Source organism: Strigops habroptila, chromosome 2 (assembly GCF_004027225.2).
Source record: "Strigops habroptila isolate Jane chromosome 2, bStrHab1.2.pri, whole genome shotgun sequence".
Lineage (NCBI taxonomy): Eukaryota > Metazoa > Chordata > Aves > Psittaciformes > Psittacidae > Strigops > Strigops habroptila.
Window position 1 is genome coordinate 49597222 of NC_044278.2, and position 288358 is coordinate 49885579.

General features: G+C 39.7%; 1 protein-coding gene across 10 annotated transcripts; it reads right to left on the reverse strand.

Moving 5' to 3' along the window:
* Window positions 1-5519: 5519 nt before the first annotated feature.
* TBL1X (transducin beta like 1 X-linked) lies at window positions 5520-209603 on the reverse strand. 10 transcript variants are annotated; one of them, XM_030477273.1, is made up of 18 exons: window positions 209554-209603; window positions 208756-208894; window positions 153110-153181; window positions 99391-99498; window positions 62262-62369; window positions 44850-44995; window positions 41908-42157; window positions 35581-35713; window positions 26799-26940; window positions 23878-23941; window positions 23680-23777; window positions 22083-22143; window positions 17726-17847; window positions 16201-16275; window positions 13450-13577; window positions 12147-12312; window positions 11262-11363; window positions 5520-9956 (listed from the first exon to the last, which is right to left on the reverse strand). In XM_030477273.1, exons 5-18 carry the CDS (start codon window positions 62317-62319, stop codon window positions 9930-9932), a joined length of 1572 nt encoding a protein of 523 aa, XP_030333133.1. In that variant the 5' UTR covers window positions 62320-62369; window positions 99391-99498; window positions 153110-153181; window positions 208756-208894; window positions 209554-209603; the 3' UTR covers window positions 5520-9929. The 10 variants fall into 10 exon arrangements, with proteins under 10 accessions (XP_030333133.1, XP_030333135.1, XP_030333136.1 ...); XM_030477275.1 differs by lacking the exon at window positions 209554-209603 and adding an exon at window positions 163270-163407 and having other exon boundaries at window positions 208756-209139; XM_030477276.1 differs by lacking the exon at window positions 209554-209603 and adding an exon at window positions 182035-182157 and having other exon boundaries at window positions 208756-209139.
* Between the last annotated feature and the right edge of the window lie 78755 nt (window positions 209604-288358).

The following is a 288358-nucleotide window of genomic DNA, read 5'->3' on the forward strand; positions in this document are numbered from 1 at the left end:
AGCGTCTGTCAGCAGAGCTGCCTGAACACTGGCCTGTTGGCTACAGGGCTGTAGCCAACATGTTGGCTACGTGTTGGGTTTTTCTTCATGGCATCTGCTTCAGGTATTTCAGTTTTATTGGTATATTACTAGGAGACAGAAATTGTGTGTATTGTTTTAGTTTATCTCATGAAGATAGCACATTTCTGCCAGGTGAGATTCCGATCTTTCTTACCTATGAAACTGTGGGGTTGCCACTTGTCCTGCTCCTGTAGACACTTGTGAAAGAAACTGATAAATAAATATTCAGGCACAGTCATATAAACAACCCATATGTTAGTGCACACATACTATAGGAACACACACACATATAAGCATGCCTTAGATTTTCACATTATAATGTCATAGTTTCTGATGATGGGTAAACTATACATTTATTTGCTTTGGTGGCTGTCCCCCAAATGTCAATGCCTTTTATTAAAAACCACCACCACGCAGCTCCCCAAAACATACTACGAAAATGATAAACAAATATTCTGTCTACCAAAACTTATATTTTCATTGAAATTCAAACTTAAATTGGACATTTAGGTTGGATATAAGGAAGAAATTCTTCACTGTGAGGGTGATGAGGCACTGGCACAGGGTGCCCAGAGAAGCTGTGGCTGCCCCATCCCTGGAAGTGTTCATGGCCAAGCTGGATAAGGCTTTGAGCAACCTGGTCTAGTGAGATGTGTCCCTGCCCATGGCAGGGGGTCTGGAACGAGGTAATCTTCAGGTCCTTTCCAAACCAACCTGTTTTCCAATGACAATTGAGGTGTCTTGTTGGGCTTGTTTTATTTCAACCAACTCGAGCAATAATGTATTACATGGGCCTCCAAGAGGCTACTGTAGGATATTCACTTGGGAGAAGTAAATCCAAAAAGGAAGTCCATCTTAGAAAAGAATCCAGATACACAGGTCTCGCTGGGCTATAATATCTTCCCATCCAAAAACATCCAGGGCATAGCCAGGAGAAAGACAGTATTAATGAATTAGGTCAAAATAGTAGAGCAGAAAATAAGATGCTCCTAATTTTCTTAAATTAATCTCATTTTTGGAGCTGATCAGCTCATCTTTCCGCTAAAGGAGGAATGAGCACTAACCCTTTTGGCGTTCAGAACATGGAATGCAGTGACCAAGTGGCAATATGTAGTAAAATTATTGTTGCTTTCTTTTCTGCTAGAGATGCTGCTGTGAATTCAGTTCCTTCTCTCAGGTAACAAGCGATAGACAAGAAGTAACGGCCTCAAGCTATGCCAGGGGAGGTTTAGATTGAATGTTAGGAAAAACATCTTCACTGAAAGGGTGATCAGGCATTGGAACAGGCTGCCCAGGGAAGTGTTGGAAGTGCTGTTCCTGGTAGTGTTCAAAAACCATGTAGGTGAGGCCCCTAGTGACATGGTTTAGTGGTGGTCTTGGCAGTCCTGGGGGAACGGTTGGACTTGATGATCTTAAAGGTCTTTTCCAATGTAGTTGATTCTGCAATTGTATGATACTGGAACAGACTTGGATTAAGAAATGGATCAGGGTGTTCATGGTTTTTGAAAGTAAATTTTAGGCAAAGTTTGGCAGGGAAAGCTGTGGGACATATTCTCAGTGTAGAGCTGTGCACAGAGGAGTCCCTCTCACCCCACCAGAGCGCTGATAATTTCTGCTTGTTTCTCTGACACTGCAGAAACAAAGAACAGGCAGAGACATGCTAGTTTGTATTGGTAGGAATGGGAGGTTTTGTTGGGAAGGGGTCTTCAATGATGTATGCAGTTAACCTGTTGGCTTCCCCAGTCTCAGGAGGGCTGGTGGACCTTCTGCAATGATGAGAAATGCTGGGTTTTCCCATACCAGCATCTTCAATTTCCAATTTTGCATCTGGAAATGCAAATTTGGAAACTGAAGGTCCAAACCTTCTGCAGAAATACACCGGAATTTACCAATCTGTTGCAGACTCTGGCACAGAGTCCACAGCATTTTTATTTCAATTTTTTTTCTTTTATTGGCATCTTTTGAACCACCCTATCCACATCTAGGATATTCTGTTAAAAAAACCTGGCATTTCTTGTCTGTGAAAAGATTTCTATAGATGTTACTCCAGTCTTCAGCAACGTCTCTGTATTGAGCAGGCCCGGGCAGGATCCCATTCTAAAAGTTGGCTATTAGAAAGGTTTGGTATTTTTTTGATTGCTTTGATCTGTAGTCTTTGATCAAGTCATGAGACCTGGACCTTTAATGTGGGAATGAAAAAACCACAAAGGGTGTCTGTGTGGGCTGACTGCACCACAGGCTCTGTGCCTGTGTCACTCTCCATGGAGGAAGGTGATCGGGTGAATGATCAGACATGGTCATTTGATTGCGCAGGAATTTCTCACTAGCCCGTGGGAATGAAGCTGACAAGCAGCTGTTGTGCAGGACTTAAAAGATGGCAGCACCATGCTGTGGACATTCCCCATCAGATTTCTGTTACTCTCAGGAGTCTGTGATTCTATGCACCCTAAGTGAGGGTGTTCCCTACAGGTACTCGACAGCTCTTTCAGTCCAGTGGGCAGGACACTGTGGCTGGGAGGATTGCAGAAAGTGTAAAAAACCCTTCTAAAGTTTTGGCCTTTCTGTCTTTCCCTTGAAGAAAACATTCAGTTTTTCAGGAACTGTAACACAGCGTGTAGGGACGCGATGCTCCCTCGACAGTATGGATTTTCGGAAACCTAGAGAAATAATTCTCCCTTCTGGAAGTGCAGGATGGCAGTGCTTCACACCTAAACCCATTCTCGTTTGTAGTGCATTTCTTACAGTGCTGAATTACTCCAGTGAAGGACAAGGATGACAACTTTGTCCCATACTTAATGGAAAGGACTTGGAAAGAGATGAGCAGAATCTTTTCTTGATCTTTTGTATTGAGATGTATATTGAATGGTGAAGCCGAGGCTGCTGCTGTATAGGTAGAAGATGTCAGACCTTGCAGCAATAAAAGAGGATATAGCTGCTTTCCTGTGGTTAGGTTTTGTATTCTTTTGGTTTTGTGAGTATATTTGAAAGGAAATGGAAAAAAACCTATCTCTAAGGAAGCAAAGATCTTCCTTCCTGTTGGGAAGCGAGTCAGCAAGGATTCCTTGCCAAGTGAGTCATTTCTTCACTTAAGAGACTTCAAAGCTTCAAAAATTACTTTTTGTACCATGGAGGTTAGATATGAAATTGCACGGGCTCTTAATGGATCAAGCTGATCAGTCCGTTGATGGGTATTGATACACAGGAAGATGGCAGGGAACTAAGTGATTTTGAGTGAGATGCTGCAATATTACATCTTCCCAGAATAGAGCTAACAAATACCAGCTTATTGTATCGCAGGCTGACAGAAGTGAGAAGCAAGTGTTTAGGACTGCTCAATGCAGTTGTTAGTTTATGGGCTAAGTAAATATTTATAGGATAAATAAAGGAAAACTAAACTACAATTTTAGTTTGACAGTCACACATTTTCTTGAAACATGCCTGGAAACGACATGACTGAAAATAGCGTTTAAGAGGCAGGTAAAGTGGGAGCTGTTATACAGCACTACCTATTAAAGCCGTAGTCCCCTGTGGCTGCCTCCTTTGCAATCATGTTCTTTATTTTGTTATGAAGACTACTGGTGGTTCCTGGTCTTTTGGAGCTTTGTCCTACTGTTTTCAACTTGTACAGTTACAGGGAATTAATTGTACATTATATAGAATTAATTCTGCTTTAATGCTGTGCAAATTTCAGAGCATGAACTGAGAAGAGCAGCATGAAAGGGCATTATTTTCTCTTTTTGAGTACTTGATGACATGGTAAGGTGCTCATCATCAACATACCAGTTTCTCTAGCACCTGAGTCTTCCCAAATGTTGTAAATCAATCCTGAATGGTCATGAATGGTCAGCAAGTTACATTGTCACAAAGCAAAAATCCCACGTTTCATGTTGAATCCCCCAGTGAGTACCACGGGTACCAGTTAGTAGAATAAAACCCAGCTAAAAACCACCCAACAGAAAGCTAAGCCCCACCCCCCCCACCACCCCCTCCGTATTCTTTGAGGTGCCAGTGCCACGAGCCCCAAGCAGAAAGGACAGCTCTGAGATAGTTCCCATGGGAGCTCCTGCCAGAGGGGATGGCTGTGACACTGCTGCACCAGCTGGAATACTCCGAAGTGCTTCAAAAACCTCCATCTGCTCAAGCAAGGTTGCATTTAAACCTTCCTAGCTTAAAGAAAAATTAACAATTAATTTTGATCAGAACTACAGCCCAATACATTTTATGTGGAGAAACTTCCTTTTGAGGAAACTTTTTAAAAGGAACCTTTTTAAAAGTACTTCGACCTAATTCAACTCGATTGGTTCCTTACCAAGCTGTATAAATTTCCAATGAATGCATCACTGGTGGTGGTGGAGAGGGGAGAATAAAACTGAACAATAAGCATGTGATGTGAGCAGCCATAAAGGTGACCTGGTTAAAAGGGAAAAAGTACTGAACAGAAGATATCTGCTGAAATACGGAGAGGGAAATTGCCTGCCAGCCTGGGTGCTGTGAGCCTGGGATCCAGAAGCATCCTTGAGAAGTACACCTAGCATCTTTGAAGTGCAGCTGGTGCCTAGAAACCGGAGACATCCTGAGACGCCCTCGATGAGCACAAAACCAAGAAGCCTGGTAAAAGGGGAAAACATCCTGAGAAAGCAAGAGTTGGTAACTGCCATTGGCTCTTCTAACTGCAAGAACAGGAAAAGTCCTGAAAAATAAACACTGGTCTGAGAGAACAGAAATCATCATCTGCAGGCTCTTCCAGGTCAAACCCAGAAATTAAAAGCATCTGCTGGCTGCTTGAAATGGTGGTGTCCTACACCCTCTTATGTCTCTATGACTCCACCTGTTGTTCCCCTGTTCCCTCATGGAAGCCACATCTGGGGCCTATCTGCTTTGTCCTCCCAACTTCGAGATCATTGGCTCCCTTCCCACATCTGTGGAATGTGCTTGGTGCACCTAGATACATAAGGTAACCTGCTGTATCTGCTGCTACATTATTGGTTTGTTTCACTAATAATAACTTTGTTGTAACCTGTAATATACATATATATGTACATACACACACACTTCATTGCTGCTATTATTGAGTTATATTACTGCTGCTATAATCCATTGTTGCTATAATTAACTGCTCCTATATTATAGATTGCTGCTTTACTATCACTTGCAGATTCTACTTTATAATAGCTTGATATACATATATACGTATTTGCTTTCTTCATCTTAGGTATACTTGCTAATGGTGGTATTTGTGTGGTATGTGTGGTCATCTGTAGTAACGAAAATTTAGAGGATAAAGCCTCACTGCCCTTGTGTATTACAAAACCCTATGAACCCATGGCCACAATCTTGCCTGTGGGCCAGGCAATCCTTTAAATCATGATACCATGTTATAACTTAAAGTCACCCAATCCCAGCTCTTAAGCACAGGATGCAAAATAGCCAGAAAAGAATAAGGAACAACACGCACAGAATTCTCTAATATCAAAATATAGCAATTTATTCAAGACACTGAATATGATCTGTTGATTCTCTCCTTAAAACAAATGAGCTACAATACACAAGGTGAATTTGAAGAAAGTGTGGGTGGGGAGAAACAAAGTAAGGGTGGATGTTGTTTCAACAGAACCTGGGAAATGCTGAAATGAGAACCAAGTCTGGCTGCAAGTCTGACACAGACAATAAAAACTGCAGAAGCCAGAATTCAGAATTTCAGTGAGTGGCTGAAAGAACATTTCTGCAATTGACAAAGAACCACATCTTTTAAAAAGGCAAAAAGAGGAAAAAAAGGAGGAAAAATTAAAAAGGGGGAAAGAAAAAGAAACCCAAAAACAAAGCAGACCCTTACATTTGACAAAGTGCACTTCACTTGGCTCTAAAATTAGCTATTTTTTTCTTTTTCTTTTTTTTAAACAAATTAAAAGGAAATTTCTAAGATGTAGCATGGGGTTAATGTGTGTATAACCCTGTAAGTCAGGCCCTTTAGTGCCCCATAAGGGACCCAGTGTTTTCTACATAAAAGATTCAGTATCCTTCTAACCCACAGAGTTGTGTGATTTTTCAGTAACGTTTTTTCACTTTCAGGCCAGTTCCAGACAGCCAGCAACGACAAACACCCAGGAAGTCCTTGGATGGCTTCAGAATCCTGTTTGGTCACTTCGGTTTCTCAATTTCTCTTCTGTTACGAAGAACTAGAAAGAAAATCACCAAAATATTGCATGAAAAAGGCGACGTCCACCAGCCCGTTGCTTCCTGCTGTTCAGTCATGGGGGAGCCAGGGGATGCCGCAGTGGAGGAAAGTGAGAGCTCCCACGAGGGCAGTTCTGCGGGTGTAGGCTTTCACATTGAAGTACAGCCTGGAAAAGCCTCTTTCCCACTGCCCACCTCCTAAAGAAACCAGCTCCTTAGGCTAGAATTAACTTCCGCAGCTACATCTTCAGCCTTCCTTAACAGATGCCCTCACTTCAGCTGAAAACTCTCTACTGCAGCATCTCTGAGGATTATCCAGTCTTTACGGTCTTGGAGAGGGAAAGAAAAGTGAATTTCCCTACCTTCTCACATATGCTGCTTTCAAATCTGATGGTCTGTAGAGAAAACTCTCTAGACCAGCAGCTTCTCTCATATGTGGGCTTTGCAAACCAACTGATTTCAAATTCTTTTTTCTCTTGGCTTCTTACCTCCATGTAGGCAGGCAGAGGAAAGGAAACATGGAAAAAGAAACAGGCATCATGGACACTGCTGAGTTATCTGCAGCAGCTATCCCGGGAACGACCACGGAGCACGGTCTCTGTAGCCAGCCAGCCATACGGTGTCGTTGAACTCGGACTGAGCAACCTCATCTCTTCAAATCCTGAGGTCTGGCCTATTCAGTCGCTGCTCAACGGACAGAGGCAAGGCCAGGGCCCATCCACGCTGCCCTCCGCTGCCTGCAGACCGGGAGCTTCTGTGTGTTACTCTCAGAAATGCCACCAAAAGCAGCTTAGGAAGTTAACCGTGTACACACAATGACTGTAATCGAATAATTGACCCAACCATGCTTTATAAAACCACGTTAAACCTTTGTATTCAAATTCAAGTCTCTGAACAATGAGTCTTTTTTATAAGTAGTGACTTTAAATCAGTAGGTACACATGGTTATTATAAACCAGTACAAAACTGCCACATGATCATCTACAGCCCATGTTCTTGGAGCAGAAAATTAAAACCAACACATAAATGCATTTAACTCCAAAAATAATCCTTGATGCCTTCTAGGGTCCAGTTCTTTGACATAAATTACAAACAAGCCTAACTGTCATTAATAACCAAAATCCCACGTTTTCACCTTAGGACTAAGTAACCTTTCTAACAGTTATTTCTTTTCATTCTTGTCTCCTTTCCAAATGCATCTCTAAGAAATGCAGCTGAAGCTGGCAGTGGCTAGTTCTACTGGAAGGACTAAGATACTGTACAGATGCAAGCATAAAAAGAGGAAAACACAGGAGAAGAAATGCCGTACGGATTCCATGATGCCATGGTGATGCCGTGGTTCTTGGCAGGTCTTATACCACCAGTTCGGTCCTAGGGCTCTGGTTTTATGTTTGTTGTTCAGATCACATCACCACTTCAACAGCTGTGGTCAGATCAAAGGGAAGATCCCGTGTTACGGAAATAGTGACTTTGGGCAGGAAGGTACTACATGATGTTAAGGGCGTTCTCTGCTCACTTGTTTTTCTCTCTCCTACAAATCCTAGCCTAGTCTGGGGGCTAGAGAAGACTCCTGCTTCACTTGGCCAGTTTTGAGGATTTGTCTAAGCAACAGCAGCCACCCTCCTAAAATTGCTTTATAGCTTACAGCATTTTCTGTACACTCTGCCTGTGCATCCTTCTTGGCATCCAGTGTTTGCTCTTAGAGTAATGCAGTCTTCAGCAGGCATCGCTGCCATGTCTAGCTTGCAGTAAGGAAATCTTGTCCAAAGTGAATAGGTGGTGCTTTGGAAATCTTTCTCGCCATTCCGATCATTTCACCCACTATAACTTTAAGTGGTACATATGTTGAGATAAAATTTAGATATCTTTTATCGTGTCCCCACCTAATGGAGAGTCCTATGTTGTCTTCTGAGCACCACACTGAGGACACCCTCAAGGCTGAACCTGTCTGGGCAGACAGTGAACAGAAAGGTGAGAAAAGAGCAGATCCAGAGCTTTCCTTGTAGCACAGAGCACATGCACAACTGAGGGTGAGGGCAGCACCACATACTGCCAGATGCAATGCAAAAGCCTGCTTCTAGGTGTGTGCTGACCATGGATGGACAGGAGCTTGGCAAGAGTCCATTTTTCAGCTGTGACAGAGGCAGTCAATATATCTTGGTTCAACTGGTCTCTTTAAGTCAGTGGTAAAATCCCACTGACTTTCTGGAATAGAAAAAGCCGAGTAGAATGAATAGTGGAGGACAGCATTGCTCAGCAAGGCCATGGGCAGCCAATCCCATGTTCTGTATGAAATTTGAACTATCTCTACAGGAAAGAAGATACACAAACATTTTCCCCTGGTTACTGAGGATAAATGAAAGCATGGACTCAAGAAAATGAATGCTCTATTTATAGTCTCAAACTTATGGATCCCTTTTAATAAGTGTACATCATCAAACTGTCACAAAAATGAAATGAGACTGTATATAAATGGCTGGCTGCTGGAAGAGGACTCTTAGTAAATGACTGGCATTTATTGTATCAAATGGCATTTTTTCTTAGAGCACTTTCTGAGAGAGAAGAGAAAAAGGATACTGCACCTTTCATGTTCCTCGGACTGTGTCATTCTTCTTGCTTGAATTACACAACTGGTCTACATTTGGTGGCCATTTTAGGCTTTTAAAACTGTTTAACATAAAAAATATTTTTTTTCCAAAAATACACTGGGTTCTTTCTGTTAAAAGTCATCTTTCTCCTGTAAAAATCTTCCCCAGCACTGCATTCTTATATAAAGCACTTATTACACAATTTGCTGAAAGTGCCCTTGAGACGCTAAGATCTGAAGCATGGAGGATTTGTTTTTCTTTTAAATGGAGAGAAAGAAAAGGAAAGGAAGAGAGAAGAGAGGAGAAGCAGTCTGTCAAAAATTTTCATTGTCATGTCCACCTGGCTGCATCTACTATGGGCATACAGGGAAAAAAGAACAAAAAAACCAATGAAAGGGTAAGAAGAAAGAGGAGAAAAAAAGGAAGGAGAAATTGGGAGTGGAAGGGAGAAATAAAAGGAAAACAAAAGTTTCATCCTAAGCCTGGGATCCTCCAGGCTGCAATATTCCAGCTGATAGAAAAAACCACTGAACAAAAAAAGTAGTCTAGAAAATAGAAAGTGTTGTGATTACAAAGTTGAGCATTTCATCAGTACAAACTGGTCTTTGAACGTCCTTTGGGAGAGCAACTGTAGTGTCCAAATTGGAAGGAAAAAATACAACACCGCATGGAGGAGGATTTTTTTTTCCCTTTTGGTTTATCACAGCATTTTTCTCTTTTTTTTTTTTTTTTTCTTTTTTTTTATTAATTTTTTTTTTGGCACAGCTTTTTTTTTTTTTTTTTTTTTTTTTACCCAGCCATCAGAGCAAGTTCTCAGACGCAAACCAAACAGTGCAATGCCCAGCTGGTGGCTTCGTGCTTCCAAGGCTCAATGTTCCAGGTGGAAACCATTCCCTCCCCCTCTGAAGTGACTGCGTTTTTACTCCTTGATGAAGGTTACGGACAAAATACTAGACACCTGTGGCCAGGGAGAGTTGGTTTCACGGTACACTCTAACTTTGTTCAAGTTCGTACAGTTCTGGAGCTGTTAAGAATAGTTTTGAAGAGTGCTTCTCCCCACACATTCACTGCTGGTCCATTTGAAATTTCTTCTAAAACATTTCACTTTTACTTCCGCAGATCTAGAACACAAACCTGGAGAGAAAAGACTCAGCATTAAGAACCATTTCTGAAGGTGATGTGGAAGTCCTATTCATATACAGCCCTGTACAGAGCTGATCAGTATGTTACACTCACCAGCCTCAAATCAGCCTGTATCGGGTACCTGTTTGCATGCACACAAGTAAGGGAACAAACTAACATGGAAGAAAACCCAAGTGAAAACCACACATTTGACATTTAGCTGGGCTTTCACTGAACTACAAGCAAACATTTTGGTGGCACATCCCAGATAAGACTGTGGGCTCTTTTTGGTTGCCAAAATACGGCATCCACTTCCATTTCTGAAATATATCTAAAGTAGATGCAGGCCTGGCAGGCATGACACAGGACTGAGAGTGGACACGCGACCATTTGGAGCAGCTGTTGGAAGGCAGGCATGGCACCATCTCAGATGATATAACTAAGCTCAAGAAACTGAACCATGTCATAGGTGTATCCTTTGTCAAAACTAGACGAAAAGTACTGCTCTAAAGTAGTTATGCCAGCCGGACATCTAGAAGAGTTATTTTAAAAGGCTGTAGAGTGTGTTATAACATCTGTGCATTGCCCAGAGAAGCTGTGGCTGCCCCATCCCTGGCAGTGTTCACGGCCAGGTTGGACGGGACTTGGAGCAACCTGGTCTAGTGGAAGGTGTCCCTGCCTGTGGCAGGGGGGGTGGAAATAGGTGAGCTTTAAGGTCCCTTCCAACCCAAACCATTTTACGAGTCTATCATTCATAAGCTGATCATGCTACAATTGAAATTTTTTAAAAGTAACATTAACAAGAAAAATAGTAATGAATAATCAGTATCTATCTCTATTGCAATACTTTTCCTTTACCGTGCAATGAAATCTTTGGGCATCATGCTGAAAAAGTCTTCCTTTAGATACTACTCAAGGGTACACTTCTGTGGGACAAAACCCTAAAAACCCCAGGATAACTGTTTATTAGAGAGTGGACTGCTGTGATCTCAGCTTCATTAAAAATTGACAGATGAGATAAATAATGATATGAACAACACTACTGTTGTTCTTATCAAATATGTATTTAAAAGTCATTCCCATCTTCAGCAACATTCACCTATTCCACAAACATTCTTCATTTCCAATAGGAACACCACCTGCTTCTTTCAAAACAGGAGCATTTTTAATGTACTTCACAGAGCTACTTATTTATGTCTTCAGCTGCCTACACCTTCAGCTCTGTCCACAGGAGTTAATACGGCATGTACGTTTTTTGTTGATGCTCTCCAGAAGAGTGATCTCCACCCACCATTTACAATGTGTAAAGCTCCTTACCGATCCGTCTGATGCACTTGCTCCCACTTTGTCTCCTCTAGCATTCCAGCAGACTTCAAAGATGCCCCCGGTGCCTCGGTAGCTATGTACTAGAGTTCCACTCTACAAAGCAAAACAGTATGCAAACATTTGATATGGAAGTTCAGCTCTTTTTCTCTGTCACTTGGCACTACATTAAAAAGAAGAGAGTGGTGGTGAAAGGAAGCTATCACATCACCCAGTTATGGTCATCTCCCTAAGGTGCCTAAGTTAGGAAACTGGTTGCTGATAATGAAAAGAAACAGGCTCCTGCAGAAAGCAATTTACACTAGGATTCTCAGATGTCTGTTTTTGTCAACTCTGTAACAGTAAAGGCCTGGGAAGTTAGGCTGAGGTGATCTTCTCTAAAGTTTATTGTTAATTCAGACTGTGAAGCATCAGTATAGATAATTAAATCTGTGAAATTATGTCCCACATTTCCCCAAAATATCCCCAGTTCCCAGCCTGTACACCCTTTGTACCTATCATTCCCTCATCACAAAGTATAAGCCAGGTGCATCAGACTCACAACTGAACTCAGCTTGTTACTGAATAAAAGTATCCCTTATGTCTAAGAATCTATCCATGTCTTTGCTTCATGGAGCTAATGGCACATCATAATGTACCTATTTTCCAGTATGCTAGGTGTTTTAGCACACAAAGAAGCCTAAGCAGAATGTTCTGGGCAGCCACCTCACTCCACCTGAGTGACTCAACTGTTATGCTGGGATTTGTATGAGCCAATATGATAAGGTTCACCTTGGCTGGCAGGCCATATGCTACAGAGATACACATACTTTCCATTTAAGCTTTTGCTATTAATGTGTCATTTGAACCAGATGTGCTTCACATGAAGCAAAACAGTACCTGAGTATTCCATATATGGACACATTTGTCAAAGGACCCACTGGCTAGATATTTTCCATCAGGACTAAAAGCTACACTGTAGACCGGCTCTTGATGTTTTGTTAACGTATGAATGCAGACTCCTCGGTCAACGTCCCACAGCCGAACGGTGGAATCAAACGAAGCACTGCAAGAAGCATTCAAACACAAACATGTCTTAATTTGGGTGTTTATCAATTCGTAGTTTGATACTGTAAACTTCATAGAATAACACTTGTTTGTTTTTCTTCCCTTGGCTAAGCAATAAACAACATTTCAAACAGAAAAGCCAATAGGCACTATAGCCTTTACGGTTTTTATGACAAGAACTGTATCTACAGAACTGAATTCTTGTATGAGGACCCTTTGAGTCTATGTAGGATCACATCACTAGCCCTTAGAGGGCCAAGCTCCCTCCTTTTGAGATTCTACCTGCCATTATTCAGAAAGATCAAATATATATTGTCATTAACAGGATAAATGGTTCCAGAAAGATCTTATTCCTAATGGATTTGCATTATTTAATGAATTAGCATTCTATAATTCGCTAGAACTGTGGTTCTTTTCACTTTGTTTCAGTGCTGGTTTTTGCTACACTCAATCTAAATCCCAAGTTGTGGGCTTAGAGAAAGGCAAAGGAAATAATTGGTATTAAAAATGACAATAAAAGAACTACTCTAAGAAAGTGAAGTTCTTCCCTGCCTACTCCCAGTCTAAGGAGTAAAACTCCTCCCCAGACTGCATACACCATGAACTAATTTGATAATCCCATGCTACTGCCATCATTTGGCATTCTACGAGTGAATGTACTTCCTAAACTCGAAGAATTTTGAACAGATTTTTCAAGTGGAATTTTAAAGATTATCCCAGCTTTTCTCTGTTAGTTAACAAGGCTATAAGAGTTGTCGGTCTCTGCCCAGGTGAGCCGCATGACCCTAGTTAGAACACATTCCGACTGGCTGACTAGGCTGCCATCTGCCTCATTAAGTACTTTCATTCATAACAACCGGATGCTGGATGATGTGAAGGTGCAATGCCAAATTTGGAATCTTTTTATCAAGGCAGCTGAAAAGTTAAGTATCATACGACTCAATGTTCTTTCTTTTTCTTCTTCCTTTTTCAGGTATGATTCCTTTCCCTTTTTATCCACCCATCTGATTTATGAACACAGGTACTTTTTACTGGAATTGTCTGGAGGAAGGTTGATGGCAATGTGACAGTAGGTTTATATGTCAGAAAGATGATCCTTCTTCCTGGCAGCAACAGAAGGAGGTGTATTTTTTACCTTGCTAACATGATGTTGGAGTTTGGGTTGCTGGTGCCTGGTCCTGTAGGACTCCATTTGATAGTATAAATCTCTTTGCTGTGAGCCTGAAGATCATGTACACAAGTATCTTGCTTCATACTCCAAATCTAAGTCAGAATAATTATAAAAGGGAAAAATGGCAGCATTACTAACATGATCTCAGCTGAATTATTTCAGTTCTATGTTATTCTTACCATTTGTTCAAGACCTTGACCCACATGCATAATTTATTAATGCAACAGTTTGGCACACACATTAGACTAACCCCATTAGGGGAAAGAGCTAAACATTTAATAGTATTTATTCAATAGATAAGAAGAACTAAATAGTTGCTGTACTGCCCATAGCCTGTAACTCTAGTTTCATGCAGAAGCTTAAATTACTCTATTTAGAGAAGTTTAACTTCATCACGTTGCAACAACAGTCATTTTAAAGAAGGAAAAGAAAGTTTCAATAACTGCTTAGAACCTCGTAATTTTCTCTTTGCCAGTAAAATTTTCCTTTTCCTCCTAAACTCCATTTGTTTTTAATGGCATAGATGATGTAAGATGATCAGCTATTTATGCAGTGTAACATGGCCAAATACGTCAGCGTGAGATAAAAAATATGCTCAAAAAAGATGACAGGTAATTTATAGAACCATTGAACAATGGTTTGGGTTGGAAGGGACCTTAGAGATCATCCAGTTCCAACCCCCTGCCATGGGCAGGGACACCTTCCACTAGACCAGGTTGCTCAAAGCCCCGTCCAACCCGGCCTTGAACACTGACAGGGATGAGGCAGCCACAGCTTCTCTGGGCAACCTGTGCCAGTGTCTCACCACCCTCATAGTGAAGATTTTTTTCCTAATATCTAATCTGAATCTTCCCTCTTTCACTGTAAAGCCATTCTCCCTTGTCCCATCACTACATGCCCTTGTGAAAACTTTAGTACATCTTTTCTTCAGCTAGGAAAATAAAATGAAACTAATTCACAGCAGGAAAAATAACTCAAATTTAGTCAGTCAGTTTCACAGAGATATCAAAAATGTAATGATTTAAATCACTGTTTTCATCATCATACCTCAGTCTGCTTTTGGAAATGTTACTCAAAGCTTAGCCATGTTGTATGGCCAGCAGGCAACATGTTCTGAGGAGTTGTAAGAAAATATCAAGAACTCCAGTAAAAGATAAGAAAAAGAAGCCAGAGAAGACTGATTTCCAAAGAAAAAGGAAGAAGAATAATTGCCTGAAGAGGATTTGCAGTCTCCATCACAGAAGGTTTTTAAAAACAGGCAAGGCCAGGGATAGCAAACCATTAGCTCTTGTGCCAAATTCGGTGGTCAGAAATCTGAACTGGTACCAACACCACTGAGCGACAGTGGTTTTTAAAACAAAGCATGCAAGTGCGCATGAATAAAATGTGCTACCACCGGGTGAGCATGTTTAAAGCAGGACAATAATGGTTACTGCAGTACTGCTTTGTGGCAGCATAATAGACAAGGGGCTCTCTTTCAGTCTCTTCTAGCCCTATTTTCTGTGAATTTCCAGTTCTGTCAGTAGTCCGTGAAAAAACAGCTAGAATATGGAGTGATGAAAACTCCAGTGGATTATGTGGCAAAGACAGAGTAGAACTGAGCAGAAGTCAGGCTACCTATGAAGCAGAAATATTCATAACACTGATGTTCACTTAGCTCTCCAAGTTCTGCTGCTCTCTCAGTTCCATTTCTTATACACAGGCTGTGTGCATGCTAGAAACTTCTCTTGCTTCAGCTGTGTCAATCAGCAGTGGAAAGAGGTATGAGCCTTAATTAATGTAACAATACTATGAGGAAACTACTACTGGTACAATTCTATCCATAAAACCAAATCTTTCCTGGGATGTTTGCTTTGCTCAAGGAACCAGAATAAATCGACAGTCCAGCAGGAGGTCTTTGCTGTTAAAACATAGAGCTATTCCTACAGAGGCATGGCCTTCATTCAGTGTGGCTGGGAATGGAGAATAAGAGTGAGAGGAGTTTGGGCTGGAAAAGCTCTATTGTGAAAAGTATTTCTGCAAGCCCAGACTTCCCCTGTATTAGCAATACTGCCCTGGTGCAGCACAATGGCCCAGGTGTGCTGGTAAAGCAGCTTATGCTGCCTGTGAGCCAGAATCCAGATTCATTCCACCTAACTTCAGGCACCTAGCAGAGGTATGTACATCAGCAGTGGAGGTGCCTAATGCTTCCCATACAGAATGGATAACGACAGGCATCTTCGGAGAGCAATTCAAATTTTTGGTGGACTCTGAATATATATGTGGTGTTCCATTGCTTAGTCCGAGACTATTTAAAAGAAATAAAATCAAATGGCTCCAATGCAATTACTTTCAGAAAAAAGACTCTAAAAGGAAAGAAAATTCTTTTATTTTTATATTATTTTCAAAGTATAAACAATATACTGCTTCTTAGAATAGGTATTATGCTTCTGTTAACAGGCAAGCAGCTGTATATCCCTGTATATATAAACTATGACTACTCTGTGACAGTGACATCAGCCATGTAACACTTATGTGGATAGGATGTCTCAGCTTTTCCACTACCTGCTTCTCCGCGTTCCATTTTTTAGATTGGCTTTAAGAACTATGGGACAAAATGAACTATTGTTCATGCAGACCTTTAAGTGACACAGTACCATCATCCTGGAGAAGATTAAAAAATAGATATAATTTTTCTCTTTACTTTTTGAACAGCAGGAATGGAAATGATATTACCTTTAATGTCATGTCATCGGAGCAAGATGCTAATAGCATGCCAGATGGGTCCCATTTGATTGCATTAACCTCGTTCTGAAATAAAGAGTGTTTTCATTAATAAGCAAATATTCCGGGTACCTGCAATGTACTGGGCACCCAGCAGAGGGCACTCAAGGCTTGTGCATGCAACAAGTTCCACCACAAATTACAGCCCTGGTTGCTTTATGGGTGAAGAAAAGCAGCGCTGCTTCCATAACATGTTATTTAAGTGTCATTTAGAAATGGTAACCATTTTGTGTTTGTGAACAACACACACAATCAGTCTTTTGATACGTGTTCTGGCACAAAGTCTCTCATACCCATTTCTCATATGGTAAGATTTTAATAAACCTTCAAACCACGCAGATTGAAGATACAACATTAAATTACTTTTTCTTTGGTTAATATTCCGTAGAGCTCAGAGATACAAATTTTAGATAGAAAATACTGGTGGAATGTAAAGTTTTGTGGAGCTTATAATTCCTAGTATTGCAGCTCTACAACAGTGCTGGTCTCTCTAAAGAGAGGTGTATGTGTAAATGAAATCCGGGACGTAATATTGAATAGTTTATCATGCTTTCTCTATCAATCTTTCTAGCACTTTGTAATTAACTAAGCCTAGTTGACTACCTAGTTGGTAGCCAGTACGTTTTCTGTGCTTTTTTTGAGGGTCATATATATGGAGAAAAGAAGCATTTCATAAAGGGAAAGACTGCTTTTTTTTTAAAACATAAATTGGCTCAGGGTCTCAGTGAAAATAATTCTGGAAAGTATGTAGATTTTTGCTTCATCCATTTGACATGTTTCAGTCATAATTAAAAGCAACTATACAGTCATTTGAAGTAAAAATTTGGATCATTGGCAAAATGGTGCATTTCATATAAAAAGTATCAGTCTGTTGCTAGGAATGTACAACCTGTCATGAAATATCAGTTTAACCATAGACTAGATAAAGGTCTCCAAATGGACAACTTTTCCTCACTGGGGAGATAGCAGGTTCTGGAAGTTAATTTCTAAATTACAGGTCAGAATATGATAGCAGTTTTCTCATGAATCAGAGCTAGAAAAACTAGCCTTTGACAGTCATTAAATACCACCAGGAAAGGAGCGGGGAAATGCATCTTAAATAGAACTTATTCGATTAAATTGATTCTAAATCTGAACAATGGCTGGAGATAAATTGTTCTCTCCTTATTCATAGTTCTCATTTACTAAAGGAAATTAACCAGCGGAAAACAAAATCATATTTATTAATGTGCCCTTAGTCTGCAGCTCATGCTACATATAAATAGTCTCACTGTTTAAGCTGCAGGTTTTGCCTCCTATGGTGATTTAGAACAGTTTATCCCTTCTCACAGGCAGTGAATCATTCCCAAGGAACATGGTTTCAAGGAAGCAATGGGATGTAATACCTTTGGTGCTAGAGCACACCCTGCTAACACATCATCTGCCACAACATGCTGCTGCAACTTTATTACTAACATTTTTGACTTCTTAAACTTACTGTGTGTCCTTGAAAGGTTTTAACAGGGCGATCACAGCCAAGTCTGCATACATGAATGCACATGTCAGTGCTGCAGGAGGCAAAAGTAGTGTTGTTCTGCCAGTCTACATCCAGAGCAGGAGCTGTGAAATACAAACAATGGAAGGAACATCAGGGAACACAGCAAAGAAACAGCTATCCCAAATAATTTTCTTCCTGTCACCTATCTGGATCAGACTAAAATCTAGTTCTTGGCCTGTCACCTAGTACCAATTACAGGGATGATAGGGACTGTCTGAAGGGCACAAATTATTTTTATTCTTGCAGTGGATAATTTGTATGCTTTGCATGGCATGCGTTTATGAGAATCTTTTGGGTTAAGTTACATACAAGGGGGCAAAACAATCTACCTCTACCTTCCCAGCTCCCAGCTACATACAGTTTTTGGGCCACCTCTACCATTCATTCCTCTATAAGCCAGTTCAGTGAAGAACCTGGAAGAAAACTAACCAATCCCCCCCCCACCCCCGGATTAGAAAAAATGTTCCTGTAAATGCCAGACACATGGGAAAGAGAAGGAGCAGGTGGCTCCTTAGTGCAAAGGTAATTCCTTTGCACTAGCTTTATGTAACCACCGATAAAAACCTATTGTTCTGTGCAGACACTTGGATTAATAATACCTGCACCCAGTTTAATTTGGTTGGGAATTGATTTAAGATAGGTACATTGATCAAGCTGATCTGAAATGAGAGGAAGAGTTTCTCTAGAAGGTTTGGCATCAAGTAGGACTGAACTGATGAAACTTTGTACATAGTTAGCCCATGAACATTTAACTAGCGCCTGCGTGTAACACACACACTTTGCAAAAAGAGTGAGGAAGAACCCCAACAAATTTTTACAGCATGTCACTGTAGACTAAAAGCATGTTCTGGAGTAGGAGGAAACTCCTGACATACAGCTTGATTCTGTTTCTACGACTGCTGCTTGTTTTTTTGCTCAGAGTTGAGTTTAGCTGCCCTCCAGAGGATGACATAAGATTTGCTAAAATACAGAAATTTTCATTCTTAGCATGCTCCTGCAAGAAGCGAGTGTGCCAGAATGAGACCAGCATATATGAAGCAAAGTTGAATCTCTTTCTGGCAAGTTTAACATTAAAATGAAACTAAGAAATGCCTTATTCAAATACGTTCAGAAAAATACTTTTGTAATACAGGGGTGAAAAGATACCTGTTCTGCTGAGCCTATTATATTTAAGTATGTTTTTTCCGGTTATAATTTTTATGAACCGCAAAATGAGATTGATCACGCCACCTTCCGAATCATCAGGTAGCTGTCTAAATGAGAATGGAGGACTAAAATTCTTTCATATACAAATATTTTTCAGAATAGTACTGAAAATGCTCAGTAATTTTTTTTGTGACAGGTAAGGAATTTCTACATTGCAGAAATACAAAGGAAAGTTCTGTGAGGAAGGCAGGTTACTTCTGAATTTTCCAATGAACATGAATGGGGATCAAGAAATAGTAAAGGATTTTGTTCCTGTAACTGCCTGTTTGTCTTTCTTTTTATGCTGCAAGCTTTGTTACTGTTTCAGAGCAAACAGAAATCCATCTTTATTAACAGCAATATGCCTTCAGGGCTAATATCTAGTATGATATGTAGGAGTTGAAAAGAAATTTTCTGAGAGCTATTGGCACCTAAAGCAATGGATTTGCATTGTAGCATAATTTGAATCACAGAGTGTTGATAATTAATACTGATTCATTTACTGGTATATTTAATCATAAGATTACTGGATAAGTAACTACATAAAATGGCAACCAAAAGTGTTGTTTGATGCAAGTAATCAAATTGCCAAAGTGTCTCCAAACCGACGGTATACTAGCCAATCGCATAAAACCAATTAGAATGTCATCTAATAAAAGCAGCAACAAATCCTCAAAAAATGCAGCTAAAATAAATACCAACAATAAGAGTGTTACAATAATTATCAGTTAATTTAAGCTTTTTCTGGACAAATTTAGAATTGGAGGCTTAGAAGGGGGTAGAGTTAAGTGACTGCAGAGAGTGATTCAGAGCACTTAGATGTCTAAAACTGGATCGTACAAATACCTTTTATGGTATCACTTCACCAATTTGTTCTTGCATGCATAGACATCAGTCCACATCTATCGGTGTATGTGAAAATCAGATTATTTCACTCCATTTTAAAGAAATAAGCTTTGTGAATACGTATTTTGATCAAATGCCCTATAATGACTAGTAGTTTTGCAAAGTATAATGAAACCCTAGAAGGTACTTTTCCACATACTTAAGTATTTTGACCATACACCCTTAAAGTTACACGGGAACATCAACGATACAAAGGCATTCAAGAACTAGATAAAGGAGACTTCCTCATGTATTTTAAGATGACAATTTTGTCCATATGGGTATAAACTAAATAAGTTGTTGTAAAGCAGCTGAGAGTAAAAAAATTATGTTATTCCCAGGCCAACCATCTCCAGACTTCAAAGAAGTATGCAAAGTATGCCACACAAGTATGTGTTAAAGGAAATGCACTCTCTCTAGACTAGACTTTTAATTGTTAAAATGACATCTTTAATCCTTGTGTAGAAAAGGTTTTCGGATTCCAGATATGGAAAGGAATTTGCTGTTTGTTTGTTCTGGTGAATAACCAATGCAAAGACGACAAGGTGAGGTCTTTGTGGCTTTAGACTTACCTAAGGACAAAGACTCCAGCTGATTTTAAGGGGCTTTTTGTAGGACATATGCATATCAACGATTTCCTTAATAACTAACTGCTTTACTTCCCTAAGAAAACAGTTCTGAAATAATGCATAAAACCAAACCAAACCAAACCAAAATTATCTCCTCCACACCTCCTCTTCGGAGGTGTCTTATGGTCCAATGACAAACAGCATAATAAGAATTTTTATCAAAGTTTATTAATGCAAACGGACATTGGCATATTGCATTGAAAGATGTTGTTAACTATTCAACTTGCTAAAAGAGGAATGATGTGTCCTTGATGCATCTCACTGCTAAGACAGCTACATGTCAGTGAACACGATTTTGAAGGGGTAACCAAGTCCTGAATCTGCAACTACTTACATCAATAGTTAGGGATCAGAAGGCTTAAGAGTCTCATTAACTACATCACTACAGAGTGCAAAGTTTGCTTTTGTGGAACAGTTATGATTGATAGATAAATAAATGCCATAGCAAGAAAATCTGAATAAATGCCACAGTGACAAAATCTGTCAGCAGACAATGACTCCTCCAAACTGACAGTTGCATTAATAAGAGAGAATATGAGTGACAAAAATGCAGAGTACGGATCTGCTATGAGCATGGACATACTTTGTCTTCTGTTGAATAACCATTTCAATTGCTACTGAATATTAATAACATCTGTGAAAATGTGAGAATGAGAACAGCTAGAAATTGAGCTGAACAGCATGCTCAAATTAATGTTTCAAAATTAGTAGTAAAATATGCCTTTTTAAGCCATTAAGCACCTTGTGAAAGCCTGCTATATTTGAAAGTGGATTAGTTACACTGAACACACAGGAAGATGAACATTTCTAGCATCAGAATCTGAAATGTTTTGGTGGTTTCAAACTCCATTTGACTATGCCCCTTAAAAATTCTTCACTATGACAACTTAATCCAGTTTGGATCATGCTTTCAGCCATCATCTTACAAGTCTGGTCTCAGGTGAATTCAAGATTATGTCAGTGATTGCCTGTTACTCAAGATTACTTAATATCTGAGACATTTCCTGTCTTCCTGAAGCAGACCAGATCTACAAACGACCACCCAAGTAAGGTTTTAGTGCAGCAAGGTTTAGAAACTCAAGGTTGGCATGTGACTTCTGATGATTGGAGAAAGCAAATACTGAAGAACTTCAAGTCAAAATTAAAGCTAAGAAATTCCTGAGGACCTTCTTGCTTGCAGTGATGAATGCAAGCTGCATGAGAGATCCGCCTGCTTCTGTCTTAAGTCAGCTTCACTGGAACAGGAGCAGAAAGAGTGGAAGAGATCCTAGACACTTCCTTCGAAGTATCTCTTCATAAATCACCACTTGGTACTATTCAAGCACATAGATAATGACAGAATCATTCAGCTAGACAGACATGAGTGGTGTATAAATTCTCTCCTAGCACCAGTTTGACTTTCAAAGCTGATTGTCACAGAACCCCATTTTTCTAAAAAAAGAATAAACCCACAAGCCACAATACTCAGGATAGTTAAAGCACAAAAAACTCAGTTTGAACTTCTCTCTGGCAGACAGGTTTTTTGCAAAAGTATATATTATATTAACAATATTGAAAAATGCATTTCCTTTTACTAACAAAAGCTATGCAGAAATTACCTGAATGGAAAGGAAACTGCTGTTTAGCTTCTCCTGTATGAGCATCCCAAATTATTGTCGTCTGCATCCGAAGGAAGGGAGAAAAAAAGAGTGATTGTTCAGCTCAGAGAAAACAGAGAGCACCCTGTGGAGCAACTCTAAAAAATGGACTGATAAAATTATTGACTGCAGAGAGCTTTGTGTGCTGAGCAGCTGAAAAAACACAACTCACTTCCAAATACTACAGAATAATAATCTAAGTGTTGATAAAGAAGCGCCATGCCTAGAGAGGAAGTAACATAACTACTAAGAACGGCATATTCTCTCTGAATTATGCTAGAAGACAGCACTACACATTTTTAATAAGCACTTTGTTACAGCAGCTTCAGTTACCTTCTTCAAAGAAAACTTTTTCCCCTTTTCAAAGATGCAAGCTGAATTCTATTCCAAACAACATGATACTACATCTCTAACAATTAAAACAATTAAAAAGTGAAATGTTTATCTAGTAGCAGAGTACATATTGCTTCTTACCACTGTGGTGGGACAGACTAAAGTGTAATTTCCTTACCACAGGTTTGATCCATACTCACAGCACACATAAGCAACTTCTGTGTAGAGCTCAGTACCACCTTCTGAGTGAATTGACAATTTATTAGGAATGTATGCTTCCAGAAAATAAATTAAGGATGCCTCATCTTGCCGATAATGAATCACCTAAAGAATTACTGCTGGGAATCTGAGTTCGCCAGAATAATGGAACTACCATTGGGAGACAACTGAATATAAGCCAGTATTAAAAGGAATAAAGCTAAGTTTCCATTTTCAAAAGTATGTGAAAATATATATATGGATTAATCTAATTTACAAATCAGATGTACAAGCCTCAGCTAGTTTCCCTAGATCTCCTCTGTCAGCTGCTGGAGAGAAGCACTGTTAGTGCACTGTAACATAGGCCATGTAACCATGCCATTTTTCTCTCCAAATTTTATACAGGAGGCCAAGGATGACATACGTGTTTAATTTTTAGACACTGAAAGTTAGCCAAGATGAATGCTGTGTACTTTCCAGTTTCAGTTTTAATGGATTTGTGCTCATCATCATCAGTCATCTATTAATTTTAATCTCTTAATATGCACTTAGCTGTAACTATGTTTTGCTTGCTTTTGAGTTCCTATTTGCATAGGAAGCCTTTTTATTTTTGCATATTTGCATAGGAAGCCATATATAATTTATTCAAATAAAAGCATTTCAATAATTAAATGAGCTAAAAGGTGCAGTATCTTTAAGATCACTTCCTTCCTGGAAATAGTTAGTTGATAGAACTACAAACGTAAGTACTGGAAAGTCATTTTTTCCTTAACTGAGGCTCATTTAAGATGCAATTTTAGGCAGAGAGAAAATTGAGGGTTTTTTTTTTATTATTTTTTCTATTAAAATCTTTTACATAAAAATAGTACACATTTATCCAGTCTTAAAAATGTAATCAACACCACTAAAACATATTAAACTCTCTAGGATGCCTGGAGGAGAAGAAAATAATCTTGTGGAATTCAGCAGCACAAGCTCACTGAGTCAGCACATTCATATGTTAGAATAATGTATTTTTAAAACTCACTTTATCAACACCAGCACTTAAAATATAATTCCCCTTTTTGTTCCATTTCAGGGCAAATATTGGACCTTTATGTTGACCTAAGGTGCTTGCAAGGTTACCTGGAATAAAGAAGAAGTTATTACAATTTGTTTACAAATAAGCCAAATTAAAGTTCACTGCTGTTTGATGCTTACGAACAATAAATGTCGTTTGACTTACCATCTTCTGTCCATATTCTTGCAAAACCATCATACGAGCCTGTAGCCAATAGTGTTCCATCACTCTGTTGGGATAAATATAAACGGCAAAGATCAATACTAGATGAAATCTGTTTCAACCAACCTTTTTCATTTGCTCTCTTTTTTAAGGTTTGTGCATTGTGATTTAAGGCAAACCTGAGTCCACACACTGAGACAGATTACACCATGATCTAAACTATAGCTTGTTACTGCAGACATCAAAGAGGAAATAAACCCCTCTAACATATTGTGAAATACTGGGCTACACCATCAGATAAGAGTCATTTAATCAAAAGGATTAGGAAAAGAAAACAAGATATAACAAATTCTATGGGATTCATCCAGATAACAGATACTCCTTCTTAGACATAAAGAGCCTGCAAAACATCAACAGACCATCTAAATCCTGACTAAATCCCAGTTCACTACAATTCAAGCACCTATACTACCTGAAAGAAGGACCTAAACACCTAAGCCACCGAAACTCATGGTTAACACCTTGAATGCTATCTTCCACCAAGAAGTTGCTTCCTCCTTGTGTGAACATGGACTCCCACACATGCTCAGAGGTCCAATACCATGACAAATAGCCTGAGAAAAGTTGGATTCATGGGTCCCAATCAGGAGGAAAAAAAAGCCCAGGAATTGTAATCAGTAGATTACATGTATTCTGCTGGAGGGAGCCCTTCACTGAAGGCTATCTCTTGTGCAGCCAACAATGCTAGAGTTATTGGGCCAGAATGAGAATAATTAAAAAGAAACTTGACTCTGCAATCTGGTGAGACAGGTACTACTGGAGCTGGGATTTTCTTTAAACATTCCAGCACCTGGTTTAGAAGTGAGATTCACTCCATTTATCTCCAGATATCCAGAAATTAGGAGTTAGTTTAAGAGAGTAACCTAGTCTCCCTCTATAATTAACAGTATCACCCACCGCTGGCATGTAATTCACAATCCTATTTGCATTAGATTCTGCCAGGATGAAGGCATGTGGTTCTATTTTTGATGACTTAGAAGGAGTCTAGATGACTGTTTTAGATGGGTTTCTAAGGGAGATGATTCCTACCCACTGTTCCAAGAGACAATCTGAATACAGCCTCTAGAAATAACCTTTCTCATTGTAACATAAATCACAGAAATTGGAGAAGAACCGATTTTATATCACTAGTGTTAAAATTTCACAGTGAAATATGATGATATTGTGGTTCTAAATAAATAATAAAGGCAGATGGCATTTCTAGTATCATGAACAGAAAACGAGGAAAAAGCATAAAATAATCCTTTAAAGCATATGTCCATCCAACCCTCCAAAAACAGTGAGTCAGAGTAGTTGTAGATTTAACTCAAATATATAATGATGTAGTGGGAAAATACCAAAACCTAAGCCAACTTCACTGTGATATACCCTTACTGGGACCACTGATGAGAACAAAGGTGATAAGAGCAAAAAGAGAAAATGGAAGGAAAGCTCAGGGACTAGATGTACAGTTTATCCAGATTTGGTGGTGGCAATTCGCATTCCTTGGAAAACTCAAAGTGAGTTGGAAGCACTTCAAGTGTTTAAAGTAGGAACGTTTCCTTACATTAAGTACTAGAACAATGCAAGTGAAGTATATGATCAATGACGCATGGAAAGGTAAGGAACTACTACAGGAAATACTAAAGGATGCCCTATATGTTTTGGATGTTTCTCATAACTGTTCTGTACCTTTGCATGTTTTCCTCTTTCAATTAGTCTTTTCCTACTCCTCAGTTCAGTTTTTCCCAACTATTTTTCTTCACCGTGATATCTACAGGAAACTAGTAATGAACATTCTTGCATTTTATCTTTATTTGCTTTGTTAATCTACCTCTGCTTTCTGTACTATTCACCAACTTTTTTCATCGTGTCAAATAAATACAAAATACACAGGGGAAGCTGATTTGTTCGGTGGCCTTATCTTTTACTTTTGTGAAGCACCTAGCTCACCTGAAGGAAATATTGCGGTAAAGATTAACTGAACCTTGGTCTCTGGCCAGCAACTGAGACTGTATGTAACTGCTGAGAATTCTTTCTAGTACTTAATTTTTAATTTGTTTTCCTACAAAACCAAGACAAATGTGAACACTCTATCTGTACTAATACCAGCAAAAAAGACAGAAAGCAAGTGATCTCAAAATTAATTAAGATTCCTGCAAGGTCTTGCAAGTTCTTATTATAATTCTTGGTGGCAGAAAGGAGACGTGAAGCAGCCTTAAAGCTGCCCAAAGACACCGCCCCAACACTGGGGATTCTTAACAGTAACTGTCCTCCATGCTCACTTCAGTCTTCTCTGGGCAGGACCATACTAAGACAGAAGGTTTTGCGGGATGAAAGTTAAAAAGGGATCAGGAAAGACAGTTCCACCCAGAGGTCGTAGGTAAAAAGAGAATGACTACACATGCTCCTACCAAGATAAAAAAGACTATAATGTGAACATGTTTTGCCATGCACAGCGTAATTCAAATGAGAGAGGGTCTTGATCGTCCAACTTCAGAAAAAACTTTGCTTGTGCTTGTATCTCTTTACATGCCAAAATAAAGTAACTATGAGATGCAAATACATTATTAATCAGGCTTCATTACTTGTAGATTGCTTGTTTAAACTTCATTCTTAAAGTTAGCTAAGTTTATTTTTGCCCATGCTCCTAAAATAGAGATATAAATACATCATTATTAAGCTTGAAGATGGCAACAGTACTGGAAAATTATAGCATATGGGGAAAGTTCAGCCTATTATGAGTATTTGAAACAAGAGGTCAGTAGGTTAGGACAGAAGTTCTGGTCACCTCAGATATAACAGATATGGAGCAGCAGCTGTAATTGCCTCTGAATTAAATTTAGACAGTGAAAAACCGCGCACAGTCTTAGAAGTTAGCTTACATTCCAGTCCAGTGAAGTCACATCCTTATTGCTGGGGACATCGTGTCCTCCTTCTCTTATGCAGTGCCTCAAAACTAGTTGAGTGGAACCGCTGTTGCTGTTTTCATTGAGATTCCATATTCTGGCTGTTGAGTCTCCGGATCTATAAAAGCAATTGTGCAGAGATGAAAACTTCTCTTGCTGTCGACCCAGCAAACAACGTAAAGACCTCTATTTCTGTTTTCATTAGAGAACATCACAGCCTTTAAAAAATTTTTCTGTCCAACCCTTCCTGCACTCCAACTACCTTCTAAAAAATGCTAACATATTTAAATTATACATATCATCTTAATCCACATTGTCATTTGCTTGATTCAGAAAAGTTTTACCTTAAAATGCATTTGCTTGCCCTCTACATTTTGCACTTCATACCTAAAGCTGATATCACCATAACTGAGATAGTCTGGGGGGACTCAACATTACAAACGTAACACTGTGGAGATTCCAATAAAGACAGAAACATCAAGGCTGTGCCCACGTGACTCCCATAAGAGGCGTGCAGCCCCATTAGCTCCCGGGGGCTCACCAAGTCTCTGGTGCTCCCCAGGAGCTGCAGTAGGCTCTGAGCACAGTGTGGCAGGACCTGCAGGGCCACCGCCTGTGCAGAGTGTCACCCTGGCAGCAGTGTGACAAACGTGCTGTGGTGCCACCTCTCTGCTTCTGCAGGAGCAGGAGGTGAACTTGAGACTCCTTTTGCTTTGGCCATGGCCCTTTCATAAGGTACTTCTGTTCAGGACAGACCTCTCAGCATTAAATTAAGCTATAGAATCTAAAGATAAGTAGAAAGGTAATTTAAATAACTTTTTAAAATTCATCTTTATTTCATTTTCTAAAATCATGTCTACAGGGTCCTTTGCTGTCTGTAGCTTGGCTGCTTAGCTCATGTTATTTGAAAAAGTGGCAAAATAACTACTGACACGACAAAGCAAGACAGAGACAACATGAGGTTTTTAATCTATTTTACAGGCTGAGTATTTTCTAGGGAAGTGTTTTTCTTCCCTAGAATTCAGAAAGATATTTAATCTCCTTAGCCCACAGAAGCATTTCTATCTGCATGACAAAGCAGCTCATTCCAACATGCAGGCTGAAACCTTGATTTTGCCTAGAAAAAGTTGTGAGGTGAAACTGAAGAGTTTATCATAATCTGCTCATAAATAACAGTTTTATTTTCACTTTGCATAAATCCTTCTTCCAATGGAAAACGCGCCTGAGGTCAGAAATCAATTTGCAATGGGGTGGAAGACATTACACTTTCTAGTTTATTGGGACTTGTCTCCCGCTCCTCCTCCCCATTTTTAAAAAAACAATCAATAACAACAGCAACTAAACCGATCAAAGTAACCTTGACTGTTTGATTTGTCCAGAGGGTAATTTCCATTTACATGCGGTAATCTTGGAATCTTGGAGCTGAATTAGAATCCCTCTTCTATTTCCAGAAATTCATATAGTCTAGATGAAATTTCATTGCTGATGTGATAGCTCTTCCTTTTTTTTTTCTGAAGTAATGACTATAACTTCCTTTCTTATACACTAACAAAGAGAAAAAGTCTGTTTTTGAAGACTAAAAACCTGAGATCCATTTTTGCTTTGATACACTGTGTTATACTGAAAAGGAAATTCCTCACATGAGAATATAAGATTTTCTTCTGGACTACTAAAAACCATTTTAATTATTTATACCAAAAGTACCAACCAAATTTTAAACACCTGACACGCCTTCAAGTGCAAGTATTGACCAATCAAGTACTGAACTTGATTGATCTTTGTGTTATTATTTTACCAATAATTTAGCCAAATTTTGCACAAACAACAGTTCAACTGTGAAAGCAAAAAGCTTTTACAGCTTTTTGCCTGTATCAGTGGCTCTGAGCTCTGCTGGGTCACGGCACGCCTGGGGAATGTGCTCCCATCTCCTCTGAGCCTTTTGTGTCAAGCTGAGATGTGATGGTTGGCCAGGGCTTTGCCAGCCTAAACCAAAAGATACTGCTGTACAGACATCCTGTAACTTTTGGCACATATCTTTCACATTAGTGATTAAGAAATAATTTGCGTCAGGATAATTTTTACCACCATACAGAGTGATGATGATAATTTAACTCCTTATTTCTTCAGAGGTCTGGAAAACTGAAAAAACAATTTTGTACATGTTGGCTAGAAAATTAACAAAGTTAATCACGAGGCTCAGAAGGGAAGGAACCTTTTTGGTTGTGATAATTCACAATAATGGAAACATAAGTCTTTCATAGGCTTGGGTTATTGGTTAACATCCTAAATAGGAAATTCCTTCAGTGCTGGCTTCTCTGCTATGTAAGGCTCCAGGCCAATCCTGCCCTCATTGTAATAATCCAGTTTGTTATTGGACCCTGTGAATAAAGTACTCCGTCACTTGGCTATCAAACACAATATCCTATTTGCTAGTTCTAAAAGGGTTATGTTTTGTTTTTCAACAGTTTTATTTAGTCAGTTTTCTGGCAATGCTTGGGCAATATTATTTTCCAGTATTTTAATTTTGTTTTTCCATTTTCTTCTTCCTAAGGCTACATAAGCCATTATGTGCCCCTGCAGAGAGGCTTTAAAAGCCTAACAGTGTGTGGTAGGGGTATTTGTGTGTCTTCCCTTTTGTTGCTGGGGAAAATAGAGTATTCTCTGCTCTGGAAAGTATTCTGATTTCTGTTGAATGACTCAGTGAACCCTGACTTATTAGCGGACCATAGTTCAAGCACAATTCAGAAAGATATTTAATCTCCTTAGCCCACAGAAGCATTTCTATCTGCATGATAAAGCAGCTCATTCCAACATGCAAGTCATGAACACTTGAGTAATAGGTATACTGTTCTGCACTATGGTAGAGTATTACCAAATTTTAGAAAGGCTAGTTCTGAAAGAATTTTATTTCATGCTCTCCAGCCCTGGTATAATCATGAATCAAGGCGGACAAATGTTTGCAGGATTTTATTTGTGCCATATGAATTCTCCATTCTGCCACTGTCAGCACAGAGGTTAAAACAGCTGCAGTTGGGTAAAGAAATTTGCAAGATGCATGTTGAGCCTTAGTACTTCTAATCTTCAGCTGCAAGTCTCATAATCACCGTTCTTCTGATACGCGATATTGCTAATGTGTATTTAACACTTCTGGCTCTAACGGGTTAGACTTTTTACTATTTTATTTTAAAAGAGATTACTAAAAACTCTAAGGGAAGGAAACTTTTCATAATTTACATACCTAACTCTTCCTTAATAAAGCAGGTCTCTTAAAGTAAGTGCTTATGCTTCCTAGGTGGTCAGTAGAGGGAAGTGCCTCGGAAGTATCCAGAAGGAGATTTCTGTCCCACTGGTTCTACAGCACTGCTCCCTGCAATGGGTTATTCAAGTAGACCTCACCTAATAGCTGACTGCTTTGCATTAATAGATTTGACGTAATGAGGAAACTGCCAGTAAAGTCACCTGCTAATGAATAAGCATTTACAGTTAGCAGAATTAACAGCTGGTGCTGACTAGGGTGGTGGTGGGTGAAATCAACCCCTCAACCTGATAATCCAAAAGGATTATTCAGAAAGGTAATTCATAGTGGATCCTAAACTACCGATATGAGGAAGTACTATATAAAACCCAGAGATGATGACAGGAGATGGCCGCAAACATCCTTTCGTGCTTCTGAGAAACAGTCATAACTGAAAGACCTTGGACAACAGCTTTTACAGCTAATTATTTTGCTGACTAGGAGAGCGAAGGTGCACAGAGCACTCTAAAAGAGACAAAGTACCCCTGTGTGAAAGAGGCTTGTATAGATCAGCAAAGAAACCTACTGTTGGGTTTTGAGAATGAGGCCAGGTCCCTCTGCTTCATGGCTATGACAATTACTTGAAGGGCATGGTTGGATATAACAGAACTGGAAGCAGCAGTTGAACATGCTGACAGAAACATCCTAAATTCAACTAGAAAAACTTTTAGAGTTAAAGGCTCTAGCAGCCTTGACATTCACAACCCATCCACTTCCATACTGGGAAATTCAAGCATGTTCAGGAACACTCTGGGTCACCAGACCACAAGGACCTATGCTGGCAAACTGATAGACTATTCCCTGGCCTGTTTTAATTAGCACTCCTGCCTGGGGCCCTGACATTCTCTCTAAATAACTCCTGGGCATGACTTGGTGGTTACAATGTCCAGAGATGATTCCCAATGTGCAGTTTGTTTGGCAGCCAGGACAGTTTGCTAGCACAGACACCGGCCGTTCTGTGCCAGTTGGCCTCAGTGCCTAGGAAAATTCCCAGGCATGGTTAGATTACTAATGTGGATGTAGCTGTAAGGGGTTTCTGCACTACCAAGCGAACATAACCATCTGTAACAATTTATATGAGTAATAAAATTGAAACTTAGATATTGAAAGGTATCTCATGGAAGAAATAATTGTTTGAAGAGGACAATTGTCTTTTAAAAGCAAAATTGGAATTATGGGTGGGAATGGCCAAATCTTGAGACTTAGCCAAGCCCCTACCTTTTCCCCGCCCCCCCCCCCCTTTTTTTTTTGACCTATCTGAAACACTAAATGCAATTATTTGTTTTGGAATGTTGATTTCCTTCATAAAGGGTAACTAATCCTCTTACATGGCTGTACGTATGCACTTTACTGTACTATTATAATGCTTCCATTCGTAACATCTAACCATTCTTCTCATAAGCATCTGGTGACAGTCATGCCTTTGGCAGCCTTTACTGGTATCTCCAGTCTCCTCTATCCTCCACTGTAGAGGACTTTAGGGGTTATGGGTGTGGTGGAGGAGGAAGACCAGCTGCAGAATATATTTTTTTCTGGCTACTTGATGAGAGAAATTCCTGTCTCCACTGTTGATTTTTTTTTTTTTTTTTTAGCCCTTGCGAAGTCCAGAGACCATATATTCCTCTACTAGCCTTTACACCCTAAAAAATCAAAGCAATTGAGTAGATGGGACATCACATACCAAAATCCCTTTCTATCAGTGGGATACTCACTAAATCTGGAGACCAGTGCTCTAGTTCTTGGTAATTCATTCTACAAAGAAATCCCTGACGCAGCTTGCTTCAGATTAGGTTGTGAACCTGCATTATTCTTTTAGTGCTTTGAAGATTACATTAGGTTGCTGTCTAAACTGCTGCTAATTGTTAGAAATATCTATTGCTTGTATAACAAGGCTTGAAGAAAATACTTTGCCATAAATTGAAATTTGATTGTGCTAGGCATTGTATAAACAGAAGAAATGTGTTATTTCCTTTATTTAATAGTTAGGTTTTTATATGTATTTTTTAAGAAGACAACAGATGGGTACAACCAAGCAGATGGAAAACCAGAAGAAAACTGCAGACTGGGCAGCACAATATGGCTATTAGAGAATCTAACAATTCAGTGTTCACGCATCAGACCAACTGCGGTTTTCTTTTTCAAAGCATTACTTTGTAAAGGATAAAAAGAGCTGCAGCGTACTGCACATCTCAGGGAGCTTCTCTCCCTCATTTAATTGGAGCCATAACACATAGCTTACCTGTAAATGCTAGCTTGCACTATTATTCTACCAGACATCCCAAATGCTTCTCTGTGCAGTGGCATCATCAGTTAGACAGTTCTCCTCCTTTGGTTTCATTTTCTTCTGTGCGTTCTATGCCATATCAGTCATGTAAGCTTCATCAGGCACTCACTGCTGCATTACCTGAAGGCTAACTGCATCACATGCTTTGTTTCTTATAAGCAGGCTAAAATCTGATTAAGATCCATATGGATCTAAATTATTTGTATTTTCATTACATTGCCATTAGTCTGTATGAGACACAGCACCTGAAGGTACTTTCTAACCATGCATGTATTTATGTGCTTCCAAAACCAGTAGCAAAGCATATTGAGACCTATTACACTGAGGGGTAAAGCTCAGTTGAAGGGATAGTGAGAGGGTACTCCTCTATCTCAGACATCTGACTAACAGTTCCGATTATCATCGTCCAGATTTACCTGAAGCAGTGTAAGAGCTGTCACTATCCCAGGGATCCATCTACTTGTGCTTAGCACCCTGCAGCAAAGTTAAACACCCACTTATTCCTCAGTCACTGCAGTAATTTATTGGTTTATTAAATGGTCCACTTTTTAGACTATGCACACCAGGACTGTGAATCACAGACTCTAGGGAAGCAGCCCAGTATGGCAAGCACTGACAGAGAGGTGAGTCAGATACTGGGAAGTAGTTACCAATGCTAAAGCCAACAGGTAAGATCTGAGCACCTATACTTAGGAGTCTCAACTTCCTATGTAATGAGTTGAGAGATGTAGGTACCTGCAGAAGGACAGAGCACTTTAGTGGATGTCTAATTTCAACTGTTCAGATATTCTCTAGAATAAAGCAGCATCTTCACTTCATCTCAGGTGCCACCAGGTATCCCTAAAGAATAATTCTATAGGGTATCCTTTCTCCCCACTGATTTTCCTTTACATAATAATGTGGGTGTGCTAACTCATCACTTGTAAACTGTTCTCCAGAGAATTCAAGTAAATACCATAATGGATAAGTTTCCTAATAAAAAGTATATTGTTTCGGATGACAGGGCTAAAGGAGATTGGACTAAATGATCTTAAAGGTCTTTGCCAACCTAAATGATTCTATGATTCTGTAACTGTATGAGATCTATTGCACCAACAAATACAGTCCCTTCATTTGAATGATCCTGAATATGAGAGCTATTAATCTCAAGACAGCCCATGAAATTCTAATTAAGTTTGTCCCCACTATGGGAAAGATCTTTCAGATTGTATGAAACCTTCTCTAGATTTTCAACTTTAGTAAGAAACAAGCATGAAAACAATTTAATGAGGTTAACTAAACTCTTCTTAATTTTTTAGGTTTTCTTCACCATTAGGCCATGATTTAACACCTATGAGTAGTCAAAGGATTCAGGCATACGTTGAAAAGTTAGAGGACCAGTACAGGAGCATGTTCATTCAGGATCATTTGGTGTTGATTTACAAATCATTATGTAGGCAGTAGCATTTCCTGTACATCACAGATTCTTTGCCTTCCCTTGATTCACTTATTTTAATTTTAAAACATCCTCTCAGATTTGGGCTGGGATGATTAAGGAATATCATATGCTACAGTTCTTTCACATTTGTCAATCCTAATTTTTATTTATTTATACATCAAATAATTCTCTTTTTATGGTTCATGCAACTGTACACTGGGAAGAGAACAATCTCTGTGAAATAACTGTTTTATACTTGCCTATTTTAACTGCAGACTGACCTTAATGATCAGAACTTTCCTTCTTAATAATTATCTTTTGCTAGGGATAAATAATACTGGCAAGCATTATTGCCTGAGACACTAGAAAACCAAGTGGGTAGACAAATCTGGTTAGTAGAAAATTCAGCAAATGCATGGCATAGGAGTGTGGCTGCTACTACTGCTCTTTCCTGTATCATTGCATCACCCAGGGACCCTATCACAAACCAGAAGACCCACTGAGCCTATGGAAAACAAGAGCTGAAAACCAAAGTTTTTCATCCAAAACCCCTACACAGAGTTTTTGCAAATTCTACTGCTATATCCATTTAAAATTACTAAGTGAAGACACTTAGTGCTACAGATGCTGAAAGTACTATCAGACCTGGACATTCCAGAAATGAAGCATATTCAGCAGGATTCCATCTTCTTGTTTGAACTTTTTCTTTGGAAACTTCTGTTTCCACTCTCTAAGAGATCTTGTGCTGTTTATCCAACCTGGTATTTATTTTTCCTGTTTATTCTTTCCCATTTTCTTTCATGTATTAAGCCAACAAAGACATGATGACCATTCTGATGATCTTGCAAGAATATGGAAATAAAATAAGGATTCTCCTTTTTCCTCTAAGAAATGTGTTCTGATGCTGCTCAGCAACTTTAAGTGATGAAGACCCATTTACCTCCTCTAACTTATAACAGCTTTCCTCCACATTCCCAGCTAGACTTCTGAAATTTAACCTTCATTTTAAGTTTTAACTTTAAGCATGAACAAACACATATTTCAACAGTGTCTGTATATACAGCTCTCAGGCTATGTTTACATTAGTATTTTTGTTCAAATCAAAAGTGCTTTTTGTAAGTCAATCTCCTGATTGTCCCACTTACCATTGGGGTAACCATTGGTTGTCGTTGCTGAACAGTCCTTTCAACACATGCCCTCAAATGACTCCCTAATGTTCATCTCATTGGACAAAACTAGGTCCAGCCTTAAGTCTCCCTATCCCATACAAACAGAGGTGACATAAGGTCCTGACAACAGTTTTGCTCTACAGGTCTACTCCCGTTTGTGCACCATGCTAATGCATACACAGCAGAAGAAAACTCTGCTTTAGAGTCTCCATACTTTTAAAAAGAAAACATTGATGCTAAAGACTTTCTAATGTGAACCATTAACTCAGAGAAGTAGGAGTAGACTACATGAACTTCAAATACATGAACTTCAAATACTCTGGGAATTATCCATAGTTATTTTAAAAAGCCTTTTAAAAAAATTACGTGTATGTAGGGCCCCAGAGTGCACACCTTAAATGGGTAAATGCTTCATATTCTGCGTCACCTTGTACTTACTTAACTGCTACATAGGTACAGCACTGCTGAAAAACACAGTTGCAGGCTGAAAAAGCAGTGAAGAGAATACTCATTCATCTCCCATACACATTTGCAAGTTCTTGCATCCCCAAATACACTCTAATTGCAGCAGCTGGTTTCAGTCATGGTCTTACCCAGATGCTAGCAGGTCACTGACAGGGTTCCAGGCACAGATGAACACCTCTGATTCATGGCCCCGAAGGACTGTTGCTTTGTTAGGAGGAATTTCAACATCCCCATCAATTTCCATTGGCTTTGAATGATTATCTGTAAGGAGATACATCAGAATAAGTAGTTTGCAAGGTGCTGTTAGGTCTGCTTTAAAAATAAGCTCGCTACCCATGGCCTAAAGCTTACAGCAACATATAAACTATAAATAATATTCTGTGGTGTGTCGCTGAGCATATTAATCTATATTCTTCTCTATGATGATTCAGATTTATGATATTTCCTCAAAATGTAGAGCTTTCCAAAATATTTTGTATAAATGCATGTAGCTTTTCTTCCAAAAAGTAGTTAGCTTTTACTCAATACAGGGTTTTTTTTGAAGCTGGTTTCATTAAAAATGAGTTAAAAATTATTAAAATAGCAGACTGCCAGATTTGAGAAAAGCTTTATGCTCTTCTTTTAAAAAAGTAACATAGAGCACATGCATTTTCTGTCAGTGTCCTGAAAGTAGTATGTGTGCTACTAACAGATGAAGAATATAACAAGTAACGGCCTCATTGCCTGAGCATGGCAGGGAAACAGTGAGTGATCAGCTTACCAAGGGTACCATAATATATGCAAAGGTACCAACTGAGGCATACTGCACGCTGTAATTCTGTGGTTCTTTAGACTGCAGTGTAAAGTAACTTTTTTTTATAAAGCTCTTTTATTTCCTTAAGGGAAAAAAGCGAATTTAGAATGATGAATTTCTCTTAGAGGCAGCAATTCATTCCCATTTGCATCATGAACAACGTTTTCACTCCATATTTTCATTGCTTCAGTATAAATCTTCCTCATTCAGCTCGAGCTACACTTCCTGGCAGCAATGTAAGATTATTACCCTCTGCGAACAAGACACAACCAAGGACAGGTATGACACTGAAACAGCAGACAGCAGATGTTACAGACAGAAGTGTGGCCCATTTTGCAGAAAGCACATCCAAGAGTGGATAGCTTCCAGGCTGGGGGAAAGGCAGCCTCCTGTTACCTAATCAATGCCTTGGCCAGCTGATCTCCTCTGATTGATCAAAATGCAAGTTCTCTCTCTGGGTTAAGTCTTCTGGTTAGTCATTCTTCAATCATATATGGAGATCCATAGGTTTGCAAGTGGAATAATTATGCTCCTTTACTGCCACATGTTTATAGCTTTTAAAATCAGCCATCTGTCCCGATACTCAAACTCTGCCGAGCTACTGCCTATCAACTGGCAGAACAGACTGCGACGTTGCACAACTGCCATCGGAAGGAACATCTCCAGGTTTCTACCCTTACCCAGGCTTTCAAATACAGTGTTTGGCTCTGCCTAATTTATGCTGAGTCACACAAGAAGCACTTCTCATTGCCTATTTGGTTAGGTACCCTATTAACTATGTCTGTGCCACATCTACGCCATAGATGGAATGGAATTCATACATAATTCAATGAGTGGCATAGCACTGAGTATCAAAATTAGAAAACAACTAACAGTAGTTTCACAGCTCACATTTCTAATTCAAAATATCTATATTTTTGACTATACTTATTACCTACGGACTTGTTGCATAGAACTAAAGATATTACAAATGCCTCCCTGTGTTAAGCATTGTCCTAGATAATTCTTTGTGTATATATAACTACTAAAATTAATACTGTCAAGATATACTAGTACTCAAGATTTAGCCTGACACTAGCAGCTGGGAACTTTGATATGATATTCTGAGCAATCAGGGCAATGAAGAGCAAAGCACTATTAAAACCCACCAGAAGACAGGAGTCTAGAACTTGGAATCCTCAATTTCTCAGCATAGCACAGAATTGCCAGGTTTAAAGCGTATTTTCATGAGAAAAACAGCAGCAGAGTAATGGCTATGCATTCATCTCTGTCCTGTTCACTGTGTGAGTAAATCAAGAAGATCTCTCAAATGTTGTAATTGAAAAATTTAAATGAGATACTACTCTTACCACATATGATCCTACTGTTACCTGCCTGGCTCTGAAGGCAGAGCTGCTTTTCACACTTGAATAAAACCAAATGACAGTTTGGAAGCAGCATTACTCCAAGGTCCCAAAGTCATGAGGTCCTATCAGAGCAAGGCCATCTGATATTCAGAAATATTTTTTGTTTGTACATGGCCAGATGGAGGAACCTAGATACACACTTCAAATGTTGTTAACTGCTGTGAAAAAACCCCCCACAAATTGTCATGCTGCGAAGAAGAAACCTTGATTGGCTGCTACCTGCTTTACTACATGCAAGACTGCCTGGCCTTTGGGAGCAATCAAATACCTGCAGGATTATTTTCTATTGTCTTCGAGTAATGACTTTGACACTACAGCTTTGGTTGTTCAGGAGAAAAGGGAGGGGAAAATGAGTAGTCTTTCAAAAATTGCTCACAAATGTTCACATTACATATGTTCTCTTCCTATTTTCATCAGTAGTCAGGAACATTCATATTTAGAGTATTACCGTTAAGCACAAAACTTAAAATGCCCCATTGAACAAACAGGACAGTGCATGCTTCTGTGATAATGCTTCAGGCTCTTCTCAGACTCAGATAGACACTAGCAATATAAAATGGATATGATTATGGTAACAACAACAAACTGCAGAAACCCCTGACCACAAAACGGCACCCTCCAAAGAGCGCTGAGTTCCTTACACAGCACGAGCTCCTGTGAGCCCTGGTCTCATTTGAAAACTCGGCTTCCCTATGGGTGCAGCTGGAATGTATGCATGGGGAATGAGAATAAACAGATAAGTAAGATGCATATCAAGAATAGGCTTCATTTAAAAAAAAAAAAGTCTCTTTAGAGTCACTTGGTTATACCTCATCTGCACAAAGAATGCCTCTGAGGCGGCCTCTGAAAGAGAAGGCAGTTCCGCCACATGCAACAGTCCCTCATAGGCGAAAACCTAACTCTGCAGGACACATCGTGGAGGACTCTGCCCAAATATTAACACAAACCACTTTCTAAATGCCACAGGATCTTTGGTTAAACCTACACTATATTCTTCTTTTTTCTTCAAACGTATTAAAAATCCCAAATCACTGGAAATTAGAAGTCATATTCCCCAAAACTATTAAAGTTTTCTTAAAAAATGTAATTCCAGCACACCAATGAGTAATATTAACTCTCTATTTCCTTCAAATTAAAGAAGATATGTTTTTAAGATCTTACCAATGCTAACCCTGTCTTTTCTCAGGAAATGTGGGGTTTTTTTTACTTAAATCTTTGTCAGGCCTTTCTTTCACTGAAGTTGTTTTTTACGCCTGTAGTTACAACAAAGGAACTGGGCTCAGTCTTTTTCCAGAGGTTTATTTTACTTAAACCCAAGCCAATTCTTGCAAATATAATGAAACAAATGACACTAAAAATATTTGAGTTGGAAAACAATTCAAAGCTTGGCTCCATTTCTACATGCCACTTTTTATTTTTTCTACTAATTTTTAAAGTGACTCAAAGCTGAAAACATTACTCAGGAAGCAGCAAGAGAAGGCAGTGATTTTATTTATTTAGTATTTGAATCTGCACCTCAAACTGTTCTTAGATTTTTTTTCAGACTCTTCCCTTCCTTGAACCAAATCACCCTATCATATTATATTGATAAAACCACATTCAGAAATATATCATACTGTATTAAATATGTTAATACTTTTTTGGGAAGATATATAGTGTCAGAATAAATGCCAACCGGGTAACTTCCCAAAGACATCTCTTTCACCTGCTCCCCCCCTCCCACCTTTTTATGACATGCTGATATATGGATGACTTCAGGTTATGACTAAGGACCAGCACACTGTCCAAACCCATCCCAGTATACGCCAGTAGTGTGGAATCCAACAATAGTGAAAATGAAGGTCTTGGAAGTTTCTCATCTTGCATACCAGCAGTCTTTTCTACCCAGTAGGTCTCACAGCTTTCACCTTACACATATTACATCATATCTTAAACTTTTGTCCTACCCATCCTAAAACTTATGTCCTTATCTGAGCCATTGTATATCCTTCCCTAAACCTTTTGTTCTAAGCTAAGCTCTTGACACATCTTTTGTCTTAGTCTTTCCTAGACTAAACAGACTCTCTGAACATGGTGATAAGGGAAAAGGTATGGCAGGATATAGTTTGCCCTGCATAAGCAATGAAAAGGAAGGATATGACCCCTTTGTTATTTCATTAACATAACTATATTTTTCTAACTTTACCATAAGAGAAGGAAATACAATTATAAGAGTATTATCAGACCCATGCAGTGAATTGCCAGCTAGATTTGTTAGTCTTTATTTCTAGTGGTTTCTGATAATTATGGAGGCAGATCTCTTGGAATTTATTTACACAGGCCTGTCCAACGGTGTTGAATGCCAATTTTGCAGTTCTGTGTGTATCTCCCATGTACAACCCTCCTCTGCAGTTGTGCTACACCACCTTGCTGATACCCTCTGAATGCCTTAGACAGAAAGGCTATAGTCGTCCCAAGGTGAGGGAGGCGCACATCACAGAGTTGGCTGTCAATGGGTTTCTCAGCAGCTTTTTTCCAAAGCCTCTATATCCTTAAATTGCTGAGCTCACCTCTTCACCCAGGATGACCAACTGGCACAAACAGCAGCTGCCAACAACACATGCCAGCTGGCCAGCTCTTCCTCAAGGACTTTCTGTCTTCCCATTTCCATTGCTCTGTTAGCTTGTCTACATGGTAGGATGCTTAGCAGCCGCAGTAGTGCTTTGAAATTTTCTGTCTGGTAGCATATCTCATTGGTGGACATGAACATGTATCTTACCTCCCTGAAATTTTACTGGACAACACAGTACCATGTTCTTGCATCCTGCTCCAGACAGAGCGCTCTTCCTCAACACTCTAAGAAAGCTCTGCAACTGTTTGTGAAAATTCTTCTATAAATTGCTGTGAGAATTATTATTTTATAATGCTAAAATGGCAGATTTGAGAAATCAAGGATTACAGTCTGATTGTACATCTGAACTGCTTTCCAGGCTTTCCGTTTATTAATACAATTGTATGTGTTTCTCTTCTGATCAGAAAGAAATAAGTCTGAGCGGTTCTGTATTAGTGATGAACCAAAAATCAGTTTTCTACCTTAAGAATCTGGAGTTTTTTGGTCCAGACACAGGAAGATGTTCCCCCAAAATTTTCACAAATCAGCTGAAGGAAAGTGTCAATGAACAAAATGTCAGCATTTGATACTTGTAAAAGTGTTTTCCTTTCTTTCTGCACCCCTTTGTACATAAGTTCAATTTCAAAACAAAGGGCCAGCTGGAAGTAAAACATAAGGAATCCATAGTCTAAAACCAAATCAGTATTTCAATTTTTTCAGAACTTTTTTACAATTACGTTCTCAAATGAAAAATGTAATTTCAATCATTGCAGTTTTATTGGGAGAAAATAGCCTGTCTAACTGGAAATCTCTTAAAAAAACCCCCTTGTTTGAAAGCATTTTTCTCACTGACCCACAGGTGAATCTATTCAGATCGAAGAGAAGATGGAGCCTGATAAAGGTATCTACACTGCAGAACAAATAAAATCTTTTACATTACTATGGTCCTGACCTGTTACCTGTCTAAGCAAAAGAGTTGTTGGGGCCTCCTGCAAAACCTGCCATGCACGTTCCTCTAGAGTTTTCTCAGAAGGCAATCAGGAATTAAGGCCTCATTTCAGAAGTTAGCCAGTGCCCTAATATAGCTTGTACACAGAAATCAGAACCATTAATCATATCTGCCCCACAGGGTTAGCATAGTTGGCAAGACCTAGATACACAAGCAGGTATGTCCACTCCTTGCTTTATATGCCTGACTTTAGATGTCTAAGGTATGAGCACAGTCTCCTGCCAACACCAATAAACAAAGGTGAATTCAGAGCTCTTGAGAACTGACTGTTCCCACAGACTAAGGAAATCTCCCGAAGGTAAGACCTTCAGTTAAATACCTGCAGTGGACGGTGTGACTAAGCATGTGCTATTAAATAAAAAGGTGGGGAACTCTTTCCTCTGTGCCTTCAAGACAAGTTGTCTGCTTCCAAGCTGTCTGCTGGGAATGGTCCTTGGCACATACAACTCCCTGTCCTGTGCTTGGCAATGCTGTTCAAAACAGCATTGTGATCTGAAACATGATTTTTACTCAGCAGCCTTTCTAGAAATACCCCACCTGCCTGAAATGATTCTCCTTAGTTCTACAGCCTTGCAGACACCAACCAAGTACAAGACAAGAACATAATTGAAACTCAAAGTGCCCAGTAATGGCAAGCAGCTGCATGGGTTTGCTTACTTATTGCATGTGCCCCATTCTCCTCTCCATTCACAGTGGCTTCTCCGTTCTTTGGTGTGTTCTGCTGGGAAACAGCAGTCGTCGTTGCTCCCGCTGTTGCTGCCGTTGCTGCTGCTGCTGCCGCTGCACTGGCTTGTTGCTGAGCTAGTTTCTCTCTGAATGCTTGCTGCCGGGTCTGAACAACATCAGGCATCACTGCGTCTATCAGAGACAGGGATTCTATTGGCCTGCCATCAAATACTGTACCATCCTGCAGGGAAAAAGAGCAGAAGTGAAACGGCAAGTTTAGGATCTTCACCATTGAGGTTGGCAAAGAGGCAATGATATAAAGAAACAAAACCAGGTTGTGTGAAGATACTACACTTTGACCTAACTAGTAGTGCCACATTACTACGGACTGTCTCTTTCTTATTGATCTGTGATGGTGGTACTCATGTTCCACTTAGAAATCTCTTTGGTGAATAAGTGATTTATTGGAATTTTGTAAAAACTTCATGCTGTGGAAAAAAAAAAAGAAGTCTGACGACAGAAAGTTTCTCTTTGTTTTGTATTTGGAAAAAAAAGAGTCATGGCTAAAGCAGTGACAAAGGCAAACAGACTTTGGCTGAACTGTTTGTCTTCCTGCACTTGCAAGGACACAGGAATGGAAGCAGCTGATGAAGAATGAACCTCAGCCAAAACAAGGTGTATGCACAAATTCAGTGGTTTCTTACACGGTGTTCATCAGCCCAGCACTACCACTTGTAGCTGACTGCACAGGACTGCTTTACCATAGTTTTTCTTTTATTCCACTAGTTTTATTCACAATAGTGAATTATAGCTTTCATTTTGATTTCTGTAAATTAGGCTTCAGGTTTAACAACCAATTGAGTTAACCTTTAAGGGCTGTTTTATAAGACTTAATAGAGACAGGTCAACAACTGCTACATCTACTTAGCTTTGCTTCACTTTCCTATTATCTTAGATAGAGGAAAAATGTTTTAGTAGCCTTGTAAAGTACCATTTTTCTTATCTTCTGCAAACTCCTTTTAATTCTTTGAAATAGTAAAGACCCAGCAGTGAAAGATTTGTGCTTGAGGAATAGTAGGTAAGATTAGGATATAGACAGATGAAGTAGCTGGGAAACAATATAATTTTCAATAGATAACAATAAGTAATGAAGAAAAATAACCGTTTGGCTGCTAGTATGCTTCTGTTGGATGAGTCATTGAATTACCCCTTCCAATTACAATATTAAGATAACACATATTTGTTTCCTCATGGGGAAGAAAAGGGAGGAAAGAGTCATTAGAGAAGAAAACCATAAGCTCTCTTTCTCCTCAATGTTTTTTATGTAAATGTCTCTACTGACATTTATTTGAATCCTGGCTCAAATCCTTGCTACACAATGGAAAAAATGTTTGCCAATGGATTTTGGTGTCTTACATTTTTAACTGTAAAACTGCTCACTGGGCTATTTCCATGACTGCCCTTCGAAAGATCACAAACAATACTTAGATTTTATACACGTTAGTTTACAGTCTCATTTAATACTCGCTGCTTTTATGTAATACACATAGAGAAGAATATACGTAGCCCTTGTTGGCATTCGGATGCAGCAAGAATGGCATTGCTTTGCTCTAATGTAATTAACAGCACGTATTTGATCAGAGTCAAACCATGATGAGAGCAACATAAATCTTAATGGTGACAAAATACGTGTTTTTAGGTTGTTCTCTCAACTGAGGCTAATTCTGAAGCTGGATGCACTGAAGCAGAACCCTACAGCTGTCATACGACCTGAAGTGATAGGTGCTGTTCGTGGCTGAAAGTTTCTAACTGTGTAGCTCCAGTTTCAGGCACAGGACAAAATGTCAAGTAGCAGCAAATTGGGACAGATTCCTTATGCTGGTTTGTTATTACAACTGCATCAAAGTGCAGCTTGGCATGAATGTCAAATGTATTGCTCCAATTAAAAAATAACACATACACAACTCTAAAACACGGTATCAAGTCATAAAAGGAAAACAACACAGAATGTTAGTGATAAAAACAAATGAGTTTCCAAACACATTGCAAACAGCACAACCTTTTCTCTATTTTATATTCCTTTGTTCTCACCCATGCTGTTAACATGCTACATTCAGCTATAGAGGAAAAAGTAATAGCTTTTTTATGTATTAATATTTATTACAGATCTCTGTCAATTACGAATATCTATGGTAAATATTTTGTAATGTAGCACTTGCTTATCTGTCATGCTCCACTCCCTCTTGAAGCATCATGCTTTTTAGAAAGGCAGGGCAAAAATGCTGGCTTTTCCCACGTCACCTCTTTGTCTCCCCTGGCATTTCAAAGAGAGCAGAGACACTCTGTGGCTCCTCATACAATCCCCACAGACAACCAGTGCCCAGGTAGGGTCAGAATTTACACACAACCATTTTGCCATGTACATGAGAGGACGATGCCTGTTCTTATATGATCTGAGCCAAAGTCACTGAAATCAGACAGAATCTCTCCAGTGACCTCTGTGGATTTTTGATCAGGCTTCTCGTGGCTTGCAAGCAGTGCTGCCTGCTAGCAGATGTCAGGGAGTGAAGTTTTAACCTACACTGCAGGCTTTTCCTGCCAAATTCTGCTGTGACCTTGAAAACGCAAGACTGTAAACACAGATGCATTTTCTTGTTTGCGGCAAGTATCCGTGCACTCTGGATTTTTGACGGGGGTAGCGGAAACACCATTAATATCTACTCAAGCAAAGAAGGTCTCAATGCCACGTCTAAGAAGTGAAATACGGATCTATCTCAGAGCTTTTCAGCTGTCTGTTAGGGCAAACTATGAGGAACAAAATTGAACCAGATGAAGAGAAATCACGGAGCAGTGGCTTGTGTCTCTGGGCTGTTGGGCCACATCGCTTTGCAAGCCCCAGGGTGCCGGTCAGTGGTGGTGGTGCGGGTACTTACTTCGTTGATGCTGATCTCAGCCTCCACATACTGGAGCCCCTTCTGGAGGATGGAGATGAGTGCGGCAGGTGGCACTAGTGTTCCGTTGATGTTGGACTGGCTGATGTGGCTCTCAATACCGAAGGTGAAGGCCGAGTGGGAGAAACCTGAGAGCAGGAAAAGGAAGCCATGACACGAAATCTAAATGCACCAGCCAGATACACCTCCACAGTCTAAAAATAATCCTGCTTTGAGATCTGAGAGACGCTACCGCGTAAGCAGAAGGACGCGGGCTGGCTGCACGGAGCCAGGGAGGTTAACAAGAGCCATCCTGACCACCCTGCCACCACCCATCCCCCTCCCCTGCATGCTGCACGTGTAGGGGAAGCCGTATAGAAGTGGAAATGCAGGCAGAGAAAAATAACCAGAGAACTGCGCTACCTGAAAACAAACACAGAAAAAAATAGGAATCACCACAAGGGCAAGTCCAGCGAAAAAACAGTGCTTCAAATCCTCATTTCCCTTGCTGTATTTCAGTGTTGGTGTTTGACGAAGCTGAATACTTAAACCCTTACCAGCACGCAAGTTGTATAAAATCAAGGCATAGATGCAGCTGACACAGGGGAGCCATTCCCTTACAGCAGGGAAGAGATTTCAAACCCTCTGCTCATTTACTGCTGAGTACAACATGCCGTGCAGAGCATTGCCATTAAAATGTGAGACAACAGAAAGGCCACTTCTGCAAACCTATTTTCTGAAAGTGAACACTAATAGCAAAAGTAATTAATTGAGATCTGCCAAGCAGCAGATGACAAGCCAGTGTGGCAGCCCAGCCTTTAACCAGAAGTCTTTCTCTTCCCCGTTTCATTTTTGTCATTGTCTGAGACATAAGGGGCAATGAAGGTGACAGCACTGAAAAATAAAGAATGTTGGTGACAATTTTGAAGAGAGGTGCCTTAAATGCTGTCAGAAGCTGCTCAAAACTGTTGCTGGGTATGAAGGCGAGTGCTGCAGAGTGACTGTATGTAGGGGCAGATGCGGGAGGGGGGAGGGGGAACAGGATGTAGATATAACTGTAGGAGCCCATTTATCACCACACTGTCTCCAGAGCATTAATCTAACATTAAAAGCCTTGGGGAAACCACCCATGCACTGTCTCAAACAGGAAGAGCCCTTGCAGTCTCCACCGACTAGACAAGAAAGAAAAAAAGAGAAAAAGAAAGCAGCTCTAAAATGAAAATACTTCCGTTAAATATAGCTGCGCCTCTTCCCCTTGTCAACAGGAGTTTCATTTATAGTTTTGTCCGTTAAGGGATTTCCCCCATATCACTGCAATGTCCAATTGTGTGTGGGCTGGAGGCTGGGATTTTGGGCTCGCTCCACAGTAATGCTTTCTCTCTCTCTCACTCAGATGGTTTTCAAGATCCTTTTTGCAGCTAGATCAATTATCATCATACATAGATAGCAAAAACAAGCTGAGAAACAGAATGCCTCCCACGTTTGAAACCAAGGTATGTATTTCTCTCTGATTGTCTCCCCCTACACATTTTATTTTGCCACTGTTTTTCTCCTCTTCCTGGTAACAGCCTCTATTCTCTCCCTTCCTGACTCTAACTTCCCTTCCTCACACTCCTCCAGTTTTGGGGGACACTTTTAGGAAGTGGCAGGCAGGTCCACCTGCGAGCAGAAGTACATAGGTTTACAAGGCATAAAAGTGAAGCACAGGAAAAAACTCCTGAAAAACTGCAGTATCATTCATCTAATCCCTCGTCCAATTCTTATCCTGTATTGCTCTTTATGTCCTGGTCTAGTTTTTGAGCTGCTGGACCTCCTGCTGCATCCAAAATAGACTGTGAGATCTGCAAGGCGGTATTTTTCCCTTGTTATTAGTTTTGTAGGACATCTAAGCACGTTAGTGGGCACCACAATGAGGAAGAAATCAAGCACTGAGCATACACAGCCTGTGTCTGAGGGATCTAGGGCTTGATCACTGAATACTGAAATCTCTATGTATATATAAATACATGGCATGCAATTAGCTAGAATGAGAAAATCAGATCCCACTTAATTTATATCTATGTGTCATATAAACACATTAATTATTAATTAAAACATTAATTTATGGTTATAAATTAATGAACAACAACAGTAACAATGCCTTCTTGAAAAGGAATGGACTTTAAAATTCATGACGGATAAATTAGCAAATCTTCTTAAGAATAGAGAAGAAAGGGAAAATTAAGCTGTTGTCCAAAAGCTGAAGCTGACAGCTAAAAAAGCCAGCAGCAGCTAGTTTGTGACTCGGCAGCTCAGGAAATTGAAACATGCCTCCGATTTAATGGAGAGATGGATGGCATAAAAATGGCAACCAACAAACATCAATAGAAAAGTGGAAAATTATTACTGTGGATCTACAATAGACTTAATTTTGATTATGACTTTGTACCTGCCATTACTGCATTTAGTATCTTGCAGACCTTTTAGTTGGCTGCTGGCACATATCAAGCCCCATCTTTGCCAGCAGACAGATGACTGTGGCATCTGTCTGTTGGCTACCCTCTTTGCCCAGTAGTTGCCACATGCCCAAAGATCAACACATCTCACCTCACTGCACGTGACAGAAGGAACTTCTCAGCAAAAAACCTGGTTGTGTTATTGCAATGAATCTTGTTATTTCACTGTTTCTCTTGATGCTCAGAAACTATTACCAAAGCACCTGTTAGATGAGGAAACACAAATCTCCTGGCTACAGCGTCACTGAAGAACAATATCTCACCCACACGTCTCCAGCAGTTACGGCAAACTTTTCTAAAATCTTATCTGGTAAGAGCCAAACACTGAAAATCAATGGAGCAAAACTACTTAAGTGGGTGCTGCTGGACACTGTGTTCCTCACCCCTCTGGGAAAAATCCTCCCATACAACCGTAATTAAAAGAAAAACAAACACAACAGAAACCAGCCCACCAGCCCACCAACTGACAGCTAATTACCTCCTGATTTCTTGTGCTGCCATAGCATTTACATAAGGCTCATGAAAGTATGCTGGTTGTAAAAGTAACACACACAGTTAACAAAATCCTGAATGAAGCTGTACCCTCATCAGGTTTCTGATAACACTGAAGAATCACTTGAGCTTTGCTTTTATAGTTACCAGATGTCATTAGTTCTCTTCAGGGCCCTGCATGTGAGTATACTGAATTATATAGCAATGTTGCAGATCTGTAGTTGAGTCTTACAGAAAGGTGATTTCTATTAAACAAAGGCAAGGTTTTTTAAATGTTAGCTTGTTAAAAATGTTAACGTGGCCCTCCTAAGTTCATGAAACCACATGGGGGAACATGAAGCCAAGACATGAGCATTCTCCTTCCCCCAGTGACTCTCTCCAGGCTGTCAAGGCAGTTGGGGAGCGAGAACAGAGGCAGAAGGTGCTCTGCATGTGGGGATCTGAAGAAAGGATAGGGTAGGAATGACGTGAAATTACAATAGATCTGAACTCAAAATGCTGTAGGAGAAGTGAAATGAATGGAAGTTTCAAATCTGTGTCCATATGCATTATTTCTCATAAATTCTGCCATTTTGGTGACTATAATAATCACTATAAAACAGTAATTTCTATTCAAATAGCACCAATAAATGAAATCTTAATGTAGTAAACCCTTGGGAGATACATGCAATGAGACTAGGAGCTTTTAAGGTTAAAGACATGAACACAAAGGGACTAAGGGGAGAGGGCATGGCCACACTGAACCGGTTTTGTACCAGTAAACCAGGCAGCCACTTGTGCCATGACATGCCATGACATGCCCTAAATAACATCTCTCAGCAGATTTGAGAGAATGGCTTCCAGGTTTTTCCCACTTCAAAAAAGATGGGGAAACATAAACCATTAAACTATGTATAATCTGTAAATACATTATCATACATGAAAAATAAAACCCAAATGAACAATGCAGATCTTGGTCTGATCACTTTAAATGGAGGTGACTTATCGACTGTGGAATAGTTGTTCTTGAACGATTTTACAGAGCATAAATGCATATAGGAAATAATGAACATAGAAAAAAAAATTACTTAAATGACACTGCCCCAAACCCCAAAATTGTTATACAAGTGTTTTTGACTTGAAAACTGAGTGAAATTCTGCACTGAGAGGTACTTTTCTGTATATAATATACCACTGACAGTGGTAACAGGTCCTGGTTTTGTGCTGTATCTTCTCCCACACTGAGGTGTCTGTATATACTCTCAGTGGTACATACACAGCCACTTGGGAATTCTTGCCCTAGGCTGTGCCAAAAAATGCATGCATAGGGCTGTGTTTTGCAAAATTTCACTGATAGACTTTGCTGTAACTGCAAAATGCAGATGATTGAGATTTTTTTCCCTTTGGCTGCTCCTTTTTCAGTTAAAAATGGCCTCTCCTTAAAACAAGATTTGTCATTGATCATAAAACGACTAGGTTTTATTTAATGAACATAATGCTGCTCTTTGTGTGCTTGTTTGATCTGCAGGCTATGTGGTTTTAATTGTTTGTAATATGCTTGGCTCTGAGCAGAAATGCCTGTCGAATATAGGCAGAGGAAAAGGCACTTGGCAGCCAGGCAGCTTGGGGAATACCTTGTATCTTCTCCAGAGATGTGTCTCACCTCTTCTGGGAGTGAAGGATTCTTCCTTTTAGGCACATAACTGGGGTGCTGCTGAGTATTCCCTGCGCTAGTTCACCTGGCAATCACAGATCCAGCTAACTGACATTCACTAAGTGCTCCTTTCATTTTCTGATCCCTTTAGCACTGTAAAAAGCAGTCTTGTTTAAATTGCAATCTTAAATTGTAACAGCTACGGCACCTACTGCTGCGTTTGTACAGGTGAGGGGAATGACACAGAGAGGTCTGTGAAAGCAACGACTTCTGAGGTGTTTCAGCCCTTGCCGGTTACTCGGAGTTACCTCGGGGATGCCCTGATCAGCAACAGTTAAGTGATCTGTTGAATACTGTGAACGTTTTCTGTTTGTGAACTAGTTGGACTTAGCTTTGTCTGGTAAATCTAACTAGCATGCTGTTCAAATAATTGTTTTAAAAAAACAGATGTGTCTAAGTTATTTGCAAATTACTCAGTTTAATTATGCATACTACAAGAGTCTTAACTGAAACATTTGCTACCATAGAATGAAATAGAGAATAAAGAATTATGAACCTCATATTGCTTTTCACACACATTTCTGGCACATCTTTATGATGAACAGCCTCTATCCCAACACTGAGTGCAAGTAACGACCCATACCTACAAATCTTTGCATAACTAATGCCCAGTGTGGCTCTCTGTCCTGGAAAACAGTGAGATTTCATGTGGAGGTCTGTGTCACTTCTTTGGATAAATTTTTCTATTTCTTTAACTCAAGCAGTCCAGAATGAGGTTTTGAAATCCAGGGATCTTAGGTTCAATTTCTGGAAATCATTACATTAGAAGAAGGAGGAGGCATAAACTATCTGACAACCCATCCCTTTTCTGTAAAAAGTTAACCATCTCCTGGTGGAAATAATCAACACTTGTTATTTCATTGATATCTCTCACACTGTGTTGTGTTTCTTTTTGGAAATTCCCACTACCAGGTCTTCCAATCCTTATCTCTGAAGTAACACGCTGTTCTCTTTGAAAGTATTTGGCAGGTACAAGATACAAACATGAGCAAGGTTTTAGAAATGATTAAAAAAGTTCTGGCTCCGTAGAACCAACCTGGATCTGCTATAATGGGATCTAGTGGCAACCTCAAGTTTTCTGAGGGCCTGTTTTCTTAAGGTAGTCTTGTAGCTGGCACTAGTGCTGAGACTTTGACCGGTGTAAAACTCATGCATGAGTAGAAGGCACGTAAGAGCTCACTACAGCTGTACGGGCTGCAGGGAAAAGAAGATGGTTGTGAGGGGGTAAAGGGGAGTCATCTTTATGACCATAAATGGGTATATGGACAAAAATACTGGGAGACACATCAAGTAGAAGCATTCCACAGCACCAGAGTCAAAAGAAAATCACATGCAGAAGGAAAAGATGTCCCCACACGGTCCCATCAGCTGCTTTACCACGTTACCAAGCCCGAGTAACTCCAAAGCTGCCAGCACAACTGTCTACCAAAGAAACCAGATGCAAACAGTGGAAAAACATGTTCCCAAGTTTGATGCCTGGGTCTTGGGAGTACCATCTAAGCAGGACGGCAAGAATGGAAGAGTTGTGTAATATGGTGGCCTGAAATGAATTAAGCAGTTTAAAAAATTTCCACTAAAAAAGAGTGAAATATGACCATTAGCAAAATCATTTCCTCCAAATACTAATGAGGTACAAACAGCATAGTTAACACTAAATTAAGGCTTTTGTAAGTTTAGATTTACCAATGTAGAGAAGCGAGGGACACATATCACTAAGGCCATATTTGAATGCAATTTCTGGCTGCAAAACCAGAAGCTAACAGTTTAACTTACAGCAACTGTATTTTCTTAATCCTGGGCCTAACGCATGCTAATCTAATTCCTGAGGTAAATGACATAATTTCTTGCCATTGCCCAAGAGAATATAATGATGTTCTTCACTGTACTTGACTGCAGCTGCCATTTTAGAGTCTAGCATTTCCCCTTCTATATGATGCACTGAATGAGAACTGAGAATGTAACATGGATCCCTATCCTGCTTCTCCTTGGATTTCTCTCTAGATGTGATTATGCATCCACAAAAACATGGTCATAAAACCCTAGTGTACAAATGCAGAGGCTACACAAAAAGGACAGCAGTTTCTCTGAAATACATTTGGTTGCAGTCAATAAGTGTCCGGTGCCTCAAACCACTCATAAGATTCTACAAACAGTTAAAAAAAAAATGGTGGGCAAAAATCCTGCACCACATCTTGCTTATTATTCACAGCAGACCGAGATTCTTCTGCTAGCTGAGCTTTTTCTTTCTCGGTAATACATCCTAGAGTGCCTCTCTGGTTTTGGCAGTGTCTGCTTATTTTTGAAGACTTACCTTCGCAATTACATAAAGGGCTTAACAAGGACACGCATTAGCAATTTAAAATAGATAACTGCAGTTGAAATATATTTTTAGAAAAATCAGCGGAACAATAGGGCTTGTACATTTTTTTCAAGATTAGGATTGCTGAACGATTAAAATTATTTCCAGAACCCTGAGAAATGTGTCCTGTATTACAAGTTCTTTCACAGTCCCTGCGTTAGGTTGTGTCAGTTGCAAAAAAACCCAGTGTGCCTGGTTACCCCAAGTTTTGTAGAAGCGATTATTCACTAATATTAAATGTTAGACCCTTTTTTCTTGGATATCTGACCTGTTTACCTTCTGCCAAGAATTCAGAGTACATGTCTGCTACCCAAAATTATTTTATTATGAGCCAAAGAATGTTTCTGGCAGGTTTTTGTTTGTTTTGTTGTTTTTTTTTTCTTTAATTCAGGAAAATATGTTGGAAAAGATTAATACAAGTTGGAAATGATCTTTTGATGAGCAGTACTTGTCACTCACTGTTTAAGCCTTTCTGAGGGCTGCAAATTAACAAAAAGAAATACGATACAGAGAGAAAACAGAACATGAGCAATGGAAAGAGGAACTTAAATCTTTTGAAAACAAGGTCTGAAAGAATCCCCCTTTTCACTCACTCTGTGTAAATTAGACTGACAATTGTGAATAAATGTCAACACAGACCTAGCAATTTAATGCAACTACGGGCAAGGTTTAAAATAACTTACAAAGGCCACGGCAAGAAAAAAAAATAATCTTTTCCTTCTAAATTAATGGGATGCTGTTATCTTTTAGCCCTGTCTGGGCAAGCAAACATCCAGAGAGACGTGCACTGCTTTAACAATCGCATTTATAGCAGAGACTTCTGCAGTCATACAATCTTCACAATTTATTTCCATAAGCTATGTTCATCTATCAGCTGTAATCTACACCTATAAGCAGTGGCAAGTAGGACACCACAGCTGACACTCAGCGGGCATTTGGGAACTCCAGCACCAGGATGGTTTCTGCTGGTGGCAGCTACAAACGGAGTCCTAATGCTACTATGCTTGTTAGGTGTGAGGAGGGGTGATTTGTAACTGCCTTAGCTGTACAGGCAGGAAGTCCCCAGTGTGCAGGTTATTAGCAAAACTTGTGAAGCTGCAAAATACAGCTTCTTTTGCTGGGCCTGGAGAATCATGAGGAAAACCAGTAAATTGCCAAATGTCTACCATTTCGCTGGTTTTACTGGCAAGGCCATCTTCACATATAGGTATCTGCCTCCAACCCAACATCCTATTTTCTTAACACCTCTATAATACTGCATTTCTGCAAGCTTTAAAAACCAGGACATGAAGTGGTCAGAACCAAAATCTGTGCTATGGAATAAATTTGCGAAGGTGTAATTGTTTATGTTTGCGTAACTTAAAATTATCACTGTGTTTGCTCAGTGTCTGAGATCCAACACTGTAGGGTAACTTTCAGGCCAAAGAAAAATTAAAATAGCCAAGTTTAGAAAACTGTGGAAAGAGACCTAGAACGAAATACGAAGTAAGCAGGGTTTTGCAAATGGCAAAAGAACAAGGTATGCAGTGTATTTTTTTCCTTCACAGGAACTTATAAAATGCTGCACCAAGCACTGCTTTTCTTACACAGCATTTATATTGCTGCTGTTATGCAACAGGGGTAAAAGACACAGAGAAAGAAGTTTTCAAAAGGAAATACTGAGCTACACAACGACATATCTGAAACAATCATTTATACATATGTATACAAAGTAGGTATCTAGTCACAAAACTCTATGTCTGTCCATATAAACACACATAAAAATGGCACTCATACAGCTTTTGAAAACATAGCCAGAACAAAATATGACAAATCCAAATAACTTCTTTAGCTGCAAAAATATGTTTTCCTCTCCTCTGTGGAATTTGTATTTGGAGAAGCCAACCATCGAATACTGGTAGCACATATTCACTGCTCTACGAAAAAAGTGCACAATGTGGTTTCGACTCACACAGGTGCTGTCAGCTTAGAAACCAATTTGCTTATCTTTAAAGGAAGCTGTGGAAAGTATTTACCTTTAACTGATCAGCTTCCTCCTTCCCAAGATCTGTAGCTTTGATAAATTCCCTTCCCCCACCCCCCCATTTTTGGAACTGCAGCCTAATAAAGCTTGTTGTCATCTAATGCTGACCCTCATTTTCTTAAAATATACGTAGTAATTGTCAGGAGAATAAATGATTAGTAGCAGAGACAGAAACTATGCATAATAATACATTCTTTGAGAAACAGATTTGTCTTTTCAGCAGTCATTCATCCTCCAACTATGAAGTATAATTTCAAATTCAGAGTCAGTCTCACTGTTTCTGGAATCATACAGTCACTTCATCCCTCATTTCCAAGAAATACAGAAAATTGGGAGAGATTAAAAAAAAAAAAGGCAGTTTATTAAAATCCCTATATACCCTTTTGATAGTACGCTATTTTTACTACATACGTATTATGCTGGGGGTTATATATATTAGGTTACACTATATGCAATATATATAGCTACAGATGGTTTCTTGTTAGGTAGGAATGTTCATTCTGTGGTGACTTTTAGGAGACACTTTGATTTAAAACAAAATGTTTTGTCAAATTTCTCAAGCGTTTTTATCCAAGAATCACTTTAACACATTTCGCTCCTAGAACAACATCATGGCTTTATCTATATCAAATAATGAAAGGTCACAAATGTTGGTTATATATAGAACTTCCAGTATATCGGAGAACTGGATCATAAGCTTAAGTCATTTTATTTTAATTGAGTAGGCTGGCCCTAAAGAAGATAACACAAATAGGGCTGCATGCTCACAAATCAGGTCTGTGCTAAACCATGAGTATTAAAAATGGAGTCTGTATTGATCCAAAGCCTCACCATCATACAGCTGGAAAGGTGCAAGAATCCCTGCCTTCTCTCTTAACACCAGTTAACAACAGTTCCTGAATAATCAAGTTAGCAACCTCATTTGTAGTGCATTTAGAGATTTATATTCACCTATAAATTCATAAACAGTACTTTGAAATAAGAAAAAAAGAATGTTAAATATTGTGCCAGCACACCTGTAATAGTCTTTCCTCAGAGGATTTCAATACATATTAGCACTATAACCTTTTAATATCTGCTGTTGAGGTAGGTACTGTACATAGTATTAATTTTGCTTTCAAACAGGAAAATTAAGGCACTTTAAAGACAGGTTTAAACACTCAGTTTCTACATATTTCCTTAAAAAAGGTATTATTTTATTTACTAAGGAATACCTGTTCAACACGCAGTTACACTAGCACCAAAGTACCTGTGCAAAACGAAGCTAAGCAAATACACAAGTGTCTTTACATCAGTGCAGCTGAGTCTGGTCTGTGAACTACAGTTACTCTATACTGCAGGTAGAATACAGGAGGCCCATGAGCCGATGATAAGACTTATGTAGACACAAATAAGGCAGCCATAGATTGTTACTGAAACAACACTAAAATGTGTGTTTTATGTTTGGCTGGCAGGATGTCATTTCAAGGACATATTTTTTCCTTTCAGCAAACAAAAGGTCTCCATTCTTACCATTTGAGCATAGCTATGTATAGAGCTTCAACAGCATTCCAGTGACTATCTTGCTTAACAGCACCTTTAGGTATAGGTTCTTCAAAAGATCTTCGAGGCTCTCCAGCGCTGAGCAGGAGATTAGTTGAATGTGAGCCAGCAATGTGCCTTTGCAGCAAAGAAAGCCAACAACATCTTGAGCTGTACTACAAAGTGTTGCAGCAGGTCAATGAAGGGAATCCTTGCCCTCTACTCAACCTTGGTGAGTAGTGCTCCAATACAGTGCTCCAATACAGTGCTCCAAAAGCCTGGAGCACTGTATCCAGTTCTGGGCTCCTCAGTGTGGGAGAGACAGTGACGTACTGGAGGGAGCCCAGCGAAAAGATCACTAAGATGGCCAATAGATTGGAGCATCTGACATACAAGAAGAGCCTGGGTTGGGACTGCTCAGCCTGGAGAAGCAAAGGCTCACAGTGGACCTCATCCATGTGCATAAATACCTGAGGGGAGTGCAAAAAGTAGAGCTAGGCTCTTCTTAGTGGTGCCCAGTGACAGGACAAGAGGCAACAGGCACAAATTGAAACACATATGAAATTCCAATGAAATACTTTTTTACTGTGAGGGTGATCGAGTACTGGAACAGGCTGCCCAGGGAAGTTGTGGACTCTCCATCCTAGGGAGATATTCAGAATCTGATTGGAAACAGCCCTGAGCAACCTCTTGCAGCTGGCCCTGCTGTAAGCCCCAGGGCTGCACTACGTGATCTCCAAAAGCCCCTGCCAACCTGAACTATTCTCTGATTCTGTCCTCTCCTGAGATACTACCCAGCTTGAACTCTGCTATGATCCTAATGAGCCAAATTGGAAGAAAACCTATAGAAAGCAAAAGAAAAATTGTTATCCACTGACTCTACCATCAGTGCACACTATTGTTTTTACAGTCACGCTGGACAAGTGCCTTTATTGATGATTCATTCTTCTAATGAATCATTCGTCAAGGTACAGATTTTAATAATTTAAGCAAAACCCATGCAGCGTACATTCCCTTTCCACCCAGCAGCAGCCTTCCTACACAAAGGAAGTAGTTAGCCTTGAAGCAAATTTAGCTGACCTATATATGCCAATATTTTATGCTATGCTTAATCTAAATTATTTTCAACATGCACTTCTGTCATCTGTGACTCAGGAACTCTGTGCCATATACATTTGTTCAAAATACTCTAAACATACCTCACATGTAGAAAAAGTATAGACTTCATAGAAAAATTACATAGGCTTATATAAGTAAAGACTGTTGCATAAGGCACGAATTCAAAGGAACAGAATACTGATCTTCGATCATTCCCTACTGCCTGAGAACTTGGCGATATTTACATTTTGTATAAAATTCCTTTGTTAAAAAAGAAAATGAGTCATAAAGAAGATATTTTCCTTTAAATTTTATTACTTCCTTTTCAAAAAAATTGTAAATGGCACTGGAAAAATTGTAAATTAGTACTGTTCCTACTACTAGTATCTAGTTGGACAACATCACAATGATGAAATACAGAAGCTTCAGAATATCCGTGTTTTGGATCTTCTTGTAATTTCCAAAGGCAGAATGAGAATAAGATGCCCTGGATGTGGTTAACAGGAAAGGCCTATGTTTGCACATGCCTAACTCTACAGAGGATTTAGTGCTGGGTTCACAGAAACGCTTCATGCTGTAGGTGCCCTTGAGCCTATGGCTTAAAAACTGAGAGAAAATCCCGTCTTTTAGGAAAATAAGGAAAATCTGTCAACCATGAACCAACAGACTAACACGCTGCCATCATCCTGAATCTACAGGAGGAAAATGATGTTATCAGCTGCCTTAATTTTTATGGTTGGGAAGAAAACAATATACAATTCTAAAGTATAATGGTAAATTGTCCCAAGTCAGCAGCTAAAAATGTCATTATTGACATCTTTTTAGCAAAAGCATCTAGCTAGTGTTTTTATTGTCTTGGACATGGTACAGATTGTACACTGAGGAACAGTTTATCAAGTGTATGTCATAAAACATGGAAAAATTCAAACTGAACAGTAAAAGTAAGAGCAGAAAATGGAAACTGTTACACAACCTTAACTCTAACAAGCCACTGCCAGACATCCACTACAATAAAAGCCCTACTACAGAGCGGCATAAGCCACAGACAGCTGGGAGCTGATTTTCAGATAAGGATTCTATCCTGCAACATGCATGGCTAGAAAAGGAACACAATTAAATCGATCGATGCATCAAAAATACCAGATTTGAAAAAGCATTAATAACCTAATTGACATGTTGGCCTGAGCATGGAAGGTAATTTTTTGCGCTGTTTGGACTTATGACAGGATTTGTCACAACAGATGGCAGTACATTTTAGATTAAAATGTATGTGAGACACTTGATTTCCCTTGGTTTTGCCACACCCCCCTCACCTCTTTTCGATTTTCCTTGGAATCCTTATTACTCCCATTGCATTGTACTGCTCTGACCTTCATTCCAAAAGACAAATAATTATCTGTTTCTCTTTTCAGCAGACAAAGCAGAATGGGAAAACTCTATATGCTGAGTTCTGTATGGTTTTTTTAGAAACACAGCTCTTCGCTCTGAAGAAAACTAACTGAAGGACTATGTCAGCAGTGAAGATGGTGTTAGCAAAAGAGTGCTTCTCAGGAGTTCAAAGAGGTGCAAAGCTGAATCAACATAATTTGGATGCCAGAACTGTGGCTTCTTTGGTATGGCTTGTTTTACTTTTGTCACTGCACCTGCTTTGTTGGTAAAACTATGTCCACGACAGGAATATTTTGTGTGCTCTTATCTCCACTGAGGCCAACATTTTCACTTAAAAGCAGTCTTTGAATCAAGACACCTCCAAATAAACATAACTTGACACTTAGGAGTTGACTCCTGAGATGAATGATGGCTGGAAGCACCCGGCACTTTTAGTGATTGGGCCACTTTAAATTGTGTGCCAAAAAGCTCATATTCAGAAAGGCAGAAACCGAACATTGCAGGAGTTGACTTTTGGATAGGAAGTAACAATCTTAAACAGAAATTAAAGACTTGATTTCTTTATACCCCAAGAAGGGGGGGCATTCATGGTCCTACAGTGGAAGTGACAACACCTAGCCACCTTAGTGGTGGAATTCCTATGCCATCAATCCATGAAGCCTAAATGGAAATTATGCCTGACTGCTTTGTTTTTCTGGGAAAAGATAAGCCCTGAGACAGTCACCTATGTGAAGAGGTAACTATTTAGCTACTTATTTTAACACAGTTAAGCAGTTAGAGCCTTAACTTGCCCAAGTCCTGTCTTGTACTGGAGGGATTTGACTGCATTGCCCCCGGACCAGGCATCTTATCCAGCCTGCTTTTCCAGCAGCAGGCAACTCAAAGCAGTCTCCCTGCCTGTACTTTTTTCTGTTAAACCACATGATCAGCCAGCATAACTCAAGTGCCACAACTTACCATTTCATTCCATCTGCAAATGTACTCGAGAATCATTTTATATTTCCTTCCAGGTAACAATCTTAAACAGTATTGATAAAGCTGTTGAACAGTATTATGTCAAGAACAGATTCCTCTGAGCTCCCACTAGAAACAACCTTTGAGATGAATATTCTCCAACTCTAATCGCTTTTCAAGATGCTTGTTAGCGCTTTTTAAATCCATTTGGTAACCCTGGATTACACTGATTTTACATAGTGTCATTTAATTTTGTTTTTAACCACAGTGTCAACAAGACTAAGTAAATGTCATAAAGTAGTTTAAGTGTATTATTGTCAGCACAGCTATCTCTTCAACTTCATTTGTGATCTTGGAAAAAGCAGTATCAAGTTTGTTTGACATGATCTATTATCCATAAAAACTGGCTGGCTGGCATTAGGCATGATGTCATCTCTTCATTTTTTTGTTGGAGGTATCTAGTTTCAACCTTCCGGTGATTTTCCTTGACCTACAGTTACCTGGATCGTCTTGTTTAACCTTCAAAAATTCTGCCACAACATTTGCTTTTTCCAGTTCACTGGAACTCCCCTTAGTATGCCAAGATTTGTTAAAAAGCAACAATAATGGTTTAGACAGTTCAACTCTATTAATACTCTCCTGTGAAGGCTTTCTAGACTGACAGAGAATCAAGGAGGAAACATAATTATTGAATTTCACGTCTAACTTCAATTTTAGAAAAGCTGAACTCCTACTAGAATGACCTACCAGCATTTTCATAATGAAGTGTAAAGCACCCATCAGTATCTTTCCTATAATGTTTCAAATAATCTCAAGTGCTTTTATGCTTTGCAGCCACAAAATACCTGAAATATTATAGGGACAGTTTGCTTTTTATATAGTTTTTTTCATCATATGTATTTCCTTTTGTTGTTTCTCTCTTCCTCCCACTACTTGCCTACATCTTATGGGAAAGCCTTGAAGCTTTATAGGATAAGATTAAAGGACAGATACCTGAAAAAAAAAAAGAACCTTTGTATGGTCCTCTCAGCAACCTTTATGGCTGTACTTGATACAATTCTTAGAAGCTTTGGGTTCAGCTAATGTTAGTAAATAATCAATGTATTAACCTTGGTTTTGGCAAACTCCTTAAAACTGTAGGGGTTTGAATTTAAACTGTCTTTAAACACTAGCCCTCTAAAATTGGCATGCATTATTTCTGAAGCTATTAATTAAACGTCTTTTATCTGCTGTCGCATCTTATGGCATTTATACTAGCAGGTGGAAAAGCAAGATGCTGTATAACAATTTCTGTCTATTACCCTATTTTATCTGAAAATACAGATATAAAAATTTATTTGGAAAAAACAATGACAGTATGAAAGAAGAGTCAAACTAAATTTAAGAAGCTTTTAAAACAGATTAGTGGATTCATCATTGGTTATAGCTCTTACTTGCTGAATGGAATTACTAGCAAACTGTCAGGTATATCTACTAAATCAATACCTAGCATCTAGATTTCAGTATGCTCTGTTTGAAGCGTATTTGAATATTTCTTCAAATATTTAACCTCAACTTCTGCTCTCTTACATGGGTAAAATACAAAAGAACAGTGGAAATATAATACTTTTGTAAATGCTTTTAGTATGTGTGGATTACATAAGAAAAACATTTGTCCCTCTACAGAAGAAGATAAGAGCAGTACAACTTACATTTAATATGAAAATTTGTATGTGAATTTCTCCCTAAAATCGTAAAAGTGATTGCTTGCTTTTGAGAGACAGGTTACCTAGAAGAATTTTTCCTGATATTTGGCCAATACCACCATTCTTGACTGACTTTTTAAAGCCTCCTTCTGAATCACTATACAACTCTAACCCATCTACTGATGTATCAAGAGAAATAAAAGAGGCTGACTTTCTTTTTTCACATCAGGAAAAGTGACTGTATTAATTATCTGTTGTGTAGAATCTCCTACACTACAAATATAACAAAACAATTTTAGGATTCTTTAGCCTTCTATTATGTTCATCAGTGCACCGCTTTAATGTTCAAAAGCCCCTTTCAGTGTGGTACCCAGTAGCTTATTTTTAAAAATAAACTTCGGATGAAATTATAGTTTCTTTAGTTCCTGCCTTTCTTTCATCTAATCGCATGCCACAACTAGAATATTTTCTCATAAGCTCCATTATTAGAGAGAAGAATACAATGTGAGAAAACAGCTACTTCCACAGGCCATAACTGCACCCTCAAAGAACTGTTTCAATCCTGAAAAAGTATTATAAATCTTCTCAATTTCATTGGAGAGTCCTTAAATAGGGATTTGGGTTCCTCGGATTGAAACAGTCTTGGAAGTAGAAGAAACAAATCCAAATAATGTATCTAATGAATGCTAATTATAATGACCAACAGAAGCAGGTTAACCCAGTATCTTCTACCTGCTGGGATTTTGGTGTCCTGTCCACGACATCTCCTAAGTCTGGAGGGCTTATACTAAAACTGGTTTCAAGTCTTCCGGCAGGAAGACATGTATTTTTCACAGATTTTGTTTGTTTGTTTGTTTCACCATATGAAACACCAAATATTTTTAGTCAATTCTACTTTTACCAACCCAGAATATAGAGCCAATACCAAGTAAACTGGAATCTTGGCTACAAATCCTTTGTCAATGTATCCCACTTCCCCTATCATCTCTGCACTAACAGAACATTTTCCATTAGTGAAGAGAACTTCTGCTTCTTGCAGTCAAAGAATGGAATCAAGACTATGAAAACGAAAGAGACCCTAAATTTACATTTCAATTTCCCTTTTTCTTTTTTGAAGGAAAGATGAAGCTTTTCTTCTAAAAGGAAAAGCCCTGTAAAAACATTATTTTCTGATATGAAAACAGCTAGACCTGGAAGTGATACTAAGACAGAGCCACACTGATACTGCAGCTCAGTTTACATACATAATTACCGTAATGAAATTCTAAAACATCAGATGCTTGCACCCAAATTCCATTTACAGCCAATATAAAACAAATTTAGACAATTCCTCTTTACTTAATAAGTATCTGAGAGAACTGTTTCAAGCAGCTTAGGAAAAAAGACACAAAATCCATGTGCTTTGTGCCTGTGCTGCCAAAAATTACTTTGGCTGAGATCATGCAATTCTACAAAAACATTTGTTAACATAATGTTATTTATCTTCTTGTTTTGCCTAACTGCAATGTTTACTTTGTACCTGTGTATGACTGCACCTTTATTATGTTCAAGACCATGATTTCAAAGAAACACAAGTTTGTGCAAGAAATATTTAGTCTATCAGTCTGAAACACTCAACGGAACATTCCTAAGGCAACACCATGCAAAAAGCCAATCTTCCCATTTCATCTGTGACCTGAAGTTGTGAGGAGAGACAAGAAATTTACCCGATTCCTGGAGATAGCGATACACCAAGAAATTCACTTCGTCACTGGTTATGCTCATCTTAGCCCAACCTCAATATGATGAGGTTTATGAGAAGTGTGATCCACGCTCTGTTCAAAGGGAAAGAAAAGAACAGGGTTTGTTTTATCTTGATTTACTACGAAATTTGTTATTTATAAGTTATTTAAAGATCTCATAGTTATTAGAGCTGGTATATCCCAATGTGAGGCACCATTAAATATTGTGAATCAAGTACTCAAGCTGTACCGTTTATAATAATTAAGGAGCAGTATTTAACATATATGCAAGAGTCAGAGGGAGCATTTTCAATCTTGGAAGCCTTTGCAAATGTTAACTCTTTCACCTCTGCGGCTTTACTACATGTTCTTAGGACACTCCTTTTTACTGTGTGAGCATTTTCTTTTCAGAACTGCTGGCAATTACAATCACATATAACACACCGAATCATAACTTTTTTGCAGCCCCAAATCTGTAATCTAATTTTCTGTCCGGAGTTCATCCACTGAACAGATGGATTATTTCCTTACAAAATCCTACTATGCAGTGAACTTAAAAGTTCCCCTAAAATAGAAATAAATCTAAATTTAAGATGAGATTATTTTATGAGGTGGGAGGGGGAAGAGAAAAAAAGAGAAAGAATACCTTATACCTTGTGCCAACCAGGAATACAAATATCCTGGCATTATATAAAGTTACAGTGTCTCTGCTGATTAATGGTGAGCAAGAATTAAACTTCAATTATTCACTTCAGTATTCGTAACCTTTAGGATGACAGTTTTACATTACTATTTTGGGACTATACTCTGATAATAAAAACATTGGTTTTAGATGATAAATTTGTTTTGAACATTTTCCATTAAATCTTGATGATTCATTTCTGTTTGGGAATCTGACTTAAGTAGTTTGGTTTTAAAAGCCGTAAGTACTTCTCAGACATAAACTTTGCAACTTTGTCAGCCGCACCATAGCTGTAACTAATCATGTAAAGATCTGGACGCAGAAGCACACACTGTGCTCCCCTTGCATATGACAAATGAAAGACCGTAGGCGTGTGCCGTTTGTTTCAATTTCTCGTACGTCTCCTCTTGGCAAGCGGAAAGGTCTTTGTTCATCGAAAACCTCTTCAGTAATTCCTGTTGCCTAAAGTAGCACCTGCTACTGCAGGCAATGCTGATCGACTACAAGTTTCCCCTGCTGATGATTTAAACCAGCAGGTCACTCATGACTGTAACAGATGTCTCTGCATATTTATGTAAATGGAGGTCTTTCGAACCCCGGTAAGCCTTTTATTCTCCTGGGCTGCTATATTTCATCAATGGCACGGATGCTGGTTTTCCATAAGAAACCATCGCTTGCTAATTTGGGAGACATCTTCCTCAAGTATTCTAGTCTTTATTGTTACAGTTTGTACTTCACAGAGAACAGGGAGAAACAAAACACTGAAAATCGTGCAGTCTCGGTGAGCAAAATTTCATCTACTTTGGAAACGATGATCATTTTCTGCCAAGATTCTGGCCGAGGACAACATCAGCTGTATCCAGCACCCACTCCTGTCACACATGCCACATATTGCCCTGGGAAGCCATTCGGTCTCTTTTCCCCTCAACCCCTTGTCTGTAAAATGGGCTCAAATTTGTCTGCCCTGGATCAAGAGACTGGAAGCACTGGTAGCTGTGTAGGCTTTAGTTACCAAGGTTAGCGACTGCAGGCAGTGAAAGCACTACTTTAAGTAGAACTTTATACATTCTTCGTCCGGATAAACAGGCTTGCTTCTGAATAATTAATAAATCCCTGTGCTCCTTTTTGCATAATCATCACCATACAATAAATAACAAGACAGACATTCACAGCAACAGTTAAGGCCATTTTCATTCCTGTCTGAGTACTTAAAATACATCTGTATTGCTGCTGTGGCCATGATAACAATAAATCAAGAAACTTTGATAGCTGTGGGTTTAAAAAACGCCCGACATAACACTTCTAAAAACATTTTTAAAATAGCAGTTTCAGAACTTGGCGGTAGGAAAGTTGGTAAAGATGAAACCTCTTACAAAAATTCAGTTTCAGCAATGACGTACTTTGTGGTAAACTGAACTTTATTAAAAGAAAAAAATTAAGAAACTAACAAATGCTGTTTCTGGATGCATCCTGCTAATTTAAGACATTAACATGGTATTTCCCACATACAGACGGTTGCTTTGGGAAAGGGAAGGGAAAGGAAGAGTGTTGGTTTTTGTTTGTTTTTCTAATGATGACTTTTCTTACATGAATTAAAACCAGACAAAATCAGCCTGACTGCAAAATAAATAGTCTGACGGCCTCAGAAAAACCTCCAGAGCAGCCACCTTTGCATCAGAATCCTAAGCACATCGAGTAGTTGGATCTACAATGCATTTTCCCTGAAGTCAGTCAACAGAAATTACTTTGACGTATGTTTCTGATCATATCTTTATACACATCGTTACCAAGCCACAAATAACCACTCATACATTTAAGGTTTCTTCTCTCCACAGATGCCAGGGCAGCATTAAGATACACAACTGAAAAGCTTCTACGCGTCCAAAGCAATACACAGATCTTGGCATTGACCCAGAGAAATCTATTCATTAGAAATTTGGCCGAGCTATGAAAGACCATACTCAATTTCATTAACACTCTTTTTGATTTCCTTCTTCTCCACGGATAAACACTCCAAATGAAAGAGGCTACAGAAGACACGGTGGGGAGGAGAGGAACGTACTAATCTTTTGTGTTTCTCCAAGTCTGACTCATAAGACACAACCAACAAGCCTCCCCGTCAATACAGTTATTTGTAATGTAGAAATGCAAACTTATGTAGAAAACTGCAGAAACCTTTAGTTATCACTGTGATAGATTTATTTCTGTTAATTGATGGTGTCCTTTTGTTACTGGAGACCAATATTACCCAGATTAATAGTTTTTTAAAATAAATATATTACAGCTTATAAAAAATATTGATATTTTTTATATCAGTATTTTTTGTATATCAGTATTATCTCACTTTGGAGACATTTCATATTTAAATCAGCAATATCATCTTAATTCTTCACAATGTCAAGAAGATTTACAAAAAGCATTCAAACATCTGTCTGAACTTTCTTTACTTAAAACACTTTTCCTGCACCCAATTACACATAACGGAAAGTTCTCTTTACTTCAACCTCACCTTAAGAATTTGGGTTGTAATCCTGCAGATATTTGAGAGTGTCCAAACATGTAAGCTGAGCCCATTAAGACATCCCAAAGTATAACGGATCCCAAAAATCCAAACCCTATTCATGGATGGGCTGTCAAATTCATGCAAAATGAAATTTAACGCTTATTCCAAATAAACACTCAACTGTCAGTTCTGCATAGGATAGGTTTGCAGAAACGCTTGCCATACAGAGGTAGAAGGCTGGGTTATTAGCTCAGATACGCTACCATTGTGCACCTAGGGCTGCTGGGCTTTAGCTGAACTAAAGTGGTTCAGCTGGAGTTGAGCTGGCTCCAGTGAAGCCAACTCTGCAGCACACTCCCCTGAGCTCTGGGCAACCAGGGCAGCTTATTTCCTGGAGTACACCACTGGACCTGATTTGGCTCTGTGCGCTGGCATACCACTGTTCTCAAATTAAACCTTCCTGGAGCACTAGGAATCTTGCTAATGGGGCATGCAAGTGGCTCTGGAGAGGGCAGCCTCGTATATAGCCAGGTCAACTAATAGCTTATTTACATCTCATCACCTTACTCAAGGATTGCTTTCCTTTGTCCGGTATATTGTAGCATTGTTGCCATAAGTGAGATTTGGCTGAAGAATCAAGCGAAAATAACTTTTCAACTTTGAAATAGCAACTAAAGACACAAATCTTCTGCCTCTTTTCTAAATGACGTTCACAGGGTCCCCCAGTGCCGTGTCCTGCCCTCCAAGCTAAGCCTGGGGCAGGGGACAGCCAAGGCTATTTCGGGAAAGGCATCTACATTTGCTACTTGAAGCAGCATTGCCATCCACAGGGACTGGGAGTTACCAGTCAATCTTCCTCTCAGGAAGAAACAGGTCAGACATTTAGGGAAAAACACCTAAACTAAAATCTAAACCTGAAACTTAGACAGGAAGCTGGGCACTTCCCATTTCTGCATCCAGCCTGGTCGACGGAAGTTCATCAGGCAGGTAGTTTGGCCCTCCTCTTGGCCCCTAAAGAAATCTGTAAGCTCCAGTCTGCTTTAACTGAGTGCTGAGCAGTTGTCAGCTTCTTAAAGGATTTTTTTGAGGGTCATTATTGTTAAATAAACCTCCTCCTCTGAAAGAAAACCCAAGAAAAGTCCCAAGCAAAAACCCTCAAATTTTTATTTATCTCCTGGAGGGGTTGCACTATTTACCTACTTCTTTGACAAGACTGGGCTGAAATGTCTTTTTCCAAGCAAAGTTTTAATGAAAGCAACATTGTCATTAAAATTATGGGGGGTGAAGAGAAATTGTGTATTTGCTTTGGGGGACAAAAAAAGGGGGGGGGCAAAAATGAGAGGTTTCATAAAAATAAAAACATTCCAATAAGTTCAAATATTTAATGTCAAATTGATGCCCTGATGCCTGGGAACTGGAGTTTATGTACTTGTAATCCCATTTTCTTGTGCAAGATGGCTCCATGCATCAAGGTGTGTCTCTCAGGACCCTCTACAGACTTCCCATCTCAGAGAAGAGAATGTGAACATGAGAACTAAAATAGACTCCAGGAATGCTCCAATGACAGCACAGCCAAATCAATGTGTTACTGTTTTGCATATGCTCTGTAGTTTAATGAAAAACAACATTTCCCAAAGCCAAAAGCCACTTCTCACAAAAGAAGTCACTTAGACAATCTCAGTTTTTTCTGTTCAAAATACTTTCATCAGAAACTTCCAATGAGCCCTTTGCATCTGTATTTCTAGGATGTGCCTTACCATAGAGCCAGAGCAGAGTCAGCAGCCAGCAGCTCTTCCCAAAGGCTAACGACCTCTGCTTGGCCCACACCACTGCATTCTTGAGACTTGGCTTTTATCTCAGCTGCCTCTTTTTGAGGAAGAACTCCAGTATGATGCTTTCTCGAAATGCCAAACCTGAACTTCTGAAAAGAGCACACTCAGCTCCCTCTCCTCTCACAGCCTCTCCTGCCATTTCATGAAGCTACAGAGCAAAACATGTTTCTTTAAAAGCATCCCGACAAGGGAATGAGACCATTGCATTCCTGCTGATTACAAGGTATGGAGCATGCAGGATGATTCTTTCCAAACTCCACTTATGCCAAAGAACCACCAAAACAACAGTGAGCCCTGTTCAAAATGCAGCTTCTGCATACATGACTTCCAGACTACTCCTTGCAAGCTTGAACTTGACACCTTGCTTTAAAAAAACTAAACTTATATTATAAACAGTTGCTCCTTTTAGAGATCATGAACTTAAAGCCAAGCAAGACGTGCTCACAGTAAGACCTGCACCATATCTCCCTGGCCTTTCTTAATGAGGAGGAAAATAGTTAACTATCCTCATTCTGTAAATGATCACCATAGGTTATTCAAACTATTTAATGACAAAAAAGAGGGAATTCAAACCTCTCAGAAGTATTATCCTAGGGTCTTTACAGATGCTCATGGATCTCTTTGCATCCCTTACACTGTTAATATTTTGAGGTTTTCTTCACAAGCACAGTAGCAAATTTGTTGTTTTGGGAAAGACAAAAGCTGCAATTCTGCAGAACAGGGTAATCTCCTTCGAGAATGATTATTGCACTGTACAGTATGTGCTGTCTCACTTAAGAGATCTGTCACCGACGTTTATAGCAGCTCAGTAAGGACAGGGACCTCCAAAAAAAAAAGGCAATAGGCTTGTCAGAAAACCTGTACTGCCAAATGTTAAAGCTGGCGCTTCTTTTGGTTTTGTTTTTAAGTCTATTTATTTACACTGAGCTTCTGCTGATTTTTAAATAGGCCACACTCAACCAAAACAAACCCAGGGAGCTCCAGCTAATCCCCTTCTCACTGCTGCCTGTAAGACCACACTCTGATGGAAACAAGTAACAACTATATTTGAGAGTTTCAGTAAAAACGGCATGGATAGAAAAAGTCTAGCTTGGATCCTGACATGTTAGGGTATCTCATACAATTAATCTGTGAACTCAACCATATCAGCGCTCAAAATCTGGTGCCAATCAAAGAAAGAGGAGATAGAAGGAATGACAACTATAGACATGTGGCAGTGATCAATGAACCTGCAATTCTGTCTTGAAGAGGTCACTCTTGATGAATCAAGCGCTGTGTGGGCAAAACTGACAAAAAAGGGCTTTTAGTTTAAATAAAATAAAAATGCTGTTCAGGGAGAAGGTTGATTTACTGTGCAATACCTATAAAGACGCGCTTTTGCTCAGATGTCTCTCTTTTTTAAAAAAGCATAACTGTATTTATCCTTTTAAAAATCTGCAATAAATTATCAAAATGGTTGTCCTGTCCTGTAAAAAATGTTAACAAAATAATACATCATCCAGTAAAATATCAAAACATTCAAAAAAAACAAAACCCAACCAAACCAAACACAAAAATATTACTAAAAATGACCTGGCCAGTTAAACACTTTGGCAGACGGAAAATTTTATTTCCACAAGAATACTATTTTTCTTTAAATTATAAATTACATTTCAAACTGAAGTGCCATTTGGAACCAAAGCCACATCTATTTATTAAAAAAAAAAGGGGGCAACAAGAGATATTCCAGCAATTTCTAAGTGCTATTCAAACATTTTTCAATTAATCAACAATTTCCAGCACAGAATAACTAACTGTCAGCAAAAGACATGCCTTTCATCACCGAATTCCCAGCAAACTCTACTTCCTCTATCAAAAGATGCAGAAGCTTGCATCAACTCTTTCATACTCACAATCTCTTAGTTTGATCAAGTTATTTTTCAGTTCTTAGCTGGTTTACTTAATTACATCAGCCTCCAGCATTTCACTTATAAGAGTTCAAGTGGATCTTTTCCAACTCCCTTTGCTTCAGAGTTAAATGGGTTTTCCTGTATTGATCTTTCCTTTTTGGCACTTTGCTAAGGGGAAAAAAAAAAAAGCAAACAAAACCAACTGCTCTTCTTAATTAGTGCAATTGTGTTATACCTCTTTTATAGCTTAGTTCTAAGAAGAGGCAACTTCCAATTTTTTATATTTTTTATTTTTTTTACTAAACAAAAATATTGTTTACACAAGTATATTGCATGGAAAGCTCTGGGAAGCCAACAATAAGACTTACAGGAGAGTAAAGGTTAAGAGTAGTCCTAGAGCTTGCAAATGAAATGAATGTTTTAAAAATAAAAAAAGAAACGAATTACAGAGGCTTGAGAAATCAAAACACATTATTGGGTGTAGTTTGAGAATCAAGATACCTCATCACTCTTGGAACAAATGAAGTCAATTGGGAATGCTGCCACTGAACAGAACCAGGATTTTCTTCCTTACATGAGCACAAAATGGCAATTAGGACAAACTGGGGGGCAATGGTATGTGTCCACTCATTTCAAACCAATTAGGCCAAAATGTCTGATTGTGCAGTTACTTGTCTGTGTGCACATGCATTTTCACGCACGTAATGCAATAAGAAATGTGTTTTAAATCTTACAAACCGTGCTACATGCTCAAAAAAGTTAAGGAAGATTGCAACTTTAAAAAGATGGCACAATTGTCCTATTGCTATTTGCTTTTTTGAATTTTGGCAGAAGGAACAATGTATTAATACTACCTCAAATTTAACTTTTCACTTGATATACCTGGATATTTAGTAAAACCTCAACAAAACCAAAAGGAGCAAACCTTAGCACTTATGTTCTTCATCTGTGCTTCACATTCACAGACACAGGTGAAACACATTCACAGGTGAAAGGAACATGATGGCGTAAGTTCCTACCAGAACTGGTTGTACCTGTTTCATTTTCTTTCTGTGCCGCAGATGCGAGTAAAACAACACACCTGAACTTTTAGAATGAACACCCACCCCCCAGATATTTAGCATAAAGCACAGTTTCTTTTTCAGCTGACACCTCACAGTGAAGATCCACTAAAACTTCAATGTGAGGAATCTGAGTCCCGAGCTGGCCTGTAAGAATGGACACAAACAGACACCCAACTGTGATGAGACAGGCCCTGGTCCAGTAGAGAAAACATTTGCCTTTGAGGTGACACCATGCAGCTGGGATAGAAAGGAAGCTTCCAGACACCTCCACAAGGCCCCAAGCAACCCACTGCACGGGCAGCAGGGGCTAGCGGCCATGATGTCCATTTTAAAAGAAGCAATGCCATAGCAAAGAACACAAGAGTGGTGGGCCTGGAAGGATAAATGACAGCCTGAAGGCCTTGCCCAAAAGACAATACCTGAATAAGGCTTTTTTGATTATTTCTGACTTTTATCTTGAAACTTTCTTGTTTAAAATGGTGCAACTCCAGTAGCAGGGACCAAAATTCCTATTTTAACAAACACATCTGTGCGCTTAACTAGGCTGCAGAATCAGGCTGTGTCTTGCACTTTATTTCTGAAGAGCAAGGTAAGGATAAAACATCCATCTGTGGCTTTTACCATGTTCCTTACATAAAGTGCTTACTATACCACCCTGAGGGTAAATCCTCATTCGCCTTACAGGTGAATGAGTATTAGTGCTTGCTACAGTGGTAGCTATTGCCAACTACTCAGCAGGTTATGGAAAGGCGTGTTGCCTAAGCACTGCGAGACCAGAGAGGTGACGTGCAGTGACGTAAGTGTTAAGGGTTTAGAGATCTTTTCACACCTGTAAACTTGGTCCCCTATTTTGCTCTTTTGTCCGAGAGCTGTGGGGCACAGGAAATACTGTCCAGGCATGGGTCAGCAACATGACACCATGCAGAAGGGCCTGTCTGTCCACATACCTGTAGGTTTGCCTGTTACTTCTGTCCCTAAGTCCCAGATATCCAGTAAAACCTCTGTTTCAATTCTATGTACATATGAATTTAATGCTATTTTAGTTAAGAAAGACTAAACGTGAAAGCCATTCTGGTACTACTGTCTCATGACAACGCCTGTAACTTGTGTGGCAAAACCTACTCTTGGACTTAGCAAAGCTCTATGTAGAAGATGATATAAACCAACAGGAGTCTATGCTGGGCTAACAAACCTGTATTTTTCTAGCCATGCAGGCTGGCTCCATGGGGGTGCAGGGCCCTACAAGTGGTGGCCAGGAGGAGCACCAGTGTTGTTGAACACACGTGGGAAAAGGACAGGCACATCCCTGATCCCTCACAAGTTGGGGCCACTTGGATTCCCAGTGAGCCAGAGGCATGCTAAGGATCTGCGAAGGTCTAGAGAGCAGCTGGGAGCTGCAGCAACCAGGCTATTCACTTGTGGATGGCCTCAGGCAAAGGGAATGTGCAGCAACGTCATTAAAGGGGCGGGTTTTTATTAGTTGCTGCTAATAAGTTTAGCAGATGTTACTGGGAACAATTTGATGTTATTTTTCCATCATTTGAAACTTCTTTTTTTATTTTATTTTTCCCCTCAGAGCAAGAAAAGGCAGTAGATCTTACCACATAATTCAACCTCAACTTGTTTTCCCTGTAGTCTTGTTAAAAGTGTAGTGAGGATTTTCTTTATCTTTATTATTATTATTGTACAAAGGGAAAAAGTATTTTCCCCATTGAGTATATTCCCCCATGGGCATTAATGAGGAAAAATATAATTTTCCAACTCATAACACAGAAAATTTCACCCTCCAAACAAGTATTTTGTAAATTTTAGAATATGTGAAAATAATTACAATGGAAAATATTTCAAACTTTAATTCTGGCAAATCCTAATATAAAGTATTTATAAAGATATTAACTATGGCTATAAATACTTTACGTTTTCTCTTGAATAATCCTAAGAGAACGTCAATGCTAAATGCTGTAAGGACAAAGATTATACAGGACAGCGTAACAGAAAAACAGAACAAGAAATACACAAATTCAGGATATATATTTCTATTTCTACCTTCAACATTTAACTCCTGGTGGAAATCTGCTGGCTTTTTTTTATTTTCTCCCCCAACCACAAGCTTCACTGGGTTTACTCCTGGTTTATATTGGTTTGTGCTCTGGAGAAGGGTCACTAAATGCCTGCATTTTTATGGAAGGTGTGATATTACTTTCCTTGCTGGAAGGTGAAGGAGGAAGGAAGAAGAATGGAGAGACATAATTTGCTTTCCAAGGATGCCTGCAGAAACCTCAAAGCAACCACTGAAGTAAAAGCTCATTCCTAAGTCACTTTTCTGCATTCACATTGCTAAACATTTCATAGAGAAACTTCCCATAAAAAATCAGTACAAAGAATTAAGACTGAAAAATCTCTATCTTATGAAAACCACCTCAAGCACCACATTCAGATACCGTTTTTAATTTATTCAACTTTTCCTCTGTATGCTCTATATCCAGATTGCAAATAGCAAAGAAAAAATCACAGCATAGCCAGTACAATCCAAGTTGCACAACACTATCACACATATTATCTGTCTTTTCATCCATCCTCCTTCTTTTGCATGCTGTAATTGGCCATAGTGGTGAAGCAGTATCTCTGTCATTTTAAGTTTTCCTGGCTTTCTCTCTCCCTGGTAAAAGCAATGGAATAGTTTGTGCTTCTCATTAGCTGGACAGTGTTTGACCATTTTCTCACAAACACACGATCAGCCATGTGTGGGGGTATCAAATGTAAAAAAGATTTTCCCACTCCCAATCTTCTATCACCTTTTGGTACATTTCAAGACAGTATTTTGCTGCTTCCTCTAGCCTAGGGATAGCACTTTGAAAGGTTTGTGTATTCACATAGTATTTTAAGAGTGACTTGCCACTCCTCACTAGGTTGTGGGTTTTTTTCCCATTTGTAGATGGGTGAAGAATGTACAAGACAGAAAGATCAAGAATCATATTTCTGGCAGCAGCATCATGAAGTCCTACACAGCCCTAAAAAAATAGCAAAGTCTATAGACTAAAAGGCAACACTAAGAGGAAAGCTTTTTAACCTACTTTTTAAAAAAGCTAAACAGCCTAGAAACCAAGATGAACTCAAAAATCCTTGGGGAGTCAGAAACAGACATGACATAATCTAAGTTTTTCATTAAAAAAAAAATCAGCTGAATACTTCTCAGGAAGGATTTTAATATATTATGACACAGTTATTAGTTAGCTCAGACTAAATTAAAAAAGCACTTCCCTGTTTTAAAAAAATCAAGATACAGAGAACTGAAACCTTAAATCCATACATACAGGGTTTGGGAAGCTTTTGAAGGTTTTAATCCCTAGACAAGAGTTTTTGTTAGAGAATAAAAAGATTCTAAATGTTGACCTTCTCCCCAAGAAGGACTCCAGGGAAGCTAGAGGTGATCAGAAGAGTTGAAATAGATGTCAACCATATGTTTGCTATTACAAAAATCTTATAAAAGGCACTGAACATTGGGATTTTGGGTGCCTAAAGGCCTGAGAGTCACAGGCAGGATGGGACCTCGGAAGGTCTCTAGTCCACCCTCCTACCCAAAGCAGGGCCAGCTCTGGGGTCAGACCAGGCTGCTCAGGGCTTGGGCCAGTCAGGGCTTGAAACCCTCCAGGGGCAAAGATGGCACAGCCTCCCAGGCTGACCTGCTTCACTGCCTCACTCTCCATGGGAACACATAGGAAAAAGTTTCTCCTTTTACCCAGCCTGAACCCGTTACAACTTGTAGCTCTTGTCTCGCTCCATCCTGCCCTGCACCACTGCGAGGAGCCCAACTCTGTCTCCTCAGCAATCCCTTGAAGGTGCCGGTGGGCTGTTAGGTACAACTGAAGCCATCCCTTTTCCAGGCTGCAATTTTTCTGAATTGGAACAGTCTCACTCGTTGTCCTCTTCACTAACTTTATTTGGAAAAAGAATTTTTATTTGGAAAAGCCATGCAAGAAGGTAGATGGGGTAACTCTCCACGCTGTCATGCCTACTGGATCTTCTAAGGATACTATAACTAAGTGAGGATTTAGTCATCCAGCTCCTGGAACATAATTCTCAAAGGCTAGTTAGTGATGAAAATCCCTCTACAACGAATGGGGAAAGTTATGTGGCAGTTTCAAAGATTTATGTGTTTTTCTGTAGCCATGGATTAGACAGTTGTCTGAGACTGGGATTCATTGCTTCAAATTTCCCGTCCAAATCTAGGCTTCAATTTGTATTTCTGGCTGTAGAGAACTGACTCAGTATTTTAATTTGGAGAAGGAACAAAAAAAAAAAAAAACCAACAACCCACAACAAAACAACCCAAACCCCAACATTAAAAACCCAACCCAAAAAATAGGAGAAAGGTGGCAGTGGAAGTGGTATAAGAGACTTAAGAGACTGAAGATTAAAGTATTCACTTAAGAATTAGCAGGTTCAAACTTGCGTTTCCTAGCTCTCAGAAGAACACACTTCACACCTGGTTGCAGGTTGCTGAAGTGAAAACTGTAGAGCAAAGAATGTGAGACTCACAAGCCAGAAGGATGGGGAAAGAACAAGAGATCTGTAACTCCTCTTAATGATCCTTTGCTTACTGCAGGCATCTTGCAGCTGAATCACAAACCATAAACTTCTCAATTTTTTCAGCATCAATGAAAAATATGCACAGTAAATATGAGCATTCGTGTATTTTTTACTCAAAGATGATTTTTCATTATTTTTTTCATTCTTCACCACTATTTCTTACGTAAGTTTTCAATTTCCTTATCAAGAGAAAATAATTTGGTCTTTTCTTATTTCTACATAAAAAGAGTCTTTGTAGCGTTATGCAAGGAGCAGACATCAACACCTATATTTAGGTAAGACACATTATAAGCTTGCATTGTCACTTATAATTTGACTCCATTTTAACTATTTGGACTGTCAAGCTCCACAGCGAATGTTTGCCTCAGGCAAATTTTTTCTGGAAGGCCTAAGCAAAAATAGTTCAGTCATTTCAGAGTGAAGGCGGGGAAAACCCAGCTTTGCCGATATTTATACAGCTGTTTCAGCAAGAATCTCTAGTGCTTCCACACTTCGGAGCAGGGACTTGACATTTGGCAGAGAGGTTGCTCTCATGGCAAAGTGCCTTTTCCGTCATAGTGAAAATCCACACAAATTTGACTAAAATAAAACCTCCTGAAAATATTGCTTGTATCCGCCCTGCACAGGTTTGTTAGAGACCTGTAACTGAATTCTCAAAACATTTTCCTTGCATTAACTTCGCTTCCTTCTCAGGTGACAGGAACACAGAATCTTTTTACACAAGGGAATGTTGACATATGCTGATGGACAAGGGTGACAGGGACTGGAAAAAGAGAAGGGCATTGCGGCTATAGGCTGATGGACCACTGATTTGGAAGTCTCAGGTGTCTCATCTCTTTCCAGATAGCAGACAATACCTTTTCTTCCCAACAAGTATTTGAGATGAAAAATTATTATAGCCAAAATATAACACTGATTTGGAAATTTCTCTGCTGTCCTTCATGCTCATTTTTATCAGTAGTTTATTCCAGCACATTTAGACTGTGAAATCTTTAATGCCTTGTAGCTGTATTTATTAACATCTTACTTTTACTATTTTTATGAGTTAAGAATTCCACCACCACCACCCCCCCCCCCAGCATGCAATTATGAAACATAGCTAGTTTAGGAAATTATTAAAAAAAAAAAGGTTGGGGTTTTTTTTTTCCCTCAACAGGAAGTATTTTTTTTTTCCTCTCCCATTTGTGTTTTTTTTTTTTTTTTCCTCAGGTAAGAACAGGCTTAAATAGCTATTCGCTTATAAGGACCTGTATTTTACTGTGGTCAAATTTAATCTGAAAATTGCAATAATTTCTAGCTGTTAAACTGCAAATATTTAGTCAACTCCTTCAAACATCAGAAATGCACACAAACACACACTGTTCAGTGCATGCTCATTCTCAGGGATTGGATCCAAAGACAGAAAAGCAATACAACCTTTTCTTGCCAACGCCACTTCTAAAATGCTGGGGTTTGAGGAGGAACATTTTTCAGGCTTTTCAGCTGCCACCCAGCAAAATTTTGGTACTATAAACTAGACAAAAGGCAATCAAATCAAATGCATCAGTGAAGAGCCAACACTTATATTTTTATTCACTACCAATTTGTACAGAGCTGATCTGGAGCTTGAAAAAAGGGATTTTCTAATTCCTAATGTCTGCAAAGGAAGCAAAGATATATTCATAAGACTTTCACGATGATGCAAAACAAACAACCAACAAACCTGTCTCTGCTCTATTAATAATTTAACCTGAGTTTAAGAATGCTCACAACCTGCCAGGTCCAAAAGACATTTTATCCCCACCAAATACAATGACGAAGATAATCCTCCTTCCAATCAAATATGTTGCGAGAGACATGTTAGAGAGAAGGTTCCACAAATTCTACATTTCGTTCTAACACATCACTGTTACCGGATCTCGTAATAGCTTTTTGTTCTCTTTAAGGAAAAGAAAATATTACCAAGGATATTTTGTAAAGAAACTTTACTTTTTAGCTGCTGATGCTTTAAATCCAGACCTATGTGCAAGTCTTCTAGAATTATTAAAAATTGAATATACTATGTAAGACATGTAGTCACTAAAATGCAATGGAGATCTATTTATATTAAATGAACTCCTTAACATTGTTTTACTTCATGTGAGATAACCAGTAAAAGGGTAACAGCATGCCTCTTCTTTTTTTAACTTAAACTCTCAGCTTCCTTACTTTAAGACCTGACATGGGCACACCTATACTGTACCTATCATACACCCAGATCAAGCAACGTAAGATTTTTTTTTGGGGGGGTAATAAGTTAGGCCCATCTCACAGACAAAGACGATCAGTTATTATTAGTAATAACATCTGCATTCCTTTTGGAAGGATTACAATATAAAAAGCAGAAAAATAAATAAAAACACAATATGGGGTGTTTTTATACAATCAATAGTGATAACAATAGTCTAAGAAAACCATAGTTTATGCACACACAAATGCCAATTCTCACATAAAGAGATGGATATCCTACCTCAGGAGTTAACAGTGTCGCCATTAATGATTTTTTATTGGTCTGTGTTTTCAAAGTGCTCTTAACACATTAACTAATACATCTTAGATGTTTCTATGTACGTTTTGGTGTTACACAGAGCTTCTAAAGCTTTCAAGAGATGTCAGCAATGGTTTAACCATTATGGTCCTAAGTCACCACATCCATTCTCTTCCAAAGTGAGGGACCACAGTGCATCTGTGACTAACATAAATGTAAAGCACACGTTCCACAAATTCACCTCTCTAACCTCTTTGATCATTTCAACTGCTCGTAACAAGAACAAAATAATTTCTACTGTTTCTCCAAAAGCAACACTAATCACAGCCTTTTTAGTTCCACCTCAAGTTTTATCATAACCTGCCAATAATGTTGCTATGTAAGAATGGCTCTTAAGAGACTTTGAGTAATCCTTCTGCACAATGTATTAAACAAAGATCAGAAACATTCATGCGTGTGGCAGCTGTTCACTTGCCCCCCCAGTCCTGCTTTAACCTCACTTTCTGCCTTTACTGAGTCTGTCTGCCATTACAGCAGCAGCAACCAGGATACGTGCATCCATCCTCACCAGTGAACTTCCACAAAGCACCTCTTAATTAGTGCAGGAGGTGGCTGACATGCTCTGGGTGAAGGTTCAAGTGCTAGATCATCTCCAGGTGACTGATCTCTCAACAGAATTGCATATTTTGACTATAAAAATCAAGGAGAGGTGAAGGAAAGAGAAGCCTGGGGACAAGAAGTCAAATAAATTTCAAACAGTGTGGTAGAAGTAAATAATGAATAAATCACCGACTTAAAAATAATTCTAATGAACTTAAAAATAATTCTAATGAATCAAAACAGCCCTGTGAATGCACACACAGTGTTGTAACTTCATCATTAAATATGGTCCAGTTCTTTATATTATTACATTTGTAAAATATTCTGTAAGACATATAGAGCCACTAAGATGTAACGGATATCTATTAATATTAAATGAAACCCTTAAAATTGTTTTACTTCATGTAAGCTAAGCAACAAGAGAATAATAGCATGTCTCAGTACATCAACTCTTATAATCATTTTTCCAAATAAATACTTGGTTGCAGCAGCTTTGTTTTTAAATTGGGGCCATTGGTTTATCTAAAGTGAAATGTACAACTTCTATTTAAATTTTTTATAAGGTTTCTTTTTGCTTATAAGGACACTTTTATTTAAATTTTGTGCTCACATGAAGTAATTTAAAACCAAGTTGCTAGAATGCCTATGAGGTGAAGCTGAAGGGGTAAACCATTTACACTTGTCTACAGTCACTAATCCATAGGACATGGAACCATATAACACACCTTTTCTTCTGCAAAGGCAAACCCATTCCCCAAGGTTCTCTCTGGAACCAGCCAGCTGTGCCACAGAAGAGGCATCATGAACTTTCACATGCGGCAAGGTCTGAGCAGAGTTTAAACTGTGGGGCTTAAATTCAGGGGACTGATGGCAAATTGAACAGTGAGAATGCCAACAGGGCTGGAGCGCATACATGTATCTGGGGACATACAAGAAAAACTTCAAAGAAAGGCCAATGATGCACACACACTGAAGAAAGAGGAAGCTGCCAAGTTGCAGGAAGCAGCCTAGCGAGAGCTGTGGCAGGCAAGAGTGCCAGCTTCATTCTTAGAGCAAAGAAATGGTTTCCTATTTATTTCCTGCTGTTTAATTTCACCCTATAATGGCATTTAGGAAACACCATTTACTTTGATTACAGGTGAGGCTATAAAACAGTAAAGTTGCACAACTGCTTCTCCCTCAAGTCTGTATTCCAAAGATTTCACAACTCTTGAAACACCCACAACATATTCCCTTGCTGAAATAACTCAGTGGGGTTCAAAAAACCTGGAAAAACCCCCAACCTTAATTTCCCCCTTCCACCAAGATCACACCTGAAAAAAGACTTGTATTCAGCAAGTCTTAAATACATGGGTTCCATACTGCTGGAATTGGTGCCTGTAACTATACCTCTAACGTAAAATGCCATTTTTGTCATGGCAAGAAATCATCCATATTCTTTACGTATAAGCAGGATACTCATTCACGCCACTTTTAGAAGTAAGGGATTACACACAGAAGAATGAAAAACCATATTGCTCTCACGAGACCTCACTTGGAGTATTGTGTACAGTTCTGGTGTCCTCAACACAAAAAGGACATGGAGCTGTTGGAGCAAGCCCAGAGGAGGGCCATGAGGATGATAAGGGGGCTGGAGCACCTCCCGTATGAAGACAGGCTGAGGAAGTTGGGGCTGTTCAGCCTGGAGAAGAGAAGGCTGCGTGGAGACCTCATAGCAGCCTTCCAGTATCTGAAGGGGGCCTACAAGGATGCTGGGGAGGGACTCTTCATTAGGGACTGTAGCGGTAGGACAAGGGCTAATGGCTTCAAACTTAAACAGGGGAAGTTTAGGTTAGATATAAGGAAGAAGTTCTTTACAGTGAGGATGGTGAAGCACTGGAATGGGTTGCCCAAGGAAGTTGTGGATGCTCCATCCCTGGCAGTGTTCAAGGCCAGGTTGGATGGAGTCTTGGATGACATGGTTTAGTGCGAGGTGTCCCTGCCCATGGCAGAGGGGTTGGAACTAGATGATCTTAAGGTCCTTTCCAACCCAAGCCATTCTATGATTCTATGATTCTATAAGTAAGTATTCCCAAGACAAGATCCGAAATATTACTAATATTAGATGTGAATACACTATTCTGAAGGCTTTGTCCTCATTCAGATATAAGATCAAACTATTTGCACAAAGAAAGAACACAGTCTTGCACACTAAATACTCTTGCATCTCTGGAAAAAATAGGAAAAAAGGTCCTCATGGTACTGAGTAAATATCCCGTGTTCTTCTTCCACGTTTGAAAGAAGTGCATCATTCTTCTCTATACTATTAAAATATCAAAAAACACACAGGAGACCAAAGTGCTGCAAATACACCTCTAATCTTGTGTTAATTCAGAAATCAAACTCCTTCTAAAGTACAAATTCCCCAGCTGTTCCTATTTCCCATATATCAGGTTAAGTTTTTGGCTGAATCTGGGGTAAGCTAACTGGCTGACCAACTCAGGTGGCTGTGCTATTTTGTCTGGGATAGAGTTAATTTTCTTTGCAGTATCTAGTATCATGCTGTTTTGGATTTGTACTGGAAACTGTGCTGATAACACAGGGATGTTTTCGTTATTGCTGAGCAGTGCTTACATAGAGCCAAGGCCTTTTCTGCTCCTCACACAACCCCACCCATGAGCAGGCTGGGGGTGCAGAAGAAGTTGGGAAGGGACACAGCCAGGACAGCTGACCCCAGCTGACCAAAGGGATATTCCATACCATATGACGTCATCCTCAGCATATAAAGCTGGGGGATGAAGGAAAGGGGGATGTGATGTCATTTGTCTTCCCAACTAACCATTATGTATAATGAAGCCCTGCTTTCCTGGGGATGGCTGAACACCTGCGTGCCCATGGGAAGTAGAATGAATTCCTTGTTTTCTTTTGCTTGTATGCATGGCTTTTGCTTTGCCTATTAAGCTGCCTTCATCTCAATTCATAAGTTCTCACTTTCACCCTTCCGATTCTCACCCCCATCCCACCGAGGTGGGGTGAGCGAGCAGCTGGCTGGTGCTTAGTTGCCAGCTGGGGTTAAACCACAACAATGGCAATGGCAGGGAACAGTTTACAGACAAAATTTGCTATTGCAGGCACTGGGGACACCACAGTGTAGGCTTGTTGAATCTCCAATCTCAATCCAAGCTCAGCCATAAGTGTGAAAGATAACAGGGACGTAGTTAGTTTTTACTCAATTAACATGGCACATCAGACTTTCTTACCTGTACACACCACTCTTTAGTAAGTAATATAAGTAGGAGACAGAATGAGCCATTAGAGGACTCACAAACTATTTAATAAAATAGTACCCAGGTCCTCCACATTAATATTTTCTCTCTTGAATATAAAATGGCAGTTTTGAAGTCAGAAATGTATGGTGTTAATTAGATGTTGTGTTAAACCGGATCAGGGAGGTGGATTACAACTATCTTGTAATGGTATCTCTTAGGCTTCCTGAAAGCATCTAAAGTAGTGCCTGAACTGCCTGATGTGGCTGGAGAACCTCAATAGCTTTATCTAGCGTATCCATTAACAATAGCTTTATCTAGCGTATCTGGGAGACAGACTTGTCACAGGTTACAGTGTTCACGTTAAGGACTTCAACAGAAGTCATTTAGGTATGACACCTCATTAAAATTGTGCTCAAAGCTGCTATAGTGCCACAGAAATGCTTGTCAGAAAACCAGTCATTATTATTTCTATTTTCTTCTCCTGCACGGAAAGGCCGCAATTGAGTTTCACTGCTTAGGGCTGTTTCTGTTGGTTTAGAATCATTCTCCCTAGACTGGGCTTTAAAAAGAATCCAAGAATGTGGCCAATATTTCCTAGATTAAGCTGTATGCTCTGCACTCCTGTGGGTCAATTAAAAAAAATCAGTTTTGCTTTATTAACTATCTTCACATGGACCATAGCAGAAACCATTTGAAAGATTGCTGAATAAAGCTGCCTGGCATGTGGCAGAATATAGTAACTTCTATGACAGATTTGATATAACTTTATTTAAAAACTAGAAAAAAAAAAACCCCCACCAAATCCAAAAACCCCAACCAAAAAAAAAATCCCCAACTTTCAAAAGTTTAAACTAAAAAAAAAAAGGTAAATAAAATAAATTATTTAGATGTGAGTTAAGTTCTACTGTCACTCTCAATCTGTTTGAAACAATGCCAAACCTGAAATCTTAAAATATTAAGAAGAATCCTAACATTTCCACTGCCTGCACTGAACCACATCAGTTCACACGGGCATTCAGAAACCGTGTGGTCCAAAGTCTCCTTGTGGATTTTGTTCCATGAGACACCAGGCCATTCCCAAGGATGAAACAGAGGCTGGTTATTTCCCAACAAGCTTGACATTGTTTTGCCATTTCCTGAATAAGCATATCAGTCCTTGGCCACCACACAAATCATCTAGTCAGGACAGACTATTTTTATATTTCCCAGATGGTCTTTATGTACTTTCATGCATGACATGAGCTTTGTGGGATACAACCACTCTGGTGACCTTGGTACATGTGAAACTGTTCTCTCCAAGCAAAGAAAGGTAGGAGCTATGTGGTGCACATGGTACATCTATTCATAGTTATGTCATGCATTTTAGCTAGCACTGCATCATTTTATTTTCACAATGTACCTTGGCATTTGTCACTGGCAAGAGTTCAATGTGTGTCATAAAAAATATACTGTCTCCAGTTTTGGTTCATTCTAGTTATCTGCTGCTTCCAAAGGGAAATGTGACAAGCCATTTGCATTCAGGAGTCAACTGGTACTTTTGACCCCAGCTCCATATTCTGACAGCAAACACAGAGCAATATTACCTATTTCTGAAATGATACTGGGGATACTATTGAGATTCAGCATTGCTGAATAAACTCTTCTAAAAGATTCCCTTGAGGCTGTCTTCACATAGTCTTGGAACTAGTAAGAAAAAAAGTCCAGATTCAAATATTTTGACCTTGCCATTATTAAAACTACATGATTGAAACATAACAACCAACTACCTCTGAGAAACCCAACAGAAACTATGCCACAAATTACATTCCTTTCTGATGATAAGCAGTTATTCATATAGACTGCGGCTTAACAAAGTGGGTAATTTACCACCTGTACAGCAATTCACTTGAATGGACATAAATGGTGTTACTCCATGCAATAAACCAATGATTTAGCTGCAGTCAGAATACTCACAGTCTCTGAAGGCTACTTTCACACTGCTGAGACCCTAAAGTAAGCGTGACTGTAGTTTGGGAGACCACAGAGAAGGTGGAGCCCACTATACAAAAGTAAAGAGGACTGTTTATCTGCCCAAGAATATTAGTTTCAGGGGAAGAATCTGAAAAGTGTCCCTGGTGCTTCAACTGCCCTTTTTGGTTCATTACTGTGTAGCTCCAGGCCACAACTGAAACCCAACTACAAATCAACAAAGGGCATTGACACGTGACAGAAAAGGCTTGCGGACTTGGGACTTGTAACTAGAACAGCTAACAACTTGTGTATGACAGCTATTCCTGGCACTTGCTAGACTGGTTTTCATATTCTGTTCCAGTTCTGGGCACTACATCAACTTACAACAACTTAACAAAAAGTTGTTGATTATGATGATGAACAACACGTTAGTTTAAATAGGTTTATATATAGAAGATGAGAAACATTTTGTGGAGCTGCAAATATAATGAAAAAGTGGCAGTACGCGTAAAGCCACAGGACACACAACAGGAAAGATAAAATGTGCCTTTCTTTTCTCATTTGGAATTACTTCATAATTTTATAGTGTTATAGCAAAATTCACCAAGGAACTTTGTTTTCTCTGTCCATTAGGGACTCTAGGGAAAACTCTGCTCTGTGTGTCTGAAATTCAAATTACACTTTCCAGTATTAAACTCCTTGGCCTATACTTTGACAGAGAATCGACATTTTCCTTCCTTGTGTTCAAAACTCTCTGCAGTTTTAAAAGCAAGTCTGGTACTCGATACAGTCACACATTAATCTCTCTAACCTCAAAACTAAGGAAAATAAATGGCCCTGAACAAGCTAAAAGAAGAAATGCCACTCTTGGTCAGCTGAATGGTGCCTGTAAAAATGGCAATAGACTGTTATCTGAACTGTAGACACATTTTTATTTGGTTGGCTTAGCTACAGAAACCAGGGCTACAGGCAGAATAAAGTTCCCAGTTATGTGCTTTAGATGGAAGAAGACATGGGTCTCCCTCCAGAGCTGTGGGAGCAGGTTGTGCCAGAGCTGCAGCTGCCCTGCACTCAGGATAAGGTACTGTGACAAGCCTCCAGTCCATACCGGCAGGGGATCAGCACCCCAGGGTCCCCGGTGTCACCCCTCAGTTGGTAAGTCTGAGCGCTACATTAGATGCTACCTTAATATGAACAGCAGCAACTGATTAAAAAAAAGGATAAAAATCAGGGTGTCTGGCTCTGCAGTCTGGCTCCATCGCAGATTTGTTTTGTGACCTTGACTTAACACCTGAAGGGGTGTGTTTTATCAGCTGCAGTCAGCAAGAGGCAAGGTGGCTTCAGCAGGTGAATGATGAAATGTATGTATCATCTGGCAGCAGAAGAGACTCCTGCCATGACACTTTAGACTACTGCACTTTTCCTGCCACTAAAAATGTCTCTGCTCAAGTGTGAATATGGTGCAGAGGCAGCAATGCAGGTGTAACTCGTACCCTACAATTAAAGCAGAAAATTGTGTGATATATTAAGAGACCTGTGTACATACTGAATTATTTTTCTTTGCTTTACTAAAGAGAAAAATCCCTTTCTAGAAAGAATTTCACTACTGTTTTACAACCTCTTTTTAGCTATCAGCTTAAATAATGTAGTTTGACCACCCTTACAAGTGAGCTGGATGGTAAGTGGAGCTCATGGTAAATCCAGCAATTAATTACAAATTGTTAAAGTCTGTTTACATTATCTTAAAAACGTGTTAAAAAGACACATATTTGTTTTCACATCCTACACAATCCCCCTTGCTTTAAAAGCTCGGAACTATCCCAAAATTTAGTAACAGCCACCTGCACCCATAGAGAAAAACAGTATCATCCAGAGATAAAATCCTTTGCTATGAAGTCCTATATTTTGTCTTGTATAATCCCTAAGCCATTTTAGTGCCAGAGAAAGAAAAATGCCTGTAGCACTGAAAATTACCACATTTATTTGGAACCACAAGATGCTTGTGAATAAAACTATCATTTGAACATTGAAATTAAGAGAAAATATTTTAAGCTTGCTCCATATTGTCCTAGTGCAGTAGGTTTTATAATTCAAAATAACTAGAGAAAATAAGCAGTTCAGGCTAAAGGCTGATTCCCAAAGATTACATTTGATTCTCAGTTCCAACTCTGCAACCTTGGGAAATTCAACTTGATCTTTTTACTTACAGCCCACTGTAAAGTGCTTTATAATACTTCACTCAGGATTCATCCACCTCACCAAGTGTTGTTGGTAATCAGCTGGACAAAAGTTAGAGGAAAAAATGGAACAAAACCCAAGATGACAATGCAAACCTTATCAAAGGCTATAAACCACCACATACCTTCACTTTCAAAATTCCCTTCAAGGTACATCGTCATCACAATAATAAGGAAAAACCCCACAACCCTGACTTTGAATTCAAGGTTGATCGAATTTCATCACACTCCCAACCTTCCAGCTTCCTGTTAATTCAAATTATTAATTGGCAGATATCCAGAAAGAGCAGGAGAGGGGAAATATAATTTGTGCCTGTACTTAGACAACTAAAAACTCCCTTTACAATTACTCATCTCCATATTTCTTCTGCTCCTCTTCTAGAAAAGCAAAAAAAATAAAAGCAAAAGTGCTTTCTTAATGGAAGAGAATAAACATATAACCAATTTTTCGGCAACTGCAGAAACACACATCCTTGCCTTTTTTACTCCCCTTGTTTTTATCACTGGTATTAGCAGTTATTTTTTAACCACTGCACATATATGGCAAGTCCCTCTGACAGGACATGCAAAGGCAAAGCCTCTTTCCAAAAGAACTTGCAGTTAAAGCTCTCGACTAACCCCCCCTGGAGTTATTAAAGTAAAGGATAAGACTTTATGGCTCTCAAGTGAAGCAGGGTCATGACAGTGATCCTGCAGTACTTACAGAACCTCATTGCTTGCCGGTCTAAGGGAGGCACAGTTTACAAGAAAGAGGAGGAGGGATGAAAGGGTCTACATGTAAGTGCACAAAAGATGGATTTCTCCACTTTCTCAGCTCACTCTTTCTTACATCATCTCTCACAATTATATCTGTCTTTTATCATTTCTTTGTTATGCTTTCAGAATTTCCCTATTTCCCCTGAGGGCTTGGGGTATTCAGAATGAAGGTTATCTTTACGCTGGGGTGGCTGAAACTTTGCAGTTTTCTATTTCCAAGACACAGCTGACTAAACTTGGCAACATTTACAGTATCTGCTGAAATCAACACCTGACTTCCTCTGTACCAAGTAGCATTAATTAGATAACTGACATAAAAAAGATGATCACTGTCATCTGCCTTGTTTTGATATCAGTCACATTTTACTGCTACCATTAAAAGAGTGAATGGTTAAATCTGGAAATATTTGTAGCATATAAATATACATATAAATATGTATAAATATGTATAAAATATATACATATAAAATATACAAAAAAATCAAACTTGTTTGTGCCAGGTTATGTAGGCAGTAGAAGGGCTGGAGTTAAAAGTAGTACATAGAATCATTTAGGTTGGAAAAGACCTTTTAGATCATCAAGTCAAATGATACAATAAACGTATTCATATGCCCTGCAATTTGTTCGTTACTGAAACCCCTATGAACACCTGATGGCTGAAGGCCCCGGGAGGCTGCAAGCCACTTAGGAGTGGGAGAACTCCACCAGGGGGAGCTCAGCCATGGTCGGGCAGATGTAATACAGCACCATGGCTCTCCGGCGAGGTTTTGAACTTCTTACGGTATGGCCTGCAAAGCATTTGAACAAATGGCATTATGGACTTTGGATTTTATGTTGCTTTTCATTATATTACTCCTATAGTCAATGGGAATAAAATAGACCTTGGGAAAATGAAAGCCAACCTTGCAGATCTTTTTTTTTTTCCTCACACATTACTGCTAATAAAATGTCTCAAACTGAAATTAGCTCAGATCTTTAGGGACCCCTTTTTGCAGTGTTGTTGCCATAGATAGATATATACAGCTGTATCTGAACAAAACTTATTCAACCATTTGACTGTCGCACAGGGAGGGCAAGCTACACCTGACTGTCATTCATCAATATGGACTCTGGCTAATAGTAAAAAATGCAGTAAACACTCATTTGGTATCGTGTGCAACAGCACAAGTTCTCAGTATTTGGCAAAGATATCTGAAAGATATCTGAGCTACATGCTGTTACTTTCCAGAATCTGCATGGAAATTAGAAGGCATAGTTTAGCTTTTAACATAATCAAATACCCTTTAAGGAGGTAACAGTTTATTTCAGTGGGTTCAACACTTATTTCGAACATTTTGAAAGATGGTGCACCATTAAGCACAGAACACAGAAACTCATTCTGTTGCTTCCCCCTCCCAAATCTTTAAGTATCCGGAAATACTTCAACTCTTTTGCCAGTGCCAAGAAAAAAATTTCGGTTGTTGTTTCAAACGACTTGGAAAGAAGATGCATCCTGTCATACCTTCCCCAAGACCTAGGGTTCTGCAAAAGCCAGTCACACCTGAACAGCATGCAGTAAGTAACCACATCTTGGTTTTAGTCTTGACCACATCCTTTTACCTCCATTTCAGCTTAGGTGGGCCTAATTTCAGCAGTGGTTTACTAATTACATGGTAAAGCACTAAAAATGCCTGTAAAAACAATCAGGAATCAAGTCCCAGTGGCTATTTTGCCTTCAGTGGGATAACTTCCTTAGCTGCCAGATCAAAGGTATTGAAGATGGCACAGACACAAACAACAGAATTCAAACTTGAGGATTACTGAGAATCAAATGCTGCTGATGAGCAAACCCAAACTAGTAATTAAAGCTTTTACAAAACGCACAGGAAGTAAGAGGTTTGTAAGAATTCTACTGATAGCCCAATTCTTTTTTACTCCCAGTTTAGTTTACTTAACATTTACTTTATTGAGCAGGTGTAATACAAATGGGGATGGGGAAAGCATAAGATCGACTGGATTTATTCCAATACTGGACTGAAAAGCCTGTTAATTATGTGAGATCTCACGCCATCCAGAAGGAAATCACTGTTGTTTTCAACTGTTACATTGAAATTACTAGGGGAAGAAAATCTATGCTTTTAAAGCAATGACCAAACAACTTTTTATATAATGTCTATAATCCAGAAGGAATAGTAATTTTTTTGTGATATATCTGTTAAAAACTCTACAGGCTAATGAAAAGCTATTCTGCATTGTTCAAAACAAGAGTGGCTAAATTAATAGAACTATTCAGATGAGAAGACATAGTATACAATAAATTGTCATTAGTTTTATGGTTTTTTTATGCCGAGTCTTTAGGCTCAGATAATACAAAACACAACAGTAGGAAAGTGTGATCACAGATACATTAATTCATCTGTTTTATCAGTTCAGTTCTAGTTTAAAGCAGTTTAAATGAGCTTTGATAATAAAAGGCAATAGGACCAGACCAAATGGTGCAAGTGATTTGATTAGCTCCATGCTAAACATCATGGGTAGATTTAATTTAGAACAGAGCAATCACGTCTGACTGTGGTAAACAGCTCAGCATCTGCCTTCCCAGGTAACACCTTCGTAGGAGAGAGACTGAGATCTGTTGTCTTTGCTAAGCTTTTAACTACACTCCCCATTTCAAGCTTCTGGTAGCTTCTCAAGACAGCCACCTACAATAAGGAGAACAACGCAAGTTTCTAGAACAGTAAAAAACCACTTGATGAAGAAAATCTGCCATGCAAATGCTCTCTAAATCTACTGAAAGCATAATTAAAATTATATAAACAAGCTCTGGGGCTGAGGTTAGTGGTCAAGTAGAGCAACTGGGACAAAGCCACAGCAAAACCCATATATCTAAAAGATTTCATCAACAAACAAATTCCAGCAGTAGCAAACATGCTGCCATACCAGAAATTTTATTTTTTCAATCCCTGAAAAAACAAGGCTGCTCCTGTTTCAAAGGGACATATGGTTCTTCCACTGCATAGCAACAATGGTGTAAATCAATACAATCTCATTTGTCTCCAATATATTTGTGTCAAAATTTTAGGAATGCAAAACATAATATAATGATGCAGACCACTACCTAGCAATGCATTCTTAATATTCTCTGTCCTGTGAAATCTTAAACCAAAACCAACTTAAAAGAGTCAAGAGAAGAACATATGCAAATAGGCTGGACTACAAAAATCTCCAGCAAAGTTAAGATAGGCTTTACTGACAGTGCTGTATGCAAGGTGAGAGCAGACACCAATTACAGGATGGGCAATCACAATAAGAAGAGCTCTCTCTTCAAGACATGGCACCACAAAAGCTTGGGAGAATGACTGAAATATGCACCACAAGAGAAATGGAGATTCTACGTAAGGAGACTTTGAAAATTCTCAAAACATTGACATTGATGGAAAAGTTAACATAATGAAAAGAAAGATGGTTAGTTTACAAGGAAAAAAAATCCCAACCAAACAAACAGTTGGCAAATTTGTATTTAGACCTACCACAAAGTTGGTAATAGGAAATAACAACAGGCTTAATCTACCACAAGTAGATACCGAGTTTTCTCTCCTTTTTTTATTTTGGCCGCACTAGCTGATCACGTACATAAGGAGTAGAGAATCTCAGAGGACCCCTAGGCTCCACCCTCCCAGCTGGGGTTGCCAGACCATTCTTTCCTCCCTTCCAATCGATCTCCCTGCCCCAACTGCTTATACTGATCCCCTTCCTCATCCCTCGGAGCACAGCCTTGAAATCGATGTCACCATGGATAGCTTTGCTTCCTTGACTTTTGCTGCTCTGGCCTTGTTTATGTTTTTTGTTTGTTTGGTTGTTTTTTTTAACTTAAAACGGATAGCATATTTGTTACATTTTTATTTTTTAATGATTTTTGCATAATTTTAGACATCTACTTATGTGGAGAATTTTCACTCTTTCAGCTTGTAAAGACTATATATATTAACAGATTCCCAAAACATTATCTAATTAAGATGAATTCAAAACATTTGATCTTACCCTTAAGCAGATAATTTGCAAAGATCTATCAGTATCTTAGAGAAAAATTGAATATACATAAAAAGGGAAAAGAGCTTCTCCAGTTTGCCACTAAACAGAGATTTATCAGCTGAAATTGTTTCAAACAAAATCATCCCACTATGATTTGACGTAAAGCTAGAATTGTTTCAAAGAAGGAAATGAACAAAAATATTGGAATGGTATTATACGATCTGGAAAAGTTTGAAGCAGTGCTTTGGGAAAACATGGCTGGAAAGACCTCCAGGCTGGAAAGACCTGGCAGATGAGACACCAAGACTAGCCTTAGCCATATTTTATCACAGCTGAACTTTTGGCTCAAAAAATACAGAATTTGCAAAAAAGTCATTACACTGGCAGTGTAAAATTAGGTTATTGTTCTAAAACCTCAAGTAATATACTTTTAAAACATGGGATTAATTTACATTTGAGGTCAAATTTTGAAGCAAGTTATTAAGCCTTAAATGACCGAAGATATCTGATACCTATATTCATGGTATGGAATCACGTACTGGCTGGATGGCTGCACACAAAGAGTTGTGATCAACAGCTCGATGTCCAGTTGGAGATCGGTAACGAGTGGTGTCCCTCAGGGATCGGTGTTGGGACCGATCTTCTTCAACATCTTTGTCTGTGACACGGACAGTGGGATGGAGTGCGCCCTCAGCAAGTTTGCCGACGACACCAAGCTGTGTGGTTCAGTTGATATGCTGGAGGGAAGGGATGCCATCCAGAGGGACCTTGACACGCTTGTGAGGTGGGCTGATGCCAACCTTATGAAGTTTAACCAAGCCAAGTGCCAAGGTCCTACACCTGGGTCGGGGCAATCCCAGGCACTACTACAGGTTGGGTGGAGAAGAGATTCAGAGTAGCCCTGTGGAGAAGGACTTGGGGGTGTTGGTTGATGAGAAGCTTAACATGAGCCAGCAGTGTGCGCTTGCAGCCCAGAAACCAACCATACCCTGGGCTGCATCAAAAGAAGTGTGACCAGCAGGTCAAAGGAGGTGATCCTGCCCCTCTACTCTGCTCTCGTGAGACCCTACTTGGAGTACTGTGTACAGTTCTGGTGTCCTCAACATAAAAAGGACATGGAGCTGTTGGAGCAAGTCCAGAGGAGGGCTGCGAGGATGATAAGGGGGCTGGAGCACCTCCCATATGAAGACAGGCTGGGGAAGTTGGGGCTGTTCAGCCTGGAGAAGAGAAGGCTCCGTGGAGACCTCATAGCAGCCTTCCAGTATCTGAAGGGGGCCTACAAGGATGCTGGAGAGACACTCTTCATCAGGGACTGTACTGATAGGACAGGGGGTAACAGGTTCAAACTTAAACAGAGGAAGTTCAGGTTAGATATAAGGAAGAAATTCTTTACTGTGAAGGTGGTGAGCCACTGGAACAGGCTGCCCAAAGAAGTCGTAAATGCTCCATCCCTGGTGGTGTTCAAGGCCAGGTTGCACAGAGCTTTGGGCTTGTCCCTGCCCATGGCAGGGGGGTTGGAACTAGATGATCTTAAGGTCCTTTCCAACCCTAACTATTCTATGATTCTATGATTAATATGCTTAAAGTCTAGTTTGAGTTATATGGGCTATATGATTCAATTGCTGTATAAAAGCCAGCAGCAACACTTGAATGGCATTGATATTTCTCCAAAGTAATTTTGTTTTGATATCATTGCTCAGCAGACGCAGCAGAAACAGCAGCAGCATCCTTAAGCTAAAATACCAGAAGCAGCATTTTAGTGCTCGGGATGTATTTACATACCATTCTGAAGCAACTCCTTGCTATACCCTGATCTGGAAGAGTACTTCTGAACTAGAAGTCCAGAAACTGCCATTAACTAGTATGGTAGGAATACTTCTTAAGACAGATGGCTGTTTTTCTAATCTTGTCAACTATATTTTATGAGACATATTCTGAACACCTGCTAGGATGCAAGTTTGCCTTAATGCCTTTTGCAATCACAAAAGGAAGATGGGCTGGTAAAGGCAAAAGTACACTAAATGGCTGTAAAATACTACTGTAACCAAATTGCCAGCTGATCTTTCAGATATTATACATTTTTCATAATTACCTATCTAGACAAAAGTTATTAAAGGGGTTAATAGTTGTTATAATTACTTATTATCTAGACAGTTATTATTGCATTATCTAGACAAAAGTTATTAACTATATATAGTTATATACATAAAACTAAAACATCATAGACAATTAATATAGAGTGTAAATATATAGTTCAGCATACTACTATTTCGTTTGCAGGTCAGTTCCAACTCTGTGTGGGAATAAAGCATGTGACGTAGCTAATCTGTTAAGGAGCCTTTCAAGCAGTAACCTAAAGGGAAGCTTTAATTGTTGGGGTTTTTTGTTTTGGTTTGGTTTTTTTGGGGGGTGGAGGGAGGCATTGTTTTGTTGGTTTTTTTTCTTTTCACCTGGTATCTTCCATGAAGCTAACCTCAGGTTCTGCTTGGCACTTCACATGTCAGTGAAGAGAGAAAATGCCTAGCCAGAGTCTTGGACTCACTAGAATCAGTAAGAAAGGCGCCAGTGGCCTCAAACCAGCTATATTACTCATAAGGATGAGTATAGATTACTACAGCACAAACTCTTCAAAACATGGCATCATTGTCTTTTTGTTTATGAAGAACTCTCCAAGTCAGGCTGCCATCTTTCCTATGTTGTGGAGAATCAAAAATATCATATGCTTTTAAAATCAGTTTTACAATGCTGAATGTAATCATCTTGTAAATATACAAACTAAAACCAAATTTTTTATTTCTCTATTTTCTATCAAGGAACATATAAATTACTAAGATGAATGATTATATCCAGAGACCTTGATTATGGGGGAGCGGAACTAAGTAGGGACTAGAGAGAAATTATTTTACATTTCCTTTATCAGATACATACAATTGTGCTACAGAAGAAGGCTCCTATGATTGATTATTCTGTTTATTAGAACTGGAAGCAGGCTAGATAAAAGAGAAATTAATTTGTGCATGCATCGGTTGAACTAAGCTTATTTAAGCTGATTTAAGTAGACAATAAAAACAATTCATATTACAGATATTTGGGATGCTTGCTAATTTATGTTGTACCTCACAGAGTAACCAAATAAAAAAAAAAAAGTTATCCATCTCACATATAACAAAAACTACAAACCCACCTTGTTTTATTACTTGCATTATTTGGAAGGGTGTCCTTCCTGTTCCTCATGAATTTTCTGAGTAGGTAACAGCCATATTAACCCAATCTCCTGAACCACTTATTAGAAGATAGAGCGCTATACAACCCTGGGAAGTCATCTCACGTGTGAAGGTCTGAAGGCAATATGGATTATCCGAAGGGAATGGGCTTTGCTCAAGTCAATATAAAGGCTATTTTGAGACATATTGCACAAATGGTTGAACCCATGTAAAACTGGGTGCGCTGCAGCTGTTTGCCTTTGCTCTTTAACTGAGTTTACTGTCCCTCACAGCTGAACCAGAGTTTACTGTCCCTCTGCTGAACAGAGCAAAAGTCTGTCTGATCTCTCCTTGCATTCTTTAAAGCTAGAACATCCCCATATGTTTCAAGAGACTTCAGCAAGAGCTGGCTGGAAATGGACTTTGAGCAAACAATCAGGGACACTAAAGTGTGCTGCTTTTTTGTTCAGGAGCAGGCTCTGTAATAGCTTAAATCACCACAGCTTTTTCTGTGGTGATCGTTCACTCTCCAACTATACCATTACGACTTTACTAAGTCAGTGTAATCACATTTATGAAACAAAAGCTTGGGCCAACATGCTCCATTACAAAGCCAAGTGTGAACCTGTGACCTTATTATATAAGTAAAAATGTAGTATAAGCGATGACCTGCTTGTAATTTCATTTTGATTAATTATACCTGAAATCTCACCAGTTCACACCAAAGAACTACATTGTAACTCTCACTAGTATACATAAGTAAACTTTTGAGAAAATATAATAATTGAATTTCTTTCACTTACAGCATTCAGAGTGAATATTAGACAGTAACATATCATGTGAAAATGCTCACAGGCTGCCTGAAGATGGGGAGTGTTCTAAAATTAACTGATAATAAACTGTATATTGGGCACAAATCTTTAGCATGTACTGTCTATATAATAGCATGATTAGCCTTAAATTATATTCATGTTCCATTAAATCAAAGCAGTTCATATAGGAACAGCTCATACAACTACATAAACAACAATACAGATCCTATACATCTCAGACGCTTAGTATATACAGAAACAACTTATTGAAAGAACAGCTATATTATCTGTTCTGTTTCTGTGTGGGACGAATGCATGAGACGTTCCAATATTTAGGAGTATGTTTAACTAGACTGCCTCTAGTAATTCCATTTCTACAGCATAATGTGATAAAAGAATGCAGTTTAAAACAAAAGCGTCAAGTGAACCAACCTTTGATAAGGAGAAAATCTTATTCTTCTTCAGAGGAAAACTGTCCTAATTCTGTTTGGGAAGCAACATTCATTGCACATTCACAGACCCTTGTTACAGGTAGTTTGCAGAAGACACTATGTTTCCGGAATGTGCTACACACACAGTGTTTGTACAGTACCTGTACAAGGGCATACCTGAGTTTCCAATGCATTTTACCATTGTAGTTTTGGAATGCTAGCATCCTCAAGCCTCTCTTCACTATCACTGAAAACCTACCTTGGAACCTTAAGTGTGTTACAGAGAAAAGATTTAAAAAAAAAAAAAGAAAAAAAACCCCAAACCAACAACCCAGCAACAATCTTATTCCACTAGCAGTAGTTTAAACCGCTACTGTGTAAAAGGAAGGCCCAAAGTGAGTATCTCCAAGTTGGCCATGACTGGAACAGTAGTTTCTCGTCCCTCCAGAACAACATAAAAGCATAAAAATTGCTACCTAACAGACAGGTTCATGTTCTAGCTAGATGTACTTTCTTCTGATTTTGCTCCAAGATCACAAAATGCTGATTAAGTGCTATTTCATGAATAAGAGAGTTCAAATAACTATGATTCACCAAGTAGCAAGAGAAGCATCAGGGAATATATAAATAAAACTCTACTTTAGCCTTGAAATAGCTACAAATTTAAAGAATGTTTGTTTTTATGTTATTTTAAAATACACCTATTTTAAAAAATATTATGACAACAGTTCACTATTTTTAGTGAACAGCCACAATGCCATGTGACTGTTAAGAATAACTGCACACTATGAATAACAAATGCTGAGTAGTCAAAGGGAATAGTTCATGTGTAGGCCCATAAGTGCCCTATCATTTGATGACAATACTTGAGAAACAATTTTAGAAATCAAAATCAATAGAGTTTATTAACTAAAACCAAGAATTATATTGTAAAGGATATTGTTCAAAAGTAGTTTGATTTTCTAGTTCATAAATCTAACTGACCGACAAAGTGATTTGGTGGGATCCAGTGCCAACAGCATATGTCATTACCATACAGAAAGCTTCTCTCTCTGCCTGTGCAATACCACTGATAAAGTTCTAAATAAATGAAATTAAACTGCTAAAAAACACTAATTGTAAAAAAATTATAAAAGTTGTTAAGGACCAAGTATGCATGGATGTATTATAATACTTTCTGAACTCATGCACTTGCAAGCCAACTTTTTGACGATAGGGTTTTTTTTAACTTTCCCTGTATAAAATGCAACTTTCTTCTTATGTAAAATGAAGACAGATATTTCATCAAAATCAACCATCTTAATGCTGACCTGGAAACGTTCTTTCCAATCATACCAAATGAATGCTTCTGAAAAAAATACTGTTCTGGAAATATTTTTTAAAAAGAATATTGAACATTTTCTTATGTTAATCTGTGCCTGTGCACTTCTACCAAACTAGTCACAACTTGCATTATCACATTTCCTTTGTGGCATTCCCAAACTGCACCTATTCCAAACTCCTTGAACAACAGAAACCTGTTCAGCAGATGAGCTGATATGTTTGAAACCTTTTACACCCTATCCATTTCATTCTTATATTCAAAGTAACTAATTCACACAATAAACATCAATCTAGTAAAGAGTGATCAGTTTCTTCCTAGGTATCACATACATACTCCTACTGCTTCTAATTGAACTCTGCTCAACTCTTCATGTTTCCATATCTAATTTTGCCTCATCTCTCTTTCATCTTGCTTTTTACACTGTAAGGTTTTCTAGTCAAGGTACTATAACTCCCTATGCCTTCATACAACATATCACACATGATGCTAATAGAGTCAGCCTCTTGTCACCCCTATCATATCAATAATAAGCAATGATAACAGTGAGAATGCATGGGACAAAAACCTACATGACCATGTTTTGTTAAAACGTATTTTTACTAGTCTCAAAAGTGACTTTGGCCATGATTTTCAAAAGCCGCTACTATCTTGGGGAAATAATTTTGGTGCCTACTTAGTAGAAATTACTAAAGTGGTCTGATACTCATAACGTAAAAACCGTTGCCCAAGCTTGGGCAACTAAGCTAGTAAAACACAGGACTGAAGAAATTTCTGGGGTCCATTCCCAGACACAAGGGGAGATCTGCTAAAAATGATTAATACTTTGCAAAATCCTAATGTTTTTCTCTGCTTTTGGGTTTCCTCTGACTGGTTCATATAAGCAATTGCTAGAGAACCGCCTGAGCAGATTTGCACTGCTGCTTCTAACAACTCTCCAAAATCCAATAAGGAGCTTCTATACCATTTAACGCCAGGAAGTTACATGAAATTTTCCTAGGGCTTTTCTTTGAAACCCGTACATTTTCTACAGGCACAGATTAACATTTTCTACCTGACCTCTCCCTTTGCCCTAGACCGGTTAGAGACATTCGCTCTCCTGGGGAGGAAAGTCCCAGTGTTACTGTGAGATGGAAAAGTGCTAAAGCATATACCATCACTCCCTGTTACAAAATCTCTGGCAATCTTAAGATCAGCTGCGTGTTTCAGAAGGAAAATATAAAAGAGATCCTGGAGATCTGCCTGATCTTCAGACTGACAGAAAATAAAAAGACTGATAATCAATTATTGGCTATGTATCTGGTGAAAAAGTTGAGAGGTTCTGGCCTTTGGAACAGCAACTCACATCCATGGCAAGAAGGATAATAATTTTATTCCTAGAATACTTTTTCAAACACCAAAAGGATAATTGTACTTTGGGCCTGTGCATTCAATATGTAAAGTTTAGCTAGCATGGAAGTTCATTGGCCCAGTAAACCAGACGAAAATTCTTCATTTGGGAGAAAGTACGGAGATGAACATGTGGAAGGACTCTGCTCACCCCACTGCCACCATTAAATAGTCCAAAAAAGGCAACCAGGGGCAAAAACCAAACCAAACCAAACAAAACACACTCTGATTCTGGGTTAAGGGCAAAGACTGGAACATACATTTCATGTTAAAAAAAGACCAAAACCTAACCAAAACAAACCTCTGCTAGAAATTAATTCAAGTAGGAAACTTTGGGCTAAATGAAACAGACAAGAAAGCAGAGGCCCTACAACTTCTGATTCACATTTTAAAGGAATACAAACACGCTAAGCAAAAAAAAAAAAAAAACAACCAACCAACATATATTTTCGTCTCTGTAAGTAGAAAAAAAGCATTTTTACGGATAAGGAGGCCATTAGTAACCAAAATGAATGTTAAAAGACAACTTTAAATTAGCACACCCAGATAATTTGTGCCTTACTATCCTAAAAGTGTTTGCAAGAGTATCATTTCAATGATGCTAATTTTCAATACATTTTTAAACACCAGAGAAATTTAGTAAGACTGCTAGCATTTTCTGCCAATATTTGAAGATGGTAAGCGGCATGATCTCAGTAATTATAGAGCTCTAAGCCGTTATTAATCTCAGGGAAAATCACCAGCAAACTGATAAATTCACTGGGAAATGACATGAATAAAACTGATGCCAGTCAACAATCAACAAGATTTTACAGAAATTTGGTCAGTAAAACTGAAAGTTTGATTTAATCATCTGATAAAGTTGATTTCAAACTGTGGTCAATAGAAGTTACTCCATAAATGAAACACGCATACAGCCCCACAACATTCCCAGTGAGAAATTATTATCAGTATCATCAAATGTGATTAAGATATAGATAAGAACAGCAGCTATTAACTGGAAATAATAATTGAAGAAGTGCTCTACATTACTCCAATAAAATCATCCCATACTAGCTCAACATTATCTAAGAGTACAAACAATGATACAAAAGTAAATATTGTTGATAGCAGTTATGGCACAAGAAGTGTCAGATTAGTTAATAAAGGTAGCAGAGTGGTTTTTCAGAATAATATGGATTGTTTTGTAAGGCAGAGACCCTGCATTACAGCCAAGCAGACTTATGAAGAAAGAAGAGAGAAGGAGAAAAAAAGGAAGGAGAAAAAAACAAAAAAAAATGGTGCATGGAAACCAAGGACTTACAAAATAAATGCATGGTACAGAAATTATTCAATACAAATGCCAGTGAAACCTTTATAAGAAAAAGGAGTAATAAAACCCACACATGCAAGTGTGTAAGACCAGAGATACTACTTTTGTTCACAGCATTAGTGAACATTGTATAGCCCCCACATTGCTTTCCCAAGATTGCAAAGATCTTGTTTTTTCTTGTTTTCTCCATAATTCTCAAAAAAAGGGGAAGAATTCTGTACCTCCTTAAGATGTTAAACAGAATGCCCCACATGCTGTTATTAGCACAGCGAGGGATTTAGAAAGTTGTGTAAAAAGAACACAGCTATTTGAAAAGGCTGCAGAGTACCAATGAATGTTACATGAACACGGAAACAGTCTCTTGTCCATTCCAGTAAGATAAGAGAGCTCAGGCCTAATGGTAGGACTGGGTGGTAGTGACTGTGGTGTAGGTACAGTGGTAAGACAGATCTTACCACTGATGTGTTCTGGGGTTATTTCCTACCATAGCAATTCTAAGCCACTTGAAGAATCATACAGTACTTCTTTGCTTTGCTACTTTGTGGTTCTTCAATCTGTAGCTTAAAAGCCAACTCTGAATAAATGCAGACTTTTTGTTAAACATCTCTATTTGAGAGAGCTGGACTGTTGTTGCCTTAAATGACAGCATAGTTAGAAGTACATCATCGCATGTGTGCAAAGGAGGTAACTGCTCACCAGAGAAAAACCTGACAGGCAGTTGGGACAGGAAACTGCGTACCTGAGGTAAGCTCTTGTTTGGCAATTACTTTTGGCTTACCTGGTCGTGAGACCCTTGAGCTGCTGAATGCTGCTCCTCGCAGGCTGCTGTCAAGAGTCTGGGGGTTTGAGTTACCATGGAGATCACCGCATCTGACAGCTGAGGGGGCTGCAACGACAGACAGAGTTACCCATCAAGCCTGTTTTCATCACCTCATCAAAACATGAACATCTTTTTGCTTTTGGCGTTCACCAAGGTACAAGCTCCCAAGTTAGGAGCTTTGGCAGAACTGTAACGGAAAAAAAAACCAAACCCATCACAGAAGGAATTAGAGGCGAGGGCAAGCCCCAGTGACTCACAGCATTTGAGTGCTTTGCAAAGCCTTGCACTTTTTCAGGAACCTGGAAGAATCCTAATACACCCTGAGCTTGGTTCAACAATTTTCAGCCTCTTTGGTCAAGCATAACATCAGCAAGCAATTCATCCAGAACCACTGCTGAGCACGGAACTGAAATGCCAGCGTGTTGCCTCAGAACAGCAGGGGGACACACAAAGTGCTCCCTGAGAAAGCTTCCAGTGGGAAGTGATTGAGCATCACTTCTGTGCAAAAGGAAGTAAGTAGGCCAAAGAAATTACCTTCCTATATGTTTGGGGGGGAAAGTCTAAAGGAAAGCATTTATGAAAATCAGACATGAAAGACAGCCTAGCATTCTTCTGCAGTAATAAACCTATTTGCAGACTTCTCCATGCCTGCCATCGAGCATGATGAATAAAGTCTTATTTTGTATTTCCTCTACCATTTGACTGCCATGTATCTTGAGTAGTTTCATGCTCCTGCATTTCAAACCTTAAGTCTTATGCTCAGTTTTTATTTATATAATCTAAGAATTAAATGCTGTTAGTGAAATGAGGTATTCATTGAAGAGTTTTTAAATTAATTACATTCTTCCACACAGACGTTTAACAGCTTTAAAACCTATACATTAAGGAACATTTTGCAATATAATCTATTTAATAAATAACATATTTAAACACATCATCAGGAGAACTTTTAATAAAAACCAGTTCTAATTCTGTCTGCAGTACTACAACATGTTCTCATTTACATCACTGTGAGACAAGTACACCATTTAACCAAACATAACTGCTCACCTGAGAAAGAGTTATACTGATTCTAATTGGAGATGACAAGAAATGACTATTTAAGCAAAACAATGTATTAACAATTCATCGGCTAGAAGTCTGTAATTTTTCTGAGTTTCTATGCTAAATGCTATGAACCTCCACCTACCTGCCTATATAATTGCCTATCATCTCATTCTCAGATGGCATTCTGAGATGGCCATTGTCATCTTTCCATCTTATTTTTGAATTGTCTCCCATTTCATCATTCTGTGGAGCATGTTATGTTTATGCAAAATACAACATCCCCAAGAAGTGTAACTGCGTAAAATGTAAAATCTGAAAATCCAAACAATAATTAGAGGATTTTTCTTTTACAACTTCTCCACGTCTTATGGGAAAACTGTTGAGAGTATTATTATGTTAAAATTATCTCTATTGAACACACTGACATTATGCTATGCAACAGTAGCTAACATATACTGGTGCTGCTCTGATGACAAATAGGAGGAAAATAACTGGCTCATCTGTGCTGAAGGCTTTGGTAAGACTCATGGGTTTTAAAGGACACTGTAGAATACCAGATACTCATATTGTAGCACTGTAGATGGAAGCACTGTTATTGAAGAAATAGTATTAATTCTTTCTGTCATAATTATACTCTTAAACTGGTCGAGCCATGTTTTCATTTGTTCTGTTTACAAATCTTATATACTGGCTCACTGGCAGCTTTTATTGGTGACGGGATGACTTAAAGGTCATTCATCGTTCTATGTGCTACAGAGCAGGGAGAAGGTATCAGTACAGGCAGCACTGGGAACACAGGCTGGTAGAGCTCATCGAATCCTGTAATAGGATTGGCTTTGGTTACCTTGCCAGACAACTTTTTGGTAAAAACATTCATACTGTCTCTCCAGACAAGTGTTTCTACCGGAAAACTGTTTCTGTGTGAAGACTAGAGCCAAGTGAATAAATTATTTTCAAGAATGAAGCAAGGGGAAAGAGACAAATTAGAGATTAAAAGATATGATTATTATTTTATTACCCATAAGTGTCAGTGACACTTAAAAGTTGCATAGATTTCCCTTACGATTGGGTGAGACTATACGTGTGGATGGTTGTAATAATTTATTGTGCTAGCAGATCATAGAATCATAGAACCATCACAACCAAAGAATAGGGTTGGAAAGGACCTTAAGATCATCTAGTTCTAACCTCCCCGTCATGGGCAGGGACACCTCCCACTAAACCATGTCACCCAAGACTCCATCCAACCTGGCCTTGAACACCGCCAGGGATGGAGCAGTCACAACTTCCTTGGGCAACCCATTCCAGTGCTTCACCACCCTCACTGTAAAGAACTTCTTCCTTATATCTAACCTAAACTTCCCCTGTTTAAGTTTGAAGCCATTAGCCCTTGTCCTACCACTACAGTCCCTAATGAAGACTCCCTCCCCAGCATCCTTGTAGGCCCCCCCTATATGCTCCTATCCATAAGGCTTTATTCAACAATAAGTTTCTTAAAATCTAAATTTCATGCACAAATCAGTGTTAATATAAGCTTTGAAATAAACAGTATACAAAGACAGAAAATGCTTTTTAAACTTTCATTTTTAAACTTTCATTGGTAATATTTGGGACCTGATAAAATCCATCCACGGGTCCTGAAGGAGCTGGCGAATGAAGTTGCTAAACCACTGTCCCTCATATTTGAAAAGTCATGGCAGTCAGCTGAAGTTCACGACGACTGGAAAAAGGGAAATATAACCCCAATTTTCAAGAAGGGGAAAATGGAAGACCCGGGGAACTGCAGACCAGTCAGTCTCACCTCTGTGCCTGGCAAAATCTTGGAGCAGATTCTCCTGGAAAGCATGCTAAGGCACATGAAAAACAACGAGGTGGTTGGTGACAGCCAACATGGCTTCACTAAGGGGAAATCCTGCCTGACCAATTTGGTGGCCTTCTATGATGGGGCTACAGACCTGATGGACAGGGGCAGAGTAGTTGATATCTACCCGGACTTGTGCAAAGCGTTCGACACTGTCCCGCACGACATCCTTGTCTCTAAATTGGAGAGACATCAATTTGATAGATGGACCACTCAGTGGATAAAGAACTGGCTCGATGGCCGCACACAAAGAGTTGTGCTAAATGGCTCGATGTCCAGTTGGAGATCGGTAACGAGTGGTGTCCCTCAGGGGTCGGTGTTGGGACCGGTCCTGTTCAACATCTTTGTTGGTGACATGGACAGTGGGATTGAGTGTGCCCTCAGCAAGTTTGCCGACGACACCAAGCTGTGTGGTTCGGTTGATACGCTGGAGGGAAGGGATGCCATCCAGAGGGACCTTGACACGCTTGTGAGGTGGGCTGATGCCAACCTTATGAAGTTTAACCAAGCCAAGGGTAAAGTCCTACACCTGGGTCAGGGCAATCCCAGGCACTGCTACAGGTTGGGTGGAGAAGAGATTCAGAGTAGCCCTGTGGAGAAGGACTTGGGGGTGTTGGTTGATGAGAAGCTCAACATGAGCTGGCTTCAGTGTGCGCTTGCAGCCCAGAAAGCCAACCGTATCCTGGGCTGCATCAAAAGAAGCATGACCAGCAGGTCAAAGGAGGTGATCCTGCCCCTCTACTCTGCTCTCGTGAGACCCCACTTGGAGTACTGTGTGCAGTTCTGGTGTCCTCAACATAAAAAGGACATGATGCTGTTGGAGCGAGTCCAGAGGAGGGCCACGAGGTTGATAAGGGGGTTGGAGCACCTCCTGTATGAAGACAGGATGAGAGAGTTGGGGCTGTTCAGCCTGGAGAAGAGAAGGCTGCGTGGAGACCTCATAGCAGCCTTCCAGTATCTGAAGGGGGCCTACAAGGATGCTGGGGAGGGACTCTTCCTTAGGGACTGTAGCGGTAGGACAAGGGGTAATGGGTTCAAACTTAAACAGGGGAAATTTAGATTAGATATAAGGAAGAAGTTCTTTACAGTGAGGGTGGTGAAGCACTGGAATGGGTTGCCCAAGGAAGTTGTGAATGCTCCATCCCTGGCGGTGTTCAAGGCCAGGTTGGATGGAGTCTTGGGTGACATGGTTTAGTGTGAGGTGTCCCTGCTCATGGCAGGGGGGTTGGAACTAGATGATCTTAAGGTCCTTTCCAACCCTAACTATTCTATGATTCTATGATATTATCATTATAAACTATGTCTACCTACAATAGGATGAAGGTTTCCACAATTTAGAAGGAGACTGGAAAAAAACCCAAAACCATACAGAGATCACAGAATACAGCTGCAAAAGTGTTTAGAGTACTGTAGAAAATACTTTAATATGAAGTATTTTCTTCAGTATGAGAAAATGAGATGAGAAATGAGAAAATTCTCAATATGAATGAGAATTCAACATGTGTAGTTTATTAAAAAAAACTCCAGATGACCCAATTATAGCACCTATGTATTTTCATTGGGAGAAAAGTCTAAGTACCAACTAGCATGTTAATCTAGGAAAGAAGGGTATACACAAAATAAATGAACATCTGGAAGCCAACATCAAATTCAGATGAGAAATAAAGCACATGCTTTTCATCACTTGTGATATTAGTGTAGCTATCAAAAGGAGAATGCACAGATTCTCCATTTGTTGGTATCAAGGTTTAGTGGGACTTTCTAGGAGAGGAATTTTTGTGAAAATACAAGATATCCAGTAGTCATATACAGATAGACAAAGTTTGCAATATGGAGAAAGAGAGATCAGGTGATGCAGTCATCCCTTCCTAGTCGTATATTATGATCCAAAACAATTCTCTAGCTTTGTTACTAAAGCACTGGATGGTGCTGAGCACTGCGCATGCTGAGCTGGTGGTGCTAGCACATAGTGACATATATACGCACATATACAGTGAGAGAGTGAGTGTGTGTTGAGGCCGTATATGGAGCGAGAGAATTACAACCATCCTTACAGAGACAGGTGGACTAAATTCTGCTGCAAATAATATTCTGGTTTCTAATTTAGGAAGCCTATTCTTTCCTCCATGATCTGAAAGGACTCAGTCACAGGAGAGTGGTAGCTGGAGCTCTCTTCGCAAGGGTCATTCGGGGCACCAGTGAGATGACTGAAGGCAGGCAATATGAATGCTGTTTTCTGAATCTGTGTTTCCACTCCACAGGCGCAGAGCAATGAATAACAGTACTTTGTGTTATTAACCACTTGCCAGTCTTGTCCCTGTGGGCTGTAAGCTTTCTGGGCAGAAAAAGCTTTCTTCCGGGGTTATTTCAGTGGGTCAGATAAGGAGTTCCCTGCCTCCGCTAAAATCCAGGTGCTGCTGCGGCCCCGCAGCACCGTGTTTCCAGTTCTCTCTGTGCAACAGCAGCCTTACTCCGGGTACACAAGTAACACAGGCTTCTCACAAAAGGGGGGTTGGGAGAAGAAAAGAGAATAAGAACAAGAAATGGCCTAAATGTTACACTGAAGTGCTCTCATAATTAGCAACCTTAAAAATTCTGACCCTTAAGCAAAGATAAGGAAAGAGACTCAAAGTATCAATTTAGCTCGCATTCGTGCTGTTGCTATGCCTTGGGCTGCTAAGCTGCCAGGATATTTAACCATGTTTAAATAACAACCAAAAATAATAGTTTAGAAATTTCATTCACTTTCACTAATTGTAAATATGGTACACGCAGTTTGACTCTGGATGTCGCACTACTTTTGAAACAGAAAAGTCAGCCAGACAATGCAAATACGTCCATTGATCTTCTCTCAGCTGCTCCATCGGGCACAACCTCCGTGAAGCAAAACCGTGGAAAAACCTGACTCCAACTCATAGTCAGTACAAAACCTCCTGCTTATATCAGAAGTGCAAATTTAACTGAAGAGCACTAACGTTGCCCTTCATCCCCAACCCTGCAGTGCCGGTTGGAGAGCAACTGTCTGCCGGGACACGGCAGAGTACAAGCTCAGTGTCAGTGCCAAAGCTGCACAGCACCATTTGAGAAGTCAATAAAATGACATTTGCTTAAGAAAGGCCCGAATTTGGTGCTGCCTTTAGTAGGCCACAGATTAAATACTGTGGCATCTATCCACTCCTTCATATATAGAGTTCCTTTTGAGGGCACCTGCATGACTTTAGGAAACTGAAATTGGGGGCAAGGTTTATAGGAGGCACTTGAAATCATCAGCTCTGCAGGTGGCTAGGGGAAAGAGCACTTAAATAGTATAGTAGATTTCCTCTTGATTTAAACTCAGAATAATTAGTCACATCATTTAGGAAGATGTTTTTGTAACTCCTACTAAATTCTTCTACATAGATTTAGATAAATATTTCTCCAATCTCGTTTGCGTTTAAATACTATTTGTGCAGTTTCAACTAAATCATTTCATTTCTTTTTACTAAACAACATAGACAACGAGAAACCAAACTAGTGACATTACTGTTCTGTTTCATCACATTTCTCTTAATGCTGTTCCATAAAAAAAAAAATAAATATATTAATTGGGTAATAAAGTATTATCCCCTTCCTTTCTAGCTTTTAAAGGCACGGGAGAGTTTAGATGAGAAATAGTCCATCTTCAACAGACACTGAACTAAAAAAGCATTTTTAAGAAATTTCACTGTATTTCTGGGAAAGAAATGCAGGATACCTACTGCACAACATGAATATTTTGTTTTGTTTGAAACTGATAAACAGCTTTAATACTTTCAAACAACCCCTGGGGGGATTATACTCATAATAAATCAGAACTATATGGAAGATTCCAATAGGACACCAATAATTATGCCACCCTTCTGAAAAAAAACAAAAAAACAAAAAAACCTACAATGTATTTTCTAAAGTGATTCTTAAAAAGTGCGTGGATCAGTGAAAAGATCATTCCAACTTTTGCAAAACTTTTGCTGATGTGCTGGGGTTTTAGTTTCTTATGGATTAACATTATATATAAATACAATCACAGCAGTATACTCACAGCTGTGGCTACCTCTGGGGCAAGACCAGCAATTAGTCTGTACAAGGATCATGGATAACACTGCAGTCACGTGGAGCCAAAACCAGGAGCACACAACACAGTGTGCTGGGTTTCCACAGAATACCTATGCACCGGAACTGCAATCTCTGTCCAGAAAAACCCACACAATGCCTGCCTATTAATGTATTTGCCTAAAGGTCTTATAGAGTAAATGAATACTATTTTACAGATTACTATGACAAAAAAATTATTCTCTAGACACTTATGTATCTCTCTTTCCACCACAGCTGCCTTTTCTAAAGGAAGTTAAGAGAGGTGTCATCTACCGCTGACAAATGCTCAGATTTGATGAAGGAAACAAACTCATGAGTCAGCCAGCGATCAGAGAGTCAACTTTGAAATAAATATTCAGTATAGTACTAGTGCAAGAATTTCTCCCATGGGAAAATCCGAGCCAAAGCAACAAAAACTCCTCAGAAATAATCCATCTTCCCAGAAAAAAAACTTAAAATACTTGAGCGCCTCTCCCCAGAACATGTCAGTCTTTCAGGTGCAGCTCACAGAGCCTGGGCTGCTGCTTTGAAGCAAGTGTCTCGAGGGATCACAAAACTGCAAGTGGAAGCTTTTTTCATGTTTCATCTTCACTAACTCTCCCAAAGCTAGTGGACATTGTGAAATAAAGGATTTCAGAAGCACCACCTTGTTAACTTGGCTATATTCTGACATCCTTTTTATGCAGGCTCCTCTACAGATAAATTAACTCTTAGCATTCTGAACAGTAACTCAATACAACCAGTCTTAGAGCCAACAGGAAGGCACAGTTACAACATTGACTCTCAAAATCATTTACCACAGCCAATGCTTTGCCTGCACAGATGCTTCAACAGCTTTAGTTTTTTTCTGCTTCAGCTGCGCATTTCAATGTAGTAGATATTCTTTCTATCACGCGCAATAGTTTTGGAGACAGGAGATACATGAGCTATCTGCCATTATTTGATGGGCCAGTACTTTCAGCAATGATAATGAATTAATGGAAAGCTTAGCTGTCGGTAACCAAGGCAGGTACCAATACTGAAAATGCTTAGTATTGTAAGAGGATCTTTTACAGTACATGGATTCATAGTGCTGTGGCCTACAGCACAGCAATTCTGATAATTTTTTATAAGAAAGACAAAACATGTATCAAATAGCACAACATTTATCTTACCAACCCTCAGGCAAACCAAATGCTATTTTTCTAATTAACAAGTCCAGATTAAAAAAAAAAATTATATTTCTCTCATGAAATAGGAACTCATGAGATTTCTGCTGAACTTTTTAATACATGAAAAAAACCCACATCATGTCTAGGACTGTTGTGATGAATACATAAAGAAAAGCGCTTAATTACTAAATCTGTGATACTGCAGGTAGGTGGGAAAGAATTATCCCTTTCAGAGGCATTGAACTGTAATCCTCTCATTTGTCTATTTAGCTCTACCGCTGGCAAAAGCATAGAAGAACAAACAAAAAAGAAGAAATGTAGTCTCCTTTGCATTGCCCTAACAGTCACCATTAACTGATTTAAAAGTAAGTGCAAGCTTAAAAAGAAAACCACATAATTTAGCTTAATTCATGTAACTTTTGCCCTGTGTAGAGCTGTCATTCCAATCTAAGAAATGAACTTTCAAGTCTTTGCGCTCCCCCCACCCCCCCCACATTGTGCAAATACCGCATCACTTTCAGCACGCACATTTTGGAAGCACCCAACTGCAGAGCAGTATGTGAAAGGAGTTGTTGTTTCCCACATTTGGACAATGCAAAGTGTGTACAGTTTTCTCGAGGTGCATCAGTAATGTGAATTGCAGCCTGTGACACAGATAGAGCTAGTACAATTTTCTTAAACAAGATTTAATATGTGTAGCCAGCATTATCAGCTTCATTTTGGATTAGCTGTAGTTTCCAAGAAATTTTGAAGGTGGGATACAATGGGCACTGTGGTAATATAATCTTGATATTGTGGAGGCAGAAACAGCCGTTGCAAGGTCAGGTTTTAGGAGAAACAACTACAATCAACCTAATAGGAACAGAGATGGCAGGTACTTTGGACATGCCACAGAGGATTTGGGGAGCGGCTTTGTCCCCAAAGGATATTTTGTAACTTCATCTTGGGTGGAGCTTCAGCTACACATCACAGTAACCAGATGTGTATATATAGTAATTAATATATTTAAGTCGCATTTTCCTCTTACATTACAGTAATTGTATGAAACACTCTAGGCTAGAAGCTGCTGAATCAGGAAATGGATCAGAAGCTAACTAAAATGCCTTTTTAGTTATTGATTCCTGCTCTGTTTCATGTCAGCTTCCTAGAATCCATCCAACACAAGTACGAAAGGGTAATGAGTTTCTGAACACACACTCTAATAGTGCACACTGCATCAAAGCTTTCAGTAATTGCCTGGATGCTGCTTCCCAGCAGTACTAAACAACTTAAATATAATTAGCTGGAAGCCCTATGGGCTGCATTTCCCCACTGGAACACCTCTTACACTAATCCATTTATCAGGCTGACAGATGACTGAATCACTGGTACTATGCACACATCCTACTAATAATACTTCTCAAGCCAACATTTTGATTTGTTCTTTATCTGGTACATTTTTGCAAAGAAAAAAGGTGCATTACTTCGAGTAGGGAGAGAGACCAGAATACAGCACATTCATCTCTTCCCAGTGCTGAGCAATGTTACTTGTTTGACTAGCCCAGTGAATATAAAATGCTAGAGCTATCAAGCAGAAAATGGAAATGAAATGTATGCATTCTGGAACTGTACAAAGCCAAAAATAATAAGGAAACACACAAACACTGAATGGACCTTTGGAAGCTTTCCAGCCGTTCAAAAGTTTTTGGAAGTTCGGATAAGAGGATAGTTTTCAGAGTATCTTTCCTGAAGATGGCCTGACTATAGCTGTCAAGCAAAAACTTCTCCATCCTACTTACTTCTTGTATATCTTTCTGAACAATAGGTGACAAAAGAAATTTTAAAGCTGCTTGAATTAAACACAAAACAGACATGAAATGAACATCACACTGCCACAGAACTATGCACTTCGCAAGCTGCTAGAGAACTCTCATAAAAGTACAAAAAAAAGAAATAAATTTCTTGGGCACAGTTTTCTGATGTTGTAATAAAAACTATTTTATTGTTGTATCCCTGTGGCTTTTATTTCCAGACACGTCCTGATAAGTGGACCTCTGCAGAGGCTGAAGTTTTGGGCACTGCAGGCATGGTCCTCCCAAATGTGCCACACTGCTGAAATGAAGGCATTGCAAAAATCCTAAATTCTCATCAAATTCTTTTAAATAATTAAAAAAAAAAATAAAATCTAGGATGTAGTGGTAGGACAAGGGGTAATGGCTTCAAACTTAAACAGGGGAAGTTTAGATTAGATATAAGGAAGAAGTTCTTTACAGTGAGGGTGGTGAGGCACTGGAACGGGTTGCCCAAGGAAGTTGTGACTGCTCCATCCCTGGCGGTGTTCAAGGCCAGACTGGACATAGCCTTGGGTGACACGGTTTAGTGCGAGGTGTCCCTGCCCTTGGCAGTGGGGTTGGAACTAGATGATCTTAAGGTCCTTTCCAACCCTAACTATTCTATGATTCTATGATGTTATACTCTTATGCTTTCTTTCTAACAAGTTACGGGACAGGAAATAAAAAAAGCTGGTAATGGACAGTAAGAAGATGTAGAAAAAGAGGGGGCTTAAAAGGTGCCCTTCTTTTGGATCCATTGTACTGCAGTTAATAATCCATATTCTGGCTTGGAATCCCCAAGCCCCAGCTAGAGTGGTAGTGTTGCTCCATCTGATTATTTCCCCTGGATGTTCTTATCACAAACACAGAAAATCTTAATGTCACAAAGCCACAGATCACGAAGAAATGACTCCTTGTACTTCTTCTTGAGCCTCACTCATATGCTTGCTGTAAAGTCAACACTCAAATTCTCTTAAAAATGGTACTGCAAGTTAAAGTTAACCCATTGCCTCATCCTTTTACTTGGAAAGATGGCTATCAGTATGAATTCAATTCCAAAGAGTGACTACAAAAGCTATACTTAAATATTTAACAATGAAAGAGGTAAGTAAAATACATTCAGCGATTAGAAACTGATACAGCTCGTGAATCAAGCAACCGCAAGACAAAGTACAGCCAGCACTTCTCAGGATCAAGACCAACCATACCTCTCAGAACAGAGTCAAGGAACAGCAGCTACTTGGACATTACCAGACTAGATTTTTGAAAATGCAATCGCAGGTGTTTATACTGCCCAGTGAAGTTTTTCCTAGCAGGTTATTAAGTGCTGAGCTGTTTGAGATTTCTTCACGTGAATCCAGGAGCAGAAATCTCAGTTTCACATGCACTCTCCACCTACTCCTTCCCTCTGGCCTGAAACTGGAAAACTCATCCCAGAGACATCGACACTTGCACATCAGCCAGCCAACTTCCCTGTCATTCAAAGCCAGCCTCTTCCTTCCCGGCTTCATTTCCCCTGTTTAGTGTATTTTCTACTTTTACAAAAGAGCAGACAGTATCCTGAGCAAGGGCTGCCCTGAACCATATGAACCTCAACACTTGTCAGTCATATTTTCACATGAAATGCAGAATTTCACACTCCTGTTTTCACAGACTCCTTTCAAAGGCAGGGGTATTGAGTGGAACAAACATCAGATCTAATCAAAAGAACATTCTGAAGTAAAAAAAAGTTGAAAAATCTCCTGCTTTTAGCCCTTTTTAATAAAACAGATCATGGTGATGAATTTTTCTAAGAAAGAAACCGTCTTTGCCAGGCAGGGAATGTAACCTCACCTTCATTTATATGCTTTACAAAAAAGCTGAATTTCCTGAGTATTATTTCTCATTTGAGACAATTCTTTCATTCTTCAGGTAAATAATATCTCTTCAAAGCACTTCCAAAATTATTACATAAACAGATTCTTTCCTTTTTTTTAAGCCGGGGCAAATATACAGTAGCTTACAGTTAAATAGTTGCACTAAATACTTTGGGTTTTTTAATAGAAGCAGAAAAAGAAGTTTGAGAAGAATCACCGAAGAATAACACTAACAGCTGGATTCATACTCCCCTAACTACCATACTTCGTACAGTAGGTAGTGTACACTTGGAGGGACTTGGCATGCTAAGCAGTTAGATACTGCAAAAATGCAGACGATTTTATGAGTGCAAATAAATGTCTATTCTAAGAAATCACGGCAGAAGTGACCTAACTTACTGATCTGCAAACAGAACACTTGTTTGCAATATTCAGTTGAAAATTAGATTTTTATCTTCAGTAACTACTATCTTCAGCATTATAAAGGTACTGAATTTTCTTGCAAGACACCTTCTGCGCAGTCTCTATCTTTAGACTCCTGACTGGACCAAACCCAGAACAGCTGGGTCTAACCCCAGAGCTGGCTGTGCTTTCAACCAGGTGTTGGGACTAGAGACCTCCTGAAGTCCCTTCCAACCTGAATTAATTTTATGATCCTACAATAATCATCTCTCCATATTAAATTACATATGCTTGTTGTGCTATTTACATAGAAAATATGGAAATAAGAAACATAAGGGCATAAACTTGCATACTGAATCAAGACAGTTTCAATGTTTTAAAGGTATCAAACACGAGATATTCCTTCTGATCATAGGAAATTTATGCTGGTTAAGCAACTATTGCGAAGTTAAAGACTGATGACTAAAGACCAAGAATATTTTTGTTACACTGCAGATTACCTTCCAACATTACCTTTTCCTTTTACCTAAATCATTTGCAGAACTATAGGAGTAAAAACTATTTATATTAAATTAAATTACAGTTTAACCATTTGAATTGTAATCTTCCCCCAATTAAAATGCATGACATGTAGTAATAGGTTATACTGTCTGGATTATGAAAAATGCAGCTGAGAATACTGGCTAGACAAATACACTAAGTGAAAAAAAGAGCAGGAACGGGAATTTATCTGCAGTAAACAGGGCTGTGAAAAACCTAAGCATTTCAAAACATGCAGACTAAAAAAATCCTCCTACAAATATCACACAGACTCTGTGGTAAAGAGCACTGGTCTGGCAACTTCTTGGTCTGAGGAACCCAATCTTTGAGCTGGCCAGTAGCCTCAGTATTTCACCATATTTGAAGTTTTTAATACAATATTGTAAAAGTCAGCAGCAGAAGAGAAATTCTAGAAAAATAAAACTTCAAAAATATCATCTGCATGTTACTGGAAATAATTTCTCTAAATTTTGGTCCAGTTGATTACTTCATCTGATTAGCCTGATGGTTGGCAATAGCTGTCTCATCATCATATGCCTTATAGGAGTAAACAGGTATCTATACCTCTACACTGAGACAAAATTCACCTCTTTTGACCAGCATAAATGAGAATTTTGACTAGTACATATGAGAAAAGTATAACAAAATTGGGATACATTCCTTTAATGAATATCAATAAAGTATTATCTCTCAATACATAGGATGTTTTATGCTTTAATGCAATTCTGATACCATAAATAGTATGATCTAACCATTGTTGGTTTGCTTTATTTCATCTTTCCATCTACTTTAAGAGGTATTTTAGCTAATAAAGCCCACAAATTTTTAATGACTCTCTAGTCTGTACTTATCGAAGGGACACCGAGAAAGAATAATCAAGATCTTAGTAAATGGTTATGCAAATTATTCAGCCAATACATGGTTTATATCCTCTATCTCATGGTATGTTCAGACACAGTAAAACTCATGAAGTATGTTCCAAAGCCGTTACCAAAAATCTTAATAAAGTGTTGAAACTGAACTTTAAAAAAGACCAACAAACCAAATGCAAAACCACACCAAAGCTTGAAGATTCAACTAATTAGTTAAACTTGTTGAGGAGGGAGAAGGAGTTTTGAAATGTGGAAAACTGAGAAGATTAGTTGCTTTCCTTTTTCCTGAAGCTTCTTCAGCCTTGCTACTCCAGAATGAAAACCCAAAGGTCCTGATGCTGTTGCTTCAAACATCATTTCTTGAAAGCTTGCATGGAAGAAAGAGAGAAAGAATGGAAAAGGGAAAATGCTTCTATTACTTCCGGCACTGTGAAGTGTCTTGCAGTGCTTAATAGTTACCAATGCATCAATTTTATTTAATCAATTCTTCTAGCTCTGTTCAATAAATAGCAGGTTTGTTTTTTCAAATGCTAAAGTAAGAAATTAAGAACATCTGAAAGGGACACAGATCAGGACAATTATCCGAAATACAGCGCAGACTGCTTAAATTCATTTCTCTCTCTCTCTATATATATGTGTGTATATATATATATGTATCTCTACACACACAGAGGTGTATGTCCTAACATAACACTACACCTTTGTAGCACTGCACATTTTATAGCACTGAATTTTATGCAGCCAGTATGTGATGTTAGTTTCAGTCAGCATTAAAAGGTGATTTTTTCCCAGGGTCTCAGAAGTGCAATTACCACTGACTTCAAAACAAAAGGGAAGCAGCTTGCAGTTCTTGAAACTATGTCAGTCTTTTCATCTTGGACACTAAACTCTCCTTTTGCAAATTGAGAAAACTATGAAAAATGAGAGCAAGTGTTTGCACAGAAAGGTATCTGCTTTTATTGTGCTGTATTAAATGAAACAGAACATTTTTATTTCATGACAGAACATGTCAGGGGTGTTCATGCCACTTGACTTTAATTCCAATTTATGTATATGGATGCTGATGCCTAAAGCTGGGTTGTATGAATATTCAGCCTTCATTATGAGTGGCTTTCTTGTATTACATTAGCAAGAAAAGAAGGACATAAGAGCAAAAGATTCACTGAAGTCAAAGAAGAATTATTACGATAGCAGCTGATCCAAAAAAAAAAAAAAAAAGGATCATTAAGAGCCTTTTTGCATCTCTATTTACAGATTTTATTTACTTTACATCTAAGTGCTTCAGCGAGATGCAAGTTGTTACTGTCATTTTTTGCCCTAGCCTTTGAAATTATTTAGGAAAATTCTGAGGCATGGGCTCAGAGGCTTAGAAGGTCTGCTTAGAAATTTTGAAGGGCAGGTATTAAAAAATTCAATTTCATCAGGGTAACAGCAAGTCTAGCCATGTTCTTCATTCTATCCACCGTAGTGTGCACTTTCAGGCTGCAGTCATGCTTCTTGTTCTGAGTGAAGTTTCCCTGGCGTAGCCTCACTTCCTTGCTTCTTGTAATCATTCTTCCCTTCCTCCCGAACATTGCTGCCCCTCACTATCTGTGGAATAACTGCTTATGTCAAAACGATTCTGATTAAAAGAGTTCATAGAGTTGGTGTTAAAAAGCGTTTAAACTAACCTAGATTATAGTGAACAAATCAGGTTAGGGAGTGACTCCATGATCAAGTAAATCTCGTGGGAGCAATGCTGAACAGTTGTTAACAGTGGGGGACAGGAGCCTATTCAGCCAATTCAGCTGCTGCTAGAATAAAATGTGGGAGACAGAGAACTGCCTTCATTCTTAGGTTTTGTTCCTTTATTTTCTTTTACCAATATCTAAAATCCTAAAATTCTTATTCCTGATCTAGGCTGCTAGGTTTCTTCAAAATAATTACCTCTCCAGTAGTACTTGTGTTCATACTTCTAGGGCACATTGATATGGCAGCTAAAAGACCTCATCCCAGCTAAACGCCCTCTCCTCTCTCAACACCCCCTCAGTAAACCAGCAATGAGTTTAAACACAGCCATCTTGGCGTCCTCAATTCACCTTGTTATTGCACCTCCAGTTGCTGCAGCACAGATGGGATGCAACATCTCCCACTGTTTGGGGACTGCCCCTAAAGGTGAGCCATATGTTTTGCAATACCTAGAAACAGCAGGATAAGATAAGGAAATCTCTGCAGCCTTAAGGCAGAATTGCTTTGATTTCACTGCTTTGTGTCCTGCCCTTTCTTTTTTCTCCCCCCTCCCCTTTTTTTTAAGCTCTGTAAAGAGCTTTTGCCATTTGATTTATCTGGGTTAAACCTACAGGAAAAAAAAAACCAACAAACAAACAAATACTGTGCTTGCATGCATGTGTAATGCGTAGGAAATCTCCTGTGTTATCTGTCTGTGTAACATTTTACCTTCCACTAGACAAATATATTTTTAAACAGTCTGGAATCAAAACAACATTCTCAGCATTCAAGACATTCTGTCATCACTGCCCATTTGTTGCCCTCTAGGTTTCTCTCAGCTGGCAAATTTCCCATTTAAGGAATTATCAGATTCATCTGCTTAGACAAGGCTGCAAAATAAAATGAAAAGCTGGATTATTCTAGAGAACTCATATTTTTCTTTCAGGGCAGAAAATCCAGCACATGAGGGCTGAACATTAACAGCAAATGGAATCAATCTTTCAGACTTCACAATTCTCACTCACTATACTCTGCAAAATCTAATTTTGACTAAGGCGCCACAACATTTATTTTACATTTATCTTTTACGTCTTTAAATATGTTTATTGCCACTTATTATGTTAACCTATTTCGGAGCCCTAATATTACGCTCGTAGGCAATGGGTTTTTTACTGCAGTTCTAGTAAGCATGCTGCTTGTGCATACTGCTGCTTCTACTCCACTTTTTCCTAGAGAATTACCAATTGCTTTGCCACCATTTTCCCTACCTCATATTTTTTGCAGAGAGAAAGTGTAAGAAAAAGAGGAAGAAAACATGTAAAAATGAATAAATTACCAGTTTTTCCACAGCAAGATGGCTCAGGATTTGAGTGAGAGAGTAGCTTTCATGTCTGAAGCTGCACTGCAAAACTATGCTTGTGGTTCTGGGCCCACTAACTGCAGCAACCAACATTTCTGGAGGCACATGCCATGGTTCTCAGTACTGTAATACATTAAAACTCTACACAAGTCTACCTTTCGTACCAAAGTGTGGGAATACTACTTTCTCTCCCTACATAGAAAGAAAACTGTGGGAAAGACTGGAGAAATGTCTCAACAACAATTTTCCTTATTAAACAGCTAAAGCAGGTTTCATTTTCTTGCCACAGATCACTGACCTAAGAAAAACTCTGTCAAATTCAGCACAGGGCTTCATGCACTGACTGCACACGCATATGCACATGCACCAAGTTAAGCAGAAAATGCACGTAAGAGGAATCCAAAGTGATCCTAAAGTGATTAATGTAACAGCAAACCTGTTACTGAGCCAGATGGAGACTACTGCCTTCCAGTATTGATACTAAACCTCCATCTTACACTGTTCACCCAAGTAAAAGTCTGCTTCAAGGTGTTACCTTGTTATGACACAGTGATTAAGCAATTTCTTTTAGAGTCTCCTCTGAGAGCTTAAAAATTAATGATTCACTTTATTAGTATTCTGTAAAGCTTTCTGTACTTTTTGAGTGGTATGATTAAATTTATCTGTGGTTGCTGATGGTCACGATATGGAAAATGCTTCATATGAAAGCTACTGTTCCACATATGAAAGCTACTGTTCCACATACACAAAATGGATCTCCTTAAAACACACCGTGAATCTTCAAGAAAGAGAACTGCAAGTGACAAATCTCTTCATGTATTCTCAAACAGGCTAACCTGAGTATGCTGTTTGTGCAAAAGGCAGACAGGAGAGACTTGTGAAAAAATACTGCAAATGGAACAAATAACGTAGTGCATTATATTTGCCACATTTTAAATATGGAAATTAGTCCAAAATCTCATTTGGATTCAGGCCCTACTGACTTGCATTTTACAAGCTAAAAACTCATCCAAGATTTGATGCTATGAAATGACTACCAAAAAGCATGCTGCATTCAGAAACTTGATGTGTTGCAGTTCATCACTAAAGATTTTCTATGAGCTTTCAAGGGTCTTCATGCTGCCTTACTTATTTAGACTGCACTTTCTAGGCAGCAAAAGACACTAAGTACTACCCTTCGTCATTCTAGGCATAAGTATTAAAAAATTATTAAAGAGATCAAACCAACTGTTTAATAAGATTGAATCCATCATCCATATAAATTGCCAGAAATACATACAAGTACATTTTGATTTTACTGAACATAGCAAGTTATAATAGCATATAATGTCATTAAAGAGCCAACCGATAAATGATTTTGTGCCATCGGAAATGATGGTGCATCCTAAAAGAAGCCATGCACTGAACAACAGTAAGATAAACTGTAACATAATAAAAAACAAGGTAAGAAGAGCAATGTATCAAGGTACCTATTATTAAGTAATACTACTATGAGGTTCTAGAAACATAAATCATGGTTGATATCTAAGTGGTATCTCTGTTGTGTGCATTGCAAAGTATACTCTGTAAGAACAAAGTTCATTATGCAAAAGTTAAATGATCATATGGTTTCTCCTTTATTTTTTCATGAGCTCCTGAGCTATTCAAAATTATGTAACTGAAAGGTGTTTTCAGAGGGAAAAAGTACATTTGTTCCAAGAGAGGCACTTGGTGTGACTTTTCGGAACTACCACGTTAAAAATAAACCAGCATAAAAATTGCTTTGTATTGACTCTGTGTCTCTAAAAATGCACTCTAGACTGTCATTGCCATCAGAAATGATGAATATGTTCTAATTCACCAGCAATTTTTCGGGTACAGGCAGGGATCTTTCCACCAATGCATTTCTTCCTTCCCATGAAAAGGGGGCTCAAATATTATCACCCGATGGCAATGCAGACCCACCACAGGGCTAGTGAAGGGGCACTTCATTAGGAGCCTGCTGACAGATGCAAACATTCTGCAAAATTCTTTAAAGCAGAATCATGCCATTAATTTTGATATTTATTACTTTCCATGAAAGATAAGTGACTTCACATTGGGAAGGGCTTTACGAGGCTAATATTTCGTCCCTGTCTAATGCTTTTTTGCTTCGTGATGTGCCTCCCTATTATGAGACTAAAATATATGCCAAAGAATAAATTAAGCAATAATATATGACAAGCAGCACATTTGTAGGCAATTTACTTACCACCTGAGGCATGCTACAACAGCTCAAGGCCAAAGGCTGAGTAACTTTAACCATTCAATAAACACGATAATAATCGAACAGAAATGCACAGCATTGGGAGACTTATTTCTACCATGATAAGGAATTTATACAGAGAACCAAATGCTTCTTTGCATTTAGTGACTCTTACTAACTAAATGGTATTGTTGAGAAACCTTTTCTAACCACTGTTCTGAAAATGCTATCCAACACAAATTAAAAGTAGAGGCTTGTATACATTGGCCTATGACCAGACATCGCTTGTGAAATGACAGAAATTATTACCCGCTGGACTGTAGGTCCAGTATCAGCTTAAAAAAAATCCATGCAGACATGTATTAATATTAAAGGATTGGGCAGTGTAGGACAGGACAGATACCAGCCACTCTAGAGATTTAGCAACTGGCCTGCACTATTCTGATCACATACCAATTAATTAAGGTCTAGTTGTGGCAGCAACAAAGAATTAATTTACAGTAATTTATTTTTTCTAACAGCTCTAGCTCATCTCACCCTGACAAGACCGTGCACAGACATGCGGCTGTGCTACTGGAACATTGTTTACTTCGTTGCTCCAGCTTTAATGAGGAAAACAATGACATTATTTAGGTTCGTGATCTACTCGCCCGTCACAGTAAAGTTCACCTCTTAAATAAATAGTGTGACAAGCTGGCTTTAATTTGTACTCGGCATACCAATAATTGATTTTCCCAATAAACTCGCTCTCTTTCTGCTCTGCTTTGTAACTACACAGTCTGATCTGGTTTAACCCTGGTGCAAAGGGCTGCCTTCCAGCCATTTTCATAAAAGCTCCAAAAAATTAACACAACTGAGAATAAATTATGTGAAGATCTACTCGTGAGGTGGAAAGACTGGGCAGTAAACTGTTTTACAAGAAAGCACAGCACCTGTTTATTCTGATGAGTCTTGATCTATAAGGAGGGCTATTTTAAAGTATTCAGGTAATAATAACAAATCCCTGAGAACTAGTTATTGTATTCTCTTTTCCCGTCTCTTCAATCCTAGTCTCCCCAAACAAGTGAAAAAACAAAACAAAACATCTGTAGTTGAGAATTGAATATGAACACACGTAAATAAAACCAAACCCCTTTACACATCAGCACATTGGCATTTTCTGTGTTCATTAGCAAATGAATGGTATCACCACATCCAAGCTTTTAGTTGTTAAAACCAGAAACATACAGCTCTGGGTCAAGCTGCCACTGCTCCTCGTGCTGAACTAAAACATGCTAACAAATATCCAAAGACGACGACTATTTTCTGATTTAAGAAATCATATTCTACAAAGATGTTTCTTATAGTTCAAGTGCATTTCTGTTTCAATTTACATAACCCACTCTTCTCAAGCATTTTAACCTTCTAGATGTATTTCCTGCAAAACACAATTTTGCATAATATACACAATATTTCAGATTAAGCACAAATTTAAAGACCATAAAAACAGACTTACTACATCAAGTCAAACATCCACTTTAGCCAGTATCTCTTCTTTAACCATGGCAAAAGTAGGTATCTAATGAAGAATGCCTGAACAAAGCAAGGAGATAGCGGTACTCTCCCAGCCCCCAACAGCCTACAGCTCTGGACCTCCTGGTGGTTCCAGTATCAAGACACCCCAGGAAGTGTTTTAGTGGAACATTAATGCATACTCTTTGCCATTTATGACCACAGAAAAAAATCCTGCTGTAGATTTGTGGCAGGTATCATTGTGATGTTATGGGGCAAAATACCTAACTGTGATTTTAACTATCTGAATGCTATTAGTTGAACAACTCTGTACTTATGTTTTGTATTTCTTGTTCCAAGTATGAAAAAGATTCGAGCATTCAATTCCTTCTTTTGAACTCATCCCTAATACAAAACTAGACAAACATGCAAATATTTCTACAGTAAATTTGCACATCGAAGCTATGCATGATAACTGGGGATTTTCACAAACATTTATTCGACAAATGTGAGATCTTCACGTACCTGTACAAAAGTACACTTTGTAGAGGTGACAGATTTATCAAAAGGTTAACGAGAGAAACACTCTTGCACATTTCTTCCCTTTTGAAACTCTGACACCAGGAATACGGTGCCTCTGGTAAAATGGTGTTCTTTTCATGGGAGTGTAATCACTTGGCGCTGCGCCTAAGCACATACCCAAAGCATGCAGTGATCGTGAGGACAAGCCCATCGCTCACTTACATTCTCCAAATATTCAGTCTTCAGACTCCTATGAATTTCCTTTAAACTAGGGGGACAGAATTGCTGGGTTATTACTGAAAATTGGTGTATTTTGGAGATGAAGTGCCAATGTCTTATGTTACAGCTGCTGCTGCTGCACTGTCCTCTACTTTATTCTAGCTGAATAATTAAATACCCTTTAGTCCTTCTGACAGTCCTAGACTTAGCATGGCTGTTAATCAATATCACATAAAAGGGAATTAAGCTTAGGCAACTGTTGCACAAGGCAGAATGGATAAGGCAAGAGGGAAAGAGATCTCCTCTTTTGAACAGAAGACTAATTTTCTGTATTTTACAACATGTCCTACCAAATGTGCACACAGAGTCAGCAACGCATGATACATACACAGATGGGCAGGGGAATTGAAATTAACCTCAGAGATTTTTTTACATCCTAACAGCAACCAAGAGTCACTTCTTCCATTCTTTCCTAAATTCCCCATTTTCCCATGTTTCGGGGATCAAAGAAAACACTCAGCACCAACATACTTAAAGTATTCAGTTTACAAGGAAAATGAGACTGCATTAAACCATTTCTGAAACTTTAACTGTGTGTTTGCAAAAGGGAAAGACAAGCAGAAGACATTTAATAAATACTATCTGAATTCTACTCAGTGCAAAACATTTAGGAAAACTGATGTTTCCAATAATTTGAGGAATTTTTCTAGAATTTCTAAACCGTCCACAAGTTATGCATTTTTACATTCTTTTCCTGTCCTGCAATGAATCAATGGGATATTAAGAGCAATCCTGGGCTAAGAGTCCCAAGAAATGAAAGAGTCACATGACGGGGTGTAAGTTTTCTCCACGCTGCCCTGCCACCATGCTTATGCCCAGATCTACCCAGAGAGAATGCGACGCAGTTCCCAAGTCTCTTCAAGAACTCTTCCTCTCTGATGAAATACTCCAATATTAAATCTAGAAACAGTCCAAACTTAGTACCAGGCCAAGAAACGAACTTGCAAGTTAAATAGCAGCAATTTCAGGTGGTTAAATAAATAAACTAACAGTGATGATGACACCACCAAGCCACTGACATAAAGCTGGAAGACTCCACGTACTCTTTACACTCCTCTGTTCTGGGTGGTCTCCTGTCTTTCATGTTTAAAGACCTGGTATTTCTAAAACACAGTAACTCGACTTCAACCCAAGCACGTTGTAACAACTCTGAGTAATGAGGAATAGACAGCATTTCAAAAGGAAAACACTAAGTAACTGATTATTCTTAATATTATACTGTCTGAAGCATTTAGCTGAAATTCAATTTTGGAAGAAGCTAGAACAGTATTTTCCCTCCAGTCCTATTGATAACACAAACAGAACCTGTATGTTCATTATCTAATTTATAATTTATTTCAACTTTTTTGTCTCACCAAGATTTGCTTCAAGCTCTAGGAATTGTGCTTCAGCTAGCACTTCCCTCAAAATGATCCAGGAAAAACATATTCCATTCAGCACAAAGTCTACATTCATGAATCACGGAAAACAACTTCAAACAAACCTCGGCCCTTTTTTAGCTTCTTCAGTCCCTTCCCTGGAACTGCTCAGCCTCAAGGAAGGCTGGCCAGTTTCTGGTTCCCAAGCTGGCGAAGCAATGGTGGTGCACCAGATTTACACTGCTGAATCAGCTGGGGAAGGCACTAGCAGGAGGGATGGTGTGAAAGGTGGCAAGGCAGGAGGGCAGCCAGGGCCAGAGCGTTTCGCTGTTGACCCAAGCTTTAGCTGTATGCCCAGTCCCACCTCCTTTGGAAGGGCTGCAAATGGTGCCTTGCTGCTGTTATCTCCCCCTCCCAGAGCTCGCCCACTTCACTTCAGCCAACACCCTATGTGTTTTGTGGATCTTGGCCAGAAAGATTCTGGTGCTGCACAACCATTTATAACACTGATATTTTAGTTACTTGTTTTTTCAGAATTTCTTAGTACACACAGATTAATATATAATGAAATACAGTCTTTACACCAAGTCAATACTGCAACATGAAGCACATACACGCCTATGGAATAACTTGTGCTAACATACATTTACTAGTTTTACACACCAGTTAGCTAGAAAGTAATAAATGACCACTTCTTATACACAGGGTCATACTAAAAAAAAAAAAAAAAAGAAAAAAAAGAAAAAAAAGGAAATTAAACTTCAATTAAAATGTAAAAAAAACACCCCCATCTTTCAAATACAGTAAGATCTTTTTAAACGATGTTTAGAATACATACAAGAGGAACTATCTATACCTAGCAAAATTATCTGAGTATTTCTGGTCCCTATGTCCTCCAAGATTTTAAACCCAACAGATCTCAGCCTGTCCTTCTTCGTTTTCTAATGAAATTACTAATTGGGAGAAAGTAGGGGCTTTCCTGCCAAGTAATCTCCCAAGCAGTTTCTCATCTTTAGGCTATTCACTAAATTGATAAGCAGAAATGAAAAAAAAGCCCTTCACTTGCTGGAAAGGCAACAGTTGCCAGATGTGGTTTTACTACTTTGGCCAGGTCCAGTAGCATAGTTAAGAGCCTTCTCACAAAGGAGCTGATGACTTTCTCGAGCAGCAAACACTGCCTGAATGTAATTTTCATTAGATCAACTAAAATAATAAATTCAGGATTTAACAGGTCCAAGTTTTACCAAGGACTGGATAGGACTCACAGGTCATGATTTTGCATTTCACACTAAATTGAAAACAAAATCTGTTCCATTTCTAGTCAAATTTAAAATATTTCATTTTGAAGAAATTCAAATTTACTTCTGATTCAGCACAATCTCATGATGCAGCAACTGTCTGGACTGGATACAACCCGTCAGGCAATACTGCTAGATCTGCAGAATGCTGATTAAAAAGCACGTTTTTAAAAATGGAAGTGGTCAGTACAACTATAATGAAAACATCCAGAGAAATCCAAGCAAGAGACTGAAGACAAAAATACAGAAATAAACGCACAGCTCAGTTCCTGAAATAGTTTACACTACCAAACTAATCTCTCCTTCTGTAGGGTCACAGCCAAGCATCACTGTATCTGTAATCTAAACTGAAGCCAATAATAAATATATACAGAAACAATATTTAAAGAGTACAAATATTCTACCTTCAAAACTTGATTTTCTGTGAATACTTTAAGACATGTCTAAATGTAAAGTAATTTTAAAAACCAATGTTTCACAGAAATAATACATCTTGCTTAAAATTGGATCCACCTCAAAAGCCTTTATTAACCCACTGACCATTTTGTCTAAACAATTGAGCTCAGTGTACAAAGGCCTTATTTCTCCCTTTGATCAAAACAGACTGTCACACAGACCACTCTGTTAAATATGCATCTTTGCCCCTTCTCCAGAGTTTTCTTCTGACACTTTTCTCTCTTTTTGTAATACAGAGGTTCTGGGTGGATGGGAATCTGCATGAGCCAAACCAGCCTTTAATTAGTGTAGATTGCTATGCCATGAATCAACAAATACACACCACCAGTGCTATCACTATAGTTGTCTTTGTCTCAAAGGCCTATTTGTTTGCCTCCAGTTTCCACTAGAACTCAGCTGCCTTAATCCCCCATATGCCACTCACCTTCTTACTTCACTGTGTGCCAATTCTTCACTCTAAAAGGCAGTCTGTACATGTATGGAATTTTTTTTTTAATTATGTCTTAAACCTACCAGCTGTCAAACTCCACTTGACATTTACAATAGTGTCTGCAGAGTAATCTGCATCTACTCCAGTTTTCTCCACTGTGAACTACTCTTCTCTTACTTTCTGAATTCACTTCTATTGTATACTCCTCATATACAGCTTATCCTTTTCTGTATAGATCTATTTTATGGTTGAATATGAAATCTGAAATAGAGAAACACACATTCTTTATGATGAGGATGAATTGCATAATATGTATTGAACAACTCTTCAGTTTGTCAGGCAGAATGCATGTTCTTCACTCTGTTTAGGCATTCAACTACCATTGTGGACTTTGGGGAAAAAAATCTAAATTAAGTTTTCAGTGAAGCTTTGCTATAGACTTCTGCTATAACATAAAAGCTATACCAAGCAACCAGCTTAAATCCCAAATGTTTCCATGTTTTGCATTTCAGGTTGGATGATAGCTTTGCTCTTTTCTTTTACTGCAGCTCTCAACGACAATAAGCAGTCTAAAGAGATGAAAATAGTTTCTGAGTCTGAAAATCATATGGAAAAAATCAACTGCCCTTTAAAAAAGTTATAAATGTCTGGACAAACTTTTCCCAGATTTTCCTTCTTTAGTTATTTAATGAACATATGGTTATTTATAATGTGAGCTACACTTGTATTATTTCAAAAATTAGTTTTAAACATGCCTAGAGCGACTCAGCTCCTCCCTGCTGACCTCGCTCAATACCCTTCCAGTAATGTTTCCTTTGGGATCTTTTTTACAGTGAACCCGTACTCTTACTTTCGTGTCCTCTCTCTGCCTTAAAAATTACATTAGTTTTCTTCTCTCAGCAAGTACCTTATAGAAGGTTTCTTTAATTTCAGAAAGATCATAACATCAGATATCAATTATGACAAATAAAAACCTTGGCTAGGAGGCATAGCTGATTAAAAAATACATATAAAATGAATGCAAGCTCCACTATATTTTAAACTAAATATTTAAGGGACAATAAGAAGTCAAACATTTGGGTCAGTGAGAAGTAGCAGAAGCTAATAGCAGGGTTGACATCTTCTTGACAGGTACAATACAGACAAGCATCTCCTTTCAAAGTCAGGTTACAGGCACTTCTGGAGCGCAATGCACCTGATAGGTGAGACTCTGCCCCAGGAGGAGAGAGGCTGTGTGCTGGGAGCACCTAAGCCTCAGTCAGGGATGGCTCCAAGGGAGACATCTGTTCTGCTACCTGACATCTGAGTAAGCCAAGAAGTTAGGTGAGATGATCCCACCCAAAAGACCCTATGTCAATAAGTAACAGGGTCACAACTAAGAGAGTAGAAATAGCCTTCTACTTCTCTTCCTCATGTGTGTGTGTATTTTTTTCCCAGGCAAAAAGAGAATGGCAGCATCATCCTGAAAATAAAAATTACTGCTTCTATGTTTATACAGTTTATTTTACTCACTGTTAGTATTTACGGGGTTTAATGAAACTTTTCATGTAAATATACCGGTTTGCTCAAAATTCTTTCCTGTTTAATGGAGATTTAATTCAATTCAGTCTATCATTTAACTCAATAAATGGTAAATCGACAGTTTTCTTCCTTTGCAATCAACATAAACTGCAGATATAAAACATGTATCAGAAGATGGCAGGATTTTTACTCCAACTTTTAGCATTTCTCCACATACTCCAGCATACTATTTTTTCTACTTTTGAAATATGATCCTACTGTACAAAAAACTCCCAAACAAAACATTAATTGAAATGCGCATGTTGCACATAACCATGGCTTCAACTGAAAAAAAGAAACTGCTTATTTCTTACATTTTTTCTTTTCTTTAAGTATACAGAACTACTTTTTGTTTTAAATGTTCCTATTCATAGTTAATTGTATTTTATACTTCATTTGGGGATTCCACAGAGCTCTGTCCTTGACTCCCTTATTCTCCATTCGCAAGGGAATCTCATTCAAAGTTATTTTAATTATCACTTATGAATAGATACTGTGCTCCAGACTCTCCTTTTCTCCACTGAAGACCAAAGTCCTTACCCATTTCTGATATGATCAGGACTTTTGGCTGCCAACTCCAGAATGATTTTGAATACTCAATACTCTTTCTCCCTTTGCTCCACAGCCCTTCTTGCTACATCACTACTTTTGTTATGTACTGTCAACATCTTTTTTTTTTTAAGGACTTTCATAGTCCTTCTCTAAACTCCTTTATCTTATGTGTGTGTTAGTGCCCTTGTCTACTTACTACATTTTCAAATGGTAATCTTCATGTTTCTTTTCATAATGTCTCTTCTATTGGGATGTTGAAATCCATCAAGCTACTTCACTAAGGTCCTTTATATTCTTCTTTAGAACTTTAGAAAAGATGAACATTTTCTATGAAAAACATTGCTCAGGTAAGAAAATAGAAATGTGCTATTCTAATGAGAAAAACAATCACTTCTTAGATTCAAGTAGAATCTTAAGCCTTCTTATTCCTTCACATATGCCTTCAAAAATGCATAGGAAGAACAGCTACTGTTAAGGGACTCCAGTGACTTGTCACTAAATCTGTTCAGCCTACCGGTGTTATTCCAGATTCACATCCTGAAAACTCATTCTGGACTTGAAAGTCTAACAAACTTTCTGTTACAGCTAAGCAAAATAATCAAGATTTTCCTGGTAAAGATTTTTTGCCACCACACCGGTTTTAATTCCATTAACATTACAGAGGCAGCTAGGATAAGGTTTGGCTCTACACTCAGAATTTAGTTAACTACCTAGTTGATGTCTGAGCCAGAAAGTAAATTTTATTTTATATTTCTGAAAGCATTTTTTGCTTGAGTGAAAGAGTAGCATACAGGAACTCAGCACGTTAAAATACAAAGAACATGAGGATCTGATCCATAGAATAAAAGACAAATCAGAGTACAGGCCTTCAGTTTCACAAAATAAAATTTTAAGTGTTCAATTTTTTGTACTGTATGCTCTCCTGAACACAATATGACTTCTTGCTTGTGTTCATTATTGTGTCTGATTTTACTGTACGTTGCTAAAAAAAGCAAACCCTGTAATTATATCAGAGTGTACTCAGGCAATGTTTTATGGCACAATGAAATCCTTTGAAAGCCCAATCTCTCAAACACCTTCATATCCCCCTCAGATGCTGAACCCAGGCAACACCACTCCTGGTTATTTCATGTTTACTGCACAAACTCACTACAGGAAGGAAATTCCAAGGTGTGCTTCAGGAAGCTTTCCAAACAAAGAGCTCTTCTGACAGATGTTTCATGTTTTAAGATGTTTTCCTAAGAAAAGTTACACAGTCTTGAAAGCTTTCTAACTTGGGTGGCTCTGAGCGCTGGGTGAAATTCCTGCAAACCTATGCGTGGCCTTGTGAGAAAGCCTTTTGATTACAGACATCAGAAATCCCAGGGCAAAGACAACAGCCTCCTAAGTTTTTGTTCTCTGCTGCTCCACAATAGCTAACAAAATCAAGACTCGTTAACCCCTCCAAAAAAATGCAGTGAGACAGGTCACAGTCAGAGAGGTTTTAGGTAAACCTCTGAATGCTCTTATTAGGTTACAAGGAAAACATCAAAGCCAGTTTTTAACATACGCACCACACTTCTAAAAATTCATTCTCAAATTTACAGCTTATTTAAAAGAAACTGGAAAAAAGGCATTGGAACGAGATTGGAATGACACTACTGTGTCGTGGCTCCTTAGTTTTCTCTTTCCTCACAGAAGTCAGGGTTCTCCCCCCAATTTGTGTACGTGTCCAAAATCAGGAAGAACTGATTAAGCACCAAAGCTGCACTGTTTCTTCTATTCTTTCCTCTCCATACATACCAATTTATGTATTTATAATTTATAATAAATTTATAATAAACTAAAGAAAGTGTATTACTGAACTGGCTTATGTCTTCCTATGATACAGTGGCCAAGATAGAGAAATCAATCCTTCGAAAAGAATGTCAATAAATTGTGTTGTGGACATTACTAAATACAGGAGCATCTGACAAGATTATCATATTCTTATAATTGTAATCCAGACATGTGGTTTGCTAAAGATTATCAGAAGATGTGCATGTGGGAAGGAGCTGCTGCACTGGAGGCAGATTTTGTTTTACAGGGAGTCAGGTATGAGAGATTACACAGTGAGGACAAGCACTGGAATGAAAACTTTCCTTACAATTACCACTATAAACACACCCTCCCCCCCACACAGCCCTCCTCCTCCTGGGACGGTTGTTCTGGGTTTTAAACAGATCACTCAGAACTTACACATATGAAGACACAATAACTTGATGTGGGAAGTTCTGCTTTAATTTTAATTAGCTCTTTGTTAACTTAGGGAAGATTATTTCTAACATGTGAGTTTAAATGTTTCTCTTACAACCAAGCCACTTCTTGTTTTCAGGTGAAACAAATACTTTATCCTGTAGATTTACTTAAAAGTACTTTTCTTTCTTTTCTAAAAAAGTGTGTCATGTTTTCAGTTCATGTGTAAGACTTTGGTTAACTGAATTCTAACAGCTTTTAGCATATGAAAATCAAAGCTTTTCTGCACTGCAGTGTAATTAATGAGATAAGACATACACTGAAAAACAGAAGAAAAATTAACAATTTATACCCTATATTGCCAACTAATGGTTTCTTAATAGCACTAGAAAAAAGAGAAAAGTCAGTCAAGGTTTTAATGTTAAACTATGCATCAAAACCACTGAACGCTGTGGCTGCACTGGAAATGGGGAACACCAAGAGCTGATGACATTCCTTTTTTCCAGCTTTGCCTCCAGCCCCCAGTGAGACTCACAGACATACATCAGATTCCTTTATTCTGGAAAGATAAGAGCAGAAACGATGCAGTATCTCCTATACACGTGCTAAGAATTCATTGGGGGGGGGGGGGAGGGGGGGAAGGACTATCAGGTTCTGCCAGAAAAACTTGGGGAAAAGTGATTTTCCAGAACACAAACATGTTCTAGATACAAATTTTCATGGGTTCAAATGGGGTTGGTACCTTGTCCTGCAAATTTCTCACTGGCCACTAACATTTGCTGCAATTGAGAGATGAACTCAGTCTAGGAACAGTATCTGGAACAATGTCATTTAATCCTGGTACTAATAACTACAACAGTAGCACTGGTCAACACTTGCAGTTTGGGGCCGCACTGATTTGTTGATTTGGATGCGCTTAAGCACATGTACAGAGAGCTGTCCCAGTCCAGCACCACTTCAAAACAACAAAATAAACTAAGAAAAAACAAAAACTAGAGAAAGTCAAACACTGTAACAAAGTACCCATTAGCCTTATCCTCTGACAAAACAAAAGCTTAATCAAATAATAAATAACTTAATATCTCCTTCTGCCTTAAATCTTTCCCCATTCCCTGCCACCCCCCACTTCCCCTGAAAACCAGATGGCCCCGGCAATATGCCCTGGAGGTCAAGAGATGCACCATGTCTTTGCATGAAGAAAAGGTATATAATATCTTTAATAATATTTCCAGATGATAAAACTGCAAAACACATGGTGAAAAAAAGGCACAAAAACATCTACAGCAAGGAAACAAACCAAGAGGACTTACTGTGTTAAAATATCCAAGACACCAATGAAAATAAAAGCCAAGTAGTAAACTCTTATTAATGCTATGAATAATAAATAAGTGAAAAGAAGACTGATTTTTTAAAAAATTACTGTAAGAAATTACATAAAGAAAGGATACTCGATAACTCTGGGGACTGGTAATGGATATGGCTTTTTTATCATGGCTGTCCAAAGTTATGAATTTCCAGATTTCCATGTTTTTATAAAATGTTCCCCTGTGCTTTGGCTTCATAGGAACTGTGTCAGTGGGTGAATAGATGAACATATGCATAGGTGAATAAACAGGTGAACAATTTATGCTGGAGTGGGTTGGCTGAGACTGCACTCAGTTCCGGCAAAGTGTGTCTGGAGAAAATCAAAGGAATCACAAATTAAGCTATTCCAGATTTTCACCGGTGAATGTAAGTTCCAAATCCAGGTCTGTGAGTCTTAAAGTGAAATTGGTTCTTGTGACAACATTATTGTGCTCCACACTTTCTGTGCTCTACTACTTCCAGATCAAATTTGACCAATTTACTGATAAAACCAACTTTCTAACTGCTGACTCTATCAGAAACTTAGGTAGATACCCTTCCTCACCTCAGAACATCCTTGATAATATATTTTATTCTGCTCCCGGTTACAACTGGGAAATTGTATATTCCTTACTGTCTGTGAATGTGTACAGTTGTAATTATCAATGACTGCAGTATGACTCTGTAACTTGGATCCCAAGACACAACTGCATTTTAAGGCTTTGTAATTGAGGTTCTGTAGACATCCTCTAACTTGCTGCTCATAGGAATAGAGAGGTGTATCTATACAGATATTCTAAGCTCATGGCAACATAGAAAGTAGTGTATATGAACTTAGCACTCTTTCCTCAACATAACTTGTTAGCCCACAGTAACTTGCTTATGTTCCTCAGTTTAAAAATCTATGCTCCAGAAAAAACACAGTTCAATTTTATTTCCTTATAGGTTCAGGACTAACAGAAGTACCAACAAACAAACAGAACCGCTCTCAAGTGTATGCATCAATAAAGCAATCCGAGTAGCTACATGACAATAAAAATGGCCTCTTTTTACTTAGATTTATGCCGCCTTTTGAAATAAATCTTTTTGTAATTGTACACAAACTAAAGCCTAATCCTGTCTGAAACCACAACCACACAAACCAAAAAGCCTTCAGCTACCTGCTGCTAATAGCACAATGCTAATGTTGATATGCCAAAAGGTGTTAATAACCTTTAGCCTTGGACTGCTATCAGCAGTGTAAAATAGCTTCCACCAAAGCAAATGATGAAAGCCAGATGGTACTTCACCAGCCAAACAGACAGACAAGTAGCAATAACATATCCACTTTAGCTTAAACTCTGGTGGCCAGACTTTCTGAAGTAGGTCTGACCTTCAGATCTGCCCACAGAAGCTGTGGCTGCCCCATCCCTGGCAGTGTTCAAGGCCAGGCTGGATGGGGCGTGGAGCAACCTGGTCTAGTGGAAGGTGTCCCTGCCCATGGGAGGGGGATGGAACTATACGATCTTCAAGGTCCCTCCCAACACAAACCATTCTGTGATTCTACGATTCTATGATCTGAGGACCTGTCTCTGCTAGAGAGCCTCTTTTGGTCTAGCAGAGATGCCATACATGTGAATAGAAAATGCTTTTTCACCATCAAGGACACACCGTCTTCCCAAACGACATGAGATACAATGATAGAAGCACCCACAGTCTGGCAGATAGGGCCTCTGCTAGCATTTTTTCTGGCCCTGAGGAGGACTCTTTCCCCTTTTTCCTGTCCGCTCCTTGTCAGCAAAGCCCTGTGATGTGGACCAAGCCAGAATGGGCAGCCACACTTTCAGGGGACGAGAACTGAACTACAAAGCAAGGCAGCAACACAACATCAGGGCTGTGCTGTCAGTCTCAAAAGCTAGGCTGAAGAATGCAACACACACACACACAAAATGAAGAGCAACTGAAAGGCCTGTAAACAAAAAAAAGAGAGAAAACCAAAACAAAACAAACCACACGCGCTTTAGATTTTTTCTCCATCAGTTTAAAGAGATTAGAGTTCAAACTTGAAAGCAAGCTCTGTCCCTTGGGTTCTCTAACCTAGAACCACTATTTGAAATAAAAGAAAATCCATTTTCAGACTGCTTAAGCCTCACATAGTCCTGTGCACACATGAGCATTGCTATGGAATTTAGCTGGTAATGTTAGTGAGAATATCCATTTGTGTGAGAATATTATTTAAGACAAGTTCTGTTGTGTGTCAGAGCTGTCAACATCCTTGTGACTTTTGGTCCTCCGAGTACACTTTACACTCCCTCATTTGAACACTCCAGAAGTGGTGCCAAATGCAGGAAAGAGGATGGTGAAATTTCCTTCTATGTAAAGGGCTTCAGCATTGTGCTCACAAGCACATTTTTCAACAAATCCTTGTTATTTAAATGCATTTGTTTTGTACCCAGGTGGGCACGTAAGGCCATCCTGACTTTCAGCTTTACTGGAGATACAGCAATAATACACTTTTGATGAGGGTTAAGTCCTGAAGAGAGTCTTACTTTTCTCTTCCCCAATACCGTAACATGCATGGTACACTATCACCTCAAAACCCAGCTAACATAGAAGCCAGAGGAGATATGTGTATCAGACAGGGAGACTCACTACGTCCTAAAGTAGTATTGTAAACACATACTCTATTTCAATAAAACCTAAAATAACATGCTGAGCAATTAAAGCTATTAATCTGAATAATTTTATTCATTTCCATAATCCCACTGTAAAGACTGTGGAATCTGTAGAGAGACTTCTACAGAAGAATAAGGAGTAACATCATTATGTCAATGGAACACCATTACGATCTGGGAAAAGCCTATTACTGACGAAATTGAAAAATAAAGCAGCGTGCATGTCAGCCCAGCAAAGCAAGCAGCTGATTCCTAGGTTTGATTGTGTGAAAGGGAGAAATTATATGAGAATAAAAGGCTGTGAAAGCTGCTCCATTTTTAGAATGCAGAGAACACAAAATTGTAAACATTTTACAGTAGGTCAGGTTCAGGGCCTAACATTGGCAGTCTAGCATTCACATTGTGTAACAAAAATGCCAGCAGAGATCACTCCAAAGCAGCTCCACATTATTAGTCCATTGAAATATTTATTTGGCAAGACAGAACATCAATAACATTATCTCACAAGTTTTCTATTTTTAAAATATCTGAAATTACATCAGATGGGCCTAATGCTCACGCCACTTTGTTGCAACATTCTTTTAAAAGATAAATAAAAACTCCTAGCCTCATCTGAATTATTTATTCTTTTCTATTCAGAATTACAACCCAGTGGATATCAGTATAAAGCAGCTCAGAAGCATACAATCCAGCCAGCTGCTTCCAAGATACAACAGGAGACAGGAAGCCTTGATCAATAATAATAGATCATTGTTTGTATTAAGCTGCTGCCTAGGAATCCTAACTGTGAGTCTCATACGCAAGATGATATGAAAATCTAGAAAATTCAAATTAAAAAAGTCCACAGAAGTTGCAATCTAAGAATAAAATCAGAGATATGGGATGGATGTATTCTGGTAGATGAAACGTATAACAAAACAATGCATGTGTCTCCAGGCCACATTGCAATGGAAATACTCATACCAGCTTGAGTACTGCAAGACACGCTAAGTTCCACATTATTTTATTTTTCCTGTAGTAAAGTGTAACAGCCCCAGGTAAAGCACAGCCCTAAAGAAGCTGCACTGTTTTACTAACCATGCTAACTTGGGCTTCTGTACAAAACCCCACACTGTGCAATACTGTTGCAGCCAATAAACAAGCATTGCTCAGCATTTTCAATGCCATAATTTGTTCTTCTTTGTTTTAAAGTGGCTACCTCTTGGAGTCACCTGATCTGGCTGTCACACTCTGCCCGAATTCATGTTGTCACAGACCTTGTGGGACCCATCCAAAAAAATGGACATAATGAAAGCAGGCAGCTGGGTAACAAGCCTGCTCCAAAAAGCACTGCAGTGGAGCTTGCTCAGAGGGAAGGAGCAGCTCTGCCAGCTTCCATGCTGGCACAGCGGTATGAAACAGGTACTCTTTCCAAAGGGCTTTTCAAAACAAAACTTGCAGTTTTCCTTCCAGTTCCATTTTCAGACTCCTCTGCTCCAGTTGTTAAAAAGAAAAAAAAAAAGACAGTGGCAGAAGAATAAATGTGAAGCGAACTGTAACATCTACAAATCGTATCCCTCCTATTCCTTTGACACACACACAATTTGAATGTGTAGTTCCTTGAAAAAGCCCTTTTTCTCCCTCCCCCCCCAACACAAAAAAAGGTTATCTGGACAGCTCTAGAAAATACAAAGGAAACACAGTGAGGGTTTGACTGACAAGAAAACATCTTCTGTTTGCTATCGGTACAGCTGAAGTGATCTCTGAAGTGTTTTCCCTGGGCTTGCAGTGACACTGAAGCAGCACAGCCAACCTCTGGAAGAGGGAATCGGCTACATGGGCACTCTCATGTTTCCAACCAATATGCAACGTAGCATGCACAGAATTGGAGGTGTTCTAGCACAGGTTTTACAACACTATGTTTAACTGAGAAAAGGAGCCAAACATCTCTTAACTACAAAATGGAGTACACTACCTTTTGCCTTCAATTGATTTTTTGTTAAAGGCCTTTTGCCTTCCACTGCACAGGTTGTGATTATGCTGAAAAGCAACATTGGTATTGCAGAAAAGGCTTATTGCACTATTGCGTGAAAGAGATGACACGGAAGAAGAGGAAAAGCCTATTCAAGGGAATAAATGAGACCTCAGAAACAAAAAGTACATCAGTGCCACAATACTGATATTGCTGGTAGTCACATGAAAACACCACTTTTGAAACACACCTTGGAAGCTGGTAGGAAAGCCCACAGTTGAAGACAACATACCTGGCTCTATTTGGGTTGTTTGTGTTTTTTCCCATTTTCTCTCCCTTATTTCTATAAACAGACGTGGATGATTAGGAGCTTGGCTGTTAAGAGCTCTGGTAGTTTCAGACCAGAAAGCCCCAATGAACAACCTACCATGCAGCAAGGGTTACACAAACCCAGGGCCACAGTGCTTCCACAGGAGCTCACAGGCTAGCTTGCATTTGCTTGAGCAGTCGATGAAGGATTAAGCCCGGCAGATGAGTACAACAGATAATTGTCACATCTTAAACCACCACAGCTAAATCTCACAGAGTTTATGAGACAGCCGTTTACATTAAAGGTCCAAATGCCAAAGGAGCTAATCACTCTTTTTGAAAGACTTCCCAAGATACTCCAAATAAGTTACTTTCTTGCTCTCCTAGAGTTCCTTACACAATTTCTGCCTTTTCCAACTGGCTACTGAGAGAAGTAATTCCTTAAAGCATTGATACCATTTGAAGAATGGAAGGAAACTGCTGCAAAAAGCTAGTACAATTTGCTAGAAACTGTTTTTATTATCCTACTTAATAACGGGATAATGCACTTGAACAGCAGAGAATTTTGTAGTGGGTTATTCAGAGTGAATTGTTTTGTGCAGATCATTTCTGCATTAATATTAAAACCTTCTTGGCCTAGAGATAACTTCAATGTAACGGTTATATGCATTTCTACTTCACGTCACATAATGTCTGCTTAAAATGCAATGCTATGTCACTCAAAAGGTGAGAAAATGAAGGAAGTCATTTTTAGAAGCACTAAATGCTTTAGAAAGCAACATTTCATTAATATAATCAGTAAAAAGCAAGTGATTACAGTACCAGCACTTTAGGAAACAAATTTCAAGCCTAAATTCTCACCCTGTATATATATGCATATAGAGAGAGAGAGACACGCACGCACCCCTATCTTGTGCACCCCTGTCTCTGAAGGGTTCCCAAGGAGCACTGATGAGGGTTTGGAATGGCTCCTTTCTGCCCCTCCTCAGGAGCAGCTACCCTTGAAGCAGACCAGCCAGAATGACAGTGCTGAATGGCAAATCTACAAGGACTGAAGTCAGGCAGCTACCTGGAAAGAAAAAGGATTCTTCATAGTGTATTTATAAATGCTAAATGGCCCGGGAAACTGCTGAAAGGTTTCTCATGCTCAGATCCTCATTTTCTCTTGCGTGGTCATCCCTGGGACAGCTCTGGAAAACAAGGCAGCCATTTTCTCATAAGCTGTTACACTCAGCAAACCAGATTGAAGTGCTTGATAAGCTGCTGTTCTCTTCCGAGCCTGCAGCGATCGAGGGGAAAAACAACCCATCACCCACAAACAGGTACAACCACAGCCATTTCTGTACTTGCCTGCTATGAGTCAGGGCGCAGCCGCACAGATGGGGCCGGCGGAGGGGAGGGACAGGGAGGCCTGGATGCAAACACATCAATATGCATGGCAAGTGCCTGCCCTGCCCCAGCTGCTGATCCCACAGTTCATCCCTGCAAAGCCTCATGGACCCACAAAATAGTGCTGCTTCCTCATAGCTCAGAGTTTCGCAAAAATTAACAACCTCTGTTTGAAAATACTTTGCTTTTGCAGAACCTGTGGGTCTAAGTTACTGCCTTGTGCAGGTGTGAAAAATGTCCCCAGCCTTGGGGTCAGTGCGGGAAGCAAGTGATTTTAATGTGCAGCTGGCAGACACGCACACACACACACATGCACCTGTACGCACACACATACATGACATAACTTTCATAAGCAACATGGCTGTAAGTAGCATCCCTCACACATAAGTAACCACTCTCAAATAACTTGTTAGGGAACCAGACTCAAAACCACCGAGCACCCCAACTCCTTACAGTGTACAAAGCCGGATATTCAAAATCGCTTATCACTTGAGAATAGAAACATCTGTCCCCACATGTAAAGCAAGAAGCCATCACACCTGTACTTATGTTTACTTCTGTTTCCTATTACCATCCTCTTTCTTGTCATTTCCCTAAAAGTCCTGAATTTGCAGCAGTGTTTTGAAACTGGCAACCAGAAGTCCAGTCCCATTCAAAATGTGTTCAGACTTAGCTATGCTCAAAGCTGCCGGGGCAAAAAAATCAGGGTTTTTTCCTGATTAAAAACTTAGGTTTTGTCAGCAGAGACTACTGAAAACCAGCTGCTAACCCCATTCATGCTGCTGCCCAGCCCTGGATCTTGGTCTCAACACGAAGTCGAGCTCCAGCCAGCGCCCAACCAGCAGGTAGCTCTGCCGTCTCGCCCAGCTATGAAGGAATGTGACACATGCACTATTTGGCCAGTTTGGGTGGCTTCTGCTTGGCTGGAGTCAGTGTGCTGCACCAGGCTCCTTCTCCACCCAGAGGATGCACAAACAGAAGGTGATGCCCTGAAGTCACTCAAGTCCCCATGCCCCAGGCTCAGTTTGACACACAGAGGGTCTGGCAGACTCTCCTGGCTTGACTCTACTGATGCACAGGCACATTTAGTTCATTACATCCAACTTGGACATCTCTTTCCAGTAGCTGGTCCACAAGAGATAGCAGTACAAACCTGCTACCTAATGCACTCATTTAGGTCAACTTTAAGAGATTTTGTCAATCAATGTCAATGGCCAGGAATTCCCAAACTAGGACTGCTGTCATTCTGTGTGTTTTTAGCACTACACCCAGTAAGTTTCCTTCCACAACAGAAAACAGTAAAACAGCCAAGGAGATTACACATAAATGAAAATTCTGTTAGGACTGTGGTGACCCTAAATATTAGAAAAGCACACCCAAGCTGTCAAAACCTAAGGCACCTCCCCTCTCCTTTGCTTCCTCTAGCCAAAGGCTTCCTCTGACCTCCCCCTTCCTACCTCCTCCCCAGGTTCTGGGCAGCTCCTGCCACCACCCGCTGCTGCTCCCACACTGGGCAAACAGCAGCAGCTGAACTCAGGTAACACTAAGAAGGACATTTCTTGCCCTAGTGCCTGCTCCAGCTTTTAAGTGCAAGCATTAAGTTTGCCCCTGTGATTTTTGCATGTGCACTTTCACATGTGCTTGCTAAGGCTGTTGTTAAATCAAGATGGTACCCACCCCATCATCCCTACTGCTGCCAACTCTGTAACTGTTTCCCACAGTTGCTGCATTACTTTACATGATCCTCTGCAATGGGGCAACTGTAACGTATGGCAGAACATCAGAGGCAATTCTCACTAGTTTTGCAGAACCCTCCAATAAGACGGAAAGTCCAAATAAACACAGGCAGAGCACCAATACTTCAAACACGTGATGCTCTCATCAGTCACCAAAACAACTGAAACGTAGCCATGTTCTATGTGATTAGCTGTTGAAGAACACTTTTGTTCTGTGACCATTGATTTTTACTGGATAAAGTAATGTGTGTTGTATTTCTGCCAAGTATATGCACACCAAGGCATTTTTAAATATCTTTTATTTTGGAATGCAGGATAGTGTAAGTTTAAGAGTAGAAAGTCTTCTCACCCCACTAAAATTCAAAGTATGTAAAACCACAGCTCTATCAATCATGCCATCTGTGCTAGAAATGCCATTCTTTTTTTTGCCACGGGACTATTACATCATGTGCAGGTGTAACCTCTAAAAATATATCACAGAAGAGAGATGTAAAACCAGGCTACTCTTGATAAAACAGTAAGCAGAAATAAACCCATGCTGATCTAGCACGTACCTCTTGGCACTGGAGGTTTTCTCACTAGGCCTGCAACCCTTGTGCTGAAACTCAGTCTCCGGAAGGGAAGTGCAGTCCCTCACACCTGTTTCATACCATCAAACCAGACAAAATGGCTTGATCTCCTCCAGGAAGGAAGGAGTTCAGTAGTGAAGCGAGGAGTCAGACAAGCACCATATGGCCAGAAGGGAGGGAAGACAAAAGCGAGGGCCGAACCACCTCTCTCGGCAGCAGTGAGAGTTACGTTGGCTCAGCTGTGTTGTCTAATCAAGTATTCTAAATCAATTAAGACTGAAGCCAATTTGTACACATGGATCTTTGTATTTATAAATGAACCTAAATTTTTCACAGTAATGTTCCATACGGTTTAACTCCTGTAGTACATGGACAGAAACCAAGGACTGGCTGAGTTCATTAGCATGAAACATTGCAGATTTATCAGACAAGCTTTTGTCCAGCAGTGCAAAAAATGAGCAATAAATGAATGAGCCTCTTCCTGCCCTGTAAAACAACAGTCCCCAGTGCAGGAATGTCAGTTAATGTCAGTTAACAGTAAAGATGCTCTCTCAGTTGTTTGGAACTGTCACCAGCTCTGAGCTCCAGCCTGCTGAGGTTATTTCTATAACATCATCATCATCATCATCATGACAGTTTATTGACATCAGTCATCTGCTGAGAAGACTGCCAGTGTTTGTAAATAGCTCCCACCCATGTTCCCAGAATACTAGATTTCTCACAGGTTTTAAAGAAGACGGAAAGCTACTTTCTCTGCCTGGAGAGCATTTCCCCAGGTTTTTATTTGGGCAGTGAAGCTCAAGCAGAAGCAGGGTGGCTGCAGACACCCGCTGAGGTAATTCTCCATGCATCCCTACTTCACCTTTCCACACAAACAGCTGAGTTACTTGTCATTCCATGGTCCAGAATGGTGATATATAGCCTATTCTGGGCAGACCAGATCTGGCAATAGTTCATTTTCAAAAGGTGCACAACAAAGTAAAGCGTTTCAGCAGTGACTCAGCGTTGTGTATTAATAGCCAGCTGAAGCTTATTTCAGACCCTGCTGTTACCATGCACCGGGGACAGAGGCTGGATCAGACTGTTGATCTGACTGAAGTTCAGCTCACAAATAAAGCATTTTTCAGCACAACAACAGAGCCAACAGCACCCAGGGAACACAGGTCAAGGAGAAGAGGAGGGAAGGCAGGACAGGCCCTTCTGAAGCCGCTGCATTTGAATCGACTCAGGTCAACTGCAGAGAGTCGTAGGAGGAAGCAGAGCATGAGAAGCTGTTGAAGTTGTTAAGAACTGGGCCCTTAAGTCTTTATGCCCACTATGCAAAGTGAATTGAACAGAAAAGTGTTTAGAAGAATCCTGTATACTCGTCCTGCATGCACATAAATACCTGTGTGCAGAAATTAACAGAATCAACTTGTGATATATGCTTTTGGTCAAACTGGAAAGCACAGTGAGATGAAAAACAGAAAAAGTCACCATAATCTGATTAGCTGTGTAATTAAACTGTGAGATCAATAAGCGAAACTATATGGAGGGTTTTTTCAGCACAGTATGCTGGAGACAAAACGGGAAACCTGGTGGAAATGTAATGGGATAAAGTAACAGATGGTAGGTAGACACCCAGGAGACATGTAATGTGTTTAAAGATGATACTGGCTAATATTATGATTAAGAGTATGTGCAATATCACGTGGCACCGAGTTGAACTACAATGTAAGTAGTAAGGCTGTAAAAACCTTATTATTCTAAGTTAGACTTACATGTTTATAAACAACTACAAGACAAATGGGAAGAACACTTAGAAAAAGGCTCTACATAACACAAGTACCTGGGCTGTTTAAGGGAATGGCTCTTGATCTTGTCTTGAGAAACATGCAAGCAACTGTCTACAAATATGACACAGGATACCACAAAAAGGATGAGCAATTAAGTTAATCAGCAAAGACATAACAATAAATAATGGACTCAATGTACAGAAAAGAAAACATGAGCCACATTTCTGGAAACATCTTAGAAAGTAGAACAGCTACCAGTGGAGCTAGTGGAGCTGTGCAAACCACCATCATCTGGGCAACCTGAAGCCTACCTGACAGCTACATTGTTCTACCAGGCCTGTAAGGACTCCAGGGAAAAAACACCCTACATCAGTCCCCATCCATTTTTTCAAACACAAATACATCAGTAATTTCCAGCAAAATCTTTCAAATAACCACTCTTCTTCCAATTGGCACACATGCAGAGTACGGTTTGCAGTCTATAAACTGAACACTCAAGCATGTCAACTCAAGGTGGCCTCTCATGCTACACTTTCAGTTTTCTCTTGAGTACAATCAAGTTTGCTATAGGAGTCTCATGAAACTATGGTGGTCCTGTGCCTTCCAAATATTTGCCAACAATTAAATAATATCTATAAACAATACAGTCCAGCTGTAGAACTGCTTATGTCTCCATAAAATAAATAAACATTATATATATAAACTCCAGATATATACAGATAGATGGATACATACATACATACAATAGTAAGTGTTAAATGGAGCAGATGTAAACAAATGATATAAAAAGATATAAATGAATGCTGCATTATTATAAGCCAGTTATTTATGTAGATTTATTTTAAAATATGTCTGATTGCATTCATAGCACTGATGAAGAGAACAGTAATGCACTAAACATCATTAAACACTTAAACTAAAATTCCTCCTTGATCGTCCCTTCACAACCACTTTGATTCCACTTTGCCACCCAGGACAAGAATAACCGCATGACCTCAAGGTCAGAAAATTCTTACTCCATTCTGAGAGCAAACTAAAGAATTCCCAAAAGCAGAGCCCTCTCCCACACACAGTCCTGCTTTTGGCTCTCCCATCTCTGACTGGCACTAATTTAAATTAGGGGACTGGTAGCTTTAGCACTTCAGCTGATATCAATTACCATTATATCATGCAAAGCACTCCCTGAAGTAATCAGGAACTAAGCTGCTTATGGAAATAGTGTAAAAACCGCACCAGGAATGAAATAGAAGCCAGTACTCAGCACAGGCATAACCAGCCCCTCTGTAAGAAAATGGGCGGCTGCATTCTGCACCAGCAGAATTACAGCCATTTCTGTGAATGGTTTTGAGGTGCACGGAGAGGTCACTGTCTTCCATAGATTGAGTTACTGCAAAGCCAATGTATAATAGCTATAGCAAGGAAGCAACTGGGTGCTGGCCTGCCTTAAAACATCCAAGGAGAAACAGAGTAAGCCAGAAGGACGCTGATTCTGACGCAGCTCCCAAGCAGGCATTGTCCTCTAATTTACTTGCAGCTAGCTCATGAAAACTTCCCAGTGTTTTTGCAGTCATAAAACCCAATAAGCCAAGCCTCCAAAACACAGATTTTTTTATTTTTTTTTTTATCCTAGTCCAGGAAAATGGTGAGAGGTAATGAGCTTGGGCCCAAATTCAACGTGATGTAAGGAACCAACAAGAAACAGACACTTAGGAAGCCTAAGCTGTAACAGCCATCTTGCATTGTTATGCTTCTGTCTGTGCTTGGTATCCCACCTCAATGGCTTTTGCCCAGGCACAAAGTATTTTGTTTCAAGAATGCTTAAACCAGTACTTGTCACTCAGGGCAAGCTTGCTCAACTGAGGAGCCAGCTAAAGTCATTCAGAGCCCACTTTATGTGTTCTGAAAGGGCAGATACAGATAGGCTTCCTGGCACCCTTCCATCCTACAATTTCCTACCGCTATTACACTGATGATTCAAATCTAATTTTAACAAGCAAGGAAGCCTTCTGCTGTCAGCAACCATTGTTCCAAGACAGAAGGAAAATACTTTAAACATATTTTCATGCCTTTCGACATCTGCATTTTTGTATTGCCTTTGTTCCTGAAGAGGGGCACAGAAAAGGAAAATAAGGGAAGCACTTCCCAACGTAGGGAGCTAGGATATCAACGCTGTCACTTATAATTTCCTAAACAAGCCTAATTTTTCCAAACAATACATGGCTAGCAGAAGGGCACTATTAATTTAAGAACTAATGCTTTGAAAGACTAAAAAACCTGCTATAGTAACAAAGGAAGTTTCAAAAACACATTCCCCTAAGATCACATGAAAATAATGGGGTTAGTTTCAAAAATACAAAAACGTTTTCCACATCCTATGGTAAAATTCAGTCCTACATGGTCACAATATTTTTTTTTTTCCCCAATAACTAACTGTATGCATCTCTTTACAGCTAAGTTTGCATGTAAATGAAAGGTCTCCACCAGTTTAGAAAAAATCTAAAAATTTCCTTGATTGTATACAATCTCAGAAGAGGAGACTACTCACCATGTTTCTAGGTTTTGGTATAAGAGAACAGAAAAAGCAAAGCAATTTGAATATTCTTCTACCTATTTACTGATGGCCTTCAAAAGCAATGTCAACATGCCATAATGAAGAGCTGAGTTCATTAGCTGTACAGCAAATGAACTCATCCTATATAATGTGCAATTGGAAAAATTGCAAGGGGTAAGATACTCACTGAACATAATTAGTTCTCAAGATTATTGTGGAAGTGGGACATAAACATGGTTTCAGTAACCAAGGATAAGACACCAGCAAGCAGAGAAAAGTCTTCCTGACAAGGAAGAAACAGCTCAGTTAGTTCTGAGTTACAGCACAGTCAAGTTAGCTATGTGGCACATACTGCTGTTCATATCATATGATTTTAAGAACCGAAAACAGAAGATTAAAGCCATCTGCAGGTCTCCTAAGCATAACAAATGCTATATTGAAATGTGTCCTGAAATATGTAAGGTGCTTCCATTACCTGGAATTCAAATCACGGAAGGTTGTTTATACATTGGAATGGGAAATATTTAATAGTATTTAACACTCTAACGGGTACAGAAAACACTACTCATGTAACGCACTGCCTTGTTTTTACAGCCTCTGTAAAATACAGTGCTATGCTGTTGACCGAATGGCAGTAGTCTAAACATGGGGGATCAAGTGTTACAGTCCTTTTAGACAGAGCTTACGGAACCTGCGCAAGGTATTTAACTTGATCTCTTTGTTCCAAGTCAGCGACATTTGATTTCATCCACATTCAGCAAGTTATTAATCTAAAAAAGCTAAGATTCTTTAATTTCTTCTTTTCTCCCAAGCCCATTTCTTCTTCTATAGAATTATTACCATAAATAAAATGTTGCTGTGATACTGACAGCCAATTGCACTGTCCAATAAAGGACACCTTGAAAAAGGCCAAGGTGTCATAGAGGTAACTTTTGGAGCAGCACAAATTACTGAACTATTTCTTCCATTTCTTGCACAGTAATTACTGTGTTGCAATTGTCTTCCAGGAACACAACCATCTTCTTGGCTAAAAAATGTGCATGTATTAGCCTAATCTTGACTGATGACCTTCATAAGAATGAAGGCAAAAAGAGGTCACCAGTGCATTTTCTAACTGAGTTCCTCAACAACACACGTTTTGAAACTCAAACATGGATTTCTTGCATTACATGTAACTTTTGAAACATAGAAAGAAATCTGAACAGGGTGTAAAAATTTCAGCTAATGGACAATTCCTCATCTCAATTTCAACTATTTTCCAGCTTTAAAATAGCTATCAGTATTGAGGGAATAACAAACTCTGTTTCCTGTTTAAATTCTTCTACCTTTAGCTTATTTCCAGTGCATCTTTTTATATCCATAACTTCCAAACAAGAGTCTTCTCATATCATAAATCTGCACACACTTATTACCACATGATGACCAACTCATAATTTCAGTGTCTATTTGACAAAATGCATTGGATTTTTTCAGTTTCCTAACAGAAAGATGAGCTCCCAAACTTTCTCCCCAATACATCCAAACACTTTGAGCTCCAAGTTTGAATACCGCTTCTCCACACTGCACCTCCACAGCACCTCCATACTAGTTAAATATCATCCATTCCATATGGATAGTAAATACACTTTTTATCTGTTAGTCTTGCAATCCTACAGCAAAACACTGTATCACTGAATGGTAGACTTATGTACAGTATGGCTGCAGCACACCTCAAGATACACAAATGACAGCTTCTGAAGGAGCTTTGGGTGCATCTGGCTTGCACAGATGAAACCAGAAAGACATCACCTTTACAACATCTTTACAATTAAGTAGTATAACAGAAATAATGAACTAAAAGCACAGTATGAAAACTAATATCTACAATCACCTGGAAATCTGGAATGGGGAAAAAGAAGACAAATGCTTGTATTTAGTTCAGAATGAGGATGTTCAGAAACAGCTCAACATAGCTTTTTTTAGTGACTACAACTGGAGCCAATAACTGCTGGATTTGCTTACAAATTCACTCAGTGTTTTAGGGACAGGACACAGCACAGGCTTCTGTAAAAGCAGGGAAATACTTAAACGTATGTTATCATCATATAGTATTAGCAGAGACACAGCCCTGCACATCTGGCTTCAAAGCATAGGAGATATTGTACCCACTGCTTTCCTCAGTGCAGATGTGCACACAAACCACTAGGTTTTTTTGCACTGATGCTTAACATTGACTAGTGGAAGTTGCAGAGACAGGAAGGACTTGGGATTTAATGCAGCTGAGGAAACTTAGAGGGAAAAAAGAAGCTTAGAGAAGGTGGAAGCGAGGACAGGCGGCCTGGGAAGAATACAGGAACATTGTCCGGGAAGCTAGGGACCAGGTTAGGAAAGCTAAGGCCCAGTTAGAATTAAATCTGGCAAGGAATGTGAAAGATAACAGGAAAGGATTCTATAGGTATGTAGCAAATAAAAGACAGACTAAGGACAACGTGGGCCCTCTCCGGAAGCTATTGGAAGAACTGGCTACCCTCGATTTGGAGAAGGCTGAGGTTCTTAATGACTTCTTTGTCTCAGTCTTCACTAGCAAATGCTCTGACCACACTGCCCAAGTCTCGGAAGGCAGATGCAGGGACTGTGAGAATGAAGACCTTAGGCCCACTGTAGGAGAGGATCAGGTTCGAGACCATTTTAAGAACCTGAATGTGCACAAGTCCATGAGACCTGAGGAAATCCACCCGCGGGTCCTGAAGGAGCTGGCGAATGAAGTTGCTAAACCACTGTCCCTCATATTTGAAAAATCATGGCAGTCAGGTGAAGTTCACGATGACTGGAAGAAGGGTAATATAACCCCCATTTTCAAGAAGGGGAAGGTGGAAGACCCAGGGAACGACAGACCAGTCAGCCTCACCTCTGTGCCTGGCAAAATCTTGGAGCAGATTCTCCTGGAAAGCATGTTAAGGCACATGAAAAACAATGAGGTTGTTGGTGACAGCCAACATGGCTTCACTAAGGGGAAGTCCTGCCTGACCAATTTGGTGGCCTTCTATGATGGGGCTACAGACCTGATGGACAGGGGCAGAGCAGTTGATATCATCTACCTGGACTTGTGCAAAGCGTTCAACACTGTCCCGCATGACATCCTTGTCTCTAAATTGGAGAGACATCAATTTGATGGATGGACCACTCAGTGGATAAAGAACTGGCTTGACGGCCGCACACAAAGAGTTGTGCTAAATGGCTCGATGTCCAGTTGGAGATCGGTAACGAGTGGTGTCCCTCAGGGATCGGTGTCAGGACAATCTTGTTCAACATCTTTGTCGGTGACATGGACAGTGGGATTGAGTGCGCCCTCAGCAAGTTTGCCGATGACACCAAGCTGTGTGGTTCGGTTGATACGCTGGAGGGAAGGGATGCCATCCAGAGGGACCTTGACACGCTTGTGAGGTGGGCTGATGCCAACCTTATGAAGTTTAACCAAGCCAAGTGCAAGGTCCTACACCTGGGTCGGGGCAATCCCAGGCACTGCTACAGGTTGGGTGGAGAAGAGATTCAGAGTAGCCCTGTGGAGAAGGACTTGGGGGTGTTGGTTGATGAGAAACTGAACATGAGCTGGCTTCAGTGTGCGCTCGCAGCCCAGAAAGCCAACCGTATCCTGGGCTGCATCAAAAGAAGCGTGACCAGCAGGTCGAAGAAGGTGATCCTGCCCCTCTATTCTGCTCTTGTGAGACCTCACTTGGAGTACTGCATACAGTTCTGGTGTCCTCAACATAAAAAGGACATGGAGCTGTTGGAGCGAGTCCAGAGGAGGGCCACGAGGATGATAAGAGGGCTGGAGCACCTCCCGTATGAAAACAGGCTGAGAAAGTTGGGGCTGTTCAGCCTGGAGAAGAGAAGGTTGCATGGAGACCTCATAGCAGCCTTCCAGTATCTGAAGGGGGTCTGCAAGGATGCTGGGAGGGACTCTTCCTTAGGGACTGTAATGGTAGGACAAGGGGTAATGGCTTCAAACTTCAACAGGGGAAGTTTAGGTTAGATGTAAGGAAGAAGTTCTTTACAGTGAGGGTGGTGAAGCACTGGAATGGGTTGCCCAGGGAGGTTGTGAATGCTCCATCCCTGGCGGTGTTCAAGGCCAGACTGGACAGACCCTTGGGCGACATGGTTTAGTGCGAGGTGTCCCTGCCCGTGGCAGGGGGGTTGGAACTAGATGATCTTAAGGTCCTTTCCAGCCCTAACTATTCTATGATTCTATGATACTAAATACAAATGAGAAGTAACAAAGATACAGTACTTAGGAAAATGCAAGATACAAGAAGTTTGGTACCAAAAAAGGAAAAAAGAAAAAAAATGTAAGAAGAAAGCAAAGGAAGGAAGGGAAGAAGTGCACTGAGCCATAGCTGAAGTGGGAGAAATTATAGGCAGGCAAGCTGCATAGTACAATTTTTTTAAAAAGAAATGATGCAAACAGAAAAAACATATATCTTTTATAAATTTAGGAGGCCCCGGACTCCTGAATCTCCTGGTTAAATGAAGGGGGAGGGGGAGTGCCTCCAAAAGGAAAAGCTTCAAGAACTGACTTTTGAGTGAAGACTAAGAGGTAAATTTGTACAGGTGAAAAATGGCAAAGTGGGACAAAGAGAAAGTGGGGTAAGAGTTTACAAATATCTAACAGAGAAATCTGCAGTGCAGAAAAAGGAAGACATTTTCTATCAGATACGTAAGCTCGAGGAAGAGTAAATGGAACCATTGGTGGGGATTTTTTAAATGGAAAATATTGAGTGACTAGCAGGAAATTCTTTTTGGAGGGGAATAACTGTTGGCCTGTGAAAAAAACTGCCAGAGGGAATGCTGGAAAGCTACTGCTGGACACAGTAACAGAAAATGCACTGATGGGAACACTCCTGTACCAGCAAGGAGGAATGCCTCGGATGATATAAAAGACCGCTTCCCAGTTTGCCTATCCATACACTGTGCATACTGTAACTAAGATATATTACCTGAAAAATTGGGCTTCCTTTTTAATATAATGCTAATGTGTTTTATTACTGATTTTAAAAGACTTTAATAGGAGGAAGCATATATTCAATTATTTTATTACATGCTCTGAATACAAATGGCAAGCATCTGCACTCTGGTTTACTCCTTCCATCCTCACCCTCTCATAAAAAAGCACTGGCACATTTTAGAATTCAGAGCAGCCCTCCCCAGCCCAGCCGCTTTCTTGGCTGATTTGCTGGGATCTATATATCCAATCTAATTATTTTGATTCCCATTTCCAACCCTATCAGTGGTGCAGTGGTGCAAGAAATCAAAATGCCAGTCTCCTGAATGTGTTGGAACCTAAAAGCTAACAGCTACTCATTTGCAGAGGCATCACTGTGTGGCCCCAAAGCCCCTGTCATCATGCAATTTATGTTAAGCTTTCTGGATGTGACTCGAGAGGGATTTCCCAGTGTACCAATACCGAGCATTTCATGTAACATTTCAGATATGCTACAGGTTGTTGCATCATCTTGTTCTGTCACAGTGTAACTAACGAAACCCAGCAACGCTCAGATTTTGTCTCTTTTAAAGGCTTCCTTAAGTCCTCCTTTGTTATTCTTCCCTTTGTTTTCCTAAAAGGGAAAAAATAGAATCATACAAGCTTATCTTCCCTTGAGTGATCAGAAGAAAGAGTCAGCAATACTCCTGCCAAAACACCTCCTATCCTCTGAAATCAGAGGGATCATATGTTGCTCACTCACTGCATTCCCTTGGGGGTCTTTTCCCTGACTATATGCTTTCCCCCTCTTAAATTACAGTCTTACTTAGATTACTAATGCCTCAGCACCACCAAAAATATTCCCATTCATTTCCCCAGCTTTTACAAATATGATAACATGACTTGTGTTTAAATATAAGCGTCACCATTTTACTTTTTGTTATGAATATCATATGTTTGGCAAGCTGTCTGACCTTCCTTATGATGATGAATGCCACAGCAAACAATTTGCTGTATCTTTAAAGAAATGGCCAATTCAATTACATTATGCCAGAAGCTTTCAAATCCCTCTCTGCCAAACGTCTTTGCTATATCCTGCCACAGACAGCCCATTTGTATTCCAGCACAGTAGGACACTTGTTTTATTGAAGCATACAGTTCTAGTTAGGTACTATCAACAGAGCACTATTTCAGTTCTCCAGCTCTGTGTTCCTTCCCACCCCCTCTACCCTGGGTTATTAGGGTTTTCAATTTTACTGACCAAACGTGTATGCATTACTAATTACATGCATGAAATCCAGTACTTATCGACTGCTAAAACAAAATACATTAGTGACCAATTACAGTTCTTGGCAGCAATGGTTATCATTTTAGTGGATTTAATCATTGCACTTAAAGTGAAGCTTGAGATCCCCTTTGAGATTACACCACTAATTGCTTCTGTTTTGCCAGTTACTGCATGAGCTGGTTTGCAGAAAGGATCACTAAAGAGGCTTTCTAAATATCGAAGAGCAGCAAACAGATGAAGCCTCCTGTAATGAGTCTCCTGCCCCCCAATAAAACCACAGCATCACTTCATTCATACCACAATGCCAATCTCCAGTACATATCCCCCTTGTCATCCCCTCTTTCCATCTCACTCCTTGCTATTTTAGCAGACAACAGAAATACAGCTGCATTGCTGTTCACGTGAATTACGTGACACGCTGTCATTTATTTTTATAGATACTGAGAGTATTACACTTTAAAAAAAATGAATGTTTTCCACCCTTTTCTATGTTTGCAGAGAGGACACTACTTGTTTTTATTATGACAGAATTTTTGAATGGTCTTAGACCTTTAAGAAAAGAAAACCCAACAAACAAACCCCACCAACAACCTAGGCAAAGTACATGATTTATTACATGCACAATACCACTGTAATAGGCTTCCACTCTCCCGGAATCCCTAAAAACAAACACTCCCCCTCCTAAGGAATTTGCAATATAACATACTGTTCTTTAAAAGCCCACGTCTACCTCCAGATACCCACTAGTGATGAATTATCTGGTTACAGCTTCATAAAGCAGAAGTGTCTATATATTTTAATGCTGAGGCCAACCACAGGACTCTGGTACCTTTCAAATTTAGTGATATACAGCTTTCCAAACACCAATGAAAGGCTGTGACACTTGGCTCCAGGCAAAACAAGGAGATATAATTTCATCAACATTTTAGGTCTGATCAAAATAAGCTGTCTTTCACAGACAGAAAGTGTGGGGGAGGGTTGCAACTACAGTTCTGTTAGCTGTCTGAAAACAAGCTATTTTAATAAACAAAATTGTCTGAATAAATGCTTGGTTCCTTTTTATTTAAATTTCAGCTACTAGAGTTTTCCTTTTCTCAAGCACCACTTTCCAAAAAACAAACAATCCTTCTCAAAAATATTAAAAAACCCCCAAATCCTCAAACAAAAAATTCTCATCAGATTAAAAACCTTCTGGAATTATCTCATGAAATATAAACTTTTTTAGGATTTCAGTGGGTGCTAAGTTGATACAACTCTAATTAGAAACTTAATTGATCTCTGTGAGAAAGATTGGAGAGAAAGAGTTTTAAATCCCCAGCGACTTCTAAGCTATGAAAAGCAAAGCGTATGGTATCTTTAAAATCTGTCAGAAACCATACACTACGATTTACAAAAATAATCACAACCTCCTTGAAATTAACTCCTAAATGAAGTTGAAGAGCTTCATCCTACAGTATCAACAGGCTGTAGCAACAGTACCAGTTGGCTTCACTTCAGCCTCTAAATATGGTATGGACTATTACCTACCAATCACTGAAAAAGAACATAATGCAGCACACAGAGGGTTGCGTCACGGATACGTTTTATCTTGCTTCAAACCCAGATGTAGATTTGCACAAACCCATCGATCTTTCCAGAACATCGGGCACAAAACTGCTACATGCAGGATGTTCTCAAAAAAAAGGCCAGTTCATTTCCATGCTTAACCGAGAAAATCTTGCCCCAGGGCACTCAATTTCAAGTCTGAATTGGAGTATCTGTAGGTGATGCAGTAACTACAACAACTGGCAAATAATGAACTGGATAAAACACCTAAATTAGAGGTCAATCCTATATTCATAAAGGAATAGAGTACACAATTTAATTTGGATATCTCCATCTCTTAGCTCAATAGTTCTTGACTTCTGACTTCCACAAACAACAATTAAGGACAATTTTCAAGTAAAAAGTAACGTAACACTGACATGGTATCTTTGTCAAGGCAGAAGTCACTACACCTACAAATCCTCAAGCCCAGCAGAATTATCACCTTTCTTTTGTATGGGCAAGCTCCTGTCTCACGTACACAGCACAAAATTTAAACTGTAATTCCGAAAAGATTGCAATTGTACCTGGAGTTTCTAGTGCTGCCTTCCAAATGAGGAAAGGGGAATAAGACAGGAGAAGAAAATATTCCTGAAACGAACAGCTGAGCTTATGTACCACCCAAAATACAAACGGTCAGGAAATACCTGTCTTTCATCACTGTCAAAAGCAATCGACTAAAATATGCAGAGTAGGACTGATAACACAGGAAATAAATGAAAACATTTGCTGCATGTTAGTACAGAACTTAAAAGAAACAAGGCAAAAACCTCTCTCAAAGGTCCCTGCTGGATTTAAAACAGAGCTGTTGAGCCAATTTTGGTTTCAAAACATGTCATTATCATTTAAGAATACTGAACTTCTCTTCTTTAATAAACCTTACACCTGTTCACAAGTACACAGACCTCAGTTCCTAAAACCATAAGTACAAGTATGACAAGGCACGGTATTTGCAGGAACCAAAACTTCAATGAGAACTACAAATGCATGGGAGAACAATCAGTACTTATAATACAGACTGGGGCATTATTTGTGCTTCTCTATGTAACTTTGAAATCAAAGAATGATAATGCTAAAAGCTGCCATGATGCATTTCTGAATGAATTAAAAGTCTTATGTGTGTATGGCTCACAAAGCCTGGCATAGTTCTAACTTACATATTTAATTCTCTCTAATATTAAAAGCAATGAGAGACTTCTTTGTCTACTACTTTATCGCAGAGAGATAAACACGGTAAATACTATGGCAAAATGAAATACACTTTTTTACGTAGTGACGTGACAGATAGCAATTTATGAGTTCATGCATTCAGTACAAGAATATGATTAAACCACAGCACAGACTTAGAGTAAAATGCACTGATAACAAGTTTAGACCAGATTAAATCAAGAGACTCCCAGCTGATAAGTAGAGTTTGTAAAATACACTGTAGATAACAGTAAGGATATTCAACTTACTGAAGCCTTCCAAAACTAAACGTAATTCTTTTAGCATGACAAATGCCAGCAGGAAGAAAGGCTCCAGCTCCGGCAGTTGTTTCAGAAAACTCAATTAACTTGCCCATTATTAAAAATATGTTACCAGTAGAAAGATGTTTTGTGCTATACTGTACTTGTCTGCTCATTAATATTGCATGCATTTCATATATGAATATGTATGAATAAATAAATACATTAAATAATACAACAAAGTACCTTTCTGACATGTAAAGTCATTTATTGTAACCAGAATAATGCTTGGATTGCCAGGAAAGGAAGCTAGGTGGATAACTGAAAAATATTCTTCCTGCCTTTTCAGAAACCTGTGTAGGCTGGGTTTGGCACTTGGGACCTCCAGACGCCTGGGAATGTCTGCCACATGCCCTTTCAAAACTGATGAAGAAAAGCTGTCTCTGTCCTATTTTAATGGAAGCTAATCCAACTATTTTAATGGAAGCAAACCCAACCAAAACAATAGCTTTTGTCTCAAACAATGTGAAATGAGCATTCACCCTTTCCAGGACGACCACATTAGGCCTCCACAGGGTCATCTGATTCAGCCTTCCTCCTCTGATGACCTCATACATAACCTGGCATCTTCCTATGACTTCAGTCCTGCTGCATCTCAGCGCCTTATTATGATCACAAACCAGCAAGATCATGTTTAACTTTTAAAAATGAGAGGTCGCTCAAACTCAGAAATTAGCCTCAAGATAAAGAACTGAAAAGGCAAACCACCAAAATACCAAGAAATCCTGCGTATAATCTATGTTTAATTTTACGGAGGTTTTAGCGGTAGCAATAAAAAGCACTGAAGGCTCCGTACAACATTCCCTCCCTTTAGCTAGCCTTAGTACTTCTAGTCTTTCTTCATTCAAAAGCCAAGGTATTGTCTCAAGTTACAGACTGCAACTAGGCACATAGATGCTGAAAAATATTCAACAGTTTTAAACATTTTGTAAAGCTCATTTCCAGCTAAGCATTCACTTACTCAGGTGCAAGAACAGTCAAGCTCCCCAGTTTCCCCTAGATTTCCCTTCAGGCCAGTTTTATCCTTAGGTACCTGTGTACAAGAAAAAAGAAACAAATCAATTTACATAACTCCTCATAAGTTCATCTCTTGCTTATATCAACTCTTATGGCCCACAATTCTCAGCAATTTTAAAATTCAGATCTCCAGCTTTTCTAATAGGATTATTTCCCTTCAATTTGTTTAACCAGAAACAAACTCAAAGCCTTTTTCCCTTGCAAAAAGACTGGGTTTCATTTGACCAGTTCTACATAGATACATACATATATATATGTATGTTTGTGTGTGTATATTTCTATCTATTAGACTTAGCTTAACCTTAAATGAAAGTTTTCTGTGAGAAACCTCATGTAAATTCCACCTAGAAGGTAGGATTGCACGATTCGGGTATATTTCATCACTTGTTTTTAGGAGTACAAAACAAAGAGCAACACAGTTAAGACTTTGTTAGCAACAGATTTAAGCTACCTTAAAACTGTTAACATGTGACAAGAAAACCCTACATACCCAATTACCACTTCAAAAATTGAAAGCAGGGTTGTGTACAGGTGCACTTGTCAGTTAAGGAGGAGCTCAAAAAATAAGGTTATTCTACTTTCTCCTGGCACTAGTATGAATTAAAGAAACATTTTCAAAATGTGCTATTCAACCATATGGAATCAATTTTTGCAGACATATGGAGCTCCAATTAAATAAGTGTGGCTTTGCTGACACAAAATCCACCTGCACATATTCAAATTTTCCAGAATTAGACCATCTAATTTAGAGCACCCCATCTAACAATAACAGAGTAGAAAAGCATTGCATTTCATATAACGCAACCATTGAAACTAGTCTCTTGAAATAGCAGTTGCTTTGACCTTGGCCAGAACACAGACAAGATGGAATTAGTTCCCCTAAAATACAATTACATCAGATCAAAAGAAAATTATTTGTCATCTTCTCCATCATGCAAGTAAATATGTAATTGGAAAAGTAAGCAAGGTACAGTTTTTCCAAGAAGATTCTACCAGAAGGCAATGGAAATTAAAAAACTGACTGTAACTATGCTTCCTGGTTTTCAAGTTTTCTCTGCACACTGTGCATCCAGATTTTCCCAGGATAAATATTTTCCCAGGATAAATATATATAGAAAATATATATGCCATTTAAAAAACAACAACAACAACAACAACAAAAGAAAACAAAATTCAACAAGCTACATATAAGCATCAACCCGCTCAACAACCCTAAAATCTTAGAAAGGTGTCCAATGAGGTGGAAACTAGCAAGTCTGACTGGCTTTTTATTAGGTGATGACACAATTTTTTTCCACAGGTCCCCAACCTCATTCAGTGACTAGAAGAGAGTACTGAAAATCTACACATTAACTGAATTACACACATTCACAGCACACCTCTACACTTTATCTACTCCAGGTTATTCTGTGCTGTTTCAAGCAACACTCTAAGGACAGAAACGCTCATTCTCACATAGAGTGCCTCTTTGGTGCTCTCAGGATAACAACAGATTGCATTACAGTCTCTGCAAAGTGCATCATAAGATCCCCATAGCCCGAGAACTTAAAAGAACAAACTTTTCAATTAGGAGCATTACAAACTTCAACATTGAACCAGAGATTCCTAAAATTCATTTATGAGAGTACCTAGGCTTATATAATACTTTAATTTTCTAGGGAAGTTGTATTCATCTGTCTTGACTAGGCAACACATCTCTCCTTTCTTGTAGCTCATTACCCCCCCTTCACTGCCTGTCTCAATGTTTCTATAGCAAATAAAAACAAGTTTTCAAAGACTTGTCTCCTTTGCCGCATAGTCTTCATACACTTCTGGTCCGGTGAAAAGATCGTACAATTCTAAATTGTATAATTTAAAACCATAACACAATGCATATGTCCAAGGGAGCTCAGTTAACGTATTCTAGACAACCGCAATTCTTCACTTTCACAGCTTTGCAGCGCTTGATCTTTGTAACTCTAACAATGTTATTCAAGACAGCCTTCTGAGCTTGGTTTAATTTCCAGCTCTTTTGAAGACAGCAACTGTTGAAAAGGAGAGGCTCCATCGTGTTCAATGCAGATCTCAGAGCCTCCCTCAAAACTCGCCACTTCTCCTCCTCATCCAAGCTGTGTCATTGCCAATCCTGCTATGGGTGCTACGCTTTGTCCTGAACTCACTTCTAATGACGGGTGTTAGAGAGATTTGTACAAGGGCTAATGAGCAGGAACACTTAATTTCAGGATCCCAGAAGGACTTGGTCAGAAGATAAGCCAAACCAGCCATGCTGTCTGTGCAGAAGTAGAATTTCAGGCACTTCAATCCCTCACTATTGAAAACCAGAAACCTACACATGTAGATGTCAAGGCAGCTGCATGAAGGCTTTGAGGACTGTAGATACTTCAGTCTTGGTGTTAGATTAACACCATCTACTCTTTCAAATTTATTTTAATCATTCTTCAAGGAACCCAAATAAAGTTGGAGCCTAAATCTCAATCCAAACTCATTCTACATTTTAGTTAACACAGAGTTACCAGTACTTCTTTAAGCCACTCTTTGTAAACACAAAACAGCCCTTGATTCAGTCAAATACATTAAGTATTGGGGCGAGGAGGTAGAAATGTTTTTTAATTAAGAACATGGTTTTCTTGGCACCGTTTACCAAGGGTAAGTTTGCTTATCTTCATTCCACCGGAAGAAAGCAGATGATAGCATACCTTCACCTATTTTTCCCAGGAAGTATGAACCAACCAAAGACATTTTCCTCTCTTCTCTCAAACGTCCTCCCCACTCCTTTTCTTCTTCTTTTTGGGTGGGAAGAAGGAGTGCAGGGGGAAGGGGAGGGAGCTTGAGGGTGTTCAGACAGAATTTAAAATTATTTTATACAATCATAGAATACCAAGTGGGAAGGGACCTCAAGGATCATGTGATCTAACCTTTCTAGGCAAAGGATGACCTGGGCAAGATGTCCCAGCACACTGTCCAGTCAAATCTTAAATTGTCCAACACTGGGGAATCCACCACTTCCCTGAGGATGACTGTTATCATTGTAAAAATTTTCATCTGGTGTAGAACCGGAACCTTCCCAGGAGTAATTTGTGCCCATTAACCCTCGCCTTTCCACATGACTCCTTTTAGAAAGGGAGTCTCCATCTTCTTGTAAGACACCCTTTAAATACTGGAAGATGGTGCCAAGGTCTTCCCATAGATGCCTTTTCTCAAGGCTGAACAAACTCACTTCTCAGCCTTTCCTCATGCAACAGGCTTCCCAGCCCTTTGATTATCTTTGTGGCCCTTCTCTGCACCCTCTCCAGCCTGTCCACATCTTTTTTGTATAGCGGGGACCAAAACTGAACACATTATTCCAGGTGTCGCTGACAAATGCTGAGTGAGATAACGACATCTTTGCCTCTGCTGGGGATGCCCTTGTTGATGCAACCCAGCACCTGTTGACTTTCTTTGCCACAGCAGCATACTGTTCACTCATACGAGCTTATCTGCCAGGACCGCCAGGTCCCTTTCCACAGTTGCTGTCCAGCCGGGTAGATCCCAGCCTATGCTGTGCTCCCAGACTGTGTTTTCCCAGGTGCAAGACCTTACACTTGTCCTTGTTGAACTTCATAATGTTCTTGTTAGCCCACTCTTCCAGCCTAGCCAGATCATCCTGCAGGCTGGTTCTCCCTTCCAAAGTGTCCACCTCCCTACTCAGTTTGGTATCATCAGCAAAAAAGTTGGGAGAGGCAAGCAAATTAAAGGACATTTAATTGTTGAGTAAGTCCTATTTTTAGAATAGTTTCAATATTTGGATTGGTAACAATAATGTTTGTTACCAACATGAATTGGTAACAGAATATGAACAAAATCAACACAAACAGAAATCAGAAGCATATAATAAATTCAAATATGATGAGAATTTAATTAGGAACATTCTTCCCACCTTTGAATACACAAAAATAGTTCTTTGGATTACCTCATGACTTCAGCCTTATTCGTAACAGACATCTTTTGAAAAGAACCTTACTATAGATTAGTATAGGTTAGGTGATCTCAGCTACTTGGTATCAATGAAAACTAACAGCTAGCCATAGGATTGTTCCTCACATGGATTTACATATCAGTATCCTAAACCTGTCTAAACCTGTCAGCTTTCCCATTAATCTGCCCTTCTACTTTATTTCTTCTTTTCCCATATTTTATACATTCTCCTGTCTCACAGAACCCCTCCTCTTCCATTCATCTCCCTGTGTTTGTTTCTTCCTCTTCCCCATAATTTCCTCACTGAAACACAACCCAAGCTTCAAATCACGAAGAACGCAATCGCCTTTCTGCACAGTATAATCAGTACTTTGCACAACCCCCATGTGCTGCAAATGCTGCAGGAGCTTTTCCTTAGCTTCAATACAGTTCAGTATTGCTGAATGTAAAGCACAATACTAAATTGGTGTAAGTGAAAACTTTAATCTTTCACATTATCTTTGCAATTAGCTTCTTGAGATTTATAAACTTGTTTGACACAACCTGCACGTTGATTGCCCAGAGATAACAGTTCTGGAAAATTAAACATCTAGAAGGATCACACTGGATTTAAAACCAGACCTGTTGTTGATTGTTATCCTGAGCTTATTCTCAGTATTATTCTCTCTTCCAGCCCCACCTCATTCAAATACATGTGACACTTTATGGCACACTTTACATGCCATTTTGCTTCATGTGCTGATAAACTTCCCTGTGCTTAGGCCTTGTGTTTCTTTCTCATTTGCACTATTTCTAAGTAGTGCAAAAAGTCACATAGCTTTTCTCCATTTTTTTATTCTGAGCCACTATACTTCCCCTTCTCATGATGATAAAACCATATTCAGTCACATTGCTCCTTTTCTCTAGCAGAGCAGGAGATCCAGACTTCTCTTCCACCAAATGCAACCTCATCCCTTCAGGGTAAGCACAGCAATCTCAGTTCTTTCTTGTCTACCTTTGTGCTCTGCTGCTGCTCATAATCCGACTCCTCCCAAACAACTAATGGGGTCTGTTGCTGAACCCTCCAATGTGCTGAAATAGTCAGGAGGCTGACCAGTGTGTGCATGTGTTTGCAAGCACATGTGAGAGAGCAGGAGCGAATGCTCACTTGGGAGGGAAAGGGAGGCAGCCTCTCCTCAGAATGAAATATTCACATACTAGGCTTAAGCCTTAGGATCCTCACAGCCTGTAATAAAAGCTGTGCAACTGAATCTTCTTGATTTAAAAATCTCAACCTCTGCTGAAATGATGTAGATCCAGTGAAGGAAGCACATATCCCTCCTATGCTGCTACTCTGAGTAGCCATTTAATAACAGCATACTTTATTTACTGAGTATAGATGAATGATTTAGTGCTAGAAGGTGTCCGCTAAAGTGGAATTTCTAGTACATCTTGATTCTTCCAATATTGAAACTAAAAAGAAAAAAAATAAAAATAATACTGTACTATTTATCTGAAATACTTTTTAATATTTAAATAACAAATGATGGATAGTATACACTACAACAAGGCAGCCTTTCAACAAACACTTTTGTGTGTCCAGTATATTGAATTTGTACTTACTTTTTATATCATTAATGAACATAGTATTTACAAATAAATCACTCATTCCTCTGTTGAGCCACACTGCGTTAAGTACACTTTAATGATGAAAGTGGTATCTAATTATCTTTATTTGACCCCAAATGCAACAGGGAAATAAAAATGTTCAAAATACTTAGATCTTGCTGATAAGCACTCAGCATTGAAAGATATGTGTCAGGATAATGTAAGATGGTATTTATTTTTATTTCTTCTGAAGAGGTCTCAAACAGCCACATGAATATATTAATGTTGTACAACCTCTTGTTCTTCAAGTTCATCTACTGCCTTTGAAGTGGTGTTGAAGTAGAACAAGATTCAGTTACCCTGGTACCACCACCCCCCTCCCCCAACCCCCCCATATGGCCTGACCCTGCAAATCCACTGCTGTCACACCCCATGGAGGAAGCAGGCCTGTCAATATGAATCAGGCCCTCAGAACTAGGCTTCAAAACCTAAATAATCCAATGGCTGTAATTCATACAGAAGCCAACTACCACTGGTGATTCCAGACATTTCTCAAAAGTTGGCACTCTGAGTCTCTTCTATTCAGCATGTTTGCCTTTCTTTGCCAGTTAGTGTAACAGTAAAGTAAATATCTGTAACTATTACTAGTAGACCAGTGACATGAAAAAGACACTTAGTTTACCCACACATACCTCCTTTCCAGAAAGGTCAAGAGAATCATTTACTAATGAAGGTCTGTCATTTTCCCCCAGAAATTACCCATATGAAGCCAAGAATTGCCCCATCATACCTCATCATGTTAACAAGTGCCTGTGCCTCCCCAAAGCCCTCAAGGCTGAAAGAAAGTAACTGTTCTTACCATCTAATGGTTTCCCCACATGTAAACTTTGCCAGTATAATGGCGACAGAATCATACACTGCACTAGTTTAAATCTTCCATGAAGGAGTCTGCAGGGGTTTTGGGGTAATAAATCGGCTTTTGGCTTAACAACCTTCATCCTGCTCACCTCAAAATGTCTTTCTTACTAGAATAAGGATTCTAGCATGATCGCTATTGTTATTATAGTCTGGCTGATGCTAGTTAACTTGCTCACACAGACAAGTTCATCTTCCCAGCAAACAAGTGATCTGGATTTATGCTTTGTACAGCCTAAAGACAATATACTTAACATTTCTTTCATCCATGAGCTTCACACTTCAGAGAGCTGCAGGAGAGAGGAGGTGCTGGAGGCCTGGTACTTTCAGGAACCATTAATTATAGGAACTCATCATGAAGGGCATTACTAGAAGTTTGCTTCAGACCGTCTGCAAGTATTAGAGATAATCCAATGGTTTAAATATAAACAGTGCAGTTGCTGTCACACAGTTGTCCATGAAAGATAAGGTCTTGGTGCATTTTTTCTCCCCCCAGATTGACGATCTGTAAGGTGTTGAACAGGAAAGCAATTGACCACAGAGTAAGTCCCTTCCAAAAAAATGTATTCCCTAGCATGTCGGGGTATTTTTTTTTTTTGCGTTTGACCTCGAAGTCAAACTTGCAAATTATTGGCAGAAGCAGGAATAATATTTTACTTCACTAGTTCACTTTATTAAGAGTTCTCCACTACCTGACAATGTATTTTATAAATATTTAGGTTTATATTATAGTGGTTCCCTATCAGAATCGATTTTTTTATTATGACAACAGTCACCTAACGCATAGAGCTCCTTTCACAGTCAACTGAATGTTTGGTGGCATGATATGCCTTGAGCCTAAAAGCCAACAAAAGATAGATTTTACTTTTTCATCTGAGCTTCCAATGAAATGCTGAAAAGAAACGTTCTCTTTAAATCCTGTCCAGAATAAAATCTAGAAAGCTGTAGCCCATCCTTTACCAGCTGCTTTTTCACTTACTAATTTAGGAACAACACTTCTTCCTGTTGCACACTTACCAGGAAGCAGCTATGCCATGAATGTGTTATAAACACTACGCATCTCTCAAGCTGCACGGCTTTCTGAAAAACAAGACAACCTAATGGAAGTGCTGCTCTTTATCATCCTCTACTTCCTGCCCGCATTCTGGTTACTTAATTCTATAAGAAAGTTAGACCCTGTGAAAGAATTTCACATCTCGTTTTCCTTCTGTACTTCCACTTTCAACCTGAGGTCTATGGTGAAATGCTGATTTCCCTGGAAGTCCACCTTCTCACAAAAATTCTGCAATTGCAAAGGTAGAGGGATAACCAAACTGCTAGACATCACTCACTGAGAACAACCCTTCTGCGGTGCAGGAGGCAAATACATATATTCCTCAGGCAACATGACAGGAAAACTTCTCTGCACCAAACAGCAAAGTTTGAGCAGCAGGAAGAATGCAACACATTGTCTGGATCACCAACATGACATTTCACTGTGTGCCTCAGTACAGTTCAGAGACATGGGATGGTCCCTTCGGGATGGATGTGCAACTGCAGACAGCCATGTGATGAATGGTCAGTTCTGAAGTTTTCATCTGCCTCCATGCACTCTAAACACCACAAAATGCTTCTCAATGCCCTAAAAAAAGGCAAAATAGCTATAGGAGAGGCTATAATTACAGAGTACCATAGAGGAAGAGATGGAGACATATATCATATGTCTTTGCAATAGCTCCATACTTTTTTAACAATTGCCAAGTAACAACTTCTCCTAAATGATTACAGGAAGTGGATCACACATCACACATCAAAAAAAGGATAAATATATCTCTTTTATCCTATTTCCCAAGGAGAAGCCATTCATCCCCGATCCCAGATCTTGTAATCGGTTCCATGGTAAATGTGAGAAGATGGGGGGTAGAACAGAAAACAAGTAAAATAACTTGTAATTAAAGGCTTTGGGAGAAGAGCAGAAAAAACGTACTTCTTATCCACAAGCAACCACTGGAAATGCTGAAGCACGTTGTTAGTGCCAAATTAATGAAAACAAATATTTTCAGTCTCCCTTTAGACCCCTTGGAGACCTCAGTACTTCAAATCCAAAGATTCATCCTCTTAACTTTCTATAGTCATTCCAGAATAAAATCTCCTGTACAGCTTACTGAACTCAGGCTTAAAACTGTTCAGGTTCTTTGCCCCACTGTCATGTCCAAAAGAAATGGGGAGAAAAGTTCTTATAATTTCCCATCTACATGTATTCAGGATGAATTTATAATATCAGTACCAGAAAAATTGGTTATACTTTAGCTGAAACATTTCTTCGCTGTCAATGTGTACCCGTAAATTTATTTACAAAGAATAACTTTATCATTTCTCCACCTTTGAGTATACTAAGAACGACAAAAGCTTTCTAATTTGCTCTTTGAAAGATAAATACTCTCTAACTCTGATCAGTCTTGTAGTCTGTCTTTGCACCTGTTCCAATTTAAATCCATCTTTCTGTTCCCAGCAAGGGAAGAGCGTTGGACACAATATTCCAAATGAAGTCTCAGGAAGGCTTTCTGAAATGCTATTAGCATTTCTCTCTCTCTCTACAAAAATATCATGTCTAATGCATCATAGAAGCACATCAGCCTTTTTCACAGCTAGATCATACTGGTGGTTTAGAGCCATCTTAGCGGCATTATGACAGCACTTTACCTAATTCAGACAACTACAACCATTAAATTATCTACACAACATCCTATGATGTTAACAGATGTTCTTCTCATTTTAAATATTTGCATATTGAGATAAAGACTAGCGTGACCTCTCTGAGACCAGACACTGGGGTCTTGCAGAGCTGAATTAGCAACTGAGACTTTCTTGTTCTTCATCCTAAAAGTACACCTCCAAACACTAGCAGCAAACAGATGAACTACACAGTGTACAGTAACAAGGGTACTCCTGTTACTCCATGCCAAATGCCTGTGCCTGCACTCAAAAGCTATTTCTAAATGGATGGTTATAGATGGCCACTGCTCCCATCTACCATGTAACTGCATTAGCCTGCTGAGGAGCCACACTGAAGATACCCAGAAAGGCCAAACCTCCACCTACCTTGACATAGGGATTGCCTCCCCACTGCTTGCTCTTATCTTCATGTCCTCAGCTGGCAATGAAAGTGTCTTTTCTTGTGATGATCCCATCTAAATAAACTTCCAGGTGTTAGGCCACCCCCTCTCACACATATTTGCTCTTACCTTTGCCACAGCAAAAGCTGCTCAATTATAACCACTTCTACCAAAGCTTGTGTCTACACTGATATATTTTCCTGAAAAATGTTTCAGGATTCTGAATACATAATTTGAATGCTCTTCTTGTTATAAAGTTAAGATCATACTGAAAGCGACAGCTTACAACAACAACAACAACAAAAAAATAATAAAAAAAAAATCTAAAATTGCAGGAGCACAAATTCAAATAATGAGGGACAAAGGAGCTGACTGGTACCAAGCAAATAGCTTGGCAGTTCCTACACAAGGTAGTGTGTTGTAGCTACTCACATCATAGTGTTAATTTCACAGTCATGATATAATACTTCTAATGCTATTAATCTAAACCTATCTTTGTGAAAAGATTACCCAGAACATGAACATTACTTGAACTAGACAGAACATGAATTACTTTTCCGTAAAGCTCAGGATCTCTTGCTTGCATGAAATTCCATGCATGTTCTGTAGTCACATTCCAAAAAAATACTTTTTCTTCCAACAGTTAGCAGAGCCAGAACTGTCCTCTGAGCTAAGTCATGAGAGTCTTTTTCTGTAAATAAAGCAAGCATTCTAGTTGAGCAACACACTACCACTTCTTCTCAGAAAACAAATATCCTAGTTATACTTGAAATTGGTTTCTCTTTTTCACCCATTATCACATGTATATCTTAACCATTTCCCATTTAGGCCTGTAGCATAAGCTGCCCTCCACAGATGAACTTATTATTCGTAAAGGAAAAAGCTCACAAATATCTAAGGCAGATGGGAGGACTATTGCTAGTACCTTGTGGTGTAAAAGTCAGTAACAGTGCTGCACTAAAATGAAAGAGTGTAGCTGTGCAAAGCCTCAAGCATTACCTCGCAGAAACTGTAGATTAATATAACCTACTACATCACTTCTACAGATGAAATATAAATACCTTCTAGATATTTATGTTTCCAGAGCACTTTCATGCATCACTGAAGGAAGGACCAGGAACAACTGAATTGACATGACCCAGCATGTTACCGCTGGTCAGCTGAGCTGAGTCGGTTACAACGAGCAGTAGATATTCTTCACAGTTAGCTAACTGCCCAGCAGCGGGGAAAAAAAAATAACTCTGAGGTGGCTTACGCACATGTCTGTCTTTCTCTTTACAACTGAAGAGATGAAAAAGCCATCATACAGCCAGTGATGCCAAGCCCGATGATGACCCATCTCATGTGAAGATGCAGTAATACCCTGCATTTTATTAATGTGCAGTAGCACAATTTGCTCCAGGCTGTAAAGATGGTTTTCTGTCCTCTGTGCCATGTGCACTCATTAGCAAGATGTGAATGCACCAATTTGGCCCTTTTGTTTTTGATAATGGAAAAGGTTATGCTTTGCTGAAATTGTAGATGAATATCAGGCATAATTCTGGTTCTTAGACTATGACACATGGCATATAAAATACACACACTTTTGACTGAGCGCATGCTTGACTTACTCTGTAAAATTCAGTTCAGTAATCTGAAAACCAGGAAAACTATCTCCTGATGTTTGCAGTTTGGAGCTACATAAATATTTATACATTAAAATTTCAGAGTTCATAAATCTGGTAAAGAAGAAGTGTATTTTTTATTTCCAATATGGAATGTCTATTCAGAAAATCAGCCTGATTTCAAGAAGACTTCAGAAATCACTTTTATTTAAATACAAACACATGTACCTCTTCCTGTAAGGTCCTACCAGCAAAATCCTCTTAGATTCCTAGTTGGAAAATACATATGCCAAGATACATTTGCACGTAAGGCATAAAGGTTGCATGTATACAAACACATACTGAAATCTTTGTATGTATACATAGTAAAAGAAACACTGCAGTTTGCAAGCAAAAATGAGCAGGCAGTGTTTCAAATTGACAATGTGGTTCGGTGTTACCAGGAAGGACAAGAATTAAACTGATTTACGGTAAGTTACCTGTACTGCCCAGGGATGATAAACAGTTATGAGACTAAATTAAGGAAGTTTGCATTGCTGCCTTATGGTGCTTGATTGTTCAATTAATGTCTCAAAATACTGAATTATCTATATCTAAGCACTGTTTGGTTTTGATGTTAGCATGAAAGAAACAGGTTTTTAAAATCACAACACACTTGGACAGATTCAATTATCATCAATGCTCCATCTCTAGCACTAAGTCCCACTCATCCCTTCTGACTGACCTTACCACTTTACCTTTTTATACTTAGAATCTTACATACCAAAACTATCTTTAGAATCTTATATATCAAAACTATCAGACTAAGAAAAAAAATAAAGCATAGGCCCAACACAGAGACTGTGCCTATGATAAAGAGCCTAACACCTTTTAAAATCAGGGAATCTAAAGCTTCTAAGTTTATGTTTATCTACAGCACACTCCTTTCTAATGGACAATGGAAAGTATCTTGCGATTAATGTATTTTGTGAATGCAGCATGCATGTATTTGGATGAAGATAAAAGTATAGGTATGACACAAGCTAAGGACCCAGCATATGCAAATGTCAGGTGGGATAGTAACCTGCAAACCAGAAACAATACAGTGTTGTTAATAGCCATAAAAAGGAAGCAAGAAACTACAGGAGGAGCACTCAAAAATTTTACTAGTATTTTACCAGGTTTGCTAGGGGCATAACTTCAGTGATACTTTTGGCTTGAGTTTCCTAACTTTGATCAATTTACAGTAAATTTAAATTTGTTCAGAAGACCAAAAGCAAAACACACAAGACCGAAATTACTTCCTTAGGTTTACTGTCTTGCATTTTGCATCAAAGCAACAGCATAAGCAATTAAGATTTCTTAAAACTACTCATGCCACACATACCCACTGAAGTTCTCCATACGGAGTAACCAGCTGGCCACTAAGACACTGAGCAGTGGACTATAAACTAGGTCTCCAACCTTTATTAGATTGTTCATGACATGCCGGCAGAAATATTCAGTATTACCAATTAAATTATATCACAGATGACATTTGGCAAGGTTGTCCACATTCAGAGTATGAAATTAAACCATGCCGAACCTCTACATCATGTAGATCTAGCCTCTGAGGAACACATTACAGTTGAGTACAGTGAAATATATTGAAAGTATAAGTAAGTTTCCAGTGAACAGAGTACCTGATATTTAACACACAATGTTGGATGTTGAGATACAAAGTTACAGCTTTGTTGAAAGATCAGTAGAAATACTTGCATTACTTAGAAACTGAGTAACTCCTAACGTGAATTGGCTGGACCTAAATACCTGCTGATACAGCTACAGCCAAATGGTGCAGTATTTTTTGTTAGTGCATGAGAGCCAGAATATTAAACTAGGCTAATCTAATGAAAAGCAGAAAGTATCAGTGGAGAAGAAAAAACATTTTAAAAATACAATTTTATATTATTCATGTAGGACCTACTGATGAAGAAATAAAATATATTAAAAAAGGTAATTTCATAGGAATTTTAATCTATGTATATTTTATTTAATAGACTCCTGTGGTGCATATCAGACTAAACAGCCCAGTCAAGACCTCTGGAAAATCAGTCTAGACACATGAAGAGGCATACTCTGCATAGTAAGACTTCTGAAAGGCTTTGAAAAGCAACACTTTGGAGGATTCTTATTCTTTCTGATAAGGCACATAGGAGTGCTTTCTCCTGAAGTAATACTTCATATAACGATAAAACATATTTGAAAGCATAATTGTCAGACACCTTTAATTCTGAGAGCCAACGATTCTAGTCATGGATTTCTTACTACGTGCAATTCACCTCAGCAATCTCCATGTCAGTAAAAATGCTTATCTGAGCAAGTTTCATGTATGCTTTGGTGTTTGCACGATTAGGTTTTTGGTTTGCGGTTACCTGACATATGGGTCAAATATCTATTAAAAAGCATGTTGGCCAGAAAAGGTTATGTTATCTTGCTAGAGCAACAGAAAAAGGATGCAATATACTAATTATTTACTTCAGGACCTCTCTGTCATCCTGATGACCAAGCATGCTAATGACAGTCTACATCATAATTATCCTAAATATCAATATAACTATCAATCAACCCATGCCATCTGAAAGAGCTACAATCCAGTGCAATTAACACCAAAGTATCTCTTACACTTATTAAGTTCACTGAAAACATTTATAAATAACTTAAGATACACACAGAAGGGCTTTCTAAAGGAGAGATTTCCAATTTCACCTGCACTAGTGACTGCTGGCTAGACACTGCTCAGAGTCGATTCTACTCAATCTCAGATAATAAGATGACGTTAGAATACTAAAGTAGTAGCAAAAGATAGAAAAAAACTAACTCAACGTATTGTTTTCAGGTAAATCCTGGTGAGATTGGGAAAGACAAATGTGAAAAAGCAAGCAGAAAAACTCCACTCCAAATTACTTCACTGCAGGATACCCACATTCAATTCAACACACAGAGAACACTGAAATTTTTCAAGGGAAACATATTGAAGTAAAAGCAATTACCAAACATATGATGATTTTTTGTTTTGGTAGTTTGGGGTAAGAGTTTATTTTTGCCATTAAAATTACTTCTTTTAAAACCTTTATATATTTTTAGTGCATTACTTTTAAAAGATTTTTTTTTCACCTTTGGATTCCCATCTTCTAAGTTTCCTCCTCTCAAAGACACAAAGAAAAGAGGAAGTAAGTGAAATGCTTAAAAACAGAGTAAGATAGAAATTTTAATCAAGGGTTTAAATTTTCTATCCTACTAAGTCCCAAGGAAATTGGATTTTTTTTTTTAATCTTCATCTATTTTATCCTTTGCAGGAACTATTTCTGCACATTGTCAAAACAGTCCTTATCAAATTATTTGCAGTCTAACAGTCATGTTGACTCTGTCCAGTTTGAAGGAAAGAAGGAGTGAGTTGACATGTGTGCAATACACAAGCAGAGACCCTAACTATGCCTGCAAAAAGCAAACCGAAGAAAGAAACGCCTTTATTAAACTGATGGCATTACCATGTGACATTATGGTTGCAACTATAATCAGTTTCAAAATATCAAGGGGATCTTCTTCACCTCAAAGAGTGCATGTTATTGGAGTTAAGATCTTACTGGGCATGTAGAAATGGAGAATTCCCTGTGATCTCATGCTCAGCTTTCCCCAGATTTTCATCAGTATTGCATCAAGTCTATGTCAGTTAAATCCCTCTCCAGAGCTGCTGCAGAACTCCACTGACTTCAGGTTTCACCTTTTTCTAGTGTGGCCCCATTTATAGAGAACACTCTTGCAAAGGGCCACGGTTTCTGCAGTGATCTACTCTGAGAGTAGGTGGTTGAGCCCTGTGAGCCATTGTTTTGATGTTAATTGCTTACTAGCTCTTCACAACATCTGAAGTACAGCCAGGGAGAGTATGTGGAGAGAAAAATGCAGATTTGGTCACAAATTAAGAATCATATTCCAGCACCATTGTTCATGAAGACACAATATGTGTTTATATGTTTAATCTCTAATGGAAAGGGAGGTACCTGTAAACATTGTTAATACTAGAGGCTGCAGCATAATGATTAGAGACTTTAAAAAAGCAATAGTTATTTTGACCAAAAGAGCTCTCCTGACACAAAAGCTTTTCTTTTCAGATCAGGCCAAGTTAAGAGCATATCTTTGTCTCACAGCAACATAAATGTTGCATGTGCATTCCTATATTTAGCCATCCCACGTGCCACAGATTAAAAGCAGCAGCTAGGTGACATGGCTAGATACTGTCTGTAAAAGAGTAATTGTCTTGACCTTAACATAAAAATAAACCAAAACAAGCCATGGTGAAAGGGAGGAGGTAAGTTTTCCTCTTCCAGTAATTTAATCCTTTTTTTTCCTCTCTATTCCCAGTACAAGCCTTAAAAAAGGCAGTATAATAGTAGGACCAACAGTACACAATTTCAGAACAGTGAGAGCCTTAAATATGTACACGATACACTAAAGTGATGCAGGGATACTGAAACTGCTAGCCCTCCAGGGCAGCAGGACCTGATCCTGACATGGAGTTCAACTAACAGATAATGGACAGATTTCGAAGGCAAGTAGGCAGCTGAATACTCTTCTATCTGCAAGATGACCCTGCTAAATAAAGCCTGTGAATGCTCATCTTGAACAAAAAACTGACAAGGCAGCCTTCTCCGACCCCCACTATTCCCTGGCAGTTGGGATGGGAACATGTAGAAGGTGGGCCACCAGATCCCCCAGGCCACCAGTCTTTCACCATGTAGTGCTAAGAAACGTACCTTAGGGGTATAAATTAGAGTAAACCTTACACTGCTGTGAGTTACGATTACTAAAGAAACTGCACAAGAGGAGTTTGCTACCTGGAATCCTGACCCTCCACAAAGTATATTTGCCTCTCTAGCTGGGTATGCCTCATCAGCAGGGAAGTGTCTTATGTCAATCACACTCATTTTAAAGGGGAGATTAGAGACAAGAAAAATACTTAAAAGAATGATGTTCATTATGAACTACTATCAATTTGAAAATCTGTATTCAAATTGCTAAAATATACATTAAAAAATAAAGGTAATAAAGCCACATTTTTTATTTTTAGGAAACTCAAGAAGTGAAGAAATAGCATATCTCAACTTTCATCTCTAGTTTCACTACATGACACTGGGAAGTTCTGATTTAATTGTAAAAAATGCTGCTGTGAAATCCGTTTTCAGTGACTGGTAGAAGCTTGTTCATGTACAGAGGGCAGCCTTTCATAGATCCCTCAGTGAGGCAAAAATAATTCTTCCTTTACTTGTTTCTTTGTAGTTTTATGATTTTCACTTTACAATTGCTGGCCCAGCAATTGTAATGTTTTGTTTTGTTTCTTCTGGGGTGACGTTACTGTTCCTATATCACAAGTAACTCCCCTTTGGGCCAACAACCCATAGCAGTGACCACAAGCAGCTAAACAGCAATTGCTGTGCCAAAGCTTGCCCTACTTCACCATCTCTCTACAGCTCCAGAGGGGGAGGTTAAGTACTCCCATGCCTCTGTCAGTGAGCAGCAGAAGGTGCTTGGCCATATGTCACCAATACCAGGGGCCAACCGTGCCCACAAAAGTTCCAGCACTTTCACCAGGGTTTCCTTGCCGTGGAAATCAACATGAAAGAGCTGGTGCCTGTTTAGTTCCCATCTAATACAGGTCAGGAGGTAGCTGGTGTATGAACTCCACTACCACCTCATGGCTTGGAAATACTCCTGGGTCCACTGTCTTATTGCAGGAATTTCTTTCCTTTATAGTCCCTGCTTGTGTGCTCTCTTTACTCATATTTTCACTCCTGTTTCCTCCCTAAATAAACATCTTGTTTTAGGTCTAAATTCTTAATCGTCTCTTTCAGTTCATCACTTTGATTTCCTATTCCTTTCCAACTGGAATGATAATTCCTGCCCAGTGCTTTTAGCTTCCATCAAAAGCGCAAGTTTCAAGTAAGCATCACATTTGATTTGCTGAAGAAATGGTTCTTTTCGGTCACTAAGTTCAATCTCTCCTGTCAGAGGCAACCACATCATATATTTACTTTCCTAAACTGAGCAGTTGCATCATTACTGATGATAAAAAGCCAAAATCTGAAATGGGAGGGATGTTAAAAAAAAAACGAAAAAAAACCACAACAAACAAACAGAACAAAAAAACGCCCAACATTTATTTTCAAGGCTTTAATCTAAAGATGACTGAAAATGCATTGTGGCCAAAGGTATCTGATACTAGGTCAATGAGCTCTCTGCACTGTCTCCATTTTCTCCATTTCAGTGTCTCATTGTCAGTAGCAACAAGAGCTTCACTGGAGAAAAATACTGAGAAATGCCAAGAAACATCTCGGAGTGGAGGCTGTCAATTCTTTATTAATGAAGGCTGCTCACATGAGTAAAGCTGTAAGGTATTCAGAAGCTGGGACAGGAGGAGAAAACACACATACATACTCCTAACAGTTTCCAGTGAGAAACACCAATTAAAATTATTTCATAAATGCAAATGCATCTACACCTTATACTCTCAGAAGCAATTATTACTGGTAAAACTCCAATCCTGTTATCAGCAGTAACAAAACAATTGAAAATGTGCAGCATAAGACACACAAGTGGATTTTATAGCCCATCATATAACAAAAACTAGGTATCGGCCATGTAGTTGAAAATGGAAGATAAACAGAGATTTAATAGAAATTATTTGGAATTCGTCTAGAAAAGTATTTCCCTTGCTTTTGCACAACTGCTTTTTTTGAGGTAATAATTTAAATATCATTAATAAAAAGCCATTATTTAACTAACAGTTATGAAATCATACTCTGAATGTAAAGTCTTTGAGACAAAATAATTCTGTCCTAGTATGGCAAATGCTTAGTTACTAGTGAACATGCAGAGCAACAGCAGAACACTTCACACCCAGCAAACTTTGGAATAATATCATTCTGCTTCAGTAAGAAACTAGAAGTAAAAAATTGGATATTTAACAAGCTATGCAGGATTTATTATCGTCGAGATGTCACTGTAATTTGCAAGATATAATCAGATTTTCAAGGAACAATGCTAAAATGTAATAAAGGATCCAGATCTGATTCTTTAGCAACTCCTTCCATTGAATCACAAAACCAAGATAAATCCATATTACCAAAAATGAAAAGATGGACTAGGCAGATAGGAAACCAATCAGTTAAGTACAGACATCAGAAACTAAAGTATGAAATGGCATACAAATCCTGTGGTTGAAAGAGATAAATCTGTCAGGTAAGTTCAGAAGAATTAGAACTGACACTAAAACTAAAGCTTGAGCAGAAGCTAGTACCAGTGCACAACAGGAAGACTGAAGAAGATATGTTTCGAACATGTCTCCCCTCTGAAAATCCCCTGGCTTTACTGATTTGTGTCACTACTACATTGCCATTTTTAAAATAGGATATTTCAGAAAATACTATGCTCGTATAAACTGGGATTTTGAGAACTGATATTATTCGCATTGTCTGACAGTGCGTTCTGAAAAATAACAATATTCCAGTGTTCCTGTGAAGTATCACACATAACAAGTTCAAAGGAGACCTTACATAACATATGATAAACAAATGCAGTACTTGCTGCAAACAGACACAAGGGATGGCAGTATAGTTTCCTGCAGCTTAAAATAAGGTACTCCTGCCTTATCAAATACGGGTAGTATTTTATGTGTCAGAAGTGCCAAGCAAATAAGAAGTAATACACAAATTAATTGTTAATGAAACTATTTGTGAGCCTGTTGCACTTTGTTTCTTCTCGGGAGAGCATCAAGGTGAGAGACAGTTGCTGCTGCTGCTAGTGGTTGCCTAAGAGGTGTTTTTCCATTGTCTGAAAACCACTGAAATGAGCCACCCTCCAGCCACCCCTTTTCCCACTGAGCCTTCACAGACAGTAGCGCATGCCCCAGCCCATCCTCATCCCTCTCACACGACATAAAACTATTTCTCTATGACTCGGAGAACGTAAGACCAAAAATTAGCACAGGAAGTTACCAACAAATTGCACATGCGAAAAGATCTTTCTTGTAGTACGCTTAACCATCACAAGGAATAGAATACAGTGGCTACCACATTTACTGCCTCACACTGTCATTGAATAACGCCCTATAATGCTTAAGGTCAAAGACATAAAAGTGTAAACATCTAAAATAGTTTCTCTCAATACTGATGATCAAGGGAGATGAAGGGAAGGGAATTTAAGAAAGGCCCGCTAAAAATTATTCAGCAAAAGGTGAAAACCATCAATGCATGCAAAAAAAAGAGTGAAAAACTAGTGTTTATGTTGATACACCTGATTATACATTCAGCATTTTCTACTTCCCTGTAAACACCACACTTTTGTCACAAGCAATGAGGTATTACAAGCTCAGCATTTCAGCATACCAGAGGGACTAATTAAGACCTTACTATGTAATCTGTGCAGTTTGCCAGACCAAAACAGGTACCTCTATATTGGACAGTTTCTTCAACTAACCTTCACATGGAGTACCCATTTAGGAGTTTCTCTGCACACCACGCGCTGCAGTGTGATCAGGTGATGTAAAGCAGCACTGATCAGTATTAATTATCAAATGTTTAAAACGCCAAAAACTACAGTAGCATTGGAGCATATACTGAAACGTGAATGCATCACAGCATTAATGCACTCCTCAACTACCTCAACTTATTATTGGAAGCAACAGCCTTCTGATTATTGTAATATTTAATTCAGTCTCAGAAGAAAAAGCACCACATGCTAAGTTTTTTGTGTGGTGAGATTTCTCCCTCTAGCAGAGATAATCTTTAATTCAGTTCAACATCCTGTTTTCATTACAACAAGCTTAATTCCAGCATAATCATAACAGGTAAGGATTATGTTAAACCATATTCTCAGCTGACAGCCTAGTGTTTCTTTATTTGGAGAAAGTCATGACATCACTTAAATTAACCCATCCAGATAATATGTTGACATTTTATATCAAAAGGGAGAATCACACTGTAAATAAAGCATTATAGAAACATGGGTCAGCAGCGACTTGGCAAAGTTTAAGACTGAAGCAAATATTTCTGGTATGAAAAATAGAAAAATGCTGTAGGTGTGAAGAAGAAATAGGGCAGGCTGACACCTTAATGCTTAAGGAAATACTGTAATTGATGAAAATGTAGAAAATGGGCTAAAACCTTCCAGGCTACTAGTTTTTAGAAAGCAAAGCAGGAAGAGAATACAGAAGAAAATAAATTTCTTAAAAAGTTTGGTTTAAGGTGCTTAAATATGTTTGTCTATATGTGTATGCATGCATGCACGCATATCCTTCTGCACCTATATGCATGTGTGTGAGTTTGCATGCGCGTACAGAAAATGCCACTAGCTAATCATTTAAAATAGCTTACAGAAAAAATAAAGTACATTCCATTCTCTCAGATACATACTTCAAAGAACAAGAGAAATAAAAGCTGCTCAAAAACATCATATAGAAGTATGACCTGTGTCTTCCCACTGTGTCTTCCCACTCTCCCTAACACACTAAAAAGGCAAAAGGAAAAAAACCCAAGTTTAAGTATTCACAGCACATAGGGCAAAAATACAGAACTTCTCTATCAGACAAAATTCAGGCTAACACAGTATACCAGTCACACTAGACTTTACTTAAAAGATTCTAGAAAAATAAATAATAGATCTGAAGCATTATTATCAGTGAGAGGTATTAGACACGTAGCCTAGTCTTTTGCCTTGGGAGCTTCGGCGGAGACTGACTGGGCCTTTCCATCGTTTCCTCTCGTGGCTTTCTGCAGGAGAAAAGCATCCACCAAGGGAGCCATGGACCTGCCTGCAAGGTCACCCAGAGAGCTGTGGGCAGACACCTACACCACCACACTACAGTTCCCTGGGAAAGTCCACAGTGTAGGATGGAGATGAAGGCTGAGGAGCAGAAGAGGAAGGCTGCCTTAACCTAAAATGACTCAGGTTAAAACACTGGGAAATACACTGGAGAGTACATGATCCCATGGCTACAGTGCAGAAGAGTGGGGAGAGAAAGGAGAAGTGCAAGGCAGATCAATCAGTCTGAGAAGAATACTCCCTCACACACACGCTCCAAATAACTCTCTGTTGTTACAACACTTCTAACAAGTCGTCTTTGGACTCTGTCGTGCTGTGTGATCACCAGGGCCTGTGTGTTAAAGTCATCAAGAAGATAGCTACAAGGATGTCCCTTTTGATACCAGCCTACAGTGACAGCAGGTAACGTGAAAACACAAACCAAGAACTCACCACCTCCCGTCCCTCTCCTATAGCCAAGTCAAATTTCTAAGGACTATAGAGCTAACTGGGAATTAGCAGCTGCAGAATGGACACATTATTCACCTTCTGACCTGGAAAGTTCCTGGCAATTCCCTCACAGTCCCAACCAAAAGGAGGGACGCACTTGCACACAACTTCCCAGCCTTTTAGAGTAACTAGTCATATTTTTAAAACTTGCTAGCACCTTAAAGCCTACAAGTCTTGAGTGATGCAAAAAAAAGGGCAGGGCTGGAGGGAGGAAGGCACAGTGATCACTGTCTGCGTTTTCTCCATTCACTACCCCAGTCCTAGGTTAGCTGGGGTTAGGTTTCCTTCTCTCTTTAAGCGCACAGGAGAAGACCCACAGTGGCATGTAACATAGGCTTAGACTGGATTAGTTACCCACCCCTCGACCCCAAGAAAGCAGTCTGGATTACCCAAACTCCAACTACTTCATCTCAGGGGTGTCTTCCTCTTCAGTCTATAAATTCTGCCTGTTCTTACAAGGCATGCCTAAATTTGCACTGATAGGGCTGGGGAGGCTAGTGCACCCTCCACCCAAGCTCAGAGATCAAACTCTGTGCAGTCCAGTGATTCCCACTGCCTGGTCCTCTGTGGTCTCTTCTGCAGTAGGTGAGCTCTTCATGGATCAATCTTTGGGGATACTTAATGCTTCTCTGAAACAGCAAAAAATAGCCTTGCCATGTACATGAGTTACATTGAGCATATTTGTGAGGCATAAGCAACTAAATTTTTAGATGATGTGACACCTACAAGGGAAGGGAGCTGACTATATTATCTGGATAGAAGTAAATGCTATCATTAACCTTCTAATTGGAATAAAACAGTATGAGTGACTAAATTATACTCTGAACAGAAAGAAATTTATTTTTTAAAAGTCAGTTGCAGATCTTTGATCACTGATTTGATATCCCTTGACAAAATTATACCAAAATTTAATTAATTCTTTACATTAGATGTAGATAAATTAACTGCTTAGGTTTGATCAGGTAGCTTCTGTTATGGGAGGTCTCTGGAATTTATTTATCATTGGTCAATAAAAGTATTATTCCCAAATTCCTCTAAAACATTATTACTAGTGACTTGTATCAGAATCTTTCCTGGATTCCCTCCAAAGCAGAGAACTACAGTTGAGCTTATTTCTATTTTATCTTCCGGGAAGCTGATACAGCAGTTTTTTCCTGGATAGAAAGTTCTTAACTATGGAAGTGAGACATTAGATTTCAGAGTAGCAAGGGAATAAAATTTTACTGTCCATATACTCCTCCACACCTGCAAATCTGTTCTATTAACAGCATGAGAAAAACCTTACAGAACAAGTAGAGCTCTGAAACAAAGCTGCATTACCAGTCGATAGACACTGCCTGGTCTCACAGATCACTTCCTATTGATGGAGAGTGTCAAAGAAACCCCTTTGTAGTCTTAACAATAGTTGAGACCACTGTAATATTTGGGAAGCATCTTCATTCCTGTTTTCACTGAGATTTCGTTTCTTTTTCTTTTTCCTTTTTTTGGTCCTACTTTCACTGAGATAGCCTGTTGTTAAATTATCCACCAAAAAAAAGAAAACAGAGTTAAACAGGTCACACAACTGGCACATGACTTGAGCTTAGCATCAATAAATGGCCTTCCAAGGATGCAGGAAAACAGTTCATGTGAATCATCCCATTTTTTTATTAAACCATGATCCGTATCTTTTCTACAGAGAGAGAGGTGTGTTGTCTCCATTTTCACTGAAGCTGGGAAGCTCACTATTGCCTACCTAATGAAACACAGCTCCAGATTCAGCAGAAATTGTTGAAAGTTTTCAGGTTTCCAGGGCCCCAGCCTTCACAGTGGCAATGTTGTTTGGGCTGTTGGTTTTTTTGTTTGTTTGGTTGGTTTTTTTTAAGACAGTTATTTTTCATTTAGTTGGGGTAACATTGTGCCATACAACTTTGCAGACTCACTTCTGTAGAGTTTTAAATAGGATTTACAAAACACACTGCAGAATATCCTAACAAAGCCTGCAACTTCCAAGATCATCAATGTGTCTCCTGTGGTCCAATACACACATGACACTGTATCCCAAGGGCCGCCTCACAGCGTGTGTGAAGTCACAGCACATGTTGTACCAGCCTCTGGCAGTGCACCTCTCCACACACTGCTGTCTCAAGCAGCACAAAGGCATGCATTACAAACCCACAGGGCTAGGGCCATGGACAGTAGAGTGCTCCCAAGCAGGACTAATCAAGTGTAAGTCTTAATGGTTTTACTTGGGGAACAAAACATCTGTGGTAATTTTTGGGTTTGTTTTTCACACCAGTATTTGCATAACTGTTCAGATTACAGAACAGCACCAGCAGTTGCAAAACTTATTCTCATACAAGCATTTTATTAAGAAGTTGAATTGTGAACATTATCTTGACACATATTAAGACATTACCACTGCTGTGAAAATCCTTTCCATCACTATGCAAATTTTCATAGGCCCTAAATATTTCCTTTTTTAATTGAGTTTCACACACATGCTCCCTCACAAAATGATATTTATTTATCTTTCATAATGAAGTACTAACTGGGAGAAGATGGGGAGGGGCTCAGAATTTTGTAAGATCAGGTTGGACTAGAAACAAGATATTTGTTTTACCAAATGATCTTAGCTTCAGTCCAATAGATAAGATAAATGAGGAGTTTCTATTAGACTGACAGATTTTATAAATTTCAGCAGCTTGTGTGAATTTAAATGTATTTGGCCAAAACAGTCAATGCGGATCCAAATGCTAGAGAGTGCTGATTTCAGAAAATGTATAGAATATTTCTAAGTATCCTGCTTTTGAAACACTTTTCTTCTTAAAAACAAACAAACAAACAAAAAACCACAAAACAAAACCAAAAGAACACACCAGCAACTAAACAACAACAAACAACACACCACAACCACCCACAAAAGATAACTGGCACAAATACTATTCGCTGGATTTTCCAGGTATTTTTGAAGTCATATCTGTTTCTATCTTGATTTGTCTGGAGCTGAAAACCCCACTCTAACTGTGAAGCATACCTACCAATCTAAAAAGTAACTGACTGATCATTCTAAAGGTAGAAGGAGCAGATCATAACAGCATATTACCTAAGCAGATAAGGCATCTTTTCTATTTTAACCAAAGTGAAACGCAATTCTCATCAGCAGTGAACAAACCAACCACATGTGAAAAAAATGAGGTAGCACACTAAAAGACGTGTTTACCATTAAGCATGTGCATAAGTCTTTCCCTTGCAGTGCTAGCTCTATTCAAAAAACAGAAATACAAAAAAGAGGCTATTTTTTAAGTCAGGTATGAACACACTTCAGTTTTCTCCTAACCCTCTTTGATTTTTGAACTCTTCCTGCGTGTCTATAACACATACAGCAGTTACAGGGCTGCCATTTTACAGAGCGCAGTAACCTTGTTTCCTGCTGCAGCTCTCTGGCTACCCAGCAGTGCAGCAGAGCTCTCTGTTATTCCCCGAATTTCTCACTAGGTACCTGTTTTGCCAACCTTGATTTCCCTGCAGCTCAGACCAGCAGCTAACTGCACCCACATGCACCTCTTGCCTCTCAAGTGATTTCTGTTCCTCCTGCTGTGGCAAAGCCTACTCTATCCCCCTTTTTTCAGACCAAGCACAGATGAAATGAGGTCACCTTCTCCTCCCTTCTACATGTGGAAGATGGAGGTGAGGCATAACAAAGGTCCCAGGCTTGTTTAGCTACCCTCCTATGCCTGCAATCATGCCTGAGAAGGTAAGGATCAGACAGGGAGAGGAGAATGTAGCAGAAATGAAGATACTTATTTTTCATAAGAGAGAAAAGAGTAAGAACTCCATTTTCCCAAGTAGCTTAGATGGACTGTTCCCCCCCTAGTCAATGAACAAATGGGACATAATAGCTAAATCACAGGCACGTTCACCCTCCATCTGTAGGGACGGCTGAAATTCACAGGAAGCCTGGAGCATCATGTATCATGGTAATACTGCTGGCTTCTGCAAAGAAGCAACACTGGATAATTCGCCAAGAAGGTTAAGACTGATTTCCATGCGTGACATTTTAATGTGCTTAGCATTTTACTCAATTCATTTCTGTGTTCACAGATTGAAAACAACTTGATATAAGCATACTTCTTTTCTGGTGTGGTAGTATGTCTTCACTCAAAAACCCATTTGTGAAAAGACTGCAAAATAGATCACAAAACAGTCTCCCAGACAGCTGCACACAACCACATGTAGTAGCCTTTTTACAGGTAAATCGAAAGATTGGAAAGATCAAGTTCTTCATGAGCACTTAAACCTGTTCTGCCAGTGACACTTCAGCACTCAGAGATGCCACAGTGCTGAAAGCGCAGTCCTTCACTTCAGCCTTTATTACTATTACTGTGCAAGGATGAATGTATGAAATGTTATTCTCCATTTTGGGATTAATGGATCTAGAGTATAGGAAGCTTTAGGCTTCAGTAATAGCCAGGCTCTGATGACCTGTGTTATGTAACACTTAATAATGCTTTCAAATTTAAAAATGAGCTTTGCATGTCGTAACTATGGAAATTTTATACACTGCTATGATCATATAGATTTTTATGATATTAAGTCGAATGACTTTCTAAAGCAGCAGCCAGTACACTACAGGACCTGACTTTATATTCGGCTGTACATCACAGATGTATTCTAGAATAAGGATATGTCTGAGACTTCATTTTGGACTAAGGAGACAGATGAAACTGTAGCAAGCAGAAGTTTACAACACTTCGCCATTGCCACGCTATGTTATTTTTAGTAATTTCTCCTGTTGTATTAGCTCTCTGTGCTTTAAGGGGACCACCTGCTAGAAGGAGCTGACAAATCTCTGAACAAGCAGGAATAATTTTACTAGTGATTCCTGATAACTGAACTGTACCTATATAGCCAGCAAGGATGAATAGCCTAAAGCCACTTCCAGAATTAATATGGCTCACTGTTCAATCCACTGGACACAGATAATAGTGTGCATGAGACTAGACAAACAAAATTAGAAGTCAGATTTTTTTTAAAGTGCTGCCTACAGCAATAACATCCACAGCTGTGCGAAAGCTAAGCATGCAATACTAAACAATCCATTTTTCTCTGTAATGCATTTTAATATGAGGGGGACACAGAAATCACAAGACAGCTTTACTTCCTTGAGAATACTTGTCTATAGCACTCAAACATACCAAGCGGGTCCATGGTATCTCAGTCCATAATGGAAGCAGACAGGTTTTAGGAAAAGGTATAAAGATGGATGGTATGTGGTACCTTTTGCTGCCAGGAATATTTTTTTAATTATTATTTCTGGTGTAAATGCAAAGTAGTTATTCAACACCCATAAAACAAAAAATCATTTTTCTGGTAAACCAATTGCATGCAGATCTGGTTAGAAATTTTGACAGAAGAACATTTTCCATCAATACATGGAAAAACAAAAAACATTTAGTCCTATGTATTGATGGATTATAATCCTGCATTAATTTGAAATGTATATATTACAAAACATATTGTGTTTTTAATAATTTGCTTTAATATTACACATGCTTAATATTGTAGAAATGGCCCAAGCAAAGTAACAAACATGATAATTGAGACTGATAACTTGAATGAGAATGAAGCATTTTGGTTGTCTCATTTTTACTGTTGAATTTTAAAATACCAGCTTTACATTTCATTTCTTAATAATAGAAAACAAAAACACCAAAACAAAATGTTAACATTCCCCCCATGGTCAGTCTGACTGAATTTGGTTAAAAAAAACCAAACAAACAAAAAAAAAAAACCAAAACAACAACAACAAAAAAAAAACACACAAAAAACAAAAACAAAAAACCAAAACCAAACAACTGAATTTTAAAACAAAGGCTGGGAGGAAGGCATTACTATCCCTGGCCCCATCCCTGCTCCTCCAAAAACATAAGGATGGGAAGAATGTCACTAGATAACTTTCTATGTACTAAATCACCATTTAATCTCCAACCACCTTGAAATTTAGGATAGATGTCTTCAAGAAAACAATATGGCCAAAAATGGGATTTGTTTCATCTATGAGGATAGCCAGCTATCAGGTGCAAAATTAGACTAACACCTAAGTTTTGACCCATAAAATACCAAGATGAAAAATGGAAGAGAAAGTATATGAAGAGGAAAGACAACAATGATTATAGACAATGTGGTATCATTGGGTCCTGCCATTTTTTTCACATACTGCTATAAATCACAGGAGAGTTGAGAAGGTCTCTCGCCCTCCCTTCCCCCAGGTACATGCCACAGAAGGATGCAGACCAAAAGAGACAGGTTACTGTTGAACAGAAGTAGGATAGAAGCTACCTGTCAACATTAAAATATAGCTGCACATGTGAAGTTTTGTTCAAAATAATTACAACATCTAATTTACATCAAACTCTGTAGTAGTCTGAGAACATAAAACAGGGGGAGAAAAAACAGATTCCTTTCCGATTCCCTCCCTTCCCCCTTATCTTCAAATAATGATACAGACTCTATGGCACCTCCCTGGTTCCATAAATCACTCCATCTAAAAATCTGTGACTTTTTGCTTGTATTGTTCACATGTAAAAAACCATACTCCCAAGTAAGAAAAAAAGAAAAGCGACATATTAATTCAGAAGTATTACACAACAGAATAAGACATTTTAGAACAGACTTGTGCAACCATAGCCATAAATGTATTTACACGTTCCACCTCTATTACCTGTTACACTAATGAACAATGACTTTTGTGACAAGTGCACAGCATACACAACATTTAGAGTAAAATTCAGTCAAGTTCTGAAGAACTTCTACACACCCAATCACCCACCATCTATACATGAATACACGAGTGAGAAAATTTTCCCTGTTGATCGTAGCAGACAGCAACATTACTGTACAGTTCGTATTTAACATTTGCTTTTTAAAGTAACAACGTTGAGAAAAGGAAAAAGGGAGCCCTGTTTCACCTGGAACAAGTTAGAAAAGCTCTGAGCAACAACATAATTCTGTCGCGGTAGCTAAGTTAGCTCAGGTTTAATCAGCCACAACTTGTATGTCAGGCTGCAGGGCTGAACCCACAAACTTCAGCACTGAACTGGATCATCTGCCAAACACTTTCATGAACATGTGATCTCAATATTCTTATAATTTGAAAGACTATTACCATTTGTATGTTGCCTGGAACTTTTTTGCTTGGTTGTTAAGAGTTCAGAAGAGGCTGAAGGCAGGACCTAGTGTTATTTGTTTGGTGGTATTATAAACAATTCTGGTTTTACAGCTCTAGCAACACTGAAGTTCCAGGAGTTCATGTATACGCACACAGCATTGGGATTAGTGGGTTTAATTTCTTGTCATGCATCTGTTGGGACAGTGGAAGGCTTGAGGGTTTTGACATTAAAAAGACTGACCTAATTAAAGCTGATTCACTCTTCCCAGGTATAGAGTAGCCAAGTTTTAAAGCACCACACCCCATCATATCATGAGGGTGGAAGCAGACTGGATCCTTGGAACATCTGCTGACAAGTTTATACCTGAAAAATAATTCAGTTGACATAGGATAGCAAGTACTCAGATATCCTTGAGAAAATTCAAATTGAGAAGGATTAGTCAAACTCTGTTTAGATAAAATGTATACATAATTATGTACTAATATGAAAATTGCTTACATACAAACTTTCAGGTCTTCTTTCCATGCCTTGTTCCTTTGTTTCCAGTCTTTTCCTTCCCTCCCCGCCCCCTTCTGGGTTTCACTTATATTTTTGCTGCTTTATGTAACCATAAGCACTTTGCTTGAAAACACCATACAGTATACTGCATTAATTATTTAGTTCATTATTTGCCTCCTGCTACTTATATAGGAAAAGACAGTGCAAAATGAACATTTGTGCAAAATCTACAATGATAATTTAGGGGTTGTATTACTTCTTCTGCAATATATATTTTAATGGTTAAGAAACAGCAATAAAACTTTCTTCCAACATCAGCATATGGCACTTCATACATAAAAAAGAAATATTTTTATTTCCACAGAAATAACATATATATTTATATATACATATATATATGCGCACACTGGGTGATATACTGATTCCATTATAAATAAGAGGAGACATTTTTAAAAGTTAAGAGCTGAACTATTTGTTCTTCCTTGAGTATATTTCCAATGTGTTTCACTCTGACTACACATTTCTTGACTTCACAGTCTTCCTCTATAATCTGCTATAGTCCATACAGTCACCTGTTTGATTTTTTCCAAGGAAGCCATATGTGGGTATGTCATTGGATTATTAAATAAAGTTAACATATTTTTATAATATATGCTACTGCTCACTTTTTCTCCTTATCAGATAATTATCAAACCCCTTTGCTTTCACTTTCACCTTAATTTCCTCTGAATTTCAGTTTTAGGATCACAGGTACTAATACCATCCCTCATGACCACAGCTCACATAACAAATATAAATTTCATATACAAAAACCCAAAACACTTCATTACCCAGAATTTGGAAAATTCATAGAACCATTTCAATGGGCAACACAATTCAAAAATACCCTTACCCTGAGATTTATCTAAAAGTACTCCATAAAAAAAATCCAGAGGCAGAACTAAAGCATGTGACTTTATCCCAGTTTCTCCATCTATAAAATCAGGTAATTATATTTAACTACTTAGCTCAATACTCTTAAGCCCTTATTATATATAAAATTTGTGAAGCTTTTAAAACTGTCAAGACATGACAGAACTAGAATCAGAATAGAGGGGTTCCATTATTCTCCCAGTTAGAATTAAACACCAGAAGTTCAGAGATTTATACATTATGAAGGCTCAAAGAGAATACCTTTTAGCTTTCTGTTAAGCTCAATACCTGAAACTCAAAGAACCTTTTTACTTAAGGCTTGTTTCCACCCTTTAATCATTCTTGTGACTTTTCTTTGAACCTTCATCTATTTTCTTCTTTACTTATGGACACCAGAACTAAAGAAAACAATAAAGCCTTAGTCCTCTCAGTGCCAGACAGAGTACCATCTGCCTTCCCATTCCCAAACCTTCTAGCTTATGTACTCAGAGATCATGTCAGCCCTCCGGTTGCAGATGTTTCGTGCAGAATGGAGTCCCTTGCTCTAAAAGAAGTCCTATGTCTTTGTCTCTCAGAGCACAATGTTACATTTGCTATATTAAAGCAACAATCTTACTTTGCCCAGTTTGACAAGCACAGTCACTGAGCGACTTGCTCTGTTCATTATTATTTTCTCAATCTTTGAATCGTCTATAAGCTGTGATTATTTTTACAAGGGCACAGGTGAAAAAAGGTTCAAACGTGGAGGACTGGCAACCTACTAGTACACACAGATACTCAAGGACCTTAAACGTAGCTGTATTCATCTTCCTTTAGGTCTGATTCGGCTAACGTGTGTCCTTCTCACTGTGCAGCGTTCTTGTTTCTTCATGAAAACGCGAAATAGCACCAAGGGAGTGAGTGGCCTTACCGAAGTCTAAATGTGTATTTTTACACTACTTTTGTGCCAACAGCTCAAAGTGTAAGCACCTCGAGAACACGGCAGTGGTAGTAGTGTAACAAGACCTATTTTTAACAAACTCATGATGACAAGTATTAGTGATATCATGTGATTTTCCTCTGTCCTTTATTAACCAAGTCCTACACCAGTTATCCCATCATTCTACCTGGATCAAGATTTGGGCTATAACTACCTCGATCACTTGATATGTCCAGACTTTTGTAAATCAACAGTGAGAGCCCAGCATTACTTCTTTGTCAGCTCTTTTGGGATTAAACTGTCTTCAGCTTTAAGAAACAAAAAAGCCACGCCAAGAACTGGACTTCCACCCATGTACCCAATGTTCCGTGCTATACGCCTCTGAGAGGCAACAACAGTTTTATTTCCCATTATTCTACATTTTAAACAAAACTTACCCTTCCTATACCAACTACCAAGCTGCTCTCAAGTAGGAAAATAAATATATAATCAACAATACGTGCTTTTCCTTCTCACCCAAACACTTTTGTCTATTTAAGCAAAGCTACTTCAACACAAAGTCCTACTAGTGCGTGAAAGAAAACAACTGCAACACTGATATCCTTCCCATTGCAGGCTTGGTTCATTTCTTTTATACACGTATGATCACAACACAGGCCAATAAAAATGTTAACTGGACAAACAGAAGAAGGAGGTGCTTTCATTTGTTTGTAAAACTATTAAAAAAAAAAACAGCAACCAAACTAGAAGTGTTTCTGATCAGGGAATATGTATGCCAAAATTCAGATAGAAAACTGTTTAAAATACATATAAGGAAGTGCAAAAGAGGACTAAGCTGTTACTTCTCCATCTGAATTACTGGAGGTACCATACAAAAAGGGGCAGAAAATTCATCTTTCCTTCTCTGTGATGTTCAGCTTATATGAGAAATAAAGGTTCAGATGGATCAGCTTTGATATCCAAAGTAGCCAATCTTCTGTGCTGGCAAGCATCAACATTTTAAAAACGAGGGGGAAAAAAAAAAAAGTAATCTCAGAAAAAATATTGATCAATCTTGTCAAGCTGATGCTGAGCCAATTATCTACTTGGTCTCAGAAATGTGTATGTCAAAATGCTCTGTTTCTGAGGGTTCTCTTGGATCTGTATTTTGCAGATCATCAGGAGTTTTGATTTATTAGTGAGTGGGTTTAGTTTCTGGGAACTGGGATGGAGGGTAAGAGAGAAGGAGGGAGATTTCATGCCTGTAAAAGAGCAATTGAAGATCAGACTAAAGCTCATTTAAAGACTTCCAGTAAGAAACTGTGACCAAGGCTTAAAACACACTAAAGAAGCAGCTTCATTTTGAACTTTGGGAGCAGCTGTGCTCTCATTCCCCTTCCCCCAACACAGGAAACAGACCTAGAAACAAAAATAAGACAGGAATGCTCCTGTGCAAGCTAATGTTGTTGGCTTCTTAAACATCCACTACTCTTGCGCCAAAAAAAATGAAACCTAGGAGGATTTAACACTTCAAAGGATAGTGGGAGACTGCTTTAAACATAGAATTTTCTACCAGAGACAGATAGTCTTTCATTTTGTAAACAAGCTGGAAAAATGTTATCATGAGTGCATGTCAAGACATATTTCATTTATATTCCTGTACTACTTATGCACAAATACACTACTGCATACTACACTTTTACCTATTTTAGACTACATTTAATGTTGTAGCAATGTTATCTTCCATACCAGGGGAAAAAAAATGCAGCAGTTGAATCTTCTGATACCTTCCAAAACGCTCTATTACAATATGCAGTTTGAAAGCTCAATACTATAGAGAAATGTTTGACAAAGAAGTTCTCTCCTTATTAAGCAATGATACATAATTATACGTTCAAGGAGAATGTGAATAACATCTTGCCAAAGGAATGTACGGCCACATATGCTACTCACAGTATTCCCAACTACAAATTATAGTTATGCTTTCACTTGTGCTATTAAGAACTTGGCCTTTGTTCAGAGTATTACATTTTCTGAACAAAGGTAGAGAGAAGGGACGGAAAGGTTAAGTTCTCTGTCTAACTTTCAGAAAAACAAACAGCAAACTTTATCTAATTTTGACAAGCACAAGCCATCTCTAGGGCTTGCTCTGCTTCACTCACAGAAAACAACTCGTGTTTCAACACTTAATATTTTGCAGGCTAATGGAAACTCTACATAATGCATGCTCCCTCATAAAGCTAAAATGTCAACGCAGATGGGACTGAGATCTTGATATGGAGAGAAAGTAAATGTTATCTTTTCAAAATCTTCAACCTAATAAACATGATGTGGAGGATGGGATGTGCACTGTTATGAAGAAAAAAAGGAGGGGAAAACGAATCTTACTCATTTTAGAAGAGTGCCTGCATCTCTTTCTGAGCACAGCACCCCCAGCCATACCTCTCTTAACAGTGCTTAACGTTTTATTAAAATAGTTTCTTGATCCCTCCTCATTCTGCTAGTGTCCTCCCTGTGATAGGACAGGAAAAACAGACATCAAAACAAGAGTTGATGTGACTGTTAACAGCTATATTTCACTCTCACTTAAAACCTACTAAGTGCTGTCAGATTAGTCCTCAGTCACAACGAATTCTGAACTCCAGTAGTTTCTTTTTATTAAAAGGAAAGGGTATGTTTGATCTTTTCTTTGTGCATTGAAAGCTCAGGGCCGTGCAGCACTTGTGCCTTCAGCACCTGTTAATAATTCCTCAGAGGAATGGACAGAGAGCAAAAGCAGGTGAAGGGAGGCTTTTAAGTTTTAACCATTGCATCCATGGATCATATCCCATCCAACCATACAGTGCAGTCACTTAAAGCACCATTTCTTCACTGCTATACCTAGCAAGAGGGAAAGAACTTGCTGTGGGTGTAGCATTTCAAAAGGGGTGCAAAGTAACGTAAATCACTTTTTAGTTTTAAGGAATTTCATTCTAAATATAGGTAATTAAATCCGAGCACAAAGAGGAAACAAAAGCAAGTACTGGTCACACCCTGGATGTGTCAGTCGAGGAAAGATCATTGTAACAGATGACAAGCTTAATCCTGGACAACCAATTTTTCTCTTCCAGTTACCAACATAATCCCTTGTCTCCAGAATAAAAGTCTGGCAATTTTTTGCAGGAAGATCTGCATGCCTTCAGAACACACTGCTTATTATACTTGAAATGGAACAAAAATTGCTGCTGAATCGTTCACTATATTGCCATTTCACAAACCCTTTTTCCCCCCTGCTCTGAGGACAGTCATATATTTACACCTATTACATTTTTTGTATGGAATCACTGCCAAGAATAAGCACCTCATTACTAGAAGAGGTGTTTTATAATCCAGTATAACATGGATCAAACCACTTGATACTTGCTGGCTTAACAGCAAGGGGACAGGTAAACGGACCAAGTTTAAACAGATTACAACTGAATTAAAACCAAAACCACCACACACAACAGCACCTCTCGCAGAACAGCCCCATCTAAACAGGTGGTACTAGGCTATCACACTGTTTTTCACATTGTCATCATTACTAGAGCATAAAGCTTCTTATGCCTGGAAAATACTATTGAGAACAGACTGTAACAAATTCTTTGACTTGACTGCCAAGAGTGGATGTTCCAAAATGCCTGAACTGTCACGTCCCCACACTCAAAGCAAACTTTTTACCAAATTCCAGTCTACAGGGATGCCTGGGTGTTTTTTTACTCTGCTTTGTGTGCTTATAGTATGTATGTTCAGCCTCATCTATGAGATACTAAGCTCTACAGTAACAAAATTAACAGTTCCACAGCTAAAGAATGCTAAAGGATAGAATAGACTATTTCAGTGGGAAGAGACCTACAACGATCATCTAGTCCAACAGCCTGACCAATTCAGAGCTGACCAAAAGTTAAAGCATGTTATTAAAGGCAGTGTCCAAACGCCTTTGAAACACTGACAGGCTTGAGGCATTGACCACCTCTCTAGGAAGCTTGTTCCACTGTTCCAATACCACCACCTTGGTAAAGAAACACTTCCTTGTGTCCAGTATAAACCTGCCCTGAAGCAGCTTTGAATCATTCCCACATGTCCTATCACTGGATCCCAGAGAGAAGAGCTCAGCTGCTCCCTCTCCGCATCCCCCTCCTCAGGAAGCTGTAGAGAGCAATGAGGTTGCCCTTCAGCTGCCTCCTCTCCAACCTAGACAAGCCTGAAGTCCTCAGCTGCTCCTCACAGGACGTTCCTCTCAGCCCTTTGACCAGCTTTGTGCCCTCGTCTGGACACATTCAAAGACCTTTAATATCCTTCTCAAATTGTGGGGCCTAGAACTACACACAGTGTTCAAGGTAAGGCTGCACCAACGCTGAATACAGCAGGATAGTCGCCTCTTTTGAAGAGCTGGTTATGCTGTGTTGGATGCATACCCTCTTAGGACCAACCTAGACGAAAGCCATATCACAATTAATTTCAAAAAATGTACATACTGATGGAGGTAGGCATTTTGCTGTATGCCAGCTGTACTTTCAAATGCTAGCTGGGTGATAATAGAAACCAAGCAAAATGAAAACGTAAGGGAATTCCACATACCTATTGTGGGTTAGGATGAAAATGTCATCTAAAAACCAGAAAGTCTTTATGTATTGCACATCACACACCAGTATCTCAAAGGAATTTATAGATGCTTTTGCACATAGCTTAGTAACAAAAAGCCCTCGTGCAAGAGTTAGAGTAACTGACTATGTAAGATGTCTTAATTATCATTATATATTTTGTTTTCATGGTAAACAATAAATATATCTAATGCTTATTCACTTCAGTACAGCAATTCTACAGACATTTAGAACTTTGTTACGTTTCTATAATGGTATACTACATGCCAAATTCTGTACACCATTAGATTTCAAATATCATATTGTAAACAGAAGGCTTTAAACTTAAAACTTACAAAGCTGCTTCATACCTCTGGCATGTGGTATATCCTCATTTAATCCATCTAAAAATATCTCATTTGTAAAAATCTAATCTCTGGAGACATGACTAGATGGGCTTAAAATAGTCAGTTCACTGATAGATTTATAACTTTATGTGAATTTCACAATTACAGTCAAAAACATATTTTAAAGAGAGTAAGTTCATATCCTTTCTGCAAATAGGCATTTGCAACAGCCTTTGAATTAAGTTCATACCAGACTGCAGCCCACACTATGAATAAATATGTTGTTCTATAAGCAGCAGAACTAAAAGAATCTGCTGGTTTATACTTTCATATTCCATGCCTGCTGAAGAGCCTCACAAACTTCTGCTATAACCCAGGCAGTTATGCCATGTCCTGCCTGGCCAGTCAGTACACACATACTCATAGTCAACCACCAAGCTGGTGGTTGCCCCACAGAATCAACCAAGAGCTGCGCTCTTCCCATCTTGTGAGGGAGTGGTTATGACTTTGGTCTCCATCTCCTCAGCCACTACTTCTCAACACCTGTAGGAATCCCCCATCTTTGAGCATACTAACACTGCTGAACATGGCTGATGTTGTTTAATAGAGCCAAGTGTTCTCTTATGGGAGGGATGGACAGAGAGAGATAATGCTAGATTGGACATTAGGAAAAGGTTCTTCACTGAGAGGGTGGTTGGTCATTGGAACAAGCTCCCCAGGCAAGTGGTCACAGCACCAAGCCTGCCAGAGCTTAAAGAGCATCTGGATGACACTCTTAGTCCTTACAGTTTTAGGTAGTTCTGCAAGAAGCAGTTTGTTGGGCTTGATCCATATAGGTCCCTTCTAACTTGAGGTATTCTGTGAATGCAAACCACACAAATTTTGTTTCTTAGGGAAACCTCAGTAACACTTAGACAAGTGATGCATACGAACTCAAGGCCCCCCCTCGTTAGTACTGCACCAGGAAAGTTTCTGGAGTGACTTACCATTTAGTTTTCACCACACAAACTCAAGCTCTCCCTGTAAGAGCTGAAATCAAGCAGATGTCACGCTAGCTGTACCCATCGATGCGCCCAGGGCACACAAATTAATTATTTCAGTTTCTTTTTCCTCTAAACCTTTTCATGCTCTTACATTCAGGCAGTCCAAGTTAAGATCCAGTGAAATGGCCATCCTTGTCAGCTGAGCAAAACATCTAAATAATGTACCATTTCATACCACCATGGACAGTTAGGCCATTTCACAAGGGAAAAGCATGGTGCTTTATGTGTACTTCCTCACCAAGGGGTAAAAAATGGTCACTGTCCTCTGGACTTCATCTTCAGCTATTCAGTTTTCTACTACTGGTTAACTGCCTATGGGTTGCACAGAAAAATAGTGAGTTCAAATCAATGGGCAAGAAACAAGTCTCAGAGAAATCCGTACTGGTATTCTACTCTAAAGACACTCTATTTTTAATAGACAATTGGATTTTTAATTTTAAAGGTAGTAATACTGAGATTTTAATCAATGCTTAAATAGGATGACTCCATAAAACTACAAATTATTTGAACTGAATACCATATTGGGCTGATGACCCTAAAATGCCTGTTCCTCAATCTGTTGTAATTTTGAAGTTGCAAAAATATAGGGTAAGTGAAGCTCTGGACAATGATATTTAGCTGCCTTGAAATTTCCTTTATGTTCTGCCAACTTCAATTCTGATTTGGACTAGAACGGTAACTGGTAAACAATGATCTGGCATGCACTCATTAGCAGAAAAACAAACAATATATTCTTAAAAGTACAATAAACCAGATAAATTTTCATCTCAACCAAAGAGTTTAACCTCTAGTCCAATGTACTGTCTTTATTCTTTTGTTGCTGAATGCACAAATGGCAGAAAAATATTCTATTACACATTAGGCCTTTAGCTATAAGCTCTTTCATTTAGCTATTGCTATTTCTTCTCTTTCCCTTTTCCCTCATTTTAAGAGATACCGTCAGTGTGACATCTGCTCAATTTTAAACAAGAGGGGTAGAACAGTTTCAGAGGGTAAAGCATCCTAATTCTTATGTTTACTTCTATGGATTTGAAAATAATTTCAGGTTATTCTTAACAGTTAAAAAAGAACTTTACTATTGGGTAAAACACCAAACAGACTGGATGGGAAAAACAGCAACCTCAGAGGCCTGCAATGAAACTGACTGTGACAAGTGCCTCAAATATGCAAAATAAAAAGGGAAGGGGGGCGGGGGGGGAAGAGAGATATTTACATTGATTTTTTTTTTTATAGTAACCTCAGCTATTACTTGTCTAAACATTTTAGCTGTTGTACAACTCCAAGTTTGAAGGTGTAGTTTTAAATACGTACATGTATTAAAAAATGAGCAAAGAAAATATTGTTTTAAAGCTTAGGTTCCTTTTAGCTTCTAATTAATACTATCTTTGTTATTTTAGGAGCCTCCTGGGTATTTAGAGGGCTAAACTGCAGTAAAATCAAGGTATGTAAATGAAACCTATTAAGGTCGTCTTAGTCAATAAAAACTAATTGCATCAAACAATAGCTGCAGCTGACAGACAGCACTTGCTGGTGAGCAGGAGAGAAGGAGAGCACCTCACGCAGTCCCTACCCCGCAAAGAAGGGTGGTCCCCACACACGAAGCATGACACTACCACAGGGTGCACCCCAGCCCTCTTCACCCACCAACAGGAAGCGATCTGACAGTAATATTTCAACAGCCATATGCCTGTGCCATGCAAATTTGGCCTTGCTGACTCATATTGTTAGCCTCTTCCCTGCCTTCCCAAAACACCACCCGACAGATGCATTTTGCCACGTTAAACACCCATGGTACAGTTTTCTTCCTTGTGCTCTTTGGGGAGAGGCACAGAGGGTCCACCAAACATGTTACACTGCTCCAGGAGATACTTTATCCAGACATAAGCAGCGAGGAGCCAGCCATGACACTGGGAGGTGGCCTGCAAGGCCCAGCAGCTTATGAATATGGCTTCTGTCCGCCCTGCTATGAGGGGACACAGGAAAGACAGAGCCCAACAGATTGACCTCAGAGCAATTTTGGAAAATATGGTAAACAATGTATTCTAACAGTATGAGAAACATCTACACTGTTTCTCACGGCACCTTGGTAAATGAAGTCTAGTGCCTAACTTACGCAGAAAGCCTTTGAAAAAGCCTGTATTCAATATAAGAGGAAAAAAGAACCCCAAATATTTATAAACACTCAAACTCTACCTATATACTGCCTGGGAACTACACAAGTTCCCTATGTCCTACATGATGAACTAAACTGCATATTTACAACCGTTTCCTTCATCTGACTGAAGTTTCATCTCTGATCTCCACACCTATTTTTCCATTTTATCCTTCGAATACCACTATAATTTATTTCATTCCTTTGGTGACAGGCCTCCACCTCCGAAGCAGAGCATTAACTTCTCTAAGGACTATAACAGGAAGAACTACCTGTGACTAGACAATGTTTGGAATATGCATTTTTTTGCTTTTAGTTGCAGAATGAGTCTGCACTGCTAGTGGATATAAAATTCAGCCTCAAGATAGAGAGATTACTTGAAAGAAACTTTCAAAGCACAATTCTACATAGGTATGCCTCATGAGCAATTAACAGAGTCGCTAACTTTCCCATTACTAAATGCCATGTTATTTACATAGAAGCCTCACAGACTCATTCTTCCTTTAGAGCCTTGCTGGTGGCAGTCAAATATCCCTTCACCCAGTCTTCACTGAGAGGGCACTGGTGAACACAAATAAAGGTAAAACACAAACCACAAAGATAAACCAGAAGGCCCAGCAACTAGTTGTTCAGTGCCCACTGAAAGTTTTCAGTTGCTGGGTGTTGAATTAAAAATCTATGAAGTAGAAGACGGACAGGAAATTCTTAGAGATTACAAAATAGCAATTAAGGCCAAGTGCTAAACATACACTCATGCACGCACACACTAAACTTTCTGCACACAAGTAGCGCTGTTTACTTGGTGAAACTACTGTACACGCAATTAAGCAAACGCATAATTATTAAATACCTATGGTCATATCTTACATGAAGGAAATGTCTGGCCTACAATAGACACGTTCACAAAAAATATTCTTTAAGTGTATAAATACATTTGGAAGTGAAGCATCATTTTTTCTTTTTTTTCTTTTTAAGTCAAAATTTTTAAAGATTCAGCTTAAACATATTGATCAAAATGCAGCTAACAGCACTTTGGTTTTGATGTTTAAGAACTGAAAGGCTAAATATTAGGGCGGAAATGGCTCTATTAAGTTTACTTCTACACTGAGGACAGTTCAAGGAGGAAAGAGACATATTTGGATCTGGCAAAAAGATCATTTCATAGCTCTAAACACAGCTGCTTTTTAGATCAGTGTCAACCTGCACAGTACTGGCAATCACACAACACCCAAAACATTCTGCAAATTATTAGAGACAACTGAAATAAAGGCATACATGTCTATGTAAGGAAGCATGATGGAGAACATCAAAATTTTGGCCTAATTTTGATCTTGTATCATCAGGCATAATCAACTCCTTTATATAAATACTCTTTTTATCATCAGCATTTTAATTAAAATACTTGCAATTATAATGACAAAATTACAGATTTGTAAAATAAGAAAACTGTCTTTACTGGAAAATTAAGTATATCTTTCCAGCAGCCAAACAACTGGATATGATCTAAAGATGCACTGCTTCAAAAAAGTGAGGCAATTCTTTGATTTAGAAGCCTTGAAAACACTGCCATTTCCCTTCTCCCAAACAGTCACCTTAGTATACCAAAAGAACGATGAATAGCAACTGTTCTTGCGAGAATGTTTTTCATGAAAAGTTCACTTTACCTCCCACACACATCAAGTTGACAACTGAGAATCAATTCAAAATGTAAGCACCTACGTCCTAAGGCAACCCTCAGTGCTCAGTTAAAAAGTCTGTTATCTGCTTAATTTTGGTTTGCTGAGAGATGTTGAGGGTTTGGGGTTTGTTTTTTGGAATTTTTTTTTTTTTCCCTTTGGTTTACTTTCGTTTCTTTGTGTCTTTTTTAAAGCAGCATCAGCATGACAATTTGTAGCAATTTATTAACACTTGCAGAACCAATTTCCTCTTTCAGAAAGGCCACTTCCCAATTAAAGGTTGAAAACCAGTGCTGTATAATGCTTACCTACCAAGAGATCACAGCCTCTTTAAGCTACTGTTTTGCTACCAGCCTCCAGACCCACCACTGATAAGAACCTGGGGAAAAGGTGGCATGCGTGCCTCTCTCTCCAATAAAACCACGCTGTACCAGCACTGTTGTTTGGTTCTCTCTCTCGCCCTCCCCACCCCCAGGAACACAAAACTCAATAAGTGAAGCAAGGTCTGCAGGATCAAAACACAATTTATTTCTCACCGGCACGATGTAGCGTATACGAACACCTCGCTAAACATCACTCTTCACAGGAAGCAGACTAGCCTAGAATAGGCTTTGAAACTATCACATTCAAAAATCATGAAACCAATCATGAGAGAAACCTTTCTGAAACAGCAATTGCAAAAGACAAAAAAAAAAAAACCAAACAAAACACCCCATTGGTTGGGCGAGATGTTCCTCCTGCAAGGACTGCGTTATACTCCTTTTCTTTACCTTATTACTATTTAACTACAAAAGGTCTATTGAAACGGTAGCTTGCTGACACACCACAGACTGTCTTTATGTTTTCACATTTACTGGGAAGGTGAGGTTCCTACCTAATTTGAACCCATAAAGATACAGAGTTAAATGCCGGTACAACTATGTAAATGTACCTATTACTCATTGATCAACTGGGGTTGAGGAAATAAAAGGAAGTATTAAAACAGCCCCTTTCCATCACAAGCTGTGTGCTCCGGTGACAGGGCCCCACTGTCCACTTACTTTTTTACTGCATCAGACATTCACAAATAAGATTTCTAGGAAATTTTGTGAAACAAAAAATAATAAGTACTAATTAACAATTGTAAAGAAAGTAAGCAGTATCTGTAGTGTTGAACAACCCCAGACTGTTTTGGTGGGTCAACAACGCAAATTTGTTACATGATAATCAGCTGTCAAAGACTGCTGTTATTAGCTAAAAAAAATGATAAACCAAACTTTAAATGTACGTCTAAAAAAATCATATTTTCTGTGGCTTGAAATTAATTGTCGATATTTAAGCAGCCTAGAGTATGTTTCATACAAGCCCACATTCTCAACCTAAACAAGAAGAGAAAGAAATTAGAAGGAAGCCTGAGCTACTATTTTACAGGTCCTCATGTCTGTGGACAAGAACCAAATTTTGCCCTTTCAAGAAACATATGAAGATTAAAAAAAAAAATAAAAAATGTGTATACAGACTGGCAGTACTCACTTGGTAGGATCTTCTTTAAAATACTACTTTATTGAACATGGGTGAAAAAGAGGGAGGTGATCATGTGTTGTCAGAATGTTACTATGCACCCCTATTAAGACTAATTATTTATCCAGGCACTAAACAGCCACTAATTCATCTCATTTCAATTGGAACTCTACCTACCCAAAGCTTCTGAAAACCGAGCCACTTATTTAGATATCTATACTCAAAAACATTGGCTTCTTAAAGTATCCAGCTACCACACATGCTAGAGACACAAATTATTAAGAACATAATCAGCATGAGCCATAGCCAGTGTACAAACAGTCTTGAGTGTCTGTCACAAAAGCACAGAAATAATGAGGTGCATGTAACCTTAGTGTTTACTTCCATTTAGGTTAAATTCAACAGTCTGATCTCGCCTGACAGTGACCCCAAACAACCTCTGGCTTCAGATCCAGGTCGCTACATGACAAGAGCAGTACTTTGTTCCTAAAAAGTAGTCAAGAGAGAGATATTACCATGTGTTTATCCAAGTTGCTGATGGTCTAGCTGCAATAGCCTAGAGCTTTTCCAAAGCAGTTTAATGCCTCTAAACACCAATTAGATGACAGTCACAGCTATGCAAGCACGTTTGCAGCAATTAACTGCCTTTGGGAAAAAGGCTGTACAGTCTGAATTACCTTTTGCACTGCATGTGCTAGGATGGTCTTAAGACTGAAAGTAACAGCCATTATCTCCATGGCACTCTCTTGTTTTTTGTGCCATAATTATACGGTAATATTTCTGGAGGGCAACAAATTTTATTTACAAAGCAGAAACAATAAAAAGTTGAGCCACATCAAGTCCCAGTGACAAAGCAAGTTGCTGGAGTGACAGTGGCATTACTGCACCACTTGGGAAAAACCAATAATGGCACAGAGCATATAGCTTTAAGAAACCAAGGAAAGCAAGCTTCAGGGAAGGAAATCACATGTATACAAACATCGATAATAAATAATAATAAACAGAAGGTCTGTTCATTACATTATGCAGAACTTGGAAGAAATCATTATTCATCTGCCTGTCTGCTCAGTCTGTATGTTAGTGAAGGCTGCAGGAAATAATTTCCAATATTCACGAAAAAAAACCCCAGAGATGTGCAGGTGGATGGCTTTGTGTATCTGATTTCATCAGAACTCTGAGACACAAGTGCTGCAAACCAGAATAATCAAATGGAACACTACAAAGCAGACTAAAGCCACCTCAAAATAAATGAAAAAAAATGCATGTACATACACGCAGTACATGGAAATAAGAAAGAGGAACTCGTCATCAGCTCCTTGAGCCAAAGGTTATCATGCTGAAAATAGAAAATCTAGTTAGCAAAAATATTTTGATTATGTGACTTTCCCTTTGGAATAAACTAGCAAGAAGGAAGAAGTCAAATTTATTTTGTCCTTTTATAGCCAATTCTTGAAGAAAGTATAGCAATAGTCAGAGTTTTCTGTATCTCTAAAAATGTCATTCTAATTTCAAAGTGCTGTAAATCGTTATTCTTAAACACACACAAAAAAAGGTAAAATACAGTTTATTACATTTCAATCTAAGAGATTAACACATCACTATTTATTTTTATTGGCAAAGTGCCCAAATACCCCAGATCTGCAAGACCGATAGTGAAAAGGAAAATATTTCAGGCCTCAAAGAGAGCAGATCTATGGTTGCCTGGAATGTGTAAACAGCCAGAGCCTGTTTTACTTCCCACCCCCACTCTCACCATACACACCTCCTCTCCTAACCCCTCCTAACATTAGCAAGGAGTGCTGCTCTCAAGCAGAAGAGAGAACAGATATGTAGTAACATCAAGTAACAAAATTCCTGACATTTTACGATACAAGAATTTGGATTTACTGAAATGCAATTGTACCATATTAAATGACTGGAGTCTAAAAACAAAACCAGTACTGCATAAAACCCCCCAAAACCAAGAAGAAAAGAGTGGGCTTGCTGTATGACAGACCTGATAAACACAAACTACGGGAATCCAAATGCTTCTCTCTAGGCTATTCTCTGTGCAACTGAAGATCAGCCAGATCTGTGTTCTATCAGAGAATACTGATCACAGCCCTACAAAAGCGAAGGGACATTTTCATAAAAATCTATACAATGTAACAAAACCGATGCCAAAATTTAATGTTGGTATAAATTACCTTCTGTGAAAACAGAAATTATTACTTGCAAAATGATATATACACCCACAAAGCAGTAAGTCATAAAAACAGATATCATCACATCCTCAAGAAGTTTACAATATAATTAGATCGGTGGGGTTTAATCTATTTAAATTCGTGGACCTATAAAGATACCTCGTACAGAGAATTTGAACAGAATTACAGTGGACTTCCTTCCCCCTACCAAGACCTCTCAAAAACCAGTCCATGTGTTCCCTAGCAGCTTGCAAGCCACAGTTTGAAACTACAGAGTTAGAGAACTGCTGTTATTTACCTAGTAGCTTTAGTCTTCAAAAACAAACCAAACAACAATGTACAAAAAAAAAAAAAAAAAGGGGCAATTAGAAAATGAGAACATCTGAGCAAATAGCTGTGTATGATGGGAAGCTCAGAGAAACTGCCAGAATAAAAGCGGAAAACTTGAAAAAATAGTAGAGTCAAACCCTGAAAGGCAGTTTCATAACATTGTTTACAAATAATAGGTCACACAGCTCTCCTACTTCTCCTTTCTTTTAATTTTACTGGTTTTATGAATGCATTTGGCTAACATTCAAAAGAACACATCCATAAACTAATGAGGTAAAATGCTGGCTCAAAGGAGACACAAGCAAACGGTCTGTCAGTAGAATATTTGCAAACAGTTGAAATCAATAATAAATTCAACCTAACCAAATGCAATGCATACAAGCAGAAATTAAAAGACTGGGGCAATTGGCAAATACATAAATGATGTTTCAGGCCACAGGGCATACTTTCTCACATACGTTAGTACGTTAAATAGGCTGGCAAGATACTCGAGCCTCTTGAGACACCAGAGAAATAACCGTACGTATTTCCAAAGACAAAAATAGCAATTAAGACAATGCTAACAGCATAAATAATTATATATTTACGTAAAACAACTATTTGTAGAATGTTTGAGTCATTAAATGAGACAAATTTGAGTCAGAAAATTTATTTTTAAGGTTAGAAAAATAAACTTTATGTCCCTTCTGTGTAATTTTCCTTATTCACTGTTAACAAACCCAGACCAACCACCCCAGAAAAAAACAGTAAATTAAAAGGTAAATTAAAAGTAAACGTGTAAAAATTTACACATCACCAATACACAAACATACTCATTCTAGGGGGGTTTTTGCATTTAGGAGCAAAAACCTTCCTGTTTCTTTCTATGGCCAGCATCTAATATGAAGGATGAAGCACTGCACTACACACTGTCAGACTTCTGCCTTCTAATTGAGCCTCCCTTGTGTCAGCCAAGCTAGCCGCAGGACTCCCATCTCCAGAGGCTTTGCCCAGCTGAGGCAGGCACAGCGCTGTGGTCTGTACAAAGCAATGAGAGTCAGACTGCTGAGACTCATCGCAGAAGGGATTAGAGAAAGCACAGCTCTGGCCTCCAGCCAACGTGAAATACACAGGGTGTATCTATCGCTGGGTGGGAAGGCTGGCACATGGTCTCAATGGAGGTACAGTACTTGTCACCCTTTCACAAAAGGCAAGGATCAGGTGCTGGACTTGGCATGTTGGGCTTCTTATATGGTAGGTCACAGTTGGCAAAATAATTCTGAGACTATACATGATCTAGACAGGCAATGACGAGAGCGTCCTACCACTGCTTGCCAGCTGCTTTATGTGTGGCTACTACTGGCTACTTAGCCCTTTTGATGTGGCTGGCCTGAAAAACTAAGGGCACTTGACTGAAAAAAAGTCATAGCTTCCAAGGATCCATCTAAGCTGGTCTCTTTTCAGTGTATGTGTTTGCAACCTCAAATTGCTACCTCTTACGCTATACTGCAAAATATTAAGCCTAAGTAAATTTCAACATAGCCAACACAGCTCCTGCACATTTTAAAGAAACTGTGCTCTAAATCTCCACTTCATGTTCATCAGCTACACGAACTTCAAAGAACATTGTGAGGATTCAGATAAGAATGGTATTCAAAATGATTGTGGAAGTTATGCCATACAAAAAAGACTACTTACGTGGGCTACAGGAAAGGAAAGGGACACCACAATCTCTGTTTCATTGCAAGAACACTGACTGTTATGATTAAGCTAAAATCACGTCATGTGCCACTTTAAAAAAGGCTCAGAAACGTTTACTTAATCAGTCAAGAATCTGTGCTGCCATCATATAAGGCCTGATCCTAGAAGTCTCCTGCACATGCCAAATATGTTTTTCCAATACCAGGCCATAGCTATAACAGGATTTGTTGAATTTTCAGAACATAAACGTATCACCAATTCTATCCTTGCTGGCGTTACCCATGTTATCATGTTGCTGGCAAAGAACAACTATGAAACGCAGAAAATATCTGTTAAAATGAAACCTCTTAAACTCCACTGGAAACTCCAATAGGTTTTTGGGGGGCTAAGGGTTGGAAGGAAAGAGGAGTTTAAACATGTTAAAAGCAATTACAAAAAGGTTGGAAAAACCCAACAGAGGCTTGTTCAGAGGCAATCTAACATCCTAAAACCAACTGTTAGCCAACAAACAAATTTACAGATTAACAGAAGATTAACAAAACAATAATTACTTCTACTCCAAAACTCATTTCCTAATTTTCTTTTGATACCTTGCTATCCTAATTTATAATTTGATAGAAAATGGGATTGGACTCGAGTAAGCAGAATTTTACATTCACGCTTTTTCATGAACTAGCAACAAAATAAATTGAGAATGTGCTTTTGCCTTTAAAATTCTTCAAAACTAGTCATTAATAAAATCTTCGTAGCAGTTCTGTAGGATGGTAGGCAAATAAATCATTTACATTCCACTATAAGCAGAACGTAAATGATTTATCTGGCTGTGGAAAGAAGTGTCCTATCAATTGCCTTGCAAACATGTTAAGGAACAGATTTTTTCTTTTAATAGATATATATTCAAAAATTCAAGGGAAAAATGTTTTACTTCAAAATAATCTCACGGCAATACATATATAGGCACAAACAACTACAAAAGTATTGACTGTAATTATCTGAACACTTTTTAAATATGTACAGGATACAGGTCACTACATTTTTAGTAAGAGGTAATTAAATCTCTTTCTTTCACACTGGACTCCCTGTACACAAACACCTGCTATGCACAACAGACCTTATTTACAAAGCCACCATTCACTGAGTATGATCAAATTGACAATGCATAATTGCATTTAACATGTTGCCATTAGAGAACACAGAACCCTTCCACGTTTCAAGTGTATTTTTAACACAAAGCATATGCTGCTGATAATGTAAAAGACACCATGAAGAATTTCTTGCTGACCCAAAGCAAAATTTAAAATAAAACATTTAATCCAGCAGTGAGCACATACAAACATACAAAACATTAGAAAAAAAGACACACATTACAACAAAGCCATTGTTGTAATCACCAAACACCACTAACATATTAGGAAATATCCACGTAGCACATATACTACCATCATAACACTTAAGAAATGCACAGAAATAAGTGTTTTGAAGGCATGTCATCTTAGCCAAGACAAAAAAATACAGTTCAGAAAATTTCTAAAAAAATTTTGTTGGCTACTTGATGGTCTGCAGGATAAAACCAGTGGAGCCTAACTTTTGAGATAACCTACTCCCACTCTGCTTCCTCCTCCTTGTAAACTGCCCATCAGGACTTAAGCTACATTCTGTTTTTTCCCTAATGTCTACCCAGCATTACCAGACCAGGTAGTAAAAGCATGATGGTGGTCTCCCAGAAAAGTTGATTACATTCATCAGCAGCAAGAGTAACCAGTATGGTAATGCGTTAGTAAATTTGTTCTGTGTGTAATAAATAAGTTCTTTCCTTCCACTCTGACATCATATTTAGTGCCATCCTTTCAGCTTATGTTTTTTTCCAAGCACATAAAATCCTGTGAGAAGGAAGCTGGATGAATTTTTATGATACACCATCATGCACTACTTTTAAACTAATTGGCTCATTTAAATTAACTGGTTATGTAAGATACTTATGGATACAAGCAAAAGTATCAAAGCCAAGCGTTTGGGGTTTTTAATATAAAATCAGATTCCTACAAATACAATGTATTAACAATGCTAATTTATAAGACCATCAACCAAAAAAACCAGTAATAGTCAAAATGGAAATGAAGAAACCTTGAGTAGCTTTCAGAGAACAACACAAAATCTGTCTTGTGAACACCTTACAATGCTATTAAAAATATACCTGCTCCTGTTCTTTACTTTCATTTTTGAGAACTTGGAGAGGAAGGAAGAAGTGTTCCTCATTAGAATAATCCTCAGGCCTGCCTTTTATCTGTGCCTTCCAGATTACGTTGTTTTAAAGTCAATAAATTAAAAAGTAAACTATATTAACTACATAGAACTACAAGAGCTCTTATATTAAAAGGACAAACCTCAATCAAAAAAGTAAAAAAACCTAGCAGTCAAAGTTAAGCTACAATGAAAGAGAGCTGAACACATGTAACTGGCAGCATTAACAATACCTTCTGAAAAAACAAATGAGAAAAGATTTGGTATGTTTCAATCAATTCTGTAACCAAATTTATTCCTAGAAGTCTAACTCATATGTGCATGTAAATGGGTATGAGAAGAGTTAAGTTTGTTTTGTGACTGTAAAAAGCACCAGATAGATATCCTTGGAAACTAATCCCCACAATATGAACAGGCACTGTCTGTTCTTGGATTCTCTGTCTTACCCTGTCAGCAAAGCTCAGCCCTCTCTGTGGAGAATGCTAGGGAACAGGTAATTTCGCCTCAACCTCTCTGTCGAGATAGGGGTTGAGATTTTACCTCTAACAGCAACCAAAAACTACACAGAATAAAATAATAATTTAAAAAAAGAAAAAGAAAAGAGAGAGAGATAAAGAGAAAACTGAAGAGGTTACAACTCTGAAGTTTGAATGCATCCCTCAGCTACAAATGGTACCCCAGCTGTCGCCTCCTGGTCTCACCATGCTCAGTCAGATTCATAGTATCCACTCCTGACTTTGCCCTGTTTCAGCAAGCACATAATTAAAGGATGCCGCACCTCACCTTCTCCCAAAACCTGACATCCGGCCTGGCCCAGTCCTACATCAGTTTCACTGGCTTTGCACCACCTCAGGCGCTGCTGACTAGAACTTGAAGCCTGAGCATATCCCAGTTCAGGGTTTCAGAGTCCTTCCACTCTGTTCCATTCTCCGAACTCAGGGCAACTCCTTTTTTTCCACCATAGTTACTCTTCAGCCCACCTTAAGGCTGCCTATGTACATATACATACAGGCACATATATGCATACAGGGCAATTTGTGTAGCTCATTTTAATCAATTAATATTTGTGAAACTAATTGCTGGTCAACAATCCCAGCTGAGACTATGTGTTAACAAAAGTCTTAATACTAATGGGTCTCTGGATATGCACATATCCTCTGCCAGTAGCAACAAGACTAAACCTACTGACATAGACAACAAGCAACTCGTAGCTGCTAAATGGCACCCAAGCGATCATATGGTTGTCGCAATTCCTAACTGTAAGTTACCAACCTACATGGATTTGCAAATAAAAAAAAAAAAAAAAAAACCACCATATTTTTACTTCACTTCATGAAAATCTCATGCATATATTAACTGTACACTGTGAAGGTCAATTCTTTTGGAAGATCATGCTTCCATTGATTTTCTTATAGGCTACAAGGTTGTGTTGAAATCAGCACAAACTCATCAGTGGATATTTCCAAGCACAAAACATGGCAACAGATATATACATGTTAATCCTAACAGTGCAACAGCTTCCTTTCAGCAGTGCTACTGTAACATGATTATTCTGTTCAGAAATATAAATCATAAATAGTTGGCTTCTCTCTTGAACTACAGAGAATATTCTGCAGAGTTTTCATTCAATGGTAGAGGATTAATGAAGAGCTGATAGCACTACACAGCAAAATACAGCAGAAGCCAAAGTTGCATATCCAGTGCAAGTTGCTGCCTTCAGAAAGGAGAACAACAAATATATTATTCTGCAGAATGACAAACTGAATCTATCCACCAAAAGAAAATCCTCTTTGTTTTCTTGAAGATAATGTCAAAGGATATTTTCTAAGTATTTTTAATGCCTAAGCAAAAAATATGGCTTCTTTGCTCCATCTATAATTTATTGCAGTTATGGGAAAGTTGTGTTTCAATAGGAAAAAATAAAATCACAGTTGATGTTACCACATCTTTCCACCTTACGAAATTATGGTTTTATGTAACAAAACACATTCTAAACCCACTACATAGTAGTAAGAGGTTAAATTGTAACTAAGAATTAGGAGCTTAAATGAAATTTAGGTCAGTAAATGCAATCATGTTTAGAAAGGCAGAGTGATGTATAGAGCAACCGTTACATATTAATGGAGAACACTGCTTTTTAAAAAGCCTTGTTTCACCCTCCAATGGCAAAGTCAATAAAACTCAGCACTTAATTAGACAGAAGTATTTTGATAAGTATATATATGCACAATTATTACATGTTACTAGTGCTACTCGTCTGTTCATAAACAGGCCACAAGTTGTGTCACCTAATCATCAAGAGGCACTGTTTTGTCCACGTGTTTAATGCACTGAGTAACTTCGCACAGCAAATGAGTAAGATCCAACACCCAAGCCAGACTGCATTTAGGCAATGTGCTTAGCTAAAATCTTGAAATAATTGCTTCTTCATACTATAGAACTATTGTTATAATTCCTATACTATAGGATACTATAGTGCTATAGGATTCTTGGCATAAAATCCTGTTGCAACTTCGTATAAAATTATGAATCTTTACGTGCAGTCTAATTTAAATAGGACAAGCAGACATGCATTGATTGTCTATGCTACAAATAGAGAAGGTCAAGAAATGGGGTTAAACACTGTGACGCCCCTTTTATTGCGTAAAGTCAACAAGATTATAAGAAAGATTATAAAAATGTAAGCCAAATCATCAGATATGCTTAACCGAAGCCTCTTTTCCTACTGCGGTCATACCAGTAACCCAGAGTAAAGAAAGGGACTGGTGGCTGGGATCTGGACAGAGGATTACAGAGGCAATACACAGACTGCATGCACACCCATACACTCAACAAATGAGGAAATCCAATACCTGCTGCTAGGGTCCAACATTTTTAAGGCATCATTACCACTACAACTAAACACAAATAAGCACAAGAAAAGTGATGCAAGATGCCCGTGCTCCTTAACCTTCGAAAAGTCATGTATCCATAGTTTATCTTGCTTTCAGTTAAGCTAGCAGAAGAAATTTTGTAGGAATTACTAAACATTAGTAACTGTGATTTATAAATTTCCATCTAGAATAAGATCTCTACACAAGAAGAAAATGGGTAAGAAATTATGACCTTTTCTTATGAGAATGAACAACCTTCTTTGATTCCCCCTAGCTTTCACAAGCCCTAACTTTGGAGGACTTCTTGTGTTTGTAAAACAAAATACTGTCAGTCACTCTTAAAAGAAATTCCATTATATTAATGATCAGACTGCCACAAAAAGCAGCCTTTAAAGTATTCTCTTGTCTACCAAAGAAAACCTAAACCCCATTTTTCACCTTTGGATGTTTGTTTCAGTATCATTAAAATGACAGATTTTGTACTGACAGGAAGGCTGCAATTCCTGTGTAGAGCTGTAGTTCCAATGTTTTTGTTTAATTTCAACCAACTTGTCCAAGTAGGCCATTTGGTAGAAACCTATAAATGGCACCCAGGGGGTCTGGGTTCTTGCTGTAAAGAGGTCAGCTATTTCCTCCTAACTAAAAATAGGCGAGATGAGGGAGGGGAAGAGGGAATGGAGTTTAATTTAGCAGCTGAGAAAGAGTTTACAAAATTACTTCCATCTTGCCTCATAATGAAGATTATGGGGGGGAAAAAAAAAAAAAAAAAGAATCTGCCCTGAAGAGTTACACAACCTTGATGGTTTTGTAGGCAGGCTGGTGTACATAATCTGAAATAATGATACGAATTAAAAGAGGAATAGTAAAGAGGACCCAGGGTACGGATCGCACATCACGAAGGCAAAGGGACGCCAGCACCCTCTTTGCGCAGAGCAGTGATTTGTCGGCAGCACTGCCAGGTGTTAACAACAATCCTCTCTCCTACCAGCTGAGGTCACACCAATGTCCCACAGACAAGGCACTACAATCAGCTGCTGTTCCCCTGAGTCAGTTTTTTCCATCATTTACTCTCCTGGCTTTTTGTCTCCCTCATTTACTCACATTACAACCTTTCCAGGGCAAGAACCATTGTCCACAACATTCCCAAAATGGCCTTGATTTGAAAGGGGCCCCCTTGGCACTACTAAAATATAAACAGCAGTTCAACACCAACTACAGCATGAATTCTAACATCGGACTCCAACAGTAGCCACAGAAAACAGCCAGAGCTAAAGGCACCAAGACATGCACCCACGCGCTATCTACAGCAATTAACAGGCTGAAACCCTGGAATAGGTTTTCCAGCCTCAACTCCACAATGAGCCAAATTCAGCATAGTGCTAAATCCTAAGCATATCACACTGCTGACTTAGCTCAGCTACCAAGAAACAATGTCCCATCTGCACTGAAGGACATTCTCCTCTGCTCCTTCCAAGCTCAGGGACATAGGCCTTTAATGACTGCTGCTGCCGGAGGAGTCTCAGTTCAGGAAGCTCTTCCAGGATGCACAGCACTATTAGTTAGGCACATCAAGCGGAGAACAGGTCTACTTCTGGCCCTGTCCTCACGGAAATGGGAAAACCCCATCTGTAAACCGATGACAGGACCAAAACTGAGCAAACTGGCAAAGCAGAAGCCTGACAATTCCAGGCATACGCCCCTTCCCTATCAAGGATTTAATGTCGTTTTGCTCCTCCGATATGCTTACTGCGGAGAATACCTGCCACCCGCTGAAAAGAACAACAAGTAGCACAACTCATCGCAGTGGCATGGCAGAGGACATTGGAGTTATCTTGCTTCACTGGGCGGTGGAAGGGCAGAGGATGTATTCTAATGACAATCTGCAGAGGAGTTTTTTTTTTGGTCCTGTGAGACTTGGGCGGTTGTGCAGTTGCCAGTGTTTACATGAACCTCTATTTTTTAATCCTTTTTGCTTCTGAAATGCACTTTTTCATCTTGGAGGGAGAATTAACCTTGCTTGTTGCTTAGCTCACTGAAGGTGCTAAACTGAGAAGACTACAGCAGCTCTGCTCAAATCTCCGCCACGTAGCCCAAGAAAGGTGTAACATATTTTTAACCAACAACAAAAAACAATCCAACACTGAAACACACTGGGGCAATCCCACTCTTTTGCCAACATCTGCTATCACAGAATGAATGTATTTACTTCAAAACCTGTCCAGTGACTCTGTATGTGACAGTACTCTAACTGTAGGACAGGAAGAGGCCCAAATCCAGCATGTGCAGTCACATGGTAAGCAAGGTACATTACGTTAAATCCTGTATGTGCCACTCAAACAATCTCAGTTAAAGGATCGCGAATAAACGGGCTAAGGAAGAAAGATGTGACAATGTATTTGTCATGAGTAAAGACCTTGTATTTATTACTTACAATCAGATTTCCCTCTGGCACAATATATTTATTTTCATACTATCAGCGTTAAATACCAGTCTTGAAATTTTAATTTTACACTCCATTTTATTCAAATCGCTGCTTGAGGAGAGCCCTTTTCAATGGAGTAGTTCAGTTTTCTGCAACATTATGCTGCAATATTTTCCTTTTTCGTGAAACACTCAATGAGCTCCACCAGACAGACCACTTCCCCTCCCCCACCAACACACACACACATTTACACTTTAAGACTTGTGCATCAAGAAAGGAAAAAAGCCGTATAAATCCTTGTGGAGAAGAGCAACAGACATGTTAAGACAACAAAAAGGAAAGCCTTTATTCAGTCTACACACCGAGTTTGAGAAATTAATATGCAAGCCTAACTTTTAGGGTGTGGCTTTGTGTTTTTTCCCCTTTTTGTGCTGTGCAGGATGTCTCCTCGAGCACCCAACAACATATAATTAAATAGGTCAAGGGTCATTCGCTTTACATCACACCACACCAGTGCTGAGCCGCGCACCGCACCGCGCCGAAATATCAGACCAACCGCCGAGATTAAACCAGCACCACAAAATGGGGAACAGGCTCTGCCGGATGACAGCAGCCGAGGGAAAGGTGTCCACCGGCTTCCCGCCCGGCGGGTGGCTGCACCCACCGCCTGCCCCCTCCCCTGCGGAGACCGCACCGACGCTGGCCACGCCGGCCTGGAGCGAGCAAACGGGCGTGCAACGGGTGTGCAACAGGTCTGCAGCCTACAGCGCCCAGCCCCCGTGTGTGTCCCCTCCCGCCCCGGTGCTCCCCCGGCAGCCCCGCCGCCCCTCCGGCAGCCCGCAGCGCCGGGCCCCGGGTGGGCAGCAGCACACAGCGCCGGGGGAAGGGGGGGTGCTGGCAGGAGGTGGGGGGCGAAGGGGGGGTGTAACTTGTTTACCTACTTGGAAGTAAACTTCGATGTACGGAGCGACCGGCCCCTCCGCCCGCTGCTGATTCAAGCCCTGGCGATGAATGGGATCCCCTCCCCCACCCGGGCTCTGCAAACTCCACACTTGAGCGTGAATACCTCGCATTTCCCACCCCCACCCCCACCGGCCCTCCTTTTTTTTTTTTTTTTGGTGTGTGTTCAGAAAAAATATATTTTAAAATACTATATCGGGAGTAGGGAACCGCTCCAGAAACTGCCCCCTCCCGGGTGTGTAGGGGGGGGTGTCGGTGTGCTCGGGGGCAGATGAAAGCACACCCGCCCCCGAGACGGCAGCCCCACACACATCGCCTCAGCCCAACGCTCCCCACCATCCCCCCCCCAAAAAAAACCCAACAACCAACAGACCCCAAAACGGCCAGGTTCAAAAAACTTCGTCATAACAGCTGAGCGACCCCCCCGTCCCACCCCATCCCCCCCTAGGCCAGGGCGGGCTGGGGGGGGGGGGGACGGGGCAGCGGGACCCGGTCCCGGGCTGGGCTCGGGGGGCTGCGCCAGGGAAGGACGTTTGTCACCTCGGCGTGAGTAAGAGAGGAGGGAGGGAAAAAAAAAAAAAAAAAAAGAGAAGGGGAAAAAAATAAAAGGGTCCCCGGGATGAATAATCCGCCTCGGAAACTCACCTCGCTCAGCGGGCGTTAAAGGCACAGCTCCCGCGGGCGGCGGGGGAAAGCCTCAACTTCTGCGGGCGGCGCTGGCGGAGACTTTCCCCTCACTTGCCGCGCATGGTGCAACTCCTCTTCCCCCGGGGTCCCGGCCAGCCTGCGAGGAGACTGTAAATCCCCCCTCGCCGCCGCCGCCGCCGCACACGCCTCCTCCTCCCCCTCCGCGCGCACAGGCGGCACAAGGAAGTCCCGGAGAGTGGGAAGGGGAAAACGGAAAGTTTTGGGGCGGAATGGCGGGTCGGGAGGTGCCGCCGCTCCGCGCGGCTTTACAGCCGGCGGGCGGCCGAGCGCCTGGCTGGAGGGGACGGTGCGGGCGCGCGGCGGCGGCGGGAGCGGCGCTGAGGGGAGCCGGCCGCGACCGGGGCCCGCCGCCGCCGCCGCCGCCACCACCACCACCACCACCACCAAACACCACCACCGCCGCCGCCGGGAGAGGGAGGGAGGGAGGGAGGCAGGCAGAGACACCGGGTGGCGAGCGGGGCCGGCGTGCGGGGCGAACCTGCCGCGCCCTCCCCAACCTGTGTCCCGCACGGGGGTGCCCCGCGCCGCCAACGCCCCTCGTGTGTGTGTGTGTGTGGAGGGGGTGTTGCGGGCGCGCAGGTGACCGGCGCCGCTCGCCTCCACGCGTTCCTGCCGGTGGTGTCGTGCGTTAACGTGTCCCGCAACCCCACCTAACCCCGACAGAAACCACGCGCCCACCCAGCAACGCGCGCAGGGGCACCTCCGCCCTCTCCCCCTCCCCTCCCCCCGTTTAACCTTCCGTGAGCCCAGCAGCGGAGCCGCCCCGCGCGACTGGGGATACGCGCTGCCCACCACCGCACGTACGCCCCCCCCCCCCCCCCCCCGTGGTTGGTGCCATCGTTACTATCATCGTTATTATTATTGTTGTTACCGTCACTACCAACTTACAGCCCGGGAGGGGGGGGGGGGGAGGGGGCGCTTGGTGAACCAAGCGGAGCGCATCGCTATCAGCTCCAGGGGCGTTCCGCCTCGCACACCGGGGCGGGCGGCCTGCGCTGACCCACGCTGCGCTCCACCAAGGCCCGGCGTTGAGGTGCACCGGGGCGGCCCCACGGGGGGCTCTGCCCCACCGCCACTCTCACCCCTGGGGCGCAAGGGGGTGGCGGGCGCGGCCTCCGCGGCCGTGAATCAGCAGAAACAGCCATTATTGCTGATGGCCGGAAAGGCAAGACCCGTGGGGCAGAACCGCCGCCGCGGTTGTGCCTCCGCCCCGCCCGTGTGCCCCACGCGTGTCCCCGTCCCGCGTGTCCCCTCCTCCCGGGCAGATGATGCAACGCGTCCCGGCTCCATGTGCTTCCCCTCCCCCGCCGCGGCCGGCGCCGTGCGCCCCTGTTTTTTCCGCCTGGCGGGTCACCCGGCGGTTGATTGATTCTCCTTTCGCCCTGCTCAGTCATTCGGGGTTGGAAAGTAAATAACAAGTTGACATCATTACCGCGCTCCGCAGTGCCCCGCCGCGACCAGCCGCTACCGTGCAGCCACGAATAGCTGCGCACACCAAAACCACGGCCCCGGCGCGACCGGCCCCCGCGCAACAGCCCGTACCCCGGCCCGGCTCCCAGAGCCGCAGTGGGGTCTCGCCGGTCGCAAGGGGCTGCCGAGCTTTTCTGTGACCCCTTCTCCCCCCCCTGCCTCATGGCTAATGTTGTGCAAATAAGATTATCGGGGTGTTTCCGGGTGTCTGCCCCGGCGGGCTCACCCGAGGCCAGGCCGGACGGGGCTTTGAGCAACCTGGTCTAGCGGTAGATGCCCCTGCCCATGGCAGGGCGTTGGAACTAGATCTTTAAGGTCCCTTCCAACCCAAACCGTTCTGTGATCCTGGTGACAGCAAGACTCATTTGGCCCCGAAAGTGAGATTTATTATTGCTTTGTTTTGGTTGGTTTGCATGCTTGTTTCTCCCCAATGACCCACTTTCTCCTTTTTCATCTTATTTTGACATTAAGGGGAATTTCATGCTCGTTATACATTTAGCCCAAAGCCTACATGTGTGCTGTCACCCAGAGTTCTTACGGAAAAAGATGATGTCATCCAAGGCAGCACAACAAAGATCGTTGCTACATAGGTTCATGTATGTGTTCAAATGAGAACTCTCAAAACACCAGGAACGTTGTTGCGGCTGATGTGATTCATTTTCAGATTCAGAGCCCAGCAATTGCAGCGCAAGGCCAACAGCACTTGGACAAGCATCCAAACAAATGTGTCCTGTTCTAAGCAAGCTCCCATTGGACTTTTTTTTCTTCTTTCCAAAAGCAAAACCTACATTAGGCTTTTATTAGTCAGCAATGTAAACAAAACCCTTCAGATGCATAGTGAGATGGCATTGAATTTCTAGTTCTTGTGTTTTTTCATAGAATCACAGAATCATAGAATGGTTTGGGTTGGAAGGGACCTTAAAGATTGTGTAGTTCCAACCCCCTGCCATGGACAGGGACACCTCCCACTAGACCAGGTTGCTTGAAGCCCCATTCAGCCTGGCCTTGAACACTGCCAGGGATGGGGCAGCCACAGCTTCTCTGGGCAACCTATGCCAGTGCCTCACCACCCTCATAGTGAAGACTTTTTCCTAATCTAAATCTCCCCACTTTCAGTTTACTTGTCACTCCATGCCATTGTGAAAAGTCCCTCTTCAGATTTCTCGTAGGCCCCTTTAGGCACCAGACGGCTGCTAAAAGGTCTCCCTGGAGCCTTCTCTTTTCCAACCCCAATTCTCTCAGCCTGTCTCCATAGCAGAGGTGCTCCAGCCCTCTGATCATCTTCGTGGCCCTCCTCTGGACTTGCTCCAACAGCTCCTTGTCCTTCTCATGTTGAGGGTCCCAGAGCTGGACACAGTACTCCAGGTGTAGTCTCAAAAGAGCAGAGCAGAGGGGGAGAATCACCTCCCTCGACCTGCTGGTCACGTTCCTTTTGATGCAGCCCAGCTTTCTTTTGTTTGCTTGTTTAGTTGCTTTTACAGTCTGGTGGGCTTACAAACGAGGCAACCTCATCACAACATGGTCCTAAGTCAAGCCTTGGGTAGCTTCTGAGGCTTGGTCGCTCAGCAAGGAGGCTGGGCCCACTCCCACTCCTGCATTCTGCAGGGAGCGGTGAAGCTCTCACCCCTCTATCAGGCCCGGTTCTCACTGCTCAGCCTGGCTAGGCCAGCTCAGCACAGCCACTGGCGCGGCAGCAGCGCAAGAGGGAGGTGAGGGTAACGGGGGCATTCTGAGCAGCAGGCTCTGCTGAGGAGGAGGAGGCATTACAAGTCTTCCTTGTAATCAAGCTGTGTGTTTTGTTCTTCACTGCTGAGGAGCTGCTGGGCTGCTCTGGCCATATGCCTACCACAGTGGTCAAGCCTCCAGCTCAGAAGCCATCAGGACAGCTTGTCCCAGGTGGCCAGATCCCAGCCACATGCACTCCTCTGCTGAGAGGCAGGGAGGAAGGGCAAGGACAGGCAGGGCGGTGGGGAACTGAAGGTAATGCAACAGCAGGGAAATCAGACTGTGCCCTCGTACAGGCACACTGAAGTGACTTACTTCCACTCTTTTTCGACTGGGCACAACCGCGTCCACTACCAGCACAGCAAGCAGGACAAGCAGAGGAGGGCAAGTCCAAAGGAAGGACTGTGGCTGCCTGCCTCTCCTCACTTTCCAAGCTGGTTCCTATCGCTGGTCCAAATTGTTTGTATCTGTCTGTGTCTGAGCAGTGGCAGGCGCAGGCTCAGCTACACCGGGAAGCCAGGCAGGCTGCAGCTAGCCCCAAGGGAGACGAGGTTAAATATTGATGCAACTCTTGCTGAGAACTTAAAATGAAGTCTATCAAGGAAGGTGCTTTTTCCAAGCTATGCTTGGCTAAGGGGAGCAGCACAGAAACTATGAGAAAATCTTGTGTTTTTTTCAATTAAAATGGAAAAAAACCCAAAACAACTATAAAGCTGTGGTAGAATAAAATAAGAGTGAATCGCTGCCCTGGCCATTACAACAATTTTGGCCCTTGTATAACCGAAGATCCCAAAGCAATCACTTGTAAAAGTAATTGCAGGTTTTTAAGAGCCTTGTGTTTTTGGTTTCATAACTTGTGACGCAGCGACGGTGATCAGTGGCAGTGCTGCGGCCCTGCAGCTCCAAGCCAAGGAAGCCAGAGCTGTGGTTTCTTACCCTCATTAAAATGGAAACCCAAACCTGAAACAATCAAAGACAAGGGCTAGCAGGGTTGGCCTACTGGGGAGATAATGTGATCATGAGGCAAAATATTTTGCGTTTTAAAAGATGAAAGCCACTGTTATTTTGTTTTTTCTAGTGCTTCATTGCTGTGTATTGTGTTGGTAACTGTTTCTGTTTCCCCACACACACCAGGTTTTTGTGTTCTCTGACTATGCAGTTAAAAGTAAGTTCTCTTGAATAAATGAACAACTCGAAAAGAAATAATTTGTTCTACTTTTACATAGCTGTAGTTACATAATTCTCCTCCACAAAAGTCTGACATACAGATTAATTATTTACTCCTGTTATGAACCGTAAAAAATGTGGATCTGCTAATCTGCTAATTAAGTTTTTAAGAGAATTAATATACAAACTTTTGATAGATGGTGAAAACTGAACTGGTGTTTTATTTTGGGTAGATGCCTCAAGACTATTTGGATACAGGTGAAGTATGCAATTCTTATGTTGCAATATGCAGATATTCTATAAACTGAAACGGACATGGTAGGCACTAATTCTGCAACACTTAGAAATATGTTAAACATTAAGGCCTAGCTTTTCTGAGTTGTCCTGCCAGACAATTTATGATAGGAAAATAAAGACTTTTAGCACATGATTAGTAGTAGTAGAAGTAGTATTATTATTGTTATTGTTGTTATTATTAACTATAGTTTTTATTATTATTATTTAGCACATCTGTGGTGGCAAGTTTTGCTTTCTATTGTGTGAGCATCCTTACAGTATTTGGTATTTTTCAGATAAATGTTCTCATAGAGTCACTCATGTAAGCAACTGCTCCACAGCATGAAAAAAACAGTTTCTCTTTTAGCCACTTGTTAATACCAAGAGTTTCAATTTTAAAGGGAAATTCTGATTGACTAAAATATTTTCAGGAGTTGAGACCATCACTGGTATTTTTTTCTCTTCACATATTACTTCACTAATATCTTTGGACTAGACTAAAAGCCTTTGCTTAATTCACAAGCACTTGTGCAAGCAGATCTCTTGAGTAAAACAAGATGATCAGAAATCAAAAAGCAAAGCGGGAGACCTTGTTTCAAAGTTTTTTGAATATAAAACTGTCAAAAATGTTTTGATTTTGCAAAGCAAGCATGGTCTAATCCTTTTTCTATCTTCTCTGTCCTTTTTCTCTCCATGGTTTGCTTCATGTGGCTTGTAATAACTGCACTTTCTACTGGTATTTTTTCATCCACCTTTTTTGAGATGTGAAGATCTAGATTCCTTGGGCTCTAACAGGAGTCCAATTTAGCTAATACGAATCTAATTGTTTCTGATAATAATTTTGATGCTATTACACTGTTGCAGAGGTTGTAAACCAGGATGTACTATTCATAGTTTCTTCCCTGTGCCATTATACAATAAATGCACATCTGCTGCTACTCAGGAACACTGTGTATTAGGTAAACGTTATGCCAAGTGTATTTTTGTTGCTTTATATAAGGTGATAAGACCGTATTTGGCAATTCTTCCAAAGTGCAGTTGGAAAAATCTGAATAAGTTAGAGCAACACTCCTATCTGCTATATGGAAGATATTGTTTAGTATGTGGAACATGTGTAATTGTTATTACTTAAGGTAAAATAAATCAGAAACTTTGATGTATGTAATCTACACTTCTCTGATCTGTTTAGTGGGCTGACACGAAGGGCTGAGCTAGCTATATGGGTCCCTTAGGATCCTCAGATGGAATAGAGATTTTTTTATGTTGCTCTAATTTACTCTTAGAGACAGTTTGGCCTCCTGCCAGTCTGGGATGGATAGAAAGAAGAGGGAGGTGATCATCTCTTTCCTTGTCTTTCCTTATCCATGCAGTGTTGCATGGCCCCAGCTGTGCAGAATTAATGCCTGGGACAGCTTGTGATTTCAAGCCTTTTTTCCTCCTATGAAAGATTTTAGAAGAGAAAGTAGTTCCACCTAGGAGCTGTCTGCAGAGAGTGAAACACCTAGAGAATTAACAGGATCAGATTTCCTGCAGAGAAACCAGACTTACACAGAGGTTGTGCTATGGACGTGAGAGATGTTAGCCATGTATCATCTCCCTTAGTTGCTCAGGTATTCTGGCGAGATATGAGTCCTGAGGGTTGTGACAGGGCTGCCAGATGTCTCCCCTTGTCCTGTGAGAATGATCTTACCCTCTGAGGCCAGCAGCAGGGGTAGCCCTGCTAGCATACTTCTCAAAGTGACTAAATTGAGATGGAACCCGGGAGCCTACTCCTGGAGAAGGCCTCATCTTCCCAAAGAGTTCTTGTTAATACAGATCACAGAAAGAGCCCGGTAGGGATTTTGTGTCCTGGTTGTGGCTGAGATAGAGTTAATTTTCTTCCTAGTAGCCGGTGCAGTGCTGCATTTTGGCTTTAATCTGAGAATAGTGCTGATAACACACCGATGTTTTAGTTGTTGCTCAGTAGCACTTACCCTGATCAAGGACTTTTCAGTCTCTCACGCTCTGCCAGTGAGGGAGGGGCACAGGAAGCTGGGAGGAAGCAGAGACAGGACACCTGACCCAAACTAGCCAAAGGGGTATGCCATACCACAGCACGTCATGCTCAGTATACAAACTGGGAGGAGTCACCCGGAAGACCCAGAGCGGTTGGGCTGGGTATCGGCCGGCTGGTGGTGAGCAATTGCATTGTGCATCACTTCTGTTTGTTGTTGGTTTTTTCCTTTTTCCCTTTTGATTTTATATTCTTTTCCCTTATTTCCCTTATCATTATTATCACTATCATTAATAGTAGTATATTGTGCTTTAGTTACTGGACTGTTCTTATCTCAACCCATGGGGTTTACATTCTTTTGATTCTCCTCCCCACCCCACCTGGGGCCAGGGGGGAGTGAGTGAGCGGCTGTGTGGTTCTGAGTTACCAGCTGGGCTTAAACCACAACACTTTGCCAGGAAAGCATCAAGGAGAGCCCAGTCCCTCTCATGAGTAGTAGGCACACAGAAGATCAAGCAAACAAGAGTTTCGTGGAACAAGATATGTCTATGTCTAGATAAGCAAGTAGCTCGGTGCAGGTGGGTGGGATGAAACAGTGGTTTTAAGGACCAAACATCTGCATGGCACCAACACCAGCATCCATCTATCTAGCCCCAGGCTGATCTCAAAGACTGCCTGACAGTGGTCATCTGGAGAGCCTTGGACATGCTCCTGAGGTGCACCAGTTGGGTTAGTTTCACCCAAAGTTAAAGCAGTTCTAATGCTCAGAAGCTGCTCTGGTCTGTGTACCAAAGCACAGCACAGGGGGAGAGTCAGGAGATCAATTTCAGAAGCGCACTCCTGATTTAGATTGAGTGGTGTAGATGCAATCTGTGATAGTTCCATGTTTATATTGACATTGCATTGTATAATATTTTACACTTTAAAAGGTTCCCCTTAATTCAGTGGGATTACTCAGGATTTAAAGCATGAATCACTGTTGTAAAATGTAAGACATATGGATTGTTTCCCTTGCCAAATGCAAGAGTTTTGGTTCAAGAATTCTAAAATGCCTTTTCTTTACACAATCTCTATGGCTACTGATGTGCATACTGTACGCTGTATCATTTCTAGATGCAAGCTGCCATTTTGGAGAACAATGAATAGAGGGCTGAAGGATTCTGAAGATGATGCTAATGCTGGCAGAAAACTAACCTGAATGTGAGCACCTCATGTGGTGCCATAGCCAGAAAAGCTGCTGTAATCACTGGGTAGACAGAAGGGACACGTGAGGAAGGAGAACAGAGGTTATACTCTCTCTCTGCTTGGCAATGCTGGTGTGACTACTACTAAAGTAGTCCCATTCAGTTATCTGCACTTCAAGAAGGACGATGATAAGTTGGAGGAACTACAGAGAAGAGTTCTGATAATGATGAAAGGGTTGGAAAATGGCTTGCTTACTTTTAAAGATAGTGATCTGTTTAACTTGTCAGTGAAGCAACTCAACCCTCTGGAAGAACCAGCGTGTGGGAAAAGGGCTAGCAGAGGACTCTTCAATCTGTCTCACAAACCTAGGGAGATCTACAGCTCAAAGTTACAAAATAGCAGGTTTTTAAGGACAGAAAAATTAACCATTGAAACAGCTGGTGTGGATATTCTCTAACTGGAACCTTAAATCGGGCATGGCTACTGAGTCTCAAAAGGCACCAAGAAGTCCTATGGTTATGTTACGACCATATATACTTAGAGCACACTATCACAGTGGTGCTTTGTAGCCTCAAAATCTTCAAATGCAGCCCTGTGAGAAGTGGTATTTTTGAGAAGCAGAAGTACGGCTGGCTAACTATTTATCTATCACTGTATCTAATACAAATTTCCAGTAAAACTCTTGCTGATATCCCGATGATGGAGTTTTATTTTGCCTTCCAAATTTGCACGCACATTATTTCTACAGGTGTGTGCAAAGTGACTGTCCTATTTTTAACAGTAATGGCTTTGTATAAAATGAACATTTTCCCATTTGGGAAATCCCATTTGGGATTTTTTTTTTTTTTCATATTCCAAAAGTTTTCTTGAGGACCTTATCCAAGAAAGAGAAGAAACAAAGAAAAGTGTAATATTCAAACCCTTCACTTTAGCAGCAAACCAAATTACTACAAGGGTAACGAGTCAGACTTGCTTTTCAGTCCTAACTTCCATTTTTATAAAGTTTACAGCCTTTATTCATAGGGTCCAGTGCTCTACATGGACGTGAATAAAAATGCATGGGAGAAGTAAGGGAGAGGGAAAAGAAAATCTGCTTATTTTCTATGATTTAATTTAAAATACGGTGCTAGTAAATGTTTTCAAGACAGCATTATGGTATTCAAAATGCAGTTAAAATTAATATTTAAAAATTCAAAATATACTTCCTAATTCCACAATTTAGCCAGCTGTATTTAAAAACTGTGTATTTAAATTAATACATTCAGGTACCAAATCTATTTTTAGTCTCTGTCTTGTTCCCCTTGAAATCAGCAGTGGTTTCGCCACTACTTCAGTGGGACTATAATAAGGCCCTTCATTTTCAATGCTTACAACTACTGGAAAAATAGTGGTTACAATAGGGATGAATGCACCTCTAATAAGTAATCTTTTTGTACTATTGCAGCTCCTAAATAACACAGTCATTTGAAAGACTGTGCAGCAATGGAGGAACAGTTTCAGTTAATCAGTACAAATCTCCATTACAACCAAAACGATTCCTTAATTCTTTACTGTCCTTACTTTCAAATCAAGTATTCCTACTTCGTCTGTCCATGCTATGTGAGAAGTTCCTGCCTGCCTGCCTGCCTTCCTGCCTGCCCGCCTCCTTCCAAGCCACAGCATAAACCTCATTGCATTAGCCCCACAGGTAGTCCGTGTTTGCTGAAGCCCCACATGCCACAGATGCTATGGTCCCTCCTTTTCATTGAATCCTACAGTGCTGATTTTTTCTCACTAGTTTCAGCACATCCTTTAACGTTGGTATTAGAAACACAATTTAGGAAACGTAATAGGAATGAGGCAGTTCCTGTGTGCCACTTCGCCGTTTCCCTTCAATATCTATCTTCCCGATGTGGCTGTGTTTAACTATGCATTTTGAGACTTCCAACATCAAACTTGACAGCTTGGGCTTCAAACTATAGCTTCCTCTGCATTGTGTCATGGGAAATTTGTGACTGGCAATATTTTCACAAGCTGCAGTTGCTTATGATCTCTCTGTGTAGGCTGCTGGCTTTATTTTTTTTTTCTCTTGATAAGGAGGGGAAATATTAACAGGACATAACAGATTACATTGGTTTGTGTTTTCTGTACAAACTCCTGTTCTTTTATCTTCAAGACTTTAAAGATTAAATTTAAATTAAATTAAAATTTTGTCACGAAGGATGCAAATCTGTGAGTCAATTTGAAATATTTTGAATAATTTACATAAAATTCCTCATTTTAAAAGTATTTATTTATTTACCATTAGACTACAATCAGAATCTTTTCTTTTTTCCTTTCCTTTCCTTTCCTTTCCTTTCCTTTCCTTTCCTTTCCTTTCCTTTCCTTTCCTTTCCTTTCCTTTCCTTTCCTTTCCTTTCCTTTCCTTTCCTTTCCTTTCCTGTAGATGGTAACCATTTAATGCTAACTAACTTGTCTAAGTTATAATTCTCTCAACCATGAAAGACTGGAGAAAACATCACTGAGATATGCAAGGTAAGCCCAGAATTTTCATAAATATAGCAAAAGTGGAACTGAAAGTACCCTTGGGTATATAATGGTTAAACTTACTATGTCTCTTTCTTTAAAAAAAGAAAAAAAAATGAATTGAAAATTACCATTGTATAAATTTTCAAAAATAAAATGCTTTTGAAAGTAAGATTAGATGGAAAATCAACATTTTTATGTGCGTTCTAGTGTAACACTAATTGCAATGTTTTCCATTTCCATATGTTAACAAATTTAGATCAAGCCCTCTGTGATAAGAGGCAGTGTCTTTACATACTTTGCCGTGGTATATTTGTTCATTTATTCACTTGCTTCCCTATTAGAACTTGAAGGGACCTGATACTGAAATTACCCTGAGGCAAAAATACTTAAATCAATATGCAATATACAGAGGATTTTTTGCAACACTGGGATACTATGAGGTTAAAAAGATAGCAACTAAAATGGTGTCTCATTTCAGCATAAAGTGTTCAGAGAATCAGCTTCAAGATTAGGGTGAGACCGTGCTATCATTCCAGCTGATTGCACTGTAACTTTCCAGATAGAGAAAAGACTATTTTGTTTGGGTTTTTTTAAGTCTTATGGACTCTCAATTCTACAAATCCCAGTCCCTCCAGATGAACTTGGGCTTAATTGGGAGTAAAAGCAGCTGCAAGATTTTCAGATATCGCACGATTTCCGTAACATTTGCACTCATCAATGTTTGTATTTACTATTGTAAGAGTAATGAGTATCCCAGCCAGAAAGATTTATCTGCAAGCTAGAGTCATGTGAGCATTTGCAACTGGAGTGTGGTCACTAAACGGAATAGAATAACTTTTCACTCTTTCCTTTGCCCAGTGCTAGGAGAAGCTAACCAGGTTGACTTTCATAAGGGTGAGCTTCCATGGAAGCTTCCTGATTGCTTGCAGAGGCACAGATTGCCTGAGTCTTTCTGGTAGGGTGCATATTAACTTTGGTTGTTATTTTTGTTTACTAAGTCTACAAATTGCTGTAAAATAGCAAAGCAATAATCTCATTTATCAACCAAAAAAAGCCATGAAATTACTTATTTTACAGTATTATTTGAGGGCTCACAACCATGAATGTATATTTCTGTATATACATTTGCACACATCAGGAAACACACAGACATGATACACAAACACGCTTCATTTAAAAACCCACACTTTGGACCCATCAGCTAAGCCTTTGCCTCACAAAGAGTCCAGCTGAAATCAATGGGACCAACATGGCAAAAGTCCTTGACTGCATCCTATTGGTTCAAAGAGAAGGCTTTGTTATTCTAGTTGCATTGCAAGATTTCTCTTGTGTAGTGTTATACTAGGACCCTTACTAACATCCATCCAATTATGGCTACATACTCCTTACGTCTCAGTAGTCATCACAGCTTGAAGCTTGGGATTAGTCTGTGTTCAGCCCCTGATTTACCCAAACCCAGAAACAGAGCAACAATCCTTTCTTTATGCTTTTCCTTCTTTTTGAGGGTAGCAAATAAATACACTTTAGCTTGAGATTTCTTTTGTTCTTAGAAGATGCTGTAGTAACTGAATTGTAGAGAAGCAATTTCCCTTTTTTATTTTAAAAAAAGAAAAAGTTTACGTCATCAACAGCTTGCTTTACTTAAAAAACCCCAGCAGCTTACTAAAACAAACTTGAAATGGAGCTACACACTCCAATCTATTTCAGCATTGTTGATCATACCATTTGTTGCTGAACCCAGAGAAGACCATGGGGGAGGTGGTGTTCATGTGTGTGCAGAGATGTACATACACATTTATTTGCCTGAAAGATGTGCTGCCACAAGGATCCTCTCATGGAGGATCAAATAGTAGAATGAGCCCTCCAGCTTGGTGCTGCAGTGAGTAAGGACAACAGGGCAAGTTTCCTGAAGGCCTGGGTCGCTGGTGTGGAAAGTTGTGCCACCGCCTGTGCCCCACTCTGTCGGTCAGGGTATGGTCTCACACAGGTACTAGTGAACAGGAATTGCAGCCCTGAGTTCATGCAACAATACTACATGCCTCCCAGATGAAATACTACCCTACTCATCCCTCAAAGGTATGCAGAAGCAAAGATAAACAAGGGGCTTGCCTATACTGGAATGGCTACAGGTTTAGATTTATTACTAAATATAATTTTAAGTGAAACTTCCACTCTGCAGAGATAGTTGCAGTTTTCCTTCAACAAGAGAGCAAAATAAACTGTATTAGGTAAGGAACAAGGATTTTTGGTGGCATAAAAATATATAAAAGTATCACATTCCTAATGAATGTAATTAAAACAGTATGTTTTTTCTGATGTGGATCAATCTGAAGTGACTGCTCAGAGGCAGCAAAGAGAACAGGTACCCAAATGGTGTCCCAGGCCCTCTTCTCCAGCTACTGGAAAATTCCCCCTCCCTTTTCCTCTTTTGAAACAGAAATGTTTCAAAATGCAGGGAGGGTGTCCAGAAGTAGTGCAGGGCAGCAGAGCTCCATTAAAGCCAATAGAGTTATTTCCATTTACAGCGGCCAAGGGGCTTGCCCCTGATTTCTTTCTGCAAAGCAGATTTCAGATATTCATTAGGAAGCGGTGGACTTGTTGCAGGCTTGATATACTGCCTAGAGAGGGTCCCAGAGTACAAAACAATGACCAAGAGAGAAAAGGGCATCTTGTAGCTGATACCCAATTTGCTTTTTCCCCCTCTAAACTGAATTTTGCAAATTTTTTTTGCAGTGAATGTAAGCATCTCATTGACATGAATGTATCTTTCCTAAAATGGGTTGCTAATACTCCAGAAATGCTGTCAACAAAAATATAGGCACATAAAATGCTTATAATTATCTCTAAAAATTAGTACCCCTTTAAAGAGAGTGTATTTACATGACCCATCAACAGATCAGCTAAGTGCTTTTAGTACACTTTATATCTGGCAGAACAATTTCCTTGCCAAGTACACCAATGAGTAGGAGAGATTGCAGCTAACAAAGTAAATTGGAAAGAAATGGTTTAGGATTTTTTTTCTATACTCTGTGTAGGATTTGGAAAGGTAGAATGACCAATGATCTTCGATTCCAAGTTCAAAAAGACCTCACCTTACTCACACCAGCTGCCTTTCTGTTTTAAACCACAAGCCTCTACAATTGTGAAAGAACGTGAGCTCAAAAAGAAAAACACTGTAAAATCCAGTGGGTTCTAAATTCTCTCCTAAATTCTCCCTGGTTTCTGAAAGTTTGAGGGTGGAGTTCTGGCTTTATTAAAATTCATGGTGAAATTACTGTAGGCATAACAACACACTTTTAAAGGTGTTTTGGTTTTTGTTTGGTTGTTTGGTGGGGTTTTCTTTAATTAATAAAAGTTGGCATATTAGGGAATGTATGAGATTTCCTTCCACCAAAAAAATCAATAGACAAAAAAAAAAAATAGCTTAGGAGATGAAAGTAAAACTAGAACTACCTGAGTGTACGTCATTAGAAATGAGCACTTTTTTTTCCTATAATGTTGGACAAAGTCACTACTGAAGTAAAATGTGACGTGGGCAAACTTTGCCAATGAGGTATTTAAAAGTATTTTCATTTGTATGTACATTTTTGGGTTTGTTTACATTTATGGTTTAGGATTCCCCCCTTCCCCCCTTTCCCCCCCCAGTTAGGAACTGTAAGCTCAGTAGGGCCAAAACCTTTGGTTTCCTTTCTGAGAAGGATGCACAGTTCCTGAATAATTTATATTGTATCATAAGATAATTCATAAGTGCTGGTGCTTCTCACCCCCACCCAAATCTGAATGCTTTCCATATCAATAATGCATTTGTCCTCCTGATCCTCTGTGAAATACGGTGAGGGTATTATCTTACAGAGAAAGTGGCAAATGCATAAAGCAGTAGATTTTTTGACCATAGCTAGAACAATACGATCTTGGGCAGGACATTTTGATACTGAATTATTAAGTTTAAAGCAGAGTACATGTGAATCTGTAAGCAGTTACTGTGGATGTAGATGGTATGAGCGACGGTTTGGGAATAAGTTAGAGAAGTGTAGACTCGGCTCACTCATGTGGATGAGCTCTTTTATCTCTCAGGAAAGATGATTTGGATTTTAGTGGCACTTCCTATCTACCTACATGTGGACCAGGCAAAGAAATTGAGCTGGTATGGTATGAATTGGGTATGACAGGGTGATGGTTGATATGCTGGCATGAAGGGCTGCTGTTCAGGGGACCTGGGCAGGCTGCAACAATGTGAAGTTCAAGGGAGGCAAAAGCACAGCCCTGTCCCAGGGCTGGATTAAGCCACTGCAGCAGAAACCAGGGCAGGAGAAAGTCAAGGCCAGACAGGAGCGGAACCGCAGGGCTGCCCAGGGGTCTGGAGCCCGCCTCTTCAAGGACAGGATGGCGGAATGACATTAGCTTGGCCTGCAGAAGAGGACACCCTGTGAGTCCCTGCAAATACCCGTTAGGAGAGGAGGGAGAAAGCAGCTTCCCAACTTTGCATTTAGCCTCTGTGCTGGGCAGAGGCTGGGACAGACGATCCCCTTTCCACCCAAATTTGTGTGAGTCTTTGATTCCAAGCTCACAGGCTGATCATGCTGGACCGTGGGGAATGGGACTGTTACAACAGGATATCCTCAGGAGCCTAATTTCTGAGACTCTTAAGTGATGAGAAAGTGTTTTACTTCACCCTAAGAGTCTGCTGAAAGGCAAAACCATTCTACACATGCCATAGGGGAAGGCAGGAGTTCAACAATTCTAACAACAATAAAAAAGAATGCTTGTTTAGAAATCTGAGCATGATTTTAATGGCCTAATTTTAATCAGCCAGGTTTGAAAATGATGGTCAAATTATAAATAGAGTTGAGAGGCATGGCGTACAAAAATACACTTGTATTTGCATTATAAATTTTATATAAAGAGAGGGGGGAAAAAAAGCTTGAAATCTTTCAGGCTCAAATTCCAGCTGCTCTGTTAATGTAAAACCTGTTCTTTCCCTTGTTATTTTTCATTCCTGTGCCTGTGAAACCTGGGTTGAGACTGGCCACCCCTCTCCCACCACCAACTCCCCCTTCTCAAACTTTTACAGCCCTGTAACTGCCCATGTGCTTTGTGTGAGAGAGATCAAGAGCAGGTCCAATGTTTCTAATTGCAATCTGCCCCTTCCCATGCTCAAATCGAGTGCGGGATCATTAACAGGTGGGTTCCTGCAGAGGTATTTGGGTCTAGCATGGCTGCTGCTGCCTGCATGCCTATGTTATTTGCTTAAACTTGCCAGTGTCCCTTTTCCAGCCTGTGCTCATTTGTGTGCAAAACGCAGCAGCTCAGAACCCCTGGTAGTTTGGAGACGGCTACCACGACTGGCAGTAAGACCCTGGTTTTGCTGTGCAGTTGCTGTTCTGTGCAACCCTTTGCACCAGCTGAATTTGTAGCCTGCTTGTTACTTAACCAGCCACCGAAGAAACAAGCATGGAAAATATTTCTTTTTTAATTCCGGAACTTTTTTTTCAATGAGTTTTAGATGCTCTCTGTTAAAGAAAATTTATCAGGTGTGTTGTGAGCTCTGCTGCCTACTTATCCCTTCCTACTCATCCTCCAGCTTGCCTTTTTCTTTATTTCTCTCTGCTATAGCTAATATAGTATTTTCTGCTCCTGTGGTCCTCCTAAGGTGCATTGACATTTGCGGATTTACTCCCTAAATTGTACCAGCATGTCCCCGCTAAGAATAAAGTACCATGTCATGTTGTTCCTGAAATCACTTAGAGTTCTTAGATTATGCTGTAGCTATAAGAGTCAGTAGTGCTGCCACAGGTGCTCCGGATGCCAAGAGTCTGCTGGGCACTGGGTGCCTTGGGGGAAAGCCCTTGGGGTGCCCTGATGTTGGGCACACAGGGGTTCAGCTGTGGTGAGCAGCTAGTACCAAACTTCTCACCCCTGGGTGAAATGTTTGACTGCTGACACCAGTGGATGTTACTGCTTTGACTTTGATAAGAGCCAGTCCGTATCTGCATAGGCTGTGGTGAAAATGTAACTTAGCTCCCAGAAAGATTTTCTTACTTCTGGGAGGTTTTGTACTCCAACAGGTTGTGAAGCACTTGGCCTGGATTGTAAATCTATTTGTCAGCCCTAAGTAAGGATATTCTGATTTGAAATTCCTGACTTGGGAAAGAGGGAAATGTGCTATACAGTGGGTCATAATAAAACACAGCATCTTTTCCCTGAGGTTTGCATCCATTCAGCCACTCTTTGGGGTACAATTACAGGCTGGATCGCTACTTGCTCTTCCTATCACTATTGTCACCCTTTCCTGCCTTAATTTGCTCATGGTGGAGGCATCAGATCCAGTTTCCCTACACACTCAAACATATGGATTCAAGATGTGGACTGGTCTTCCAAAGGATATTGCATTTTCTACTTACTCTGAAACCGAATAAGCAATTGTCACAATCCGAGCTATTGTGCTGGATTTAAAAAAAGTAAAGGTTATAAAATGGGAGACTGTGTATGGGTGGCAAACCTGGGCACTTGGTAAATGTGCAGAGCAAGAATATGCTTACTAAATAGGCAACAGAGAATTAGAGGAAACTATTTCAGTTTACATTCAAGTATATTATAGGACTGTTTATAGGGCCCAAAAGAACTTCCCGAGCGTTAACACACGCAGTATGAGATGCAGAGGTGGTAGAATCTATATAGAGGTGAATAGACATGTAAAACCAGAATAACTCGTTAGCATTTACATTGTTGCTGCCTTGAGGCTATGGCAACTATTTCACCCACCTTGGAGAAATTCATTCAGCATTTTTTTTCTGTGGGGCGGATTAAAAGACAGCATTTTTTTAAGATCGGGGAACAATGTCAATGATAAATCGAGATAATTGTATGCTATTCTTTCAGAATAATGAAGGACACATGTGAGAACTCTACAGAAAAAGGTACTGTTACTAATAATGGATTATGAAAGGAGGAGGAGAAGGTTGAGCGTATGTTCTTTTTCCTTCTCTTTAAGTATAAAGATCAGATGACATATATCTCTGGATCTATACATCTGTGTCATGGTAGCAATTCATCTCTTATCACCCTTTCCTTGATGACTCCTTGGAGCCTCCCAACTTCTGGACAAAGAAGAAGAGGAGAAAATTATGACAGCAGAAAATTCTATGCAAATAAATCCTGAGTAATGAGAGGGAAGGAGAGTTTTATTCACACTCTTTGGTTTTGACTTTTAACTCAATTACTGAAAAACACTCAGGAGAAAATGTATCTCTCTGTCTTTCTTCAGGGCAGAAAAAGTTCAAAGCGAACATGTGAGGTCTCTGATGACTCCTCGAGCAAAGTTATGAGAGAATTAGCCTTCCTAGTAGCTTAAAGGTGAAAAAACCAAGAAGAAAAGCCCTTCCTCTTACACATTTTATCATGCATTTAACCTTCTTCATAAATTATTGAGGAACATGAGAAACATGCCTATTAGCAGTTTATCTTTTAAAACTTTCTTATCTATTTTTTTTTTCTTTTTAACAGATAGAGAATTGGATGGGCATTTATCCATCTTTTTATTACTTTTTTCCCACATTAGGGAGTGCTGTACATTTCCACAAGCCATAACAAATGGTCCCATTTGCTGTGGGATTTGATCTCAGCTGGGACACAGACTGCGGTATGTCTTTCTTTACTACCAAAAAGATGCCTGTTTTAAAGGAGGGGAATCAATATGCATTACTATCCTGCTTTAAAAGCCCAGTAGCATCAGATAGTTTTTACTACACTGTACCTCAGCGAGGCCAGCGCTGAACTTTACCGTAAGAGCGACTTTACCCAAGTATTTTAGGATAAAACTGAGAAAGACTTTGCTTCTTAGAGGGTTCTACTGTTGGGAAGGGGGAAGAAAAAAATCTCTTCTAGTTGTAAAAACAACAACATAACCCTCTCTTGTGGGGAGTCGCAGGATCTAAAGTAGATGATCAGAAATAGAGGAAAAACGATACATCTTTGACTCATACTGTACAATGCACCTTGGCTCTCTCATGATGTGCTTGTTGAATGGATTCTGTAATTTAGAAATAAGGCCAGCTTTTCAATAAGTGTGCATCGTTATGAATCCCCTGCAGTCTGTGGAGCTATGGTACTTACAGTAGTGGAAATCTTGACCTTTTAAACTTTTGTCTTTGTCTCTCTATAGCACTGCTTTTCCCTTTTTAGCTGTCTATGGAAACATAATAAAATGATTTTTTTTTATAGCATTTAATTGCTGCTTACATTGACATCCTCCAAGAAAGTTTGAACATTCTGGATTTATTCAACATTTAGGGTTTATTATTTTTATCATTAAACCTTAATGGCTACTTGGACCTAGTCTATAGCTGAAGGGTCATGCCTGTGAAATTAAAATGGCAAACCCTGCTGGTGGAGGTGTCCCTTATGCCACAGAGAGGGTTCTGTTTCCAGTATATTTAAACCAGCTCTCCAAACCAAACATGTTGATAAAAGGCATGCATTTTGCCTGAACAATGGCTTCTATATTGGGGTTTGGAACTAGATGAACGTAAGGTCCTTTCCAACCTTAACCATTCTATGATTCTATGATTCTATATTAGGGTTTTGCTAGTTGTATCAGTTGAAGGTAAACTAACAAAAAGCTTTCATAGATCAGCTTCTTGCTTCAATCTTAAAGCAAAGCCCTCATAAAACTTTTAAACTTGAATAAAAAAGAAGAGAAAGGAGATATTAGTGATAGCTGAGTCTGGTTGCTGTCATGTAAAAAGAAATTACGCCTACTCTGGGTGGAACGGTGATTCAGATTGTTCACCTTTAAGTTGAAGAGCCTCTAAAAGGAAATTTGGTTCTGTTTCTAAGTGGATGTGTGTGGGAGACTGACATTAATACCTTGCACTGAAGAAACTGTTTTCTCGGTCCCTTTTCACATCTGACTAAACACAATCGGCTCTGGTTTAACAAAGAACCACAGATGGCAGGACTGATTATAGCCCACACTGAGAGAGGATCTTGATTCAACAAGGTAAATGAAGGTTAAATTAATCACAGATCATATTTCCCCTACCCACCAAAGCCCTTACATTACCTTATACATGCTACATTTCTAGACTGCCAACCCAAAGCCTGGATTCTCCACCACCCTCATTAGCCCTTGGAGCAGACTCTGCTGACTTTGAGGTCCATACCCATGCCACCTCTACTGCATGAGCAGTGAGTGTAAAACTACCTTAAAAGAGCAAGAGATCAGCACAATTCTAAAGGTGTCAGTATCTCCTTCTTAGCTACAATGCTGAGCTGTATTAACCACAACATGAAACATTCCTTTATTTAAGAGTATAGGTGTGTACTTTAAAAGATCACTTGACAGTTACCTTAGACATATGTTCTAGTAGCTTGGGTCACTCATTTGGGCTCCAAGTCGGACATAACAGCTAGCATAAATCTCTAATTTCCCTGCTCTGGTATTGCTTTAAGATAACCCTATCCACTCTGCCACATTTTTTCCCAATTACTCTATGAGGTTGGACTGCATTTAAAAGGAGATAAGGACCTCAGGAAAAGCTCTTGACATTCAAGACTTTAAGCCAAATATTTTTATTAAGATCTTTGTCACACCAAGAATATTAAGTATTTATAGCCATACTGGGCTAAGAAGAAGGCAGCACTCAGGTAGTTCAGCTGGACTGTTCCTATACTGTTGGCAGAGGTTCTGGCTATTTTAAGGACAGCATAATGCCACTTAACGTGATTCAGAAAAAATACTACGAGTGGCCATTTAGAGCCTATTTCTCTGTTTCTCAAGTCTGCCTGAAAACTCTTGGAAATCACAGTAATATACCTGAAAACAGCTAACAGGCGTGTCTGCATGCCACCACTGGGTGCCCTGCAGAATCTCTCACAGAGCTAGAGACAGCCACTGCTGCAGAGCAGGGGGTGCCATCTGCTACCACTTCCAGCAGTTGAACTGCCTTTGACATCTTTGTTTGCCTCTGCACTGCTCAGGGTAGATACAGCTATATATTTCCATGGCAGACACGTTGTGTACACTGCCCATTTAAATCAGAAATAGCTTCAGGCTAACAAATGTAGGACAAGTTTGAGGAAAAAGGTTGGAAACCTCTAACATGACCATTATAAAGGTTTTTAAAATATTTACTGAAGTTTCTTTGGTTTGGCTAAAATCACCGTAGATTAAGCATATTAAAAATGTGGCCAGGGATAACCACAATGAAGACGTATTTTGTATGGAAAACAAGTAATATAAAGCTCAGGATTTCCAGTGTGCATTTTGTAGCTGGTCTGTTGGAAGCACTTGTCTAGGAGTAGAGGAAGGGAAGAGAAAGAGACCAGAGAAAATAGACATAAGCAGAAGGCTGAGCATGGCTAGCTTTCAAATCAGGATGGTTTAAGGTGCATGAAGAGACAGGAGTCAGGTTCGTAGCCAGGGTATGAATGACTTAAAAAAATAAGACGAGGTGCAGAACATAATGGCTCTCTCTGAAAGTGAGCTGACAAAAAATTGCAGGGAAGGTAAATGGGATGTGTCACAGGTAAAAATAATAATTATGAGGAGGCTGGGAGACTATTAGTTGGCAGAATTTTTTAGGCAAGTTTTGATTTGCAGACATCCTTTCAGTGGCTGTTGGCATTTCCTGCTTGGGCTGCAGTTTACTCATGTGTGTAATGGAAACAGGAAAAGATACTCGATGAAGCTAAATGCAGTCTTTTGAAAAGTGTGAATATAAGTATGTATAAACTATGGGCCACTTTTAAAGTCCAGTGGAAAGTGCGTACATTCAGGAAATGGTATAAATTGGCATAACTATATTTGATGGGAATACAGCCATTTAACTTAGGTGAGCATTTGGCTCTTTTTTGCTCATGTTGTGCCAAGACTTTCACACTCTCAGGGTTTTATTAATACACTGCTTTTTTAATTTATTGAACCCCACCTGGCAGGGTTCAAGTACTTCTTCAAAGATGCTGAAAATCCTGAGTTGACACTGGAAACAATGTACCCTGGAAGTTTTCAGAATTGGCCAGAGCATGCTTTGCACTGTAGAAGACCAGACCTTTCGTTTTCATCTTATATAAAGTTCATGTCTTGCATTTTGTTTGATAATTCCACAGGTAATGACCTTGCTGCATTAAAGTGAAAGATTAGAAATGAGAAATATTATGAAGAGGTGAGAGTACTAGAAAGCATATGTGGAACAAAAGGGCAGATACCTAGGCTTTGGGGCTATATAAGTCCCTTTGGACCAGGACTTCTTATATTTTTATTTGATTAACACCTAGCATGCTTAGGCCTGGCTCTGCAGCTGCAGTATTTATCAGCTTCCACCACTCAAATAATGTAATACCTGTGCACACATAGGAAACTTCTAGCCACACCTTAAACCATCTTGAACTCTAAGAGAACAGAACAAGTAAGGAAGGATGTATGGACAACTCTCTGAACTTATTAATTCTCAGGTTGGTCCCTACAGACAGGGCACATACTGTGGCATGGAAGAGTGAATATGGCAAACTCCCAGCCCACTGCTGAGCCAGGACACTCCTCTTGGACCTCTCTAACGTGGAGTGAAGGAAGAAGCTGAATAAGTTAGTATCAATCCCCATTAGTCCCCACCTATGCAACATTTATAGGAAAGCTTATTTCCCAGAAGACAAGGTTTTATCTGAGATTGCAATACTAACTTACAACCACATAATGACTTAATTAAAAAGCTTGTACTACATGGAATTAATATGGAAAGGATTGAAACCTAGGTCACTTATAGATACAAAATGGAGTTATTATTAGGAACATATAAAAAAAACCTGGCCTTTGTAGTGGGATATCTAGGGAGATCATTCTAGGCATTGACATTGCATCTGTGCTTAGCAATGTGTGCAGATGACAGAAGTTGGGAGGCTAGTAAATAAGGAAAATAAGTTACCTGTGCTGTGCAAGCTGAATGACTTTATAAGGTTGTCACGGTTACCATAATGTATTTTAATAGAACTAAATAAAAAATAATACACATGGAGCAAAATTGCAAGTTCTCGTTTGAGGATGGGAGACTGTCTTGGCAAGCAGTCACACAGGGACGTATTTAGTCCTGTGGTAACTGTCTCAAGGGGAATGCACAGAAGAACTCCATGGACAAGAAGGCAAATGTCCCACAGACGTCTCTGGATATATTGGAGGTACAGGGTAGAGAAGTGGCTGTGCCCATACACGTAATGCTGAGCGTAAAATGTCCTAGCAGGATAGTTGCATTTCAGGACGAAATTGGAAATTTGAGAGAAGATGAAAATACCATAAAATGGAATAAAAACTATACGGCAAATCTCATTATATTCATGGAATTAAACTCACAAGTTTAGAAGAGAAGATTACTATGCATAGACATTTAAACACTGAACAGCTATTTGGTGCTGTGAGCTTTCTGACCTTTCCATAAAGGCGTAATAAAATCTAATCACTGGGAAGTGGAGTTTGAGAAATGGAACTTCAGAATAAGATGTAATTAAGATGATTAACTTCTGGTATCATCTTTCTACTGCATTCTCCATTCTGCCTTCATGGTTTTGCTCCTCAAGAAATGACAAGAAATTTATGTCCAGCCACAATTTCAGATTTGACTTTAATTTATGGAAGAAAATCTGCATGTTCTGATTATACAAAGATAAAAAAGACAAGAAAACTAGCTAAGAACAATCTCTGTATTATTTAAAACAGCTTGGTCCTTATCTACTTGTTGATTTTGTGTTAATGATCATGCCAAGCAGTTAATGCAAAGGATCACACAATTGCAAGAATCAAACCATTACTCTTTAAATAATTAAAAAACCCTAAAAGTAAGCATAAATGAAGTCTAAAATAATTTTCTATTACAAATCCATTACTCATCTAAACTAAAATATTCATTTAATGAACAGAAATGTCTAATCACATTAATTGTTTGGATGTATTTTGTCTTTCTTTGTGTTAGAGCATATTTCACACCTCAAATGAATCCATCAACTGTTTACTTCGGAATGCCAGGTTTACCATGTCCACTGTTTTTTTTTTAACAGCCTATAAAATCTGTTTGTCTTTTACGTTTTAAGGAAATAGAAAGACTTTTACAAAACACCATATGCGCTACTGAAGACATAACTTTCCACATTGTTGTCTTTGTTTCATGCTGTTGAAATAGATCTTGGGTTTAGACGCATCAAAATTCCTTAAAAAAACCCCTCAAAACCTTCCCTAGAAACATATTAAGGGTGGATTAACCTTTGTAATATAACTTTTGCAGAGGTGTATGAGAATTTCTTTATAAGGTATGACCCAGCTGCCATTTACCATTTTTAGCAGAGCAATTTACCCTTTTAGCAGAGTGGTCACTACCAAAAAGGTTGAGCTGGTAGGGTAGATACTAGTTAGTATGTTGTTGATATGTATGTCGCTATTCAACTTACTCATCTACATTCAGTTTATTTAGAGAAAAGGTATGAAGCCAATGTGATATTTCATTCACTGCTGGGAGCTAAACTGCTGAAGGAAGTAGATTTAGCAATAATAATGTAGACAGTAGGCCATACTGGTGATGCCAGCAGGTGGGTTACCTCCCCATTCGTCACCCATCTCCCCTGCATCCCTACTGTATCTTGTCCTGATGGGAGATAAAAGATCCACATAGACATAAAATTACTGGGTTTGAAACTAACATCTCCACTGAGCATCTTCAGTGATACTTGAACAAGTTGGTTGAATCTTCCTCTAGCAAAATACTAATTTAAATTATTTGGGTATTAATTAACCTGACTTCTAAGATGAACATTACTTGAGTCAGCACTATCACCCATCACAACTGTTCTATAATTGTGCATAGAGACAAGAAAGATAAAAGCTAATTTTTCAAATGAAAGTACTCCTGTGTGATAGCTGTGTGCACTGTTTTAGTGGTTTGATAGCCTGTATTTTTTTGAGAGATAAAGTATGAAATTTGACATAGTAAAATACATAAAAAACCTGTCCTTGAAAGTTACAAATCATTAGATTAATTTAGCTTGGTGAGGTGGGGTAAAGAGAAACTAAATACCTCTGTGTGTGTGAGTGTATACACACACATGTGTGTGCGCAAATGACTGTAAGGGACTTGTGTGTTAACATCTCTGATAGAGGGGCATTTATCTAACAAACCACAGTCAGACAAATCCCTGCTTTAAATAGGACTCTGACCATAAGATAAGGCACGTAAAAAGCTATCTTGCTATCTGGTACTATCAGGGCAGAAACATGAAATTCTTATGGTGATTTGCTTCGGCAAACATAGTATGAGAGATGTAGAGGCAGAAGAATTTAGAATAAAAGTAAGAGGCATGGTTTGCATAGTGAGGTTAATTAACCACTGAAACTACTTCATAACGTGTAGCTGAGTCTTCAGAACTTGACATTTCTAATCAGGATATACAGTGTTCTCTATAATATATCCTAGCTTAGCTCAGGATTACGCGCTTATGGTAAGAATCTGTGGGGAGAGTCTGATCTTTCTATGGGATGATCTTTTAGCCTTCAAAATGTCCAAAATAATACTTTGAAATAATACTGACAAACATATGGACAGTGGCTAGTGTCTGCAATCAGTGCATTCCCCCTGTCTAGCTTGGTGGAACCTCATCTCATATCCCGGTTTGTGATGCCTTGGTGAGCTCACAGAAAGGAGCTGACCTCATCCCATGATGTAGAGAAGCAACATGACCAAAACTTTAGATGTACCAATTTACACCTTTTTTGAGAGGAACTGCCATATTACCTTCATCAAACACAGCCATCGATAAGGAAGCATCTTACTGGCTCTTACTGGGAGGGGGACTTGACGACCTCCAGAGGTCCCTTCCAACCAACATTTTTGTGCATCTCTGAGTTTGCTTGCTCAGTATTACCGAAAATATATATATTCTCAGGCCAGTCACCAAATAAAGTACAGTCGCTGAAGTGAGGTTTTTTTTGTTGCTATAACCTCCATGAGTAGAAGCTAGTCTTACATATTTAGTACTTTACATGACATTCCCAAGAAAGATAATTCAGACTTTGGTGACAAAACATTGGCAGTTTTTTCCACACTTAGGTGGAACTTTCTCATACAGTCACGGAAAATTTCAGACATACCTAAAATAAATGGTGGATATGGGTTTTTATGAACTCGGGAAATGGAGATTTTAAAAAAAAGTTATTAATGTGTCTAATTCTGGACATTAAATTTGTAGAAAACTTTACTGTGAAGTGCCATGCTTGACTCCATTTTAAAGTTTCTCTTATCAAATTTATTTTTAATGGTTTGTTGAAAACAAGAACTAACTTTTCCTGCCTATAAATATAGCTGTGAAAATATTTAAAATGAATTTTTACAGTCCCAGTAACTGGCACAGTGTAGTACTTTCAGCATCTGTATTTCCATTTTTGCTTTGAGTGTCCTTATACTCGCAGAGAAGAACAACGATGCAACGATGCCCATCATTCTTTGATGGGCAGATCTTCCAAGAACACAGTCAAATTCAGGTTCTTTGTATCATCATTGTTTAAACGCCCCCATACTTGTAGAATGGATTAAGTAGGAAATCAAAAGCAAAACAGGACACATTCTTGCATGAGCAAACACACAGGATATTAAGTCAAGTTCATACTAAAATAAAGATGGTGAATCACGTGTAAGAAAGTAGGACTTTTATGTAATTGTCAAAAAATATTTTCTTTTTTATATATGTGTATTTAAAACTCTTGCTCTTTTAATATCCATGAGAGAACTAAAGGTGCCTGGGAAAATAAATCATGTGAGAATTTCAGTACTAGCTGCTGCAGAGCCCAGAGGAGGTTTGGACAATGCTCTGGAAAAGTGAAGTGTTGTGGAAAATATTACAGTGTTGTAAAAGAAGTAATAGTTTATTAAAAATAAGGACTGCAAAAATGAAATGATGTGTGGTCTGGCAAATGTTTTCTTTTTAAAGTTATGCACCCTGCCCACCCAAAAATATGCTAGAAGGACACAGAGCTGGTTGAGGACCAGCAGCTGTACATGGCTGCTGAGTACAACAGTCGGAGGGAATTAATGCAGATCTTCCTTTAGCGCTTCTCTGATGCAGATAACAGCCTTTCTTTCTACAAGTAGAATAATAAAGAAACCATTTTCAGAGAAATGCTTCATATCTTTTAGGATTTATTTTAGAAGCAGTTACCAGTATTTACTGCTCTGTGAAAAATCTGAAAATAAGTTTTTCAGTTACACGTAGTCACAGCACCAATGATTTGTGTTATTACCTTGTTTCAGGATAACAATCTCCCCAAAGCATGAGTATATGCTGCTCTTGTTCACTGACATGTGTCTCTGGGGCGACGACTAGAGACCCTCTAAAGCAAAACCAGAACCTGAGCTACCATGAGCACTCATCCCCTAAATTGCAGATCTGAAGTATGAGCCCACAGGAAGATTATGTAAAACAAATCCATAGCTGTGGTCCTGCACACAGTCAGCACACAGCTGGTTTGTAGAGCTGGGAGCTGATAGCACCATGGCAGAAAAGCAGGAAACATTCTCAATTCCTGCAGCTGCCAATGAACAGATTAGTGTCACCTGAGTCCTTTGCAAAAGCTATTCTTACTTAAACTGTAGCTGCTATCAATGTGCATCAGTGTGTTGAAACACTTCGTGTAAAGTAATTTTTAGTTTAAAATTGGAAGAATTTCCCTCTAAATTCCCATAAAGAAGAAAGATCTGGTCCTTGTTTTGTTTTGAAGATGCTTGTCAAAAATAGTTTTACTTGACTTCGGAAGTCTTTGTGCAGGTTCGTGTAGATCTTCACAAAGATTACAGTGTGGCAAAGAGATTGGTGTGCTGGTGCAACTCAGTTTTGAACACTTCATCAAACAAATCGGAACATGCAATGAAATGAAAGGAATGATGCATTTCCAGAGCCCGAATTCCAGAGCTGGAGCTCCTTGGGGTATCTCACTCGCACAGAAAGTAGTCTGTTCCTTATTTCCTGACCTCTCCAGCACAACCAGCTGCGGTAGGAGTTTTAGATGAGAATCTGATAAAACCTCAATGAGGGCAGAAGGGGATTCTGAAGTAGAAGAACTGCTCTTCAGAGCCTAAAGGGGAACCCTAAATAATTGACATAAATGGCTGGTGTGTCTGAAGACAGCAGGTGCTGAGTGGGCTAGATATATATCATTCCCTAAATAAAATGCATGTCAAGAAATAAAATTAGGCTGTCATCCTGAAAGCATATTCTTCTAATGTTGGTATTAAAAAGCCAGCTATATCTTTTCTGTCATCCAGAGTTAATAAAAAATGATTACATTCACGAGCAAAATAATAAAAAATATCTCAAACTTTTAGACAAGCATCAGCTTCATCTCTGTTTTGCAAAACCCAATTGTTTCAAAGCTGCAATTGTAAATGCAGCACCTCTGATTTCAGCTAGGTCACTTAGTCAGATTAAGAAACATTGTAGTTGAATTGCAAATCTTAAATCTTTTTCCAGAAGTGAAGACTTTGTAAAGGAAATACAAGAGGTTTTGGGGATGGCTGTTGTCATCTGCTGTTGATACCAGCTTAGGCCTGGCATTGCAAAACGGTCTAAACTAGCACAGCAATCCTTTATGGGTTTTCCTCAGTAGGAAGACAAAGAATTCAGCAAGTCCATTCTAGATTGATTTGCCCTCTGTATCACTGAATAATTGATGAAGATAGTTGAACAAAATCATCTCCAGCTGAAGCTTCAAGAGCAATGAAAATCTGGCAAAATTTTCTTTATTTGATTAAGCAATGGTTCATCAACATCAGTGGGATTCCAGAGGGTGCATTTGTCCTCGTTATGAACTGTGATGCTGTGGGGTCTTATCAGGCAGTTCTGGCTGCAGGTGTCGGCTGCTGGCACTATTCTTGCTCAAGAGGAAATGGCAAAATCCAGCCAGCATCGCAATGCTATACCCCCAGTTGCAGCAGAAAATGAATAGGAGTGGCCACAGCCATGCCGTAACCCACTCCGTGTACAAAATTATGAGCTCCACTTGATCCTAGTACAATCACAGATGTCTATATAGGAATGGCATGACTCCAAACATTTTGGTGACAGTCTCATTGGCAAAGGCCTCATGCTCCCGATAGCCTGGATGCACCCTGATGTGTGTGATTACCACTCCAGTCTGCCTTGCCGTCTTCAGCATTGTGCAAGTTCATTTGTGTAGGAGTTTCGGACCATTTTACCACAGATCTAAGGCTTGAGCACGAGATGATGGAAAACTTTCTTTTGCCCTTTAGTTCAGAAACATTTAAAATTAAACCTAATAAACCCTTCAAGATGTTGCAATCGACAATTTTGTAGTCATCAATCATTATAGCTAAGGACTTCAAGGCACAGTGAGAGGCATTTTTTCAACACCAAATTATCACAATTTAGGCAAGGAAAAAGAGGGACTGTGCCATGTTCCCTAAACCTCCAGTCACAGCGGTTTGAGTTATAGCCAGAAAATTCATTTAAGCATACTGCAAGAATCTGAACAGAGTTGCAGGCCTGTTTTTAGGAAGAACTTTTTGCTTCTTTAAGTAAAATTTAGGTTTCAGTGCATTGGAAAGGCACATTATTGTGTCAAACTGTTAGTGTCCTTCTTTTTTCTGGTTTTTAGATAGTTCCAGTGCTGCATGTAGGGTATGATATCTAGCTATTCTCCCCCTTTATGATTCACTATTTCCTGCACTACTTTCTTATTGCAAACCTACATGTTTTATGGATAGTAATTAGATAGATTTCACACAATTTCTTTGTACTCATTTCAAGTCTTTCCTTCCATTTTCTGTATGGTGAAACTGTAAACATCTTTCATTTTATACCAATTTTAGGTCTAATAAAAACATGAAGTGCTAAGGCTATTGTTACAAAACTAATGAAATGAGATCCTCCTGTAGATAGCAATGAAGTGGAAGAAATTAACATAAAACTCTCAGGAAAAGAATTATTTCACTGTATAAAACATCTATTTTGCAGGCCCTACACTTGTAATAGCACTTCGGAGTACAAGCCCAAAGAGTTTACTATTTCATTTCAGATGCAATTTAGAGCTTGCTTGCAAGAGGAAAAGGCTTTTGAAGGATGCAGTTAGGGGACACGTTACTCACTGATGCCAGGGGGTCAGGTTGCATGCTGGAGTTCAGCAGTCTGACAGCTTGCTGCAGATAAGCTCTGTTGGAAAAAATGAGTTTTAGGTTGCCAATCTTTGCATTGCTCAGCCACAGCAGCAGTAATGTAGTGCACCTGGATAACATTTTGAGAGATAACGAATAATGGAGAAGAAGAAATGAAGGGTGAATTTTCCTGAGGTGGGGACAGATCTGATATGAAACAGAAATTATTCCAGCTTTTTAGGGAAGGTGTGGGATGGTGACATAGCAAGCACCGGTCTATCAAGTACCTCTGCTCTCTTAGTGGAAACACAGCTGGAAAATTACTTTAATAATGTCCAGTATCTACATCCTCAGTCCTTGTTGCCACAGTTTCCAGCAGGAGTGACTAGCTGATACTGGGAGTTGTTAGGAGTGAATGTCTAAGCTATGAAAATAAGAAGAGATTAAAGGGCAAGCTAGGACTATTTGCTCAGTCAGAATTTCTGCTGATGACAAACAGTTTTTGCCTATGTGAGGCCATCAGGATTTGGCCTTGTAATTTACAGAAAGAATTAATGGATGAGATCAGAATCCACTCCCAGTTACACAGCAATAAATTCAGAGTAACTTTAATCACTGACATCATTGGAGCTACTCTGGATTTACACCAACTTCAGTGAGAGCTTATAATAGCCTATTGAGAATTTAAATTTCATGCCTGAATGTGCAAGAGTGAGAATTGGCCGAGCTATGCGGAGCTCAGCACAGACAGTTGTGTCCAAAGATAACACTAAAGAGGAGATTTTTGCCTCTGTTCTTATTGAGCTTCTTGCACTATTAAATTCTGCTCCTGTTCCAAATTTATCTGTAAGAATGAAAGACTTGGAACTACAAACGGATTATAAATTTACTGTTCCTGATCTTATTCTCAGGATAATATCCAAGGGCCCATAGTTATTAATTCTGCATATTCCACGGATGGGTTAGATGACCCACTAGGCTCTTCAAATGTCAATTTGCTCATTCCTAGAATCTATTGTAGCAAAGATATACAGGATAGTCCTTAATATATTGTCAGAACGCTTTGTACTGGTGTGTTAAATGTTTCTTTAATAATCAGGGGGCACACTACCTTGCTTCCCATGCTTGCAGGTAAACCCTCCATAAGTTTTTGAAAATCAAGCTCTCCAAAGAAGAAAAGCAATGAACAACCTATTTGGAAACACCTGTACTCTTCAGCTCAACGCCAGCTGAGGATGCGAGGAATTCGAAACCAAGTCCATTCTGGCTGGATGTTCACATGCATGTGTGTCATCCAAGATGGAAGCCAAGAAACGATCATCTAGCGAGGTACCCCTGTGAAATAAGATAGTTCTATCTCTATAACGTGTCTGATTTCCATACATCTATTTTTTCCTCCTGTTATCTCTAATATGTAGAGGCAGCTGTAAGCTGCAAGCTGAACAGAGGAGACTTTTTTTTTAGATAATGCTATTTGAGCCTTAGAAATTATTATCCTGAATTGAAAACCTGATTTTTTTTTTTTTGTTAGATCATGACCATCAGAATATTACTGCAATCACATGCCGAATTTACATGTGCACTTAGGTGTGCGGTTTTGATAGGCAAGGCACCTAGTAAGATAATACAGTCAAAAGAAGTTAGGCACATCCCCCATGTATATTTCTTTCTGAATTTCACTAAGCACATATGTACCTTAGGCAACACCATAAATCCTTTCCCTGACCTGTTCTTAACCATTAAGAGAAAGTCTATCTTCCCTCAGGAAGTTGAAGTCTGACATTCCTGAAGAGGTAGAAAACAGTTGAGATTTCCTCCTACAAAGTCACCAAAATTAAGGATGGGCTGTTGGGGGTGGGGGGGGGGTGGGGGAGAAACTCAAAGCAGCATCTTCTTTTCTTGTTCCAATGTCACTGAGCAGTTGACTTGGTTTCCCTAACCAGCTCTGCTTCAATTTCCATGATATGGTTAACATTTGCTTTTATTTTTAATAAATATTTTCTTTGAGAAAAATTACTCTTGGCTCCAGTTCCAGTCCTTTGCATTCTGAAGCAGCAATTAAGCAATTAAATTAAAGCCTGTAAATAGCAAATGTTTCCATTATAAAACCACTAGCAGCTCCACCTCTTTCAAAAGTAGTGCGATAAAAATGCCTCAGAAATTCTTTGAAATCAGATCTCTGACAAGTATCTAATCTTCATCTTTAAGACAGTGCAAAGAACAGAGGTTATGTAAAATCCATGTATTCCTTCCAAACCAGAAAGTGCTCCAGTTTCCCAGCTACTCAAATTACCTTTGCAAAGTTTTATTTAGTTTTACTGTACTTAAGGCAGTACTGATATTCAGGTGCTTCATTGCCATCGACTTTGGTTTTGATCTCTTGAAGAAGACACATGTTAATTTTTCTTGTTTCGTCCCATCTACTTTGTGGTCTTTGGCATCTCTTTCATTATACTCCAGATGTAAACAGACTCTAGCTGCACAGCTTCTCTTCTTTTGGTTCTGCTTTTTTAAAACAGCAGCATTTTTGGCTTTGGCATCAACATGAGGATAATTACCATGTGGTCTCCATTTGCTTGTAGGTTGAAGACCCCCACCCTAGATCAAAAACAATTTCAGTTGACTGAAACAGCATTTCCCAGCAAATGGAAATGATGCATATCTGGCAACTTTTCAGTGTAAAATGAGTCATCAAAACACACCGAGTGTAAGCATCTTCACCCTTCCTTTCCCCAGCTCTTAATCCACTAATGGCTAAGCATGGAATAAAGCTTCATCTTCAGTACATATACAAAATACATGGGGGTACAAAGATAAACACTTGATTGTGAGGCAGTCATATAACGAAAAAACATATAATTTGAATCAGATTGGGCTGGAATTAAAATTGCAAGAAACTCTTTGCCAGATTAAAACTGTGGAGATTAAATTCACTCTCTTCCTAAGCTTTTTTACACCTTCTCTCCCTCTCCCCCCATCCTCCTTTCAGTGTAGTTCTGCATTGTTGCTAGTTTGTTTGGCTTCTGATTGAAAATAAAAGAAGGAAAAAAAATTGAGAAAAGAAAGAAAGACAGAAGAAAAGAGAGACAGAAAGAGAGACAGAAAGAGAGACAGAGAGACAGAGAGACAGAAAGAGAGACAGAGAGACAGAAAGAGAGAGAAAGAGAGAAAGAAAGAAAGAGAGAGAGAGAAAGAGAGAAAGAGAGAAAGAACGAACGAAAGAAAGAACGAAAGAAAGAAAGAAAGAAAGAGAAAGAAAGAAAGAGAGAAAGAGGGAAAGAAAGAGAGAAAGAAAGAGAAAGAAAGAGAGAAAGAAAGAGAGGAAGGAAGGAAGGAAGGAAGGAAGGAAGGAATGAAGGAAGGAAGGAAGGAAGGAAGGAAGGAAGGAAGGAAGGAAGGAAGGAAGGAAGGAAGGAAGGAAGGAAGGAAGGAAGGAGGGAAGGAAGGAAGGAAGGAAGGAAGGAAGGAAGGAAGGAAGGAAGGAAGGAAGGAAGGAAGGAAGGAAGGAAGGAAGGAAGGAGGGAAGGAAGGAAGGAAGGAAGGAGGGAAGGAAGGAAGGAAGAAAGGAGGGAAGGAAGGAAGAGAAAGAAAGAAAGATTGCAGAAAACCACTACCATTCATGCTGCAAATGAAAAGCAAACTTTAAAAAAGAAAATGCTTCAATATTTCTTGAAAAATCTCATCAATGAAATATAATCTACTCCAGGAACAGAAGTCAGACGTGGTTCTGTAACTGCAAAGTGGTATTTGGGGCAGTATACGGAATCATTATATGGAAAAGGGAAGGAAAGAGTGCAAAAAGCTTTGAAGCCCAGAAAGAGAAATCAGGAACATACATGTGCCACTTAAAAAGCTGAAATTTATAAAAAAAGAATTCTTGGCAAGGGTGCATTAGTCTGTGGGCAAGCACATGACTACTGCTCTGTTAGACTCACATAGAGATTCTTTAGTGAAAGCCAACAGAACAGTGCCATCCCTGTAGATGACTCCCAGTTCCTAAGGAAGGACTGGGTGGGTGTCAGCTGGTGGTAAAAAAAGTGATCATGAGAGCCACACTCAACAAACAAGTCATGGTCATAGATTATATTTCTAGCTTTCAGCTTTGGATGAGTTCATTATCAAGTTTGTGATGAACTGGTTCTGTAACTCTTCGGACTCCTGAAAGCTCTAATAGTAACTCAGGCAGAGAGGTGTGTGGAACCTGCAGTGGTCATGGTCTGCTTCTGGTGAGGAAGGATAACCAACAGTCCTGGCTGATCCTTAGTTCTGTCAGCCACACTTACACCTTTCGTCTATTTGACATGCCTACTGACTTCGGTCTTTAAAAAAGAGGTCTGTGACACTCTCATTCTGCTTTGCATCAAAAGTCCTATTGCCTCATTCAATGATTACATGAACTCTGAAAAGAAGGCTCAGTTTTGGAGTCTTTGGCATGTGATGATTTTCTTTTTTATCTTTGCCTTTTTACACTTGGTCAACATAGCCATAGAACTTACTAAAACTCATATTGGGGAAAGCAGAAAATAGGCATTGCTGCATGATTTGGTCTCTCCTTTAGAGCACATTGGCAAGCGTGGGGAAACTATTTGGTAAGAGATAAATAGACCTCAGTACGCCACATATACATACATACATACATATACATATACACACATATATATTTCACTATTATTCAGCATCCATAACAACAGCATGCACCCAAAATCTTGTGGTGGTGAACAGAGTGTAAGAAAACTGGGGCTACTGCTTCCCCGTCTCTGATTTACATCCTCTTTTGCAGACCGAGGTGCTCTTTCCTGGCGCTGGCTCTGAGGGGAAGAGAAGCCGTGTAGCTGCATTAGCATGGTGCCAACCTCAAGCTGATGCACTTGCACTCTGCCTTTCAGCAAGATCTTCAGATGGTATAGTTGGCCCAGTGCCACTGAAGCCAAGAGAGCAGTGCCAGAGAGCAGAGCATGGGATTTGGCCTTGCATTTTTAATGTGTATAATTGGTTTAGACTATGAGATAGGAGCTGGTGATCATCTGAATTGAAAAGCTGAGCATCTTAAAGGAGTGCCGAAAATGTATCCATACAATTTTGTTTAAAAAGAGAAGATTTATTTATTTTTTAGTCCCCTCTTGTCTTCACCCTTTCCCAATCTGTAAACTTCTCCTTTAGCTGGCAAACATGAGTTTACAGGCACTTCCATTTTTTTTTTAATTTAAATCTCTGTGCTTTGTTTGGAAATTACAAATATATTTTTAAAATGTTTATCTCCTCACAAGGCATGATTTTGCCTCACAGTACACTGGCATTTCATGTTTTCTCTTGTTATGGCTCACACTCCATGTCAGAGCTATAAAAGCTGCTACTGTTAATTCACATTTGAGGAAGGAACAAAGAGACCTTTCTGCAGCCTGTGCACCTGGAATGTGAAGTGAGAATGGGGACTTCTGCAGCCTGCTTCTGCCAGGTGGTAGTTCCTTGCTACATCACAAAAGCAAGGAAAAAAACTGGGAAAATGCTAAAGGTTTGGCTACATTATATTTTAAGGCATTAACCTTGTTTTATGTTGATTGTATGTTTCATTTTTAGATTTAAAAGCCATACTGTTTTGAATTGTTTAGCCGTCCATCAACACAAAGCAACATAATTGTCAGCTCCTGTAGGATTTTGTGATGCTAAGCTACACTAATTGTAAAGTTTCTGTAGAATTTGTGTTATCACGATGCAAAACGCAGACTGTTCTTTTAACAGACAGAAAAGGAAAAGCTCCCTTAGTGGATTTAGATGAAACAAAAAGATATTAAAAATGCATTTGTGTTTCTGCCAAAGCTAAATACAACAGTTACTTGTTTCCTCTAACAATACTTAACATTCATCTTTTTTCAAGGACTTTATAATATTACGCAGCTATCACTTAGACAGTACTCCGAACAGGTTAGGTAAAACAAATATGTAGAGAACAGTTGCCCTTGCTTATCCCCAAGAAGTAGTGCGATAGCAAAATCTGAGGCTACAATATTTTCAAATGTGGTTGAATTTATTCAAGTTTTATCTGCTGTTACACAAGTATTATACACTTGTGTTGATGGTTTTGCATTATGATATTGGAAATAGCATCTAGCTTATGTTTCTGTTGAACTGGAACTGAAAAGAGCTTGCATGCCAAAAAAAGACCAGAAAAACTTGCTATGTGGTTTTAGAAAGCGTGGTTGAGATCTGGCAGATATAAAGATCTAAGAACTGTCCTGGAAACTCTAGCAAAAGACTTCAGTTCTGAGGAGATTGATGACTTTGATGACTACAGAAAAACTAGAAAATAAAGTCTTTGCATAAATTAAACTTCAGGATTGGCTCCCCAACAGCTTTTTGGAACCAAAGTCGGAGAAACTTCTAAATCCCCAGGATTAACATTTCATGTTATGTTTAAAAAGTTGTGCCAGTGACTTTTATGTCTTCATGATCTAACTGCTGGTTTTTAACATTCTAATCCCCTTTCAGGCAGGAAGACTCTCCCAGTAATTCAAGTGGAAGTAAAAATTGCCTAAAACTGAATACATCTCATCATTATCTTCAGCTTTATTTCCTCCAAATCATCAGATAAATATCATCTTTCTCTGTTTACTTTCTGTACTTGAATATTTGGAGTTGCTTAGATCTTCTACCGAGGCTTGATTCTGATTGCCTTTGAAAGACAGATTAACGCTTTCCTCATTGTCTTCTACTTGACAGAAACACAGATGTGTTATTTTAACAGCCTTTTTTGCCCTTCTGGACACATAAAGCCCACCCGCTCTTCTGTGACTCTCCTGTTTTTCAGAGGCTCTAATTTGTACCTGGGTTGGAATAGTCCCTGGGGGATAATCAGGTGGTTGGGAGTAGATCAAGTGCCATGTGCACGCTTCATCTCCAACAGGCTAGTGAGTATGGATAACTAGCCTTGTGTAAATAGTGTCCTCACTAGGATGGGAAATCTTTTGTTAGAAGATCTGTCTGCTTCACCATTTTATATAGCAGGGACAATGTAAAAAGTGTGAAATTCCATATGCCACTGGTTAATATATTTTAAAACAGTCTGAGCATGGTTTGTACCATGGAGATTTAAAAAAAAAAATCACTTAATAAGCAAGTTCATTTCTCCCTCCCCCCTTCCGTCTACTTCTGTCTCTTTGAGAGTGTCAGTCTTCACATTTAGCTGCTAAATTTTGTTGCTTCAGTATGGTTTGGTCAAATCTGATCGGATGTGATGTGATGTTCAAATCTTCTCTGGATTCATATATTTTTATTTATCTTGTTTTCTTTGCCCCACTGCATGCATTTATAGTACACACACAAATCTCTCTAGTGAACTCCTGAAATTTTTTTAAACCTTCTCCCATATACTTTCCTTTTGAACATATACTGCCTGTTTCACCACTTAAAATTACTTCCTGATGATAATGCCACACAGCCCACCCAGCAGCAAGCACTCTGTTTGCCGCCAGGATAGTTACAAATTTTTCTTTTTGCCACTTCGTATTTCACCACAATTTGTTGAATGTGTTTTCATGTAATTCCAGTTCCCTGTCTTCTCATTATCGCCATTTGGATTTTCTATGCCGTGGACGCTTTTGTTCATCCCTTGCTTCTACCCCTCTTGCTCTTTACATGCTTTTGTCTCTTCAACATGCCTATTTCATGCACTGTCCATGAAAAGATCTCACCTCAAGCAAAAACCTTAAGCCATGATCGCAAGAAGCCTAAGTATGCTCATGGTCTTGCTGTTACTATTTTTACTTCACCATTCCTTCAGTGCAAATCCTATCAGTTATGCAATGTCTATATATATTTTGAATACTCTCTCTGGAAAGTGTCTACAGAGTACCCAGCATACCTTCAGGCACTGTGTAATTTAGAGATCAGTATAAATGAGAACAAGCTAAAAAGTAATACCATGTTGCCTTTTTTTCCTATTTAGTGATTATGTCATCTTGCTTTTCTTGTCACCAGTAGCCCATTTGTTTTTGTTAATCTTTCTACTATGCATAGCAGAGGGTCTCCCACAGTAAGGCTGCTTTTCTAACTAATACTGGTCACAAAGTGTCTCAGGGATGAGCATTTCATCCTCTGTGTTCTGCTCTTGTGATTTACAATACTGCTTTCCAAGGCCTACAGAAATTCAGTGTACACATGCATGTTTTAGATGTACATATATGTGTATGTCTGTAAAGATAGATGTGTGTGAGCATACACACACACACAATAAGGAAAGGATGGAAGGTGCAAAACAAAAGGGCTGGAAGCCAGACAGGTCAGGCACCTGGCACAAAGAGACACAGCCATCTACTGTGTTTCAGTCCATAGCACCCGAGGCATCTATCCAGCACAAAAAGGACCTGATGGGTAAACGGACGGAGGCGTAACACAGAAAGAGCAGATGAGACAACCTTCACCAGCTACTTCTCACCATTTCCTTATCCAGTGTTGTCCAAAAAATCAGGCAACAAAAACAGATTACAAAACAATAAACATAATTTACCCCTGTTAATCCAGCCCTTCCCCTACTAAAAGTCCACGCAGCTTTACCATGGAGACCTATTTCTTCTACTGCCAGACATACTAAATCACACGTTTTCATACAAGTGGCCACATTTACAAGTGTCACATAATTTAACCATGAAGAGATAATAATTTATTCTGGTGTTGAAAAAAATTTTTGAACCTGTTTTTAGAGAAAAAGGATTTAATATTTGGATCTTTGTTTTAAAGCCAACAGAAACAAGTGTTTTCAATTTTAGGTCTAGTCAGAATGGTGGAAGCCAGCATCAGACTGGACTATAGCTTTATTATATTTAGTTGGAAAATACTGGTATTTGTATTAACAGTTTTCTTAGCAAATCATGCATTTTAATTTAAAAATGTTTTACTCTTTGGACTAGAAACATATTATGTAGAACTACAGAAAAGCTCAATCCACCAACATGACAGCCAGCAAGCTAAAATAGACTGGCACCAAATTAGAGTAAAAGAGACAAAGTAATAATTGCTTGACCTGTAGGTTAAAGAATAAAGAATAAGAGATCAGCTCCAGTTATATGCTGTAAAGCTTCAAAAGCTTCCAATTGAATCTTAAGATTCATAGGTTATTTTAAAAAATAAAATTTAGTTTATAAGACTTATTAGCTTGGCAACAGAGTGGTTATAAACAAAGACTTGCGGAGGTGAACTGGGACTGAATATATTTCCCTTAATATATATCAGTCAAAGGTCATAGTGAGCAGAGCTTTTGCCACCTCTGTGATTATTAAGAACTAGGAAAAACTTCCAAGGGAAGCAGAGGAAGCTGTAAGCTTTAAGAGTTTAAAGCGGGAATGCATGTGTGTCTGGCTATACATTGGTTTTCTTGGCTCATCTGCTGAAAGAAAGGTCACCTCTAAGTCCTGGTGAAGGACAGAGGGCAGGTTAGTAGTCTGAAGATGTCCTACCTCCACCACTTCAGCCCCGTTAAACTTCTCTCAAAAATTCAATTGATATGCACACTATTCCTTTATCTGAAAAATATTTTACTCCCCAAGGTGAGCACATGCAGGCCAAAGTAGACATGCTTCCATTTTTATTACTGAACGTAAATTTACCTCATTTACGAATACCAGTGATGTGAAATTTTAGCTGAGATTTATTCCATGGATAACATGGACAACTTGTGGTGTTTATCTCTTCCACATTGGCAACCTGAGAAGGATCATGACTGAACTATACACTTATGCAATAAATTTCCCTTAAAAAGTAGAGAGCTCGAACAGTAGGGAAGGAAAAGGGAACAAAGGAAAATGAATACTGAACATTTTTAAAATAAAGACCTTTTTCTCCCTGTGTCTCCCCAACAGATGCCAGGATATAAACCTCTTCCTCTGTACAACTTCCTGGGCACCCTCCATGGGCCAACACTGCAGGTTTGGAGGTTTCCAGGTGGCTGAGATACAGAGAGGCAGCAGTAGGTGGCCCTGGTGGGCAGGCAGGCATGTGAGTGGTCAGCAAATGCCCTCTGCACCGGTACCACCCCCCAGCCCCAGCTCCCATTTCAAACAGGCCATGTCTCAGCCCCACTCATGAGCATCCTGAGGCATCCCATTGCTCAGCACCATGAAGTAGCACACCAAAGGCCATGTCCCATGACAGTCTGATCTATAGTTCTGCCATTAGCTTACATTGTAGTAGGCTCATTTCCACACTTGGCACTTTCAAGAAGAAAGACACTAATTTAAAGATATGACATTCTCAAGTCTGAAATCTGGACACATTTAACAGTCCCTGCATGTCAACCAATAGAAGAACTGGACTGAAGATTGATAGTACCTTAAGTGGAAGAATGGCCTACTATATTATACTCCTGTCATCTCTCTAGCAACAAATTTCAAAACACAATTCAGATACTATTGTGGACTGCTCAGCATCAACGCTATCAGCTAGGGCACGCAGTTATGTGGCTAGGCTTAAATTAGGAAAGACCAATCTGGATCCAGACTGCATACAGTTTCTCTAAACCTTGCCGAAGTTCCATGTCTTCTGCACGATATACCCTTTCCAGCTTCTTAGAAGTGTCTGCAGGTTGTACTCATGAAGGTGGTGTGCAAGCCAGCAGATTTCTGTAAAAACGGAGTGGCTTTCTAGCAGTTTTTCTAGCAATAGGAAACTCTCCAGACAATGGCTACAGAAATTCTCAGTTGGGACACATAATCCATTTTTCCTAGGAAGCCTTCAGGTTAGGAAAAATAGGTTACTGAGCTCATACATCTGGAGCTAATTTACAGCTCAGCTGCAAGGTGTATAAAGGAAGAAGGCAAGAAGGGTGTCTTTTATGGTGGGAGAAGGAAATGGAAATATAGGTGCTAAAGTAGGTGACTAAGCTTTCATCTGGGTAAGAGAAGAGCTTTGTAGTGTTTTTGTTTGAATGATGGAGAAAGGGAAAAGTGCAGGTTGGTGGGGTTTTTTTTTCCCACATTTTATTCCAGTGAATGGAAGAAAGAAGCTGGATCAAAACAAGGAATCATTCCAGATAACATTAAACTGCACAAGAAGAAAACAAGTGCTATTTTCTATTTCTAAGTACAGAACTCACCCAGTGTCATTATACACTTTTTTTTTTTTGATAAAAAATATACGCTTTATCTGGAGTCATGTAATATATTATTAAGAGTTTGGCTCTGTTGGTGGTGTACTCTTAGGATGGAAAGATTGAGACAATTTTCAAAGACATCATAGCCAGGTGAAGCAAAGCTAAATTTACTTTCACTTGAATGAAATATTCAAGTGAGGCTTGTGAAGGGCTGCTCTGGAACATTACAGAAAGAATGAAAGATAAATCTAATGTAATTCTATTTCTCCTTAATATAGAAGATAATCTATAGGTTCACATTTTTTGTGTAATCTCAGCTTCTATCTGCATGTTTCTACACCCCTTTTCCATCTAGTGTATGGAAACTTCTCTCACTTCTATGGTTTCAGGTGCACAGACAAACCCCCATTTGCTTGTTTTGGTCACTGCATTCTCCTGTATCAAATAACACACTAGGAAAAGAAAATCCGAGGGAAAAGATTTACATGTGAATTGCATAGTAACAAATAACTTGAGATTGAAATGTTAACCTCAGACAACCAAGTTTAAATCAATGGTATTTATTGATGTGGTCTTATTACAGACCTGAATCATCCCCTAGAAAAATGTTAGGGTTGTACTTATGCTTGGTGACCACAGACATGCCCAGGTTCTGCGGCTCTAGAAATTTGAGATGCTTCTCTCTCTTCTCCTTAGCCCCTGCCCCCCTGCTTTCTTTTCAGCCTCCTGCCTCAGCCTATTACATACACCTGCCCTTCATTTTCTCTTTTTATTTTTTTTTTCCTTTTTTTTTTGACCTGGTTTGTGCATCCAGGTACCTATCCTTCTGTTAAATACCCACTTGTTATCTGCCTATTTCTGCCTCTGGTGCCTCCTTGGAGTTTTTTTCTTCTTGCCTCACATCATCCTTTTTGTTTGTTCTTAACTATCTGTGTTTCTCACCCTCTGCATTTAATCAATTACCACCCTCCTCCACCGAGTTCATTACGGGAAGCACAAATGTATGATAAGCACAATACACAACTCTTAGTTTTGACATTAAGCATCACAATAGTGGTAGTAGTTGTTGAAAGCTAAAAAAACCCCATGAGTTGCTGGGAAGGTACTTATGCTACACTTCTCCGTAACACGCATATTCTACGCTGAACGTCTGTGAATTCTCCCATAGCCAAGCTGGATCAAGATTTTTGTTGGAATAATTAGAAATATCCCAGGCCCATCTCTATGACCCATTTTTAAGTCACTTCTCCACAGCACCGAAGTGCAACAGGTTTCAATGTAGTAGAGAGAAGAGCATACCTAATATGGAGAAAATAAAGAGATTGATTCATATTTCAGTCTTGGGAAAAGAGAAGTTATGATAGTTGAAACTTTATAAGAAAATTCAACTGAAATAAAGTACAACTAATGTTTTTGCAAAAATTTTAACAAGTGAAAATAAAATCTCAACACATGAAAAGATGCCTAACTTCTATGTATGTTCTGCAACAAAACGGATGCTGGTGCTGCACAGTGCAGTGCTATACAGGTAGTTGAGATAGCTCAGCCTACATTTCGGAGGCAGAAGCAGGACAGCCACAGAAGCATGTCTCTCTGCCTGGACTCACACTCTGTGTTACCTGATGTCATGAGTCCTGAAGAACAAAGAGCTTTTTCTCAACCATAAATTGTTTCTGTGTGAACATTACGCAGTACAGAAACTTATTTTCTGTATTAAAATTATGCAGGACACTGCGGGTGAGATTTATTTGACCAAATGACTGAGTTGCTGTACGGATTTCCTTTATGATTAGTGAGAAAGCTTGTAATTTCTAGATTGCGACTCACCTCAACCTATTGTAAATATCAACATCACAGCCTAGAACTGCCTCTATTTTTTCACTGACATTAAAGAAATCTTATGGTGACTAGCTCAGATGTAGACACCTAAAGTGAAAAGAGATAGACCCCACTTTCCATCTACAATACAGCAGTTCAAACTGGGAGATGACTTTTGCTTTCTGCAAACACACAGGAATCATCAAAACATGCTAAGGCACCACTGTGCAATAGAAGTCGGCTACAATCTTTGAGCATTCAAATACCATGGACACACTTCATAAGAGCCCCAAAATGCTGAAGAATGAAACAAGTTACATCCTGAAATCAAAAAGCACATCTGCAATGCCCATATCCCTCTTCTTTGTGTGAAATCAACAATATTTCTCAACAGAGAGAAAAAGCCAAACTTTCCTTTACATCATCACAGATCACCTGACTTGAGAGAGACCAGCTTTCAAGACAAGTTCATGCAGAGCAGCAGAATTTTAGCATTTGGTTTTGCAGAGCTCAACTCTGAGCTGTGAGCTCTGGGGAAACACAGTGGGAGGCACTTACTGTGACGCCCATTGGTATGTATACTGCTTTGGCTTGCTGCATTTTGTATGTGAAAGTACTACGTAAAGACAAATAGCATTCTTACACTGTTTTGTATTGCTTTTCTCCTTAATGCAAGAGCATTCTTATTGGCTCTAGTAAAAAGGTTTTTGAGTGCGTTGTACGCAGAGCAGGAAATTTGCTCTCTTCATGGATCAAACAGAGTCAGCACTAATAATACAGTACAGGGAAAGGAAAAAAATAAAAGAGAAAAAGAAATGTTTAACACTCAGCACTAGAGGAGAGTGAAAACAGAACACACTTTGAAGAATTTCCTTGCCGAAGCATAGCCCCACATAGGAGAGGCTCCACAGACAGACTCAATATGTATTGAAGTTTCTCTGTTTGTTTAATCTTCAGGTCAGGTTTTGGCACTGTGCTATGACTGGCACAATATAAAAGAATAAAGGCCCAAACAAGGAAAGGGAAAAAACCAAAAACCTTAGAAAAGCATGAGACTTAGTTAATCAAACGAAGTAGAATAACCTAGGTGCTTTAAGGAATGGTGCAAAGTTGTGTCTTAGACCAGAATAGCAGTATCTAGAGATACTTCTTTTTCTAATAAACATGAGAAAGCATGACTTTTCATAAAAAATAGAGAATAGAGCTAGAATGCTAAAAATCAGTCAGTATAAAATATTGTTCCAAAAGTTTACCACAATAATAATTTAATTAATGTGTTTATATCCCTGCAGATGCCTCTCTCTCAGCTGCAACTCTCTGAGAAAGATGTGAAAAATTGCAAAAATTCAAAATCTTCTCCATTTCTTGGTAATAGACACTCCCTTTACTACCATTTTGGACTGCGCGTAGTCTGAGAATTTGTGAACAAGGTCTAAGGAAAATTTGGACTAAATAAAGAGGGTTTCCTTACAAAAGCATAGATGTACAATATAATTGGAGCCCAAGCCCATTGTGCAAGGGGAACACTGTTGAAATTTTCCCACAATGCAGACTGGCCCAAAGCTGTGTCATGTGAACCTGTTTCAGATAGTAGAGCAGGGCAGCTCAGGAAAGTGTGAAGCACAGAAGGCAGAATTTTATTCATGAAGCAAAAGGCTGAATCATGATATATGAATAATGTCCCATATCCTAAATTGGAAATCAAATATCCAATAGTAGCATTATCAAAGAGAAGAGCAAACCTCCCATTGTCTTCAGGGTATATGGAATTTTAATCCAAACCCTAAGTAAATAATAAAAACGAAGCCTGCCTCATTTACAGCATTTAATATATCTTGTTCCACCAGTGCAAAGAATTCTAGCTTCAGCTAAAGGCCATTCTTTGTTAGTAATTATTTTTTTACTAGTGCATTAGTCCCTAAATGTAGCTAGTGCATTTGCAAACTATATTAAAAAGGCAGCACAGCAGATAAAATATAAAGGTTTGGAATCTGTTCATACGTAACTACTGTTTTGTTAGGAAACACTTCGAAGTAAGTACTATTAGGACTTTTCACTGCATGCAGAATGTTAAATTAAAAATTAAACGGAAAAGCGAGAGTTAGTTCTGTTTGGTTTTGTTCCTTAAATGGGAATGAATTAGTTTCTATTGTACCCAGTATATTTCACAGGTAAATAAAATATGTTTTACATTTTACTTAAGTTCTATGCTATATTTACTCTAACCATATATTTATAACTTTGTCACAGAAATAGCTTTTTAAAATCAAAATATCATTACAGAATCCAGAAGCTACAATAAAACTGCTAAACTCTGAAGTCACTACTGACATAAATGGATTTACTATGAACCTACATCGGTGTGACACTGGGATTTCGCCCAATGTGTAGCTGTGTGGAGCTTTATTGTACAACATGAGCATTCGAAAAATCGATACGTTGTAAAAACCCAGATTCCAATTTCCAGACTGGAAAGATTGGAATGAATTATAATTGTATTAGGACACTAAAAAACTTATTAATGTGGTTCCAGGCAGTAGCAGGTTCTTTTCTCAGTCAAGTCACAGAACAACCCTCACCTTTTTATAGCTCAGTTGCAACTGGGCTGGGGAGTTCCACACAATGAGTCTGTTTTCACCAACAGGCTTTCTACATCTCTGTTGTGTCAGCCTTGAGGTGATGACTAGCGGTGAGGAAATTATTATCTTAAGGTGGGTAGGTTTGATGGATTTCCTTTCAGCAAAACAAAACCATATGGTGACGTGCTTTTGCTTAAGAGGAAGTACACCAGGTAACAAGGGGAATGCCAGGAAATGGGGATGAAGAAACAACCTTGAACACGTGGCTTACCTGTTTGCACTGTCCCAACCAATTGCTGCAGCAACCTTGCTGTGGCCTACTTGCTCTTCAGGAGGACAAAGTGAGGCAGAATTATTTATTGTTCTGATGGTCCTTGGTGAAGTACGGTTTTGTAACCACTGAGTGTGTCCCTCCTGGTCCAAAAAATGTCAAACTGAACCTTTTGACTCAGATAACTGCCAAATTCCCAACTAGGACCGTCTTATAAAACCGTTTTGAAGGACAAGGGCAGTCCCCATTTCCACATGATCTCACACATACTGCTATGAGCAAAACATACCCATTGAACTAATTTGCCAACACTACCACCAACAGAGAAAATGCTTGGCAATGGCAAGAACTGGAACAATTTCTGTGAACTAGGAAAGCAATTTAATATATAGGTTATAACATTTTACATAATAAAACACACTATACTGAACAAATTGAATAAACCAATTTTTTAAAGTTATAGACAGAATGTTACACACCAGTCAGAAGTTTTCATCCACCATTAAACAAGCTAGTACCTCATTTCAAATCCTAAATCTTCTTGTTTTTACCCGATGACTGCATGTAACCAAAATATAGAAAAAATCTGTTTTGATACTATCCCTTCACATGATAGCTGCTTATGTCCATGTCTTCAAACTTACGCAACCTTTTCTTTTTGACAGGAGTCAATGCAGAGTATACTCCTGAGTCTATTTTGGCTTCTACTAAAGGCTATACTATAGTCACTCCATGACAGGGTGATCATGGAAGATACATGTCTTATACATCTGCTTGAAAAGCTGAATGAACATTATCTACCAGGAAGCTGATCCTCAGACATAATTCTACTGAAATAAACAGATTGCAGTTAAAACTTATGCTAGCAGAGGATTTTATTCTGAATTGCCTTCCCATTTTTGCCTAAAATGGTCATATGCAAACTTTCTTTAACTTGGTTTTAAGGTAGGAATGAGCAAGACAGAGAGAAATGGTGTTTGTATGGCTAGGCTTTGTAATTTAGGCTCTAAACAGATTATGAAGGCCAGAGAAATTCATACAATACAGTCACAGATGTATCAAAGAGGAGAGACTGTCAAAAGAGATGAGAGAGAGAGAAGGAGTAATTTATCTACTCAGTAATATCATCTACTACAGCTGGATTACTACAAAGCTGGCAAAAGAGGTGGTAAAAGAATCTATATATCATAGAATATGAATTTATGGTTCCTTACCTCACAGCTTAAAGTACAGCCCCACAGCTACTGCTTCAGGGGATTGAAGAAAGAGAAATAGCTGTGGTACCTATGAAACATTGCCTGCCTTTTTGGAGCAGTCAGCTGGAATTGGCTAAAACGCAGAATGTCACATCAAATCTCATACAGATGAGAGGTTTGCCTGCTTTCCAGTAGAGATAACAATCCTGATGAGCCAGCAGAATTTAGTCTGCAGCAATATGAAAGGCTCAGCATATGAACATTTACTAACTCTGAGTACCAGGATGAGCCAACCTGTAAGTGTATCACTTCTTTGTAGGGCCATGAATTTCTTCATTCACATATTTTTTATTTTATAAAACAACTCTAAGAACATGGCCTCTTTCTGCTCATCTTTTGTGCACCCAGTTCCTCATCGGGGTCCTCACAACCACAGTTTCCACAGAATATGGTGTGCTGGCACCATGACAGTTTGGGGTTTTTTTCTCTACAGCCTTGGAGAGCCTGAAAATTCCCATCTTTTTTTCTGAAACAGCTCGCTGGAGTGCAAGCAAAATCCTCCACAGGTGGGGGATAAGTCTGAGAAACAGCAGTACGAGAGGTAATATTTTATAAAGAAAATGATGAACGTTTCCAAGAAAGGAATTAGGAAGCAGAAATCATCTCAGGCATACATGGAACAACATTGTGATGTAATGGAAAATGGACTGCATTACAGCTGGTGGTTTGATAAGGAAGGGAAAGCTGTGAAGCTCATTTGTGACTAAGTTAAAAAAAAAAAAAAAAGACAGAGTGTGTTGATAATGAGCCCTGAATATTCCTTCTTTTCTTTTTCCCCTATTTTGTCACCTTTGGTCTGCTTGGCATCCACCCAAATTAGGAGACTGACAGTCATTTCTCTTTAATAACCACTTGGAAACTCAAGAAGCACTCCCTTTTCAGCTCTGTCAACAGGGAATCATTAACACTGAAAAAAATAATATATGCTTAATTGTTTTTACTGAAATAAACACTCTGGGTACCCCCTGCTGTTTAATGAACATGCACTGGGTTAAGTACAAGGGCTGCTACCACTGCCATCTTTGATTACTTGCTAGTGGCAGATAAAAGCTTAAAACACACGTATTTTTTTGACAGTAAATATGATTTCACTTTTTTGGCTTCCACATCAACCCACCCTTTTCAAAGTAGGGCAGACTAGCAAAGGCTGTCAAAATAAGGCTAGCAAGAAAGTGGAGTAGCAGCTCTCCACAGAGTTTGATTATTCTTCTGTGAAGAGCCTGTAAACAAAACCTTTAGGCTTTTGTCTACTAAACAGTGCTTAGAAATTCTTCCAGCCTAGCATTTTAAATATGTGGGAACATGACTGTGGTAGGATTCAAGAGCACTCAACCTTTTTGGAAGGAAGACTACTTATTTTTGTAACTAAATGTGGTCTCAGAAGCCAAACTGCAGGCAAAAGGCCACTTTTTTTAAAAGAAAATAACTGCTCTGTATGCATGGATCCTCTGAGCTGTCTGAAAGATGTCTTTCTTTTGCCTTGACTATACATACCATGATAATAACAGAGCAAAAGTTATTTTTGAGTATGAAAAGGTTTTAAGGTAAATTTTGAGTCTGGAAGTGAAATTTAATTGAAAACATATATTCAGGTCTTAATTTTTACTTCCATGCTTTGTGCTGTGATAATAAACCACCTAATCTGAGACTTGATGTCCCTTCAACTAACAATCAGTTCTTTGAGATGGCTGGTTGGAACGAGGTACGTGCATTACAGGACATGAAGACTCAAGTCTCTTCCCTTCCTGGAAAAATATTTGATCTAGGGTTGGGGGATGCTTCTCTTCACGGGATCAATCCACCAATTTCTGAACACGTCCAGGAACTGGGTGCAAATTTATGCATACCTCAAAGCAGAAACCGATGGGATATTTCAGTTGGAATTTCTCTCCCATATACCTACGCCATGTCTATAAAAAGAAGTTAAATGTTCATTGAACCATGCTTTGACTCTGCAGCCATACCCAAATCTATTTCAATAAGCTGTTTTAGCCTCCAAGGAGGGTATCCACACCAGTGCTGTCATGTGGAGATAGTCGGGTTTGCGCCAAATCCTGAAGTAAGCTAGCAAAAAGTTTGGGATGGTGATGGTGGATCCAGACGCATACAAGTCAAAGAACACTCTGACCATGTAAGAGAATATTTGAGTGCCAGTGCCTGGGAGCTCTCCCTGGCACAGATAAAGTTATTAGTATGGATATAGCTGAATGTGTGAAGGTGATTTAGACAGCAGCTGAGCCTGCAGTTTTTAACTGCTGGCTTTGCCTAAATATCACCCTTAGGTGTCTAAAAGAGAAACCAGTAACAACACTTCTCAAAATGCCCGAGTAGTGGATATCAATCTTACAAATTTTTTTGATAGGTTTTTCCTTGAGGTTATAAAAGTTATTGCCAGTGTGATTTACCTGGTTTTGCCTTCTACTATCCGAGATCTGCTGATCAGTTTTCCTCTAACATCAATGGCTATCTTTCAATCATCTTTTTAATGCATTTTTGTCCTTATTTATTAGCCAATTAAGTGCTAGATATGCAATTACAGAAAGCAAGGCATAATGAAATCTTTAAAAAGTACTTACATTTGGGTTCTCAGAAGGGGTAAGATTTTATGATCTGGTTAGCTCTTCTTCACTTCGGGGACTTGCTGAAAATTAGGGATTACTGCATCCTCCCAGAGTTAGTCATCAACCCTTAACACACATCACTAGTGTTACACCCACCTAGTAGAGACAGTTTTGAGTGTCTCTCACAAAAATGTAAGTATCAGCCAAACAATTTTCACAGACTACAAATGCTGGTGACAATGAGCCCCCTCCACACCTCAGCTCTCTCTCCCAACCTTTTCAATGCTGCCAAACTGCTTCTGCCTTCGCACAAGAGTAATTCTATAAACATTGTTATGGTCAAAGAAACTTGCATAATACAGGAAGGACTAGATCAATACATGTGTGTTGCTTATGGCCATGGCAACAGCTAAGTTTTAGCTGTCTTGCCACCTACTACATATGACCTCAACTAGTGTGACAGGGCAGTGGATGACGCTACCCACATACACGTGCACACACACACAAACCTATCCGTTCCCCATCACTGGAAAAGAGTGGCTTCTAGGATGAAACAAAACTAACAATTCATACCTACATTAAGAAAACTCTTGGAAAGTAAAGATTAACAGCATAGATGCCTTCTGGGGTAAGTAAGTAAAAAGTAAAGTGCACAGGTTTTGAAATATTCTGTAGTAGTAATATTATTTTGAAAACATCCTACATATTTCCCTTTTAAACATGCAGGGATAAAATCTCTTGGATTTTATTGAAAGGACCAGGATTTTCCTTTGAGATTTCCCACATAAATGTTGATGCAGCATGATTCTGTGCGATCTGAAGAAAAGCTCACACTGTTGATTTCTGGTGTGTATGTTACTATTAATTAGAGTTGCTTGGAAACAGCTTTTTGATGTAAAGTGGAATTCTATATGTTGGTGATCTTTTAAATTTGATTTTTCATTGGAAAATCAAATGGACCCAAATATTCTATTTTCCCCCAAAATTTTCCATTTTCAACTTTTTTTCAGAGCATTTTTCAAGAAAAAAAAGACTATAATCATATAGTTAAACACTGAAGCAGGCCTTAAAGATCTCATACTTTAAAATAACAGTAAAATTACTACTATATTTTTGTGAGGGAATCAGGAGCTCACAGTTGGAGTAATAACATCAAAATGGAGACTGAAGCTAAAACCTTCCCTTGGCAAAAAGAACGTAAACTGCAGTAGATTCTGCCAGAGTCAGAAGAGCAGATCTGCAGTTTGCAGTGCTCCTTGAAGCAGTGCAACGTTCTGCAGTCTTCTGGATGGGAAGAACTACAGGGTGAAATAGACATTTTCAAGACTATCTTGTGGCTAAGACAATTATTTCACCATTAACTAAACAAAAGTTTTTGCAAAAAGCTGCATCATGTTATCTGAATCTTCTTTATGTTCTTATTCAACTCAGGACAAAAACATTTTATTGGAACAAGCGGAGAACAGTTACATGAAGCCTAAGCAGTTTCTTCCTTCCTTTCCATCTCCTAGTACGATGTGCGTCTCAGGTACATTCCACATACAGCAGTTCTCGTGTTCAGAAGGACATGGAGCTCCTAGAGCAAGTCCAGAGGAAGGCCACGAAGGTGATCAGAGGGCCAGAGCACCTCTCCTGTGATGACTGGCGGAGAGCATTGGGCTTGTTCAGCCTGGAAAAGAGAAGGGTCCGGGGAGACCTTCGAGTATAAAGGAGGCCTATAAAAAATCTGGAGAGGGACTTTTAAAAATGGCATGTAGTGATAGGGGGAATGGCTTTAAGCTGAAAAAGGGTAGATTTAGATTAGATATTAGGAAGAATTTTTTTACTTATGAGGGTGTTGAGACAGTGGCACAGGTTGCCCAGAGAAGCTGTGGCTGCCCCATCCATGGAAGCGTTCCAGGCCAGGCCAGATGGAGCTTTGAGCAACCTGGTCTAGTGGAAGGTGTCCCTGCCCATGGCAGGGGGGTTGGAACTAGATGATCTTTAAGGTCCCTTCCAACCCTAACCATTCTATGATTCTATGATTGTGGTAGAGAATGTATTTATTTCGAAGATCCATTCCGTGGGCATATTTTTAGAGGTCTAAACTCTCATCTGAAATGTCCTTAAGTCTTACTTCATTGTGAAAGAACACGCCATGGACCCGAATTCTATTGCTAGCTGATCCTCCTTTGCATCATGCAGGTGTTTTGACCAGGTGTTTTGAAAAGGATTCCTTACTCTCTTAATCTGTATCTGCTTTGTGTTATTTAGACATAGCACAATTAAGAGTTACAAAGAGAGTTTTATATTTCCAGTTTCCAGCTGCAAGGCTTAGCATTTAGAGACACTTACTAACTGTAAGATCACACAACCTTTGTCTTAATTGGGTAAACAGGGTGTTTGGAGTATCACACAGCAGGACCAGGCTAATTAAATATTGTTCAGATCTCTCACTGGGGAGTTTATGCAACCACTGAACTGTAAGCCATAGTGTTGCAGCTCAGAAACCATGTAATTAAGGCAGATATTTTGGGGAATGGCTGCCCTTTCTTTCCTTAAGAAATGTTGCAATCAACCTGTGGCATTTTGTTGAGATGGCGTAAAGAAAACCTGACTGATCTGAGTTGTTTGAAGAAAACTGCTGCAAATACAGATGTTTATGAAGAAGCAAGTGAATTTTTAATTTCTTAGGTCTTCAAATGACAGCCTTCGGAATAAGCATATTTAAAATTGTCATTTTGGGGTAAAATTGCCCCAAACAGATGAGTGAATTTCATCGCTTTGGTTGCGTATCTATATGCCAGTGCCAGGAACCCTCAATCCCACACTTAGGCTGGAGAACTTCAGGATCATTCACAACAGTATTATCATGCAGGGCAGACATGTGTGCTAGATACTTATGTAGGAGGACAGAAACAATGGCAGAGAGCAACTCCCTCCTACAAGACTGGAAACAGGAGACAGTGGTTCTTCATTGCCTCACATATGTCCTCTGCAGGTTTATTCCTGGCCTTTATTACTTCAGATAAGATAACACCACACAGGAGAAGGACCAAGAATACCAGACTGAAGGCCTTGACGAAAGAAACTCTCCTATTTTGAGACATTTAGCTACAACTGAACTATAGAACTTGTAAAACCATCCCAACTGCTCAGGTATGTGAGCATCTTCCAGCTGCATCCCTTGTGCATACTGAGAGAGACTGGCATGCTCACCATCCCATTCCGCTTCCCAGTTCTGCCCCTCTGTGTTTAAAATCATTTGTGCGTGCTCCAGCAGGCTTTCCAGATGGCATGATCTGGGACTGTAGATACACAGCAGAAAGTACCAATGGTGCAGTTTAGGTGTATCTTTACAGACTGACTTGGTCCTTGGTGGGGCCAAGCCACAGCTGACACTAGAAGTGGGATCCCATGGGCCTAAACTGGGGTGCAGACCCTCGTGACCCTGGAGTGGACAATATCTTGAAAGTAAATCTGAATCAAAAGATATAATGATGAACAAAGCTGTAATCCCACCAATGTGAGGAGGTCTCTTCCACTCCTGTGCTGAATGCATGATAATACCCTGTGAATGTTCCTGAAGTTCTCCAGCCTAAGTATGGGATTGAGGGTTCCTAGCACAGGCATAGAGATATGCAACCAAAGCGATGAAATTCACTTATCTATTTGGGGCATGAATAGTAGAAAAAAAAAATTAAACTTATCAGCTAGGGCAGCTCCCCAAGAACTAGATATAAGATTTCAAAGAAACATCTGGATTTATAGGTCTTTCCTTTGCCTTTACATATGGTTCTCTCCAGGGGTCTGTGATACCTTTATCTTACATCAGGCAGGTGGGAAAAAGCAGGACAAGAGGCCATCCATCTCACATTTAAGCTGTCAAAGCTTGATATGGCACTCAAGGGTAAGTTACAGAGGCCAAGCTCATAGCACTTGAATTCCTCGTAATATTCATTAGAATTGTTCCCATGTCACAAATATGATAAATTTCTGTTTGAATAGTTGCTGTTTTCTTCATTTCAGCAATAAAGAACAGAGATAGGATGCATATCTAAATACCTAGAATAGCTTCTCAGTTTTCACATTCAGATGCCTCTCAAAAGCATACAGCCATGAGACCTGAGTGCACATTATTCACCCTTCCCCCAATCAGATATCCCTTGGAAAAAAACCCTGAGTGTTTGGTTGGGGAGACAGCTGTGGAGTACTATAACATATCCACTGGTCTGGATGCTTTACAGGGTAAGATTATGGGTCATAGCATATGGCATGTATCTGCTCTAGAGTTAAGATGCATCCTAGAGATGCTTTAACTCAGTTCTCAAAGGGGCTTAATCATGGTGATTCTCAGGTGACCTAGAATATAAATAAAAAGCCAAAATTTCACAGTACATATGAATGGCTAAGCGCCTGGGAGTGAGAGTCACCCAGGCAACATAGGTGTCCAACAGATGCACTGAAGTCCTGCCTCTCTCCAAGTTTAGGCATCTCTGTATAGGTCTGAGTTAGGTGCCAGTGTAGCATTAGCATTCACAGCCTGTGCTTTGCTGTCTGAACGTCCCATTGGGAAGGAATTTCTATTCCATTCTTCTATTTTAACACATGAAAGAAATGAAATGTAGTAACGAGTGTAACGAGCAAATGTGTAATGAATTCTGGCAGCTGAGCTTAAATCCTTTAAAAGTCTCACAGGCAATGAGTGGCAGAGGAATTCCTTGAATCTGTGTGAATGCAGAGAAGCATCTCAACTAACCTGTGAACGCTTTACCTTTGCTCACTGAGGATGGTGACCTAATGGGATGGCCATGGAATACAGAACTTCTATTCTGTAATGCAGGAGTAGCTACCTTGTCCTCAGTTCCTTAGAGTTGCCATCTGTTTCTGGAGGCTCCTAAACAGAAAAGGGGGAAAAAGCAACAGGACAATTTACCTATAGCGACTTCAGAACTGTCAGTGATCAATTTTATGGCTTTAAGAGAACATCTGGGAAAGAGAAGACATCTCTTGCAGTGATTGCTGACCAGACCAAAAGTGATGATAATACCAAATTCATGTAACATAAATTAAAGCTTTTTAACAAAGGTGGATCTTCAACTGCACTTGAAGTGACCACCAAATGTCAAGTAAATATTTACTTGTAAATGAAAACATTAAAATGAACTTTTGGTTGTATGCATTTTTAATAATGTCTGAAAGTTCAGATCTTTAGAGATTTGCCTTTGGCCTAGCTGAGATAGAGACTGCTATTTCCTGAAACACAAAACTGGTTAAGAAATGGTATCAGGTACAGACTATGGATGGCTGATCCATAGCCCAGATGACTGGTAGAGCAGCGTGGACACTATTTATTTTTTTGTGAGATCTTACTCACATGCAGACATATATAACTTCATCAGTTAAACTCCAGGATTGTGGACATTGTAAACTGTTCTGTTTCCTGAAAACACCATAATTATTATTACAGTTGTTGTTGTTGATCATGTTTTTTGTTCTCCTTAGTGATTTCTCAGTTCTAATTCAAACCAAACCTCGAGACTAGTCTAAACGAGAGACCACAAGACAAACTATGATCTCGGTCCAGTGTAAGTCTGCTTTATTTGACTCTGGTAGACAGACTTCATCTTAATTTTGGGGTAACTATATGAGGGAATCTGAGCCAAAATGACAAATTAAACACTTTTCTGTGAGATCTATGGTACCCTGTAAACCCTAAGTACAGATTCACCTGGAAAAGTTGCTTTGCCTGGTGATCTTTTGTGCATTTATATCATCATAATGAACTGCTCTTTGCAAACCTAAGTCTGGTTAATGCATAGTCTGGTAGTTGAGGGAAGATTTCCTCTGTGTATTTTACTTCTAGAACACATCTGTCTGCCCTTGAATTAGTTTGCTCTCTGAACCGTAATCCCTCTTTCATCTGGAGAATACCTGAAATGTCCTTCAGTTTTAACAGTGTAGCCTGAATCCAGTAGAGATCTCTTAATATACAGAACAGATGAGAATTTGTTTCTACCCATTTATTATACCTGGAGCATACCTCAACAATCCCTTGACATTTCCTGTTTTGCTGACTCAAAGTACTAACAGAAAGTAGCAAAAGAAGTACATTTTGAGCTATTCGGAGACTCCTGAGTTCCACCCAGCTTGGAAAAAAAGTGAACTTCGAATTTGTTGTTCACTACTGTTGAAAACAGAGTTATAGTATGAAAAATAATTGCCTGTAGGGATGTTAGATACATGTTCAGCAACTGGAGATCGCAACCCGGCTAGGGTGAAATTCACGGAAGATCTGTATTTTTTCATCCTCCCAGAATTTACAGAAACATTTTTGGAAATTACTGCATTTTTAAATGCCATTCTAAGAGTGTACTCAACATGTTTGCCAATTGGATTTCAAATATATTTCAAAATTCTGTTTTAACAGAGCTTAAAAAAATCCAGTAACAATAAATATAGACAAACCCTTAAAAATATCTAAGTAGAATACATTGCTATGAAAGTTAGAAAGGGTGAGGAACAGGATTAGATGGGGTAGGGAGCTCTAACTGATAGTAAAAAAACCCAAAATGGTGTGAAAAGAGACCAAAGGACAAATTTGCAGTAAAAAAAAAAATATGCAAGCAGCTGCTATCAACACTGGTAGAAATTAAATGCCAGCCTAAGTGGGAATTTCAAAGGCACTCGGCACTGGTTTAATTTACTTTCTGCTGCAGTGGATGGGACTTTTACTGGTGAGGTTAGTTGAAACCATGCTTCTGACAACACCGCCCTGAAATCACCCCTGCCTCTTCTGCTCCTTGATCCTGGGAAATATCCCTATCATCTTTACAATAAAGACTTCAGGATGGAAAATGTTCCTTTGCTGTGTGACCCTGCAGCAGCAACCATGCTGATAGAAGAGTGGGGTTTTTTTTTAGAACTTGGCCTCACAGGTCATTCTCTCTCTGCCCCTCCAGCAGATGCATTTAACTTTGTTTCAGCTAAATCCTGTGAGCAGAGCCTGTCAGGCTGAGACTCTGGACCGGAAGAGAGTTGTTCATCTTTGACAGCACAAAATGTGTGCAGCTGAGCTGAAACTATGAATCGAGTTTCATTTTCTCTTTGCTCTGCCCCTCTAAGCTAGTTCTGACCTGACCCCATCCCCTCAGGGTGCCAGGCAGTCTCTGCTTTCTCCTTGCTTTAGCCATGTGGTGGTCCAGCAGAGATGCAACTCCTGGGTAAAGCCAGCTGCTTCCCAGATACTCAAGACATGTGGTGTCCCAGTGGAAGGGAGGATAGGTGGGCTGTAGAAGCAGGCATGCCAGCAGAGATGTGGGTAGATTTATAACCATATAACATTTTTTTTTTTTTGCGGGAATGAGCACTATTAGGATTTTGACTTTCCCACCAAACCTTCTGCTCCTTGATTATGCTACTGTACACTGTAGAAGGGCTTGACTGAAATGTGCATCAGTTGCATGGTGTGGTGAGGGAGTAACTTGGCCACCCTGAACAGTTGTGGCAATAGATATACTGTTCCCAGATTGTGGGAGCTCTCTGAAGCTCAATGACATCCAGCCTTGCTCTCCACACAGCAGCTCTCAGTCCATTCATCTCTAGCAGATCTCCTTGTGAACTTCAGCTTTAATTTCCCTCTGAGCAGGATTATGCCACCATAATCATATGCCACCATAATCATATGCCACCATATACAACGAAAGCAGGCATGCAGCTCCCTGCTCCAGAGCAGACAGACATGGAGAGGGTAAGGGCTCTTTTCCTCCAAAATGATGGGATGGAAGTCTTATGTTTTTCATTCTCTGCCCAAATTTAAGAACGGCAGAAGGCTATGGAACAGCACGGTGTGCACACCTATGCAAACTGCAGCAGAGAGATGTAATATTTTAATCTTCACAGCAGCCCTTCACACAACCCTAGGAGACTTCAGCCCAGCAGCTGGTAATAGCGCATTCTCAAATACTCACTGGCACAAAACCACACGCTTTACATTTAAGCTCAAACTCACAGAAATGGTACTAATACATAGCTTTCCATTTTTACTCATTTTTAAAAGAAGAATCACATACAATTTGATTCTGGTTATATGAATTCCTTTTTTTTTTCACACCTGCACCCCTGAAGCTGTGGTTAACAACAGCATGATTTCACATTCAGTCCTTCTCTCTTATTGTTTCCTTTTAGCGTCTATACCACAAATTAGTATTTTTTTCTGCTTTTTCTAAGAGAAGAAATAATTCTTAAGGAGAGGTTAAAATAAAACCAAAAAACTCCCTTCCTCTTTCCTACTCCCCAAATTTAACATTGAAAATTTGTTCTGGTTTAGTGCAAGAGATCAGTACTGTGACGATGTCACTAGGCATGCTCTTGATGCTGCATAAAGTTAGAGATACATTACTAATTCTAGGCTTAAGACGAAACAGTTATAAAATAGCCACAGACTTATCATACAGGGTGGACCCTGGAAAAACAATACAAAAAAAATTCAATTTCCCCTTAAATGAAAACCAAAAAATGCCCTGATATAAGCCTGTGACTGATTCATATCTGGAAAATAAGCAACTTTTGTCCACAGGAATGTCATGACTTTCATGCTGCAGTAGCTTCCTGGATGTAGGCTGTTGAAAATGTGGCCCACATAGTATAAAGAATTAAGGTAAAGGAATAACTGCACCAAGAAATGAATTGCGCTGTTACAGAATACATGCGCATGCTGAAAGTCCAAATTTTTTAAGGTTAATGCATTAAAGATCAGAGCTGGGCACAAAAGTGAATCAATTGAGAGGTATCAAATATAGTAAGTTACCAGTGATGAAAGCAACAAATTGACTCTGACTTGCGCAAGTAGTCCACACCATATGCCTTTCTAATCTAATGTTTCAGCGAATTGCTTGAGTAAATAAATTAATTGCACCATCATGAGGAAACACACATGGAATTTTCTTTACCGCGAGGCAGAGTGTAACTTGGTAGGTGACCCAAATGGATGAGCCACAGAGCTGTGGGGAGCTGCTGCGGAGTTCTTGGAAAACCACCGTATTTGCTGCAACAGTAATTAGACAAGGGCTGGCAAGAGCTGATGGTGCTGCAGTTTTAAATAAAACTTGGTATTTGTTAAAATGCTTTGGGTAACGGTTGATACTCTTTGCTCAATATTCTTCATTGTTCCAACAGCCCTGAAAGAAGAGTTGCAAGAACTCCGAAAAAGTTCCCATAGCAACAGCAGGGAGATGGGACTATTTTTTCTCCTAGCCCCGGGTGAATGGCAACAACACGCAATTGTGGTAGACTGGCCCTTCCTGTGCCGAGCAGATCTCCTCTGTTTTGCAATTTCACACAGAAGGAGCATATTTTACTGCCCTCCCCTCCCCCAAAGAGATGACTGTCTTTTCTATTAAAATTACTGTATTATTTTCCTTCTAAGGAGGACAAAGAACCTCTTTTTATCCTCAGAAACAAGAATGATAAAACAACATCCTGCAAGCATTCGCGTCGTAGACTGCAAGTAAGGCCAGCAATGAGGCTTGATGACCACCTCCTCATAGAAGCTCCCTCAAATCCGCACCTAAGTAGGTGAGGTCCACCCGCCTGCGAGCCCCAGTGTTGCTCCCTGCCACTGGAATATTCCCAAGGGGCTTTGTGTCTCTGCAGGACTCTGGGGTATCCTACAGCCCCCTCACAGCTGCTGGTCAGTATTGTGTGACTTGCCCAGAGGATTCGCAGTGCATGGACTTTCTCTTTTATACAGAAACAGAGACAATGGGCCAGGCTACGAGATTAACTCAGACCTCCCTAGTTTAAGATGAACTTACCCAACCCTTTGTGGTTGCCTTCAGGAATGTAATGGCTAATCGCAGAACCTGCAAAAGGTGTCAGAACAGTCCTGAGGTTAGCACACTTCTCTGGGTATAGTGGAAATTTTATTTACAACAGGTTTTCCTGCATGAGTGTAATAATACTTTCTAACACAGGCGTGTCGTAACAACAAAAAACACAGATCCAGTAATCCATGTATCCATACTTCAACAAAGTGCTTCAGAATACTGCCCTCTATTATTTCAGAATCTCCCAGTACACATAAACAAACTACTCTCCTCTTAAGATGAAAATTTACTAAAAATAGAGAAGTACGTATTACAATTTACATGATCTCTATGCACTGAGTCTACACTCACGCATTACAGGTGTCTTCAGCCTTTTAACATCATGAAATACTTTTTATTTCATTTTCACTGTTATCCAAAAAGATCATTGATTTAATCCACTTTTTAATTAACTAAGCGCAATTCCTGCTTACTTCATATATCAGTTTTTGCAGCTCTTCCCTTATCCAGTACTTCCAACCAATTCCCCGCATCAAAGGGACTTTTTTTATTCAGGTTACCAGCACGTCAGAACTGAGCTCACAACCCCAGTATGAATTCCTACATGCACAAATGCAGGAAACTGATGGTCTCAGTGTGTGCACGTTACATTCGGTGTGCCAGACTGGCGTATACGCGCCTGTTTTGACTATAGGCTAGAACTATGCCTACACAAAGTCTTGCTCACATAGGCTGGGTTTTTTTATCCTTATGCTAACCGGTACAACTGATAGATCGGGCCCTGACCTAAGAGCAAAGGAGAGGGCAAAGTAATAGGAGAGGCTGTACTCTGGGGGTTTCCCTTTCACCAGCACTCCCCCTGTTGTTCTGGCTGGCACCCCTGGCAGGAAAGGTCCACATCAAAGGCTGGTGGTGCCCGCTGGAACCAACCAACCATGCTGAGTGGTTTCCTTCATTTTTCCTTCCTTCCTTTTCCTTTCCTTCAAGATGTGTGGATTGTCTGGAATTTCTTACCAAAAAGGAAAAAAGAAGAAAGATTTAGATGAAAACCTGACCGTAAATAAATGATGATTTCCTGCCTTCAGAAACATTTATTTTTTAAAATGCCCTTTGTTTTATAAGTCTAAAAAAAAACCAACCCAAACAAAACCAAAAAACCAAAAAGCCAAGCATGAGAAATATTTCGTGGATTTTTAAAAAAAATTTTTTTTTTTTTTTCTTCAGAAAGAATTTTAAGCCATGTGAAAGAGTTTACTCCAAGAGACTCACTCCTCTACAAAGATGCTGGCTTGCCAGTTTACACAGGCGAAATTTTAACAGTGTAGGAACACCAAAATGTACCTCTAGAGAAGCTTTTCAAAGAAAGCTCTTAGCACCTATGACTACCAGGCAGCTATTGATAATAGAGTACTCTTTTATACAGAGTTAGGGAAACGTTTGCTCTCATATACAGCAGTAACTTCATAAATGTAGACGCAGTGGTGCACTTTGCGTAGAAGGCAAGCCAGGCCCGTGTTCTTTTTTCTTGATTTTAAACATCGATGTTATAGATTAGAAATGATTAAAAAATGAAGGAGTGGACGTATCAGCTGACAAATTTCAGGGAAGCTCACCAGAGTTAAACCAGGCTGCAGAGCCCTCCTCCTCCTCCCCCACCCTCTATTTCTGTGTCCTCAAACAAGGGTGCCAAGAGGAGCTCAAGCACAGCCACTCCCTCCCCCCAAAATAATTGAGCGTTCCCTCAGCTCCCATAAAGTCAGCGTGCACAACCCCGGGGGAGGCAGAAATTCCCATAAAAGGATCATTCCAAATCCCCAGGATAAGTTTATTTGGCATGCTATTCAAGCAAAAGGAGCCTTGCAATTGTTTTCCTTGACCTTTTAACCCGCTTTTCTTATCCCAACAGAGGTCAAAGGACAAGAACCAGGCTCCCCTCCCCCAGCCTCTCCCTGCCCCGGCCCCCAGCACACCGAGGCTCAAAGGGGAGAGTTTAACCCAGGCAGCCAGAAACAGATGTGTGCAACGCGAGGGCTGGGGGAGGGAGGGGAAAGGAAGTGTAGGAAAGGTGATTTGAAGCTGGTATTTATTTAATTGATCATTAAACCTGGAAAGGAGAGGAAAATCGAAGAAAGTTTTCCTGCAGGCAAAGAAAGCGATGGGGATTAGGGCGCTTTGTGTATCGATGCTGATACAATAGCATTTTTTCTCTGCTACTTTCAATGGGTCAAATCTTAGCAATGCTTCGAGAGATTACATCTGACTCCATGCTGCTCTCCAGGAGGCAGAGGACAGGGAAGGCCTGTGAGGGGATTTCATCGTGTTTGCATTCCCCTACAGAAGCCAGAAACCACCCTGCCCTCTGTTTACATTTCGAAGCACCCTCGGTTTCAGCTCTCGGTGGAGCTGCAAGCCTCGGAGGTCAAGGAAGAAGGTCGCTCTGAAAGGGGGGCAAGCCCCTCAGGGGCAAGAGGAGGCTGTCCCTGCCCACCCCTGGGGCTTGCTGCCCCTCGCACCAGCCCCTCGCACGCCGGCCCCTCTGGTGAGGCCGGACCCGCTGTGCCTGCCTAAGGCGCCCAGCACACACCGCCCAGGCGCTGGTGGACAAATGGAGGGACCCGGCGGCAGCCGATGTGGCTGGGGGGCTCCCAAGCACTGATCGGGCCCACAAGGTGCAGGGCTATCTGCTAGTACAAGCAGCCGTGCGGGGGGATGGTTGTTCCACAGGCGGCGCCCCGCGCCTCCTCAGGCTGCCCCGAGCAGTGTGAGGGGCACCCCGGGGGGGCCGCACTCGCCCAGGCCCGTGCTGCGCTGTGTCCCCCGGGTCAGCACCCACAAGCCGCGGTCCCGCTCAGTGCGGGCGGGCCGTGCGCTTCTCTTCGAAGGTTGTCGGTCCCGGCGGGCGCCGCCGCTGACCCCGCCACAAAGAGCAGGTTCGCTCCGCCACCCCTCCCCCACCGCGGCGGGCGGGAGCACGTGACCCCGCGGGGAGGGGGAGGGGAGAGGGAGGGGCGCGCCGGGCCGCGGGGTGGGGGAGGGGCCGCCAGGGGCGGAATGGGGTGTTTCGTGGGTTTGTGTTTTTCAACCAGACTGACTGAATTTGCAGTTTCCTCTTGAGGCCAGTGTTAAAACACGTTGTGGGGAAGCCGGGGCCGGGGCGCCCTGCGGCGGAGGAAGGGCACCACCACCTGAAAGAACAGCAGCCCCCCGGGGCCGAGGCACCCGGGAAGGGGCGGCCGCCATTTTCCCCAGCACGGGCCTGCTCTGTAGCCCCAGAACTCGGCTCGCTGCGGGGAGCGGGGCTGCTGTGGCCGTGAGGAAGGTTTACCAAAATAATGGAGAAAATGGGTGGAAGGGTGGTTAGTAATGGGGGTTAGTAGCGCAAGGCCAGGCACAGCTAGCACCCTGGAGCTCCCTCGCTGCCAGAACTCCTTCTCCCGGTGCTGGGCTTGCCTGTTGCTAGTCAAGGCGTCGTTCAGGTTGCCCTGTGGAATGTTCAGAGCGCTCACACTGAGGGGTATTTGGCGTACCAGAGCACAGAATCACAGAATGGTTAGGGTTGGAAAGGACCTTAAGATCATCTAGTTCCAACCCCCCTGCCAGGGGCAGGGACACCTCGCAGTAAAACAGGTTGCTCAAGGCCCTGTCCAACCTGGCCTTGGACACTGCCAGGGATGGAGCATTACTGTAGATCTCCTTACTTTGGCTCAAAACCAAACCCAAATAACACAACACGTGTGTTTCTGTACCTAGCAGCTCTTTCTGCTAGATGGTAACTTGCTGCTTATACACTGTGGTGCTACAAAAGGGCCCAAAGTATGTGTTTAGCCAAGAAAGCTATGCATTCAGTAGGTCACGTTTACGTTCACAAAATGCTGCTTACTCGTTAAGAGTATTGCCTTCTGAAATTTTGAGAAGAATATGAAGGTGAGGAAAAGGGAAGGTGGTTTAGAAACCTTGACTTAAGGCATGGGAGGCAACCCATGAATGCCCCTCCTGTGCTGTCTGGATGGCGACAGCACGTAGGTACTGCACTTGTACACTGACAACAAGGAAAATCCCTCACGGGACAGCTTTACCTGAGTTCTTTTTGTGATTTTAGGCAGCGGGGTCTTAAAAGCATTTGGACCTGGTGAGGTCCCCTCCTTCCCTCACCAGGTCATGGCAGGGACTCTGAGGTGACTCTTCTGACACGTAGTGTCTCACCCTCCTTATGCCGGTTGCCCTGTGCAGTACCAAAATCTCTGAACCCCACTCCAGCTTGTCTGCACCCTGATCTTCCATGTCAGCCCAGAAGGAGCTAGCAGAAGAAACAGTGCGCAGAGCTGCCAGTCATCACTGGACCTCCTGGGAATGATACAGTTGCGGTGTCCTCTGCAACCTCAGCCAGAACAATAAAAGGGATATAATTTCTTTGTGATATCAATGCATCACCTCTTGTCTTTCCTGAATTTTTTTGTAAATGTTCACTACACTGGAAGGAAAAAAAGAAAAAGGGGGTAAAAAGCTGAAGTCTGTCAAATACTGTCTAGAGTGAACGGATTCAAAGAGGTCTCTCCAGAGACCCTGGGACAGATTATCCAGTGAAGTCAATGATGGTATGAAGCTGCTCTGCAAGAGTGTGCTGTGAAGCTCATTCCAAGGGTAAAAAGTCAGACTGATGTGAGTGATGTGGTATTTCATGGGGATGTAAAATTAAGATACACACAGAGGGCCAATTTCTCTGCTGACCTAATCTAATACCATTCCAGTAATCTCAGAAAATTGCGCTGATTAATACAAGAAGTGACTCTCATCCTGGAACAGTGAGAGCAGTATTTCAGCAAAAGCAATTAAAGGGGACTCTCAAGTTTAGGCTTGGTGTAAACTGATATTTACTTAAAACAGTGATCATGTCCGTAATTAACATAGGGTCAGCTCAGTCCATGAGAAGTTATCAGTGTGATTTAAAAGCTTTTGGAAGGAACTTCAAGTGTTAGAGTGGCACTGGTGGAAAAACGTTAACACCTACCCCTTTTCTTACTAATTTAAACTTGCTGTGCAGCTTAAACCCCAACTTGCATCACAGCTGAATTTGGCAAGTTAGCTTTTGTTGAGCTGTTTTAACACATTTCGAGAGCCCTAAATATAATTCTAGTGTATCAACTCTTTTAAAGAAGAAAATAGGGAAAAGCAAAGCTTTTTCGTGTGCTTGGGAAAACTTAAATGGCTATCACGAGTCTAGCATTCATATTATACATTCTGATAAACCATCTTTTGTGGAAATAATTATTAAAACATATTTTTATTTTTATAGACTGTTTGATTTCTTTTGCTGATGGAGGTATGTTGCCCAGTCTGTTGTCTGAAAGAAACTCATGACAAAATGGGCAAACTGACAGGAAAATAAGACCTAATGATGGATAAAATCCAAATGGAAAGCCTGCTGCAATTTGACAAGGATCCACCAGAATTACTGGACACATTACAAACACAACTAGTGCTTGCAATCTCAACCACAGTCATAAAATACTATTTTTTTTTTTTTTAAGGCTATTGAAAATTAATTCTGTAGCTAACAAAATACAATTATTCCATTCTGCATTGTTTGGGATTTTATTATTCAGTTTCCCTGATGGATGCATATGCAGTCTTGTTTATCTAAGCTGGAATATCAATAAGGTTCAGGTTTTGCCCAGGATTCTTTCTGAGCAGTTACTGTGTGATGGAATGAAGCGGGGCAGCCAGAACCACAGGGTCCTAGGCATTCTCTTCCTGTGTAAGTAAAATAAAGTGCTCTCAGTAGGCTATCAGGAAAACTTAAAAGAAAAATATGCAATTGCATCAGTCATGGTTATAGACTGATGACTGCATTTGCATGTGTGTGTATGTAAGCGCATACTAGTGTGTCTAGATATTTAGTTCTGTCAAGAACTTTCTTGCTAAGCCATATCAGGCAAGTGTTTCACATTTGGTACTGGAAGTTGACTGATAGCAGCAAATAGAAGCCTTCCCAGTAGCTAATCACTGCTTTTAAAAATATGTCAATTGCTAATCCTTTTAAATGAGAAAGGTTTTTGTCTCAGGGGAAATACAAGTTCTCTTATATTTGTTGGGGTTGGAACCATAAAATCCACAGTGCCCTTGGTGGATGTTTATTCCAAGGGAAGGCAAGAAATATGATTATTATTCTCCCTTTGGGTTTCATTGTCATGGTGTGAGCATCCATAAATAGTAAGATCCCATTCTGTAGTGTTACAGTAGTAGTTGTATGTAGGTAGTTACAGTGGGATATGCTGAATCATCAGATCCTTTGGCCACCTTGCCATCAAGGTGCCGTTTCCCAAATAGCTCTTTGTTTTTAGCCCATCTCTCTCTTTCCCCCTTATGTTGCGTGAGAGAGATTTTGATTTTATGTTACCACAGGCTGTATATTGCAACTCATCCACTTGTATTGGCACTGAAGCAGAGTACTGAAGAGTTGGGGTGCAGCTGGCTCTTGGTATGAACATGCAGACGTGCAGTGGTGCCTGGCTTCTAACCATAAGCTGAAATAACACATATGAAAGGTAAACCTAATATTTCTTTCTGTTTATGACTGAAATTAAACCCTGCTTGTTTTCAAGCATTCCTCATTTCTTCGTTTCAAAGCCTTAAGGATTGTTGACCTACTTTTTCAGGTGGAAAAAAGAGACACAGAGGCAGCAAGCTGTTTTGTAATGTACTGTAAAATGATTTCCCTCTGCAAGTACATAAGCAGTTATTTATGTTCAAATATGACCGGCCTTCCAAATCTGAGTGTCACCTTTGATTCTTCAGATGTTGCTTTTTAAAGTGAGTGGTAAAGGATTTAGGGGAATGCAGCATTTGCTCCCTTAAAACAAGCCTTCAGCATGTCTCTTTTTTCCTGCTTATTTGAAAGCAGATTTGTTGTTGTTTTTCTGGACTCCTATTTTGGGGGGTTCAGACAAGGCCTCGGATATATGTGTAATCCTTTAACCTTCAGGCCAAGATGAATTTAACTGTAGTGCATTTATGAGACCTGTGGGTGTGATCAAGAAGCAGGTTTTCAGAGTCAAATAAACGATGGTGTGGTGTGCTGGGAAGGGAGGCAGAGGATCTGAGCAGAGTCTCTGCGTGGCTGATACCATTTGGAAAGGGTCTCTGCTGCAGAGGATCAGCAGCCTGTCATTTGCCGCCTCCCACTTCAGTTTCACCACATCAGTGGAGAAGTCAGTCTGGAATGCAAAAGATACTTTCCCAGATTTCCCCCTGACATCCAGTACTGAATGTACCTTCTGTGTCTGAACTGAAAATTTCATCACCTTTTTTATTCTTCTGATTTCACTCTCCCCTTTTCATTCCATACAAAACCAGAAAACACAGGCAAGGAGAAGCAGCCAGAAGGTCCCTCAGTCTAGAGGGGGGCTGGGATGTTGTTCAAGACAATTACTCTGAAAGACTGTGCAGCTATGCAATAGCAAAGCCAAAGAAGGAGCCCTGGGGAATTACATCAGCTTTTTTTTTTTTTTTCCTAAGAGGAAAAATCCTGAATAGGGTTATGAGCTGTCTAACTCTAATCAGCACTGTCCTAGTTCACAGCAAAGCGTGCTGAGTGAACCAAGAGCAGAGCACACAGAGCTTCTGCAACACACTGTTTTCAAAAACCAAGGCACATAATTTCCTGTGAAACATTAAAGAATAGAAGGGATAATATGAAATGCAGGCTTTTTCCTGGTAATCCTCTCTGTGTATACTCTGTTTCACCTTCAATCTCCCTTTGTCTCCTTGCTGTCATTCATGACTCAGGACCGCCTTTCATAAAACCCCTATGCCTCTCTCTAACATGCCGACAGCCTTGCATTTCTCTTGCAGGACTGCAGATCTGCTTCCTTTGTCTGCCCGCATAACCTGATTCATCTCTTCTTGGACACTGGCCTTTGCCGCTCACTTCCTGACAGTACAAAATATACCACTGGCTCCAAAAAAAAAAAAAAAAAAAAAAAAAAAAATTCCATTCAAGGACATTAATGTTTTAGGATTACTCAGCTAGTTGCAGTACCAACTGAGCAGCAGGTTTGAGCTGCGTCAGGATCTGGTACCTCCTGGCCATGCCTCCTAGGGCCCTGCAAGAGGGCTGCTTACTGAAGAGTTCTTCAGCCAGTGCTAAAAGCTCAGTCCTGCTTCCTGTGGCATTGTACCACCTACACAGCTACACATAAAAGCTAAAACCCCCTTCACCTCTTCTCCTACTCCTACTGCAGTAGTCAAGGCTGGTAGTATGTCTATGCCAGTGACACCCACTGCTAGTACTTTCTTTTGCTTCCACATCACTTGGAGCGCTGTCTCTGCAGGGCAGACATTTTTCCTCACTTTTTGATTATCCAGCACCCCTTCCCCCCTACCTGTGACAATAACGAATGATTTAAGCAGTTGCCAGCTTAATGGTTCTGACATGCAGACGAAATTAAATAACCTGGAGCAGAGCTGGCAACCAGGAAACTTCAGAAACAAATTGATCTGGCAAAGAGTTTTCATTATGCTTCAGGGAACAGGTTGGTCTGACAAAAATAGAAGTTGGCAAATAGATTACCTCTTGGAAAATGGCTCACCAAGGTGGTGCAGTGAGATGAGGGGTGGTGTCTGATCTAGCTTCAGGAGTTGGGGTTGGCTGGCTTTGTGGAACTGAGGCGATCGAGCCCTTTTTGGAACAGAGATTTTGTCATTTGTCTGCTTCATAAAGCACTGTGCAGGCTTGCGGCTTTCTCCAGCAACTCCTGTTGCAGTCAGGACGCTCTGCCAGTGCACATCAGCCCTGAGTTTCTGCAACTTGTTCTGCTCTCACTTGGCACCATCATGGTGCCTGTGTGCTTCCGACCTTTCCTCTCTGTCTCCTGAGCCCCTCTTTACCTCAGCTTCCCTCCTGAATGTGGCCGGGGAGGGTGGGGAGCCCAGATTGTCTGATTGTAGTAGCTCCTGTCACATGTACCATATGTTTTTATACCTGCAAAGCATCCAAATGTTTAATGCCAGGAGAGAAGCTCGGTTTAGAACCCGATAGATAAGCCTATAGTATTTCTAATGGGGACACCAGGTCTCCAAAATGGTTAAGAGATCTTTACTGTGCACAAAACCATTTTGCATTCAGTATCAAATATGCAAACAATTCCTTCTCTTAAAAAAACCCCAAACAAATCCTCTTATATTTCTAGTAATTAAGAATAAATTCTCTGTCTCCACCTGTGAATATAATCTTCTAAAAAGTAACCTTTTCTTTCTATAAATTCTTCTTCCTGTCAGCTCTCTTTGGGGTTTTTTCTTTTTTTTTTTTTTTTTTTTTTTTTTTTTTTAATTATTCAACTACTCACTGTTAGCTCATATGGTCTCCCTATACATCTGGGCTTTTTCTTAATGAATGGTATTCTCCATACCCTGTTTTGATCCTTGGTAAGAGTAATAACTTCTTACTGTTTTATAACAGCATAGGCATGAAGGGTTTTTCTTAAAAAACTAGCCAGTATGTTGTTTTCCACAGAAAAAGAACCCTCAGCTAAATGATTTAGCTAAGTTGTATAAAAAGAATAAATCTGAGTCTCAAAAGTTGATCAGAAGCCCTTTGATATACTTTGGGAAAATGCTAAATTCTTATGTCATGGCACATACAGACATTTTCCTAAGTATCTAAAGATGGAAAAATAGGAAATAAAAAAAAATACTTAAAAATTATTACTTTGTTTATCTTTTACTATGGTCATAATGATGGATCTCAGTTAACGTGAATGCACTATAATAAAAGTCAGTGCACATTACAATCAATGTATTGCTTCAGGTCCCTTATCTATAATTTGGGAAGCCCTGTGGGCCCTTAGACTTTCCTGCTAGGGTAAGAATATGCTTTTCCAGGAGAATAAGCATTCACAAGACTGACAGAAGAGTAGTAGAGTAGATCAAACACAGACTATATATAGGAACTCTTGCAGTTTTTGCGTTTTCTCCTTTTCTTACTGTCTTCCTGACAATTTCTTGGTTTCCTGCTGGCAATCCATCTGTTGCACTTTCAGTTAAGGTACCGTATGAATCTTGCAATAGTTATGAAAGCATTACAAGGGAAAGGTTTATTTTTGATTTTTTTATTTTTTTTTTTTTAAACGTTATAAAGCATTTTGGAAAATATACAGATAAAAATGCCTAACATAAAATGATGACAAGCTGTTATAGTAATAAACACAAACAAATTATTATACCAGGAAAACTTCACAAATGTATTTCAGCTGTGTGCAACTGTTGGTAATGAGTTGTGCAGGTCAAGGACATCTAGGGTTTTTTTTGTGCTATAATTAGTATGTAATCCAATCATAGTTCTGAGCACTTTAAACTGTTTCTTTTAATTCGCATTATCCTTCACTAGTCAACATTGAATACTACTATATTTTTTCCCCAACCATTGTTTATAGAATTCTTTGTGAATTTGGGATTGATGAATCTAAATAGTTTTGTATGATTTGGGATAAAATATGCCAGTTTTATTTTGTTTAAAAATGCCACCTTATTCTTGGTTTTAGCCTTTAGTTCAAATCAAGCTGAATTACTTCTAACTGGTGTATTGATTATATTTAAGAAAATTTTCTAGGTCTCAGGATTCTTAATGTGTTACATGCCACAGTTTAACTCAAGGTTTAGTAGCCAACCTGTGAAAACAGATCAGGTTAGCCTAAAAAATTGTTGATTCAACATTGGCTTTAGTGGGTAACTAAGGAACAATTATATACTTGCAGTCTGTCGAGTCTTAAGCTAGGCTAAAGTGACATATCTCATGATCACCTTGTGACCTTATGAGCATAAATTACTGTGGGTGGTGAGGATGGCAAAATGATTTAGAGCTTGAAAAACATTGCAAAAGCTTGAGTCACTGAATCAGAAAAGGAACTCTTCGTTTTCTCTCTTCCTTCCATTTGTTCTTCCTTTCTTCTTTCCCCTTCCTATTTTATTTTCCTGTTTCCCATTTCTATTTTCCTTCACCAAAAGTGAAAAAAAAAAAAAAAAAACCAAAAAACTTTTTATGTAAGAAGAAGTATATTCTTCTTCCTCTCTGAATCAAGAGCATTAGAAGATTACCCGAGTTAGTTTCTGTAGTATTAGTGGATACAATACAGTAGGAGTAGGTGGAGAGTGAACAGATGAGGGCAAAGAACAGTCAAGCCATTCCTGCAGTGAACTCCACCAGCTGAGAACTGGGTGGCCTGGGGACTCTTTCCATTCTCACACCACCTTTCCCGAGAAAAAAGAAAGCATGTGAGGGTTAAACAAATATGTGTATTTTAAAATAATTGACCTTTACTATTTTCTGTATTCCAATTGTTCGTTACCCACATCTTTATGAGAGAAAGAGGAAGTGTTTCATTGCTATGCCATCTCTTTTGGAAGTTTTTACAGCCTGTTCTTTGCAGTAGCACTATTATTTTCACATTGCTGGGGAAAAACATTTCAGTTTCCTTTGCCCAAAGTTCTAGAGGTACATTTTTCAGAAGCATGAATTTGCGTTCAGTCATAGGGGAAGAAGAGCCTGTAATGCTTTCAATGAAAATGTGAAGAGAAGATTTTTATGTTTTTTTTCCGTTTTGATTCTTCTGAAATTTCTCAGGCAAGTCTCATTGTGTGATTACTGCTACTAACAAAGGATTGAAGCAGTATGAAAAGAATAAGGCAGGAGGGGAGGGAAGGAAGAGGAGGTGGTTGATTATGAATGTGAAAGCTTTATTTACACACATACATGAACAATCAGCAGCTTTGAAAAAAGAATGCAGGAAAAAGCACACACACACATTTTTTACACTTCTGTATGTGTAAAGGCCCTCTGAAATAATCAACCAATTTGGTAATTTTACTCCATAGAGGATTTGTTATGCTTGTAAAGAGGCAGTATGTTGAATGACACTATGTTTTTTCTTCTTTCTGCTTAGTATGCCTGAGATTAAGTTTACAGAGGGGGGACTTTTTTTTTTTTTGCTGTACTCATCCAGCACTCAGCATGATGCAGGGCTGGTTTTGAGGAAGGACACAGGGCAGTTACCTCATTTTCCACAAAGCATCTACAGCTCAGACACAAGATAGGTTAAACATTAGTTCCACCAGCAGAACTCAGAAGCAGCCCATAAAGGAGAGGAGTAAGTGAGCAGAAGTGGAAGTAGAGCAACACATTGTGCTGCTCTTGCGCTGGCAGGAGGTCAGCCCTCATCCTCATCATTGCTGCCTCCTGATCATTCTGTGCCCACAGGTTTGGAGGGTCATTCTCCAGGTGGTGGCTGTGGTGGCAGTGGCCCCTGTCATATTTAGCAGACAGCAGCTTCCCCGCCAGTCTTAGAGGTGCTGTGGGCTGTAGTGGAGTCCTCCAGGGGTTGGTCCCTGCTATGCACTTTGTCTTGCAAGTTGGGTGACTGACAGTTGGCAATTGGCAGAAGATGATCAATGAATTTTGCTACCTTGTCTGAATCACTGGGCTCAGCAGAGTTGAATGCTGGGCAGTTGAGCATCCATATAACAACATGTTAAAATCAGTAAGAGGTGATTAAGATAAGGATTATGTTTGTGCTCTTGCCTTGCCTTGCCTTGCCTTGCCTTGCCTTGCCTGAATAAACTTCATGTTTTTGCCAGTACTGTTCTTGCTGTGCCACTGGTGGTGGCAGGGTGGCTGATGTAGGCTGATGCAGGCATTTTAATCACTACAGTAGTCAAGGCTGGCAGTATGTCTATGCCATCAACACAACTGCGATGAAGAAGCCTGGCATAGGCACTTAATATCAGTGGATCAACATTTTCAGCCTGCATATCAAATGCAAGCTGAAGGAAGGAGATGATTGAGAATAAGAGTTAGAAATTCCCTACCTCTATTCTCCTTTCACCCCACTTTTTTGCTGCAGGAAAAACTTCCTTGGAAAGACTTCCAAAGAATTCCCTCATTAGTAAATGCATGTGTGTCTCTGGGAGTGCATGTGTGTGTAGAGGTGTATCGACCTGCCAGACAAATTCTCACTTCTTTCATTTTGGGTTGGGAATGTGGGGGAGACCAAGATGATTGTTCATTAAATTTGGCAGGAAGTCTTTTGGAAAGACCCTTCCTCAACCTGCTTTGGACCCTTTCAAAATCAGGAGGTTCAGCCCTAAGCAGGCCTTGACTTTTAGAAATTTCTGATAGGGAAGGGGGAAGGCTGGAGGAACCATGAATGTGTGTGTGTACATGTGTGTGTGTGCACATGCGCAACCGGGACTCAAGATATTCCTCGAGATGAGACTTCTCATTAGAGTCAGGTTTCCCTCTGTTCTGCCTATCTGTCTGCTTTCACCTTGATTTGCAGTGGGGGATGGAAGACCTGTCTACATCTATCTACATGTGTAGAAAGGTGCAGGTGGGTGTTGTGTAGGGCACACTGCTATCAGCAATGATGCACAATTAATTTTGTTGGGTGTCTGCATGAGGCCGTGGCTAGACAGGCATCTTCTGGTGATGCTTGCCTGTGGCAGGGTCTTGACATAGATCTGAGGCAGCCCACGACCTGTGCTCCTGGTAGCAGGACCCTGTTTCAGAGTGTCAAATGGCAGGCCATAATTGTTTTGTGTCAAACACCTTGCTAGGCACCTAAGTAATCCCAGGGCACATTGGGATGTTAGTTTTTGATGGCAGAGTGTAACAGTTTTTTCCTGCCCCCAGTCCTTGTGAGCAACAAGGACAAAAGCCTCTCACTGAGCTGCTCTGGTTGCATTGTATCCCTGTAAGAAAGTGTCTTACAGTTCTCCTGTAAGAAACTGTGTTTATTTAGAGCAGGTGTAGCTGGAAAAATCCATTACAATTTCAGTGAAATTTAGCTGTATTCACATTGCTGCTTTAGATATTGTCAAATATAGAGCATATTTATTAATTGCTGCCACAGTATGCACAGTTTGGAAGTATGTGGTTAAAATAAAATGAGTTAATATTTGGCTTTGTTTAAAAATACAGTGTTGTGATTGGAATGCAGTTGGAGTTGCATGCATCTCCAGAGGGAATCTATCCTTTTATTTAAAAATAAAAGGTTATTTATTTTAAAAGGCTATAAAATACTCAATATTTTAGGCACTTTCTCTTGATTTATATAGAATTTTAAAAATAATATAATGCTGTCTTGGATGCAGCAAGTAATCTTTATTTTGAAATCCATTATATTATTGTGAAGACACACAGTACTCTAGTCTATAGCAGAAGAAAATGTGCATTATGCAAAATATGCTGTGAAGGGTGGACGCTAAGAATACTAAACATTTTCTACTGTGATTCCTGTCATGACAAAACATCTCTGCTACTGATGAGGTTTAGATAAATATTTAAAACTGAAATGTTTTCTATGGAAAGATGCAGATTCGGTGGCATGAAAATAGTCTATGGACTTGCGAGACTTTGTTGAATTTCATGTTGAAGAAAATCCAACACATGCCAAAATAATCTGAATATTTTGCCTCTACTTTCAAAATGAAACTTTAAATTTTTTGTTTCAAATGGTTTTCCTGTCTAGAACTCTGCTTTCATTAAAAAAAAAGCTCAAAATTGAAATGATGTGTGCAACACTGACAGGATTTTCAGTTCAGCGACAACTGCTTTTTCTGTCTTCATTCCCTCCTCCTCCCGCAGCCAATTTTTTAGAATTGCCATCAACTATAAATATCCATCATATTTGTATGTCTGTGCCTGACTACTCCACAGATGTTTCCCTTTGCACTGTGCCACTTCCACAGCTATCCCACACTTCTTAAACATTGATTTTCAAAATTTTCACAATTGCCAGTCATCTGTCTTACCTCCATCACACTAAGGTACCTTTTCTCTATACCTTACATCAAGTGACAAGGAGTTGGAGAAAACTGTGAGAGAAACTTGTTTCCATCTGTTCAGGTTTTTCTCTACCTTTCTGAGGCTTTGGGTTTTAGCTACTGGCCACTGTGAACTGTGTTGCTTTCAAAACACCAGAGGTCCCTTTCCAGTCAGTGCTTGAAACACAGGAAACATTTTCATAGCTCAAGGACCACTTGCATGCTCCTTTCCATCCCTCCGTGTGGGGCTCGTGGAGAGCTGTTACAGGGATGCAGAGCAGTGGCCCAGGCTGGAGGTGGTGGAAGCCTGGCTTTTCATTTCCACACAGCAGGTATAAATATTGCAGCTAACTGGCTCATCAGAGCGAGTGAAGGTCTGTTGCAGGTCCCCTAAACGGCTTATTTTCACCTCTCTGGAATTCCATCACTAACAGAGACTTGAAGAGGCAGTCTAGATTCCAAACCTCACACTCCAGTGAGAAAAATTTCAATCAATCACAAACGTAGAAGAAAGGTTGATAAATCACTGTGTAAGGGCTAACACGCAGCGGGAGTATGGACAGGCTGTGGATGGGGGTATGGCTGTAGTTTGTTAGCTGTTATGCAGTGCAATTCTGATGTGGGGCCATTCCTTGAGTCAGAAAATTGGATTTTTACATCGATACAAGCCAAGCCAGGTTACAACAGCTTTCTCCTCTCAGACATGTCTCATATGCAGAGAACCAAGAAATGGCTGTGTCGGTCCTGCTGTGTTTGGAGATTTCTTCAGAAAAAGTGCTTTTTGAAGCTGATTTGTGCTGCCTGGGCAGGCTGAAGCCACCGTGTCAGACCAGAGGGGTCTGTGGTAGTTCCCACCAGGGGACCCATCCCCATGGGACTCTGGCACCCATCTCAAAGCCCATGGTGCTCTAACAACCTGGGTGACTGATCTCTAAAGTGGATGGGAGGCCTACACAGCCTGTGAAACATTCAGCTGCCTTTAATCCTACGAAGAATTTTAGCAGCAGACACCCACCCAAAGCTGAGCTATCTTAACTGGCAGTCACTTTGCATCCATGTGTACAGCCTTCAGTCACGCCTCCAGACTGTAGCATGAACCTGCCCTAATGCGTCTGTCACAAACCCATCAAGGCACACTGCAGAAGTCTTGGGAGCTCCTGATGGTGGGTCAGGGCAGGGCCTGGCAGCCAGGTCCCGTCCCACTCCAGCCAGGATCAGAGCAGCCAGGAGGCACTGGGGCAGCCCCAGCCCTGGGCCTTGGGCACCAACCTGGGGACTGGGTTTGGCACAGGCCATGGCCAGGACATGGGCCCGTAGGTGGGCTCGGCAGGGCAGGGATGTGGGGAGATGGAGACCAGCCCTGCTGTGGCATCACTGAGGCAAGGGCTGTTGGCCTTGGGGGCTGACATCAGGTCCTGGGCCCTGGGCAGGGTGGGGGAGCCCAGGGGCTCATGGTACCCTCAGTTACATGATGGACAGCAGGCAGGTGGGCAGATGCGGTTGTCTCCTGTACGTGATTTAGTGCTAGGCTTACACTAGCAAATAGGAAGAGCAAATAGCAAATCTCAGAAGGGTTTTAATATATAATAGCTTATTTACACATTTTAGTTAAATCATTTATTTATGTGAACTGAAATTTGGCCCTTTAACTGTAACGTGTAGGTCTGCCAGATGATCCGCTGTGCAAAGTATCTGACTCTCCAGGCGGAGCTGTTTATATTCCAGGATTTTCTCTGTTTCTCTAAGCTGTTTCTAACGTATCTTTGTTAGATGGATTATGCATTTTATTTCTCATTCCTAACAGTGAAATACAAACCTCATACTTAGGCATTTCCCACAAAACAAAAAAACTCTGCAACTTAGAAGTGTTGAATGCTGATTTACTGTTCATGTGTGAAAAAATAAATTCCCCAGAAATCTGCTGAGTGCAGGGCGCACAGCTTGCCTCTGCAGCTGTGTGGTGTGTGGATGAGGTCATCCCCACCACAGAGCCAGCTCTGTCTGCAGGCCTACTGCTGAAAAAAGCCCCAGACAGCCTGGAAGAGGAAGGGAAGGCAAGCACAGAGGGTTGAAAACGGCCGTTTTCATTATGATAAAATCCTGACACGCAATTGCAAGCCGTGGAACTTGTGGTGTGGTCCTCTTCATCAGTGGCACTTCCAAAGCACTTCCTCACCTGCCTGAAGAGAGATTGAGAAGAGTATCCTGTTAGAAAGACAGAAAAATAGTTCAAAGCAAAGTATTTGAATGTCTACATTAGGAAAACGCATATGAAAATCCAACTAGAAATGTACTGTCATTACTCTTACTCTGTAGTGGGCTATCCAGTCTGGTTCTAGAAACAGAATTTTTTTTGGTGACATTTTTTTGAGTGGTACTTAAACAAGATCCACAAGACCCTGCTGCAGGACCTAGGGTAAAGTCTGAGACTTTGCAAACTTTCCATCTTTTGACACAAAGCAATATGTCAACTTACGATGTTAATGTCTTAGTGTAAAGATGTTAATACATTTAACGCTTTGTGTGACTTTATGCAGCCTTTTTACGCATTACAGTCCCATAATTATGGTAAGCATTTTTATCTGGCCAGAAGCTTTAGGAACAAGCTCACTGAACTCTGACTTGGTGAATTTTTGAATTCTCTCAAGGCAGAATATGATAAATTACAAGTAAAAAAAAAGAAATATTTTTATGATGTTAGTGCTACTGGCAGTCTGGGAAACTGGTTTCTTGGGCATGCCAACTGAAAAAGAGCTGAGAGATTTTCTGTCTGTCTCTCCCTTTTCATTTTTAAGCCCAAAATACAAAGTAAAATTAACTGTAAAGCTGAATAAAAATAGTGTCCATGGAGCCCAAAGAATAAAAAAACCCCAAACAAGTGAAAAAAGATTAGTAATGTGCTCTGTTGCAAATGAAAAAAATCTGTAAGTGAGAAAACCTACTGAAATAGATATAGACATGCCACAGTAAAAGAAAAACTGAAGAAAAAATGAGATCCCAAAGTATCTGCCAGTGTGTCAAATCATGTCACACAAAGCAATGTGGGTGAGGCTGGTGTTAAGAAAGGTTTTTGTGTGTTGCTGTCAATAAAACAGGATCTAAATTCTGCTGCAAACCCTTCCCTTGTTTATCAAGGGAGAGAAAAAATAATTGAAACAAATATGAAGACATATATGGGAATTCTGACCTCAGACCCCTTCAATTTTACAGAACAGAAGTCTTTTAAAGGAGGCTATGTTACATTAAAGACAGATTTGATGAGTCAGGTTTAACCCAGTCACTACAAAGACTGGGATCCTGTGGCACACAGAATGCTGAGGCTGTAGCCTGCAGAAGAAGTGTTTCCAGGATATCGTGGTTCTCAGGACTTTATATTTAAATAATCACCAAAGAATAAAGTATCATCAATAGGGAATTATGTTTTGCTCAGTAACGCTGTTTCCTGGAAATCTACTGGTTTTCATGAAAATGTTGGTTTATTTTTTGCAGGATGGTTAGCCGATAATGATAAAAGCAACTGAAATAGCTGATAGCTTGATGGCTGTAGCACTTACATAATATGAAAAGTTATTGTTCTTCACTTCTCGTTATTCTGGGCTTGCTTTTGTTGCTTCTGTACAAAAGTCGCCTTTTCATCACATGATGGAGTGAAAATGCTTTCTAACACCGTTATTTTACCTGCAGGTTTCCTTTTATCACTTTTTATTTACATTTACGATTTCATTTATTTCTAATTACACAAATTGTCAGGATGTATTTGTTCTTTTATTAAAATATTAAACCCATCTTATTATGAGGAAAAAGATGAGTAAAGAGATTTTACATTTTTATTGTCAAGCATTTTTCTCTCTGAACTGTTGCCTCCTCTGTTTATTCACAATAATACATGTGGTTGCTTCCTGGACAGTTAGGGGTCTGCAGAGCTGTGGAGAATAAGCATGTTTAATTTAGATCACAGCTCTGTGTGCATTAGGCTTTATTCTGACTCAGAGAAGGCAAAAGACATTTGACCCATCATTACTCTACCACGACAAATTCTTTTCTTAAAAAAAAAAAATCCAAAACCAACTGAATAAATATGAACTTTGACGTTAGCGGAGACTGTGATATGGTCTATCATAGCATCCTCCTAGACAGACTGGTGAAAGGTGAGCTGGCTAAGTGGACAAGATGGGTGGAAGATTGGTTATACTGTCAGGTCCAAAGGGTAGAGATAGTGATATGAAGTCCAGCTGGCTGTTGGTTCACAGTGGTATCTCACAGGCATTGATGCTGTCACCACTATTGTTTAATGCCTTTATTAGTGATCTGCATGATCTGAACTGGTTTGCACATGATTCCGAACTGAGCAGAGCATGTGGTGCATTGAAGGGTGGGGGATGCCATTCAAAGAGACCTTAGCAAGATGGAGAAGTGCTCTGAGAGGAACGGAATGAAGTTCAACAAAGCCAAGTGGAATATCCTGCATCCAGGATGGAGTAATCCGATGCACCAGTGCTGGCTGGAAGGCAGCTTTGCAAAAAGAATCCTGTGGTCCTGGTGGAGGGCAAGTTGAACAGGAGTCTACAGTGTGACCTTGCAGCAAAGGTGACCAACCACTCCTTGGGCTGAAGTTGCTTAGCCAGCAGGTCAAGTGATTTTTCCCCCTCTATTCAGCTCTTGTGAAACTGTACTTGGAGAACTGTGTCCCGGTTTGGGCTTGACAGCAGAAGAAATGCTGACATACTGGGAGCGAGTCCAGTGAAGGGCAACCAAGTGGATGGGGGGCTGGATCAGCTGTTCTAAGTGTCTCAACTGGGAGTTGGGGGCTTGCACCAGGCAACCTCCAACCTGCAGGAGTCTATAGTTCTGTCTTGGAGAGTTTGTACCAGCTGAGCATTTAGCATCACGTGTGTGCAAGCCCTTCAACTAGATTTGCTGTGCCATGGAACTGTGGCCTCATTTTCTTTAGCTGCACTGCTATGGCTGTTTTCCCAGGGTTTTAGAGGAAGTGAAAATCCTATGCATTCATGAATGTCAGCTCTGCCAGTTGTATAGGCTGGAGGATTTAGTGCAACCTGAAGAATGTGCTGCCTTTCATTTCTGAACTAAAGGACCAAATATGCATGAAGATGTGCATGCACATTTCATGGGTAGTGAAAAATAAGTATGTATCTGGGATTAAAGGGACATCAGGAAGATTTACCAACAATGTCTTCAAAGCAGGCTAAGAAAAATATTTAAAAATTACAAAGGAAACTAGATATTTTAATATCCTCTGTTGTTACCTTTTAGTTAAAGCGCATTGTGTTAGAAATTGTTGTGGATTTTTGAAAATGTTCTATTAGACAGGAGTACAGTGTATGAAATGCACAACCTGTTCATACATAGCCATAGTTTTGCAGGGGTTGTTAACTGTTATCATTTGAATTCTTTCAAAATTAGGCAAGGAAGTGTTTTCCACAGTGGCCTATAGGTTATAACTAATGAACAGGTTACTATTTCAAATTTTGTTGCTGTATTTTGCTGCAGGATGATGAAGGGAGCACCTGCATTGTCTTTCCTATATGCTGACTTGGGGACAGTTTTCCCTATCAGGTGGATGTATTCTCTGAGTGCAGATAGGGGTTGATTTTGTGAATCTGAAAATTCTGTTTTCTTTTTCTTCTTGTTTATTTAGTTGTTATGTTTAGTTGTTATATCTTACATCATATTTCTTCTTGTTTACTCCTGTTCGTGTAGCACTGGACTTGCCCTCAGGAAGTGGCAGTATGTCAGAGACTGGTAACTAAATAGGTAGATTTACCAACACAAATCAGCCAGATGTGCATTCAAGATTTTTTAGTGCTACTTGTAATATAGCTCAAGAAAATTCCTCTTTATACAGCATTCTTTCTTCTTTTAATAATTCTGTAGGAA

Excerpts from the sequence above, each read along its gene's own strand:
- TBL1X (XM_030477273.1), bottom strand. The coding sequence starts at position 62,319 with ATGAGCATAACCAGTGACGAAGTGAATTTCTTGGTGTATCGCTATCTC. Across the intron at positions 23,778-23,877 it reads AAGAATATGGACAGAAGATG|GTAACCTTGCAAGCACCTTA; the intron begins GTAAGTCAAACG and ends TCTTTATTCCAG. Across the intron at positions 13,578-16,200 it reads CCGATGACATGACATTAAAG|ATTTGGAGTATGAAGCAAGA; the intron begins GTAATATCATTT and ends ATTCTGACTTAG.